This window comes from Petromyzon marinus, chromosome 9 (genome assembly GCF_048934315.1).
Source record: "Petromyzon marinus isolate PM22_M1 ecotype Great Lakes invasive population chromosome 9, UKy_Petmar_22M1.pri1.0, whole genome shotgun sequence".
Lineage (NCBI taxonomy): Eukaryota > Metazoa > Chordata > Hyperoartia > Petromyzontiformes > Petromyzontidae > Petromyzon > Petromyzon marinus.
The window spans coordinates 11,149,114-11,377,441 of NC_133675.1; the positions used below are offsets into that span (position 1 = coordinate 11,149,114).

Consider the following 228,328-nt stretch of genomic DNA (forward strand, 5'->3'; position numbering starts at 1 on the left):
ACATTTTTTTGTTTTGTCTTTGTGTGTTTCTCCCTTGTGATGGGACTTTGTAGGATGAACGTTGAGATTTATAATGTGCACGGGGTTGTGACCAATAAGGTCTGAATTGGTCTGTAATAATGTAGGGCACTGATAAGGGGTTGACAAGTATGTAGTGGTGAGTGTACTAGTGGTGACTAGTAGTGGTGATTGTCTATTTGTGTTTCTCCCTTGTGATGATGCTTTGTAGGCTGAACGTTGAGATTTATAAGGGCACGGGGTGTGACCAATAAGGTCGAGAAACCTGTAATCCGATAGGAATTGCATTTCCTCATGTAACTCTTTGAGACAGTCCGTATGCAATATGGTAAGTCGGATGGGCATTTCATTTCTCTGTCATTTTTTAGGCCTGTCCATCTGATTTTACCCACAAACTGGGTTTGAAATGCTTGAATTGGGACGAACACCATTTTGTTGCTTAAAAATAGCAGTTTTAATGGCATTTTTGAACCAAACAGCGCCCTTGGTGGCTGGATGCTACTGTTTTGCAGTTTTCCCCTGAACGTTTCTATTGCTGGATTTAGTTGCAGTTTTGCGGTAAAACCACTGCTTACAGCTTCAATGTGGAAAACCTGGTTTAAAGTAATGTATTTGTAGAAAAACTCTGCTTTTAGGAGGGGTTTCAATGAAAGAGCGCCCCTAGTGGTGGAAGAGCGCTCCCTAGTGGTCAATATTTGATGAAGTGCAAAAAAGAAATCAAGGCTTCTTCTCACTACTTTGTACCAGCTTTCTGTTCGTTTACTCAGGTCCGCCCATTTCCAGGTTTCTTTTATTTAAAGCTTTCGTGACTCCAGGTTTCTTCTTCGTCAACCCTTCTTGCAGGTCCCTTTCGTTCTCCACCAAGGTTGTCTCAATCCTTACCCCCTCTGCATTGGCATCTCTTAGGCGAATGTGTGTCTTGTCCCGGGCTTTTGCCACCAGACCAGTTTTTTATTCATTCACTTGCCGTTGCCAGGATTCGAATCTTCTATCGTCAAACTCTAAGGTTGTTTCGCATTGTATCATTGCTCTGAGCTACCCTATCCTCGCACGAACTTATGGGGCTTAACGTGGTGTAGAGGCTGCAATGTACGAATGTAGCTGTGTAAACATCACACGTTGATGTCATTACGCACTTTTAAAATAAATGCAAAAAATAAACGTGGGATTTGAACCCCGGTCTTTCATGCTTTAAAAAATAGCCAAGCTATCCACTACACCACATAGCCTTTTTAAGTGTGACACATGCTCTGGTTGTTAAATCACTACGTTGTTCAATGTTACTGTTTTTCAAATGTATTGGGGTTTCTTGTATGAAACGAAAAAAATATTGTTTCACTTTAATACTTGTGATGACTTTGACTTGCAAAATATATAATGCATGAATGAAAAAAAAGCTGAATTTGAATCCCTTACGCTGTGACTCGCAGCCCCACGTGCTCTCCACTCGGCTATCGAGAAGGGGGGAGTCGTTGTGGGTGTGCCGACCAGGAAGCTGCAATGGGAGTGAACCTGGTGCCGAAGAGTTTCCTAACACCCGTTGAAGCACTCTCCACAGAAACACTCTCCTCACTCGGGGAGATCTGGTGTGGGCAGCGGATGGACGCATCTCTCGCCACGAGTCTCTCCACGGTGGCGAGATGTTAACTACCTCGCCCTGATATGGGTTTAGATCCCAACCCTGACGGCTGTATATTTGGAGTTCTCCCCATGGTCGCGTGGATTTTTCTCCGGGTACTCTGGTTTTCCCCTCCACATTTAGAATCAACAACGTGGGTTTAAGAGTATTTGGCTGCTAACACATTCCTGCGGAGGGAGCTGGTAGGAACGTTGGGTTGCTCGGTCAATGGCCAGGGTCAACGGCGGCACCACGTGGTGTATTCCGCAAATATTCCCGACTGAGGGCGGGCACAAGCCGGCGTGAGTAGGTTAAACGTTGAGTTTTATAAGGGCACCACGGGGTGACCAGCCCCTCCCCACCCAGCCCCACCCCTCTCATCCCCCACCCCTCCCACCCAGCCCATCCCTCCCACTCAGCCCCTCCCCACCCTCCCCACCCAGCCCCTCCCCACCCTCCCCACCCAGCCCCTCCCCACCCTCCCCTCTCCACCCAGCCCCACCCCTCCCATTTTATCCGGGTGTCCGGATACACGTGGACAGACATCCACAATTAATCCCCTGTCTTCTGTGAATTAATCCCGGTTGGGCTTCCAGTCCACTACGTTTCCTACCAGTAATGCCCACTAGGAGCGCATTTGTTATATATCCGGGTGTCCGGATACACGTGGACAGACATCCACAGACATACACAATGAATCCCCTGCCTCCTGTGAATTAATCCCGGTTGGGTTTCCAGTCCATTACGTGTCCTACCAGTATAAATGTTCACATAAGCCACTTCGTTGAGCCATCATTTGTGGTCGGGTCGCTTCTGAAAAAGAGCTACATAGCTCAGTGGGCCTGACTTGGTAATATAAAGTTATCCTCTTTGGTTCTTTCGGCAAAGTCATGCAGGTAGAAAAAATAATAGATCACGACGTTTCGATCGCAACACAAGCAACCGTCTTCAGGTGAAGACGGTCGCAACACAAGCAACCGTCTTCAGGTGAAGACGGTTGCTTGTATTGCGATCGAAATGCCTTGATCTATTATTTTTTCTACCAACGTGACTTTACCAAAATAACCAAATAGTATGGATTCTTGCAGTCACGAAAGCTTCAAATCAATATAAAATTAGTTTCTAGTTCCCTCTCAGACTCCAGATTGTCATCAAATCGCTTTTATTATTGTATCGTTCGTATATGCTCTGCTAAAGCGCCCAGGGTACATTGTGCGCAGCAGATGGCAGTACATCACCGTATATGCTCTGCTAAAGCGCCCAGGGTACATTGTGCGCAGCAGATGGCAGTACATCACTGGTAGAGCAAGCCTGTAATCCAACACTGTAAAGGCGAGGGTGGGCATATCACACAAATGTTGTTAAACTCCCTTCCCGTGAGTATTGAGTGTGCCACGCTCTGGCTTGCCAGGAGAGGTGGTAGAACAAATACACATGCAAACAATGATTAAATGTCCGATAATTATTTAATATATGGAGGACCACAGAGCTTGAGCTATGGTTAGCACTGGATCATTGCGTTGCTGCCTTCCCACTTGTCTGCCATTCCTCCGAATTCTCTTTTCTCTACAAATGAGCGAATATTGTGTACTTGACAAGTTGAAATGTATTCTTTTCCATCAGTGTACAGTCCTGGTGTGATTAAACTTTATTGACAACTAAAAGTCCAATTCAGCCCCCATGAAGGAAAAGGTTCCTCACTCGTATAGAATGCAACTCTATGGGGTCAATTCACTATGTATGTTGAACTTCTTTCGCACCGTACGTAACCAAACCATGCAAATCGGAGGTGTGGGGGAAGGACAAACTAAACACAAAAAAGTAGCTCTAAAGAAACTATTTTTCAGTCTAGGTTTAAAAGTGCATCGCTCCAGTGGCTTCCTCATATCGGGAAGAGCGTTCCAGACGGCCGTATAAGCGCATCTGAAAGCACGCGATGCAGTGAGCGTCTTTGTTCCGACGGTTCGTCAAAATCCGCTGCTGTGAGGACGAGCGGAGTTCACGTGATCGTTTATGTTCTGTGTGACATCAGCAATTTATTATTGTTCATTTACGGCAAGCACTGCGTGTGTAATGAGTGCGACCTCATAATGTATTCGTTCAGCAACCGGAAGCCAATGCAGCTCAGCGCGTGCGTTAAGTGAGGCCAGCTCAGCTGTCACGTTTTTATTGACGGACGTTATGGAAGCGCGCAACACACATCGATGACGGGGGGGGGGGGTCATCAAGGGCGGCTCGAATCTCGACCGCGCGTCCCGCGGCCCGTGCGGGGTGGTGGAGGCTGCCAGGCAAGGGTCAGCTCGCGTCATTCACAACGCGGATATTCAAGTGCATTCGACGGGCTATTCCATCGCCACATTGAACCACGGTGCGACGTGGCTCATCGTTAAACAAAAAACCCTCGTAAACTGCAGTCACTAATTAACCGAGCTCTTTCAGACAACACAGTAGTAGTAATAATAAAGAAGACAACAGCAAAAACAAAGGTAATCCTAAGCAAAAGTCTTACACCATTCACGTAAGCAGAGGACTCGTGCCATAAGCGTCCATTTGCGTAACTCAACGGATGCAAAAAAAATTACAATTCAAGCAATATCTTTAGAGGAACACGTGCCATATTGTCAGCACATTTGAAGTTACATTTTCACATCTCTTGAATGTTAAGATATTTAAAGGTGAAATTTTCTGTTCAAATTTCATTTTATTATGTAGCTGCCCTACCCAATGGCCAAAGGTTTTTAATTAATAAATGAGTGGTTACAATTCAAGGCTGCTGTTTTATTCAAATGTTGATTGGGGGTTTTTTTGTTCACGTTTTTTGCCATATCATGAATTGTTTCTGCTTTTTCCTTCCAATTTCACGTTTCCCCCCCCCCCCCCCCGCTCACCATCAGCCTGCATTGAACATTAGCACATAATTTGAATGCAATTAGAACGATTGGTAATTGACTGTGACGCATGGATCTAATCACGATTTGCTGAGTGCAGAGGTTCTCCAACCCGTGAGTCAACACCCTCCTCCAGCCCCCAGTAGGGCATCAACGCCTCTCAGCGGGGGGTGTTTGTACAGGCTACGGTAGGAATACGGGGCTGGAATAATTTATGATGCGCAAACGGAACCTCTGGGGAACGCCAGCCCCGCATTGCAGACTACATAATACTGCGCAACACTAAATAATTGTGAGGGCGTTGGGGAGACCAGTGTTCTTGAGGGGGGGGGCTGTCATGCCATAGGCCGAGAACCTCTGGCTTAGTGTAACATGACGAAATTATCTCATTACCAAATATCTTTTCACATCCTTCCTGTGTGACTAAAACACTGCGGCAAACAATATTTTTTTCTATCGTCATTTCCGAAAACATAAAAAAGGAAAAAAAAACACGAATCACAAATGTTTTGTCAGTTTTTTGTTTGAACGTTTGAATGTCCTTGCGATTAATAACATAACATCTCAAAGCAGGGCTGTTTCTTAAAACGCACACGAGGACATGTAGTTGAACTCAAGTATAGCAGCGCCTGTGTTGAACATGGCCGATAAGAGGAACTCAAAACTGTAACGCACATTCACTATCAAGTTCCACACTTGGACAGATTTTTTTTTAACCAGCCCTCAACGATGCAATACAGGCAAACTAAATACGTTTATAATTAATGTTGACTGTGCATACATGTAAACATGTAGTCAGTAATGCTAATTTCAAATACAAGGCCACACTGAGAAACGCCGTGAACAAATTAAGATGCGGCAAAATGTAAATTAACTTTTTTCTTGTTACAAAATAAGCTCACCTCCCAATGCCAATCTCAAGTGTCCTCAAGAAGAATATCTGTCGACACCTATCAATATAGCGGCGCAGGCTCTCATCCCGTTGCCAATGATAAATGACGTTTCACATGCGGTGAGCGTCATCACGCTCTTCGATGTTTTTGGTTGTCCTGCAAATGTGGACTGTGCTGGACGTCCAATCAGTGCGGTGGCACAAACCCAGAATTCTATCGCACGTGGTGGACCTTTTAAATGAATCACCGTGGACACATTTATATCATTATGACTAAATCATTTAAATATTTGCATTGAATCCAACAAAAACTTGCGGAAACAAAAAAAAATACAAGTACCAGGCACATATACTATTACCTGGGGTCTGTATCCAACATTGTTTAAAATCAAGTGTAATACAAAACTATTTGTCTTGCCTAAGGCCGGATAGCCTTGCATACATTCTATAGGTCTGCCAATTGGTGAACAGCAGACAAAATGTCTTTTCACTGGCAAAACTGCAGGCCACCGAAGTGTAATATTCAAGAACTCCAAAGAAACATGTGCATTTAAGAGTAACTCTAAATCAAACAGTGGTGCAATAGCGAAAGTGCCAATGACAGATGCAGGCGGCACAACAGATTATGCGGAAGGAATTGCAAAAACTTATTTTTTTTACATTTTCAAACACTTCTCTATACTAACCGTCCATGCTACACTCGCCAAATCCATATGCGTGGTGACCACATGAAGGTTATTTGAAGGTATGCATTTGGTAAAAAAAAACAGTGGAGCCGATTGTCTGACAAAGCCAACAGAGACAGAGAGTGGGAGGATTTCCCTATGGCCATTTGTGCTGCTAGTTTACCCAGAGAAGACTCACCGAGTCTCAATTCTTTTCAGGAGGGTCCTGCCAAGCTTTCGCAGTCGGGGGCTTGTTGCTGCTGTGTGATCCGAATTGAGTATTGTACATGTAATATTCAGCTTTGGCATGTTCGACCAATATCAGTTCCATTGTGTAGTATTTTAGTCACTGGAGGAAAATCAGAGAACCCAGACGAGATCCATGCAGAACAGAGGGAGAACATAAAAAAAACTCAACATACAAAGGCGCCCGAGTCAAGAAACAAACCCAGGCCCTTCTTGCTGTGAGGCACACTGTGCCACCCTGCCACCCAAACTCCCTGCTGCTGAGTCCAGACTCAAGACCTTCATCTTCTCCTCTGTCTAGGACTGACTGCCTCTCTTAACCAAGTTATTGCGATTGCTGCTGACCTTAAACATAAATCTTCATTTTGGTGGTCCCCGTGATGTGAATGACCTCTACATTGCAGAGCATCTTGACATGCAGTCATATTTAGATGCTCGGTAGATCCAAATTGCATCAGTATCCTACTGAATTGCTGTAAGGATTTCAGACTATTTGTCCTCATCGTTAACAAAACCTGTATACCCCAGCCCTGCTAAGCGCTCGTATTCACCGGGTTTGGTGCCACAACTGTGTGGTCCTCAGGATGACCCACGCCCTTTCCGCACGCACGAGAATTAAACCTGGCGCGACCATTTCTCCAGGACAAATTTACCAGGAGAGCGGGGGCATCCCTCCACTAATGGGCTCCACCTATTAACGACGCCGCCTGGCAAGGTGCAATCGTGCGCGCCACACGGCACTTTAGCTTGCGCTGGGAATGCATAGGCAAGAAGGATGCTGCTTCTGTGGCATCCGTGCCATTAGTTGGGGGGGGGAAGGGCAGAAGGGGAGGGCATGGAGGAGCAGTGGTGGCAGATAACGTGCGTCGTGATGGGGCGGCTGCGGTCACCAGGATGAGAAGAAGGGCTTGCTGCGGATGATCTGGATGAAGCTGGTGCTTCGTGAGCGAGAGGCCGACTCCACGACAATGTGTGGCATGTTGACAAGGTCCAGGGGCGTCTTGCCTTCGTGCAACGCTCGTTCAAGGTTCATGATCTGTTGCGTGCGCAAGGCGACAATGCGTTTGTGAATACAATGATCATTGAAAATCAATACTGTTGCGATATGAGTATTGTGAGTGTTATGTATGATTATATTATCAATGGTTTTTGCTCTAAAAATGCAATGTTGTTGCATTGTGGACACTAGACCACTCGTTATGCAACATCACATCCCTATATAAACGATATACACACCACACAACTTGTTTTTTTTTTACATACCGGTGAATGTAGCGTACACTAGTCGCGGCAGTGGTGAAGTAAACCCAAAACATATAAGACATACAAAGCATCGATTCTTACACATTGTATTCAAGAAAGTGGTACAACAAACGTGGACTATTATCTGTCCAATCTATACAGGATAGAGTGCTGCCCCTTTGCACGCGTGGGTTTTTCGCTAGGTGCTCAGGTGTTCTCCCACATGTATAAACACTCAGTAATTGGCCGAAAACACATTAATATATGTGCCTGTGTTTGCGGATGTCAGAGCGTAGCGTGTGATGCAGTTGCATGCATTATGCTACGTAAAACCTAAATATTATTATTGCTACTGTGAGAGATTACAAATCGATTCATGAACAGCACCTACCTGGCCTCTCATGACTGACATCTGCTTATCGAAGGTGTGTTTATCAAAGCCTTTGTCATCCTGCAAAATGAACAAGTCTGTGGTTAGATCGTAACAAACAGAATTTGCGTAGAGGTTTCCTTTTCAACAACATAATTTTAAGCTGTAATTGCAGTAATTTGAAATTTCATGCGACCGATTAAAAAATGCGTACAATATTCTACGCTATTTAATCTCAGATACTTTTTAAAGAAAATTACAACAAATGTAACGTCACATGTGCATGTGTAAGTCTACGGTAACTTCCGTGGTAGAGGAATCGCAGCACGGGGCACAAATAAAGACAAATACGAAGATCCCCCATATAGCCTTGAAAGACTGTTGGGGCAAGTGCTGTTAGCGAGCACCTGTTAGCAGCACGGGACACACAACCTGCAATGGAACACAACTGTCACTTGAGCTTTTACAGTTTCTAAATGTTCACATGCAGCAGGTTCATGCTGTTTTTTCAAATGACACCTTTTCTTCACCGCACCTAATACCCATGCTTTTGTCTTGCAATTACATCGCTAACTGGTAGCAAGCTATAACTGTTTTACTTTCACTTTTGTGCCATACCCAATGAGAAGCAAATTATTTGGACACTGATGATGGGAAGATTAGAGTTTTAAGTGTTCCGCGTGAGAGTAAAGCATTGGAGGACTTTATACTGGCCCTGCTCTGAGTAAAGCCTTAATATTTCAAGAGGCTCCAATTATTTGGTTAATGGATTTTTCAGATTATAAGTATAGGTGTGACTATATTGTACCAAATATCAGCTTTTTAGCCATCTAAAATGTTATTATACTTCATGTCAGACAATCAGTAAGCCACAATCATATTTTTTATGACCAGAAATTTGATAGCGTAATAGAAGATCTTGGGCTAACTAGCACCATTGCTGGCTTCATAGCCCTTATAAAACATCGCAAGCATTTGTCCGTCGTGATTGTCTATGTTGCATGAGCCACGTACAGCCTTTCCATAACCAACCTTGCACAGGTCAAAGAGATCGTGGCAGAGGTCCTGCACAAAGCTCGTGTCCTCCAGCTTTGGCAGCACCAGCTCCCGGATCTCTTGTGAGAACTGCACCTTGGCCTGGGGTAGCCAAGCCCAGTAAAACGGATCTGCGGCGATAACAGACACCATCAACAAGATTATGTGGGCTCTTTGTTGGCAATCCACTGCTGGATGAAGGCTTCCTCGCACCGTGTCGGTCATGTGCGTTATTTAACCTTAATTCACCACCGCTGGTCAGTGCAGCATTAAACAGGGAACGTATCTGAGAGGAGGTCCATGAAAGAGGTGAAGCAATGAAATAAATTCATGTGCAAGGGACAGGTGGGATCGCTACATTGCAGGACTGTTATCGATGGTGACAACTTGTGGGGGCTGGGCAGGGGGCTCCATCTAGCAGTGGATAGATCGTGGCCGATGATAGTGAATGCAACAACACATTTTAATGTAAGCGTCAATGCCTTGCTACATGCGTAGTTTGCGACACTAGAAGCAACAGCAGCTGAAGTGCAGCCTGTCAGGAGTTAAGTGCGAACGCCCGTACTCACAAGCTCTCCACGAGTCCGGGTGCTTGAAAGGGAATGCCAAGCCATTGTCAATAGCAGCGATCTTTATTACAGGCTCCTTCACCATCAGCCAGTCCGAGTCCTGTAATGAGACAGGCGGAGCTAGGAACCAACTACCAACTCATCGATCAAGGATGTGCAGATGAGACAATTCTTTTAGACAATTTGCTATGTTGCCGCTGCAAAATTCAGGGTGCAAATGAGTTAAGCCTAGGGATCTTCCACAATAAAGGCCAATATTAGCAACATAACATCCGTGTAGATAATTCCAATGGACTGAGTGATTATGATGTGTGACGATTTTTTGAAGTGCTAGAGTGCTGAGATTTGCCACACACATAGGCCCGGAGGGTTGATTGGGTTCACTCATGGGGCAGGATCAGTCTACAATTCTACATTAAGATCCCCATCAGTCCAATAGAAAATGCAATCCTCTGGAATATGACCCTGAAATTCAATAGGTGTGCGTAAGAACCACGCTATCGGTGCAGTGTGTGTGATATGTGCTGGCAATGTTGATGATGATGGTCCAGTGCCGTGGCCACTCACGCGGTTGTCAGAGACGGGGCAGTCGTACTTAATGAGCCAGTTGTCGTTGCCTCTGTCTGGAAATAAGAGACAATCAGACGGCAGTTTAAATACTTCGCAAAAGTTCATTTTTTTCACGACAGCTGTAGATAATAGTAAAGCTTCACTGAGTCTCAGATGTCTTTTACAGGAGGGTGCTCCATTGGGATGTTTAACAAATTCTGTTAAACAATTGTTAAGCATGTTTGAGGAAACTGGAGTACCTGGAGAAAACCCACCTCTATATGAGGGGGTAATACTCAAAACTAGCCGAAGTCTATAACACCTTGCATCTGAGAATAAAGTACTTTATTCTACACTCCTTGCTTTCACCAATCCACAGTGAATGAAGTGGGTCAAGTACAGTCACATAACCCCAACGATTGACATTGAGTGGGGTTGCACTCATACAGCAGTGGATTGACAAAAGGGCTGTACACGAACCATACATATTGTCATTTCCCATTCACATCGGGTGGATGCCAATCAACACTCCGATTTCACACCTCCGATTAGCACGGTTGGCTATGTAAGGCGCGAAAGAAGTTCAACATAATACATACAACACGGAATTGAACTCGAATACAGGAACAAAATGACCATGCAAGAGTGGGGCGACTCGGTGACCAGGTAATGGCCGATAATAATGAACTTTACTCTTACGTGTGACGTGCCACCCGCAACTGTTCCCAGTCATGAACAAAAGGGTTGCTATCCGCCCTCCGTGCGGAGCGACTGGTTGATGAAAAACACCAACGCGGCCATGATGCGGTAAGCAACGCTCTCCTGGTCGGCGCCATGAGCGCCCACGGCCGCGCACCTGTGTTGCGTATGATGTAGTCGAGGACCACGAGCCTTTCGAACTGCAGCTGGAATTGCTTGCGCGTGTTCTCGGGCAGTGGCTCCGTCTCGAACCTCCGCAGCCAGAAGTCGGCGTCCTTGTAGCCGTCCACGAAGAGCTGAAGCGAGCCCACCTGCCGTGTGCAGTGTCCCCGAAGCGAATCCTTACGTTACAACAACATCGGCATTGGGAATAGGTTTTACCCTTTTAACTGGCACAAAAACTGACACCTTTATTCAAGGCATCATGTTTGCAATAACCACAACACAAGCAGTCAAAATGCAAACAAAAAAGACAACTCTGATAATAATATGCACTGTCCTTGAATTTAATTGGTCCACACCCGAGACAGCTTTTCTTAGAGCCTAGTCTCCATTGGTGTTGGACCAGAAGACGCCAAAAGGCGTACAACTCAAAAACAGCGCACTATCAGAGTAATGAGGGCTCGGGGTGAGCATTTACATTATGAGACCTCCTTTGCCAGTAACAAGATATAGGAATAGGTTTTAACCATAATGTAAATGCTCACCCCGAGCCCTCAATACTCTGATAGTGCGCTGTTTTTGAGTTGTACGCCTTTTGGCGTCTTCTGGTTCAACACCAATAGAGACTAGGCTCTAAGAAAAGCTGTCTCGGGTGTGGACCAATCAAATTCAAGGACAGTGCATATTATTATCAGAGTTGTCTTTTTTGTTTGCATTTTGACTGCTTGTGTTGTGGTTATTGCAAACATGATGCCTTCAATAAAGGTGTCAGTTTTTGTGCCAGTTAAAAGGGTAAAACCTATTCCTATATCTTGTTACTGGCAAAGGAGGTCTCATAATGTAAACATCGGCATTATCGTCGTCACCATTTGGATTCTATACCGAGCTTTCCATACAGGGCGATTCGAGGTGCCCTGTGGCAGTTCTAGCTAAGGGGACCCCACCCCATCCCTAGGTGGGAGCTGTCTATGTGTAAGGTGAACACAGCACCAGCCTGCAAAGTTGAGCCCTTAATCTGCCAGTAGGTGGGAACATTTTGTTGCATGGTATTTCCCAATAAAGTAAATTCTGAGTAATTTATCAAACTTGACTGCTGGCTTACAAATCACAGTGGCGTCAGACAGCAACAAAAAGCAATTGCTTAATTGGATTTAAGTTGTATGAGACTGGTGAAGAAATGCAGAACATGTTCAAGAGGTCAACCACTGGCAAGGTGGAGTGATGAGATGTGTGGGAGCAAGATGGATTTTGGCATCGCAGGGCCATCAACGATGGCGACGTGACGAGGCCTTTGTCGAGCAGTGGAGATCATTGCTGCTGCTGCTGCTGCTGATGATGATCAGTTTTCTAATGTGTGACATGCCAGCAGCAACTCTTTCCCGGTCATTAACACAGGCAGCCGTCTGCCTAAATGCGTTTACCTTGGGCGGCAATCCCACCCTCCGAAACATGCGCCCGACGGATGGAATCTTCTCCATGGTGAACTTCTTTCCCTGAGACTTGCAGCGGTCGATTGGCCCATAGTAAAACGTCTTGCATGCCAGGTGCACCACCTGTGGGGGAACATCAAGCGCCGGCACGGTGTGCAACGTGTTTTACATTCAATGCGCGTACAACACTGGGCAGCCAAGAAGGAACGATCGTTAACGTCAAAGTCACTCCGAAATAAAACGCGAGCCCTTCGTCAATTATAGAATATCAGAGGTGTATATTTTGTCCGTAACAGTTAGTAAGGTACAAAGTGATTTAATTTATAACCTAACTTATTTATCCATAACAGTCTCATTGAGTCTTAAGACTCCCTTTTCAGGAGGAATTCCTGAAATTAACCGACTCTACCTTGGTTTTGGGGACCACGTTCAGCTCAAGCTTCTGGTCCACGAGGCTGGCGCCAGCCTCGGAGAGGTAGCCGTGGTTGGGCACCAGGCAGCCACGGCCAAAGCAGCATGGGCAGCAGTTTTTGTGAACCCACTTGGTCCACTTGGGGTTCAGGTGTCCGTACGGTTCCTCATCCTTAGGCTTGAACACCCCAACCACTTTCTGGTGATGCACAGGACGCAACCCGCACATCAGATTAGCACGGTTGGCTACACACGACGCAAAAGAGGCTCAACATCCATACATACAATCCACAAATGGAAAATGAGATTCGCCTGAAGAATAAACTTGATATTTCATGTTGAATAAAGGCACGAGCCTTGGTGTCATGAGGCCTCCTTTGCCAGTACCAAAATATGCTAATAGGGTTTTCCCCCTTTTTTCTGGCAACAAAACTGACACCTTTTGCAAGGAATCATGTTAACATTAACCACAATATTTGCAGTCAAATGCAAACAAAAAACAATACTCTGATAATGTATGCATTGTCCTTGAAACTGATTGAGACTAGGCTCTAAGAAAGCTGCCTCTGGTGTGGACCAATCAGTTTCAAGGACAATGCATACATTATCAGAGTATTGTTTTTTGTTTGCATTTGACTGCAAGTATTGTGGTTAATGTTAACATGAGTCCTTGCAAAAGGTGTCAGTTTTGTTGCCAGAAAAAAGGGGGAAAACCCTATTAGAGCCTTGGTGTGTTTTTATTATAGATACGCGACTTGGAGAAGCCATCAGACATGCCTGATTTAATTGTAAAAATGAAGTGTGGCTTTTCACTGCATGGCACCACATTCCATGTCCACACAACATTTTTCCACAAAAATCTATTAACTTTAGAACGGTTTTTGCACATTTAGTTATCAATGCTTTCACATACATTGCCTTCAGTAAAACATGTTTAAGAGTTCCATAAACGAGAAGAAAAACCTCTAATTATCATTATTCGTCAATAACACTGCCGTAAAATATTTTTTTTTAGTAATAGGTGACATTTTGGGCAATGGCTCTTCTTCATAGTACACAAATATGATAATGTAAATAGTGATTGTTACCCTACAGTGTTTAAAATTGCACATAATTAGGTAACAAAGATGTACATGTTATATTTCGTAAACCACTGTATCAAGATACTGAAATGTACTTTTTCATAATTTGACAATGAAATGAGTCTTCAGCTTTGTTTAAAACCATCCAATTGAAATATTTATTTATTGTACACTTTCAATTAATTTATTTAGACATGCTGCCTATATATGGAGCACATTCATCACAGTGGTTTGCACGGACAGCATCCTAAATCTGTGGCTGCCTTGAGGCTATCACAAGCTACCATTAAAATTATTCATGCAAAAAATAGCTTTATATATATAAAAGCACAGTATTCTGCAATGGTTTAGTGTTTATATTTGTTTGGCCGTAGAGATCATACATAGCAATCATCGCCCCCCTACTGCCAGACTAATGCCCGATTGCTGGCCAGGTGCTGAGTCAACCTGTACCGGCACAGGGGCAAGCTGGCGCTAGGGGTGTCCTTTCAAATGTGTTGAAATAAGCTGCGATGTACAACACTCTGAGATGTCTCGCCACACACGGCGCGATATCAATGTCAAATCATGTCTGTGACTTCAATCGGCGTAAATGTTCACATGCTAAGTTTGGCTGAAAACATTAATATACATGCACCTCTTTGTGTTGCGGATTGTATAGTGGTGTGAGATGCAGTTTGCATGAATGACGCTTTATAAAAACTGATAATTTTTAGGTGCTCTTTACAATACAAAAATATCTGTACTGCACACTCACATTTGCACCAAATGTTAAATTTATGATCATTCGAGTTCTATTTCTGGTGGATGTGAGCATGGCTTGCAATCCAGCATCTATCGGCCATCCCGAAGCTTAGCAGATTGACTGATTCTATCCAAGTACAAAGGTACTGGCATAAAGTAAATGGAAAAAAATGGTATTTGTACACTTTGACACTTGTAACCAGACGAAACATATTTGTTAATGCCATTAAAGCGGCTTGAGTTGGTTATCGCCAAGGTGAAAAGATGACCGGGTACCTAAAGCATTATCTGCGTCATCAACTTCGACTAATGTAGAACTGCACTTTCGCCATTCACGCCGAGTCAAGAAAAAAACACTGTGCTTGGACTGCTTAAACATTTACAAATCAGGAATATATATGTAGAATTACATCGAGCTGCAGCACAGACTTTACACACATTATGTACACATATGAGGAAGCAAATAATCTTCGTTCGTAAAGATTGCACACTTTCAACCTGCTTTATTGAAAGGTGGCCCTTCTGTTGTTGACATACTTTGCTCGAACTGTGTTGAGTTTCAAGTCCATTCTACAATCAGGAAAAACTAGAAATTCTAGATTTCCATGAGTCCTTTGCAGAGGCAGTTTAACATGGAGGCTTTTGCGACCAATATCATCCATAATATAGGTTTTTGGGGATTAGATCGTGTAAATATAAATGTCGTTAAACCCACCACCAACCAACAGAGCCAATTCATAAGGTTTGTCACGGAAACAGAACATGCCAATTCATTACTAGTACAGCACACCAGTGTGTTGGAAGCACATCCACATTTACAAGATTGTAAATATTGTGGATTGTAAATGTTGTTGCTTTGGTCTCCAACCAGTTTTCTCAGGACCCTCGGGTTTAAGGTATGATCTCCAAATGGAAGTCAGCCAACTGCTCTGCTGCCCTCTGTCTGCTCTGAAGTAGGACCATTGACCAAAATAGTTTCAGTACTGTATACATTTTGTTGTTGTACAAGGCAGTGTTAATGATGTGTTAAGTTATCTAGGTTTATTGTTGTCCACCAATTCCAACGCAGTTCCTTAATGTTTTGTTTAATACAGAAGTGGTTTGTGGCAGAATTGTGCACGCATATGAATAATCACATTTCTTTGAGATATAAACCAGCATTGCTTCACAGGATAAACGTACTACGACCAAATGTGTCGTGAATAATTCACAAACCACGGTGTTCTAACACTCTTAAATGTAAATCCCCTATTGCATTGTACAGAACTATTGAACCAAAACATCTATCTGCAATCATTTGTAAAATACAGTGCAGTTGCTCTGACTGCAGCCACTGCAGCATATAAACGTCTGTGCTCGGGGGCATCTCATAATCACCTTAAACAACCAACAGTTTCAAGAATTCTCCCACAACCACAGACTATACTGCTGATGAGACAAATCCAGCCACATTTGTAACAAGACTAATATAAAAAAACACAACAAATTAATAAAGAAAACGTGAATGTGTTATTGGGAAGGTGCATGCGTGGTTGCTGCCATGCCTCGTGAAAGCATACTCAGCACCAGTTCCTGCCATTGATTCACTGGGGTGTATTAACTCTGGCTCGATGTATCTCTGCGCCGGATTGATGTGGTAACATTGCTTTGGGCCTTGAGAAGCTGCACAACCAAACCCCTCCTTCACTTTAAGTCACTTGCATCCACTCAGCCCATATTCCCACATCAGCTAGTCAGAACTGTGTGTAACCCGTGCAAGCCTACAGATGCAATTATCTTGATGTTTTAAAGCAATTCTCCACGCCTTGCTCTTTGACCAATATTCATTTTACAGCACAATTTTGTAGCTTTTTTGCTCAAGTTTTCTGAATTATTAACTAATTTTTATGTATGCATTGCACAAGTCAAAAGTACAAAGCGGCAAGTGAGTTAATGTGCTGTACTTCACCATTAATGTTGGAATGCTCATTGTGCATTAGTTGTGGAGCATTATGGGTAATCTTTAACAAAAAAACAATTGTCTCATTAATCTCATTACATGAAATAGTTTATTCCATCGGCCAATGATGGACTTTCCAGACCAATATTATTCGGCATTTATCTAAACAAGCTAACTCTGCTGATGACACCCAAAGTGTCAAAACAAGTGCTGCGCCAGACTTGTTTAACAATTCACCGTACTGTAACTGCCTGGGTTGCTCGGATTTATTCATGGCACCACTCCATCTACACAAAACGCAATACCAGCAAGTGCATGAAAACCGATTTTGCCTTCTCGTGGAGCATCGAGTCATAAAATAAACAGACCTCCATTTGTCTCGCCATTCAAAAAAAAAGTTAAAATCAACTCTCAGTTGATCAAACTTTGGACCCACAAAATGTCATCACCAAAGTTGGGCTACAGACACACGTACATGGCCAGAAGGGGCTGATACAATATATAACTTGTCTGCCGTTGTGCATTCCTCATGTTTTTTCCTCACAAACTACACCACCACATCCACAACACCCACTGCACAAGACAACATGTGACATATACAAATACACATGACACCACAAAGTGTACACAATCACAGACACGGCATCGTACATACGCAATGCATGACACCACGCTCACATTACACACACGGCCCTTTCGTCAATCCACTGCTGGATGAGATACTCCCCACGCCGTGTGGTTGGTGAAGGCGGTGAACATAGGTTTGTTGCGGTTGCACCCGATTCAAGAGCCGAATGGCTCACAGGGCTATACCAATATAAATGAACTATGAACTATGGGGACATAGTACGGTACAATAATTGGCTGTTTTCCACTGCCTCGTGCTGGCCACAGCGAGGTTCCACAGCAGCCTATAATACCCACTCTGTAAACAAGGAACGTTGGGCCAACGTTGGCACATGTCAAAGTTGTCCCAACACTGTATGTTTACTGGGTACATGTCTGCTAACATGTTTTCCTCAGATGCCCTATATGTACACTTAACCGCCACTTTCCATTCAACCTTCGGTTCTACCCTTGGTGCTAATTAGTCAACCCATCAATCACTGTGATCTCTATTCGGGTTTGCGGCCTCTCTCAGACAGGGGACAAAATAATTGGGCCGAAATTGGTCTTGAATGCTTTGACAAATGGGTTAACGTCACAACTGTCGCGTTGCTCATCCAGATCGAAATCTTCACAAGCCACGTCGTGTAACGTGACACATGGCATACTACGCATCACATACACTAAAACACGATACACATTGCACACAACTCACATGACACAGCACACGCGTGACACAGCACACGCGTGGCACACCCCACAGACAACGAAGCCGACACGTACGTGACAAATACCACACACACACGACACACCACACTAAACACGACACACGTGACACACCAACCATTCCCACAATTGAACATGTGACAACACACATCACACACAAACCCAACACCCACACATGACCACACACACTCCGTAACTCACCGCACAACACGACAAACACCACAGACTTGACAAATGACGCAGGCCACAGACCCGCACGTCTAGACGCTCCGCGTACATGTCGCACAGCACTACACAAACAGGCCACACACTGAACATATGGCAAAGGCAAACCCAGCGTACAGCCATAACAGACTGTCGGGGCAAGTGCCGTTATAGCGAGCACCTATGAAGGCCGGCACGAGGGTGGGGGGGGGTGTGGGTGTGCCAGCCTCACGCCCGGCCGCCTTTGTCTCCCCAGTGGCGATGTTGACCACACACCACGCCAGGGTACGTCGTCGTCGTCGACGACACACACACCCACGACGCACAACCAACCCCTCACCCCGCTGATGTCCTTGACAAAGTAGCTGCCGCTCGAGCCTTGCAGGATCCTCTCTGGGTACACGCCAGCGTCCACGGCCGCCTCCACGTCGCCCATCACTTTGGTGAACTCGGGGTCGCGCGGGAAGACGTTGACGAGGCTCGCCGGCTCCACGCCGCGACTGCCCCGGCGGTGTTGGGGCGACAGCAACGGCTGCCTCTCCCCGTCGGCACTCGAGTCGGAGCCGGCGACGAGGCGCACGGGGAATCCCGGCGGGTGGCGGTGAAAGTGGTCGCGGTGAACGTGGTCGTTGTTATCTGGTTGGAAGTGGACGTCGTCGTGGTCGTGGCTGTGACCGTGGAGTTCGTCGTACTCGTGCTGCTGCTGGTGATGATGCTGCTGCGGTTCAGGTTGTTGTTGTTGATGCTGTTGTTGTTGATGGTCGTGCTGTAGTGGACCATCGCGATGCTCTGTCGGATGATCGCCCTGGTGAAGTTGATGATCTTGGAGTTGCTGCTGGTCGTATGGTTGTTGTTGTTGACGATCGGGTTGTTGCTGCTGCTGGTGATTGTGTTGTTGTTGTTCATCGTGTTGTTGTTGTTGTTGTTCATCGTGTTGTTCATTACCATGTGGCTGTTGTAGATGGTCACGGTGGTCCGAAGAAAGTCCTTCATCCCATCCGTGGTCTTTGTCGACCGACGGTTCCCGTTCCGCGCTGCCGTCGCCGGCTTCGTCCATGTTCACTCTTGGCCTTCTTCTCGCTGCTGCTGATGAAGATGCTGAAGATGTTGTTGACAATGTTGTTGTTGTTGATGTTGTTGATGTTGTTGATGTTGTTGACAGTCCCTCTGTGGCCTAAGGCTGCCCCGTCCGGCTTCTCGTTTCGCTTTGGGAGGCCGCAGCAGACTTAATAATCCGCTTAGCGGTGGCTTCCACCCCGACAACTCCCACACCTCCACAATACACACGCGTCTTTCTATCCCCCTATGGCACGTTCCATCTGCATCAACATCGACCAAACCAACATCGTGAACAGCGGCATTCTAACAGGAAGCTTTACTGGGACAATCAAACATTATACCCGCCCGCCTGCCCGCCACCTCACCCCGTACAAACACCCGACTAAACAACGATTACTATATCGGTGTGTGTGTGTGTATCATCCACACCCTGTGCGTGATAACAACTGCGCGGACCGACACACCACACAGTGGCAGCGGCAGGCGAAGCGAGCGGTGTGACCCCACCCACCACCACCACCACAGCCCCGCCCCCTTACCCCGCCCCGCCCCCTTACCCCGCCCCCCTTGCAGCAAACCCGCGCCTCGCGTCGCCACTTCCGCTCGCCGCTCAGAGGCTCGCGGCGCGTCAGCTGATCGCGATCAGCTGACGCGCCGGCGCGCGTCACGTCGGCCGCACGGGGCGGGGGGCTCCGGGGGGGGGCGGTGTCGCGGTCACCTCACAGCGCCCCCCAGCGGCCCTCACGGCGTCCACACGACACCCCCCCCCCCCCAGTGATACCCCCCCCACAGCGTCCTCCCACAGCGCCCCCAGCGGCCCTCACAGCGTCCCCCCCAGTGACACCTCCCCTCCCACAGCGTCCTCCCACAGCGCCCCCCAGCATCCACACGGCGCCCCCCACAGCAGCCCCAGTGCCCCCCACAGTGCCCCCCACAGCGCCCCCCCAGTGCCCCCCACAGCGCCCCCCACAGTATCCCCTCAGCCTCTCTCTCTCTGTCTGCTGTGTGCGTGCGCGCGTTCGAGAAAGCGATTTTTCTGGTCACCGGTGAACAGAATCGCGTGAACCCGTACGGTTTAGCCCGTCGTGTCCCTGTTCAGGGAAATTTGAGTTTTCAGGTCCATGCGGCGTACAGCCGTTTCAGTACGGGCAACAAAAACACGTCGATTTGTTTGCGTTTCTCCCTTGTAATGGGACTTTGTAGGATGAACGTTGAGATTTATAATGGCACAAAATAACCAACGAGGTCCGAATTGGTCTGTAATGTGGGAAGCACCGACAAGGGGATGACATTTCTGGGTAAATTCAATTTTGGTCACCGGTAATTCACAACCACGCTATGGGTTATTTGGAGCATATTGGCACGAGACAAAGTGGAAACACTCTTTGGTATGGATCCCTGCAGTCACGAAAACTTCAAATATAGAAAGTGGAAACAAATGACGAAATATGCAGCGGTTACCTACGAACTATCTTGCCCCATGGATCGTGGCGATAATGATAAAGAATTCTTAGCCATAATTGCCTTTGACTTTTCGTGTGGATGATGTTGATGCGGAGCAACAGCTGTAATTTTATGTCCAGGTGGTCGAGCCAGAACAAGAATATTTATTCACGCTGGAGGAATCCAATGAACGATGAAGCTCGTTTTCACAGATGTCCAGTAGCGAGATCCCGCAACCCACCGATTAGCACGATTGGCTACATACGGTGAAAAATAAGTTCCACAACACACGTACAGATGACTGCGTCAAAAGTAGCGGTGTGGTGTCGCTATAATGCCTCCGTATCGATCTGTGCGTCTAGTGGTCCGAGTGTATGGGTCTCGGTGTAAACCTCTAGATGTCGTAATTTGGCCGATGTTGTGGATATGTTGAACTTCTTTCACACCGTACGTAGATGTAAAATTAGAGCCGTTGCTCTAAGCCAGAGGATTGCATTAGGAAGTGGCGCGATGCATCACCGCTGCGATGCTTCCCCCTTGGCATTTGTGAATCGGGCGTAGTCCTTTATGTTCTCATGGTTTCTTGTGGCTGCCGACCATCAAATACCGAATCCGCTGATGCCGTGCTGTTTTGTGCGGTTGCAATTTCGGGTTGCTGCCCATAACCGACCCGGAAGGACATTTCTGCGTAGTCGGGTCTTTTTACGAGGTGGTTGTGCCCACTTGCGAAATCCATTCGGCTTGGCAAGCAACATCAGATTTGAAGTTGCATTGTTGAAGGCCAAGTGGGCGAGAACAATAATTGCCTTGCGCGACTTCAAGCCGTGGCAATGAACGCGATTGAGATTCACACAAATCGTGCTCGTGGCTATAATGCCGTGTTGGCAGTGCTGTGCAGTTAACAAACTAATCCGTCAATAACACTGCCTCAAAGGAAAAAAAAGTGTTTAATAGGGGACGTTTCAGGCAATTGTTCTTCATAGGAAGTACTTTTGTGTTCTGGTTATTTCCAGAAACGTCACATTGTCCCTTTGAAGGCAGTGTTTTTGTGACATGAAGGGCCATTGCCCAAAACCTTACCTGTTATACATTTCCTTTTTTGGTAGCATTTGACAAATGTATAAGGGGTTCTTAATTACTAGGGTGAAGTATGGTCAAAGAACCCAGACGACCGGCAAGGCCCTTATACAGCAGTGCATTGACAAAAATAGGCTGTGCGTCTGCACGTTCTACACGGCTGATGGTTTATTGAAAATGTTCTCATGTTGCTTGTGCCAACAAAACCAACCAGTTGTGCAAGGAGCAAAGTCCGAACAATTAGCACGCGTTTCCCACCGTGTCCTTGAGTCTACGACTCGATACGGAGCAATGATAGTCGCGATCGTCTGGTTGCAATCGCTTGCTAGCCGCCTATTGAGACTGAATTGGAGTAGTTTTTATTTTTATTTTCAGTACAGTACTGTTCATCATTTTGTTTGGCTCATTTACCCACAAAATCATCGCCAGGCCTCAAGCCTCATGGTCAGGACAGCCCTAGCAGTAGGCAGCGATGTTGATGCGCGTCATCCCAACCGAGGAAATAGCAGGTAATTGGTATGTTTGGCCAATATAGATTGCATTTAAATGGGGGGGGGGGGGGGGGGTCCTGTGGGAGGAAACCAGAAACCCTGGAAGAAACCCATGCAGAAGTGGGGGAGGACAACATACAAGCTTCGCACAGAATAACGGAACAAAAACTCGTGCAAGAACGGGGGGGGGGGGGGGGGGGGGGGCTACATCCACACGATTCAATGGCTCATGTCTGCGAACGAGGAAAGGAGCACCGCCAATGCAAACTACTTTGAGTGATTTTAGGTCAGGTGGGGGGGGGGGAGGCATACGGCTACGTTATTTTGATTTACATCAGTGCCCAATACGTTGTGGGGCATGTTGAGCAATCTGACGCACACAGCAACACTATTTAAAACAAGATTGGTAAATTTAAGAGACTTTGGCAAGGCCCAAGGACTGGGGAGTTTTGGGGACCCGGCAATAAGACCATTAAACAAGTTGTTTATAGGTTTGTCTGATATGGCAATGCGAAATGCCATACGAAGCAAAATATAGTTGGGGAATATAGCCTGCTGAATCCTGTTCGTGTTTATAGATTCAGCTATTGTTTTCGACAAAAGTCACCTACCCATATCGACAACAGCATAGTTATACAAGGCTTACCTTGCAGCAGCCCGTTCGATATACGAATTGCACATGCACACATCAATCTCCAGCAGATAGGTTGACACTAATGCAAAAAGGGGCAACTTCAGGAAGCCACCAGGGGTGCCGTGAGCAATGCACCACGTCAGTGCAGCCAATTATGGATAATGCACATTGGATATTTTCCAGGGTCTCCATCGACCCCATTCAAGCATTATTCAAAACAGGGCCCCGTACCCAAAACATTAGCCTATATTTAGCCATTATGAAGCAGCTTTAATGTGGCATTTTTTTTGTAGTTATGCCTGCCATACCACTATTCAGTATTTTTGTTGTTCACATCTTAACTCGCACAGTACACAGTATTACTTTAGTACATTGCCTCATGTGATCCGTTTCAAATTCATTTTAAGTTAAAGGCTTTTCCAACGTACAAAAAATCTTAAATTTATTTTTTTAAATACATTCATACCAAAGTTTAAAGTTACTATCAAATTCAAGTCAGTATTCAGAACCGCACCACTGTTCTGTATTAACCATTGACAACATTGGAGATGGTCTCTTCGGCACAAAAAGCCCCCGCTGAGTGCAGAGACGGCGGTAGTACATCGCACAAGCGATGACGACGACACTGCCAAAGAACAACGTGATGGCAGCGTTGGCCAGGGTGGACCCGTCGTCACCAACGCTCTCATCTGCAAAGACACACCGCAATAAAATCCAGGTCTGGTCTTCCAAGCGATAATGCAGTGGTTTTCCCAACCCTCCAGTCTAGATGACCCCCCCCCCCCCCCGCCCATCAAGAGGGCAGCTTTCTGCGATTCATGACTATCGGGTGTGTGCAGTGCGGTAGCAGTTTCAATTACATACGAATGAAAAATACTGGCAAGCACAAAGCTGTAGTTGTTGGAGGTTGTGAGGACTCGAGTTTGAGAAAGTGTTTGATATTCATTTTTTGATGTGTGCTTTTGCTGTATTTGGCAAACGTTAGCCTACAAAAGGATTAAATAACTGGCAGGATCAGAGAATAACCTCGCGCAAGTCAACGATTATATGCATAAGTGTTCAAAATCATGCGTGCGTGAAATTAACAAGAGATTAACAGAAGAACGCAGCAACTTACTCGTGAGATGTTGAGAACGTTTTTCCTCCTGCACAAGCAGGACCGGTTCATTAGCAGTCACGAGCGACAGGTCGACGTCTCCATCCTTTGTAGTCAAGTGGCCTGTACAGAGGACAAAGCACTTATCCAATGGAACGTAAAATGTTAAATAATTTCTGCACATCCAATGACTGTCGCCTGGAACGTGTCCAATATACCATCGGATCTCGGAAGCCAAGCAGAATTCAACCTGGATGTTGTTTTGAAGGCAACTTAAAAAAACGGTTATAGGTTGCAGGGCTACACAATTGGCAGTACAACAAAAACCATCATTGTATTATACTTCTACGCTTCCTACAGCTAAGCTACCTACCTTCAACCCTGCAAATACCCCCCCCCCCGACCCAAAATGATGTGTGTGCCCTCATAGAGCAGTGGATTAAACACAGGTTTGTACATGTGTAGTGGCATAGCGCTGGCTGCTGGCGAAAAAGGGAAACTGCGGTGTACAGCAGTGCTCACATCAGCTGGCCATGAGATATACGAGAGGGGGACGTCACAGAAGGGGCCCATCGGGAAGCCCCAGGAACCCGCTAGTAGGTTCCAGAAGGGGAGCGTGGCCAGGGCAGAGCAAGGCCATGCTGGGAGTACAACAGGGGACCGTGTGCAAGGACCTCGTGGCTGTTGCTGGAAGTGGGATCTCCGTCGTGCTGCTTAAGTCCATCGTCGTCACAACATCTCCTCGTCGTCGTCTCAGTCTTCACCATCCCGGGGCGCTGCTAGTCAGCCTACCGACTGTTCTAGGTAGTGCTTCTGACAATAGACAGTCTTAATAATAATAATAGTGTGCACCCACGTAGGGTGTTGTGTGTTATCCCGATGGTGCTTGTTAAATAAAGAAATGCCTCCAAGTCTTACCGTCTCCGAGTTGAGTCGCTCCACATGTGTAATGACAAGAGTCTGCATGCGGTGTGAGGGGACTAGTGGCCACAGGAGGTAATGCTAGGGGAGTCGGCCTATAGTGCGAATGCACTAGTGGCTACGGGAGGTAATGACAGGGGTACAAGTTGAGTGTGAAGGGACTGGTGGCTACGGGAATGTTCGAGAATGAAGCGTGGTCAGGTGACAGAAAAGGACGGTAGAGTCTGACAGTAGAGCGAGCGTCCAGAGTCGGCGAGAATGATCGAGAAGGGGGCCGTGGCCTCGTGTTGATAAACAAGGGAGATGCGTGGGAGACTGGAGTCTCCGCCTGATGTCAAGTGAACGCGTCTTCAATAAAGTGCCATCAAGAGAAGTGTGTTAAGTCGTCATTACACATGTACAGCCACTGCCTGTCCAGCAAGAAGGGACTCCGATTAGCACGGTGAGCACCATACGTAACAAACTGTGCTCGTCGACGGTGTGGGGTTTTGAGTCACACGGGCGCCTAAACAGCCAAATTTCAAATCTGCCAGGCGGATTCGGCCCATTGTTCTTGCCAAATGCAGACATCAGAACGTTTTTGCCCAAAATTCATGGAAGATGAAGGTCAAGATGCAGGACGTGGGCCTCGTCAGCACACTCACGTTTAAACTTGGAGGAACATCCAGGAACGCAGGAAGATTCATCCCCCCCCTTGCACACGTAAGCACTGCAGTGAAAGTAGAGCTGCAAAAAACACACACATTCACGAAACGATTAACACCAATAAAAATATATGATTACGCTCACAAATACACTCGTCAACAGTGATTTCCTGTTAACGCAAATCATTTGCAAGTTACGATGCTAATTGTGCCCTTGGGCTAATGCAACGGAGACAGAAAATAGGAGAAAAAAATGAGACAGATTCTTGAATTGTCATTTCAAAATAAAGAAACATTGAATCGCTTCCAGGAAAGCACGTTTGGGAGGGGGTGGAGTAAATTACAGGTCTAGGTGTATGACATCAACCTTGGGCTATGTGCGCATGAACCCTGCTGCTGTACCCCAATGTGTTCGGACACTATTTCAAAAACACTTCTCCCCTCTACAATTTACGTATCTCAAAAAGCCCAGCTGTGGTCAAAGGAGAAAATAAATTAAAAAGTTAACGTTACCAGTAAGGAGATAATTTTACGTTGAATGCTAACGACGGCACCAAGACGGAGACGCAAATGAACGGTTATTGTAAAACCCCACCTTTCCATAGGGCACCATGGCATCTTGTGGCCCAGTGAAGACGAATGTTTTGACTTCAAAGCGCTTGTAGTGAGAAGAGAGGAGTACGCTGGGAAACTCGCTCATTGGGTGCAACACTGTCTGGTAGTCGTCTCCAGAAAATGGGCAGCTGCAAAAGAGAACCACACTTTCCATTTAGCACAGCCCCAGAGGGCACTTGTGAAAACGAAAGTTCCTAAAGTAAATGGCATTAGTTATTTTAGATTGTTTTCCCCATCACAATTACATTCCAATTGTGCCATTGGCACAAGTGTCATTCAGGTTAAGCAACGTTCAATGGGCACTTGCCAGCTAGCGTACGACCCTGGAGGAACATGACGTCACAGAACTACTTCTGAAATTTCCGGGAATAGATCGGGTGGTGGTATAAGAGGGCAGGATCAGTTCAGATATTATTCTATACAGATGTTAAAATGTGGCCGGAAAACAAACTCGGGCCATCAGGTTCACAGTGCAATGTGCAGAAGCGCGTTGTTGTATAAAACAATTGTCTAAGATTCATACTGGTTGTCCAGGACTCTCCACTGGACGCTGTTGAGGGGGTCCGGTGTCGGCGTGGCCCAGCAGTCCTGCAGCACCAACACGAGGTTTGGGTCCGGGTGGTCCAGGAGCCGAACCTCCAGGAAGATGGGGTCCCTCAAGAACTTGACGACCGGGAACTGCGAGTAGTAGTCCAGGTATCTTCCGTCTGTAAAAACACAATTTAAACAATTAAATAATTTCACTAGCAAATGAACATGATTAAAGTCGATCAAAACTAGACCAAAAAACTAAAAATGTCGAGTACACATCGTTGATACTATTTTGGGGAGTGGTAGAGTAATAGTTAGCGTGTCGAGCTCACAGCCAACAGCAGTGCCGGTTATCGGCACCGGTCCTGGGCCTCGTAACTAGGTTGACTTAGCCTCAAATGAGTACCTAATGCAGTGTGTATCACCACGAGGGAGACCAAGGCGGCAGGGCGTGGTGCTGCAGCGTCGGCCTTCATTAGGTGCTCGCTAACAGCACTTGCCCCAACAGTGTGTTAAGGCTATACAGGGGATCTTGTCTTTGTTGATCCTATTGCACGATGGAATTTACAATTTTTTAAATCTGATACGAGTCTAGTAACAAGTGGGTATGTTGAACTCATTTAACGTAATACGTAGACAACCGTGCTAGTCTGGAGATATGAAAAAAAAAAGTCCTGATGCCAAGAGACCAAACCGAATCTATATGGGAATTTACAAATCAGCCCCAAAGCGGCGAGTACCCCGTGCAATCCGTAGCTCCAGGTATAGAGGGCCTGCCCCGGTCACCGGGCGGGGAGGAGGAAGTGTTGCCACAGTGACTCCCAATTGTAGGTCGTCCTTCCCATGGAATCGGCACTGCAGTACCAACCTGGACGTGGTTGCACACAGCCGATAAGATCACCTTGGGATACTGTTACGAGACAAACACCACAATGAATTGAACCACCAGAACAGTGTAAAAATAACGTCTCGTTCAATTTAACGGCTTACACGTTACGAACACCACCACATTCCATTACATCGCAGAACTGAGGGGATGATGACGGTTACGGGATGCCTTCAGCAAGCAGCGGGGATTGATCAATTACAACTAAACTTTTTTTTTATTTTACCAGGTAAAGCCCACCGAGCTATATAGTTAGTTTTTAGAAGCGACCTGGCCACAAATGATAAGTCAACGAAATAGCTCATCATGCAGAAATGTCTAAAATGTTTCTAAATGTAAAAGGAGTAAAAACCGGAGGACGCAGGAGAAAAATGCACACGACCACAGGATTAACATGTAAACCCTAACTATGCAGGCGTCAAGGGTTGGGATTGAGCCCACGACTTCATACCAGGCAAGGGAGTCATAGCATCTCACCACCGCAGAGCTCCTCGGGAGACCATACACATTGTGAAGCAGCAGCGCATTCAATAAAAACGACACAGCGAAGAGAGGAAAAAAAAGTGACACCATGGAGATCTTGATTAAAGGACTTAAAATTATCGTGACTGCAGGAATGCATGTTCTTGGTTCTTTCGGTAAAGTGACGTAAATTCAAAATAAAAATGAATAAAATACAATTAAAGTAAAAAATAATAAAGTTAAAATAATAAAAGCAAAAACCCACGAGATTTCGATCACAACACAAGCAGTCTTGATGAAGACCACTTATTGATGAAGACCGCTTGTGCTGCAAACGAAACGTCGTGGGTTTTTTTGGGCTTCTATTATTTTTTACTTTGATTTTCTATCTACGTGACTTTACCGAAAGAACCAAGAATACAAGATCTTAGTTACTTGTATGTCGCGGAGTTTGTGATGGCGACATTTCCATCGACACACAGCTCGTGGTCGGCGATCAGCTGCGTTTCATAGACGAGCTCCTCTCCAACCCACTTGGCAAAGAGAAGCACAGAGGGCACACGAGTTAACAGAATGCTATAAAATAAACAAGACAATGATATTGTATGGTCTAAACAAATTGGGGTTTTTTCCCCGATTTATTTTAATGTTTTCCCATTATCGTTCAGAGTTTTGTTGAAATCCATTCTGAGTGTTAACATCTCAATCCTTTAAAAATCTCTTCCCCTTCCAGAGAGATGGTGGTTACTAACTTCATCCCCATTGGTAGAAATTGACTGCAACGTGCCAGAACGGCGTGGTGGGAGTGAAAATTTTAACCGCATAGCAGAAGGAGCCCGTGATACATGTAGTGGTGGGTAGTACATCTCTCACCCCCTGGATTTCCCAAACATACAATTGCATAAAAGTGTCCGATTTTGTGTTTAATAATAAACGTATGAAAAAGGAAAAAAAAATAATCGATTCATAAAATTAACTTTTAGCATTATTTGACTTTCAACAATGCTGATAATGACGGTAATAGTAACCATAGCGACCTATACCCGAGTTGTTGCGCCACAAGAACTCATGGAGAAGTTGAAGACGACAAAGTCGGTGGCCGTCACCACGGGTCCGCAGCTTTGGCGATCGCCACGCAGGTGTAGGGTGCTCAGGTTCAGCGGCGGCGAGGTCACGTGCCGGGAGACGGCGATCACGAAGCGCCCGTCGCTCGTACAAACTGGGGGTCCCCCCCCCCCCACCCACCACAGCAAAAACAAACATCGCCGCAATTCGCATTTAGGGAGGGCTATGCGGCTGGCAATGAATGCAAAACGTAAAAAAAAAAGAGAAAGGCAGGTGGAAGATCGTGGCAATCACGACTTGGAACCCGGTGAGCTGAACTCTCGGCCAGGGCCATCGTCAGTGACGAGTGCCAACCGGCACCAACCCCCCCCCCCCCCACGCACCTCCAATTAGCACGGTTGGTTATGTGCGGCGCGAAAGAACTTCAACATGCATACAAACAACCCCTTAACCACAAGCACAGCATGGGAAGGACCCTGTCGGCAGCAAAATAGCAATGGGCTGCGAATTATTATTAGTAGCCGTTACTATTTTATATTTCTTCATCTAAAAAAAAAACACCATTTTCAGCAAATCATTGCAGAACTTTCAGCGACATCATTCGTATGCAAGTTAGGAGGCAGCTCGCCTGGTTCCCCGTAAAAGCACGACTGCTGCACGGGGTCGTAGCAGCAGCCCCTCTGCACGCATTCGTCACGAGTCGTCGGAGCGATTCCGCAGCGATGCAGTCCGTTCACAGGCGTGCACGTGGCGGCAGCAGCAGCCCTTCCCGCTGCCGAATAGAAACACAAAATGAACCACGGATGTGCGGGGAGTCGTAAGCAACATGGGTGGAGTTCACTCAGGACAATTACGTGTGCAGGGGGCTCGACTGCAACAAATATTTTTCTGTGGCTTTTGCAGTCTTGTGTGTGTGTGGGGGGGGGGGGGGGGTCTACCCGAATGAAATGTGATTAGGAGCAATTTTTGAACGAAATGATACTCAATTATCCAAGAGTGACCACTGCAAAAAAACAGGCGATGGTCACTTGCCTCCAGCACGCAAAGATCTCATGTGCATCGGACATCTCACGGTGAATGTCCAGTCCCTCTGCTTTTTACCCAGCCAGTTCTCCTCCAGCTTAATAGTTAACGTTCTCTGCTCATTCTGTAAGCGGAAAAAGCACACATACACGCGTAACGGGGGATTAAATGGCAAACGTTTGCACAATTTTATACATTAAATTACAAGCGTAACAAAACGTAATAATGACTATGCCCTGCATATACCCAGGAAGGTCTCGGGCGAGTCATTTATTTTTTCGGAGGTTCCGACGACATCGGTAATGTTTTGGACAAATTCACCGCTACAATGATCTTTTGATGCATTAAGGAAACTGGAGTAACTGGAGAAAACACGCGCATACGGACAGCAGAGTACTCAAATGGTATGCACAGATGGAATCACGAGCCTACTTGCTATACTGCCACCTCGTTGCCATATTGCAGCCCAAAAGGCTTGAGAGCGTGCTGCTTCTTACAAGATCTACCAATCCTTTCACTCAAACATCTGGATCGCAGGCATTAAATTACGATTGACATTTCGCGTCTACTACTCTGCTTCCTCTTAAGGTAAGGTTTCATAAACTACAGTCCTTACAACCCACCACAGCACGCCATTTCTACGTGAACCAACATTTTCTCAATTCATATACAACACAAATTCAAATGCCACGTCACCCAGATGATTGGTCAACGTGCACGTGAGAGAGGCACACCAATGGAAATTTAACGAGATCTTGTAATCAATTGAAGAGCGCAATTCTGCACACGTGCACGCATCATATATGCGTATTTTCACGTTGATGTACGCAGCATCGGTTACCATTTCAGAAGCGCCTGCCCGCATCACATGGTACGTTGAAGCCATCAGGCGCGTGCAGCGTGTAAACCAACTTTAAATGTATTTGGACGGAGGAAGAGGGAGGACTGGTGGATCAGGATGGAGATCGAGACACCGTGTGTTTTATCCAGAGACCATCACCTGCGTCTTCACGTTACATGCGCCGTTGGGCGCTGTGAATTGCATGCAGCCTGGATGTCTATCGAGACGATATCCACATTCCTCCGCCAAGGACTCGGCGGGAACGTCGGCATTCTGCGAATCTGTTTAAACAAACAACAGCAACAACAATTAGGAGACGGCATCATGATGATGCGTCGCAAGCACGGTTTTAACTCGTGTTTACAAGCCGTGTAACTGTGTCCACCACATCTATTAATTCATTTTTCAATTCTGGGTGACGATTCTTCCATTTCATTTTCAATATCGCACCCGCTAGTGACCGGATCCCTGTACATGCAAAGTACGAATTATTGAAAAAGTATCTTACACACGTGGTTCAATACTTGTGCGGAGTAAAAAAAACAGCATTCATTTTTGTAGTTTTACATCACCAGATTGCCATGTGATCAAGACGGTCAAAATTGTGAAGCCTTACCGAGAAGCAGAACTCTGTACGACGTTCCGGGCCCTCCACCCTGCCAAAAGAAAAATCCCACCGTTGTCGGGTGGCACATGACTTCCAGATCTGTAATAGAAGCGATTGGTTGCGGTTGTAGCATTAGATGGTCCATCAAAACTAAAGATCCCCCGTATAGCATTAACAGACTGGGGACAAGCGCTGTTAGCAAGCACCTATGACGACCGGCACAGCACACGATGGGGTGGGTGGCCAGCACCACCACGCCCGGCCACCTTCGTCTCCCCAGTGCCAATGTTTACACACCGCACCAGGTACTAATTTGAGGCCGAGTCGACCTAGGGGAGGCCCAGGATCGAGTCAGATAATCGTCCGTGGCGTTGGCCGTGAGCAGAAATCGAACGAGCGACGCCGGGTTAGTATCGCAGCACGCCAACAGCTGAACGACCGCTCCCCGCTGGTTGATCACCATCCGATAAACAGAGACAAGCGCATTTTGTTGGCTCAGCAGTTCAGCGAGCAGCCCGGTCAAAAATCTAAAAGCCGTAAATCTAAATCCTGGTTGGGGTATCGACTCGGCCCATCATTCTCCCGGGGTCGATAAAATAAGCGGAGTACTGTAGTAAACAAAGCGGGCGAATACGTACTCTTGGGCGCCCCCGTTAGCAGAACCCTGGCGGATGAACTCGGAGATTTTGCGTGGCTGAATAATTTTCCCACGAGGCTGCGGTGAGATCAAGAGATATGATGGGGGGGGGGGGGGAAGACGTCACGCCAGTGTTCTTGTTACTGCGAATATTTGTTCATGAATAGAAGGTGTTGGTTTTACTTGGTTGCAGAACTCGCTGGGAAAGGAAGTTGAAAGTCGAGATCAGGCCAAAAGCGAAATTGTGATTCAACTTTGTTCCCAAGGGTTGCTACAGTTCTTATCGGCTCTTTAGGATGTGAAATGCAGTTGTATGCACAGCGAGCGATGCGTGCTCAGTCCGTTCACAGCCAATTAATTGAAAACAACGATAATACATAAGTATCAATAATTTACAGTACTTTATCAATCCACTGCTGAAGCCATGCTCCCCCACGCAGTGCCCGGTCATGGGGGTTGTTTGCCCATACTTCACCACTGGTGGTCGGAGCGGATTATTCAATGGAGGGCTCGGTATCTCACTCGGCAGATATCACCAAAAATGAAGCGGTGGCCAGAAACACTAATTTAATAATTATCCTGGATGTTAGTGCAATTAGTTCGCCAACTACTGCACCACCGTTCCCTGCGGGGTAAAAAAAATCCATAAAAATAGATGCCGAAGGAAAACGAACCACACATTTTACTTTTTAATATATTTAACTAATCACAATTAATCAAGCAAAAATTTACGCAATTGTCTTACGCGTGGACGCATGCAATGAACGAACACAAAACCGAGTCGCACGTCCGGTTTCAAGTTACTCGACTGCGGCAGTGGACCAGCGTCTCAGCTCCCCTCCCTTTGCCAGCACGCGTAGAGCGACAAGGAGGAGGAGAAGGAGAGAACACGCTGATGGGTCCCCACCTCCAGACCACCACCCTGAGCAAGACTCCTGCCAGGGACAAACTCCCCATCGTTCACTCCTGACGAAGACGCGCTCACTTCTCTGCCGCCATGGGAGGGGAAGGGGAGAGCGAGAGCGCGCGCGCTAAAAAAAAAAATGCAATAAAAATTGCGCATCCCTTATTCCGTGTTCACGCATTTATATCAATTAGGGGTGTAATTATGCGCCGATTAACATCGATTCTTGGACGCCGATTCTTACGACCGACGTTTTAATCGCGCGTCTAAATACGGACGTTTGTTATCGATCCCTACATATGATAAATTATGGGTATTATGACCCCCACCCCATTTGAAGCCGCGAGATGCCGCAACATTCACCACGATATTAATAATTTTTTAAAAAAACTGCACATTCTGAAATCGGATCGCGACCTTGAATCGTGACGATTATTTTCATTGGGAAGAGGATAGGTGGATGAGACAAATAATTTTCACGGATCTAATTCATGGCATTAGAATCCCACCCATACCCCCGCCATTTCTCCATTGCACTCAATGAGGCGGTCAGGTCGAATTGATTGAGAGCGCGTGTGGCACGCATCCACAAAGCTCCAATACGCACGAATGCCGAGCGATAACGACAAATTGATCTATCCATGACCGCATTGCAGCACGAGATGCGGCAAGGGGTGGTGACAAGAAAGTCACACAACAACCAAGCATTCTCCAGCTTTGTACGTGAACTCATGTCCGCAAGAGCAACAAGCAATGGTGTACCAATGTGCAAACACAAAGTGGTTGCAGGCGACACGCGCCTGATGATTGCGAAACGAGGTCCAGGTGGTTAATTTGAATCGGTCTGTATAGGTCACGTGTGACACGCGCGTACACGCACGTCGTATGCACGGGATATCCTATCGTGACTGAAATCAACTCTGCAAATCGTCGCGTGGTGCCACTTATTGGCAATCCTTAATCGCGTGCAGCGTTTTAAAGTAATACATTTTAATTTTAACGGAGAAGACTGGCAAACGGAGAGAGAAGGGTCGCTCGGACTTGGAGTTTTGAGAAAACCTTGCTCTGTCCGAAGGGGCATTTCAACAGCAAGAATAAACACGCGCGTGGTACGGATAGAGCACGATTATATCAGAGCTACAAATCTCTGTACGACAGAGAAATATAATGGGAGTCCCACACCTGCACGGTTGTTACCTTTCCAATTACACTTCCCTGACTCCGCCTCGGAGTGCACGCAATTCTATAAATGGGCGAGATGCTCCCAGCGCATTCGGTAGCGTGGAGTGGAGGTGCTGCACAGGGACATGGTTCGCATTTTTCTGTTAAGGTAGGCGCGAGTTTGCGTTCGTGGGGGTTGTTCGCACATACTTCACCCAGCCCTCTTGGGCGTGCATTGACCAAAAAAAGAGGATGCAGTACATGCATGTTGGGTGGTGTCGTCTCTACGCAATTGCCACCCGTTGCCCCCCCCCCCCCCCGCAAAGGAGAGCGAGAATCCAAGTTAGCGTTGGACCTTTCCCTCGTACGGTTGTTGGTGTTGACGTGTTTGCAGAAACGTGATGAAGTGTGCAAAACTAACTGGGCGATGCCGAGCCTCCGATAAAGTAGCACGAATAAACCCGAACAGGTCGCACGGAGTAGTCATGCCAGGTGATTACGTGAGCCTCCATTACAGGGTCCCAGTTAACAAAGGTGGCCCATCGCGGGAAGGTGGACTGGATTCGAGGATATGATGTCCAGAAAGAGGGAAACGGCCAAAGCGAAGAGAGAGAGACCCTAAAGAATGAGAAAGCACGTGACGTGTCGTCCATAGAGATGGACGGCACGTGTCCAGTATGCAGCACTCAATGTTGTACGGTCTTGCTGTGCGTGTATGTAATCGGTAGTGGTCGTCTTGAGTTGCTTTTGCTCTCGCCGTGGAAATCGCACTGGCTCGGGACATCCAACTGAGATGAGTGATTTCGTATTGCTCGTTCGGGTAAGAGATCATTTGGTTTTCAAATTGTACGAGAAAAATTGCCCTTTGTTTACCAAGCTAAACTTTTTATTTAGTGTTGAGACCTTTTCAGGAGGGTCCTAGATGCGATGTTTGGAGACGTGAACGCCCAAATGTCCGCACGAATAGGTTGACGAGAACCCGCTTTTGCTATACCGCCATCCTCCTGGCAAAACTTATAACCCGGCGGGGTTGGAAGATTTACAAATGTGCACAAAACGCAAACCTTGGCTCCCCATGGGTATCAAATACAGGTCCTAGTAAATACAGTGCAGACAAAGAGTCTATCTGCAAACGTAAAAAAAACTAAACTTTGTTTTAGTCCATCAGTCTTAAGAGTTTAATGGCGCAGTAGCGATCAAATTTGTCGTACGGCGCAATCGTCGCATCGGGGAGGCACGCCGCAGTTGCGCCTGTTAGCGTCGTGAGACTGTGACCAGCTGCGACCCAGAGGACGAGTCCGCGCTGATGGGCAATCTGTGCGCTCGTGCCGCTGCCACCCCCCCCCCCTGGCGCGCAGCGTGCTGTGCACGTGCACGTGTCACGCACGCGTCGCGAACCTGTGGAAACGCGTGGGCTTCCAAGACGCGCCACGAGGTGAGTGTAGCCTCCTCGCCCGCGTCTGCCACTTCCCCTCGCCACCCTCTGCTGCAGCACTGAGGGCCCCCCCCCCCTAGCCGCTCATCCACGCCGCCGTAACGTGGGCGGGTGCCATGGCCTTGCGCCCACACGTTGTGGAGGTTCACGGTTCGAGACCAGCGGGCCGCCCTGTTTATTATTACTGCGGGTGTATTCGCAATAATAACCGTAGTAATACACCGCATGCCTCGCAGTCGACGTTAAAGATCACCTGTGTGGGCTATTGCTTGCTAGCATCGGGGTCCAAAATGTGCCAAATGGGAAAATTGCTGAATTAAGTTAATACCTGTGGCAAGCATCACTCTAATGGCAGACTAATGCTGCAGGCCACTCCTCTGCAAATGAGACGATCCTCGTCTCTTGATGTCTCACCTGATCAAACACATTGTCCCGAAGTCTAACCGGGATCAACATACCTACCCACCAGTCTGCACACTAATGACAAGTTATATTTCAAATGTCACAGATATCGAAATGGTGAATGATTATGGTGAAACTTGACCAGCTACATCATAGCTACCCAATATCAGATCGGCATCGCTGTATAACGTTCATATTGCTCGCGAATGCCCTCACGTGACCAGATCTAGAGACGCGATGCCTTTCCACATCACTGGGATTCTTCATCCCCAAGAGTGGCTCTGCCCAGAGGTTCACGATCAGAGTACTGGGTAAGGCTTTTTCACCGTCCTACGTGGCTTCACTGTAACAAATTGATGTTTACAGTAGTTCCTGTGATATGCGAGCAAACCACGTGTTTAATTTACGTGTACAGGCATGACGATGTTAACGGATTACTTGCCACTTGGCGATGTTGTGTACCCGGTACATTGGAAAAAACGTGGTGAATCTAGAGAAAAACACCTTGTGGTGATATCTTATTGTCCCCACCCCTACCCCAAATTTAACCCGATTGTGATGTCGGTGTCGTCAGCTCCTGACATGACGGAGAATCCTTTCGGTTCTGTCGGAGAGAAGCGCGCACCTTCACGTCGGTGAAGCCGTTCACAGAAGTGGCTATGTAACTAAGCTTATCCGATTAGCGCGGTTGGCTTGCGTACGGTGCGAAAGAAGTTAAACGTACATACATAGCTCCATGTGAAATCCTGTCGGCACCGTCGAGTGCAGCACTCTCCCTCCCACCGTCAAACGAGAGTCATGATCGTCGCGTGGCGGTCACGCCGACGTCTTCATCATCAGCGTTGGAATCTAGCCACATTTGAGTGCTTGGCCAAATGTTTTTGTTTAGTTTTAATGCGTAGCCATTAATGGCCAGGCAAAGTATATCAACTTGATACACTACCTGCGGTCATCTTTAGTGTCCTAAAGCACAGCGCTTGATCCAAGTGGAGAATCGATTTTATTTAGGATGAGTTTACATATATTGTGTGGGCATTGTAGTGACGTGTTTTGGCCTTCGCCCAACAGAAAATAGCAACATAGCCACAAATATTGAGACTCTGCCAAACGAATGCGGCTACAAGATCGAAGATGACGCTCGTGGGGTGGAGTTCAAGGTTAACAATGAAGCTTGCTGCGTTCACACCAAGGTAGGCTTTGCTTTGCAATTACATTGGAATGGCGTGGTCTGTAATTGTAATCTCGACAAACTATTAGCGAACCACAACGTTGTAATTGGTCACTTGTCGGGCTGTGTGTGTGTGAGTGATGGTGTTTTTCCTTCTCTAAGAACGGAAAGAGGACTGTGAATATTCATCTTGAGGAGGCTGTGGATGGCCAGACAACGCAAGCGTGGAGGTTCACCCTTGACTGTCCACTCAACCTGAGATCGCTCAGAATCGGCGGTACCTAACGAACATCATTCACGTCTATGTTAGCCAAGTAACGATGCGTCGATTCATCAGCTACAATTGTTACATTCGCACTATGCAACTAACATTGTGCATGCGGTTATTGATTGTTTACGAATTATTCCAATGTGTATGCAAGTAACCTTTGTGAGAGGGCGTCTTATAACCCATCTCCTCTTATGATCTATATCTTGTTGCTCCATTTAAGCCATCTCGGTGCGCCTATTTCACGTTTATAAAAACAACAACTAACATTTTGTTTCTCTACAAAGTTTGGATGATTGCGCAAAGTTTCCACTGCCTCTTCACTATTATTTACTGGATATTCACGGCAGCACGAAGATGTTTGTGAAATTAGGTTTGGTGACATACACGCCAAAAAAGTTAACGCGTTTAAAGTGTTGGCCATCTCCGTTACGCTGACAGTCATCATCACAAATAATGGTGATGAACTCCAGGAAATGATGGAAGAACTTCAGAAGTCTGCAAAATGAGACGATAAATGAGAATTACTGGGGGGGGGGGGGGGTGTGAATGGTGGGGTGAATTGTTAAATACCCAATATTAATGGCGTGCACGATCATGCAAAGTTTAATTCGGTTGTTTAAATTCATCACGCATAGTCGGCGAAGGACCGTTGCGCCAAAAGGTTACGCCTTGCGACGGCATTAGCATAAACTTCTCTTGCTGCCGTGCATCGGTGTCTCGATTAATTTGTTTGATCCACGTATTACGGGGAGGGGGGGGAGCGACCACGGGGGGCATCGCCATTCCTTTTGATGGTCGCAGTCCACTGAACATGAAGCGCCAACTGAAAGCGCGCAATTGGGCTGCGGTTTGCGCATCAAGCTGTTGAACAAGGGTCGCGTTTTAAGGTGAAAAGGGTTCGCGGTTTGCTCCGCAACGTGTGGACGCTTCAGAGTCTTCGGCCTGCGCGTCCACGCTCCCAAACGTGCGGTGCGGTGCTGCCGCTGCTCGCTCGGACAGGGACGCGTGCTCGCGCAGAGGATGCTGCTACGACCCCATCCGACAAGTGTGCCTCTACGGAGAAGCAGGTGTGTGCCGTGACTACGAGGCAGTCCCACGCCACCTTAGAACGCGGTAACGAAGACCATTAACGATGCCAGAAGAATAAAATCGTGCTTTACTCGGGGCAGTGTTTCTCAAACTGGTGACGAAACATTAATTTACAATACCAGTAATACAACATGATTAATATTAACAGAACACTTTTTTTATGCAGCTATATATGAAAATTACGGGGGGACAATTAGATCTTAGAGTTTGGAAAGTTTTAATCAGGATGGTTTACCTAACTTCATTTTTTTAAGTAAAATAACATAAGCAAAATATAAATGTCCGAAACAAAAGGTATAAATAAACATTGTCATTATTTCCGGATCAACCGGCATTTGCATCCTAATCCTGCAGACCACCTGCAGGACTTATCACAGACCGCTGGTGGTCCAGGGGACTGCACTCTGAGAACCGCCCGACTTGGACACACAAAACTGCAGGAGGCAATGCGAGAGTTAAACATGATATGATGGTCGAGATTATTCTGATTATTATTGGGTCGCCAGTTAAGTTTAAACTTAATTTTGTCATCTATCTATATTCACATTGGTCACATTTACATGGCATCAATTATTGTAATTAATCGTGTTAATTTTAGTTCTACTATTGCTTTCAGTTGTCTCTTATGGTTAGTTTTATCAATGCCACATTTCGTGTCATGCACGTGTACAATGTGTACACGCACAGCCTTTTTGGCAATTCATCGCTGGATGAGGGCCTCCCCACACTGTGGATTGTGGCAAATATTTGACTAAATCACGATACACCACACATGGTGGTCACTCAGCCGGGCACTATTCAAGCTTGACACCGATTAGCTTGCGATATTGAGCACGGCTGTGATTATCTTCCCATTTAAAAAAAGTAACTTTTCTACCGTTAAATTTTGATTGAAAGCTTTCGTGACTGCAGGGATTCGAGCGTTTATGACTTTTTGTATTTTGCTATTTACCGTCAGCGTGCACCATGGATGGCCGATTTGTCATCACCGTTTCCCGAAATCTTACTTGGCCGCCGCTGAACCTGAGCACCGTGCACCTGAGCGGCGATCTGCTGGGCTGTGGGCCCGTGGTGCTGTCTCCAGACCACGTGGTCTTTGACTTCTCCGTGAACTCCTGTGGCGTGACGACGAGGGTGTGGAACCATCACGTTTTTCACAACTGCACATGCCAGTGGTTTGCAAGCTCCTCGCTTAATCCGTTTGTATACTGACAACATGTATATACAAATTACTGCCAATTGTTTTTACCCGTGGCACATCACGGGCAGGGCAATAGATGTTGAACGTCTTTCGCGCGCCGTGTGTAGCCAACCGCGGTACTTGGAGGTGCGTGGGAGGAAAACACAGTAAACACAAAAAGCAGCTCTAAACAAGCGAGTTCTGTCTAGAATCAACGATGTCAAAGCACGGCCAAATGTGGAAGGGAAGAGAATAGAGAAGAGAAAGCAAGGGAAATTGGAGGGAAATGATGGATAGGAATGGGGAAAATAGGAGCAGAGGATCAGGAAAGATGAGGATGGGAAGGAAGAAGCTGCATTAGGGTTTCTCGGCGCTGGTGCACGGAGAAAGCGCAGCGTATTTTCCAGAGGGGGCGGCGGGGAGATCGGAGGAATTCTGAGTTTGGGTGGCCACACAGGCGACGTAACGTGATTTACGCGGCGCTCGAGCCGAGTTCGATAGAGACGGACGTCCAAAGGTAACGAAGACAAAATGCACGGTGAACAAATTCTTCAAAAACTTCGTTACAAGGCACACTCTTGGTGTGCACCAACGTGTGTAAATTCCCCTGGGGGGGGAGGGGGGGGGTGAATAGCAGCACCAAGTTGATGGCTTCAGAAGAACAACACGAAGGGGTAAAGAAAAGTAAAAACTAAATGAGAGGGAGGGGGAGCAGGTGCTCCATGAGTAAAAAAAAAAACAATTTGGAGTGACGTTTCAGCCGGTTGGCTCTTCAGGTTGCCCGAGATGTCCACCGGTACAACCCAAATGTACGTTGATGCTGCAAACCATCCGTTACATCTGCGCAGCGAACATCCTCCCGGGCACGGTCCCCTCTGTTTGCTACGAGCGGAATTATTTCAATTGTCTGGCCACGCTGTCTGTGAAGCGCACGTCTCTGCCCGTGTGTGTTTGTGCGCAGTGGAACGAGGTGGAGCTTGTGTACGGAGCTCTGGTGACTGCGGAGCATGAACTCTGCATCGACGGGGATGTCGCGATCACCAAATCTTCAACCTTCAAGTAGCCTACACTGCCATTGCCACGCTACATGCGCACACACACTATGCAGAGCTGTAGAGGGGGTGGAGGGTAGTCTTCTGGGTCTCAGATCCGAGGAGGGGCATAAAAAGAGTCAGATGATGTCTCATCTGGCATTTTGCCTTGGGGCCTCTAAAAAATATTTTGGCAGGCCTGCATGCACGCTCGGAGTGTCATGATTAATCCCCTAAGTGGGGCAGGTGGGCAGCATGGCAACACTTCATCAAATGAATGCGAGTTTGTTATAAATTACGCTTGTCGCCAATAAACATTTGCGTCTGCAACAAAAGTATAAACAACCTTTTTTTTTGTCTGTTAGGCTGCTGCTGGAGTGTAGATTGCTTCGGACGGACGATCGACCGTTTCTAGGTGTCCAAGTCAACACGTACCCACCTCCGCTGCCCGCCACCGCAATTGGAACTCTCTTCATAGAGCTGCAAGTAGCCACTGGTACATGTCAACCAACTGACACGATGTCCCTTCAGTGTTGTTTAATGCTGTCATTAACATCACGGTGGTCGAATCAAGTTCCCGACAAGGAAGACGCAAGAAGGCTGGAAAGTCTCGAGAAATGAGTGGTGTAGAATGGAGAAAATCAGATTCGATGCAGTGAAATAATGATGAAGTTCTAAGACGTATTGGGGGAAGCGAGAGCCTTGATGAGATATCCAGAAGGTAGAATATGAAGATTGGGCACATTCTCAGAGTTAGAGGAAATGAAGTTGGGAAAGAGGCAAAGACAACTTGACAACTTGCTGCTTGACAATGTGCAGGAATAGGATCCGCATAGCGCTCTGAACAAGATTGTTCGGAATTGAACAAGCTCGAGGGAGTTTGAGTATTGGTTATCCTATTGGACAGACGAAATATAAAAGTAAAAGTGTAAGGTCCGGCTGTGCTGTTTTCTAGATGGAGGTTACCTGGACTACTACTCACAGTTCCCAGTCGTGAAGTTCTTGAGAGACCCCATCTTCCTGGAGGTTCGGCTCCTGGACCACCCGGACCCGAGCCTCGTGCTGGTGCTGCAGGACTGCTGGGCCACGCCGACACCGGACCCCCTCAACAGCGTCCAGTGGAGAGTCCTGGACGACCAGTGAGGCAGAGCACCTCGAGGCATTGGTTCGAGGTTTCCCAGACTCCTTGTGATGACCCACCATGGCCCCCCACCCGACTGCTTACTGGACTTACTCTGTTCAAATACAGAAGACTGTTACATGCTGCAACATGCCTGATGATTTGCGAACATGTTCCACATGATGTAGAGTGTATCTCGGTTTTGCGAGTTGTCACGTGGTGGCCGATGAGGCTCTGACATCCTTCCACTGCCTCCGTTCTCTGGCCGTGGGGATCACTTCCTGCAGATCTACGCTTCTTCTTAGGTTCTTGGTTATGCCATCAATCAACCTAATATGTAGAGTGCAGATTCAAATTAACATGCAGTGTGTAGGTGTGTGCCTCGTGATGCATGGAGCATTTTTGTATTGATTCTGGACTCTGCTTAGGTAGGTTTGCCAATCATCAGGTTTGTGAAATGTGCAATGACTCCTGTTTAAAACTAGAAGACCTTTGACATGTAAAAAAAACTTCACGAATTGGTCATGAAGACTGGAGTTTTGGAAACCCTGCATTAACTTGTATTATGAATGCATAGTTTCATTACCAGACGATAGTTTTGGATGTAGTTTGAGCCAGCATCAAGTTCACTTTCCATTTAATAGTTAATCCACATTGCATATGTTGGCTCCGTCTGAATTAGTGTGCCGATGTTTCCTATCAAGCATGAGCGCGTCAGTATATGCTGCTTCTGTCTAAAATGAAAATGACCACGTTTTACACTTTTGGGTTCATGGACCAAAACAAGGATGCGTGTATGATACGTGGGCAGTATGGTAAAGTCACGTTACTTGCCAGGGGTATTATAGGAGGGAGACCTATCTTGGGGTGGCCACATTTGTGCCTTGTGCTGTCTATAGACATCACCGTTGGCTTGTGCCACCCTCGTCATCATCATTTGCATAATTACTGGTTTTTAGGGTGAAGAGGTGGTTTGTTGCGCCTTTAAATGGGAATGACCAGCAGCACCTCCTCGACTTTGTCACCATATCTCCCGCGCCTTTCGCGGATGCTCGTCTCGCCTGAATATACTGGACATTTGGTGAAAAGAGCTTCATAGCTCCACCGGATTCCTCCAGTATACATACATAGCCTGATTTGTGATCCTGATCGACATTCCCGCAGCTGCCCTTTCACAGGCGACAACTTCCCGACGGTGCTGCACCCCATGACGGAGTTCCCGGACGTGCCGCTTGCCACGCACCGCAAGCGCTTGGAGGTGAAGACGTTCACCTTCGCCGGACCGCAAGGGAACGTTTTTCCCAACGGACAGGCGAACGTACGTTCCAGTAAACGCATGCGTGCACGCAATTACCGTGTTGCCTCAATTCAAACCCCCCCCCCCCACCCCAGCTCATCAAATCCGCAGCAGCTAAGCAGCGTTGAGACTTTGATAGCGCTTGGATGGGTGACCACATTGCATAGCGCAGGGTGTCGTAGGGAATGTTGGCGGCAGTGGGCGGTTTTGTCCTGCCCCCCCCCCCCCGCCGCCACACCTTCACTTTAGCGCGATTGGCTACATACGGTGGGTACAATCGTTCTGCATACGATGCATCAAAATCCACTGCTGTAGTGTTCTTTTGTTCTCCCGCACCTATGTTCCCCGCTGCCTCCGCTGCCCTCGCCAATCCGTGACGTGTGGTCATGGCCTGCATGTGACGTGAATAGGCCCTCACCCGGCAGGAGATTAACGAAGGGCTGTAGATGTACAATGCGCACACGCGAGTAACGTAGCAACTGGCGGTGAGCTTCGTCTGCATTCTATCTGCTTCGGCATCGGACTGCATAGGAGCTATATTAGTCGGGTTCATTGATGTGGATTGTCAATTTGTCTTATTTGTTGAGCATGAGGCATCATGAAATTTAGAGTTTCAGCTGATCATCCCCATAAGAGTAAAATGAATCCACATCTGGGCTTTAATTATTGGTGGCCAAAATACAAATGAAACTGTTTTTCAAATCTCTGGTTTTCGAATGGTAGACTTGACTATGCTTGTGCAAAATCTCAGCATCATTGCCCTTTGTAGAATGTCCTTACACTCTGTGTCAGTTGGTCCCGATGGTCTATATTTATCAGATGTATGGTGGGCAGAAGGTACCCACGATACCTCTTTGCATATACGAGTCCATAACAGCTTGAACCCAAGTGTGTGTGTGTGTGTGTCGGGACTTTTCACCCAAACCCACCCCCCCCCCCCCAATTGTTGTAATGACTGGATACCGGACGCGCGCCTTACGTTATCCGCCGCCTCGTGCGATTCACTCCCCCAGCTCTACTTCCACTGCCGCGCGTACGTGTGCCAAGGCGACGATCGCTCCTGCGTTCCCACCTGTCATCTCTCAAGGTTGAAGAGTAAGTCTCTTTTTAAAACGACTGCACGCGAGCCCAGATCAAAGGCACCAATTGCAGAGCAAGAAGCGCGGGGGTTAGTGGGAGATCAGCGTGCGACCGGGCTCTGTGGAGGGGGTTGAGTTGGGCTCCAATGCCCCATTGAGGTGCAAAGGGATCTCGAGCAGAGATGTGAAAATTTTCAGGTAAGGGGGGTTGGGGAGGTAATGGGAAGGAAAACTAACATAACAGGGGACATTGGGAATGGGAAAGATGTTGGGAGGAGGAGGGGGGGGGTGTTGGTCTTTAATTCCAAGCATGGTAAAATCCACTACAAGCTCAATACCCACTGACTAGACTGGATGCATCATCGATGTCTGTGAGCGACGTGCGTTTTATCGTCAGGAGTATTTGGTTCGTGGGAGGGAAGCAGACGATGGGTGGCTTGTCAGGGCAACGTGCGTTTGCATGTTTTCACATATGGTAGCAATGCACTCGTCTATAGTGATGTGTGGGATAAGGTCTCACCAGACCCTATGATTTGTGGCACACCGCAATATTACCCCCCCCCCCACACACACAAATCTTTGCTGGGAAATTACAGATTTTAAAAGAATTTAGCCGGTAAACTAAAATATTCCGTGGAAAATTCACAGATTATAGCCGCAGCAGGGCACATGACAAACCACTTTAATAATAAGTGAGAGAAAGCATGCAGTTGAGCCATTTTTTTTTAAACCCATGGAGAAAATGTAGCATAGCGGTAAATGGTAAAGTATTTTAGCATTTTTGTTTACTTCAATTCATTTGTCTTCCAGTTCACACCAAGGGGTCGGTGCGGCATAAATCTCCTTTTCCTTCCTGAGAAGGCATTTATTACATAACCAAGTGGATACACTTACACGAGGGGTTCTCATACTGGTGTCCTCGTGACCCCACCACGTGGTTGTAGCTTTCTGCTTTCAAATCCGAAATTAAGCAGTCACATGTTTCAACGCAATAGATTAATAGATTGAAGCTAAAAACAAATTCACGTTGGGCGATGGAAACTGGCGTTTGAGAATCCCCCTGCATTGTATAATACAACATTGTATTGTTTTCAATTATTGTTATTGTTATTTAACCAGGTCAAACCATTAAGCATCGCATCCCATTTCCTGACAAAAGGGTGGAAGTGCAACTGGCGCCCTTAGAATGGCCTGAAATTGTCATAATTGTCAGTTACAAGTAAACCTGATGGCAAACATAACCAATAATTAAGCTAGAGCACAATACATGATTTGAGACAATATTAAAATAAAACATTACCACTAACACATCAAAACAAAAATGTAATCAAGTAACGAAATTAACTCGTGAAAAATGGTATGAAATGTATATAAATTAGCTATTCAAAAACAAGTGCGTGCAATGTTATAATAACCCAACGGGATCGTAGTGGATACATTTTTTTTTTACATTTTTAGAAGCAATGTATAACCTTTCCTTTAAAGACACGACCTCATTACATTACTTTTTTAAATAGCATCGAACCATTTGCACTTTAATGGATCCATGTATGGGTACCGCGCTTGTAACGTGCAGACTGCTCCAACACGATTCTGCCCACTCCACCGTGTCCCATTCACAAGGGCAAGTGCGTGACGTCGTCCAGCGCGACCACTCGCTGGCCACATCGGAAGGCGCTGTCGTGCTGCTGGAGAAGAAGCCAAGCGGAGCTACCCTGCTGAGCAGCTTGCTGAACTGTAATTGCATTTTGCGAGCCTACGATGAGAACTTTGTATGCTGTTGCATCTCGCATATCTTTTTGTATTGAAATGTGTAAATCAGGATCATCTTGATTAAACATGTGCTGTCTTCCTGTGGCGAGATGTTCACTATCTCGCCTGGTATACAGGAGGTGGTAGGTTCGATCCCGACCCTGACGCCTGCTGTATATTTGGAGTTTGCTCGTCTCTCTCCCCGGAGTCACGTGAATTTTTCTGGGGTCCTCCTCCCGGTTTTCCCCTCCACGTTTGGAAGCGTGTGTGTTTAAGAGCATTTGGCTGCTATTAATTTCCACATGTTGGGGCACTTTGTTAAGCAATCATTTGTGCTGCTTCTGAAAAAAATATATATAGCTCGGGTGGGCCTTACCTGGTAAAATAAAAACATTGTTTAGTAGTTCAGTTTTATCTTGCAGTGGCTTTTGGTTAGCTATCGAACAAAAACGATCACTGCATTGTGTGCTTTCAGATACGCTTCTGTGGCCGTCTGGAACACACTTCCGATATTTGGAAGCCATTGATACTATGCACTTTGAAATCTAGATTGGAAACTAATTTCTTTAGAACTGCGTTTTGTGTTTCATTTGTCTATTAACCGCACCTCCGTTTAGCACGGTTGGCTATGTACGGTGTGGAAAAAGTTAAGCAAGCGTACATACGTATGCACGTATTCATTACATGCGTTGATGCACGGGGTGGTTGGACCCATCTAGCCCCTCCTGGCGGTACTGTGCGATTATCAAAATTGAGACACTTGCTCGCTTCCCCCCCCCCCCCCCCCCCCCCCTGAACTTGTCACGGTGCAGGTTCCGGGCTGGGCTGTGCGGCGTTGGCGCTCTGTGGCCTGGCTCTGCTCGTCATCCTCTGCTGCACGCTGCTCATCCTGGGCAGAGGCTACATCCGCCTACTGAACGCCACGGGGCACGGTAGAGCCGCGCGGCGCTCCCGAGTGGCAACTTCTTACAAATGGAGCGGTGCAAACGGTTGCTGAATATACGGTTTATATATATGTACAAAATAAAAAAAATGAGAAAAAAATTCCAAAGTTACTTTTTGGTGAACCTCAACTTCATTGCTTTATCTGTGCTTGTTTTCATTTGAGTCTGTGGCTATTAAACCGGAATAGTGCCAATGACGTAGCAGTCGACTGCAAGGCGGTGCAACCTGCACTGGGGGCCCCGTGGCCTGCAGAGGAAGCCCCCATTTTTTTTAAAGCTTGAAACCAAGGCCCATGTAAATCCATGCTATGCCGCTGAACATTGCCCCATCTCCAAAGAAACTTATTTCCCCCATATTAAACCTTTCATCAAAATGCAACGGGTGTAGATGGCAGTTATGGCACGGTGTGCACGTAGTTTGATACGAGTGACTTGTGTTACAAGTCCACCAATGTGTATCTGAACTGGTCTAGCACGAAGTAATGCATACATCAATTTGCTACAGGGAAGAATCGGAACATTGGCAAAGAAAATGGAACAAAGGTTGAAAAGTGCACAATGACCTGTTCAAAATTTTAAGTAGATTGCTGTTTCGGGAAGTGGACTGGAGCAGCAGGACACGTTGCTGTGTGGGATGATAGCCGATGAACAAGACTGATGACATGGCAGCCAAAGCAGAAATAATGCACTCCACAATGTCTACAGTGGAGAAGGAACAACAAATGAGCAATACATAATTTAGTTCCGTTCATGTGCAGGATAGGTATGGATTGTGGCGTTGCCAGCCTTTGAGGGATGGTGGCGGATTTGGAGAGGCCTTCAACACATCTAATGATCAAAGTTACGAATCGCATTTGCAAATGTGACTATTCAGGGTTTCCCAAACTTGTTTCCTCAGAATCTATCACGCTTCGTCTTTCCGCGGTTACTAATTTACTCCATTCAAATGCATATTAACTCGTTCCACGTTGCACGCCCGTTGATTGTGAAACGCGTCCCACCTGACGCGTTAAGAAATTAACGCTGTCTGCGTTAACAGAACCGATTAAAATTGAGATTGAGGGTCTCACTCCCAGTCGTGCGCCGTGTCAGCCTTCATAGGTGCTACTCGCAAACAGCACTTGAATCGATTGGCGGTAGCCCGGGTCACCGCAAAATATTGGTGGGCCGGGCATCGTTTAAGGTTTTTTTTCTGGGAGCATCGCTGGTACTACCCTGTACTGCCGGAGGGCGACGCTGGGAGCGATGATTGCCTCTAAGTGGTCTCGCTCCCAAAGACAAGGGTGGCCGCCCCCATAACAAGCAGAACGTGCTGGGGAATGACCAGACCAGCATCCTGATGTACTCTCAAAACAAGCAATAAACAGCCGTTGCCACGCACAAATTCCCAGCAGCCCCCCTTTTTTATGGGTGTTTTGCGTGTGCTTTTTATTTCCATATTTGGCGTGCGTATCGGGCTTAGTGACATCTCCCGTCTTCATGGGTCTTCTGGTTTCAGAGTTATGGAGGTTTTTAGCACCCCCGGGTCACGATGGTGACCGGGTCACCGTCAATCGATTCACTTGCCCCAAACAGTATGATCAGGCTATATATGTATCTAACGAATTATTAACGAAGCCTCGGTGGAGCGGGTCAACAGCCTCGGGTTCCTTGGAGTTCACATCTCAGAGGACCTGAAATGGTCCTGGCATGTGGATACAACGGCGAAGAAGTCCCAAGATCGCCTTTATAACCTCTTGGAAGGCTGAGGAAATTTGGCATGCCCCGCACCTGTTCTCAGGTGCACCATTGAGAGCGTCTTGACCAGCCGCATCACCACCTGGTGCGGTCACCGCACCGAACGGGACCGGCAGATGCTTCCGAGGGCGATGCGGTCCGCCCATGGGCTCACGGGCGACCTGTGCCCAACCACGAGAGGCGCCGCGACACCAAGAGGTGCATCGCGAAGGCCCAAAAAGATCATCGCCGATTCCAGCTATTTGAGCCGTGGCATTTTCACCAGGAAACGGTCCAAGAGGAGGCCCGGGCGACATCAGGATTGCAGGCTGCCGCCAACCGCGACTCCGGGACAGCTTCTATCCCCAGGCTGAGCTGAGCAGAGCCCCGCGTAACATCTGTCCAAGCCTCACCAACCCCTAATTCCCCCCCCCCTTACCCCCATTCACACCCTCTCTCCCTCCACCGACTGCACTCGACATTAATCAGACAAGAACATTTTGCACAACAAGATCATTTATAAAGCTCACCCGCAGGGGGCCCTATTTCTGCTATGTACATGCCACTTTTATAATCTGCACAGCGATATTACTTAGCTTTTAATATTTTTAATATATTTCAAAATATTGTTGCTGCTGTTTACATTGTTGTTGTTTATTTGTACAAGCTGAGAGAGCGACACGGGAACAAAGAATCTCACTGCATGTACCTCATATGCATGGGTGTGTGATCAATAAAGCTGACTTACTTGACTTGTCTTTATGTATGAACGTGTTCCACGTGACGTAGACAGTGTATCCCCTAGCGCGTCACCTTAAATGCATTGCAGAGTGGAATTTAAACATAAAATATGGTCACCTTTACTCGCCTTGTTTGCCATTGCCGCTATTCATGAGCTCACGTGCAATGAATGATTGTATCCCACGTAATTTTAACATTACTCATCGAATATTGTACTTGCCAAACTCCCCTTTGGGACACATCTTGGGAAAACGTTACATACAGTATAAATATATACTGTATATAAGTATATACTGTATGTATAATTTATTTTGCACCATAACTAGCCAACCGTGCTAATCGGAGGTACAGGGGAAAGGACAACAAACTAAACACACAAAAAACAGTGAAAAAGAAACGAGTTTTTAATCTAGATTATTTAAAAGAGCACAGCTCCAGTGGCTTCCTAATATTGGAAGGAAGAGCGTTCCAGACGGCCGCAGAAGCGCATCTGAAAGCGCGCGACGCAGTTAGCGTCTTTGTTCGATGGCGAGCCGAACGCTGCTGCGAGGATGATGGGAGTTCGCGTGTTGGTTTATGCTCCTGCAGCAAGGCATATAGAATGAATGACGTATATTCAAATGTAATTATGTTGCATTCAGACCAACGGAGGGAACAAAACTGCGCAAACGACACAGAAACAAAAACAATACGGAGTCATTAAAAAATGAATCTAACGTTGAATCGGATCATGACTTTAAACCGTGAAAAAGGCTTCGAATCAATGGGGAGAGATGAAGAACAAATCGTTCAATGCCGAATAAATAATTTCCAATCAGGCGTAGGGACACGCAATAGATAATCAATGCTGCTCTCTAGCTTGATAAATAATAGAAAGAGATGCGCTGGGGCCTACGTAAAGCAGTAGCAGCAGAGCGAGCAGTGAGTGACGAACTCTCGATAACGCGCTGGAGAATAAAGAATAGATACGTTAAGCATCGAATTGGAAATGTTGTAGTGGGTTTACTCTCCAACACACAAGCGGTGTGCTGTACTAGCAACGAATTGGTATATTTTGTTTACGTGACAACCCTTACTAATTGGCTGCGTCGGGTGGTGGCGGGTTTTAACGACACATTTATATATTTACGCGATCTAACCCAAAAACCCTCTATTATGGATCGTTTGTAATGAGTGGGTCCCTCTTATTGGCCGTATGACTTAAGTTTTGGTACCTTAGGTGGTACCAGTTTCTGCTCTGGGTCATGAACTACCAACTTGGAGTTGCAGATTCGTGAGATTAGAGATAGAAAGATAAACAAAATATACAGGGCCTCGAGGAGCGGTGGAAGTGATTTGCGATCTGTGCCATTATGAACCCGGCCAGCTGAGTTCGATTTCACGGCTAACATCAATGGCGAGTGATATCCCAAGCTGCTCAGCCTCGCCTCATATACCCCTCGACTAACCCACTTTGGCCAACTTGATGAGTGAGGAATTCCCACACAACCCCTCTATGACCGGCGCAGTGTCGGGAGGCCTTCATCCAGCAGTGTATTTACAAATGACTGTTTCATGGTCAAATGCGCGTTTAATTTTGTATTACATCCTTGCATGCCGTTGTTTTATCATCGCTCATCCACACGCATCTCTTGAGAGGCTGAGCAAACACAACATTGCTCTCAATTGCTTCTAATTGTGGGATGGGAATTAGTCGCACGTGCTCGTGACGATAGTTTTCGCCTGATTGCATGAGTGTGTGTGGCGTGGCTCATTACGCCACGTGAAGCCACGCGCGTTCCCCACCACGGCTGGGCAGCGACAAGGCGCGGCGCCGAACCCGCCCAGTTTATTTAAGAGACGCAGAGGCGGGAGGCTCCTCTCGCTGGAGGAATGGTCGCGTGGCCATGGCACCTTTGTCTCGAGAATCCGCGGCGCTTCCGTTTTTAGTGTTCAGGTAAAGCGCGTATTCACGCCTTGCGACACCCGCACCCTGCCCGGTTATGACTTTAACGAAGGCAAAACATGCATCCATATGTAGCTCTTGCCACCATGCGTACTCCTCGACATCTGTGTAAAAAGAGCTTTATGGCTCATCGAATTTCTCCAGAATAATTAAAATAATGTTTCTGTATTTACGACCAGGGTTCTTTTACGTTTCGATGTCCTTCACGTGCTCCACGTTGGTGCCAAGGCGCTGCTGCCGACCTGTCGCTAGGACCCTATGCCGAACGCGACTCGCTGTGTCGTGCCGTCTGTGCTTGTCCTCCCGCCTTAGCGTCTTGCTGGCTCACTCGGCGCTGGCCCAGATTGATCGTGCGTGGAAGAACGCCATCGAGTCGCACGACACTCCGAGCAGTGCGTATACACCCCCCCCCCCCCCCCCCATGTGCCCGCTCTTTGTAAAAAATACCATCCGCGCAAACGGGGCCGGATGGCTCGTTGAAGGAGGGGATCGGGGTCTGGGTGCCCGAGACGGCATGGTGCCTTGGTGGACTCGGCCCGGTCACCATTGACCGCACAGAGAAGACACCCTACTCATTTTTGGATTTGACTCGATATAGTTAATTCCAATTTAGACGATAGTTTGTTACGTGTGGAGATTTATTCAGCGTTTCGTGAGCGAAATTGCCTCCCTAGTGTACGGGACTTAATATCTCCCCCCGAGTGATGCGATCTCTCCCCGCTGGACGTTTGACTCGTGACATAATACGGGTAACACAATTTAAAAGATTGTGCAAGGTAAACCAAAAACGCATCCCATTGCTTTCTAATGAACATTAAATATTTCCATGAGCTTGACTTTAAAAACGTATCTAGCCGCGGTTTCGAGCAACGGTAGTTTTCCTGACGAGCCAGTAAGCCGAAACGGCGCTGCTCATCTCGATGAAAGAAAAAAAACTATCTTAACTCTGCTCTTTCTTGGTCGTTAGGTGATACTCAAAGTTGAAATGAAACTTGTGCACGCCAAACAACTTGCGCATTGGCACTTCAAACGATGTCTACGCGCATGTCGCTGGGTCCCCCCCCCCCCCCGCATCCTTCCCCGGCCCTCCCCGTGCAGATCTCTACACACAATGCCAGCCGGCGACCGTGGGCTTCCTTGTGAAGGAGGACGCGCGCTCCACCGTCTACTACATTCGAATCCTCGGTAGGAGTCCTGCGTTGTTGCTCGTTTGGACGAAAATCCCTGCACAACTACTTGCCTGATGTGATTGTTGGTGGGTTTTCCAAGATGATAGCCGACTTTTTTTGCGCCACGTGCTGGTGGTGGTAGCTGCTATTTTTTCAGGCACCCAAATTCCCCGGCCAAGTGGAGGCAAACTCTGACATACACGCGGTCACAACCAGAATGATACGTCTTGGAGCTTGCGCTGCACACGTGTCAATCGGGTTAAGGGTCTCATTACAATTTTCGCCTTTAAAAAAAAAAAACTTGCCATGTATACATACAGAAAATCCAATAGGAAGCCGACATTTCGGTAAAGGGCCGTATTTACACCATTTGTGCCGCTTCGGGCCCTAGGCGGAGTGGGTGGGGCTGTGATAAACGCACTGCGCTCTGAACCTTGGAACCAGAATTTGGGTTCCATTCCGGGATAAACATCGAATGTGGAATTCATCAGTGCTGCGATTTGTATCGCAAAACGGAACTCTCCATGATTGATACGGAGTGGAGAGGCCTTCGTCCAGCAGCGAACTAGACAAACGGGGGTGAACATTGTTATCGTTTTATCGTTATTCGTGTTCCGCCAGATAAACAAAACACGGCCGAGTATGCCGAGACTCTGAAAGCAGAGGGCTGCGGATACGAGATCACCAGAGATGCCAACGGTCTGCATTTCGTAGCGCCAAACGGGGGATGCCGTGTCTACATCGACGTGAGTATCGTCGAGGTTGTGAGTGATCGATATGAGCACGTGAAAGTGGGGGGGGGGGGGGGGGGGTGGAGCGGGGGTCGTGGCTTTGGGGGGGGGGGGGGAGGGTAACGGAGCTGCTGCGTCTGTCGTGGCGGGCGCGCTAGTATTGCCGTAATGACGCGACACCCCCCCTCCCCCCCACTTCGCCCACCCCATCCGTGCCGATCTCTTCCTGCAGAATGACAGACGAGTCATGAATGTGGAGGTGGAGAAGGTGGTGCGTGGGCAAAAGCAACGCGCCTTGAGATTCACCATCGAGTGCCCCATTAGCTTGAGGTCGATTGGCGGTCAGAACCGAGGTAAGTGGTGTTTTTGCTTACCCGTTTTTGCCTTTTTTTGGTTGGCGAGGTTATTCCAGGCTTGTGGTTGGTCTCTTTCGGCAGTGGTTAATGTGTTCACACGAGCTCCATGCGAATTTTACTAGTTTGATCAAAAAAATACATTTACAATCAAAAGTCAAACAAAACTAAAACTTTTATATCATGCAGTGCATATTTTTTTATACAAAGTTATTTAAACCTTGTTCAATTCAAGAAACCAATTTATTCATCTGCTGTTCATCCATCATAGTTTCCAACTTTTGTCAATCCAATACTGAATAAAAAACGTGTAATTTATCCTGGATAAATCCGATGAGCTATGAAGCTCTTCAGATATCCAGTACTGTAAGGAGGCCTCCATGCCACCACTTGGTGAAAGGGGGGGGGGGGCTATTTGACATACGTCACTGCTTGTCAGTGGACTTAGAAATGCTGAACTCTTATTAGACCTTTGAGCAAAACGCCACTGGGACCTGTACTTGTCCGTGTATGCATGTTGAACTTTAATGCAGTAAGTAGCCAACGGTGCTAATCGGAGGATGGAGCGCACGCTTGACCGGACTGTCGTCTGCAGAACTTCCGTCGCAAGCGCCTCCGTCGCCGTCCTGTGACGCTGCCACTCGCCGCCTCCCGTGTGGATCTGGCCCTCAAAGTCCGAGCGATGCATCGTGCAGGGAGCGGCGCTGCTGCTACGATGCAGCCCAGCAGACGTGCTTCTACGGCAACCCAGGTGTGTGCGCTCCCCTGCCCTACCACACTCAAACTAATAATCCCAGGTCGAAATTTCCTCCCCAACCGGTAACGACGACGGACGCGTGTGGCCTCGTGGCTCAGTTTGTACCACAGACGGCCGCTTTGTCATCCCGGTGCCACGAGACATCACCTCGCCGGCCCTCAACCTGAGCACCGTGCACCTTGGCCTCGATCTGCCCGAGTGCCGTCCCGTGGTGGCGTCGGACGACTATGTCGTCTTTGACTTCCCGTTGGCCTCCTGTGGGACGAGCTCGCAGGTTCGTTGTGCGACTTGGCAACACTGCTGCCCTCCTGCAAAGTGCGTGGAGTTGGCTCAACTAATTTCTGTAGGACAAATGTTTTTTTAGTTTCTTCTTCCCTCGCACCTCGATTGGCTACATACGGTGTGAAAGAAGTTGGACAGTCTCAGGAGCCCCTTGCTTCTAATGGGGAAGGGAAAATAAGCTTGGCCCACAAATCTCATTGGTCAGGAAGTCTGCTTTGTCGAGGTAGATTGAACAGATGGAAAACTTAACCAAAGTTTGACGGTCGTTGGTGAGGGGGAGGGATGATGCATTGGAAGTGTTCTCGTGTAGCTAGGCATGGGTGGTTCATGGCTCCATGACATCACGCCTCCAAAGGTGCACGCATGATTTGGCATCGGTTGGCCTTTAAATAACAATCTTAGTCTTGCATTGACAACTGAGCTGGGTGACCGGTTGTTTAACACAACTTGAATCAAGTGGGGACTTGCAGGCATTTCCGGGTAACATCATTGTTTAAAACGTGTGTACCAATGATTCTGGAAACCATCAGTTTAAACCTCAAGTCTTGACGATTTAAGCTCCTTACAGGCTGGGCCACTCGCCTTCGCTAGCTTCAAGAGAACGTGTTTTTTTTTTAGTCGGTGACAGTTGTGTAAATAACTAATACATAGAGCTAGGCACATAATGTATTAAAATGACCATTTGAACTTGGTAATATTAAAGTGTTTTCTTCCCGGAATGACTGAATTGTGTACAAAACATAATTCAGTTTCTCTGGAAAATTGGTTTGTTTGTTTGACCACAAAACATCACAGCATTTGATCTCGTCTTGCAGCCTTTCCAACTCTGATGCGCTGCTATTAAGACCTACAAATGGCCATCTTATTCCTCGCATAATAATGCTCATCGTACAACCTATAATCATTTAAATTATGGAAAAATAACGACCGAAAAAAAATACAGATGAAGATCCTTCCCTAATAGACAATGGGTTCAAGAGTCTAGAAATACGTATGTTATTTTTTTACCTGATAGTAGCTTAATGTTGACACTTGTCCTGTACTGCTGCAGTGGGATGGCGAGGATCTCGTCTATGAAGTGAAGCTGATCGCTGACCGAGAGCTCTGCACCGATGGGGATGTTTCCATCACGAGATCTTCAACTTACGAGTAACCTCCCGAAAAGACGAGCGGCTGCACGGCCTACCAGTCCAATGTGCAATCCGATGTTTGTCCCGTCCGTTTAATCTGTGAAATGTTACCAAGAGTAAGTTGTGGCATCCCTCTCCTCCTCCTCACAGGCTGCTTCTGCAGTGCAGATTCCCAGGGATGAGCGATGTGGAGATGATCGGCGTGGAGGTCAACACTCTCCCTCAGTCACCGGCCACTGCCCAGGGACCCCTAGTCATAGAAATGCGAGTGGCCACTGGTACGAACGGTGCACTGACTGACAATGACCCACCGAGAATTGAGTTTTTAGGGTGCTCCTCTAGGTAGGATGGGGACCACTCTTGCATCATTTAGTTTGGAACTGCTGTATGGCTAACGCTATACCATTCCTCCTAATTGAAGTGTAATGACACAATTGTGTAATTCCACAATGATCTACGTATCCATTTTCAGTATTGCTTGGCGCGGACTATGACTAATAAACTGCGCATCAACTGTGCACATCACCCACGGTGGAATGTGTTGCTTCGCAAAACTAGAGGAAGGAGTCGCCAACCAGTCTGTTTTGTAACGCCTGTAATCCTTTTTAAAAGTGACCATGTCGCTCTCCCAGACGGAGATTACCTGGACTACTACTCGCAGTTCCCAGTCGTCAAGTTCTTGAGGGATCCCATCTTCCTGGAGGTTCGGCTCCTGGACCACCCGGACCCGAGCCTCGTGCTGGTGCTGCAGGACTGCTGGGCCACGCCGACACCGGACCCCCTCAACAGCGTCCAATGGAGAGTGCTGGACAACCAGTGAGGCAGAGCACCAATTACAAAGTTGTGCACGTGTGGTGAAATACAAGTGTTCTTTTACTAATTTGTTTTGAAAATTAATTGACGCGCAACCTTGATGTAAACGTGTATTTGTATGTGAAACTTGGATGTCAATTTGGAAGCGAGTGCTTTTTAACAATCGAGCTAATACTGAAGTGCAACGTGGAAAGGGAAGGCGGGTTATACGTTTTTCGGAGATAAAATCTGAAGGTGGTGCCATCACTTTGTGCTGCAGGATGGCAGGGAAACGACACTCGCAGAGAGCCGAACATAAAAATAGACGCAAGGGGTTGAGTGGTGTTGGGTAATTTGAGCCTTCAGAAGAGCATTGACAATAGAGGTGGAGGTAGTCAACATTAAGGGTAGCTTGGAAGTCTCGTGCTGAGATAATGGGTCGACTTTAGAGCCATGATGGAGTCTTCTTTGGTTCTTTTGGTAAGGTCACGTAGAATGAGAATAAAATAACACAAACTTCTCACGACGTTTCGGCCACAACACAAGCGGCCGTTTGTGGCCGAAACGTCGTGAGAATTGTATTGTGTTACTTTATTATTTTATTCTCTACGTGACCTTACCGAAAGAACCAAAGAAGATGAATCCTTGCAATCACGAAAGCTTTAAATCGAAATTTAAGCCATGATGGAGGTGAGAGAAGAGCCCACAGGCTGGGATAATTCTATTAATTTGCAATGGTATTTGTCAACTCTGAAGCATTACGGTACGGCTGGTTTTCCCTAATCCTGAAAAACAATCTCTGCAGCTGCCCTTTCACAGGTGACAACTACCTGACGGTGCTGCACCCCATGACGGAGTTCCCCAGCATGCCCCTTGCCACGCACTACAAGCGCTTCGAGGTGAAGACGTTCGTCTTCATGACGCCGGGCGGCACCGTCTTGCCCAACGGACAGGTGAAACTCGCCCGAAATCGAGGGTTAATTCCTCGCTGATATTGTCTGGATTGCCGACGTGGTGGTGTGCCAAAACAATAAACTATTTTTAAATTAATCGGTATGGTTCGGTGACCTGGCTGCGAAACGATGACTCGACGAAGTGGCTTATCGCGTGCACATGTATAGTGGACAAATACGCAGAATGCATGTTTCTAAATGTGGGAGGGGGGAAACCGCAGGACCTAGAGAAAAAAACCACGCTGCCACGGGAAGAACATGCAAACTCCAAACATACAGCCGTGAGGATGGGAGAGTGCACCCGTGATCCTCATGCGTACCAGGCGAGGAGTGGGTTAACATTTTGCTTGCCAAGCAAGATGAATCGCTGGAGTCTTAATCAGTGCACTGATCGAACACAAACTGTGGATGGTTGTTAAAGTGTGCCTCACTTGAATGCTACAGTAACATGCCCATTAATTACTTAGAGTTCTTATGAACCGCTTAAAATGTGTCGTCAGCCTGGAACGCATCCTCTGTAGAGTAATTGACGCGATTTTTTTTGGGGGGTGGGGGGTGTTTCGTGTGATCTTAACATGTCCAAAGACTACCTGTCCACTGAGCTGTAAATGTAATACATTTTAACGTGTGGAATGGCAGCACCAGGGATTTTGCACACTGCTACAAACGCAATGACCTGCGTTTTGGTAGCAGTATAGTCCAACCCCAATGACTTGACCGAAGTGGCCCTTCATCCAATAGGTTGATTGACAAAGTAATGTAAATAAGTGATCAGTATTTGTGTGTAAAGTAAACGCCAGATTTGTCTTCTCAGCTCTACTTCCACTGCAGCGCCTACGTGTGCCAAGGGGACGACATCTCCTGTGTGCCGCCCTGCCCCGTTTCGAGATTTAAGCGTAAGATCTTGGCGTTCCTCCCCCGGTTTCGCCTGCTCGGCGATGCTGGGGGGGGGGGGGGGGTGGGTTTAAGTGGTGCATATATCTCAAGCAAAATTGGATGCGTTACGCGTCCCAGGCTAACGCGCTGTGAAATTTGTTGCGTATATATGCAGAGCCCACCAAAGCTATGATCAATCGCAAGTACCATTTGTGGCATCATTGTAAGCACGTATTGATGCTCTTGAGCTTTTTTTAAATGGTTAAGTGGCTATATAAGAGTTCTGTTTTTGGGTTGTCTTTCTTTTAACCAGTTTTACCCCAAATGTAAACGCTTCCTCATGACATCTGTCTGTCACGAGAGTATTTAGAGCCTCCTTAGCAGTAAAACCCCTTGTGGGTTCATGGCCATAAAAAGTAGAAATTGCAGAACTACTTTAGAGGTTTCCTTCAGGGGTGGGTTTTTACTTTGAATGAACATTGCCTAAATGACGGATGGCTCCTCACCGTTGCGTTTTCTCCTCCAGGAGCGCCTGCTGATGCGGAATATCCGTCCCTCGTGACTATACAAGGACCTGTCATAATTTTGGTACCCGAGGAGAATGATGAGGGGGGATATCTATCGAGTTTCGTTATGGACGGTAAGCAAGTATAGTTGGTTGTTTATTCATATAATGCATTTGTATAACCACGTGAAGCATTAATTGTGGCAAAAACATTTATTGAAAATCCAAATGCAAGATTGCAAAAAATCCTTTGGTTTAGAAAATCCCAAAAAATTACGAAAAGTTTAGTATTGGTCCAAACTATAGACGTGTAAACAAACTTTATCTGTAAATGCAACGCCTTAACTAATGGTCCATAGCCCAGTATTCCTGAGAATATGCAATGCATATCTATCACCAGTCAGCTGGGCAACCTGGCCACCTATAACTTCTTGGTGTCCTTTCTATATCTTGCATTTGTGAAATGTTAAATGCGTTGGTGTGGTAGGGTGATTTGTCAACGGCATGGCCATTTTATGAAAACTAAAGCAACAGCTGAGAGCGTTTACAATAAGGAGCAATAGTGTGGGAAATGGCTGAATATATTATAATGGCAATTTTTTTAATGAGACTTTAATGTCCTGGTCTTGGAGTGGGATTGACCCATTTTAAAGCAGGCGTTTATTTATTATTTGGGTCTTTAGGTAAAGTCACGTAGGTTCAAAGAAAGTAAAAAAATAACTACGACGTTTCGATCGCAACAAGCGGTCGTCATCAGGAAAAGGAGGGTTATCTACTAAAGACGACTGTTCATAAAAGTTTGAAATGAGCGTAGCCCAAATGTCAGCAGCCAATGTTAATGACTTTACCGACGACCCAAATAATATGAATTCCTGCAGTCGCGAAAGCTTTAAGTCAAGATTTCAGGCGTCTACTCTTTACGCATTTAACCAATCTTGTATAGATACATTGGATACCCAGCTTCTATTGCAAAAGAAGAACCATGCTGTTTTGCGGGGAGGTCTGAAGGTGGTTTAAAAATGTTTGCCCTAACCGGCCACCTACCTGCTCTCTCTCAACGCGTCTGTCCCACTACACAGGTGATGAAGCGATCAAGGTGATGGTGCTGACGCTGTCCGGAGTGGGCCTGCTTGTGGCTCTTATCATCACCCTGGTCATCGCTGTCTTCTGCCGCCGGCAACTGCAGCAGCAGCGCGTCGATGACAAAGCCTCGCCCGTGTTCATTGCCCTCGGCTCTTAAGGACGCCGCAAGACAACCGCCGTTCACTAGTAATGCGACTCGCTCGCTTTTTGCACATTTGGTGGCGTTACGTTTTACTTCGGTTGAACAAGTCATTTGACGTTAGGTTGAAGACTTGAGATAATCAAGTTTTGTCAAAGGTTACAGATTTACTGGGACTGCTCGACTCCCCCCAGAAGGTCCGAGCAGCCATCCGGTGGAAGCGAGCGACGTCCGTTGAGTGTCGGTTACGCCGGTTGTGCAACGCCATCCTTGAAATAAAAATAGTGGCATCTGCTCAGGTGTGGAATGTTTTTTTTATGTCTGGCGTGATGTCACCGTATCCAACAATGGTAGTGCAAGGGGTGCACATTTTACAGGAGCTTTAGAAGTAAATTGCCGAGGCAATGTGGTGAACGGTGCACATTTGTCAGCTGGTGGATGCCAAAGTGACGGAGGCGTGCTTGGAATTTCTCAGATTCCAAAGTAGCGTTTGGAATGAAATCGCGCACCTCCCTCGATTAGCGCGGTTGGCTATGTACTGTGACAAGTTCCACATACCCAGCTGGTTATGCTCTTGGCCAATGCGGTGACTAACCCCCCCACCCCCCTCGGCATTTTGACGATACATTTTTATATTTCAAATTATATTGTGGTACATAAAATCATTTCGAACCAGTTTGCTAAACGTATCTATTGGGCTATGCAACTACCAAACGCAGCGAAGTCTGTACCTGGGACAGTTATTGCTGGTGGGCTGGGATCAAAACTACAGACACGAGTAGGTTGGACGTGATAACGGACTAAGATGCCCAACGTGTATGTTGTGCAATGCCGGGTGAGCATGGAGAGCCCAACGTTCGAGATGGAGGACCTGCAGAAGGATTGATTACGAAGCAGACGCCTGTAAATGAACATTCCTGAACAAAAAGGACGAAGCCAGAGCGATGTGGCACGAGCGGGAGGAATAAGACGTAGCTTTTTTCAAATCCATAAAATATTAACCATGGGGGGGGGGGATGGGGGGCGCGCTCGTTCATTGGAACCCCTCATTGAAACCTTTGTCCTGCAAATAAATTACTTTAAACCGTTTTGTCAACATTTTAATACTGTAAGCGGTTTTAAGTCTCGAAATCCATTCCTAAGCACGGGATTGCTGTGACACTCGTACGAGGGGTGGCTCTTTCATTGGTCAATTGCATTTAAACGTGTGAGGTGAAAGTGGGTCAGAGCAAATAAAAGCATTTAAAACTTAATTGAAGGGTACAAACTGAGTGACGGACTGAAACATGATGGAGAAACGCCAACAGACTAACAATGATAAAACAATGCTTGGAGTCAAAAGTGTAACTACAGGACGCATGGGGAAGTACAGATTCAATGTTTTTTGGGCAGGTTCACGTGGCTGCAGAATTAAACACCGTCTTTAAACACTGCTCAGCAGCTGGAGCGGGTTTACACCTGTGAATGTGTGGGCCCTTTCAACCAGGAATCATTAATGGCATATTACAGTATTAGAACGTGGGAATGCAATAACACCGCCGATTAGCACGGCTGGCTCCGTACGCTGCGAAAGACGTTCAACATGAAACACGTGTACCTTTGTCCACGTGCGTCGAAGCGAGTGTTGGGCAGCGCCCACCCACACACGTCCTGGATGATGATGAGGCCCCAAGTGGCTCCCCGTGAGCACAGTGCTGAGCCGCACCCAGGTGCGAGTCCACGTGTCCCGCTCGCGGCTCGCCCATGCTCCTGCTGTGGAGGAATCGCGTCTCCCAGCACGCAGGGGGCATGGCTTTGCCTCGCTTGCCACCTCGTGTCTCCCCGTCCTTGCCCGTGAGCTCGCAGAATCGTACAGGTGGCAACCGCTTTGGAGGGCGTTCCAATGACGTGCATCGTTGCCAACATCACTCGTAACAAAACTTTATATAATATACGCATATACCGTATTTTTTTCCGGATTATAATACGCACATGTGTATATATGTATGCTGAACTTCTTTAGCACCGTACGTATTGAACCGTGCGAATTGGAGGCGTGGATAAGGACAAACTAAACACAAAAAAGACTTATAAAGAACTGTTTGTTTGCCCCTGTATTTCACAGCAAACACTGCGTGCGTCTTATAATTCGGTAGGTATGTGTGTGTGTGTGACACCAACGTTGTGTGATTTCATTGGCACCGCTCGCAGGTTCGGGGTGCGCTTCACTTCCCGGTGCGTCTTATAATCCGGGAGAATTTGTCAATCCACGCGCAAGGGAACACGCGGATTCCCCCTCCTGATCTAGCGCGTGCATCAGCTGGCCGTGGACACAGCTCGGCAAGTAACCCAAGCGGCTCGCTGACGGCCCTGACAGCGGCTGAAATACAATCCCCTCCCCCCACCCCGAGAAGTCCCTCTCTCTCTCTCTCTGCCTCCAGAGGCACGAGGATCACGGGTTCGTCACCGTCGTTACGGGCGATGGGAATCGCCGGGGCGAGGCGAGGCCATGGACGGTGGACGCACGCACGGACTGACACGCGGACGATTGGACTGAAGCCGGTCTTGGGTTTTAACCACATTCGTTTCCATGCTCTGCGTTGAGCAGTGTCGCGCACAAGCGCGAACGACAATTAATACACACCGACTCTCAACGCGTTCGTCAATAAAAGTACCTTAAAAGGAAAAATAATCCACATTTCAAAAACCGTTGTCCCGAAACGTCGCCAAAATTATATATTTCCTTTGAAGGCAGTGTTAGTGACGAATGCGTTGTTTGTTGTAACTTTCGAACGATGTCACAGGGTTCTAATTGTTCGCTTCGCAACATACGGAGAGCCTCGGTAACTCTACCCACCCCCCCCCCCCGCATAAATCATCTGGCGGTCGCGGGAAAGACCTCCCCAGCCTCGTCTCCGTAGCCAGCAGCCGGCTTATTTACAGTGGAGAATTAAGACTCGGCGCGGAGACCTTGACCGATATTTTGTTTCATTTAACTATACATAGACAAGCTCGGGTTCCACCTGCTTCGCCTCCCACTTACCCGAGTGATACCTTCCCAACATCCCTGCACCACCCCTTCCCCTCCCCCCGACCTTTCTCTGAAGGGGCACAACGTGGCCCCCATTGTAAGGAACCCACATTTAAAGACGCCCCCCCCCCCGTCCGTTCCTCCAGCTCACAGCAGGGACCGCGCTTGGGATGCTGGGATGGACCCCTGCATCACCAAATGTCCCGTGGCCCATCCAAGTTCACATTCCTTAGCGGTGGTATTTCAGCAGGTGCGTGAACAAGCAATTGCCGGCATGCATTTACCATTGTAAACTTAACCTGCTAAACTATTTTTTTATTTCTCCAGGCAAGGCCCACTGAGCCTATATAGGTTTTTTTTTTCAGAAGCGACCTGGCCACAAATGATAACTCAACGAAGTGGCTTATGTGAAAACGTACAACATGCTTCTAAATCTGAAGGGAATAACCGGAGGACCCTGAGAAATATTCACACAACCACAAGGAGAACACGGAAACTCCATATACACAGCAGGCGTCAGGGTCGGGATCGAACCCACGACCTCCTGCATACCTAGCGAGGTAGTTAACATCTCGTAGCCACCCTTTTGGAGCCCGAAGGCCGAAGAAACTTTTCAAAAATATCCCGCAGTAACACCTTCCCGTAACCCAGTATCCGATTACTATTGATTACTACGGCTCACATTTGCCTCGAAAATACGACGCCTTTGTTTGCTTTACTCTCACTAACGCGTGTGTTGTTGTTGTTGTGTTCTTGTTGATATCGGGTCGTAGCTCCGATGTTAGACGCGCGGCCAAATCTGCTTGCAGTGCCGCATATGGTTTACGGCCGTTCCGTGGTGGCGACCTCATTCATGTGTGCGGAGTTTCGGGAGTCCGTTTCCTCCCACGTGCAACCAAACACCCATCCACGGAGCTGAACAAAACTGTCCCCAATTGCAGGACCGTCCTGAAACACACATTTGTTGAGAGGCGGCTTGCCGGGGAAAAAGGACACTGCAGTGTTATTGTTTTTAGACGTGACTACGTTAAAGTGACTACGGGTTTTCTCGTGTGCGTCGTAGACCCGAACGCAACTTATTTACGAAGAAGAAAAAAAACCCCATTCCTAACAAGGCTGTCAATTAGACGTAACGGGATTTAAAAGCACAACTCAAGCGACGGCGAATTGCACCGACCTGCCCAAGCCGCATGAAGCGCGTGGGCAGGTGAGAGCTGCCCCCACCGTCCTCGCGGCTAGGGGCAGACACGCGGCGCTGCCCCGAGCTATGCAAATGCGCGGCTGTAATTGGATCTGGTGCACGGGACATCTCCCGTTGCCACGTGTGCGACGTGCGGGAGACGCGTCCAACATTACGGCCTCGGCCACGTTCAGTGCGTTCATTTCCACGGCCACGGCCACTCACTGGAGCCGCAGTCGTGACGCATAGACCCGCGCACGCGCGTACCATCAGCCACGAAGACATAGACACACACACACGACCAAGTTCAGTGCATTCGTTGCCACGGCCACGGCCAAGGCCACTCACGGACCCATAGCTGTGACACACAGACCAACACGCGTACTCGCAGCCACACACACGGACACAGCGCCCCACGCACAGACCCCCAGCGGTGACACACACACACAGACACAGAGCCGCGCAGGATGAAGCGTGCCCTCCACAGTCGCCACGTCGCGAGTGAATGACACGAGGCGTCGATGGGGCTGCCCTAGACGACTTCCCCGTTGCAGGGGGACCGCTCTCCGCCGCATGGAGGCGACGGCGCCGCGCACGACACCCGGGGGACGACCTCGCCAAGCGCCGAGGGACTCTCTGCTCCCTGCCGAAGAATCCACGGCCCTTTGGTCAAGGATCAGGAGCCGAGGGCTCACGCAGCCCAGGCGGCGACAAAAGCTCCCCACGGCGGCGGCGTCTGGGCCCCCCGGGGACTCGATGGGATGGAACGAGAGCGCGGAGCCTCGCAGTGACGGTGCGTCACGGTACAGGGGTCTGAGTTTACCGCAGAGGGTTATAGGAACCAGCGACCTAAGCGAGGGGATCATTGGATATTGCTTAGGTCAGAAGTGTTCAATGCGTTCGTGCGGTGTATTGTTATCATTGTTGTCCGTTTTGTCATCGTCGTAATTATGATCGTAAAAATGTAGGGCATATAAGATGCATTGTCATCATTCAATCCTTCAAAAAATATAAGGCGTATGTGATGAAGACTACAAACCATCATTATCAAATGTACGACCAGTGTGATGCATCGTCGTCATCATCAAATGTGTGATGCATCCTAATGAATCCAACATCATTATAAGCATTTGGAGAAGTTTGTTCCAGATGAAACTTTTCAAACTCAAGAGAGACGTCTCGCGTTGGCAATGGCCGATGAAGGGAGAACTTTGAAACCGCGGTAATCGTTGGTAGGGAGGATGACTTCTCGTGTTGTGTAAAAAGACGAGAGAGAGAGAGAGAGCACGGCGTCATCATCAATGTCTTCTTCTTTGGTTCTTTCGGTAAAGTCACGTTGAATGAGAATAAAATAAATTAATAAAATAAAATAACCCAATAAAATTCTCACGACGTTTCGGCCACAACACAAGTGTCCTTCATCAGGTGAAGGGACGAGACTGTCTCGAGGACAGCGCTGGAGCGAACACAGCAAAGCTCAGACGAAACGTCGTGAGAATTTTATTGTGTTATTTATTTTATTAATTTATTATTTTATTCTCATTCTACGTGACTTTACCGAAATAACCAAAGAAGATGAATCCTTACAGTCACGAAAGCTTTAAATCGAACATCAATGTCTTGTATCAAATCCAGGGTTTTGGTCACATTTAGACTACCAAAAAGATCCGAATAGATTATTTGTCTCATGACTTGACGCCGATGGAATTGGGATACAATTTTGGGGAAAATACAGAACTACAAATATAATGAATTGCTGTACTACAATTTCTGGCCAACCCAAAGCCTTAGCCAGGCTCAACTACGCTTATCATCCGAGATCGGATGAATTCAGGACATGGTCGTACAGTCGCGACTACCGCAGTCCCTTACTTTCAATCAATACTTAAATTCATATTTTTTGGGTATTTCTGTAAAGCCACGTAGCTTTACCGAAAGACGTGGCTTTACCGAAAGAATATTAATTCCTGCAGTCACGAAAGCTTTAAGTCAAGATTTAATACTTAAATTCCACTTTATTTCATATATGTGTGCAGTTGATTGACAATAGTAACCCAATAATCCTTCACAAAGCACCAACAAAGAACCCCCTTCACTCCACAAATCATTCATCATTGACGTTCGCTTGCCACGAACAACATTTTAAAGAGGTTCCCTCTGTATTTTTGAAGCCACTGGCTCATTCAGATGCCCCCCAAAAGAGTCGACATTGTCCTGCTCCGCAAGCATGAAAGGGCGAGTGGTGAGCTATGAATATTCATAGGGTGAACACACGATGCATTGTGCACCCAGAGGAGGACAAACGAGAATCAGCAATGATGCAACGTGATGGGAACTCCACCATCGTTACACACTCTCCGTCGACCGTTCGATGAATGATTTATATCTGTACTATGCCACTGTCTCTGTGCCCGGTATTCGTGTGCCGCTGTGTATTTGAAGATCCCGTCATCACAACATTATCAGCGTTGTTGAAGGTAGAATAATAATTCCACGATATTTGTCCCAAATGTCGTGGGCATTTTCTCTTAGCCATGGCTAAACCTGTCGGGGGATCCAGCCACTCACTACACCCACATAGGCTGCAAACCCTGTGTACAACACCAATTCACACGACGACCAAATACAACAGACAGAATTAACGAATGAACGACTGAATGGACCAGCTGTGCTACAGTTCCTCGTCCATCACGGCACCCCCCACACCTCGCACCCCTTCCCCCCGTGTCTGCAGCGGAGAGCGGGGAGGAAGGAGGCGAAGCTCAGGCGGCCGAGCTGAGCCTCACCCTGGACAGACTCGGCCACGGCCCCATGGGATTCAGCGTCCGCGGTGGGGCCGAGCACGGGCTGGGCATCTACGTGAGCCGCGTGGAGGACGGCAGCCAGGCGGGTGCGTACGTTGGGTGGTGATGGGTGGGGGGGTGATGGGTGGGGGGGTGATGGGTGGGGGGTGATGAGTGGTGGTGGGTGGTGGGTAGGTGACGATTCCCATCTGTGACCATTAACATTCCTGTCCACTGACCACGATGAATCTTCTTCGAACTTATTATTTCCTATGGATTAATTTACAGCAGATTAACGATGCAACTCCAGATGTTGTTTATGAAACCTTTCTTGACAGCATTAAAATATAACAATAGGGTTTTTTTTCTTCCCAGAAAGGGTAAAATCTATTGTTAAACTTTAGCTGTTATCCACTCAATTGTCTGTTCAGAAGCGGAGTGGATCTCTTCCATTCCTCCTTTAAAGGAGTGAAAGCGGCAGCGGCGGGGGAGTGTTTAGGATTCCCGTCGATGGTTTGGGATTCGCGGCCGCACCGTTCGCACCGCTCGCAGGCCACGTGGCCGATCCACGCATCGGCCACGGGGCCACTTGGCCCCGGTCCCAATTCCGTCGATGGTCGACCATTGGCGGCGTGGAAGGTTGAAACCGGGGGAGGTTCGACGGTAGGGGTCGCTGTTCGAACTCTCCCGCACGCATACAATAACAGACTGTGGGGGCAAGTGCTCTTTAGCGAGCACATATGAAGGCAGCCACTGCGCACGAAGGTGTGAGGTGACCAGCGCCACGGCCGGTCGCCTTTGTCTCCCCAGTTGCGACGTTTACGCATCGCACCAGGTACTCATTTGAGTCTGAGTCGACCTAGGGGAGGCCCCAGGACCTGTGTTGGCCGTGAGCGGCAATCGAACTCGGGTTGCCGGGTTAGTAGGGCAGCGCGCTTACCGTTGCATTATCGTTCCCCACGTACAATTGGAGTTATGCAAACCATCGACATATCTCCGAAGTCTCACTCACAGGCACTGCGTCCACCGCTGTGGATACGCCTGTTCATCTACCGCATTGGACCTTGACATACTTTATATTCTTTGGTTCTTTCGGTAAAGTCACGTAGATAGAAAAAATAAGACATTTTTTAAATACAAATTTTTAATTATAATTTTTTTCTATTATAATTTTTGCTAACTACGTCACTTTACCGAAAAAAACAAATAATATGAATTCCTGCTGTCACGAAAGTTTTAAGTCAAAATTTGACATAACTTTGACACACATTCAGTCCATCAACTGTCCTGTCCTTGCAGCACAATTAACTTTCGAATTCTTCCCCACATCCCACTCCACACACACACTGCGTACGCGATACACAATCGCCAACGCACAATATTCCTCCACCACAGTGTCCCCTCTTATAATTCACGCACAATGCGTCCACCCCCATCCAATTGCGTCCACCCCACTCCTATACCGCGCGTCCTTGTTCCCATCACCCCCCCGTGCCCTGTCCCGTCCCCTGCAACCCCACGACGGCCCTTTGCGCCACCACGCCGGCACCCCTTATGCCCCCCCCCTGCCCCCGCAGCCCAGCAGGGCATGTGCGTGGGAGACCGGATCGTGGCCGTGAACGGCCTGAGCGTGGAGAGCGTGACCCTTGCCGCGGCCGTGTCGGTCATCACGAGCGGCGCGGGTCGCCTGCGCGTCACCGTGCGCCGCGTGGGCCGCGTGCCGGGATTCAAGCGCTCGAGCGAGAAGATCTCGTGGTGAGCGAGACGCGCGCACCCATTGCACCAAGACCGTAGCCATGGAGTCAACATTGGGGGGACCACATCTTCCAGGGTGTCTGGGGGTCCCAACCCAGAAAAAATATATACATTTTAAAACTAATTTCTTGCCTAAAACATTTAAAAATTCACTAACACATGGGATGGACTTTTTTGACAATAATGTCTAATAGTGTATTGTATTACATTGCTATGTTTTTTTCTTTTTTTTTACCTTTTCTTGTTTCATTGTATGTAATGGCAGAGATTAGGGATTAATAAAGTACAACCATAACCACAATCATATAGCCAGAAATCTATGCATTGATTTATATGAAGACAAGTCCAGATATTGTGGCCAAGGTTTAGCAAAGTGTTATTTTTATTTAAATAGCATAGCAATTATTTTTTATAGCAAAATATTGGGGGGGGGGGGGGGATTTTTTAAATATTTGAATATTTGGGGGGATGTGTGTCCCCCAATATATATTATAATTACGGCCTTGCATTGCACGCACGCGTGCTGACAGTGGCGTTGGATGTCGAGTGCACGCGCAAGCTGGTGCAACTGCACCCGTGGCACCGGGGGGCCAGAGGGGACAAAGCGAGGAGCCAGGATACGGAGATAAGGGGAGGGGGGATTTGTCAGCCCCCCCCCCGCCCCACCGTTTAATTCCTTGCACCAGAGATTATGCCCGACCCAAGCTGCCGTCCATGGGTGTTAGTATGACAGTAAAACATGCTATTATTTAAAAGCTGTGGGTCTCTGTATGAGCCTGTGGGACTCTGTGCGAGTATGTGGGGTCTCTGTGCGAGTCTGTGGGGTCTCTGTGCGAGTCTGTGGGGCTCTGTGCGAGTCTGTGGGATCTCTGTGCGAGTCTGTGGGGTCTCTGTGCGAGTCTGTGGGGTCTCTGTGCGAGTCTGTGGGGCTCTGTGCGAGTCTGTGGGGCTCTGTGCGAGTCTGTGGGGCTCTGTGCGAGTCTGTGGGGTCTCTGTGCGAGTCTGTGGGTCTCTGTGAGGAGTCTGTGGGGTCTCTGTGCGAGTCTGTGGGGCTCTGTGCGAGTCTGTGGGGTCTCTGTGCGAGTCTGTGGGTCTCTGTGAGGAGTCTGTGGGGTCTCTGTGCGAGTCTGTGGGGCTCTGTGCGAGTCTGTGGGGTCTCTGTGCGAGTCTGTGGGGCTCTGTGCGAGTCTGTGGGGTCTCTGTGCGAGTCTGTGGGGCTCTGTGCGAGTCTGTGGGGTCTCTGTGCGAGTCTGTGGGGTCTCTGTATGAGTCTGTGGGGTCTCTGTGCGAGTCTGTGGGGCTCTGTGTGAGTCTGTGAGGCTCTGTGCGAGTCTGTGGGGCTTTGTGTGAGTCTGTGGGATCTCTGTATGAGTCTGTGGGATCTCTGTGCGAGTCTGTGGGATCTCTGTGCGAGTCTGTGGGGTCTCTGTGCGAGTCTGTGGGGGCTCTGTGAGAGTCTGTGGGGCTCTGTGCGAGTCTGTGGGTCTCTGTGCGAGTCTGTGAGTCTCTGTGCGAGTCTGTGGGGTCTCTGTGCGAGTCTGTGGGTCTCTGCGCGAGTCTGTGGGTCTCTGTGCATGTCTGTGGGGCTCTGTGCGAGTCTGTGGGGTCTCTGTGCGAATCTGTGGGGCTCTGTGGCAGTCTGTGTGGTCTCTGTGCGAGTCTGTGGGGTCTCTGTGCGAGTCTGTGGGTCTCTGTGCGAGTCTGTGGGGCTCTGTGCGAGTCGGTGGGGCTCTGTGCGAGCCTGTGGGGTCTCTGTGCGAGTCTGTGGGGTCTCTGTGCGAGTCTGCGGGGCTCTGTGCGAGTCTGTGGGGCTCTGTGCGAGTCTCTGGGGCTCTGTGTGAACTGGTGTCCATCGTGAGTGATCTTTGAGGGCACGAGTCGGATTGTGCCCGAAAGTCAGCAGCTGAACTGGGGTCGAATTGGCGACTCGGTGGTTCGCGCATTGCGTTAGGGAACTCCAGAGCAGTTCGATTACATGCCTCAACTAACGCCAGTGGCGAATGATATATCTCAACCGCCTTCAAACAAGCCGCATTGCCGAGCAAAGTGAAGTATGGTCAACAAAATCTGCCACCACGACCACAGTGTTGGGAGGCCTTCATCCAGCAGTGGATTTACAAACGGCTGTATAGTACAATAGTAATGCCGGAATTCATGTCTGACTCGCGGGGCTCGCTGGGAGGCGAAGGGATGGCACCTGGGTGTATTTACTGGACTGGTGTTGCACGGATGCACGCACAGGTGTACATAACAGCGTATTTGTACAAATTGGGCCGCCCTGCGTCCTCTTGTTTTGCTAATATTTGTTTGAGTGTATATATATTTTTTTACAGATATGTCATTATGTAACATATTATATTGAGCCCGCACGGTAATTTTGTTCCCCAAGTTGAGAATATTTTAGACGAGCTTCAGATGAAACGAGGAGCCATCGCGAGCAAACGACGAGTCGTCCCTACTCTTGAACACGTGGATTTAGTCATCCACTGGCACGAGAAGATTTCACAGTGAAATTATCAACATAGTCTTACATTTCAAACTCGACTTTGAGAACGCATTTCAACACGTTTGTAATCCCTCCTGTTGTGAATCTGGTTCACAATGACAAATATTGATCCACTACTTTACTTCGAGGCTTTTCTTTTTAACTTGAAAAACCCGCCGGGTTAGTTCTATCGTCATGAGCTCCGCCCGGGCGGGATGAGTTTAATTGACGGAGTCGATTACCTCCAGTTTCGAGTAATCAAGAAAGCTGGCCCAATGATAAACAACAAAAGAAAACCGTCCCTTGGTTTGGACCAATCAGTTTCAAGGACAATGCATCATATATTATCATAGTATGTTTTTTGTTTGCATTTTGACTGCAGGTATTGTGGTTAATGCAGACATGAATCCTTATAAAAAGGTTTCAGTTTTGTTGCCAGAAAAAAGGGGAAAACCCCTATTATTATATTTTGGTACTGGCAAAGGAGGTCTAATGATGTAGATGCTCACCCCGAGCCCTCATTACTTTGATAGTGCATTGTCTTTGAGCTGTACGCCTTTTGGCATCATCTGGTCGAGCACCAATTGGGTCGAGGCTCAAAAGAAAGCCGACACTTGGTGTGGACCAATTAGTTTCAAGGACAATGCATATATTATCATAGTGTGTTTTTTGTTTGCATTTTTACTGCAGGTATTGTGGTTAATGCAGACATGAATCCTCGTGAAAAAGGTTTCAGTTTTGTTGCCAGAAAAAAAAGGGGGGAAACCCTATTATAATACAGGAACCTCTCGGTTATAAGTAAGACGCACCCCACATTTGTGCCCGGTGTCAATAAAGCTTCTGAATGCAACATCTCAAAAGACATCATCTAAATTGGGCAGACATGCACATCCAAAGAGTTAACAGTGCTTTTATTCATTCGACCCTGGAATGAGGGGTGAAGTTCAACTGCATAGAAAGGGTATTGAGAAAATATCATGGTATAAGTGTGACTGAAGACACTTAATATGTACGTTTTGTTGAAATTATTTCGCACCGTAGGTAGCCATCTGTGCTGATAGAGCGAGACATGCCAATTCGTCACTAGTGCAGCACACCGGTGTGTTGGAGAGCCAAGCCACACAACATTTACAATCTGAGTACGACATTTCGCCAGTAATTACAACTAGCTTCATCAGGCGGCAGCCACGCGGATGAGGACATTGATTGTCTTGTGCTTGGACTTGATAAGGCAGAGGGTTTCAGCAATATTCAGCAATATTTTTTTTTTCAAAAACACAGTAAACAGTGGCATAGCGAGTTTCCGTATGGGCCCTGTTTCAAGGGATGACCTACAGCCTCCACCCCCTCTCTGTCTGCCTTCTTCTCCCGTACGTATGTATGTAGAACTCCTATCGCACCGTACATAGCCAACCGCGCTCCCTCTTCATAGCCTGGCACCTGAGCTCCTACAAACCAAGTGGGCCACGACGCAGTTGCACCGCCTGCACACTCGATGGCCACTCCACACTGCAGGGCACAACACCTCCGCCGCCTGTGTGTTGCCGTGCCCGCGCAGGGTCGATGTTGCAGCCAGACACCTTGTGAACGGGGCGGCCCCTCGGGACCGAGTCGTCCACCTCCGCCTCTCGCCAGAGGACCCGTGTCTGGGTCTCAACGTCCGCGGTGGCAGCGAGTTTGGCCTGGGCATCTACGTGTCAAGGTGCGCGCACAAACACACACACACGGATCGCCACGGCTATGGCGATCCGTGTGATTGTGATGCTTGTATGTTGAACTTCTTTCGCGCCGTGCGTTGCCAACCGTGATAATCGGAGGTGTCAGGGAAAGGACAACAAGCTAAACGCAATAAAGCAATTCTAAAGAAATACATTTTCAATCTAGGTTTAAAAGCGCATAGCTCCAGTGGCTTCCTAATATCGGGCGGAAGAGCGTTCCAGACGGCTGCAGAAGTGTAATGCAGTGACCGTCTTGGCTCGCATAGTTGAACTTTTTCCATTTCCTTTGTTCAATTTGTCGTTGTCTCTGTCTCATTTGCAGTTTTGTTCGGCATTTTAGTAATGTTAACCTGTCAGTTTGCATACACTCGTTAATAATCATTTATCATGTTCACACAGAGGCCCGTAAGAATCAATGTGTATCGATGCATTATCACGCTGCTAACATCTCACACGGTGGCGAGATGTTAACTACCTCGCCTGGTATACAGGAGGTCGTGGGTTCGATTCCAACCCTGACGACAGCTGTATAATTGGAGTTTTCATCTTCTCCGGGTCCTACGGTTTTCCCTCCACATTTAGGAACATGCGTCTGGAATATTTGGCCGCTGTACATTCCCACATGATAAGCCACTTCGTTGAGCTATCATTTGTGTCCAGGTCACTTCTGAAAAAGAGCTTAACAGCAGCACAGCAGCGAGGCCTTACCTGGTAAAACAAAAGTTTAGTTTTAGTTTAAACGAACACCCCCCCCCACCCACGCCCCCTCTCCCCTTTCCTCGGCCGGCCCAGGGTGGACACCGGCGGAGTGGCCGAGAGAAGCGGAATCAGGATCGGTCATCGGATCGTCGCTGCGAATGGCGTCAACTTCGAGGGCGTGTCGCACGCGCACGCGGTGGAGACGTTGAGGCAGCACGAGCACGTCATCCTCACCATCCGGGTGAGGGCCTCCACGATGGCACGGCGGTGAGAGCGTGGAGCCCCTCACCATCCGGGTGGTGAGGGGCTCCACGCTCTCACCGCCGTGCCATCACAGCCTGCACTGCCTCATCGGCGGTGAGCGCGTGGAGCCCCTCACCATCCGGGTGGTGAGGGGCTCCACGCTCTCACCGCCGTGCCATCACAGCCTGCACTGCCCCATCGGCAGCGGTGTTAAAAAAAAAAAGATAATGTATTAATAGATCACGACGTATCGATCGCAACACAAGCAATCGTCATCAGGTGAGACAAGCACAGCAGGAGAGCTGCTGAGGCAGGACTGCTGCCTCAGCAGTTCTGCCGTCGTGAGAATTTTATTGTTTTATATTTTTATTATTTTATTGTTTCCCTTCTACGTGACTTTACCGAAAGAACCAAGAATATGAATCCATGCAGTCACGAAAGCTTTAAATGAAAACAAAATTAATTGTTATAAAGTGCATTTGCGACATTTGTCGCCTCAGTCAAGGAGATACAAATTACGAATTAGCGAGAAACTTAATTTTTACAGTACACGTTACATTACGTTACATTATCATACGTTATATCACACTTTGTTTTAGATTATACTTTATTATATACATTTGATGAATTATTATTTGCACACTTCCGATTAGCACGGTTGGCTATATACGGTGCAAAAAAAGTTCAACGTTGTTCAAGAATCATACCTCATCATCGGGCTATGTCTCAAATGTTCAGTACTGTAACTACAGTTCAATCACACTGCATTCCCAGGATATGTGCCAAATCTTTGGTTTAATCACACTGCACTACAATCACACTGCACTACATTCACACTGCACTACAATCACACTGCACTACAATCACACTGCACTACAATCACACTGCACTACAATCACACTGCACTACAATCACACTGCACTACAATCACACTGCACTACATTGTCAGGCTGTGTCAAATCTTCGGTAATTCTATCAACAAGATCAGGTGCTGCATTAATGGAATCATTCTCTGGATTTCCATCAAGTATGAAAGTACCAGTGGTGTATCTTACCATTTTCTCAAGTCAGAATGTATTCCCTTTAATGGCCACTACCCGTGCTGTTTACTGATATTTTCAATTTCGTGAGGGTAGTTTATTCTTGATTGGAAGTGTCTTTAAATGAATGCAATGTATCCTGTGCAGCTTAGTTTGGATTCCAAATGCTTTTTAAAAAATGATGTGTACATTTGTATCTTATTCACTTGCAGAATGTTTTGTTCGAGTGGGTGCATATAATTGTTGTTCGTCCTATAATTTGTCCCAAAAAATTTTAAATGAATAAATAGCTCTTCTTAGAATTAAAAGTTGAACAGGAAATCCAGTAATATCCTTTGTAATACATGGCTCAGGTGAAGCCAAATCATGGCATTGCTTTTGCATACAAGTGTAACTTTATTGCCAAATGGAACTCTTTCGTGAGTGTTGTGTTCAGTTCATAGTGGACATATTTTTCTACAACTCCACTGTTGGATTTTCTAGGAGGTTGGCCGTTACCCAGCATTCCAGGAGCTCGTTGAAGAATACAGCTGGCTCAACAAGGGTGAGTTCCTTTTGGCGATGACGCTAAACACACCACAGCGGGCAGATATACCGTGGCTCAGCCAGCCGTGAGGATTGAGACGATCTTCCCTGGTGGAGCTGCGTCCGAGTGCCATCTATTAAAAGTGAGAAGCTCCCCCCCCCGTGTCCTGCAACTCACACATCCATCTCTACATTATTAGGTCCGGATCATTATACGCAAAGTGCTTTTCACAAATGAATCACAATACCTAGTTTAACTCCTCAAGGAGCATAAACCATCGCGCAAACTCCGGTCATCCTCGCAGCAGCGGCTTTTGGCTAGCCATCGAGCAAAGACGGTCACTGCATCGCTCGCAGATACACTTCTTGCGGCCATGTGGAACACTCTTCCTTCCGATATTAGCAAGCCACGCGGAGATATGTACTTTAACATTTAGATTGTAAACTCATTTCTTGATAACTGCTTTTTGTGTCTAGTTTGTTGTCATTCCCCCACACTGCCGATTAGCACGGTTGGCTACGTACGGCGAGAAAGAAGTTCATCATACATGCACACTTGAAAGTAATTCCGCAAAACACACAATAATTACTTACAGGCTCTTTGTCAATCCACCGGTGGATGAAGGCTTTCTCAGACTGTGTCCATCATGGGGGTTGCTTGTCCATACCTTACCACGCTCGTCGGTGTGGTTTGCTGCAGGGGTGCGACCGGGACCGGTTCAGACATCGCTCGCCGCTCGCGTTAGCCGTGGCCGGAAATTAAACTCTGCTCTACGGTTCATAGCGCAGGGTGCTAACCACTGCACCGCTGCACTACTACTCCACTCACACTCGTGTTAACTGAATTAATGTACCAGTACTGCTTCTGCTACAGATGGAGATCTGGCGTTTGGTGTGTGACCCTTCCTTGATCGTTGCAGTCAATGTCCACGTGTCTCCACCAAACGCTGCTGCTGCTGCTACTACAATGGGCTCAGCCTTGCCCAATGGGCTCCTGCCGAGCTACCAGCTCTCACCTCCTCCCCCCGAGCAGCACTCGAGAGCTTTCCACGATGACCCCTTGGCCTCGAGTGACAGCGACGCTCTGAGCACGCGGAGAGAAGCCTACGTACAGACAGACCTGGACCAGCATCGCCCGGACGGAGAGCCTCAGTCGTCCGACGGAGAAGGTACAGATCATCTCTATGGCAACATTAATGAACGCCCTCCTTCTTTTGAAAAACCTTCAACCAAGTGAACCTCGCCTCACAAACCAGTTTCAGATTTTTTTTTACACATCACTTCAATCTGCATTATAAGAAGCGTCTCGTCTGCCCCGCGAGTCTGTCTGTCAGTCACAGAAGTTCGTTGAGAATGTTTTTGTTGTTGTACAGATTCAAGTAAGTGCATATTCTGATCGGAAGGAACCAAACAACGATGGTAGTGATGATAATCTTGCACGACATGTGACTTGTGAGCTCGGTAAAAAAAAAATCAGTTGCCGAAAATGTTCACAATTCCCACCTCATTGGGTTTTAAGATGACTTATTTGCAATGGCACTTTCATTTTATTAGGGCACCATGATAAGCTCAATTGTGAGCGGGTGCTGTAAGACAAATTCCTTATGAGGATTCATGTCTCTCACGTAATTCTGCTGTATTGAGGGAAAGCAATTGCAACCAAACTATCAAAGGTAATGGATATATTTCAGCTCATAGTATGGTATTTAATATTCCCTTGGCCAAACCCGCTGGATCAATGAACATGCAACATCGAGGGATGTTGTTGAAATAATGTCGTGCTGACTAGACGTGACGTAAACATGCCTCTCTGCTTAGATCACAAAAAATACCTCTGCTTAGCTGAATAGCACATTACCGCAGTGTTATAATATAAACAAATATACCATACAATTCGATTTGAGACAGGATATACATATTGATTCTGTTTTGGGGTAAGTCACGTGATGCATCCTGTTTTCCAGTACCGTGCTGAACACCCACTCTAGACACTAAACATTTCTAACTTGTGTAAAGTGATGTAATATTATATTGCCCTTGGCCAGGATAGCCTCACCCAATCTCAAGACACTTTTTCAAGAAGCTCCTGCTTTTTTTGGGAACTTTAGACACTTACATTAGCGAGCCTTTGGCTTCTTGCGGGAGGAGAATCGAGAACCCAGTTAAACGAGGTGGGAACACCGAGCGCTCCACGCAGATATATTTATGGATCCGTTGCTCTACTTCCATCTCCCGGCCACCTCGTAATCCAAACGAACAGCACCCAGAATTCCCAGGCAATCTCCCATCACAGTACTTGTGTCGTTGGTCTGGAGACCGGGAGATCGACGAGCGATGTTCGGTCAGCCACTGCGTTGACAGCATGCGTCGTGATTTCTCACTTGACGGAGTGGGCGGCGGTGAAGACTGCCATCTTCCACTCCATTAAAGTACTAACCAGGCAAAACATTTTGTGTGGCTTCAAAGATCTGCCGAGATTGGGCACATCTATGGTGATACACGGTCAGTAGAGCACGCACATAAGACTGTGACGGCCACAAACGTTGGGCCCCTGGCTTGCGGCGCGCCAGACGCCGTGGTGAGGCTGTCCGAGACGTCCCGGGACATCTTGCTGGTGAGGCCGCGCACGTTTTCTGGCGGCACGGGGGAGGCCCCCCAGCCCAAGTCGACCTTCTCTGCCAAGACGGCCTTGCTGACGGCCCTCAGCTGGCCGCGCCGGCCAGCCCGGAGGTCGCAGAGCTCCAGGACACTCACAGGTTGGCGTGGGGTTCCGTGGCCCAACGATGGCCCCCTTTACACGACAAGCACCGTGCGCCGATGAGACGCCGCCGCCACGTTACATCGGTGGACGCGGCGGTTAACTCAGCGCTCTGTGAAACCGCTGCCATGCGATTGATGAATTATACGCGTGTCGGTTGCACGAGCCTAAAATTTTAATTTGTGCCCACGATTCATGCATCGTGAGCGATACTGTAGATTGTGTGGCAAATATACAATTATTTGTACAACCAAAATTGTGACGCTAAATTGTAAGCGTTGATCGAATTTTGGTGGGAGTAAATCATTACTGCCCCACAGCATGAAAAGATACAAAGCTTATAACACCTTAATTTCTTTACATTACTATTTGTGTAGAAATTGAAGAAAATAGGAATTATGGATTTTCCAATTAGCAAATCTAGTTACGTATATGAGGTGATACCAATACATCGCTGAGAAAATAACCCATTACATTGTGGCGGTAAAGTATGGTCAAACAATTCGCTTATCTATTTCTTTATTTCTTCTTGAGACACATTGGTATGTTACTTTTTAATTCTAGATTTAAAGCTTTCGTGACTGCAAGGATCCATACTCTTTGGTTCTATTCGCTGTCCTTGAGACAGCCTGATCACTTCACCTGATGAAGGCCGCTTGTGTTGTGGCCGAAACGTCGTGATTTTTGTTGTTTTATTTTTTACCTACGTGACTTTACCGAATAGAACCAAAGAGTATGTTACTTTTTATTATTTAAGTTTAGTTTTCAAACACCAAACCAACCTGCTGTCATCCACCTAAAGTACAGAGATGGAGCAATGAAATCAGTTTGCGTGCAGATGCTAGATGGATTGAAGCTTACCGATTCTCTATCGCCCATCATCTTCCCTCACCCCTCCACTCCTTCCTATCCCTCCCCTATCCTTTTATTTTATCCCAAGTACCGTCTATCGTGGTCACTCATTCCTCAAACCTTGCACGCCTCTGCCATCTAAATCATTCTACTCTGTCACCTTTGTTTTAAACGCATGTCAAGCGCCTTGAGTGAAGGTGCTCTACAAATATAAAATTAGATTAGATTAGGTTGCATCACAAGACCACTGAGAGATTGTGAAAGCTTGGTAAGGCCTTCATCCAGCAGTAGTTGGATCATGACCGATGATTGATATGATGATCTCTTTATTTGGATACCTGGCCAGGTTTATATTAGCCTTTCCATTCCATATATATATTTACGAGCTGTAAGAAAGAAAATGATCTAACTTTGAAAGTACAGTCTGGAGCGGGGATTACCGCATGACAGCACAGGAGACGGATGCGTTTTTGCTGACGGGGACAGCAGCGATGGTAGCAACGCAGCCTTCTCATGCCCCAGGCAGCAGAGGCCACACTGCTGTGGAGAGATGGACGTGCATGGGAGGAAGTGGGGAGAGTCACCAGGGCCAGATTTATTGCGAAGAGACTTTAAGGGTCAAGAGCGATTTGTTAAACTTATGCCAAGTTGAATGAAACTGATACGGAGACTGGAGGGGTGACGCCTCTGTCGGTTGGCGTGATATTCACGGACAGGGATCTCCTTAAGCCAGGTCCCGTCATAACTCCAGCCATGAGTAAGACGACAGACAAAAGGTTATTTATGGACAGCTAAATAAACTCATGTGACTGTAAGCCTGGCCTTTGCATGTCACGTGATATCACCATTCTGCGTATATATAAAGCACACAGCCTCGTGTTAGACCACTGAAACAATGTGGCCACAATATTGTTGTAAACTACCAAGATTCAAAATTGTCACAAGAGGGCCCGTCTGCTATTTAGAATTCACCTCCGTATGTATTTTTATTCTTATGTTATGAGCCTGTACACGCACTTTTCTGTCGATGAGTTTCTCATAATTTATAGAAAGTGTTAGTCAAGTCCTTATGTCCCACCAAAGTGAAAATTAAATGTTGCATCAATCGTCAGCGGTATACAATGTGTAACTATTTGCATTTGGATGTAGAAGCCAAACCAGGCTACTGGAAGCTCCTGCATTGATTTAATAGTTTAAAATTATATTTGAGTCATTTTGTCAATCCAATGGTGGATTAAGGCCAGCACACGTGGTGTCAGCCATGGGGTTGTTGAACCATCCAGCCTTTCCTCATACTGGTCAATGCAGGTTGGTAAAGGTGGGGTTCCAGGCTGCATTAGTTATCCCTCGCCACTGACGTTAGCCGTGGTTGGGAATCAAACTAAGGTTGCCCCGTTCCAAGCTCAGTGCATTCACCTCTGCTCCACCCCTTCACCGAGTGCTAATGTACATCAGGCGTATGAAGTAAAATTACTTGTCAATAGTATGAAGTTTTAAATATACCTGCAATACCTCTTTTATAGTACAGTATTTAAAAATTTGGATAACAAATCTCACCGGAAATTTGGCGATGCTAATCCATTGCCTAGAACACGTATTTCCCTAGTTTGAGCAAAGGTGACCTGCCAACCCTGTGATGTGTATGCTACAATTTGTCTGCAGCGACTGAAAAGGCTCACCACACATCGCCCCAATTGCACTGCCACACATAAAAGCTTTGTGCGCCACCAAAATTAACAGACGGACAAGGGTCTTGTGTTCTCTCCGCGTAAACACGACGCAACATTTCAGCCGGAGTCCCTTGCGGACCAACGTCTTGGCCACCACGGGCCCATCGTCCGCTTTTGCCCCCACATGCCGCCGGGGAGGGAGGCCGCTGCCATCGCCACGCTGTGCATTAAGAATGGAGCTCTTTGTTCTTCCTAGAGGAGGAGACAGATGAGAAGGTGAAGAAGAAAGTCAAGAAGAAGCTGACGTGGGTGAAGAAGCAGCCGGGCACGACGAGGTCGCGCCCCGTCATGAACCTGTTCCGCGGAGGCCGCGCGAGCCCCTTGGCGGCGGTGGCCCCACGCGACGAAGGGCCCTCCGCGGGCGACGGGCGACCGCCCTCTCACGCCGCGCCACGGCCCCCGTACCCCGGGACGGCGGCACCCGGCTACCCGGACAAGGACGGAGATTTGGCCCACGCGGAGGGGTCTGCTGGCGGTGAGTCGATTCGATTTTGTTATTTCAACGTTTTTCACTTTGGGATTTTGTCGCGGGTTAACGCTGCAAAGGTTGCACGTGCAGTTTTATGTTCGCTTCTAATGTGAAGGAGGTCCATTGCCCGAAACATCGCAATGTCCGTTCGCCTTTTGGGGTCGTGTTATTGAGGAACGTGTCGGTTTTGTGTTGTTAGTGCCTGTGCACCACTGCCAACGTGGATCACGTTTTTTTTGTGATTCTAATGGCATTTTTGAGGAAATATAATATTGAACGCATGTGTATATAACCAGATTTTCTATATGTATTCGTCTAGAGTTCAATGTACAAAAACAATTGTGAAATGAGTATTGTGTTAATAATTAATGAAATTGGAAATCATTTTGTCAGGGCTTAGGTAATCCCAAGGTCGATGTCTCAATGTCACGTAACCATTTTCATTTTTTTTATTTCTGTAAATAATATTTAAGTAATACATGACGTGTTTTTGTTGTATCTTTACAGCATCATCGCCGAGACCAAGATTTGTTATTCGTCCTTCAAAAAGTAATTCATTCCAAATGGTTGCCATCACTTAATCCTGCACTAGAAAAATCACACGTTCGGCACTCGAAGAGATTACAGACGTAGCTCCATGGCATCCACTTTCCGAGATTTCTGAATGGATTCTTCAAAATCGTACTTGGCGTCACGAGCTGTGCTGGGTGCGTGTGTGAGCAGCGATGCGGAAAAGCCGGCGCGCCTCGTCTCGGTTTGGCTCCCGAGGCCTCCACGATGCAGGGCAGCAGCAGATAGAGCACGCGCGACTGGCGGAGGAGCAGGTGGTGTCTCAAGACCCCATCGAGGAATCCAACGGTACGCTGGGTTACCCTGCAGAGGGACCACCAGGGTGCTTCGTCATGAGCCGTGATCTGTCCACTGCTGGATGATGGCCTTCCCAAGGCCGTAGTCACCGCTCATGGTCTTGCGATGCAACCATCTAGACAAGGCGCCAGGGGTTAATGCTTTAAAAGTCAGTCCCTCCCTGCCCAGTAGAAGTGACACGAGTGCCGAGGGAGTGGGTTAACCGTAACTCCATACTCTTTGGTTCTTTCGGTAAAGTCACGTAGGTAGAAAAATAATAATCGATCACGACGTTTCGATCGCCACACAAGCGGTCGTCCTCAGGTGGGAAAAGAACGACCGCTTGTATGGCGATCGAAACGTAGTGATCGATTATTATTCTATACCTACGTGAAGAGTATGGATTCCTGCAGTCACGAAAGCTTCAAATCAAGATTTAACCGTGTTTCGTATAAACGCTCGAGCGTGTGAGTGGGGTCGGGAGCTTGTGAAATAGGACATTCGTGGTTTCTTTGTTAACCCAGGAAATTATTACTCGGCCTCAATTCTCATAGCTCTCCAAAGTGTTTTCGGTTGGACCTCGTGTTGTTTGGCACGATGTCCGACGTTTTGCTTCAGGTGTTGAGAGCTTATTCAGGGACGAATTGAAGAACTAATTTGCTTTACTGAAGAAGCTCCCAGCACGTGGGGCAAAACGTCGGACATAATGCCGTACAACTCGCGCTAAAAGACATCGGAGCGCGATAGAGCACAGCCGCAGAAACCTATGCGGTAGTCTCAAGACTCATGTTATGCGGGATCGTCGTTTGGGATTTTTGTCCAATTTATGTTCTGCAGAGGGGATGAAACAATGTAGTAGAGAACACGGACACAGAGCAGGAGTTACCGAACTGAACGTAATCAATACATGCTCATAACAAATTATCAAAAATATACGTGTTTGAACTCCGATATTCTTTCATACTGTACTTGGGAAATAAGAACAAAACTAAGAGTATGGATTTGTTTGCAGATTACTGTCCAGTGCTTAGAGCTACTGAAAAAGGAATGCCAAGAAAGCAGTTGATCACTTCTGTTCCCGGTGAGTTCAGTCTTTCTTATTCATCCATCACCGGGTGCTGTTTTTGAACAACTACCATTGCCACTATACTCATTCATTACACAGACACAGACAACTACCATTGCCACTATAATCATTCATTACACGGACACAGACAACTACCATTGCCACTATACTCATTCATTACACGGACACAGACAACTACCATTGCCACTATACTCATTCATTACACGGACACAGACAACTACCATTGCCACTATACTCAATTCATGACACGGACACAGACAACTACCATTGCCACTATACTCATTCATTACACGGACACAGACAACTACCATTGCCACTATACTCATTCATTACACGGACACAGACAACTACCATTGCCACTATACTCATTCATTACACGGACACAGACAACTACCATTGCCACTATACTCATTCATTACACGGACACAGACAACTACCATTGCCACTATACTCATTCATTACACGGACACAGACAGACCTTTGCCAGTTGACCGATCGACGAGGGTCTCCTTACGTTGCGCAGGTCATCAGCGTTGTTTGACCACAATTCTCCACGCTGGTCGGTGTGGGTGGGGCGAAGGTGGGGAACATAGACGTGGTGGCATAGTACAATCCAACAATTGCTTTTGCTGCACTACCCTCTGCTGCCCACCACGGAGGCCCACAGCAGCCTATAGCGACCTGCTATGGATGGTGCTAACCCCATCCAAGCACTATTCAGTCTACAGCCTCCTTGGCTTCCGACATCTGTTGAGACCGGTCACATTCGGGCTGAATGGATCTTAGCCTTATGCTGATTAGGGTTGTAATAATTCACTCCCCAGGCAGTTTGATGAATTGTCACGATTCAATTAAATGTATATTTTTTTACATTGTGGTGAATATAGGGGCCTCTAGTGGCTGCAGGGATCACATTAACAACCCATTGCATACATCTACAAATTGAAAAAAAACGCATACTTTCTTACAGATGTGATTCAGTCCATCAGCTTAAGAATCAATATTAATGCATCGATGCAGCATCGTTACACCCATTATATTCGTGGCTGCTTTGCAGATTACCATGGTGGATTTTTGCTGAGACCAATGAATGAGGAGGAGGAAAAGTCTCGGCTGTTACGAGTATCGCTCGCTCGGATGAAACTCAAGCCAGTACCAAAGGTCGCCTCTCTGGAGGACGTCTCCGTAGACGACTTCGCTGGAGCCTCAGCGGCGAGTGCTGCTCCGCAGGATGGCAGAGAACGAGGGCACGGTCTCATTTTCTTAAAGATCTCCAAAAGGAAGCAATCGCTCGGTACGTCGCACACAACGATGAGCACGGTTGGCCACGTGCAGTGCGAAAGATGGTCAACGTACTACACACACTGCACATACCGTAATGCTCTGTTGTTAATGTATCATAATTTGCCCAGAAAAAAAACCTCACTTGCTTCTGTACGGAGGCAACAGATAGGGGTTTTGGCAATGTGATGACAAGAGACAGAGAAGATGCGATTCGAAGAGCTGTGGAGATGCCACTGGTGCAGGGTAGGAAGACGTTAAAGGGCCATCGAAGGTGAGAAGGAAGGATGTTGTGGAAACTAAGTAAGATGATGGTGGACGTGACTCAAGAAGAGGCAGAGATTAGAGGTACATCGGAGCAACTGATCCCAAGAGGAAAAAAAAACTCATTGAGCCTCGAGAATATTTTGTAATGTTGGGACGCTGCCATGGTGTGATGGTTGGCACACCGGATTTGCGATCCAGAGATTGCCGGTTTGTTCTCCCGGTGTGGCAGTTGAATCACCGGTGCTTCTGTCCACCCTGCAGTATTAATAGACACACAAATTAGTTGATCGGCAAGTTAACGTGGTTGGTGTAAGGTGTGGGTAAAACTATAATAAACTGTGAACAATTTTTATTTTACCGGTGTAAGGCCCACTAAGCTGTAAATCTTTTTCAGAAGCAACATGTTCCCACAAATGATAGTTCAAGGATGTGGCTTATCGTGTGGAAATGTATAGCAGCCAAATATACGATTGTATATACGTATATTACGATATACTAAATGTATAGCAGCCAAATATACGATTGTATATACGTATATTACGATATATGAAATGTATAGCAGCCAAATATACGATTGCTTGTGTGGCGATCGAAACTTCGTGATATATTATTTTTTCTACCTACGCGCCTTTACCGAATGAACCAAAGAGTATGGATTCCTGCAGTCACGAAAGCTTCAAATCAAGATTCAGCCAAATACTCTCAACACGTGTTTCTAAATTTGGAGGGAAAAACCGGAGGGACCAGAGAAAAATCTACGCAACCACGGAAAGAACATGCAAACTCCAAAGACAGGCGCTTATTGACATGCGCGATCGATGCGTTTCTGGACAAGCGCACACATCTCAAAATCGCGTATGTCAAAAGCAATTTCCCCGTAAATAATGGTAAAGGATTTTTGATTTAAAGCTTTCGTGACTGCAGGGATTCATATTCTTGGTTCTTTCGGTAAAGTCACGTAGAAGGGAAACAATAAACAATATTTATTGTTTTATATCTTCATTATTTTATTGTTTCCCTTCTACGTGACTTTACCGAAAGAACCAAGAATATCATGGTAAAGGAGTTAGGGGATTTCGCTCACACTCGCAGACAATCGCCTATTTTATCCTAGCCTATATCAATACACAAGAGATGTACACGCAATATACTACTTTACATTTAAAAGAAAACCATGTAAACTCTAATATACTTCCTATAACATGAAATGAAAGACAGTATTACTTACTTGAAACTACCCTACGCCGTAATTGAGACAAAGGGGAAGAGCGCCAGTTGTCGTACTGCACAGGCTGCTGGCAACGCCACTGGGTCGCGGTGCCAGGCTAGGGTGGACGACGTTATTCCGAAAATTGCCTCGCGTATGTCAATGAAACGGTCTAAATACAAAGCGCGCGTTATTCCAAAATGTTGTACCACAAAATTGCGTGAACCGAGGATTGGCTGTATACAGGCTTCAGGGTCGGGATCGAGCCCACAACAACCTGTATACCAGGCGCGTTTAGTGAGCGTGGAAGAGTAGGCCAAATACCCTCGAGAAGAGCTCCCTCTAGTGGACGCCCTTCTGACAGCATTGGCGTCAGCAAGAAATTGCAGGGGGCTTGCATGCACACCGTTACCTTGGCGTGATTGCTTTGTTTTACCCAATTCCCTTTCCTCTGTGGAAGTCGTCTGCATTAAAGATGTGCAATCGCCACACGCAACCAGGACTGTTGCCTCTCCAAGTGCGACCCAAGCCCTTGCTCGTTGCCGTTTTGGGCGCAGTTCAACCGGACCCGTCATCTTAGGAAGAAGGCTGCCTAAAGTTCCGCAGCAAACATTTTTTTTAAAAATAAGATTTACGAAGTAACAGACGCTCACCACCGGGAGGCACTGTTCATCCATTATTCCTGAAGAACAATGTCGTGATAAATCGAGTACCACGAGTCAAAAAGCAGACGGTGTCATTTTCAGTAAGGCACGCAAACTGATATTACTCCAGTGCGACTGTAATTGTCTAATGGATATTGCAATGCAGTTGTTATTATTATAGATGCATACACAAGTGGACAAAAATACAACTCCTGCTGGAAATCTCCGGATGTATCGGTGAGTGTTGTCGGCGCGGAGTGGTTTTGAACGAGTGTTGCCAGAGTGTTGCCTGGTGATGTTGCCGCCACATCAGGAATGAGCATTTCTGGGGGCAGAGATATCGTGGCTCAGCCAGCCGTGAGGATTGAGAAGATCTTCCCTGGTGGAGCTGCGGCCGAGTGCCATCTATTAAAAGTGAGAAGCTCCTCCGTGTCCTCCAACTCACACATCCATCTCTACATTATAAGGTCGCACTCTACACACACAAAGTGCTCTTCGCAAATGGATCACAACACCTTGCTGAACTCGTCAAGGAGCATGAACCATCACGCAAACTCTCACGGTCATCCTCGCAGCAGCGGCTTTTGGCTAGCCATCGACGGTCACTGCATCGATCGCAGATGCACTTTTGCGGCCATTTGCTCTCCAACACACCGGTGTGCTGAACTAGTAACGAATTGCCATGTTCTGTTTACGTGACAAACTTTACTAAATGGCCGTGTCGGGTGGTGGCAGGTTTAACGACGCATATTTACGCAATCTTACCCCAAAAAAAGCTATATTTTAGATTATATTGGTCGCGAAAGCTTTCGTGTTAATCTTCCTATATTCGGAAGCCACTGGAAGGTGTGCACGCTTAAACCAAGATTGAAAACTCATTGCTGTAGAACTGCTTTTTGTTGTTTAGTTTGTTGTCCTTACAACGCACTTCCCATTGGCACGGTTTGCTACATACGGTGCGAAATAAATTCAACATGCAGACATCTATTGAGATCAGCTTCGAGTTCAGATGTCGACAGTCAATGGATGTCAGCACTTCCTATTGGCTCTCGTTATGTTCCCTTATGCTGAACTGGGTCCACTCCTTAATGTGGTGTCCACCACCATGTCCGTCTTTGTCCTCTTGTCCTCCTGCCCACATATCTTCTAAATCCAACGTCATTCTCTTTGCACCCGATTGATTCCAGCGCGTTCGTCATTGCTCTCGTTCATCCCACACGTGGCACATAATGATTGTTTACGTTGCATAAGACACCCCAGTAAACATGCCAACGTTGCCCATGTTCACTGGGACAACACGTATCCAATAACTCAAAATATAATTGTATACTTTTAACTACATAGCGCGCTTTGTTGCAAAGCTTTGTGCAGGACACAAAACACGCTCTCAAGTTGCCTATCACTGTACATTGTCTCGGGATAAAATATACAATTTGTTCACAGGGGGCAGCCCGTGAAATGATAACCCGTTCACCCTTTGCGATCTGAAAATGTAGACAAAAAAAGCCTTTGGCACTGTGTTGTAAATGGAGTGCTCTTGCCAGTAACATCTGGATATACAGTCGTACTTGTTTAATAAGCCTTACTCCAAGAGTACGTGTGAATACGCTTGAAGGTTAAAAGCGGTCAAGAGTTTGCTTGCTTAAACAAATGCTGCTGGATAAAAATTGGAACGGAAACCCCACGGGGTGATGGAATGATTTAACGTTTTTATTTGGGGAGATAAAATAACATGTTGTAATTATTTATTTAACTGCCCACAACGTTTCGCGCGACAGCTTATCGAGTTCTTATACCGGCGATTTAATTTCTATTTGAGATGTTTTTGTTTTAAATAACAAACAATGACAATTGAGTAAGGAATCCAGCTGTGTTTACAGCCCGTGATATTGCTGCAATAACACAAACCGTAGTAAACATTTAGCTGCCCTTTACATTGCCAAGGAGCTGCAAAATATCAACTGCTTCCTCGAGTGCGTTGCCACTGTTTGTTTGCATTGTGTTACCCAGCACGGCAGGGGTGATGAGATGCATAATTAATGCTCCCAGCCACCACGAGTGCTCCAGCAGCGACGCGCTTGCCCTGTGCCGTTAAACATTCATGCCCCTTTATCCTTCTTCTTCTACTTCTTCTTCTTCCGATCAGCGCACCAGGGGGTTGCCGCCTGTCCTGGCTGTTTGCCGGATCCTCTTTTTCGACGCAGCGAATCCTGGGAAATCTCTTGGGTCTTCCCGGGACGTTCTTCACGTTCTCCTCCTTCTCCTCCTCCTCCTTCTTCATCTTGTGTACGATGGAACTATGGCTCAGGAGCATAAACCATCGCGCAAACTCTGGTCATCCTCGCAGCGGATTTTGGCTGGCCATCGAACAGAAGACGGTCGCTGCATCATCACACGCTTTCATGTGCACTTCTGCGGCGGTCTGTAATGCTCTTCCTTCAGATATTAGGAAGCAACTGGTGCTGTGCACTTTTAAGTGACGATTGAGAACTAGTTTAGTTTGTTGTCCTTCCCCCGCACCTCCGATTATCACGGTTGGCTGCGTACGGTGCGAAAGAAGTTCAACATACACACAGAGGGCTTCAGCAGATAAAGTGTTGGTGTAGTTTTGCTCTTGCAAAAGCCTGACTCGGGTGAGCTGGCTTAAGGCCATGTGCTTAACTTGAGCCGGCTCTGAGCATGGTCCCAGGCACGGTTCACGTGTAAATCCGCCTGGCCTGTAAATACGCTTTTGCGAAATACCCTGACCAATTCCTGGTAGGAAGCTTTCGTGACTGCAGGAATCCATACTCTTTGGTTCTTTCGGTAAAGTCACGGAGGTAGAAAAAATCAAATAGTGACTTTACCGAAAGAACCAAAGAGTATCAATTCCTAGTCGTCACACATTCGTCTCACAAAATAAAAAAAAAAGATTGTACACAAAGCATGCGCAGGTACCACTCGGTTCAGAGAGTGAATGTCATTTAGCGTGCCATTGTCAGATTTTAATGTGTTGACTGGCATAGTATTTAATATGTGCGTAGTCCATGTTCGCAAAGCAATTAAAATAATTGGGGGATATAAAGGCTCTGTGATGATGCTACAGTTGAGATGCGGATCAAAAAACTTCTGCCAATGGAGTTTACGCCCACTCAGGAGCAAGTCACGGGCTAATTTGATCAGTTGTGGCACTGAACACGGATGAAATCATGCAATTTTTTTAAACTGTTGTTGTTCACATGGACTATGTTTACATGTCTGTGCCATGTGATTTGGTACGTTCTCTCTGGCGTGACGATTAGGCAAATGACATTGCATTAATCCATCAACTGACATCGATTCTCAAGCTCACAATACTTGTATCGTCGAATCGATTATTTACAATTAATACAAATGCTATAACAATGTTACATATGAGCTCATTGATAAAGATGTACAGGTGAGACAAAAAACTAAAACAATGAGAATTTTGTTTTATGAAACTACTGTACAAGTTGTACATTGAATCTTCGGGGGCAAATATTACAATAACAGTGATTGAGATGTGTTGAATATAATATTAAATTATCTGGGAAATGTTCTGAACATATTTCACCACGCCGGCCAGTGCATATTGGGTGAAGGGGGGACACATGACCATTTGAGATATGATTTGCATATCTTACAACCACGGTCGGGAATTCAACTCGGGAAGCTGGGTTCAGAGCGCAGTATGCAAAGCACGACGCCGCCACCCCTTCCCACCATGGGCTATACAGAGGAGAAATATCGGGGTTACATAAGAAACACAAATCATACTTGAAGCACTACCAAGAAGACCAAATGGACATTGGCAGGCTAGTGGAGAGGACAGTCAGGTAAATGAGCAGGGCGGTGTTGAGTTATTCACGTGGGGGACGCACGTTTGGCACGATGGATTGCATATGCACGCAATTGGGAGCAATTCTAGTTGTCAGATATGTGACGTAGCAGGACATCAGGCAACGCAACTCAGTGCATGGGGGATGGACACCCTCTTGCATTTGTTCCCGACATTTAATTTGCACACTTTCTCAGGGCAGCATCTAATGTACAGGGTGTCTTGCATGAGCTCATTATCAAATAATTATAATGATGTCCGCGACGGTGTTGCCAAGACACAACTCAAGAAAAAACTAAATTATTCAGGCGTAAACCAACATCTGCGATTGTTACGTTTGGCTGCTACGTGACGCTCATAATCGCTCGACCTTTTCTGTTTAAACAGTTTAATTACGTAAGGAGCACTTGGCCAACTTTTTTCACACTTCAAACTGCTAATAATAATAATTGTCTTAATAAATGGCCGCCTCTATGGACACCTTGTAAAAGAGTGGTAAAGGTGCTGCCTAGTAATTGCTTGGCCCTCGCCACTGTTTCGGAAGGGTCATCGCAAGAGGAATCTCTAGAGCCGCGTTCTTCATTGTAAGGCCCCTGACAATACACAAAGAGTGAAAACGCCCCTTGCAGACGGTGTGGCGGCCCTCGCACCGATCATGTCTCGTGGTCGAAAGTGGACAACCCCCTCCTCTGAAAATTAGTGAAGAACACTGGCTCGAGAGTATTTTACCCTCTTCCACACAGATCAGACGTCTTGGTAGAAGTAGGAGTACAATTGCTTTACCCCAACACACGTGACCTGTATCAAAATCGGTTTTACCCTTTCCGGCAATGAAACAGCTGCGTTAAGATGTAAAAACACCAAAGAGAAACCTTTTTGCAAGGAACAATGTCACTGCATTAACCACAGATACTTTGTGGTGAACATGCAAACACAAAAATAACGTGCTCTGATATTATACGGCATCGTCTTTGAAACCGATTGGTCTACACCAGAGACAGCTTTCTTGAGAGGCTAGTCTCAAACAGTGTTAGACCAGAGGACGTCGAGGGGGATGTGAGACACGTGCACTATTATTTAATCTGCCGTACCGGGAGATCGAATCGACCTCTGGATTGCAAGTCCATCGTGCAAACCGTCACACGACTGTAGTATCCCAACTCGGGAAAATAACAGTAGATTACACTTTAACCTGAGTGATACTTGTCCTAAAGTGGCTATGCGGTGGAAAATTCGTTATCAATTCGTGTCGTGTTGTGATTTGGTCTTTCAGATTTTTTCAGCATTAAAAACTTGGAAGGTGCACCCACGGAAAATACTTTGGCCGTTATTAAAATTAAAACATTGCATACATACAGTGCTGTATTACCTTACCGGTTTATATTACTTTTCATAAACACATGAGCATGTTTATGCAAATAAATGCGTAAATTCAAACCCACATTTCACAAGACAGCATTAGGCAACATCACCAACTCACACCAGCATGGTGATGTATGGTAAACACCCTCGTGACTGATGCTGCGTGGGGAGACTTTCATCCAGCGGTGGAGTCACAAATGGCTGTACATATACAAGTGTGTAATCTCCAAATAAGTACTGTATCTGCCTGAGCTCAAGTATTCGCTCCACTTCCAGTGATTACATCTAAAAACTGTTATTATTACGCAGCAGTGGCATGGCTATCGAGATTCTAGGCGGCACAACTGCACTTGAGTCCACGTGCCAGAGGGGCCCAGGTTATCGACTATGAAGAGGGTGCTGAGAAATTGGGACAGGGGACCGCTATTTCATTTCTTGCTCTCAGGGCGCCTTGCCAAGCACACGACGCCACCATTACGCAGTGTAACATTCCGAGGACGTGTTGGGGAACGTGCGTTTCCCTATGAGTGTTGGCAACATCGTGGTTAGTGTGCACTGCACTTGAACCCCAGTTTACTCCGATTTTAATTACCGCTCGTGGCCAACGTCAGTGACAAAATATCTTAAACAGTCTTGGGCCTCCCCTAGGTGGACTCGGCCTCGAATGAATACCCGGCGAGGTGTGTGCAAACATCAGCACTGCGGAGACCAAGGAAGCTCATAGCCATGGCTCTGGCCAACACCGCCGGCTTTCACGTCGCATTCCGGGCCCTTGATAGGCGCTCCCTTTACAGCACATTCCTCCGACAGCCTGTCCAGGTGGTTTGGTGGTTAGGGGGGTGGGAAAATGTGGTGGTTGGATCTCTTTTTGTCTTCTGACTGTAACGTCGACGATGGCCCCGTGGCGTACGGTGCTGTGCGTTTCTCTGTCTCTCTCCCTGCGCCCCCCGTCCGCTCAGCCCGGGGTCGAGCTCGTCTCGGCGGACGGCGTGAGCTTGCGCAGCGCCAGCCACTGCGAGGCCGTGGGTACCATCCGCGCCGCCTTCCGCAACAAAGCGCGAGAGCCCATGGCGCTGGTGATCAGGTGGCCCGGGCAAGCGGCCCTCTGAGATTGACGGGACACTTTTGAGTGCAGGAGAAAGAATAACAGTTTTTTTTTAAGTGTCGCGTTGTGTACGTGACTCTTTGAAACGGAGACAAAAGCGCGGCGGGTCGAGAAAGAAGAATCATCTTCTTGCGACGTGGGAGAAGAGGGAAAAAAATCATGGCAATGTGAGGTCATCTGAACCCGCGTACTTGTTTTAAAATGTTTCACAAGGTGTTGAAGATCGAGAAAAATGAAACTTCCCGACATCGGTTTAAAACTACCCTGTATTTGCAATATATATGGAAAAGGATACTAAACAACACGTGTGCAACTCGGAACCGGTATAGCATTATCTCTCTGTTTCAAATATAGAATAACAATTGGTACCAACTCATGTCACGAGTAAATATTTAGAACATGACATCAAGTACAGCAAAGCCAGGCAAGTATTAGTGAGATAAATTGCGTACTGTGCAGTAATCTTATCGGAGGTCAAATGGAATATTTATGGAACTATAAAGTTTATGGCAGCACGTTTACAAGAAAAGTCGGTACTTTATGGAAATGTACACACAAGTTGTTTATTGCTGTCATGGCAATCGGACCTTTGCCCTCGAAGACAATGGATTGTTGTTTGTGGGATTTTATTCTGTTAACTTTTTGATGGATCCACCTAAGATTGTGGCCAGGATGAGGCCTACAATAATTGTGGTTGAGTAATAATTAAGCAAATCACCCTCCATTCCCTATCTCCTAGATACAAATGTTAATACATTTTAACCTATATCCTTAGTTTTTTCGGTAAAGTCACGTTGAAGAGAAACAACAAAATAATAAAATATATATAAAACAATAAAAAAAAATCTCACGACGTTTCGACCATAACTCAAACGGTCGTCTTCAGGTGTGTTGGTTCGCTTAAATTTATTTTTAAACGGCGCATTTATTTATTTATAAAAAAAACGTTAGCGCCACGCGCAACGATTTGGCAGTTTACCCAGGACTAGTCCATCTATATTCTGAAAAGAGGAGGGGGGAGACGAAATTTTTTATAATGTATGCTGTCTGAAAACCACTGTAAGCGTGAACAATCAATTAAGACCTGAAATGGTTTATCAAATCTTTCCAATGATTGCTAAGATAGAATCCATCTTCTCGGTTGAAATTGTCTCTGTGCTTGTATATGTGGATAGCCTCATGAACGAATCTCTCATGGAAGCCAGATGGCTTACAAAGAACCTCTGTCTTGGAAAAGTCAATGGCATGTGAGCCTACTGAATTAGAACAATGATCTGCCACGGCCGAGGTGTTGGTCCTACCGTGTTTAAGGTCTGCTTTGTGTTCACGAATGAATTTTTTATTGTTTTATATATATTATTATTTTGTTGTTTCTCTTCAACGTGACTTTACCGAAAAAACTAAGAATATGAATTACTGCAGTCACGAAAGCTTTAAATCAAAACATTTTTACCTATTAACCTTACACACTTATGTTAACCAGCAGATTTTTTTTTAAGCTGGACTGGTTTCGCTCTGCTCAGGCTCATCAGCAAAGTCAGGCGTGCTTGGCAAATACTGCTACGTCATGGTCCATCGGTTCAAACAATAACCCCAATGTAAAATACAATCCACTAGAGCGCTAATTGAGGATTCATATAATGCCTGTGAGTTACTGACAATGCTTGGCACTCAGCACTTTAAAAACTGGAAAATGAATGAATCAGCGAATGTTATAGTCACTGTTGCATTATTGCAATTGTATATTTGGAAGGAGAGTTCTTTTTTTGCTTTAGATAATGAGAGGTATGACAAACATGTGCCCTGTACACTCTTGATAGTAACAGGCAGATTGAGGCACTTGGAAGTTGAAGGCTGTGATTTTGAAAATGGCAATGCGTCTGATGACTGTAATAAAGATGCCAAGTGTGTTTCCATTTAACCGTGATGGCTCCCCTTCTTTGCCGCAATAAGATGACCAGCCATTTGCCTCGGGGTGGATTTTCTCACATTTAGGTTGCTCTTTAAGACCTAGACAAAAAAAAAACCTCATTGTTCTCTTTGAAACCCACGACTACTTATAAATAATGAAGTGTAATTCAGGCATATTTAGACTTGCCCTTTGGAAGGTGAGCAATGCCAATGCTTCAGATGTATGTCTATATTAAGCATTTATAAATGCTGTTTAAAATCGAAATAATTTTGTAATTAAAATAGAAAAATCACACCATCTGGTCACATTAAAATTAACAAGCTGCCAAAAATCAGCCATGTTTTTTAACAAAACTCTATAAACACATTCAATGAGGTTGTGTTGTTATACACGTTGATGATTAAACCCAGATCATGCCTTGTCATCAGCTGAAGTTGTGAATTACGGTCATGTAGCTGCATGTACAGCTACATGTAGCTGTGCAGTTCATCATCCACTTCATAAACATGCTGGTTAGTGCATGTTGGTGAAGGGAACATAGGAGTCCACTTTGACAATGTATTTTGCTGCACTGCCCTTTGCTGACCACCGTATAGCCATGCAGCCACCTGTTATGCACGGTGGTCATCCATCTAAGCACGACGCAGGTTCAACCGTGCTCAGCTTCGAACAAGATGGGACACATTTCGGGTGAATTGGTCACAGGAATACTGCATACACACGATATTACATGGGTATGGCAACATACCTTCAATTCGGCACGTAGGTTTTGACAACCAATATGATTCGCAATGGATTTCATGTGTTAGGTAACGCGCATTAAATGTAATTGGGTTATTACCTTGTGCCATCACTCGTTAAACAAATTCAGATACAGAATGGGAGCATTGGTGCAGCGGTTCACGAACAAACCTCAGCAGCAAGTGAACTCATCATGGACTTTTACTCCACCACCGCCTCCTTCAAAAACCCACGCTGGACAATGTGACGTGTGGTGAAGATAACTCCCCCATGACCGAGATGGCACAGGGAGGCCTTCATTCAGCTACGAATTGACAAATTCAACTGTGTTAATAAGTAGTGCCTGGAGCGGCCGCAGGGGGTGACATGAGTCCATTACGTATAACATGTAAGAATATTAAAAACGTTTGATTCCTACACATGGCATTGCATTGCATGCACCGCGAGCTCAGGAATCAATACATAGGGCAGTGCATGGTTACACCCCCGAGTTCGCACATGAGAATGCCCCCACCCCCGTGAAACAACAGAGAGCTGTGGGAACAATTTTTGAAACCGAGGAGGAAAGTGGCCACGGGGACCGGCGTTGAGTAACCGAGAAGGCCCATGACGCGATTGATAACGCTCTGTAACACAATTTTTGTTCTTGGGTACTAAGTGTTATTTTTTTTTATTGCTTATGCCTAAAAAGTTTAGAAAATGGCTATTATTACCCACAAACGTTGCTTTTGTGACCAGGACTTTACGTGAACGAAAGACACATGCACATGTTTTCTCATTGAAAATAGGGGCATTTCAAAATATCACTCTCCTGGTCACAAAATTAAAGTTTTGGGGGAATAATAGCCATTTTATGTACTTTTGAGGCAAAAGCAATTAGGAAATAACACTTACTACCCAGGAACATTTATTTTTGTTCACACAGTGCAATGGAAGGGGCATGGGACCATACCGCGCCTCCCCTGTCTAAAGAGCTGTGGGGGGGGGGGGGGTAATTGCCCCCCACCTATCCCCTCGATTCCCATTCTCGAGCGGCACTGCAACCTTTCTTCCCTTTCGGCGGTGCGGTGTGCGGCGAGACTTCACTGCCCGAGTTGCGGGGGGGGGGGGGTCAATCGTTACATTAAAAATCCCCCCCCCCTGTTTGAGTTGGGACGCACTTAGCATCGTGTCACGTAAATGGTCGAGGTCGCGGAGAGAGAGAGAGAGATGTGAGAGACGAGGCACTCGACACACTGAACGTTACTTAGTCGAGATATACGGGCTCCGTTAGAATTATGCACGTGATGAGAATGATGGGTCCCACATTTATCTGGCGGCAATCGCCGAGTGACAGATTAGAACCACTTAAAGTAATGGACGAAAGTGTGGTGGGGTTTTTTCTCTCTCTCTTTTTCTCTCTCCACAGTTTCTGATTACATTTCATGATATAGTAAAGGCTCCTGTGTATTCATTCCTTTATTTTCAACATAATTGTATTTTCCCCCAGCAAGAGGCTCGAGTGTGTCTCTATTCCCCGCTTTGTGATATATTGCTTACTGTGTTTGAGTATGTATAAGGGTCCTACAGAAAAAAAACTGTTACAAGGCTCATTCATAGGTGGTGATGTAAAGTGGAAGCATGGACCAAAAGAAAATTTTTGTTGCATTAAATTCTGTATTATTACTCAAAGAACCAATGTACTTTAAAGAGGAAGCGTAAATACCGTATAACGTAATGCGAAGCAATTTGGTATAGACGTAAAATAATTGACACTATATTATGTGCATTGAGATTGTTTTAACATGAACGACTTACCTCAAACCTCAGATTTGTTGTGATATTCCAACCAACATCTCCAGAATTTCCAAAGCTTATGCAGTAATGCTCCATAATAAGTGCTCATCATCATTATCAGCCATGGGCAGTCTATTTCTGAAGGCCTCCCCCAAAGCCACCACCATCTCTCACGATCCTGTGATGTAACAATCCACCTGGCAGCTGCACGCGAGTTGCTTTCATCGTCCTCTCAGCTCCGTTCCATTACTTTGCCACTATGGTCACCAATCTTTGACGATCGACCATCATCTATTCTAGCGACGTGTTCGGCCCAAGTCCACTTACTTTAACTTAGCGGTCTGAATGATGTCAGGCTCGGTGGATCACACAAATGTTGTGAAACTTCCTTTTCATGGCTGTTGCAGTGCCACGCTCTGTCTTGCCAGGAAAAAGGGATAGGGCAAATGTGAACTAATCCCCATCTGTTCAATCTGTACGAGGTAGGGTATTGCCCCCTCGCATGTATGGGTTTTCACCGGGTGTTCTGATGGCCTCCCACGTGTATAAACACATTAACTGGTTGAAAACATCTTATTATATAGAGAACCACCGAGCTTTGGCAATTGTTGGTGTTGGCTCACCGCCTGGATGCCCTTTCAATTGCCGTTCCTCACGCCTCCCTGCGTTACGAAATGTAAAACTTTGAGAGATGTATTTTGCATGAATGATGCACTATAAAACTAAAACATTGTATTATCATCTCATCCAGTGACGTGTTCTCCCCAAGTCAACTTGTTTCCTGCTTAGCAGATTGAATGATGTCATGAACAAAATACCTCTACGGGTGTAGCAATATTGCACAAGGTATAATTTTTCATGACAAAATGTACATATTAAAAAGAAGGCAAGTGACAGGGTAGTTCAGGACCCTGGGATGCGCAAAGATGTTTTCATATTGCAGCAGCTAAACTCCATTATTATTCTGTCAAAATCCTGCAAAATTCGAGGCATAAGCAGGATAGCTGCTCATAACGAGGCCCTGTTGGTTGCAATGAATTACACACTAACATTTTATACATGAGAACGTTATGAGGCAGACTGAAAGGCTTGTATACAAAAATGCCCCTAATTGTTTTCAGGAAATGAGGACTTTTTTGTGGCAAGTTAATGTGACCATTAGGTCCTGATAGCAGAGCACACAGCAGTCTCTATTGTGAGGCTGTTATTAGATTTTTTTTTAATTGGGGTGTGCGTGCCATTTAACGACGGGCAGGAAACATAACATCGCACGAGAGCACTGCTGAGTGGTGAAAAATTTACACGATATCGGCGGATAATTTAAAGGGGGAAATGTGGTGGCCAACCACCTGATATTAAAAAAACCACACATTCATCCATCATCAGCCATAATCACCACGGCTGGATGCAGGCATCCCTACGCCGTTGCCTCTCATTTCACAAACGCTTGAGGAATCGTTTACAGCTCTTAGAAAATGCAGTGCTGGATAAAGAAGGCATCTCCAACCCCGTGTCACCATTGTTTGACCATGTTGAGGTGCTGTCTTCCGAGTGGCTAAGATTAACACAAATAATGAGTCTGTCTTAAAACGAACTACAGTACTTAATGATTTAGACGCATGCACACCCACTTTGTCACAAGCATAATGAACACCCAGCTATTGTCCTTTAAAATGGGCCCCATGACACTCCACTTGCCTGCAGCGGCCCTATGATTACCGTGTTTAGGATGAGTCACAAATCTACCTACGCAGACCTGCACATTATGGCGATTTTAATTTCTACCCGACTTCTATTCCTCCCACACTAATGGGCCAATTTTTTGGCTTTGTGATGAACAGGCGATGTCTCATTTGTGAGGACTTAATTATAAAGCAGCATATATGCCCTGCCATTCCTAACCAGTTTCCTTTTTCCCCCCCTTTTGTCAATCCATTCCTGAATTAAGGCCTCCCCACGTCACATGAGCCACGGGGGTTAACGATGCTTGACCATGCTCATTTTTTTTAGAAAGCATGTCATGAGTAGTTGATAATACTATGTGGACTAGCCTGTAATTTTAACAGGCCTCGTCTGGTATATCAGTGGGAACACCAGGTGTTGTAGCTGTGGGGCTGTGAGATATCCCGATGATAGCAGGACAGCAATTCTGTCAATCTGCAGATTTTACCCTGTCTGTGGATTGAATCTATCTGTGTGGAGCTCTTGTATTCATGGTGGGTTTTCTTCAAAAACTCCAGTTTCCTTTCACGTGCCAAGCAGTCATGAACAAATTTGGCCAAACATCCAGACGCAGGAGCACCTGTTTGGAAAAGTCTTCAAACGTAAACGAGAATGTCTGGCGTCAAATAAAAGGCACGGTTTATGACAGCATGTTTTTCTTTAGACAACTACACATGTATATATATTTTTAAAAAAATTGCACACAATTACTTCGAATCGGTGTTTCAAAATCAGTCTAGAATCTTATCGACGATAATGTCGGAGCCAACAACGGCAGCTGGGATAGACGCAACGCACGACATGCACCACGAGGACGAGAAACTTGCGCCGAGTTTAAGTTCACTTAGGTTTATTTACAAAAGGTGTTTATGTGCGCAAGCACTCTCTGTCCAGCCATGCAGAGCAAATGTACACATGCCACAGACATCCTGGCTCCAAATATGGAAGCACCAAGTACAAAAATAACATGGCTACAAAGTCTGGGCACAATGGCGGCAGCGGTGAAAGGTGTGACAATAATGCTTGGCAGGCTCGTACCCCCCCCCCCCCCGTCACGCGAAGAGCACCGCCGCTATAGCAATACTATCGTCGATCCAGCAGCATCAACAGCCTCGTCCGCTATTTCTCTTGCAGCGACACCGCAGGGTACGCGCGTGCGCGCACGACGCTCGCTAATCGTAGGCAGCGTTTGGGAACTCCCTAAAAGCGGAGAGAGTTGCCGAAGCGAACCTCGAAGACGTCGGACAATGTCGCGAGACAATTTACAGAGCGTTGAGCAGAGTAAACCGGTGAAAACTCCTTCATACCCACCTTGGGGAATCGCTCCTAAATCTGCATCATGTCCTCATCCCAAGAAGTCGCTAGATTTGTAGCTTAGTCGTTTTGACAAGCTTTCCACGAGAGAAACCCAAAAAGTAGCTAGATCTAGCAACAAAATCGATAAGTTGTCAACACTGAAGACAGGCCCCTAGGTTAACGACATTTTCATCCTGTTAAGTTTCCTACTTTTGGGATTTTATTTATATTGCATAAACTGTTGTTTTATACGCTGTATTGTGTATATGTATACCATGAGGACATGTGTAACATGGGAAATACAGACCAAAAATTCTCAGTAACACAATGTCCTTAATTGAAAATGAAAAAAAATACAGTTGTGGACTATGAAAAACATCATGTACCACGATCAATTCAAATACAGGCGGCGACTTTTAAAACGCTCAGAAGTGTAACATTAGATTGGCAAATTGCTTTGTATTAATTATTGCTAAAATATTAATACTTAAATAAATAAAAAGGGAACACATATTCCAACACGTTGGAAGCCTCAAGACAGGAGAGATAAACAATTGAGCCCACATTTAAACTACAGCTCAGCCTAACATAACACACCAGCTGCTGTCTTTGCCATTTACTATTTGAAACATGGGTCAAACAATACGAGTTCTGAGGGCAGTGGCTCTCAACCTGTGGGATGCACCCCCTAGCGGCCTAGAGGGCGCAGGCTGCGGCGTGGATACCGTGCAGGATGCATCGTAAATGTGGCCGGGGAACGTCAGCGTCACATCACATGATGTGGTAACAAAACACTAATGCACTATGGGAGTCTGAGGCCGAGGGGGCGGAATGGTGGTGACGGGAGGGGGGGGTGGTCTGGATCAGGGAGGCCACCATACCAAAATGGTTGAGAACCACTGTCATATAAAAGGTGTTATGTTTTTTACACCCAGTCGCCAATAATTACCAAACTATAAAACCCAAGTAGCCGTAATCACATGACACAGACATTTTACACAATCACCAGCTGGAAACATTCTGTGAGATTTTGGTACGTACACATTATGGAATTTCTGTAGTTAGCCTCGAGTGGACTCTTTTGCAAAATGTTGAGTATGAGGTACTGTATATACCAAATAGAGTCCATATGCAGAGTCCCCGTGGACTTTGGTGATGAAGCAATTTCTATCGAGTGAAAAACAGTATGCAAACATTTACCGTACAGTGTATATAGCAGTGCACCCAAAATGTGTACGTCTTTACAGAGCTTTGACTACGCGAGCCTGAATCCACGGTACTGTAAATGAGCAGCACCACGATATTGAAGGATGTGGGAATTATGGCCTTAAAAACGCATTTAAAGACATTCACCACTGGCATTTTTAAACGTATTATTTTCACATACAAATGCAAGTGGTCGTTAAGCCGCGACAGTCGATGATTATACGAAACACGCTCGAAGCCGCGTAAGTACGGCGGGGAAGGATGTAGCATATTGGACAAGACCGCCGTGTATTCGAGCGAGCATAGCTCGCCAGTTAACCGCCGAACACGGAGCGCGTCTTAAGCGGGGATTCGGAATTCTTTGGAAACTCGCACATATGGCACCGACGACAACTTCGTCCCGTTCATCGTGGACACCGTTTGCGGGAACACATGCACATTTACACAACGGGTTTGACGTTAATTCAGCAATGGGGCAACCATGCAGCACGTAAGAGGAAAAAAAACACGCACAAATATTCACATTTTCGTCATGACGGTAGTAGAAACATTAATGTCCACGTAACCTCTAAACGTATAAAAAGCTACATTACAAACCTACACAAGGACATCTGCGAGGGTTTGACAGCCATCACCAACATATACAAACCGGCGAGCTGCAATATGTACATGTATAATGGCGGTCATGTGCTTGTACAAACCGAACTGGATGTGCTTATTCCACTGTCTGTTTACAGTAAGTGCAAGCGAACACTGATGAATAAATATTGCCTCGGGTTATGGCAAGAGATAAATACTGTACTGCAGAGAATTAACGAAGTACAAGGACAGACAGATACACACACACACACACGCGGGTTAGGAAAGTAATTTTCACGATGAACCATCCTGTAGCATTTTGGGAGTAGAATATTCCATCCCCCATCACAGCGGGCATCCCGTTTACCAGGAAGTTGAATTAAATAGTCATCTCACGGACTTTGCAATGTAAATATTTTGTAGTGTTAAAAAGAAAACTGGTTTTGGTGTGACAACATTCTGCTCTTTGCCGTAAGGTCAATAGAAATCAATCATTAATTAAGGCTCCATTCTTCGTGGTGCACATTTCTCAGGGGCAGAGATGGCGACTGGTCGATTGTCTGTCTGGCGCTCCCTTCGCTCCGCAAGCAAACGCGCCAAGTCCCTGCCGCGCAGCACGGCCGTCGAGCGGTGCCGTCAGATTTCAGTCGGAGCCACCGCGGAGACCACGGCGCCGGCAGTCGCCGCATTCTTGTAAGAAAACTCGCTGTGAGCGTCCACCTCCTCCATGTCCCTGCTCTCCAGCTCGGCCGCCATGCGCCTCACCTCCTCCTCCAGCGCGCGGTTCCTCTGGAAGGTCTGCAGGTAGCTCTGCTGCAGCTGCCGCTGGTAGCGGATCACCTTGTCCTTCTCCTCGAGCCACACGCGCCGCTCCTCCTCGAACGCGCCCGCCTGCTCGCCGAGCTTCTCGCGCAGGGCCTCAACCTCCACCTGCATCCTGCTAACATCGCGCCGCAGGCCCTGCAGCCGGGTCTCCGCCTCCGACCCGTCCCCCGCGCTTCCGCTGCGGTCGTCGCCCTCGGGCGGGAGCTCCGTCAGGCCCCGTGTGCCGACGGGTGGCTTCCCTGGCCCCGGTTGCGCTCCGTCGGTCCTGTTTTCCCCACGGCGGTTTTCGGCCTCCTCCACCTCACCCTCTTCGTCGTCGTCGTCGTTGACCTCCTCATCCTCGCGCACCCTTCTGTCCGTGTCGTCAATGCCCCGGCCGCCGCCGCCGCCGCCGCCGGTGGTGGTGGCGGCAGCGGTGACGTCAGCCAGCTTGCGGCGGAGCTCGGCCGCCTGTGCCTCATTTTGGGCCAGCTTCTCGCGGAGCAGCGCGGCCTCGCTGGCGCGGCGCTGCAGCTCGTTGGCGCACACCTCGAGCTCGGCCGTCTTGGCGTGGAGGCGGGCCTGCAGGGCGCGCGTCTGCTCGTCGCGCGAGGCCAGCTCGGAGCGCGCGTCACGTGCCTGCGCGCGCACCGCGAGCAACTCGCCGAGGCGCCCCGCCAGCTCCGCCTGGGCCTCCTTCAGCTGCTGCTTGAGCAGGGAGATCTCCCCCGACTTCTGGCACACCTGTGGCACGCCGTCGTCAGAAACACACCGAGGACTCTGAAAATTAAAATTTTAAAATTCGACAAAGGGGGGGAAATCATGAGGGAACGAACGAAACCCGACAAAAAAAAGGGGCACACGCGTGGGGGAGAGACGAACGTGACGAGTCAGGGTTTTCCAACGTGTTTACACCTAAGCTGTACCACGAGAACGTACGTAGTCTTACTGTCGCACACCCGGAAATACAGCCATACAATTACCGTAGCTTTTCATAGGTTACAACGTTGGCATGCAACATCTCTTAACACTCTGATATCCATGATTGAGAAGAGAATGTAAAACATTAAATCATACTGTGCACACCCACGCGTGTACACATTGCACATGGGTTTGCCTGTATCTGGATCTGATAAACCCACACTAATATTGACACTGCCGACACTCATTCCCCTCCACGTAGGCCCCGAGCAACATAAAAGGAGCTATGCTCTGGTTAAGGGATACTGGTCGCAGATGGACTCATTGCGTCCTGGATGGAGAGAGCAAGAACAAAGATTAAGATCCTCTCCGTACAGCGCTAACAGACTTCTGGGGCAAGTGCTGTTAAGCGAGTAGCACCGATGAAGGCTGGCACGGCACACGAGGGGGTGCGGGGCGGCCAGCACCACGCAGAGCAGATGGCAACACTCACTCAAAGTGCGAGTGGTCACAACAGTCGTCTCCACGCTACTGGGGTGAATTAAACGCCTTCCATCGCTACAGTATACCTATTATCCATTCCTCCTAAAATCAATCGGTTCACGTTCCTGTTATCCTGCCGTCAACTGCCGCACGACACAAAGCTTTTGCCCGCATAAGCTTTCCTCAAAATATTATTGTTCTTTGATAAGGCAGTGTTACTGAGGAATGTTTCGAGCAGTTTTGTCATTTTTGCTTGTGTACCGCTGCCAATGCAGGATCGCCAAATAAAGTGCCCGGGCAAGATGGGTGGCCAATTACTTGTGGCAAATGTTTCCTATACTCCCAGCCTTTGCACGGATGGACGAGTCACCCAGAAGTGGTGTCTACGAAGTGCTAAATGCATCTTATTATCCTCGCCTCTCAGGCTTAAAACTCGCCTCTTCTCCATTGTCCATTCTCTTCCCCTCAATACCTCCCCCCCCCCATCCACTCCCCTAACCCCAAACTCACCCTCCTCTATCGTGGTCACCCATTCCGTATCCCTTGAACGTCCCGTACCATCTAAATAATGTATTTATACAGGTCTTTTTTATTATGTAAAGTGACTTGAGCTGAAGTGTTCTATAAATATAAAATAAGGAGTCAGCTGGAGGTGATGGCACATTTTCTCCTTTTACGTGTTCATCTGCACTCTGTGTATACATATACTGTGCGGGGCACTCGGGTTATTTCACGAGACTTCATCACACTGCTCAGTGCAAATTGGTGAAGGCGGGGAGCATAAAAGTACAGTACAACAATGAAATTTTCTGCATTCCATTCGACTGTTTGCCACGTAGCCACGGAAATCTGTCTTGTGCCCGGTGGTCACCCATCGATCCAAGCAACATCCAGATTCAACCTTGCTCAAGCTTTTTAAGTCTAGTGAGATCGGGCGCATGTCAGCCGATTTGGTCAAACAGACGTTTCATCTTCTTGGTTCTTTCGGTGATTGCTTGTGTTGCAGTCGAAACGTCGTGAGAATTTTATTGTTTTACATTTTTATTATTTTATTGTTTCTCTTCTTCGTGACTTTACCGAAAGAACCAAGAACATGAATCCCTGCAGTCGCGAAAGCTTTAAATCAAAATTTAGACGTTTCATCGTCTGTATTACGAGGAGCAATCTGTGCGAATACACACACACACACACGTGACAGGATTCGCACCGAGCACGCCCGGAGAAGTGGCGTCTCTCTCTTCACTCGCACTTGTGCGGCCGTTCCTATGCGGCGGTGCGTTATACGCGATGGCAGCGACGCGTTAACGTCGTAGGCAGCAGCGGTACATTCCGCTGAACTTCTTTGCGCACCGTACGTAGCCAACCGTGCTTAATTCGGAGGCGCGGGAAACGCGGGTGACGCAGCTGCGCGCGCGCGCTCTCACGTCACCTCCCACTTGGTCTCCTCCAGGCGCGGGGCCAGCTCGTTCTGCTGGCGCTGGAACGCGGAGCAGTGCTTCTCCAGCGTCTGGCAGTTTCCCTGCAAGCGCGCCACCTCGTCCTGCAGGCGCCCCACCTCCTCCTGCAGTCGGCGCTTCTCCTGCGTCAGCTGGAACACCTGCAGCTGCGCCATGTGCTGGGCCCGCTGAGCCTTCTGCCCGGCCTGGCGCAGGCGCGCCCCGTACGCCTGCCTGCTGGTCCGCGAGCGGAAATTGTGGCATTGGGGCGGGGGGGGAGGTGGAGGCGAGGGTCGACAAGAAATGGTCGGGCATGAGGTTGACGGTAGTGTTGGGTGGCAGAGTAGACGTGCGAGGGGTGGAGGGTAGCACGCTTGAGTTGAGACGGACAGCGGCTTTTGGCGAGCCATAGAACAAAGACGGATACTGCATAGCATTACTTTCAGGTGCGCTTCTGCGGCCGTCTGGAATGCTCTTCCTTCCGATGTTAATAAGCCACTTGCAGCTATGCCATTTTAAATCTAGAATGAAAACTCATTTCTTTAGAACTGTTTGTGTTTGTTGTCCTTCCCCCGCACCTCTGGTTAGCACGGTTGGCTACGTACGGTGCGAAAGAAGTTCAACATACAGACAAAATAAGAAGAGGGCATGAATATACAGAAGGTGGCAGAGTGAGCTCGTTAAAAGGAAGAGAGATGTGTGCATGGGAAACAATGTAAATATAACAAGTTACGTAATGTCACACTCATACATGGTATGAAAGCAGGGTGAGAAGTGGCATTAAAATGAAATCAACCTCGCATACGCATACACAAAGATAACGATCCCCCATGTAGCCTGAACAGATTTTTGGGTGAAGTGCTGTTCGCGAACACCTATGAAGACCGGCACGGCACGCGAGGGGGTGGGGTAGGCAACACCACGCCCTGCCGCCTTTGTATCCCCAGTGGCGATGTTTACACACTGCACCAGGTACCCATTTGAGGCCAAGCCGACCTAGAGGAAACCCAGGACCGGTTTAGATAATCGCCACCGGTGTTGACCGAGCGGGAATCGAACCCAGGCCACCCCGCACTACCACTGCCTACAGTATTGAGTTTTTCTTAATCCTTTCACAGCAGATGTAACTATTGCTGCACATTTTTTTTTGCATGTGATCACACAACCTCGTGCAGCGATGGATAAAGATTCATGAAACCTTTCCTCGATATGCAGAGCGCGACACTATTTTCCAGCTTTATTATAGACTGTACTTTCAATTGTGCTTGAGTGACGTTGGAAACAGTGAATATACAAACTTTGACATAACATTCCTATTTGTCATGGTTTTTTTCTTGCATCATCACATTTTTTGGAGATCCCCAAAGATCCCTATCAGCATGATGTTACATTTTCCTGCTGCAAGCATCCTCCCAACATTTTCCAGGCATTACATGGTTTAGAATTCTGCCTCTACCATATATTGTAAATATATTTTTAACTGACTTTTTTTCCCCATTAAAACGTTTATCGCACCAAGATGTGGCACGAGCTGTGAGAAGCAAAGACTGGACTTACAGATATATGCAGTGAGAGATCTGGATACATTACAAGGAGATCCATTACAGGCTTTCTTTTGGGTTAGAAACGCGTGAATATAAAAGTGTTGTTAAACCTGCGACCGCCCGACACAGCCAATTACTAAGGTTTGTCACGTAAACAGAACATGCCAGTTAGTTACTCGTTCAGCACACCAATTAGTTACGAATTACTAATTGGCTGTGCCGGGTGGTGGAGGATTTAACGACACATTTATATGTACACGATCTAACCCAAACATTGCAAGGATGTATGGAGTGAGAGAAGCTTCAAGGGAGACAAATACAGCATGAGAGAGGTGTGAGAGTAAGAAAGAGACGAACAGGTTAACGATAAACAGACAGCATGAATTTAAGCGTATTCTGGGAAGAAATATTGTTCTCTGGTCCATATTTTTTTATGGTCCATGATGTTCAATTTCTCTGGAACTCCTGGAGAATCTCGGAATGGGGGTTTCGCTGAAATTATAATGAACGTGCAATTTCAGTTTCGCTTAATTCTGCTCACAGCCAAATAAACCCCACCGTTTTGCTTTACAACTGAATGAACAACATTTCCTGATGCTTATATAGCATAAATAATGCTTTGGCTTTGGTGCATTCAGAACAATAACAAAACGTCAAAACATTAATCAATAACTCTGCTCTGAAAGGAACGAAAAAAGTATGCATTAGTCAACATTTCAGGCAACGGCCCTTCATCATACCTCTCTGCTTTGTCTTTATTTTGGATAACAAGCCTCATAATAAGCCCTGATAAGAAAACCAACCTTCGGTTTAGCAGCCATTGCCATAAATTATCCACTACCTACACACATTCCATGTGAAGACAGCGGCAGCACAAAGCTGTTCAGTTATTTTTTGTGGGTTATTTAAGTGCCCCAAGGGTCCAAGCAAATCCAACACCGCACAAATCAGGAATGACGAGAATTCCATGCCAAAGCCACTGACATGCGAGGCACAAGTTTTAATGAACATCACTTCTTTAATTGCATCATGCCACCTAATTGATCACTTGCCGACCATATTTTATACGGGGCGGATGAGGATGCGGAGCATGTTCGGTGACCGCTATTTTGGGCTTCTCTGAATAATTTATTTTTCATGACTGCTTCAATGGCCAGATATAAATCGTTACACGGGCGGAAATACTCAGCCGCGTCATACCTCAGCACAGCAAGCCTGGCCCTCGACAGCCCTCGGCCCTTGGTATTTGCAGATTTGCAGCCCAGAGGAGCCACAATAAAAAAAAAAGATATACTACGTGTGAAATAGAAGGATCCCAGGACCCGTTGGTGCACTGACCAGACAGAAAAAATGAATAATAAAAATTCTTCAAAAAATAAAATTTCCCTTGGCAGCTATCACCACCCGCAGTCAAGGGCTTATAGAGAAAAAGTAATGGTGGCAAGGTCATGTGACAGGGTGCCTCAACCAGTAGAGGTTGCGCATTTTCGTGTTCTCTCTGTACACGTAAAAAACTTGCCAACTGTAGGAGACAACAACGCGGGAGACAGTCGTACCAAACAAACAACGGCAAACAATCCATTCGTGCAGCGTCGTACCTCAGCTCGGCAAGCTCAGCCTCCGAGGGCCCGGGCCCTCGGTCGTCGCGGGCGTAGGGGACGGTCGGGCCGGCCTCGCCGCCCGCCTGCCGCGTCCACCGCCGCCGGAACTCCTCCTCCACGTCGTACGGGTCGTCGGAGCACGGCGACTGGTCGCACGAGCCCCCCGCCTCGCTGCCGCCAGTGCCCGTCGGCCGCCGTCCCCCCCCTTTGCCGCCGCTGCTGCTGGAGGAGGAGCCGCGGCCGCTGTCCAGCGTGGAGCCGCCGCTGAGCATTCCTGACTGCGTGGGGGGGGGGGGGAGGGGAACACCACGATGCGAGCGGGGTGAGCGAACGGACGGGCAAACGGACGAGCGAGCGAGCAGAAGAGGTGCACGGAAGGGGCGAGCGTGGCAGCGCACGTGCGAGCGCGGGGTGCGAGGATAAAGTGTGCGCGCTAGCGTGAGCGGACGCGCGCGGCAGGCGACTCGCAGAGAACAAATCATGCGGCCATGAGAATGGGTCCACGTGCCTCGTGGTTTTAACAGCTCTGTGCGTGTGTACGTGTGCGTGTGTGTGTGAAACGCTCGTGAATCCACGAGCATGGATGTGTGTAATTTCCCCAAAAATAGACGAACAAATGGAACAAGAGGCACGTGTGAAACAATTGTGTCTTCCGCTCACGAGCTACGAAAAGCTATGGGATTTAGTCAGGTGTTAGGTGTGGATTTGCAGTACAATGTATTCAGTTGATAAGACATTTTTGAACATTGAATTTCCATTCTGCTAAGTATACAAGGCGCAATACATCACACAGCCAACTCCGCTCGTTCACAGTCATTGTAATACTGCTCGTGATTTTATTGCTACGTATTTTTTTTCCAGGGCCATGCTTAACAGCTCTCCCGATTCTGTTGTTGGGTTTTGTCGCTTGCCGTTTGGACAGTTTACTTTATGTTATTTCGCCATGTGGGAAACCAAAGAGACCAAAGATAATCCGATTTGCAAGAGTGACTCAGGTCACCAAAATAACGAAATAATTTAATGCAACAACGTAAAACCAAGTTCAACAACGGGGCAAATAAGCAATTAAGTTCCTGAAGCTCTCGGCAGGTGCAGGGGAAAAAAAAGGTAAGACATCATGCCAAACAACATGCGGTACGACCCAAAAACACATCAGAGAGCAGTGAAGAAAGGCATTAAACAGTGTGGGAAACAAATTGAATTGTCGCGTGCATCACAAACCTCAACGGCCGAGGCCTTCCTGCCAGATGAGAGCCCATTGTGGTGGTGATGGGACATCATCGTGGCAGGCGGGGGTGGCTGCAGCGGCGTTCCGCTCGCGATGTGGTCGATGTGCCCCGTCGAGGCACTGATCTTCCCCACGATGTGCTGATGATGATGATGTAGCTGCTGCTGGTGCTGCTGCTGGTGCTGCACCCCCCCGGGCCCTCCCACCACGCACAGCCCGTCCACCCGCCCGATGGCACCGGCCACTCCGGCCCCCACGGACGTGGGCAGACTGGACAGCGAGTTGCGGCCCGAGTCCGACAGGAGGCACTGTCCCGCGGCAGCCACGTGCTGGCCCACGTTCTGGTAGAGGCCCTCGGTGGAGCTCCACTTGCTGGGAGGCGCGATCGAGTTGGGCACGGCGCACTTGACCTGCTCCAGCGGGAAGATGCCCTTGAGGGGTCGAGGCCCCGAGGTTTGCGAGGGCCGCTGGGTGCTGCTGCCGCCGCCACCACCACCACCACCGCGGGAGGACCCGCCGCCGCCACCGCCGCCAGACAAAGTTGTCGCCGCCGGCTTGAGGGCGATGGGACGGATGAGCTTCTTCTCCACACTCTGAAACAAAATGGGTGGTGGTGGTGGGAGGGTGGAGGAGGTACGAAGGATGAAGGCGGAGAAACGAAAACAAATAACTGTCAGAGAAAACAAAAGCAACCTTTGTGTTGCGTGGAAAGACGCTACACGCACGCTACGCAGGTTATTGCCAAAACGTGGATTAATCTAAAAAGTATTTTTTGCCTAGAGCCTCTCACCGTTATGAATGTCACGGCGTCGTGCGATCCTTCTGAATGCTGACCGATCGGATAAGCGAGTTTTAACTTGCCCCACCGCCGCGGCCGAAAATTCGGTCATTTCATTGGAATGTGGGCGGCATTGATAAGCCGCGTCAGTGAGGCGGCGGCGTGTGGCCATTGTCTGGGTGACGGGTGACACCTGCAACCGCCCACAGGACTGGCTGTCTCCACCGCGCATTTTGCCCACAAAGGGACTCGTTCCACTGCAGTGTAAACACCACAACACCGCTTGGCCACTGCAATTAAGATGAACGTTTGGCAAGCAGCCGGGGTGAAACATTTTTTCAACGTGACGGTTGTCTTCTGCCCGTGTTTAAGAGTAATACTTCATGACGTTAATATAACTCTGAGCAAAAGTGTTACCGATTCGATGAATTGAGTATTTGTATTTACGATATTTGTACTTACAAATACTTACACATTTTCATCGTTTCTGTGCAGGGTGGTCTTTACAAAGAAATGTATATTCGCAGCCAATGGAATGAGCGAGCGTGCGTTTCTGCATGTAAGCAATCAATTACTGCTGACAGGCGAGGAAGGAACGCGTGCGATGGATGGAATTTATGAAGACGCCGTGAAGAATTTCAACAAGGGCTTACACAGTAAGTGCAGTGGTTTCCTTCACCTAGGTGAATTTGCTTACGCGTGGCTTCGTTCACTAAACAATACAGCCCAGGAACACCCTGGTGGTGCATGTCCACAATACGTAGGGTGAATAATGAGACAAAGTGACAAATGACCTTTGCATTTAATCCAAAAATAACTTTTAAAAAACCTGCTCGGCTCACGCTGTGCTTATTTATAAAATATGAACACACGGTATTATTATTATTATTCATCTTTACTCAGGAAAATGTATGAAAACTTCAGACTTAAATACGTTATATTTATGTAAGTTTTGCTCGCAACGTTACAATTCTTTGTTTTTTATTCATGCAGTAAAAAATGGATGGGGCGGTGGTGGTACAGTGGTTCGAACTCTGTGATATACATTCAGTGGACCCGAGTTTAATTTCCGGCCGTGGCTAATAACATCAGTGACGAGCGATATCTGAATTGAATTGGCATCGGGTATCCGTCCTCACCAACCCACACTGACCGATGTGGTGCAGTCGGTCAAACAACCCCCACGCTTGAAAGGATGTGCGGGAGAGGGGGGGGGTTACATCCAACAGTGGCATGAAAAATGGCTGTAAACTATTATTCTTAAATAACCTTGATGTACATTAACATGCATTACAACCACCAATGCAATCTTCCTTAGTTGTGGTGCATTCGGGTTTTGTTAATGCGGGGGGTGTCTGTGGAGAAAAGTTTGGGAAAGGCCCTTAATGATGAATCTGTTGCAAAAAATTGAAAACCACAAAATGTACCATAGCTGCCTTTTTAACAGAAACTGTCAAGGTGATTTCTAAAAAACATGTTTTTATTATTTTCAGAATACAGTTCTCCCCGCTAAAAATAACCTTCATGTTTGTTTATGCAGATGACAAGGATGTTTAACAAGTTAGGGCAGGCCCTCGTTACAAACAATACAGTGAACTTAAACTCCTCCACCCTAACGCCTTCGGTAAACACATTTCTGAAATGCTATTAGAATTAAATAACAAACTACTTCCTATGAAAAAGCACCCCAAAACACAATGAGATAGGTTGACTTCACCTCTTGGTTATTTTGCTCAAGGGGCCGTCCATAAATGACGTCACGCGAATTTGGACGGTTTTTGACCCCCCCCCCCCATCGTCACAAGGCGTCACAAAAAGTCAGACCCCCCCCCCCGCTCAAATATGACGTCACAAAGCTCTGCCCCCCCCCCCCAAATAAAATATGCTTCAAATCGCTTTAAACTATTGTCATTGTAGTTCGTATTTAATGTGGCGCTGCACTCTGATGTTGTAGGAGAAAACATTTTATTAAAAAGTCTATTTAATTAAGTAGAACGTGTTTTTTTATATTTATTTAAAGTTGCGCACTTTGATGTGACGTCACATTTCTCAAACCCCCCCCCCCTCGTCACACATCGTCACAAATGTCTGACCCCCCCCCCCCCAGGTGCGTGACGTCATTTATGGTATGGACGGCCCCCAAAATCTGTCACCCCTCTGAGCAAGTGTACATGTTTTAGCACCCATCAGGTTTTTTAGCTTTTCCTGCAAGGAGATACTTATTATATAATACATCAGAGATCTTATATAATGTAAATATATAATCTGAATCCTGATATTCATCCACACCATTGGAGAGGGAACGCCGTTGAGGCGAGACGGAACCACAGACACGCAATTAGGGCAGCCTGGGCAATGAGCCGGTGCCAGGAATTGCCCAAGCTCTGCAGTCCTCTATGAAACGCCTCCGAGGCGAGAGGGAACCACAGACACGCAATGACGGCAGCCTGGGCAATGAGCCGGTGCCAGCAATAGCCGAAGCTCAGCGGTCCTCTGCGTTTAAATGTGGGAGGAAACTGGAGCATCCGGAAAAAAAACCCATTGCGTGCGAGGGGAGAAACACCAATTCCAAACAGAACAGGCAGTCTGCTGTACTGCCCTCTCCTGGCAAGCCAGGGATTAGCGCCTCAACGCCAACAGGAAGGTGGCGCGGATTCACCAATCCTTGCCTCCACAGTGCTGGACAATAGGTGTGTGTGCCACAATTGCCCGCCTAAGGTTGACGTCAAATGTAAGCTCACTAACCATGGACACGAGCATACAAATAATAACAACTAGCACTGCCGCAGCTGGCGTGGGAGGTGTGACATCAGCGTGACACACGAATCGTTTCAAGGCTTCATATTCTTGGTTCTTTCGGTAAAATCACGTAGAAGGGAAATAATAAAGTAATAAAATAAAACATTTATTATATGTTTTATTTTCATTATTTTATTATTTCCCTTCTACGTGATTTTACCGAAAGAACCAAGAATATGAATCCCTGCAGTCTCAAAAGCTTTAAATCGAAACGTTTCAAGGCTGTGTGACGTAGGTGATGTCACCGCCGTGCACTTGCCCGCCTGTGGGCTAGCCAGCCAGCAAAACTTGTTTTCAAATAAAGTATGATACAACTCCGAGTAATAAACCGTTCAAGATAAGAGAAAATAAATACCTTCACAACTAATGCATTTAACAACCGTGGAACATTGAGAGTTGCCTATATCATACCAGATCATGTTTAGGATGTCAGTCAGTATAAACGCCAAAAGGCTCAGTCAAACTGAAGCGACTTGTCAAAAAAATCTAAGAGCAGCGGGAGAAACCTCGCAAGCCGTCCTGAACAGCCACCTTGTTCAAATATATACTTGTTCACACATTTTTAAAATTTAATTTATGTCGTTTTTACGCAGTACAAGGAGTAAAACAGCTTTGTGTTGTGCCACCTTTTCAAGGGCGTCATGAGGCATTTGTACAGACAAAGAGGCAGCAGCATAAAAAACAACTTGCGATGATAAAGGAAATTTAAATGATGCATAAGAAGGCACGAAGAAGTGCAGCACACCACAGCGAACATCCCGCTCACACGTGTAGATAATTGCGCACTGCTAAAATATAATTAAACTTCCATTCACATATAGGAATAGGTTTTACCCTTTTAACTGGCACAAAAACTGACACCTTTATTCAAGCCATCATGTTTGCAATAACCACAACACAAGCAGTCAAAATGCAAACAAAAAAGACAACTCTGATAATAATATGCACTGTCCTTGAATTTGATTGGTCCACACCCGAGACAGCTTTTCTTAGAGCCTAGTCTCCATTGGTGTTGGACCAGAAGACGCCAAAAGGCGTACAACTCAAAAACAGCGCACTATCAGAGTATTGAGGGCTCGGGGTGAGCATTTACATTATGAGACCTCCTTTGCCAGAAACAAGATATAGGAATAGGTTTTACCCTTGCATATTATTATCAGAGTTGTATTTTTGTTTGCATTTTGACTGCTTGTGTTGTGGTTATTGCAAACATGATGCCTTGAATAAAGGTGTCAGTTTTTGTGCCAGTTAAAAGGGTAAAACCTACTCCTATATCTTGTTTCTGGCAAAGGAGGTCTCATAAAATTCCATTCACATGTTACGAATGTCACTTTTGATTTCCCACACCGCAATGTGAAAATATCAATTTGTAGTGAATGTCAATGGCTAACCCTATTTATTCTTTAAAGCAGGGTTCTAAAACGATATTTTATGGTGGGCCACATAATAAGATTGCAATGTGCTGGCATCGTGTACATGTGCCTACTAATCTATGCCCGTGTCTTCAGGTCTATCAGATCTCTTGTTAAATCTGTATCTCTTGTATACAGCTCTCTCATCTATATCTATTGTTTTCTATTTTTAATATCCGTATATCTCCGTCCACCTGCGAGCCAAATCTCTTGCTGGGTCACAGTTTGGTTGGCCACTCCCAATAAATAGCCTTCACAGGCCACATCTGACCTGCCGGCCGCCCAGTTGAAGAACCCTGCTTTAAAGGCAGGGCAAAGATGAATACACGTATCTTTCTAAACTCCCTGTTGTGATAACGCATTGACTTCTCTGCTCACCTTTTCCAGCCTCCCGGAGATGGGCACGATCTTGGGCGGAGGCCCCCGTATGTCCTTGATGAGCGGCACGCCGGCCACCTGCACTCCGCCACCGCCGCCGCCCGCGCTGCCGTCGGCAGGCTCCATCGCGCCCCTCTCGTCGCCCCTAAGGCTGCCGCTGTTGAGCTGCACGTACTCGCCCTGCCCGAGTCCGTTGGCGCCGCCCAGCCTCTCGGCTGCCGACCGCTCGTCCTTGATGAGCCGAGCCACGGCCGGCTTGGCGGCCGCGACGCGCTCCTCGCTCAGCAGGTTCGCCACCGACTCCTTGGAGGAGAAGCCCTTCTTGAGCAGCCCGTTGCGCTGCAGCAGACCCTGCTTGAGGTGCGGCGCACGGCCCGCGTTGCTGCGCAGGCCCTTTGCTCCGGCGTGCTGAGGTCCGCCGCCGCCGCCTCCGCCGCCGCCGCCGCCGCCGCCCGAGATCAGGCTGCTCACGCTGCCCATGTTGCCAACGCCGCAGCCGGCCCCGGCGCTAGCGGCGGCGGCGGCGGCGCTTTGCGCGAGGCTGGGATCGGAGGCCGAGGTTCGCAGGGGCGCGGCCGGTGGCGGTGGCCAAGCCCGGGACTGCGTCTGTGCTGGCGGTGTACGTGGAGGTGGAGGCTGCCGCACGCCTTGCCGGCGGTCGGAGAGCAGCGGCGGTGGAGAGGCAGGGGACGTGGACTCAGCCGAGAAGAGAAGCAGAGCCTGGAGCATGGCCATGCCGAATGCTGGACGTCACTGGGGACCAAGCCGGACTCACTGGCAACAATAAGACGGGGGGGAGCGTTATTTAAGGGGTAACATAAGAAGAGCAGCAAATTACACCGAATTCAGCCTTCAGAATGTGGAGGGAAACTACAGGGTGAGTGCTTTGGAAAGTTATGGTATGCATCGCCTTTGTTGAGCACTCCGAGTTATACGTTTAAACTTACACAAACTCCCCTGAATCTCCACTATACCTGTAAGACGAGTTATTGATACGTTCGAGTTAAAAGTATGGCGCTGTAATTTGGCCAGCCTAATTAAATAGCAACATTTTTTTTGAGTTGGTTTTCTCCATGACCTTTTGCAGCCTATTTATTGTGCACATGCCGTAGAAATAATTGGCAAACGATAAACCTATTTATGACAAACTGATGTAGAATGGTTAAGATGGAATAAGGATGGAATGTGGTACATTGCTCCTCTGGTAATGAAAAGACAACTCTTCCGTGAGGTTGGTAATTGCTCTCTCGGTTAAAGAGTCACGACTCCCTGCACATTTCCACGTTGGCAGACTACGGCCAAGAGTCCCTCCTTGTCTCATGCCTTTATCCTTGGCCTCGTCATGGACACACACACACACTTTAGCGCATGCTCCTTCCATGAGATCCAACTTTATTCAATAATCTTAGTGCCAGTTCAGCACATAGCGCGTACATGAGATCCAACTTTATTCAATGATCTTAGTGCCAGTGCTATAAGCAAGTGAAACTAAACTTTTTTTTTATACTTTTTGGCTCTTTCGTGACTTTACTGAAACAACCAAAGAGTATGGATCCCTGCAGTCACGAAAACTTCAAATCTATATTTTTTATTTTACCAGGTAAGGCCCACTGAGCCACAGCAAACTCCAAATATACAGGCGTCAGGATCGGGATCGAACCCGCGATCTCCTGCATACCAGGCGAGGAAGTTAACCCCTCACTCCCGAGGTGGGCACCGTGCCTCAATGCCTAGGACTAATTGTTGGATACTGAAATAAGCGGTGGCGGCAGGTGGCTCAAAATATTTGGCGAGGTGGTGCTGCAGGCGCCTAAACAGCCATCTTGCTGTGCGCTGAACCCATCAATTTGAGTTCAATTCCTGGCTATGGCGAACAAGAGTGGGAAGTACAATCTGACACCGGTCCTGGGCCACTCCTTCACCAACCCATAATGGCCAGAGTGGTGAAGTATGCTCAAGACCGACACGGCATGGGGAGGCCTTTTTACAGCAGTGAATTGACGAATGGGCTTAATAATTAACAGACAGAAAGACAGATATTTGCATGTGAAATACAAATATCTATCAGCATAAGGGACTTTCACACCAGTGCTTCACAGCAGCATTTGTTTAAACAAGTAAACTCAGGACTGGCTCTTACTCTTGTTCTCAATCAGCGGAATCAGGATTATTAAACGACAAGTGCTGGGTTACCAGGTATCACATTCAAGATCTCTGCACTTTGATGTTTGGGGGTCCGGTCACCACAATGACAGTCAAACTTCGTTGTGGTTCGTGTGCGTTGTGGTTGAGAATCGTGGGAAAATAAATAACTAATGATGACCGTATTATTAGCTTTGTACACTTTTGAGGGGCACACTTTTCACGGAGCGCTATTTACTGTAACATCTGGCAAACCCAGCGCCAATGTGCTGATGAAACTCGGTAAATCGAAATGGGCTCGGTTTTTCTGATGGAAAACACTGGTCCACCCACTGGCTGATGAACAAAAAAAACACACCGCAAAGAAGGGCTTCCTGTCCGTCCATGATTTATGTGTTACCCTTGGATCTACACCACAACGCACAATGAGTTTCATACATTTATTCAACTCATTGTTCTGGATCACTGGAATTTAGACGTAACATTTGTCAACCCCAAGCAAGTGTGTGGATGTTTTGAAAGCTGGACTATTATGTAAAATGCCCAACTGTGCTCACATCGTGGGATAAGCTTGGATATTCGGCCATCATCACCAATGACCAGTAATTACTCAAAGGACATGCAGGGTATGATTTTCCATTATTTGACATAAGTTTATATTTTTTATTTAGCTTCAGGCAAGACACAGACTCCACATTTCGATTATATAAATTGGAGGGTATTAAAATGCTTTAATAAATATTACATAATTTTAAGAAAATGGCACAGCAATTGAGGGAGTCGCGGAGGCATTAAGCACGATTCATTAATATTTATGTAAATAATTAACGCGAAATCACTCGGCCACAAAAAAGTGCTGTTTTTGTTGAAATAAATTAAAGCTGTAATGCATAAAATTACCCGTCGCCAGACCCAAATAATAAGTATTAACTTCGCATTTTTTTTTTTGCCGAATGTTGTGGGGGTTTCCATGTCTTTGGTTCACCGGCTTGCCATATGGTCTGAACGAGGAAGAAGGTGCACGGCACCACAGGCCAGCACCCTCGTACATGCGTGTGCGTGTGCGCACTGTGACGTCCCCCGCGATGTAACACAACACTGAAAACCAACATATGGCCTCGCGCGCTACTGCCACCGGAAACTGTAACTTCGTTACTACGACGGGGGGGGGGGGGGGGGGGGGTGCATGGTAAGGTGGGGGGGGGCAGAAAGCACATGGCACTCAGTAAGTATGTCACTGTCACTCTCCCTACAAGACAAAGATCCCCTGTGTAGCCTTCACAGACTGTTTGGGGGAAGCGCTGCTGGCACAGTAGACGAGGGGGTGGGTGGCCAGCATCACGCCCGGCCGCCTTTGTCTCCCAAATGGCGACGTTTACACACTACACCAGGTACTCATTTGAGGCTAAGTCCACCTAGGGGAGGCCCACGACCGGTTCAAATAATCGTCACTGCTGTTGGCCGTGAGCAGGAATCGAACTCGGGTGACCGGATTCGTCGCGCAAAGCGCAACAGCTACACTACCGCTCCCCTCGCGCACACACTGGCAGATGGTAACAGACGACGATGATGAATACTAAACCTAAGAAAACATCCAAGATTTTACTTTCTTCTCCAAACTCTTGCTCTTATACCGGTTTGTTGCCATGACATCATCATAATAAAAACCTTTCCAGAGCTTTGCCTACCCATTGATGGGAGTCCCATGCTGTGTCACGGCCATGGGGGTCGTTTGACCATGTTTCACCGCGTAGATCAGTGCGGATTGGCTGAACGGGGGGGGGGGGGGGGGGCACTAAGTACCAGTTCGGGCGTCACCCATCACTCACGTTTTGCTCTGGCTGGGAGTCAAACCCATGTCGGTGGGATCAGAGCGCAGTGCGCAAAGGCAAGACATAATCGACCTCATGGTACAATTCTGTACGTATTACATTAATAATTTGAAGTTAAACAGCAGAGGGGTTGAGCCGTGATAGGATGGGTGACCACCGGACGTTTGCAGGTGTTGTACTTTTAAGGCGGCGAGTTGTCCAGGTGATGGTAGTGCCGAGCGTCATATCCACGTTTCCTCCAGGTACGCCACTTGCCTCTAACATGAAGTCACTCGTTAAATGGTACCGACCAAACATCTCAATGCCGGTCCTTCCTGATTTTTCATACAAATTTGCATTTGTGAGTTACTGTACTACACCTGTACTCTTTGGTTCTATTCGGTAAAGTCACGTAGGTAAAGAAATAAAAAAAAATCACGACGTTTTGGCCACAACACAAGCGGCCTTCATCAGGTGAAGGGACCAGACTATCTCGAGGACAGCGCTGGAGTGAAACACAGCCACTCCAGCGCTGTCCTCGAGATAGTCTGGTCCCTTCACCTGATGAAGGCCGCTTGTGTTGTGGCCGAAACGTCGTGATTTTTGTTGTTTTATTTTTTTACCTACGTGACTTTACCGAATAGAACCAAAGAGTATGGATCCTTGCAGTCACGAAAGCTTTAAATCTAGAATTGAATGTACTACACCTTTTGGAGAAGAGATCAGTGCACAAGTGGTCAGTGTGCGAGGGCGCCGAGGTGGCGGGATGTTGACTACCTGGGAGTTTGCTTGTTCTCCCTGTGGTTACGTGGATTGTTCTCATGGTCCTCTGGTTTTTGTCTCCACATTTAGAAACATGCGTTTAGAGTATTTGCCTGCTATAAATTTCCACATGATAAGCTATCATTTGTGGCCAGCTCGCTTCTGAAAAAGAGCTATATAGCTCAATGGGCCTTACCTGGGATAATTAAAAACAGTTTTTTTTAGTTTATAAAAAAAATTTACACTGAGAATATGTCCCGGTTTTTTTCATACATGAAATGTGCACAATCGCAGTCACATGAGGCGAGCACCACCCGATGTCTGCCAATGCAGCTGGTGCCGTCCCATAAACATTCCCGTGACTTGCACAGGTGCAGGATGTGAATTCCCTACGGTGCCACCATATCTCACTCGGGGAGCTCCGTCGCAAAAAACAAAATCTCACAAGCCACAGTGGTGGAAGAGGAATGGGGCAAGTCCAGGCCTCGTGGGGCAGGGCCCAGGCAGCCTTTTCAAGACGGCCACGCTTCTCCATTCACGTGTGAAGTGGATTGCAAGTAGTAAACCGCGCTTCCTAATTGGATGACATTGAAAGACTGAGCTGCGCCTGGCCCATGGGGCCTTGCGTTGCCTATTCATGCGCTCCACAGTCGGTTGGGAATTTTTACGTGACAGTTCTGTAGCTATAATTACGTGCACTGTACATGGTTTTTGTTTTGTTTTCATCTGGTAAATTAAATTGCTAGTAAATGTACAGAACCCATTTATATTATACCACGTGATATGTGAAGAAAGTAATGAATTGGATTTTGAGTACAGTAGCCTATCTGAAACATATATATGGTAACGGACTGTAAACTGGATACTGTTATTATAACTATCGAACATGGACATTAATATCTAACACTTGTCAACCTTAAAATACCCCTTGTAAGCGTTCTTACATTTTTAACGGTTGAGCTAAACATTTTGTCCAATTTTCTTTCTTAAAGCAGATCATATTTAGGTAATCGTTTCGAGTCTTCTTGCGACCCCAATAATTAAATCACAGTTTAAAGGCCTTTAAGTCTCCCATCTAATATAAGCTAGCGCTGCAGGCTCAAGTAATACGTATGAAACACGGGATTGCAGTTTGAATGGCTACAACGTCACTTACAAAAAAAACACAGATTAAGGGGCTCCATTTGTCGGAACGAAGAACCAAATGTTCAGACCTCAAACAAACAAGGCACAACGCTCTTCTGGCCAAGCACTCAAGGGGGCACCATACATTCTACTTCAAAAAAGGTTTGGGGGGGGGGGCTAATTCAACACAAAGGGTACAAGGGAAGTGATGGAAGCCACCCATTGCCTCTCGTCACTACCAAACCGCACGGGTCACCGCACAATATTTACTCCCCCAAGCATGGTTGAGAAACTGTGCCCTGATAAAAATGACAACGTGCGAGTTTGTTTCAAGAGTTAGGGCCATTTTTTTGAGCACGCCAACTCGAGGTATTCACCAGAAACAAAGGCGAGCACGCAACTTAAACTTGTGCATCAACGGGCACAGCAATAGGCCTCATAAGAGTATCTAAGAAAAAAATATAACCATCAACAACAACAAAAAACACTTCCACTTTGCCTTTCCTGCGAGCCTACAAAGGCAAAACGTTCCAAAACAGCACACGCACAAAGCAGCTCTTGTGAGCTTAACACAAAAAAGCCCCTCAACCCGAACACTTGGACACGCCCCTCTACCCTTTTTCACTAATGACCTTCCACAAAATGGTGCCAACAACTCAGGTGTGATATTCTTCTCCAGCGCTCCCATACACAACCCATGTTTCTCTCCTCCATCCATCCCGACTTCCCACCTCCCATCCACGTCGACAGGGACAATCGGAGCCTTTCATTACCCCCGTGCCCCATGCCTCCCTCCCTCAATCTCCTCCCCAGCCCACAAAATCATCCAAAAACATTCCTTAAAAACACACACACACGCAAGCAACACACGCAAGCAACACACGCACCTGCCACGTGCCAACTGAGTGAACCCGATGGAAGAAGGCTCCACACAGCCGGCATCGACAGCAAGTTGCCAAGCCTCAGGGAGAGAGTTGCAGTCGCACAGTCAAAGCGCACCGGCCGCTCTCAAGGTTAGGATAAACTTGTGAAGGTATTAACTGAAGCGGGACTCTTTATTTAGGATTCACAGATTTTAGTGTCTTTTCCTATTCATTGTGGATTTAAACCGTCACCTTGCCAAAAGAAGCCACGCACCACTGTAAAGGACATTTTTTTTTTTTGCAGACTAGGTTTGGTACGTTATCCATCTCACATTTTATGACCAGCTTTAAAGTGTGTTTTAACGTTATGGCATCACAGTCATTCCACTACAGTACAGTACGAGTACGGTTCTGTACTTTGACAAGCAATTCCATGAGAAAAGCAGAAAAAAACTGAATTCTTGTTGGCATATATAAAACAAATCTAAACATCCGATCCAAATCACACAACGCTTTAGAGCGAAACTGCAGTTTGATGTAATGACAGTAATAATTACCATAATGTCCATTAACTATGATCCACTAAAGAACTCGGCAGAGCTGCCTGAAAGTACTGGATTGGATTACCTAAGAAAGATTTCGTCCTTTTGACAACTTAAGCAGTAACTTGTTGCAACACGAGCAAAATAAAAAAGAACCACTATGCCGCAATTTCAGCACTACATCTCCATTGGCGCATACCGATGTTACTAACCATTCATTTCCAAGCAGAAAACAAATTCCTTGTAAGCGTCACCTCTTTTATCCGCTGACCACGAGCACGTATGTTGCCCGTGTCTCCCGTCTCCGGCTGCCCCTTCCACACGTGAACATCTCAAGACACAAAGCCCAGCGCGCGGCTGGGCTCTGTTTGTCCACTTCCCGTGCAGCCACGCAGTCATGCAATGCCCCTACAGGGCAACGAATGAGAGAGGAGGAGGAGGGGGAAAACACAGCTCGCCACCGCCGCTACTTCTCCCTGGCCCCTATCAGGCCAGCCTCTGCCTGGATTTGGTTGACTTCCTGATTGGCCAGGCCACGCGAGGGTTCACGAGGGAGGAGGAGTGGCCACTTGCACTGGTGGCCGCTTGTGCGGACCGTCAAGACGGCAGAGTTGTGCTGACGGATCGAACTGGGATGTTTAGTTCTCCTTCTTAGTTTATTAGGCAAAAAGGGTGTGCAAATATGAGCAGGGTGCATTTTTTGTTTCTTTCTCTCCAACGCTTGGGAGGCAAGAGTGACCACTGCGCTGGCGTGTCAAATAATGTCAGCTTTCAGAAACAAATGTGCATTTTGAGATAATAATATGAATGTTTTCAACCAATCGCATTTTCAATAACACCTCCTCGCTTCGCATTGTCCCGGCAGCAGTTATTGATGATAAACTGCATCAGGACTTCCCATGGGCGACCTAAAATGTCTGATGCACAAGTGGCAATTAAAAAAGAATTCCCATTCCAACTGTGGCAAACTCCATGCAATCGAAGTCTCCCCTTATATTGACTCTCCGGCAGACGACATAAATTGATTCCGCATGCGATGTTCTTGACTAAAACATCAAAACCTGATCTACCCACTTAAATGTTGCTATTGCCATGCGACAGAATAATCTCATCATTAGTTGCTGTTAGTTTTTGTTGTTGTGTAAATTCTAAGGGATGGATAAACTTGGCACTGGCGACTGGAGTGGACAGCTAAACGTGAGCTCTTTCCAATGGCACCAGAGCCCCAACGTAATTAGACTGATCAGCACTGATCGATTTTGGTAATTGCCCACTGAAACCAGACACTCCTTTTGCTTGTTAGGGTCCTAGATTGGCTCAAGGACAATTACCACAATCATTATTGTTGTTGTGTTTTTCTCCAGGTGCGCCTTCCACTAATTATGTACCCATACACTCACGTGACCAATTCCTTTAACATGAAGATGCAAGTAAAACTGATTATATATATTTTTTAAAAACCTGTCATACGCCGAGTGGCGATGATGTACGATGGTGTAATGACATGGGCACGAAAGAAGAGCACAAGAAAGGACAGAAATACGACGCTGGCGATGGATGTTGGGAATATCTCGAAGGGAAAGAAGGTTGAATGAAGAAGTTAGAGCCTTTACAATGGTCTCTAATATTCTCAAGAATATTAGAGAGGTCGAGGCTTAGCATGCTGAAAAGAGACGATGGTTTGATCGTTGTGTTCAGAAGAAATGGAGTGTGAAGCTACCAGCACAGGGCAGGAGTAAGAGAGAGACCGGGTGTAGGATGTAAGCATTTGGCAGAACGGGATTGGAGGATGGTGGATGTGACTAGAGAAGGACGCACATAATCATGGTGCACGGAGAAAAACAATCCGAACAGCTGTCTCTCCCATGCACTAATGGGACTTGTGGTTAAAAAGAAGAATTTTCATTTCAAGGGATATAAACCTGCCATTTAAATTAATTAGCATTATAATGCTCTGAGTGCACGGGTAGTGTAAATTAAAACAGTTTCGTTTTATTTGTATATTCTTTAAGCGACTTACTCGCCTATCCTATACTTTGCACTCCTATCGTGTTTTTGTACTGTTTGTTGTTGTAACGTTCTGACCCACTCCTACTGGATATCTGCAAAAAATAACTTTATCAGCTCATCGGATTCCTCCAGTATAAATACATATCCTGATTCTGAATGTAATCAGCGTACGCATAAACTCCTCTACTCCAGACTTAAACGGACTCAAAATGACTGCTTTATCGTTTGCGAAGAAAATGCTCCAGATCGATAGGCTACAATCAAATGAAATGTTACAATGCAAATTCATTCATATTTAGTCCCCACAGTGTAAGATTTTATTTCTGAATTCATCACCGTAAGTATTCTAGCTTTAAGATGTGGCAAATCTTGTCAATTTTGGACACCCACGTGCAGTGCCCTACTTTTGCCGAATGACGGCACTCTAGATGGCACAATTTTTGTTTAAAAAAGTGTTCTGCAGAAAATCCTAGGCAGCAAAGAATCCGAACCGCCAAATCTGACCAAAGCGGCTCATTGGCAAGCTGAGTGACTTCTTTCGTTGTCCTTCCCCCGCACCTTCGATTAGCGCGGTTGGCTACGTAGGGTGCGAAAGAAGTTCTACTTACATACTTACGATGCTATCCCAGCCACTGATGTAAATTTCAGCCAGGAACAAATGCGTTCTACGTGGCTGAGTTGTGTATGCATGTCAAGACCAAAATACACCTATACGTATGCACCGTATGCATGCATGCGTGCAGGGAAGGGGCACGGCTTGCAGACTGTGCGGTTGCAAGTGATGCGCAGGTCTGTGCCAACTGGCAATCTCTCTCTCTCTCTCTTAGTCTTAAGTCTGCACCACCAACGCCGGTCATCGCGCCAATGATAGCCGAGTGTTATTGCTCAGCGGCAAAAACAATAACATCGTATGCATGCTTTTGTTAAAAAACAAAAAATCCTGTTGCAAGAGTGAAATACCGTTTAGCGACGCAGCTTGGAAGTATAATTGTTTAAAAAAACATCAATGCGAATTAAAAACCTTATTTACTTCTCAATCTTCTGATAATTATTTGATATGCATTGGAACATTTTGCCTTCCGGTGATTCAATCGATCGTCACAATTTGAGGCCATGATTCCATTCAAGAGTTGGTTATATTATCACGATTTTATAACGGTCTCGTTTGTATTTTGTCGTGTTTTTTTCTCCTTTACACAGTTTTCTTTTGTTCCAATGGCCAAAATGTAAAACTCGTAGAATAAGTAATTTGTATACAGTATACATACATTGTAAATTATGGATTATCCCACTTATTAATTGGTGTGTGCATTTCAGGAAAAACAACTGATGACGATTGACTGTAAAATACAAATGAATTAGTATGTCCAGCACGCATACATGTCCTAAATTTAGTACATCTGACAGAAGGACACGTTACCATCAAAGCGCAACAAACGTAACCAGAAGCACACTTTAGCATTACGCTACCATGTGTTTTGGAGCTGTAAGTTTAAACATATCTCAGTACATGAATGAGCACGTTTAAAAGCAATTTTTTTTCATCAAGCATGACCCCGTAACCAATCAACGAGCGTGTGAACAACTTTCAAGCATTCTTTATCTCCACTCGTGCCTGCATGCACACTTGGCACGATTTATTCGCATTCTCACAAAAAGCCACTGCCACCTGACGTTTGCCAAGCTCATGGTGATGGGTATCAGTTGTTGTGCTGGACGATCAGTCGCCATGCTAAAACACTGTTCCCTCTACTCATTGCCTGCGCGCTGCATAAAAAAAGCTAAAGGCGCAGCCCTGAAATGCTCGCTCACGCTACTGCTGGCAGAAGGGTCTCCGAACTTGAGGAAAGTTCTCGAAGACGCACTCTAAAACAGGTATTTTTTTCCTGCTCCTACACGCTGGGCAGGTGTCTTCGAAGAGCTGGGAGTACTGCACCTACACATACCCCAATCAAACACGACAATGCCAATTGACCAACTGTAGTGAACAGAGGTGGCGAGATTTAACAAACTTGCAGATTGTTTCAAGTGCCACACTGGGAGGAGGTTGAACCGGTGAACTCTGCATTGCAAATCCGCTGTGCCGACCCACGACACCATGGCGGCATGCTTCAGTGACCTATTCAAATGGGTTGCAGAGCCCACTGTGATCATTAGGACTGGACTCCTTGTGTTTTGACATCGCTCTTATCGGTAAATGAAAATGAAACCTCCCAAGTTCAATTATCTACAGGTGGTGCGCTTCACTTTGCGTGACGAGCGAGGGCAGACACACAGGTCTACTTGCTTGATATTCATTCAGAATCTTGTCTGTCAAATGGGATTTATAAGTGAAACAGCTGCGCTCTGCAAAATAAAAGAGCTAGCTCTAAAAATAATAACCCCGGGGCATGTACTCTCACTAAAACTTAATTATAATTATGCACCATTGTTGAACACTGTGGGTCCACGCGTAAACATAACTGTTGATCGGCCTATGGGTCCATTCGGATTGTACTTTTACGACGTAAAAATCAACTCCCAAAAACGCCTCCCCACCCCATCCCCAATTGGACCGCCCTGAGATTGCTTGGTAAAGATCCCCGGCCACCCAAGGGCTGTCCAAGGACCCTGGTGCTGCCCCCGTTTGCCCCTGGTCGCCCGTTGCCGTCCGCTGGGCCTTGGCTGCTTTTGTCGCAGTGCTGAACCCTCTCCTCTCTCACGACCTCAACTCCAATCCCCCCCCCCCTCACCATGCCAAATGTTTCACCTTTGCAATGCGTCTCGGGATGCGGTTGCATTGAGCCACTATGTAAATTGATAAATACATTTTTTTTAAACGGTGAACGCACCATTATAACAAAACCTAGCAGGTGAAATATAAACGCACGCCAGACAACCGCCTTCAAAGGTACGCCAATTGTCTGCCACAGGCGAGAAGGATTGCTGGGTTCTATCAGTGTGACCACAAAGGCAAGCAGTTAGAAGCTACTTAAAACACCAGGGTGGGGAGGCTGTGGGGAAAGTGCAGCTTTTGTAGATGAATGACATTCAATTCGAGACAGCCCCGTGCCCTGTAGCCTTAACTTACTCGCAAGTTAGCTTTCAAAATCAGGTTAAAACAATGCACCGCTGTACACCTGTCATACAAGTCACGTTACGTTAATGCTGCAATGTTAAAGCGGCGAGCTGGTGAGCAGTGCACGACCCGCAGAAGCAAAATGTGCAATGCCACGAGGGATTTAACACACATGCACAGCAAACGTAAGTGGCACATTGCCTTTCACCAGATCACGAGACAGCTCGTCTAATCAGTTGACAATCTGCATTATAAAATCAGGCTCACTTGCTGCACGTGCACTCTGCACGGCAACAATTGTTGCGCGTCAAGACAGTCGATTGACACACCAGAGCAAAGGAGAAAGAGACCTGCAGGAAACGACACGCAGGAGTGTTTCAAAAGCATCTGCAATGGCCTACTAAACCTCGGCATTCTTCATGGAAGTTGTCCTTCAACACTTACTAATTACCACTTACGTGGTTGCTGCATTTTTTTTTATGTTTCAGCCGCAAAATAAATGACGACAGACTTGAGTGAGTGACCATGTCATGATATCCATTGGAAAGAAGACGCACAATAACTGGTGTGTGAATGTGTGTGTGTATGTGTGTATGTGTGTGGGGAGCGGTAGTGTAGTGGATAGCGCGCTGCGCTACGAAACCCGGCGTCCCGAGTTCGATTCCCGCTCACGCCAACACCGGTGACGATTATTTGAACCGGGCCTGGGCCTCCCCTAAGTCGAATCCGCCTTAAATGAGTACCTGGTGCGATGTGTAGTAAACATCGCCACTTTGGAGACAAAGGCGGCCGGGCGTGGTGCTGGCCACCCACCCCCTCGTGTGCCGTGCCGGCCTTCATAGTTGCTCGCTAACACCACTTCCCGAACAGTCTGTTCAGGCTATACAGGGGATCTTTGTCTGTGTTTGTGTTGCAACCCCAGTTCGATGCCCGCTCACAGCCACTATCGGTGACGAATATCTGAACTGGTTCTCACCTAGGTCGACTCAGCCTTAAATTATTAATTAGTGTAGTGTGTAAATCAGTCGTGGTTTTGGACACCCACTTTCACATGCCCTTGATGGGTGCTCGCAAACAGCACTTGCCCAAACAGTCTGTTGAAGGATATACAAAAGATCTTGTGCTTGCAACTGGTGTGTGTGTGCATGCATGCATGCACGTTGTTGAGGCTGGTTAGGATTTAAGTGGGATAGATTATCTCGTGTTGTTGCATTGCTCCTTTGTGTAGAAGCACTCTGCTGATAACACGGAGAAAGTCAAAACGAATTAAAGGGTTAGTCTGCTTAAAGAAATGCATGAGCAATGGTTTTTGCAAGGCCCATAGGTGAGAGGCGAAAAGAATAATGTACTTTTATTTTCTATGCAGAGATTAAATATTTTGTCTGATTTATGTGCATAGCACACGTTTTTAAGAATGCATCATTAACTCCCTCTCACTTACCTTTCACTCGGGGTACAATCTTAGGTGTACTATGCGTGTGGGGCCATTATGTTCTCTCTCCAGTGGTGGCTTTGAGATAGTGGAAATTATACTTTTCTAATGCCAGGGGCCCTTCTCCACTGTGGCAGAGACCACCTGCAACTTCCGCACGGTGCAACTCACACACTGGGAGTAATTGAGCAGCTGCATAACTTGCTCGAGTCCATTAAATTAAATCCAGGATTTTCGATCCCCCCACAGCGGTGTAATTTTCCTAATGGCTCTACCTGTTGACTTGGCACAGCAAATTACCTGAAGAAACATCACCACAACTGTTTTTCCCAAGTGCCGTGAAGAAAAATGTATGTATGTTGAACATCCTCCGCACCGTACGTAGCCAACCGTGCTAATCAGATTTGCGGGGGAAGGACAGCAAACTAAACACAAAAAGCAGTTCTAAAGAACCAAAAAAAATCTCATGTGCGTGGGCTGAGAAACAAACAGGTTAGGGCAGATAGGGCAGGCAGGCAGGCACCCATCACTCTCCATTGACATTCGTTGAGCGAGTAGCAGATCACGACCCATATGGCTGGGAGACAGCAGGATAGCGGACAGAAAGGTGGGAGAGAGGGGCGAGCAGTGTTCACGCCTGCGGTCGTCATGCACAGTTGACAACAACAACAAGGCTGCAGCCACAATTGCGGCCTACTATAGGCCTGGCTTTAGCAAGTACTGTCGGCAGCTAGCTGTGGTGGAAAATTTTGAAGATTGAGGCAACAGTGCTGGCTTTAGTGGGTCAATCCCTGGGGTGGCAAATTATGAGAGTGGGGGGAAAAAAGTAAATGTAAATAGTTATTTAATTATTACAAACTCGTGGGTCTAAGTGACAGCTCCACTGCCCTCTTCTCTAATAGTCAGGCACTAAACACATATAAAGGCATGGCTATATTGCCATTATGTAGGACTTGCCTAAGGCAATATAAATAAATAACAGTCCAGTCTTTTGTTTATCATGTTTAGATGGCTGCAATAATTACAACTGGGTTCACCCTGGTGGCTTTGCTCTGTCGTCCCGACAGGTCTGTTCCTTTCACCTGAAGAAGGCCACTTGTGTTGTGGCCGAAACGTCGTGCGAATTTTATTATTTTATTCTCATTCTACGTGACTTTACCGAAAGAACCAAATTAGATGGGTTCACCCTCTCTCCGTGCTCAAGTGAATCAATTAATGACAGACCTTCCCACTAAGGTGTCCGCGATTTATAATCGATATCATTTGTTTGAAATGTTGCCCGTGAAATTAATTCCACGCGTGCTATTGATGTCGTGTCAGCTCTGTTTATTGGACACAGCCGTGATGGTTATTCCAGCTGCCGCGGCTGGATCTCTTGTGCCAAAATGTCACAGGCGTCGCACGCCACCCATTTACTTCCCAGTGCTCAGAGCCATCCAATAACTCTCTCGAGATGACGGCGCTGAATGATCTGTTTAGCAAGTCCCATCTATTTATGAGCTGCACATAAACACGACTGCCCTGTAGGGTGGCACAGAGGCCACGCTTCAGTGGCCACACACAATGGATTTGATGCAGCCCTGTTGCACCTTTGTATGCCTCTGTATACCACCACAATCCCCGCTTCCTTTTAGGTATAAACACCCGTACTTAACACACTCCATAAGCACCCGTACTTAACATATACACATACATACATATATACATACATATATATGTATATATACATATATATTCATGATTTTTTTGCAGACTTTTCATAGCGTAGTAGTATAACACGGTTCAGAGTGCAAATCTATTTCAAACAAAGTTAAAGAAGACTCAAGTGGTTTTCACACGGTGAGAATGAGGATCCCGGGGCTTGGCGATGGACACACAAGTAGAACTATAAAATGTGATGCGGAAGCCAGAATACCCGGTAGGTAGATGCAGTGGTTACAGATTTGGAAGAGTGAGATTGAGAGCCAAGCAGTAAAACTGGCTAAGGAGAGAGAGAGCCACAATGGAAATGAGTTCAGCTTCATCATTGATAATACATGTATGATGATGACGATAATGATGTAAGAGCAATCAACCCGTGTAAACCGAGTACTATTATAAAAAATAATATACGAGTTAAAGTGTTTTTGACAATCTCATTTACTTCAGAATTTTTACAAGTAATAGCTGCAGGGAATATTCGCATTTGGCAGAATACCCGGCGATTGTTATAATTCACCGTACTCAGCCAAACTGATGCAGGAACAAAATTCGACTTGTAACGTTTACATGCGGCTGAAACACGCAGCAGAGTCTGGCACGCCACATTTTCCAGTGAACAATGATCCGTTGTTTTCACAATAAGCACCGGGCTTACGTCAGATATGTTCTCTGTCTGGTATCAACAAGAGAGTGCATTGTAGTGCGTCTCCGCTTGCCCTATGCGCCCGATCGTATCAGTGGCACGGAAGACAGCTTAAACCCACAATATCTGGACTATATTGAGGAAACCCCCACACACACGGTGTGGAAATGTCATCGCTCGAAAGGTTGCACTGAAAAAAATAAGATTCTAAAAATAACACGGTGATAACGGCTGTAATTACAAGAGCTGCTGAAGGTTACGTTAAGTAGATTTTTTTTTCCTCATGATGAGAGCCATGTATTTCAGTAATATACATCAAACATTACTCTATTAAACTGATGATAACTTTTTGGTAACCATAACCCCAAGTTGTGAATTATGCCATAGTCCCATGATTCATGTATACCACAGCTATATATATTAAAGAAATCGATATATTTTTTAATCTGTTCGAATTCTCAGAAAATGTAGATTAAAAAATAGACTTAAAACGCGGTAACTTTTCGTAGCTTCTGTTTGTTGCTGATTTAGAGCGTATAACATTCAAATGTTTTTGGACGAGTGCCTCTCCGTGCCATGAAGGTAGTGGAGGTTATTTGACCATACTTCACCATGCTGGTCAGTGCCGATTGGTAAATGTGGAGGTGGGACAAAACAATGGATATTGCTGCCCTCACCAGAACGCCGGCTACACCAGTTTTATGAACGGTCGTCACCCATGCAAGCGCTATCCAAGCTCATGCCGGCTTCACTTCTAAGGACTGACGGGATCGGGGCACATTCCGGGTGAATTGTTCACAAGCGGTAACAAAGTTAAGTAACTCGCAATTAATCCATTATACTACACTTTCATGTTATCAAAGTGAACGGTTCTGGCAAGCAGAGGGTCTCACTTGTGTCAGCGCGAGATGTGCGGCCAACAGTTAGGTATGTAAAGCACTCCCACGGGCTCACAAACAACGTGCCCCTTTTATTTCACCCCAAATCCGGAATTTGCCATCCCCCACGCATGGCTGCTCAGGAAGAGAGAAAACAAGACCAGAATTGCCCGAACTGAGCCACTAATCCGGCCATTATACCCAACAGCGACAGCAGGCTCGCCCAATCGGGAAAATAAAATCCCACTCTCGACTGGTGGCCGCTCACCGTTGCCCAGGGGTCGTGGCCTCTGCTCTGCATCCGCAGCTACCGCCCCTGTCCCCAAACAAAACGTCCAATTTTGTAGGGTCAGCACAATGTCTGGCCACTTATTACAAAAAAAATGATTTTCATCCTCAATGGTATTAGCATCTATGCAAAAGGAATTGTTCTTCTGTATGGCATTCAAATGGTGCTACCGTGGTATAGAAGCTTATCAATGGCCTCGCACGGTTCATGTAGCAGCAAGTTTGAGTCCCATTAAACTGTTCAAACAGATGGTGGGTTAAAAAATATATCTTCTTGCAATGCCCCTATCTACTCGGTAGACTGCAATGCACTGGTTCATTGCTTAAAATTAATTCGTATGCTCCTGACACATGCATCAAATTGTGCGTGTATGATAATATTTACAATTTGCATTCGTTGAATGAATTAGACTCATGTACCGTACCCCCCTGCAACCACGAGAATCAAATTGTGGCGATTCATCGAGTTGCCAGGAAATTCACCGAGTTGGAAATTACATGCCTACGATCTACCAATAATTATAAAATGCTCGATTTGCGTATGGGTGGAGTGTTGGTGCTGTGGTTTCACGCGCTGTGCTATGCAACCAGTGACCAGAGTTTGATTCCCAAGACACGGCTAACATCAGTAACATCAACGGCATGTGATATCTGAACCCATCTTGAGCCTCCCCTTCACCAATCCGTGCTGATCAGCGTGGTGGCATATCGACACATAACCCCTACAAATGAATGGCATAGGAAGGCCCTCATTCAGGGGTGGACTAACAAAGGGGTGTAAATTATTAAGTTTGTTACGTGACTTTAGTTACTCCATTGAGGGATTCTGTGTGTTGGGGCAATGTGTGTTGGGTGCCTCCCCCTCCCTCATCCACTTTCTGGGCAGTGCCAAAGAAAAGTGGCACAAATACCCCTTGAAATATTGAGGTGCTTCACTTGTAGTGGAATGATCACTATGTGATGGGCTGACCTTTACCTCCAGGGCTTCAATGTTCCATTAGGCTGATTGTGTCTGAACATACGCGGGCTGGGGGTTATTCTGTTGTAATGGATATGCGGTGGCCGTCGATGCACCATTGATCCACAGTACAACATTATTCATTTTACTGTATTCGAAAAAAATGGCAATGTATGTTTTGAAATAAATACGACCTAACGTGTGTACATTGTGGCCAAATACAGTGCAATGAAAGTATCAAACACATCCGTGGCATGATTTACCTTTGCAATTGCTGCATAATGTTACAGACAGGATCCAGTCAGCCCTAGGGGCAATTTTAGTCAACAGACCTATTATGTGGACAATTACACCGCTGGAAATGGACACTGTAATAAGCTACGGTTATGTGTTCAAACTAACATCGCATAATAACCCTTTCACATACCAGTGGACATTGCAGGGGTATTAATGTACAAGGCTGAAAGAACCCCAGCAATGGATGGAGGCAGAAATGCCCATCGTTAATATTAAATGAACAGTAAATGACCAATTTCAAAGCTTATATTACATTTTTGGTTTTCAAACAGCAGACGTAAAGTTTTATTGACTCAAGGTACGGCGTAATTGTCAATTATAATGCTATCAACTGGAGATCGTGGATTGAAAAAGACAAAAAAATCTATTTGCTGGCATAATTATAGCGGTGAAATGTAATACCACAGCATAATTAGCCTGTCATTTACAATGATTAAAACAAAACTCTGCTTTTAAATGTTACCTAGTGGGAGTTAATACCCCCTCTTGGCAAAGTAATGCGCTCACATTGCCTCTTTCCATTCACCTCTTGCTAAGTGAATTGGAGTCAAGAAGGAAGCAACGAATTGAGTCACAGAAAGTCCAAGAACTGAGAGAAAACATTTCAGCTGGTGCAAGCATAATGTGCCAAATAAAGAAAACACTCCTTTAATAATTGTAAAATAATCAAACAATAACAGAGAATATACAGTAAAACCTTGCGAGCATAATTCGTTCCGGAAACGTGTTTGTAATCCAAAGCACTCGCATATCAAAGCACTCATATATAAGTTGTGATCACGTGACGCTCGGCAGACAAAGCGTACACGTACTACTCGTATTGCAAGACCTCGCTCGTTTATCAAATTAATATTGAATTAAAAAAATTTGCTCGTCTTGCAAAACACTCGCAGACGAAGTTACTCGCAATCCAAGGTTTTACTGGTACCTAATATCCAGGTGCACAAATGAAAACACGATTACGGTCAAGCACTTAGATTATCACCAAGAAACCAAACTCTTTGTAAAAAACGACTGAAGTGTGCCAACCAATGTTGGGTTCAGATTAAATTACTGTTCTTTTCTAAGCGCTGTAGCACAGGACATGAATAGGCACGGCACGCATTTTACGTTAATTCGATGAAGGAAATTAAGCACGTGACGGACACAACACACTTACCGCCACGTAAAGTGTCAGAGGCCACGGATTTCAGGCAGAGGTTAGGTACGTGGCCATCAATTGGCCATCTGTTCCGATCGATAAGCTCTCACTAAGTGCACTTTTTTGTAAAGCGACGAGGAAGAGTTTGACGAAGACACTCACGTCAACTTAAAGCGTAGAGACGCCGCACGGCGATCGTTCAAAGCCAAATGTCTCCTCTGTTTATGCATTAAGACACACCGCGGTGACGATCAAAACAGCGCCTCAACTCAAAATGCTGTCCAGCTACACTCCCCGAACCTTTTTCCAGTCACACCCTAACGCCGGTTTGTCTGCGAAAGCAGATACGCATCTGCGGCACGTACTCCGTGATAGTCCGACTAGATCACTTTGGCTTCGAGCAGTTCGTCTCTGCCTTTCAACCCACGGAATGCATCAAAGTCCACGTGCGTCTCCAGCACCAGGAGAGCTACGTAATAAATGCTTTTCACAATGCGCGTGACAACAGCTGGCATTATACATGGCTCAGCTGCTGCTGCTGAAAAAGAGCTGCTGCATTTGTATGCTGCAGACTTTGTTTGGCTAATGGCTCAACGGTCCTGAATTAGTGATGTCGGGGCCAATTACATAGGCTAGGCCTGCGACCAAATCAGCCGGAATGTGGCCGATCTCATATCTCAGAAGCTAAGCAGGCTTGAGTATGGATACTGCTAGGATGGGCAACCACCATGCATGACATGTCTTACAGGCTATAGACAGTGGATCCATGGTGGACAGCATAGTGCAGTACCGCACAACAGCATCCATTCTTGGACTGTACTTCTATGCTCTCCGTCTTCACCATCCCGCACGGACCAGTGTGGTTAAGTACGGTCACATCATTCCCATAAGCCACACAGCATCGGCAGGCACTCATCCAGCAGCGGACAAAGGGCTGTACACGCACATGTCAATATAGTCCAGGCAAACGGTATTTATTGAGAAAGACTTAAAAGTAATTTGAGGGTTCATGCCACACAGGTAACCATTAACACGTCTCAAAAGGAGAAAGCAAAATGAGCAAAAACCGAGGAAAAATCATTTCACACCCCTGTCTAACAAACCCGGACAAAACGGCACTCGTTTCACAGCTGTCACGTTCATACCGACTGTGCATCAAGACGCCCTCATTAACTTTCCAGCAAGAGGAGGCACTAAACAAAAAAGCACACGTGATTAATCACGAACACAGACAGATACATGCCTGGCCTGTAATCGTAGCTGACCATGGTGGGGGACGGTCCACTCAACTCTGCACGTCAGCACCCACCCACCGTGCGTTTTTTTTGTTACGCTGCCTTTTGGCAAACCCCACGCAAGCCAGTATCTCAAACACTCTGTTTATTCTACACAGATAGTGTTCTCTTTCTGGCCAGGGTACAAGGTATGCAAGGGGTGATAAATCTGTGCAAGTTTTTTTTGTTCCACCATACATGATGTTGTTAATAAAACACATTCATAAGGCACACGGTGCGTTGCATTCTTCAAGTTATATATATATTTCTTCATATACAACCATTTGCCAATCCACTTGCACGAAGGCCTCCTTATGCCATTGTCAGTCATGGGTCAGTCATGGGGGAGGGGGGTGTTTGACCACACTGTAGCACGCCGGCTGGCCAGTGCGATTTGAAGGGAGTCGAGGAGGGGGGGGGGGCGCACGACTGGTTCAGATATCACCTCGCTACTCCCCATGTTAGTCATGGCCAGGAATTTAACCCAGCTCACCGAGCCCACATTGCATTCCGCTAACCACTGTACCACCGCTCCGTCCCCGAAAGATTGCTTCATAACCGGAAAAAAAACATTCCCAGAATGTCACTTTTTCTCTCTCCCACGTGTGGATTGAAAGTAACTGCACAACGTGTTTCAAAACAAAGTTTACACTGCTACAATGTCCATTGATATATATGTATTTATTTTAATTAGACAGGCTAACACCCACGTCTGTACGTGCACATTGCAGTAACGCAATGCCATGAGGCATTTTCATTAAACTGCTGTCCTGCCAATCCATCTTCCTTCGCACTTGCCAAAATTATTCAACGGCAAAGATTGCATTTCTGCAGGAAAGGCCCAATAAGCTGGTAGCCTCTTTTACGTGTAAAATAGATCTTCGTTACAATCTAACGTTCTAAAGTCATTATACATCTGCACTAAAAACACGTTGAACAATTCAGAAACAATTCCTACACTGCACGTCTTGGTCACTAGCTGTGCATTTACAATTCTTACACAATCTTATAAGCTCTCAAAATGAGCATCTGTTTCATGCTGCATTGCAGACCAGTGGACTTGAACCAAACATCACAAGCACGTTTTGTTAATGATCAGCAAGAATAGCAAACTGGCATCTCGTTACTTCTGACTCACCCATGAATCAGAAAGCATCTCCAACAAAGAGGGCACTAAAAACTCAAGTCTAACCACAGTCATCTGATGGTAAATGTGAATGCTCTGCAGCCACACCGCTGTCTAGAGTGTGTGGCTGGCAGGAGAGCCGTGGCAGACAGTGACTGATCAAATGGAGTTCAGGAAGCCAGCAAAGCACGCGAGAGCATGCGGGTGCCTCTCCCAGCCTCTCCGGGAACTTTGTACTCATGTTCCCACGATGATGAGGAGTGTCTCACGATGAGGGTTTGGCAGCTCCCCCCTTGTGCTGAATTTCGTTGTTGTGCCCGATATCTTGGTTCATCGAAGAATCAATTCAGAACTCTCAAGGAGCAGTGCGTGGATGCGTGTACGAGAACAATCATTCGAAAGGCGATGTCACAAAAATAGTTCCGAAATGTCGTCAAGGTAACCTCACATTCCACATTACCCAGAATGTTTGTCCCATGAAATTGAAAGCAATATTTCGAAGGTCAAGTATTCACCAAACTGAGAGTAAATCGAGTTATCGGTGACCAAAATGAAACTATAAACTTACGAAACTTGAGAAGCCACACTCTTTGGTTTTTTCGGAAAAGTCACGTAGGTAAAATAAAATAAAACAACTAAATTAAATCACGACGTTTCGGAGGCAACACAAGCTTCCGTCTTCAGGTGGAACAGTCACAGCAGAATAGCTGTGCCAAGTGGGGAGCTCTTGAGACGACCGGGATTATATACAGATTAAGAGGGGGGGAGGAGCCAGAAAGGGACGTGGGTGGGGGGGAGGGCTAAGTTAAGCCGCCTTTTGTTATGCTGCAGGGGGGTGTTTGGGGGGAGCGATGGCGCGCTGCACGGGAGCGAGTACAACCCCAGTTTTGTTAGAAAGCAATGGAAACGGCTGTACAATTATAAGGCAGCTAAAGTTTGACATACAACCTACTGAGAGTAATGAAAATGACTGCACAATTATAAGGCAGCTAACGTTTGACTTGGTTTATAACATCTTTCCAATGGTTGCTCAAATTGAAACCATCCTCTCGGTTGAAGTTGTGTCTGTGTTTGTATATCTGGATGGCTTCATGGACAAATATTTGGTAATAACCGGGAGGTTTGCAGAGAACTTTGGTATCAGAGAAAACAATGTCATGAGAACCCGCTGTGTTGAAACAATGATCAGCCACGGCCGAAGAATTCATTCTGCCGTGTTTCAAATCTGATTTGTGCTCGCGGATTCGGTCAGAAATATGTCGTTTCGTCTCCCCGATATAGCAGTCACCACAGGAACAACTCAATTTGTAAATACCGGGGTACTGTAAGTCAGGAATGACATCCTTTACGGATGGGATCAAATCACGGATTTTGTGTGCTGTATTGAACCGGACCTGGATCTTGTGTTTGTTTAGAATTTTGGAAATATTTTTGGTAGCGCCTGCTATGTATGGTAACATGATGATTTTGATCGGAGTATCAGGTGGTTGTTTCTGTATGGTGGGAGAAACAGCTTGGCGGATAGTACGGTCAGAGTATCCGTTCATCTTGAGGGCCAGATGTACATGTTTTAATTCAGTGGCCAGGTGGTGTTGGTCAGAAATGCAATGAGCCCTATGGTATAATGTTTTTATGAGAGAATTATTTTGAGTCGGGTGATGGTGGGAATCAGGCTTCAAGTAGGAGTCTGTGTGGGTGGACTTCCTGCAAACAGATAGTCCCAAAGAGCCATCGGTCCTTCTCTCAAACAGAACATCCAAGAATGGCAGCTTGCCATCTTTCTCCACTTCCATGGTGAATTTGATGGATGGGTGTCTGGAATTAATGTGGTTTAGGAAATGGTTCAATGCTGGGAGGCCATGTGGCCAGATGACAAAAGTGTCATCCACATATCTCTTCCATAGGGAAGGGCGAAGAGTCGATGTCTGGTAGGCGTCTGATTCAAATTTCTCCATGAAAACATTGGCTATTACTGGTGACAAGGGGGAGCCCATAGGGGTACCCTCATTTTGTTTGTAGAAGGTACCATTCCAGGTAAAGTAACTGTTGGTGAGGCAATGCCTAACCAGTGCAGGTACATCAGGGTTCAGTCCATTGTTATGGTGTCAGGCACTGGGACCTTGGCAAACAGAGAGACCACATCAAAGCTGACAAGGATATCGTCAGAAGACAGTACAATGTCCTTGACCATAGAAACCAATTCGGTTGAGTTAAGTACTGCTGCGGTGGTCTTGCCAGTGAAGGGAAGCAGGGTGTCCGATAAAAAACGGGCTAGTTTGTAGGTAGGAGAGTTGATCGTGGACACGATGGGTCGTAGAGGGGAACCTTCTTTATGGATTTTGGGAAGACCATAGAATCTGGGAGGTCTTGCAGCCGAGGGTTTTAGGGAGGGAAGTTTGGATGGTTCGATCAGGGAAGTCGAACTAGTGATGATCTTGTTGGTTTTTATCGTTAGGCTGTTAGTAGGATCACTTTTAATTTTTGAGTAACTCCCATCATTAGAGTAGGTCCTGGATTTTGTTGTTGTACGAGTTTTTATCCATAATGACAGTGGCATTGCCTTTGTCGGCCGAGAGGATGACTATATCATCCCTCTTTTTTTAAATTCGCGAGTTCAGAGCGTTCGTTTTTGCTGATGTTGCTAATGGGTTTCTTAGCATTCTTAAGAATAGTGGCTATTTCAGCTCTCGAAACATCTGCTGAGAGATGATATCCTCTACTGGTATATGTTTAGGGGTGACAGCGAAATTTAGTCCTTTAGCCAGTACTGTTTTAAGATTGTCCGAAATCGGGATGTTACTCTGATTAATAACGAGAAGCCAGGTTAATCATGGGCAGCTGCCTGGATTCATACCCAGGAGCTCAGCGATGGCATCTCAACAACATCTAAGCCATATACTTTATTTTCACAAATATCACTTTTTCGTCAAAGTAGTTGCTGAAAAATTGTGTGATCGAAAACATTTGTCGCTCAGCTGGCCTGGGAACGTCTGGGAATTCCCCAGGAAGAGCTGGAGTCCTTTGCCATGGAACGGGAGGTTCAGACCGCCCTACTCGACATGCTGCCGCCGCGACCCTCACCAGGACAAGCGGACTGAGAAACGAACGAACGAAATAATTTGCTCACCGTTTGTCATTACAGTATGGCAATTCCGTATTAAATGCGGTGGATGCGTTCTTGAAAAGTGCCGCGTTAAGCGAGTGATTACTGCTACTGCATCACCCTTGCGCTATGAAATCAGCCTGCAGTCACCTCGTGGCGGTGCATAGAACTGAGATGAGGGTACACCACCGTGTACTGTATCATTCCACGCATATACCCAGAAGTATCGCACCGCTCAGCCGCGTAGCCCCATGAAAGGAGTTCGTCGTCGACCGCTCAGAAACCGAGTTACAACGGCGCGCGTTCGGCGCTGTGCGAAGCGTTCCCTCGTAGAAGAACCGTGTTATAGCAAAACCGCGTTGTGTGTGATAACGTGTTAAGCGAGGACTTGCAGTATTGTTATCATCAGGGTCGTTTTAAAGTCATTTTGAAATGTTAAGCTGCCTACCTTCAATGAGCAACTTCCATCTACTGCACTAAACATCCAAAATGTTTAAATTAATTTCATGAAATTGCTGCATTTTTCATTGTATAGAATGTTTAATGAAAGAAAATAATGATTCCATTACCCCACCCAAACTGTCAAATGCGAGGATACGCAACACCCTCTCTTTCACAAAGCAAAATGAAGTACCTGTATTAAAAGTTAATAATGACAAAGCTGCATACTTTTTTTAATGGGATGAACATGCACATCTCTACGGTTGCCACTCACGTTTGGAACGAATTGTACTTGAGCATAACTTAGTGCGTGCGCTATTTATGTTTACGCAAGTATACCTCAGCAACTCGCTTCGAAGACGTTTATTTTGCTAATGGTTAACGAAAGGTTTTTGTTTTTTTTAAAGAAGCCCCTCGAGCGCCAGCGTTTTCCACAACACACAGCAATGAAGACACGGCATCTCCCACATGCACCTGCATGGAGGCCGGGTTCCAACCAGAGGAAGGGACGCTGCCATGCAACTCGTCGGCTGCACGTCCCAGCATTCTTATGCCCACTCATCCTTTGCCATGAGCTTATCGACCACTGGACGATGGTTTCCCCCAATCCATCACCATCTCCTCACAGTCTCACCAAGTATACAAATCAATCTCGCCAATGCACACGGCTGATCTCATCTCTCCATCGTCGCAGTAGATCCTCCACTCCGTGCCCTTACCTTGGATGCTGCTTCAGTCTTAGTCTCGACCACTGGCCATTTTCCATTCAAGCAATAACTTTTCTGAACAGTCAATATGATGTATCTAATCTGTGTATATTCTCTAATCCATGTGGACAAATTGAGTCATTCATTCGTATGGAAAAAAGATGCGAGTCTTATCTAAACTAAAATGTTATTTCACCAGGTAAGGCCCACTAAGCTATACAGCTCTTTTTCAGAAGCGACCTGCCCACAATTTATAGCTCAACAAAGTGGCTTATCATGTGGCCTCGGAGAGAAATCCACGCGACTATGAGAACATGAAAACTCCAAATATACAGCAGGCGTTAGGGTTGGGATCGAACCCACGACCTTCTGCATACCTGGTGGGTAGTTAGCATCCCGCCACCATAATAAAATTGCTGTCAATTGGCCTATGAGCCCTTCTGGGCCCATGTTTTCCAGAAGCATTTATTTAAGTGGGCAAATTCATGGCCAGGTTTGATTTCCTGAGTCTTATCTGCAAACAAAAAACGTATTGGTCGTATATACTGCATGTTGTGTTATGCTGGGTTGTATATGCCTACCATCACTGGATGAAATGACTGTGAAATAGTTGTAAATCTCATGATGGATACGACACTTTTAATATAGCCCTGCTCGAGATGTGAGAATTCTGGAAACCTGCACTTTAAGTCACCCTATCACAATTTACCGAATGTAAACATTACCCTGCACATGAATAAAGTATATTGCCTCTTTTGAAGGCCACAGCTTGAATACCTTTGTGTATTTTCACACACTTTTTAATTGAAGGTGCGTTGCCCCTTCATTATTATAGTTGTACAAAGTCCACACAGCATGTGCAGAACATTAACAGAAATGATATGCAAGTATATTACTGATGGCTTTGAGAACACGACACAATTTTAGTGAGCAACAATCTCAAAAGCTACGACCACGGGCGCCACCGGTGGCGTGATGTTCACTACCTTGCCTGGTACACAGGAGGTCGTGGGTTCGACCCCGACGCCTGTATATTTGGGGTTTGTATGATCGTCGCGTGGATTTTTCTCTGGGTCCTCCGTTTTTTCCCTCCACATTTAGGAAACATGCATTCAGAGTATTTGGCTGCTATACATATCCACATAAGCCACTTCGTTGAGTTATAATTTGTGGCCAGGTCGCTTCTAAAAAAAGAGCTATATAGCAGAGTGGGCCTTACCTGGTAAAATTTAAATTTAGTTTAGATCCCCAGTGCACGGGATTCCCAGCGGCGAGGTGAGAAACCTAACACTCGCACCCTCGCAATACCAAGTTACTCTCCACGCAGGCCCCTTTCCCCAGCTCACACTGTGCGCCTCTGGGAATGGAAAGCTTAAGGACCCATGTTAAAATCATGCTTTAGATTGCACACGATTGCATTCAGTGTCTGTGTGTGTGCAAGCCTATGTGGGGAGCGATAGTGTAGCGGTTAGCGCGCTGTGCTATGAACCTGGCGACTCGGGTTCGATTCCCGCTCACGACCAACACCAGTGACGATTATCTGAACCGGTCCCGGGCCTCCCCTAGGTCGACTCAGCCTCAAATGAGTACCTGGTGCAGTGTGTAAACATCGTCACTAGGGAGACAAAGGCGGTCGGGCGTGGTGCTGGCCACCCACCCCCTCGTGTACCGTTCCAGCCTTCACAGGTGCTCGCTAACAGCACTTGCCCCTACAGTCTGTTAAGGCTATATGGGGGATCTTTTTTTTTTGCAAGCCTATGTGTATGCGTCAATGTGTTCATTTCTGAATTCACAAGAGTGTGGTCGCTGTGGGTGGGGACGAGTTGGGCATCGTCAAGGCCGTGTGTGCATATCATTTAAGGGCATCTACCAAGGTGCAATCAGCTGCAATTGATCTATGGAGCTGGGCAATAAGATGGTAACACAATTATTCTCTAGAAGGCTGATGTCATTGCATTCTCTCCCCCTTAAGGGCATCTTCAGATGAAGGTCACAGCTGAATCTGAAGTGCAGGCCCCCAATTCTAATGGTTCTCCTGCACTTCAAGTGGTTAATTTGAATTAATTCCAAGTATTTTTTTTATTAGCACCTAGACATGGCTCTGCCTCCATGGCAGACAACAAACCATGCATTTGCTTCCCACGGTGTAATTGCTACCTGACTGAACATATCAAGATCAACCACGTCATTTTCTTATCAGGGCTAATAAAGGCCCAAATGGCATCACAATGAGACGTGTAAACCATGCAAGACTGACAGTGATGTATGGGCTACCCTCCCCACCCACCCTCGCTCACAATACACCAAGGACAAAAAAAGCGCCGCAGATAATTAAAATAACATTGCTACCATTAACACAAGACGACCGCTCTGATTAATAATGGGCAATGGTGAAATGCTGATCGATGACACAAGTCCGAGCTGAAAGTGTCCATAATTGCACAGATGTATTGACCACGCATAGGATTAGGATGCCGCCTGAGGTGGTGTAACCGTTTGCACACTTGACATACTATATAAAATGTCGCCAAGTTCGTTTTCCCGGTGCGGCAGATGAAATAAGGGGCCAGTTTCGCCAACCGCCCGCGCCTATTTCCACCACCGCGAACAGCACAAGTGGGTATGTCCGCACCTCCGATTGGCACGGTTGGCTACGTACGGTGCGAACGAAGTCGAACATACATACGTACGTACAAACGTCACACTTTCGATTGAGAGTTCGCGTGTGGTGTGGTGGAAATGTGGATCGTACGACCTCTTCCAAGATGTCTGATCAGAATGGAAGAGTAGACCAAATAGACTCTAAAGGGGGTCTTGCTAGTTGAGGCCCTTTTGCCAGCAGTGGCATGAGCAAGCAATTTCAGGGCTGCAGCTTTACTTTTGACAGACTTACGACGGTATTTTATAGGGTAATATAAACACGCACAGACATCAAGTATGCGTGCATGTGCATTGCCTGCGTGTATCAATATGCTGTAATGTGGAAGAATACAGAACCCACCTCGTGTAGTTATGTTCTAGCAAGAATATCCTGAAGAAAAAAAAAAAATCAATGTTTTCTAAAGCTACATAACACTGCACAAAGCCTCACAACATCTGATGGAAAAACGTAACATCCCATTTGTACAAAAAATGCGATGTATCCTCAGGATTTACAAAAATGACAAAGTACCATGCATATATCAGTATGTATAAGACGCTGGGTGGAGCGGTCTACACAAAAGTGGTTTCTAGCACTGTGCTATGATCTGGGTTTGAATCCCGGCCAAGTCTAACATCACGAGCGAGTGATATCTGACACAGTCCTAGACTGCACGCCCCCAATCTCTTCCTCAACCCGCGCTAACCAGCGTGGTGAAGTATGGTCAAACAACACCCATGGTCAACATGCAATGGGAGAGGCCTTCATCCAGCAGTGCATTGACAAAGGGCTGTAATAGAAGACCTTACAAGTGTATATGCCACAGATGGTTTGTTGTAGCTTCATGGCTAGGTGTACACAGTCACTCGCACTGGCTAAACAGCATCAATTCCCAGGGGATTTGCATTGCTGGTTTCAATAACACTTTCACACCATTGTATGTTGCACGATCAACACAATTTACATTGCCCAAAGTTAAATGAATGTGTTGGCAAGTGCCGCATTCGGCAACGACTGACTGCCAGTCCCGTTTCACATTGAAGGGCGACACAAAACGTACCTTTCGGAACAAGGTCACAGCACCACCGGAAGATGCTTTGGAAGGATCTGCACTTGTCCGTGGCAGATGCTCAGGCTGGGCCTCCAGTTTACCAGTTCAGGACCGCGCCGCATTATTGAACATGAACAGCCAACGCCGATTTAGCAACACGAAGCTCATCGTTAGTCACTCATTTAAAAAAACGCAACGACACGTTTAAAAAAAAAAACTTCGACTAACAAATTACGGCAAGAACGCGCCCCCCCCCCACCCACCACTACCCCCGTATTATACGGCACTTTCAAATTAACCTTTGCTCGCCGATGCTCAACAAGAATGGGCCCAACGACAGGGAACGTCGCTTTCAAGAGGGAGCTGGGGCGTCACACCTGGGGACGCCCGCGGGGGAGAGAGGGAGGTGTGTGGGGGGGGGAACGAAACTCTCCTGGGCCCTCCGCCCCCCAACGCGTGCGCACGCGCGCGCGCACTGCCTCATTGTCGTCGTCGTCTCAGTCATCCCCCCCCCCACCACCTCGGCCAGGCCACAACGCACGCAACCCAAACAAACAAAAAACGGTTCGCAAGTCCCAACCCTCGCTTAAGTGCCGGGGCGAATCGCGGGAAGCCGCGCGTCGCAATGAACGGCACGGCGGCGGAGGAGGAGGGCGAGCGAGCGGAGCGGCTTTTGCGCCTTTCAAGCGTCGTGCGTGTGTCGAGGCGACGCGTCCGCAATAAGGCTGGCGGGCGTGCGTGCACATTCGCACCTGCTTCGTGAAAACACGGGGTACGCGTTGCAGCCCCCTTTGTCCATCCACTGATGGATGGAAGGGCTCTTGCGACACCGTATGGAGCGGGAGGGCTATTTGTTCGTAACATCACAAAGCCGCTTAAGTTGGGGTTGGTGATGGTGGGAGGCATAAAAGTGGGAGCATAGAAGCACATGACAACATAACCCTGCTGATACCTATGACAACCTGGCATGAATGGTGGTCACCCATCCAAGCACAAACAAGGCTCAAATGCGCTTAGCTTCTGCGATCTGATTAATTCTGCTTGATTTGGTCATAGACATAAAAAAAACCTAGGAGATTCGAATACCATTAACCTACAGCCTTCAGATTTTTTCAGAGGGACGTGAATGTGGACGTTAAGTGAACTTTTATCGCCACATACTGTCTGCAATTTATGAGCATTAATGCTTTCAGTGGGAACAGGTCTTTCCACAATGTGTCATGCCAACAGTGGCATAAAAGTTTAATAGAGGCATTCACATGCATTATACATTCCCTACAAACGAAATTCAAAGGCTTTGTCTCCAAAAACTGTACAATTATGTGACAATGGTTCTAAATACTAATTTTGTTGTGAGCTCCACATGGATCATGGAACTGTGTACTTTACACTTCTCCAATATTATAAAAGCCATTTTAGTGAGATCCTGTAATGCATATTTCATATTCACTCTCATGCCTTTTCCATTTGTAATTACTGTAGGCTATATATGACATCAAATTACAACCCTTTGTTAATCCTCTGCTGGATGAAGGTCTCTCTCTCCATGCTACAGTCTATGGGATTGTGTGAACACTTCGCTGGTTCGTGAGGGTTGGCGAAAGAGGCGGGGATTGCCACTGATGTTAGCCACGTGGCCGGGAATATAACTTGGATTGCTGGGTTCATAATACGCTGCACTCAAAACCACTATACCACCAATCTACTTTGCCGTAAAAAAGTATAAACTGTCTTTTTTAGGAGTTGCAAAACAACAGAAAATGCAGAAAGTCGTTGGCTAATCTATGGGGACAATGGCACTCAATGAATTATTTGTTGCTCCTGTTACAATACAGCACCAAATTGCATTGCTTCCCATGCGAGTAAAAGTAAAGCACTGCAAAATGCAGCTAAGTAAGGAGACTATTTATAAAACCTAATACTGGTAGGAACCTCCTGGTTACACCAGCCCACACGGGATTGTGTCCGTCCGTCGTGCATCCAAAAATGGGAGGGATGGGGCTAGGTGGAGAGGGGAGGGTGGAGAGGGGCTGGGTGGGGAGGGAGGGGCTGGGTGGGGAGGGGCTGGGTGGGGAGGGAGGGGAGGGTGGGGCTGGGTGGGGAGGGGCTGGTCACCCCGTGGTGCCCTTATAAAACTCAACGTTTAACCTACTCACGCCGGCTTGTGCCCGCCCTCACAGTTGGGCATATTTGCGGAATACACCACGCCGCCGTTGACCCTGGCCATTGACCGAGCAAGCCAACGATCCTACCAGCTCCCTCCACAGGAATGTGTTAAAGTCGCCCTTTCACGCAAACCATTTTAACCATTATGTCCACACACCCGTCACCTACATATTCTAAATCTATTGCCTTTCATGCTTTCTCCCCTTTCTCAACCGGATTTAAACGGTGAGGTGGCTCGCCCATGCAAAATATTGAATCTCCCACGGTTCATTCGGTTCATTTGTCAAAGAGAAACCCCCCACCAAAAAAAAAATTCCCCAGTCTGGTGAAAGAGAGGCGTCTACCACGTGCACTCCCCCCCCCCCCCCCTGTTGCCAGACTGTGCAGCCTGCGGGTTGCTGGAGCTTCCAAAAGATACCTGGCCTCAAACCACGCACGGCGACGGGGGTTTGGGAAGGTGGAAAGAGCCGCTCGTACCAGGGAATAAGATGTTATGTGCCGCTCTTTGCCACGCGCTGTTTCCACCCCCGCTCTAAACACTCAAAAGCTACCAACTTAACCTTGAAAGGCAATATTTTATATACACTCCTCCCGTTACATTCAAAATTGCTCCACGCAAACTTACGCTCGACCACCCAGCCGATGATTCAGTTACATATTTTGCTGAACATTTGTCTCGACATACGTGCGCATTGTTTATTGTCTTTGAACTGGAGCGTGGCTTCATATAAGCAGCAGCTGCTCCGCTGTCGTGTCCTCTACGTCGTAGCCAATGCTAACAGACGGTACTGTACTTGCTGGAGAGTGACCCGTAGTTGTTCCCCAAGTGGTCACAAAACGACTGCGACATCATATGGCTGATGTAGACACACACCTTCGGTCAGTGGGATGTCGCTCTTTCTCCTCTGCTGCCCTCATTATGGTGAACACCCTTCCGCTAGAAAATCCGTGCTGTCGACTCCAAGAACCCGTTCAATTTCAGGCTCAATTCCTTCCCTTTATCCTTTGCAAGTACTAAGCCATGTTTTGCAGAGGGGTCAAATACTTATTTCCCTCATTAAAATGCAAATCAATTTATAACATTTTTGACTGCGTTCTTCTGGCTTCTGTTGTTATTCTGTCTCTCACTGTTCAAATAAACCTACCATTAAAATTATAGACTGATAATTTATTTGTAAATGGGCAAACGTACAAAGTCAGCAGGGGATCAAATACTTTTTTCTCTCACTGTACATAAAAGTGCGCTGTGGAAATTCTTGGTGACTATGGTCTTTTGTGGAAAGCAAAGGTCAGAGAATGCAGCCAAAATCATAACTGCCCTTGGCATGATCATAGACTCAACATTGACAGAGTATGAGATTGAAAGGGCATATGTGCTTAATATCATCAATGCATACAGCCATAGAAGCAGCAGATATATATAGGACCGATGTTGATTAAAGCCACATTGAAGTGCCATCTTCCAGAGCTATTTGGACATCAGGTACCGACATCACTGGTGTTCTGACATAATTGCTGGCTGTGAGAGTTCCAAACGGACGTTTTATTAATCCCATGACGTGACACCTTTTTCAAAATTGGAATACAGTTGAGAAAAAATAAAAAGACAACGTTTTAAATAAATGGTAACCAACTCACACCGATCACGGTACTGTAATGAATTCCCTCTATCTTCACGTTGTGACACAATACGGGAGTGGTTAATATCTAGTTGAGGAATGGTGGATTCCCCCCCCCTCCCATTCTGCTTTAACCTTCCACCTGACCTGTCACAGATGACAAATTCAAAAAGTGCAAATGCAGAAAGTGGAACTAACGCGGTGACACGCATTCATTTTGCATTGCAGCTCTCTAAACATAGAGGATGAATAAGCCTTCCGAACAAAGAATTGCCAAGTTGCATTGCTTGACTCACGCTCATTTCATAATAAAAATGTATACATTTAACACACTGGTTCTTAACCTTGACTGCAGCCTTGGTTCTTAATCGTAAAAAAACATGTAAAATGTTAATAAATGCATATGTTTGATGAAATAAGTAGTTGTACTTACATGACCATTCTTAATTTATCTTTCAATAATTTACCTTCTAAAAAGATCTGGCCATGTCTCACACCCCCAGAGAGGGCATCTCGCACCCCCAGGGGGTGCGTGTGCACCAGCTTAAGAAGAACCACTGGATTAATGCAAACATAGTTTCGTCAATAACACCGCCTTAAAGCACAACATATATAGTCGGTGACATTTCTGGCAATGGACCTCCTCCAAAGCACACGGGGGTCCATTGCCCAAACCGTCAACTATCTATATTGTTTTCATTTAAGGCGGCGTTACTGATGAACGCGTTCAGTTTGTGTTGTTGCGTGTGCACCACTGCCAAACGCAGCGTCACCAAGTAATTAGTACATCTAATACAATTCATTAACGTGGTAAACAAAAAAAATGCCCGTTAAACAAACGATATCTTGTGCCGATCAGCATCCCTCAGGAATCGAAACAGGTTCTACTTCTTTAGTCAAAGAAGAGGCCTAATTATACTGCATACTGTGTGTGTGTATATATATTGCACCTCCGTATATGTATATAGTGTATGTAGATATATACACTCTGTATACACCTTCCCATACTGTGGTGCACTGCATTAGCATTTGGTAGAGAGTATTTTGCCCACAAATCACTTCCACGAATTTAATTGTCCAATGTTTAACACACCGTTATTTCCCAAAAGGAAGGTTTCTCTGCAGCACAATAAATTATGCGAAGCTGCACAGCATATGAAAAACACCATTTATTACCGAAAATAATCAAGTGCCTATTTGGTAAGGGGGAAAAGAGAGATGGGAGGGTGGGAGTTGGGAGAGGTGGGAGAGAGGGCCGCTAAAGAGGAAAGGTAGCACCACTCTCTCTGGATTTAGCAGCACCACATTACGCACCCATGTAATGAGGCCCATGATATTGGGTCTTTTAACCCTAAAGAGCGGGCGTGGAGTGCAATGCGCTGCAGAGCCGGCTCGAGCCTTCCTTCGATTCACGGTCACGGCTAACGTCAGTGGGCCAGGGGTACCCCGAATTTGTCCTGGCTGCCCTCGCCAAGTCATACTGACCATTGTGGTAAAGTATGGTCAAGCAACCCCTGCGACCAACATGGCATGTTGTTACCAACCCTCGAGAAGGAGCGAGGCTTTTCGGTGTTATATTTGGTAAGAATTCCACCCGGTGTCATTGTGCATGAAAACGTCTGAAATGAAATAAAATACTTTATTGTACTATGCTTGCATACATTACGATTGTGCAATGTCTTAATGTGTTACCGTGCTTTGTGAATGGCACTACAATGCCCCAAAACAGCTTGATTGGTCATGATGGAGAGAGAAGCTCATCGACATGCTCATATTCCCTTTTTCAGAAACATTGGAAACTGGACTTTGCTGGTCCAGGAATGGCCCAAGAGAGGTGCAGAAACGGCACCAGAGCTCAGATCTGTGGCTCCACGTTCCACGAGGCTCCGCGTGGAGCTTGGCCCCTCCTGCTCTTTCCATGCACTCCCTAATCCTTGACCCCTCCACCAACTGGGGGCTGCGGGTAATCGCCAACCCATTGAACTTGCATTGCAGAGGTTGGCAGTTAAATCTCCTGGCGTGGCAGTGGAATCAATGGAAGGTTTCTTATATCCCCACCAGCTCAGGCCACCTGGCAGTGTCAACGTGTATCCATCCCACAGCCTATCAGCAGGTCACACGCAGTAGGGTAAAGTTTGGATACTTCCACCTCTGCCAAGACGTCTGACCAGCATGGAAGAATAGGCCAAATAACCTCTAGAGGGAGCTCTCCAGAGTTACCTCTTGCCTTCTGCAGCGGTGGTCTGAGCGAGCAATTACAGGGTTGTACTTTAACTTTTAAATGAGAAAAAAGCACATACTTGCAGTGGCTGGCCCTTCTTCAGGGTTTAGCAAAATACCACATTCAGGTGCCACAACAAATCAATCAGCTAGAGTCAACAGCCTGGGGCCTCTGAGAAGAATTGCATAAGAATTTGATGTAAATAAAATATCTATTTGCCACACTGGTGGCCCCAGGCCAACAAGAAGACACATTCCATGCACCCTTTAAAAGTCACCATGAGTTACGTTGTATTTTGCCAAACAAATCTGGGCTGCAACACGCCTTGTTGCTATGAAATGAAATAATAATAATAAAAAGCATCATCTGCTGCTCTCATGCCACCAACGATAAGTGGAAAACATGGTGAATGGCCTCGTACAAAAATAATGGGAAAATGAGGGCGGATGTGACAAGCTTCTGCTAAGGAGTTAACTTCTCTGCGTTTTCGTATTTTACCAAGTGTTGTTTGGCATGTTGTCGCACCCCACGTGCTGGGAGCTTCTTCAGCTCCAGCGCGTTGAGTGAAACGTCAGCGCATCGTGCCGAGCAACACGCGGTACAAACCAAAAAAATACATCAGAGAGCTATATAGAGCACAACCGTGAAAACAAGGTTAACTTGTTCCCATGTAACGCACCGAGGTCCGTAAATCTGTTACGTTTGCCCTGCCACTCTAAGTTCTGGTGCCCCCTTGCGTGCTTCTTTTGTTTCGTGTCGTATCCATGGGTTAGGCAACAGCTCGCACACAACGGAGCGCCGCATCAATGGCTGGAAGAAATACTGCGCTGCACTTAATGTTCTGCCGGATCATGTGAAAGGTTAAAAATAAGTGGCACAACAACAAAATAAAAAAAGGAAACAGAACCACCAAAAAAGTGGATGCATCGACACTGCTAATCCCTGGACGAGCTACAACAGCCAGCCAGGGAGTTGTTCTCATTACAGAGCTGGTACAATGTTTTTTTTCATAACCCTCATTATCCAAGGACAAGTAAACTCAAGTGCATTATTTATTGGTAGCCCAGCCAGTTATGTTAGCTGTCAGCAAAGGTTATATTTATCCCTACCTTTATAGTGCTTCAGTAATACAACCCACCTAATGATGCCATTCATTACAGGGTTCTTTATTACCTGTAATGGCCATGAATGCAGCTGCTCATATATATAGTGGATATAAAGGCTGCCTAGTTGCACCATCAATGCTGCTTGGTAGCAGATGCAGCGGCTTCTCCATGGGGGATTGTGGGAGGGCATGTACAAACTCATTTCGCTGCTGCGCTGGTTTGTAAGACAAGGCTTAAATATATTTTTGGCCAAAAGCTGAGGTTTTTCCATGCCAATTCTGTACGTTAAACACGAGACGACCGAGCCGGGACATGTTATAGGAAGGCCCTCTATTTAAATTCTCTGGATCATGCCCAGCAACGCCATGGCCTGTGGTCTGACCTCAAATGGACAGAAAGGCGGTATTATAGCCACTCTTCTGAACCAGCAATTTCTCTCACTTTTAAAGGTAAGTGTGGCCTTCTGATTAACGATCAATAAATACCTCTGCGTAGGTTTGCGCTGTCATTTCTGTAGAGCTCTCCCGATGTACTTTTTGAGTTGTGCTACATGTACCTCCATGTGCTGGGAGCTACTTTGGGAAATTAATTCCGTTGTTCACACACCATGCCGAATAACACGTGGTACAACCTGAAAACAGATTGGAGGCCAATGAATCTTACCTTGCATTCCCTTGGCTAAGAGCATAAGCGTAGAAAGAAATAGGCACATGCTTATTAAATAAAAGCAGACATATTAAAAAAAGAATTGTCGTATTTAAGCATGCAACCATCAATTTAAAAACATGTTTTTTTACTTTCACTGCAGTATTTTATTTAAATGTTATTCCGAAAAGAAATGCTTCCTCAATACAAACTAAACATGAACAACAAATCATAGCAAAATAAAACACTTTACACACTTAACAGCATACATTTTTAAGCACTTGCAGCGATGTAATACATTTTTTGGCACTTGGTGCACTAATAAATTATATTGTCAATAAAACAGTATTTGCTAACATCCATAGAAAATGCACTGTACGTTTTTATTGCACACCAAATATATAGCCTCCTTAACTACTGATTGCCATCATTTCCCCGTTAATAAACGAGTAGTCTATTTTAAGATAAATGACATTTTTTTACGCACACGCTGGGTAATATTTGACTCATCATCATAGCTAATCAAATGTTACGACAATCACGAGGATTGTACTGTACGCGTCGATCCATTTATAGATACCACACTAAACGGTATAACTGCTGAGAAATTCGAGGAAATAAGGCTCCACGTGTCACACAGCAATCTCCATGCACTTATTAAATATTGCAACTCTCCTCTGCAAGATACGGAGCTATCGCTTTCATAATATTCAAATCGCCTGTTGAGGCTAAATTGAGCCATTCAAAATCGGTGGGACATAACTATGGGCCTACATTGAAACCTCCATCCAGCCCTTACTTCAAGAAAATGTGATCATAATTAAAATTGTGTTTTTATATTTACAGCCGACTGAGAATTTACAAAACAAGGTTCTCATCTCCTGTTCGAAGCTTTGCTTACTACTTAAACATCTTACCTTAAGCTACTTAAGACTCTATCCTATCATAACAACTGTATCAAGCCATTCATTTCTCCACAAAAGCTCCAGTGTTTTTCCATTAGAATCCTGCATTTGGGTGGTTTGACCATGCAATTCCATTTTGAGGAGTTTTTTTTCATTTTTTGGGAGGAAACCGGACTACCGTATCCGTAGAAACCCCGTGCATTCAAGAGGCAAATACTTAAAATCCAAGCAGACGTATTTGTGAACCGGCTTGCTTTACTGCCAGCGCATGGCCACCTTTCAGCCCAGCAGATATAGGAATGTCATAAACATACATGATCTACCACCCATTGCCCTCAAACTGCTAGATTACACGCCACAACACCTGGTTTTAAACTCACAACCTTGCCAGTAGATTTTGATGACATTAAACAAAAATATATTAATGCCACGTAATGTAATTGATTACAGTAAGTGCATTGCAATCGTGTGAAGGAGTTTGGATCGCGAGACTGTTCAGAGATGGTCTTCATCCAGCAGCGGATAAATAAAAGTTGATGATGAGGACTGCACTTTGACAGTTACACAGACGTTTATAAATTACTAGCGTTTTGCCCATCTAAGGACGGGTGAATTGCAGTAAATCTGAAACTTGCAAGCGAAAAGCAGACCGCGACGTGATATATTCATTGCATCAATTCGTGTGCAGTTTGTTAGGGCGCGGTGACACAGACCTATTTCATTTAAAGGTTATAATCCCTTGTTCATCACGACGTCCTTTTTACTTTGATGTCTCAACAACAGCGTTACGGAGATCACGTGATGACGTGAGGGTTCTGCCTTTGTAGTGAGGGTTGTGAGTTGACGCCGAGGAGGGGGGAGGAGGCGCCTCGCCCCGCCCCCCATGTGGAGTGACGTCACCCGATAATTATAAAGGGGGAAGGTGTCCATTTGGAGGACGTCAACTTACAATGACATTAGGGGGGAGGGCGCTCCATGCGGAGTGACGTCACCTGCTCATGATTATTAATGAGGGGGGGGGTCCATGTGGAGGACCTAACCTGTTCATGATTATTGAGGGGGGCTGGTCGACGTGGAATGACGTCACGAGCGTTGCACACAGACATTTTTGGCTCATTATAGAAGGTAGTAATAATAATGGGGGGGTGGGGGTGTCCATTTGGAGGACGTCACCTGCTCATGAATATTAATGAGGGGGGGCTGGTCTATGTGGTGACGTCACGATCGTTAAGGACAGACATTCCTGGGTGATTATAGTCGGTATGGTAGAAGCCAATTATTGTTGTGGTGCCTCAGTGACTGGTAGGCGTGAGTGCAGCAATCAAACACTGTATCGTACATGACCTCAAGAAGTCATGACTGAACAAGGCTGTGGAGCAGAACATATAGTGTAGTGTATTCATTAAAACATTTTTTTTACATCAAATCGTGTACAGCAAATTAAATTTCCACTTCTACAGTCGCAGTATTAACTCGTTGTAAACAACCCTACGGAAAACGAGGGGGGCTAACAAACAACGTGGAGTACTGTAGTTTTGGTGGTGTACAACAAACACACGTTATGTGCCGACGGATTGCCACCTCGGCCCATTATAAAGACACTAGGGTCCCTTTGGCGTGATGTCGAGTCGCAATGTGAAGAAACATTTAGTCATTGCCAGGGAATGTCCGAAGGATAAAAACTCAAAACGCCCTTCCACATTGACCCAAGCATGAATTTGCCGATTCATAATCTCTCACACACACACATACCATAATTTCACACATTGTGCCACAGTTTAATGTGAATAGACGGTACTCCCCACTGTGCAAGATACGGAGGCTTCCCTCTTACAATATCCGATCACCCGTTGTGAAGAAGGTAAGAGGGCCATAAGAAATTGGTCAGTAAGATCACTCTGTCCACTGCATTATGGCTCGTATCCTATGCAGCGCTGTACTGCTCTGGTTAAACTAATCACTGGCACTGCAACAACAAAAAGCAAAGTCATTTTTCACGTAGTGTTTTTTTTTAATATGTGCCATTCCACACAAATACCAGCAAACACGGGCAAAAGATGTAGCAAGGGATCCTGAAAGCTGGAAACCATTTTCATCTCTCTCTCTCTCTCTCGAGAACCTCATCTCTCTGTCGAGAATGAGAGCGAGAAAAGAGGCTTCTTTTCCACTCCCCCTTCCCTGTGCTCTCCCTGGGCACTAACGATCTCCCCCCCCCCCGTCTCGGTCTACTCAGAGCAGCAACACCTGGGCAGCTAAACGCCAGGACAACAGTTGCTAGGGGGGAAACGCAGACGCAGCACGGGAGGAGTGTGTTTTTTATTTTCATGAATAAGAATGGAGACCACCCCCCCCTCTCCTCTTCCTCCTCCCCTCCCCAAAAGGAAATTGTTCTTCCTTACTCCCCGTCAAACGGATTTCTCTTTTCCAACAAGTAGAACGTAACGCTACGTATCGTACAGTGTCGCTGTTAAGTGTATGGCTAATTACGGTACAGGGCTTAATATTTGATTGTTATTAACTTTCCGATGTAGAGGGGCACCTGAGATCAGAGTCGTATTAGTAAGCACGCAATTATTTTCCCTCCCTCTCGGTGTGATGAATTGTCACAACGGTTCGTGATTCTATGCTAAGAATCAATTATTTTTGTTTGACAACCGTGGTGAATGTAGTGTCCCTAGTTGCTGCAGAGATGTATGCAAACCAATTTGTATATGAATAGAAAATATTGTTACGCGGATGACTCGATGCATGCATCTTGAATGCAATAATCAAGTTTCATTCATGAATTGATGAATTGTTACATGCCTACTGGTGTGTGCACTGTGACCTATTTACCACAATTGCATAGCTAATACACGGGACCGTCCACTACAAATAATACGGTAACACATATGGTACTGTTATTCATATTCACAAGGAATCCCATTTTCTAGGGAATGTATTTATGCAGGAAACATAAGATTTCAAGAGATTAAATTCTGTCATGTGCAAGGTGCTATGATGGATTCTTGCTTTGCAACGATGCGAGAGGTGGCCCAGCTTGGGGAGGCCTTCATCCAGCAGCGGACTCATCATGGATGATGACAAATAAAATGAATGTCGCATACGAAGAATTGTCACAATACTGGGAATGTTATGGAAATAAATGGCACGAAGCAAAATACATTTTTATTTTGATGTGCTGAGACAAATGGAAGACAATTTATTAGTGTTTCATTTCTATTACCCATAATGCTCCGCTTAATTCCATGCTCTTGGGAACTGCATAAAAGGCAGAACGATGAACTAATTTAAATGCATTAAAACTACTCAATACATTCATGGTTGCACGGTGCGACACCAGTTTCTTTGAAAAGGAGTGCTGGGTGTCAAACAAATGGGATGAATTGAGTAAAATATAATGGTGCAGGCCAGCAATTACATTCTCACTCTCTCCTGATAGCAAAACGGCCACCACAAGAGGGTCAAGGCTTAGGGAGTATTTGGCCTACTCTTCCATGCTGGCCAAACTTATTTCAAGAGGTGTGCACACACACAATTGTAACCCCACCACGCGATACCTGGCAATCGACTACGACTTGGTGGAAAGAGGCGAGGGGGAATGACAAAAACCTGCCCATTGTTTCAACTGTGTGCTGACCATTACACCACTATGGTACCCATCCCCCTTGATTGAGTGTTTGCCCGAAAATCGTACACAATGCACGCACGGCATTGTCTATCCCATGAAACCCGAGACGTGCAACCTGATAACGCAAGAAAACAACGTGTTTGATAATAATAATATAAAAATCGACCTTTCTGGGCAAATAAAAATGTTGGTCTGTCGCGCCAATCCTTTAAGACAACAAACGACCCCCCCCCCACCCCCGGCGCAGCGTACAGCAAAGAGGTGAACGCCACACAGCTGTATCAAATTTTACCCAGAAAATCCTCACCAGAGCCTTGAAGACCCTTTGTTCAGGAGGGCCCTACATTGAAATGTTTGCCCAATACAGTGCCGATTGATGAGTGTTTGGTTTCTTGTCGGAGGAAACTATACAAAGAGAAAACCCATCACCCATACGAGGGTGAGCCTCAACAGCCGAACACCGAAGACACCAAGAAGACTCTGGTGGTCACGCAAGCGAACCAGACTCCAAAAATCCTGCTTAGCTTCTGAGCTCCCATGAAATCAGTCGCATTCATGGTGATTTGGACATAGGCAGAGAGAAAGAAAAGCTGTGTGTCGCTGTATGCTAGTCACAAGAACAAAGGTCAGCCAAGAGTAATTACCACAGGCTTCAAATAAGCAGTCTTTCTCAACGTTAAAAGGGGTTGTTATATATTATTTTAAAAAGCACACAATCTATATAGCGTTACATACATCTGATATCTTCTTGCTTAAAGCTTCACGAATATATAAGAACCAACCTACATGCTTAAAAAGCTTGACTTAAAGTTTTCGTGATTGCAGGAATTCATATTCTTTGGGTCTTTCGGTAAAGCCATGTAGATAGAAAAATAATTACAAAATATAAATATCACGTTTCTATCGCAACACAAGCAATCGTCATCAGCGGGAGAGCTGCTGAGGTGATCGAAACGTCTTGATACATATGTTTTTTTCATTTCTATCTATGTGGTTTCACCGAAAGACCCAAAGAATATGCTTAAAAGGCATTTGTATTTTGAACTCCCAATGCCGCATACGGTGTCATGTTACATCTCTTTGTTTTAAGTTTAAGAGGTCAGTCTCAGTGCTGCAGCAGCCTAGCCACGCAAACAAGAGAAGGAGATAGCACACCCTCGCAGTCATTCTAATTATCTGCTCGGCTGGAACCGTGAAATGGCTTTAAAAGATGCGCGAGCTTTATGGAAACCTGCAAAAGTCGTTTCGCATTCTCTGTCTCGACTCCACATGCCACGGGGTCTGGTCAGGCGAGACCTCACAAAAACTTTGTGGGGTGGAAGGGGGTGGGGAAGAAGAAGGGTGAGGACTGAGGGAGAGGATGGGAAAAACTGTGCACAGCATAGCATTTTGGTCCAGTGCTGCTAAAACTGTTGGAGGTGGCCACGACACACACGGTGACCATGACACACACGGTGACCACGACACACGCGGTGACCACGACACACGCGGTGACCACGACACACACGGTGACCACGACACACGCGGTGACCACGACACACACACGGTGACCACGACACACACACGGTGACCACGACACACACGCGGTGACCACGACACACACACGGTGACCACGACACACACGCGGTGACCACGACACACACGGTGACCACGACACACACACGGTGACCACGACACACAGTGACCACGACACACACACGGTGACCACGACACACAGTGACCACGACACACACACGGTGACCACGACACACACACGGTGACCACGACACACAGTGACCACGACACACACACGGTGACCACGACACACAGTGACCACGACACACACACGGTGACCACGACACACACACGGTGACCACGACACACACACGGTGACCACAACACACACGCGGTGACCACGACACACACGCGGTGACCACGACACACACGGTGACCACGACACACACACGGTGACCACGACACACAGTGACCACGACACACAGTGACCACGACACACACACGGTGACCACGACACACACGGTGACCACGACACACACGGTGACCACGACACACACACGGTGACCACGACACACACGGTGACCACGACACACACACGGTGACCACGACACACACGCGGTGACCACGACACACACGCGGTGACCACGACACACAGTGACCACGACACACACGGTGACCACGACACACAGTGACCACGACACACACACGGTGACCACGACACACACGGTGACCACGACACACACGGTGACCACGACACACGCGGTGACCACGACACACACACGGTGACCACGACACACACGGTGACCATGACACACGCGGTGACCACGACACACACACGGTGACCACGACACACACGGTGACCACGACACACACGGTGACCACGACACACACGAGGTGACCACGACACACACGGTGACCACGACACACACGCGGTGACCACGACACACACAGTGACCACGACACACACGCGGTGACCACGACACACACGGTGACCACGACACACACGGTGACCACGACACACACGCGGTGACCACGACACACACACGGTGACCACGACACACACGGTGACCACGACACACACACGGTGACCACGACACACACGCGGTGACCACGACACACACGCGGTGACCACGACACACAGTGACCACGACACACACGGTGACCACGACACACACGGTGACCACGACACACACGGTGACCACGACACACACGCGGTGACCACGACACGGGCAGTGGCTGTGCCTGTGCGACACCGTGCGCTGTTGTGACGGAGACGGAAGACTTCTGGGATGTGGGGAGACCGGCCTGGCGTGCGACTCGGAGGAAGAGGAACATTCTTCAGGAAAACCTGTTGGGGGGTTTTTCTTGTTTTTCTTTGATGAAATAACAATGCTCAAACCCGCATCCTCGGTCCGATGGGACGTCAACTCAGGGAAGTGTAAAACAGGAAGGATCAGCAGTATTCTTTGGCGAACGTTAGTCTCGCAAACACTGAAATATATGTTAGTAACTCACTTAAAAATACTGTATAGTTATTGCCAAATATGTTTTTTTAACATGACCAAATACATTGCTAATGTTTAATGTCAGTAGATCTTACCTGCATAATGGTTATCTTTTTTTTTTAAACACACGATGAGCCAGTTTATTTTTAAATACGACAACAAAAAATACTGTTTAAGATTTTACGTATACTTTTTAAAGTTAAGATGGTTCGGAAGAGAACGTTTTAGAGCTAGACATTAGGAAAGTAGTTTTTTTTTGCCGCTGCGGGCATGGTAATGGGTTTAAGAGGCAGGCAACTGTTCCTCCCGTCTGTAACTGCACGGGGTTTAGTTTTGACAGGTGGTTTGGCCTTTCTGTGCGAGGGCACGCACATGTGTTGCTCGGCTGTGTACCTCTCGGCACGGACGCACAAATGTGTTTTTTTTTATCGAAGGTCGGATTATAGCACCGGAGGTCTTGTTGAGAGTGAGCGGTATTTTTTTGGAAGGGTTTGCTTGGGCGTTGGGCTTTATTTGAACTTTTCTTTTTTCACTCGCAAAAAAACACTCCCGCGCGCGGGCACGCACGCACACACATACACATCTTTGGTTGCTCAAAAGAAGTGAGGAAAACGTGCATTCCTGTGCATTGAATCATGGTACCACTCAACACAACTGTTGCATGGAAGAGGTCGACACGTCTCATTAATGCCAAGAACTGCATCTGGTCAACGTGCAGGGCTTGCCGGCGTATTGTTGAACTTTTTGTAGATTGCGGTGAGGCTGATCTTCCAAAATACAACGCATGCAAGCAGCACATCAAACAGGTAGGATGATAAGACGTGAGAATGTAAACTACACTGTAGGTAGGTGGAATAAAAGCTTATACAGTGCCGCATAATTCCTCTGATCCATATCCTATTGTTTGCGATTCCGATGCCTACCGTTGATTCGATCTGCAGACGTTCCTATTATCCGCACTTACCCACAGTTAAGAGAAGTAACCCAGAAGTGCCATAACATTCATCCTACTATCTGTGCTTATCCGTGGTAGTGACCTGCCTGCAATTGACCCCAGAAGCAGTCTCCCAGAAGTAGATCCCCACAAGTGTAAACAAGACAAGAAACCAAAAAGTAGTGGAAAATTCATCCGACTACAGTACGTGCATAAGAGAAGAAAAAGTAGGCAGATAATAATAGCACCCCAATTATGGTGCAAATGACACAAATTATACTGTCTAATAAAGTGCATTGTTATGATAATACAATAACTTTACTAGGAGTAATTTGTACAAGTTGTTCAGATTAGTTTTACAGAAAAACTAAATACCAAATTCTTGATTTTTAAAGATTCATATATGAAAATCAATATATATACTTTAAAAGCTTCCATTATAACATCTGAGGTAATGGCTGCCTTCAAATAAATGCTGAGTTGTAAAAAACTAAATCCACGTACAACAGCGATGTTAAATCAAGCTATGCCATCAATAAATATCAACTGGCGAAGGTAACGTGCTTCATACGTATAGAAAAAAAACTATCCAACCAAAAAAACCTGTTTCATTAATATTAACTGGTGAAAATAAAAGACAAAGATTTATACCCCTTTTGTGGGCTAAAGCACCATATTGTGCGGCCGTGTGCACGCGGCCTGTCAAAGTGATCTATTGGAATTGGACATCTGAGGTTATTTTAGATTAGGCTGTATAGCGATAGCCACACATTGATGTCCTTCGCTAGCGCTGTACCTTGGATTTGTCCCGGGCGGACAGCCAGATCGCTCGTACAGGCCTAGCATAACTGTGAGGTCTGTTACATAGGCCGCCACATTCACCCCGATGCCACAAATATGAAATTCCACTCCTCCAAAATGTGGCCTACGCTTTTAGCACTTGCCCACTGTATATGGCGTATAAACATAAACAGGGGAAAGCTGCAGGAGCATTTCATATCGAGTGGCCTGTTGCCGGATAGAGTTGCAACGCACATTATGGACAGAATGACCCCGACCCCACAATGTTATGTGAAAACCCATAATTGGCACAGAAAATATTCATAACTTTAAAGGGCAGCGGGCAGAAAAAAAATATGTTTTTCGGCTTGGAAAATGCTATTGAAAAACAGACGCATAACTGTTGCACACAGTACTCAAATTACTGTAATGGAATAGATGCTTGGCGTTTTAGTTTCCACGGTAAAAAAAGTATACATTTTCTTGATTAAGACAACATCATTTTTTTTTCCAGGAGTGTATCTAACTCCGCGACTGGGGTACCAATCAATCCGAATTCGGTGCTACTCCGTCATGTCAAAACGCAGCGAGGACGATTGTGCGGAAACCCCTGAACGTTCGTACGCACCATAGTGCATCGTGTACAGCTCGTCGAGATGCATCACGGACATTATGCGAGAGCCGGGGTACCGCCATAAGGTTCATATACTTTCAGGTTTAGAGGTTTTATGCATTTGTGGCAGTCAATATCCCTGATCTATCCACTACTGGATCCATCTCGTATTTGCAAATGAGCTGTAACGCCAAGGTGGAGATCCATCCTCCTTTGGCTGCCATTTCATCATTAGTTTGAACACTGGCCACAATACCTTCTTGTGAAGGGTCATGCCAAGCCCATGTACTTTTCTGAACAGTCCGTATAATATATTTACTGTCATATGCGCTCTAATCTGTTCCTCTTCCATGCTCTCAACATACAGTAATTCTTAGTATGCACCTCTCCATGCTTCTTTGTGCACTTGAGCTTTTTGTTACATTTTGTTTGTCAGTGATCGATGATGACCATGTCATAGCTGGTGTTGTGCAGTCACTGCCCGATGTATATGTACTCTCGTGTGTTTTCCAGCTGTGTCCCTCTAACAGATGTATTCAGATGTATTCAGATGTTGAGAACTTGCACGTGATTTAAATTGTGCTCATTCGTCTAGAGACCCACTTTGCAGCTTTCTTTATTAAATTATTGTCTCATTTCCTGTGCGGTCGTTTAGTTCAATTGCTTGTTATGACGAGCAAGTCACCAGCACATCTCAGATGGTTAATATTTTGGTAGAGAGTATTTTGGTAAAAAGAGTCTTTTGCGGATTATTTTTATTAAATCGCTTTTTTGTGATTGTTTTTACGACTTGGGTCTGTGAGAGTTTAGGCGACTGCATACACTTCCACCGAGTCGGATGACTTTTCCGTGTCTACAAATGCCAGGCATAATTGGTCATTAGTGTTCATTTTTATTAATATTGTAATCTTTGACAAGTCATTTGGCAACAAGAGTGCAAAAATTGTGCCCTCTCACTTTTATGGTGCAGCACTTTATTCTGATCTGCAACAGCCTATTCATATTATCATCATGTACGGTACAGCACTGCTCGCATGAAGCACGGTAATGTGTAACCGCGAAATAAATCTGAGACGTCAATGTAATCCTAACTTAAGGTCGGTGGGATTTCTTGTTTTGTTTTAGAATGGAATCTCATTCTCAAAGCTGCGGGCCACCTCCTTGCATTTATTTCCACAGCTACACAGAAGACATCACTCACTGGTGGAAACATTTCTTGGACTCCATTGGAAGAAAAAAGCAACTCTGTGTAGGCCTCGAACTTTCAGCTATGTGATAATCTATAAATAATGTTTGCCATGACTTCATCTCTTCCAAAAAGCACTTCAGTTCATGTTTTTTTTTATATGTTTCACTGATATGGCCCCTACGGTGACTGTAATCCTCACGGATTCATAAGTACATGCCACCAACGAGTGTCGGGCAATGCCAATCAGCCCATCAGCGTTTGACTATAAAACAAATAAACATATGACTGATACACATCAAACTCATTTGACTTCTTCTTTGGTGAGGCTATGCAGCAATGTGCATCATGACCCGGCTGCAATCTGTCAACGTTGCCCACAATATTGATCCGATAGAGAGAGAGAGAGCACTCTAACTTGCATTGTTGTCGAGGGACTATTTGGAGGCGTCTTTACGACATGTGCTATGCACATCATGCACAGTGTTACCTGGAGTCATTGCTTCCCCAGTTGTTGTTTGAAGCATTCTTGGCATCGGTCAAACATTTCCAGGTACCGTATATTAAAATAACTCAAAAGGCCAATCGTCTGTGGGTATTTTTTTTTGTGATTAACACGGTTGGTTTACGTACAGTGCGAAAGAAGTTCAACATACATACGTACATTCTACTGTGCCAACTTCTTAAACTGGTAGAATTATTAGATTTTTTTTATATTAAAGCATTTATTCTCAACTGCGGGACCCTCGTGACTTCCCACGCTGCAGCTTTCCCTGATTACCAACCATTAGATGCACGTGGGGAGCCGTGGCTTGATTTGCATGTGAATATAAAAGACTGGGTTAATCGAGAAAATGCGGGCTCGTGGGGGAGCGCGGGAGGGATGGGTGGTCGTGAAGACTTAAGACAAACTACGAGGGCATGAAGGGGGTAAGCTGCCATTTAAACGTCTGAAATCATGATATATTTTTTAAAAATGTAACTGTTCTTTTTTTTTAAACAGCTATGCACTTGTAAATCTTAGCTGAAAACTAAAAGTGTTATTTTGTTCATCAATTTATTATTTTATTCTCATTCTACGTGACTTTACCGATAGAACCAAAGAAGATGAATCCTTGCAGTCACGAAAGCCTTAAATCGAAATTCTTTATTACTGCTTTGTGTTTAGTCTGTTGTCCTTCCACCGCACCTCCGATTTGCATGGTTGGCTACATACGATGTAAAAGAAGTTCAATATACATACATGTTGACCGCATTGTTATATCGCTATCCCATTGTTCACTAATTTCCTGCACAAAATGCCAAAACAATCAACTTTACCATCTTGCGCCCTCTATGCTTCTTCCTTGTGAAAGTCTAGAACTGTAATTTATCACAATAAACCATAAGCAAAACCAACTATGACCAACAACTGTATTACCGTACTCAGGCTAAGCCGACACTGAAAGACACATAACGTTAACATACAGTACTCTATAGCACTTTACTTGGAATCTTGCGATAATTGTAAACTCTACATAATAAATTAAAATTTTAAATACAGCACCTGTAACTCCCATAACACAGAAATGCCCTTTAACCAGAAGAGCACGACTGAATATTCAAGACTTTCAAAGGAGGGTCCTCTTGTTTGACCTTTGCCATTCACGCATGTGGGAGGAAACCGGATTGCCTCGATAAAAACCCCAAAATCTGCTTCAGACACCAAGGTCTCAAACTGTTAAGAGCCTCACACGTCGGTTCTTTGCTGTTGCTGCCTAGGCATGGAACTCTGTTCCGTTGCACATACGCAAGATCAAATGCACTCTGACTTTTAAGAAACATCTGAAGGCCTATCTGTCTGGGTCAGGCTTTCAAGCAGCCCCTAAGTTTGTCTCCGCACCTGTGAGTTGTTGACTTTTCTGCAAAATCTGGCGCTTTATAAATGCCATTATTATTAATGAGGGGGTAACAGTCGAAGCATTCCAGATATATTCAAGATAAAATATTGTGCTGCTTAATACTGCACACCCTCCAGTGCAGTACGATCCAGGCTCAAACCTGCTTGGCTTCCAAAATCTGACCAATTATTTGGCGATGTTGAGTTGAAGTGTTGCACAAGCACAAACAACAAAACACATTAGTCAATGAGAAAAGATACAAAATTAAGTTGGTGACGTTTCGGGCAATGGCCCTACTTTACAGCACATAAACAGAGAGGGCAGAGAGACAGAGTTGAAGACTGCACTTAACACTATGGAACCTAATGCATTTTAAAACTTGTTTTCGGTAACAGACAAACCCTTTAAAAATCAAAGTATTACGAGATCAGGCACATTCGGGGTGATTTGGTAGTACTGTGTAAAAAGGCAACGTGTAGACTTCTTTGTGCAATTCGGCAACACAGTTGGCACTTGCCTGTGAGATTAACCATCTCACTTCTCTGGTTAAAACATTGTCCAGAGTTAGGGGCACTGTTTGTTTCCAGAAGCTCTGTGGTGGTTTGCTAGCAAGGGCATGTGTGTGGGGGGGGGGGTTGTTATGTTCCCAGATATCACAGGTGAATAGGTCAAATAAATCATGTTCAATTGCAGTTGTTTATCGTTATTAAAGTTGTCGTCTTCTACAAAACAGAGTTAACTGCATAATATGACCAAAAAAACAAACTATGTTGTATATTTAGAATTATGGCACCATGATTGATCAATTAATATTGATGCTTAAAATACATGACAGATGTATCGCATTACGTGTGCAGTAAAAATCTTGATTAATTGTTGTATTATATACCGGGTCACATGAACCCGCTAGTCAATGGAAGCTGCTACATTCACCAAAATGATTTTTTTTATTATTATTTCATGGAATCACGATCCTGAATCCTGACAAACGGATAATTACACCCTTAGTAATCACATGCAGAGAATTTGTTTTAATAAAACCTAGTTTAAAACCAGTGATAATTACTCATTGTTACGTCTAAGTACTGTAACTTACAAATTAATAAATAAAACATGTAAACAACTATAGTACTGCAGGATGTGCCTGTATTGCACAGTAATTTATAGACAAACGAAAGATATCCCATTTTGCCATGTAGGTTACTGGGGCACGTGCGGGTAGAACGTACCGAACGCTATCAACTACTATGGCCGGAGACATAAGGAAATAGGACCAACACGTGTCTCCCAATTGCTGAGATTCACACACACCGTACGAGTGACCCATTTTAAGCTGAACTTACTTCACAGGAGGCCCAGACCATATTCATCAGAGCATTGTTTATAACCCTTCGTGTCACTGATAGACGAAGCCCTGTCCTTACCATGTCGGTGAAGGTTGTTTGACCATACTTCACCATGATAGTCAGTTTGGGCTGGTAAAGGGGGTTTGGGGGGGGAGGGGTACCCAAGATTTATTCAGATAACCACTCGTCACCGATGTAAGTTGTAGACTGAAATCAACCTCGGGTTGCATCGAGTCATAGCGTAGTGTGCTAACCACTGCACTCACCACTATGTTAAGATACCAATTGCCAATTACATCAGTGTATGTACATGGCCAGTCATTTAACCAAGTACACAGGATCATAGCATGATGCGCATAACATTAGGCCCCACCTCTGTGAATCACTAAATACTTTTTAATGTGTGCTGGGTAAACGTGTTTTTGTATGGGAACAACACTAAGCCTATTATGAGAGAATCCCAAACCAACTCACTCTGGATTTATTGTAAATAACATCAAACTCATGTACAGCCATTTTTTGTCAGTCCCGCTGCTGAATGAGGCCCTGTTTGATAAAAAGAGGAGAGGCCTCACGACCAGTAGTTCACATGTCACTTTAAACTATTTATATTTGATCAGGTAAGGCTCACTGAGCGATATTGCTCTTTTTCAGAAGCGACCTGGCCGAAAATGATAACTCAACTAAGTGACTTATCATGCAGAAATTGATAGCGGTGAAATACTCTAAACGCATGTTTTGAAATGTGGAGGGAAAACCCGGAGGACTTAGATTAAAAGCCACGCGACCACCAAGAGCGGGAACATGCAAACTGCAAATATATACAGCGGGCATCAGGGTCAGAATCGAACCCACGACCTCCTCCATACCAAGCGATCAAGGTAACATCTCGCCACCGCTGGGCCATGCCACCGATGTTATTGTTTTTAATGGGCGGGAATCAAACTCATAGAGCAGTGGGCTCCACCGCACGTGGGAAGAGTGATGATGCAAGTATTCGTCAGCAGACAGCTTAGGCTGTGATTCACCGTTGATGCCGGCTCCGATTCCTCAGCAGCGTGTTTTTTTTCTCTCCGTATGTCGACCGCACAGCTATGAAACGCTGGGTAATTCATCTTTGTACGTGACATTTTTAAGAAGCAAAATGATAACATCTCAAGTTGTGTTTTCACACTTTCGGATGGCATGTCATTATTTTACTAATTAACATATTAATGTCAGTCCTTTCACTTACATTTAAAATGAAACACACTCCACGGGTGCAAAAACTGGCCCACGGTTTCATGTGGCACAATTGTAGACTCTGTAGTATTAAATAAACCCAAACATTGCATCGAGCACAGTAATACATATTTATCAATATCGCACAGTGTTTTGTAAACAGTACAACGATATACACTCTGCATGCCTATGTGCATGTACGTGTCTATTATAAAGTAATATTAATACATTTCCTATTCTGATTAATTTTCTACAATATTCTTCAAAACATTAACTCTACATTTTGTGTTTGCGTAATCCCATTCATATCCCTATCACTAGCTGTAACCCTATCCCTAACCATAACGATAATCCTAACACTCATATCCATCCGTAATCCTAAACCTAACACTAATCAGAGCCCCTAATCTAACACTAAACATAACCCTAAACCTAACATTAAACAATAACCCGAAACAAACTACTAACCATTAATCTACCCAAACATCTCATAATATCCATAACCTAACCCGACTACAGGAATACCCATCTCCGTAAATCTATCAATAAGCATAAAAGCTAGCCCAGCCAGCCACAATCCCACCCGAAGCACTTTGACCACCCATAATATCCCAACACTAACGCCAGTACAAGTCCAAATCTCACTTTTGTTTCTCTATTTGGAGGAGTGAATGCCGGTTGTGTATACACGATACTGTACTGCATACACAACACACCAACACAGATTGCACCTTACAGGAAGCCCGAGAAAATAATACTTGACATTCGTAAGCGTAAGAGGGCCATCAAAAACCTCGTCAGACAATAAGCATGAGCGGCTCTTAGCGGCATACGTCAAGGAATGCCCATCATAAGATTTTATCAATCTGTCTGAATGACTGATTGTCCATACAAAATAACAAGGATGGGAAATTGTAAAAAAAACATCTGACGGTGACATCATATCTAGAATGTTTATGTCAGGTATATCACAACACCCTCTGCGTGGCACAGTACGAACTAACCCAAATCAACGTTGCCGTCTTCTTGCAAGCGATGCGTTCCTCTCTATTTAAAACGCTCAGCCGGGGACGAATAACAACAGCGACACGGGGGATGAATGAAGCAAACAATCGCATTAAAGGAGACGCGAACGTCTCGCAATATCGCGAGACAAGGCGTCCGCTCTCTGATCAATTTGCCCATTGCGTCACGCAGTAGACAATATAAATGCAACGTGTGTGACCTGTTGGATGCGCACATCACAGCATGCATATTGCAGGCGGTAGTTGTGCGATTTAATTAAACCACATACTTGATTTTCGCCTATTTTCGAAAAATTAATGTCAAAATGCGACCAATTGCTTTCCCAGTCCGCGGTACAAGCGCAAAAATAATCTTTGGAGCGATGATGGTGAAAAAAAAATATGGCTCCATTAATAAAATGAATTTAATTCATAATGAAAAGGTATACAATCAGGAATGCTGTAAAGTGGTGCTAAAAGTGCTTCGAGCGATGGCATAAGTCCCAACCAGGCTCCAAGTGAGCAGTGCTACAGCAGCGGCGGCGTCAGTAACGACGGAGAGTGAACGAGGAGTATGAAGGCTGAATGTGTATGTAACGCGAGTTGTGTTCAGCGTGGTTGTTGGTGATGATGGTTTGCCGGTCGCCTACCTGCGCACGATTCCATTGCGAGCGCTGACGCAGATTCATCCAGAGCGGCTGCCGCGCGCCTCTCCCGACTCCGACTCCTCCTCCTCTTGCTTCTGCTGCTCCCGACTGCAATAGCCCCAGCAGCAGCAGCGCATAGCCAGCCAGCCACTATATATACACAGCACCCCCAAATTGTGAGCCACACCGTAGCCTCTCTCGTTCAAGCCCCTTCCCTCTCTCGCGCGTCTCTCTCTCCCGTGTTCCTCTTTGTCCCACTTCCAAAGCGCTCCCTGCCCGCTCGCTTTGCCTCCGTGCAGCCCGTGTCCCTCCTCTTGCTCACATATACATTCTCTTGCTTACCCCCCACCCACCCCCGATGTCCTCCTCCTCCTCCTTTTAGCCGGAGATGATTTTGCGTTCTGTTTTGATACAGCAGGTGAGGTTTTTAGTGAATGGGTGGCTGAGCGAGCGAGCGAGTGATGATTGTGCCGACGCCTATGGGATGGCGAGTTGAGTCGCGGCGTGGAAGTGAATGAAGGAGGATCCGGCGAGCTGGGACTGTGGCCGCACTGGCGCGGCGCAATGAGACGGGAGGCGACGGCTGCTCGTTGTGATACTAATGAAGAGTGCGGGGGAGGGACGGAGCCAGAGAGGGGGGAGCGATGGAGGTAGGGCAGCACGGGGCAGGGAGGGAGGGAGGCAGACGGATAGGGAGGGATAGGGGGAGGAGGGAAGGAGGGAGGGAAGCTAGCCGGGTGAGAGGGATTGATTTGGGTGGACAAATGTAAAGGAGGGGCAATATCCGGACTGGACTTGCCATGAGCAGGATGGAGGATGTGCAGTTGCTGTGTATAGACAATATATATAAACTGTAGACACAACGCCACAGATGTGCGTCCCTCCTATACCGGTTTAGTAATTTTCTTATGAAAAGAATATACAGTGGTATTTTTCCCTTCATATTTATTTAAAGTCCTCTACTGTTATATGTTTATCTTGGCCGTTGAGTCGTTGTGGTACCCTGCCTTCTTGTGCTTCCCTGTACAGTACTCGATTGTTGGGTTGAAAATAAAATAATAAAGTGAAACCATTCACATTGAGATACACGGCCCCAATCGAGCCTTGAAAATATAAACTAGCAACCCGCACGTACTTTATAAGTGACCGTTCTTCCGTCCCAGTCAGCCAGCAAAACTTTCAATCTTACATACAGCCCTGTCTCTCTCACTCTCCCTTTCCCATCGATCGCCTTTCCCATAATTCTCCCACTGCTTGTTGATGTGCCTTACTCTCCTCTTTCCGTTTTACTCTCCCTCTCTTTCCTCTCCGTTTCATGCCCTTTCACTCTCTCCCCACGCCTCTCCATTCCTCTCCGTATTTTCCTCCTTCCTCTATCTACCTCCCTCACCTCCCTCTTTCTCCATTCTCTACCTCCCTCCCTCACCTCCATCTACCTCTATCACATTTGTGTAGTATACACGACCGGCTTAATGCTGTGGAATGCAGGTGATGTCATCTCGCAGATGTGCACACGTTTCGCCCGCCAGGAAACCAACCGGTCAGGAATCCAGCCAACAAAACTTATTTCTAATACAGTATAGTATGATATTTTCCCCTCTATTGTGTTTTCACAGATAAATGGTTTGATCTTCAAGTGGCAGGAAATCCATCCGACATGTGTATATCTGTAGATATCACCCGAAAGTGGTTTCCTGGAAGCACTACATTCATCATATTATCCACGTATTTTTGTATAATCTAGAGGTGGCACAAAATGAATTCAATTAACCATGTTTATTCATGGATGTCTGCGTGAATATCACAGGTTATGTTTGTAAATAGGGAAATATTGTATAGCTTGTATGGATCTGGCATACCTGCTATGCCAAATCGATTGGGCACATTCCCACTGACAAAAACACATCAAATAAAATCTGATAAGTGCCTCGTGCACTTATGGAAATTACAGGAAGAGGAACACACGAATCAGAGAATCAAACACTAATTCGAGACATCATATTCACTTAAGAAGAGTAAGTGGGCTTGGGCACACACACAAATACTGCATCTCAAAATCGAATTAGCCAAACTTCTCAAACACAACCCTGCTGAAATAGCCTTGAGACATGGGCTTTGGCGAAGAAGTACAATGCGATTCTTAGGTTCTTTCGGTAAAGTCACGTAAATAGAAGAAAAAAACCCACGACGTTTCGATCGCAACGCAAGCGGCCGTCATCAGGAAAAGGGGGGTTAGCCTCTAAAGGCAAACTGTTTCTAAAGGTTTAAAATGGGCGTAGCCCAAGTGTCAGCAGCATGGGTGGGGCAGCTAATGTTCATGTAAGTGATGGTCAACGACGGCGCTGGCGGTGGGTTTCCACCAATCAAAGGGCTGCCAAGTAAAAATTAGCATGTTAATGTAAGATCGGTGAGCGGCACTGAGGTGGCTATGTTAATGTGAGAGATTAGCATGTTGATGGGAGATCGCAGAGCCGCCGCCACGTCGAGGTACGGCGCGCGGAGGTGGCTGTGTTGGTGTGAGAAATTTAACCTGTTAATGTAAAATCGGAGAGCTGAAAATAACAACTAACATCGGAAGGTGGCAGGATGGGAACATTACAGCCAGTTATGACTTAAACTGGTTGATGACGTCCTTCCAATGATTGCTAAGTTTGTACCTCATTTGGAATTGTGTCTGTATAAAGGGATGGATTCATGAACGATTCTTTGTTGATAACCAGTGGGTTTGCAAAGTACCTTCGTCTTAGAGAAATCAATTTCGGTGTACGCTCACAATATTGCTCTCTTGCATTGTTACTCATGAAAAGAGAAATAATTAATCACTACAGCTCACCGGAGTCTCGCCTGGTCCTAAAGGAAGCTGCATATCTTTATATCTCTGAACACAATCAAAAGCTACTAAACGTGGCACCCTTGTACATTTTGGGATAAATATTAACTCGCTGGTGTTTATGAATCACATCAGAATCAGAGGGTGTATTTGCCATCTCAGTTGAGCGCAGGGATCACAGGGAATCAGAGAGCCACAGGGGATTGCAGCTTGTGAAATATTTATAAAGAATGCGGCCCACACAAAGGCTTAACGTATTACTGGCTCAGTTCCCACAATATCTCCGTAATAGGATGCTGAAACGTGCGTAAGCCTACTGCAGTAAACGTCTCCTAAAGGCATGATCTTTTCTTCGTGTGCATGATTTTTGTTTACTGTGTTCAGCTCGATGCATAAACTCAAGTGCTTGAAGTTGGGGGCAGCAGAGAGACTGAATGAGTGACTGAGCTGATGGCGTCAATAGTAAACAGCCCCTGAGCACATCCGTACTCTTTCTATAGTGGTATCTGATTGAACACAAATGAGCACTTTCATAAACATACCCTTTAAAAGTTAAAATAGAGTATGCAAGGAATGTACAGTTATTTGCACACATGGACAAATGATAATGTTATCATGATGTAAAAAACATTTTGCTCAATTATAAGATCATTATATCCTAAAAAAATGTACTTGGTATGGTATACAGTACTTATTAAAGCAACATTATTGGAGTAAGACAGAATAACCCACCTCCCAGTTACAACAGAATGAACCTTTAAATTAAATAACATCATTGCATTGTTAATTTGAGTGTGTTTTGCAAAATGAACTGGCTGGAAGCATACATAATTTCCATGTAACTATTCATACATTTTTTAGATTGGATAATGTAGAGTTGTATATCAACATTTGAGTACCTTCTAATATAATAATGCAGGACAAATGATGCAATATTAACCAAGCAACTCCTGTTTCAGAACAAGTTATTAAGAATATTTGTTTTACTTTAGCAATTAGATGGTAATGGACAGGAACCGGAGGAAGTATTGTCTCCGTCATCTGGAGGGTTTTTTTACGGCGAATTTAACAAATTTAACGGTTAGCCGGGGCAGGCTACTCACTGCCAACTTTCTGGGGCCACACTATTTACAAGCCAAGACCATGACCCCTCACTTTGATCCATTCATATCCCACCGTTTTTGGCTGGAGAGCAAAGCAAAGCTGGAAACAGACCAGGAGTTGGCAAATGCAGTAACGGCGAGTCCAGCAAGTGGCCGATGTTGTGCGCTGTGCGACGACGTAAGGTCCCAATGCAGGCCTTTTGTGATAACAAATAAAAAAAAAGCATGGTGCTTCACAAGCTAATTCTGCGTGAAGGGGGTTGGTTGTCTCCACTTCTCTTTTTTCTTTAGCTTCAGTGGCTTCAGCACCACTCACGTCTGGCACCTATCCGCTAGCGTAATTAAAACTAAACAACCGAGACCATATGCCTGCAGAGGAGTCGTGCTAATGGTGGGCAAGGAACAAACCCATCGACCCAACGTCAAAAGTCACTAAAGTCATCAAAATGCCACTCTCCGAGATAAAACAAATAAAGAGGCAGGGAAAAACAGTCTTTGTTTATAAGATGTTCTGTCAATGATAAAAATGATTTAGGACCTCATTAAATGGGGGTTACACAAACTAGTTCAAGGCAGATTAATGCGCCACAGTAAAGGATCATGCGGGGTGCATTTGAAAAAGGTAATTTAATGTTTGATTTGAATCTTTAATTATACTATTATCCCTTTAAAAGTAAAAACACCCACTGAGCTATTTTCTAATGTAATTATTATTTGTTTATATATGCAAAACATCTGATCTCTGTGAATTCAGTATTTGTGTGCAAGTTTGTTTTGGGCATACACACTGCACAGTAAAAGCTACATATTTAAACCAATTTATTTATATTGTAAACAGATCAAATTGAGACAGAGGAAAAAATACCTGACCGAGGAAATAGTGTTCACAATTGGTATACACAAAACAGTAAGTGTGCCAAATTAGCACACAATTATCATATTACACATGTAAATATTAAAATTGTAACTATTAATTGTATTGAGTTCAAAGATACGCCTTCCATAAAGTACTAATAACAACACTGGACTGGAGTAGTTGTTAGCTCACTGCGCTCTGGAGCCAGGGAGACCTGAACTCGATTTCTGACCATGACAAACGTTAGTGGCGAGTGATAACTGAATCGGCCTCGGTGGCCTGAGTTTAATTCTTTTCCGTGACCAAACATGAGTAGCGAGTGATATCTCAACCAGTCCTGGGCCTCCACTCCCTTCACTAACCAGCACTAACCAGCGTGGTGAAGTATGGTCAAACAAGTGCCGTGACGGAAGGGTGTGGGGAGGCCTAAATCCTGCAGTTTGTTGACAAGATAACTGATCTGTAAAAAAATCATTGTGATAATTACCGACACAACGCTATGAGGCATACGCAACATAATGTACGTATAGACTACAAAACACACAACTATATACCATTTTAAATAAGTTAAATGTTGAGTCACTGCTGTGCTATATTTGCTAGCTTCTCAATATTTCCAGTGTTTTTTTTCCAACCATCGATTCAATTTGGGAAGTGAAATGAGTGCAATGAGATTTGAATACTGTTCTGCAAAGATCTAATTAAATAGTGTGAATCGCTAGCAGATGAAGTCCAAAGAAAGCCTAAGACCCGCCCTGGGTTTAATAAATTACGATGTCATGGCAATTAAGTCATGTCTCCTCATTCAATCGGGCATGATAAGCTATCTCTACGCAGACCGGCCTCTGGACATCGCAAAAAGAATGGCTGTTTTGGCTGTGCCACAGAATGCTGTCTGTTTCAATCAAGTCACATCACACAGGCAGTGCCAGACATTTCGCATCATTCAAAAGTCCACTCCGCGTTTTCCCGTGGCTGTCACCACGTGACCAGTGGGGCACACGGGTCGGTGTGGTTCTTCTCCTGCCCTTGCTGACCCGCGAACGCCATTAGCAGACGCCGGCAATTTTTCAAGAGAAACCATTTGTCTACTCTCGCACAAACAGCAGGCCGATTCTCTTTCCCTGGGCTGAGATTTTAATCACCGAGCCAACTGTCGGGCCGAATTATAAATATTTCAGCAAAACATGATCCTGGTACAAACTATTCCAAATATCTGGTGACTTTCTGGAGGAGGGGGGGGTTCTTTTTTCCAAGAAATTGATTTGTCTTTGAGGTGGTGTGAGCTAAGCCTATAGCTGCAGGCTCAGAGGAATTGCTTTGCTTCTTTTTATGTATATGTATCAATGTATTGCTGCCAGCTAAATGTACATGTGCATGTGACACTGTTAGCGTGTGGTAGACTCAGCCTTAAATTATTACCTGGTGTGCCATATAAACGTCAGCTCTTGACTACCCACCCTCGCGTGTGCTCTACCGGCTTTCATAGGTGCTCACTAACAGCACTTGCCCCAACAGTTTGTCAAAAGCTATCTATACTGAGGCTCATTGTCTTTGTTTTTTGTTCTGAAAAGTTAACCTTTTATTCAATGCACATGTGTAGAGCACCAGCTAATTGGTGCTTTCAAATTAGCTTTTATTATAATTCAGGCTTTATTTAATTGCAATCCTCATGTGAAGCCTGCCACCCTGGGCAAGATTCCCTCCACTGCCTTCTCATCACCACCAGGGTCAGCTACAAGATCGCCTGTCTGCCCGTTCCACCACGCTTGTACTTTCGGTCTTCCACAGCATCTCTCTGCCGTCGCCCTGCACTGCAGCTCATGGTAGAACTCACTGCAGCGTGACTCACAGCCTCCTTCTCTCCACGCCAACGATCAGGACCGTCAATGCCATGCCTCGTTTCTCCGTGGAAGCGTCTGTCATCTGGAACGCCATCTACACCGACTTTTAAGAGACATTCAAAGACCCAACTTCTTTCGCGTGGTTTTCGAGCGGCGCTGAGCTTGACTCCACACCTGAGTCACGGTCATTTATGTATGTGAGTATTGTGCATATTATCAATTACATTATTACTACTAATTAATGCTATTGTATTGATTTTCATGCCAGATGTTTTACTTTTTTTCGAGACCTCAAAGCAAAAGGAAAAAAATATACTGCATACGTATGACATTTTTGTGCATGTAATCTTTGGTGACAGACATTTTACGATCAATAAAGTACTGCTGAAATTACACAATGCACATTTGCTTCAGTTTCACACTTGAATGGTCATCGGCAAGCCATAGAAGGCTACATTGATTATACTATATGTGCCTATGTGTGAGCCAACTAGCAAGAGAACGTGAAAGCTGTAATTGAGCGGATGCAAATAACCGCCAATTCAAAACAACAGCGAGACACTTATTGGGCCTCCATCAGAGGTACCGCCAGCACCTGCAATGCCTTGATCTCGGCACGCGGGTGTCAGATTTCAAGCACATGGCACAGTTTGTGGCGACCACGCAATGACCACTGCAGACCCCTCTGAGAACTGGCCTGATGTAATTTGCACAACGCCATTGCCCACGACAATAAGAAACTACAAAGAGGAAATCATTAGCAGGGAACTTTTTACATGATGTATCTGTAGAGGTGTTAACTACTCACTGTTCGGTAACCTGCATTGCCACTAGGTATCAAAGGGGCAGTGCAACGTTACCTCTGTGTACATAACGGTTGGGGTCAGACCAGGTGAAGTGTATCGTAGCCAAAGTTTGGTAAGAACCAATCAGACAGTTCCACGTGGGAATGTGAGATTGCTTAGACCTGGCCACAAACGGGTATAAGAAGGGTGACCGCGCAGAACGCGGGGAGTTCTCTCCCTACACGAAGACCGAAGCCCGGGCTGAAGATAGCCAGGAGCCTGGACCCGGCCTTCCAGCCCTTCTGAGGGCTAAGGCTCAGCGTATCCAGTGATCAAGACCCGCCAGGCCAGCGGTGGGTCAGATAGCCTCCCCTAGGTCCCAACCAGAGGACTCTAGGATAGCGGTAGACGTGTGAGTAAGTCCTGCCAAGATAGGCGGTTGTACCTCCTTAGGTTAGCAAGAGACCTGTGTGTAGGTCCCGTTAAGTCCGGAGGCTGTACCTTCTTAGGGAATCGGGTAAGGGGACCGTATACCCCTCTGTGTGTTAAGGACTGTGTAAGAGAAGTATTACAATAAACAGTGTGCCTCATAAGAAGTTTATTCGTCATTATAAACACTACATATCTATAACATGTTTTATGTCAGCTCTTTGTCAATCCACTGCCCTGTATGTACGTTGAACTTCTTTCGTATCGTACATTGCCAACCATGCTAATCGGAGGTGCTATGTTAAGGCCTTTCTTTCGACAGTCACCATCATAATCATCATTTATTATTTATACCACAGCTTCCATTCGGTGCATCTTGAGGCGCCGTGAAGGTGGTTTGAACATGCCTCAGCATTGCTCGTCATTGTGGGTTAATAAAGGGCCAGAAATATCAATGACTGGCTCAGACATCACTCGCCACAGGAGTCGAACTAAGGCAGCTGCGTTCATAGCGCGGTGCACTGACCACTGTACCACTGAATTAAGTGTCATCGTGGCGTTGGCTTGTTGTTTAAAGTAGGACATCACTTTAGCCACGTCAAATCACTTGTTCAACAAAATATATAAATAGGTTTTCATTGGAGACCTGCTGACTGATTGTTAAGCACCTGTTTTTAAAGCTATCACTATATTTTTTTATCTTCATTCCTATGAGAGTTACTCGACTACATTTTGTACATGTGTATGTACGTATGTATGCATGGATGTGTACTTGTTTGTGGCTAACAGTGGTGCAGTGGCTAGCACAACAAGTACGAGTTTGAATCTCGGCCACGGCTAACATTCACAACAATGTATATCAGAACCGGATCTAGGCCTCGTGTAAGTTAACTCGGCCTCGAATAAAGTACCTGATACAGTGTGTAAACATCAGCACAAGGGAGATAAAGCTGGTCGTATGTGGTGCTAGCAAAACCACCACTTTGTTCGCCATGCCAGCCTTAAACGGTGCGAGCTAACAGCACTTGACCAAATAACTTGTGCAGGCTACACATGACGTGACCTAACGTTCACAAAGAATTGGGTCGTTATTGTGAGTTCACGACAGTCGTCAAGAGTATGGCTCTTTCACGGTGCCTATTAGGCTTGAGTCTACCTGGGGTCAGGTGGCGAGGGGTCTGACGGACCCCACCTCTGTGTCCTTCCCTACACTCAGCCAACAACATTCTCTGAGGACCCTGCTGCTGAACCCTCCGTGCGGTGAATTTAACGTGAGGGGGAGCTGCCGTTGCTCTGCTTGCCAAGATCCGTGAACAGGGGAATGATGTGGCCTAATGACGTGCGGCCGAGAAGGGGCTCACTAAATGCCCGTAATGGACCTGCTGCCCGGCACAGATGGACGGGAGACTTGTGCGGCGGACGGGGCAGGAGCACCACACACACACAGCTCGTCTCGGGGTTCGAATGCCATGCGCTTCGTGATGCCAAAAAACATCACCATTTGATTTACGTTTTCAACATGAATACACATAAAGCACATACAGCATCGTAGTTTTTTTGTTTAATTGTAGCCAATGTTTTATTCGATTGTATATGGTAACGTTAATAGCATTATATACTGTATATTTCTTTTCACATTAGCCGAACAAGATAAATCAGAAATTTCCAGACATTGTGTTAAATAGCCACTGGAATTTTATCCAGAATTTTGTAGATAAAGTAATGGACTTTTTTGGACCAATGCCAGACATTCCAGAATGGCCACGTAACAGGCAGCAATTTGGTTTGTTGGGTTTTTTGTCTCACACAATGATACCTCAAACGTAACCGTGTCTGTGCCGGGACTGTGGCTCAGTTTTCAATCAGAGTATGTCTCTGCCTAATACATCAACACCACTTTCAGCGATAATATATATACCAAGCTTTCTTATGCGGCTAATGAGAAACCAAGCTACATGATACTTTGTATATGATACCTGAAGATATCATTATCGAAGATGGTGCTATATATTTTAGTAACCTCTAAGAGCTACTGATGATTTTTTATAGAGTATAGGACGGGTAGGTAGAAGGAATTGTTCCTAATTTGGTGATAAGTCTTCAATATGGTGGCCACCTTTTCATCGTAAAATATTTTATCTGAACAAAAATCTCACCGCTGCTTTTGATAGAGCAACATAAATTCCAATGTGTTTGATGTCATACAACCTACAATTTTCTTATCTTTATATTGGCCGTAATAGCATATGATTGATCGTAACATCCTGCAAAAGGTTACATGGAAAATGAATGCATATTCAGTATAACATTAATATTTTGATTAAAACTATAAACAAAACTGATGAAAATGAACCTGTCTCACATTCGAGTCAAGATAACATAAAATTAAATAGAAGGTTTGTGTATTATTATCATCACGAAAAGCGTGTTAAGAATAATTACAATTAATAATCCCGTTTACAAACTTTAATTCATGGAACTGTCCAATGTAAATACATTTTCACCGTATTATCTGTTTCCATCTATCCCTCCTGTGACGATGTGGTTTACGTGGTAACAGCCCTGCGAGGATTGACCACAGGCAGTCACAACTACCATTACTTTTGTAGAAGTCTGCAGTGTGAGCCACTGGAATATGCTGTGTTATGACGCTCACTTCCCGCTGATATGAAAACAACAAAAATACAATCATCCAGTTGGAGGCATTGAATACAAAAAGAGCCGGCTTGAAATTAATCATTATAATGCACCAGCCTTTTGCCCGTCCTAGGACGGAAGCTGTGATATTTACGAAAGAATTTAGAAGAGTATAATTGTATCTTGTGTAGATTAAATGGCAGTGATTCTTGCACAAAACGAAGTCATAAAACACTTCCCTGCACTTCACTGTAGCACTGTATTCATGGTAGTGAATCTTGCACTAAACTATGTCATTAAACACCTCACTTCATGTCACTGTAGCACTGTCTATAACTGACCTTCAATTTGTTCAAATTCACTGCTCTGATACTTTATGCTCTTCTGCTTTCGGTCGCTGGGGTTGATATTAATTGGAAATTTTGATTTAAAGCTTTCGTGACTGCAGGGATTCATATTCTTGGTTCTTTCGGTAAAGTCACCTAGAAGGGAAACAATAAAATAAAATAATACAAATATAAAACAATAAAATTCTCACGACGTTTCGACTGCAACACAAGCAATCATCATCAGGTGTGAAAAACACGGCAAGAAAATTTGAAAAAAGTGGCGGTGCTAACATTAAAAAAGCCACTTTTTTCAAATTTTCTTGCTGTGTTTTTCACACCTGATGATGATTGCTTGTGTTGCAGTCGAAGCGTCGTGAGAATTTTATTGTTTTAGATTTTTATTATTTAATTGTTTCCCCTTCTACGTGGTGACTTTACCGAAAGAACCAAGAACATAATTGGAAATTGATATAATATCTAGAAAATCACCGAGAAATGTCTATTTTACCATAATGTAGAAGCATAAATTAGACTTACCTTTTGTCTCAAGTGCTGAAGAAATAAATAAAGACACCAAATCCACTTTGTTGCTACGTAGTATGATTTATTAGAGTCACTTTCAATAAAGATACGTGAAACTTAAATCGAATTTGCGAACAATATTTTTTTTATTTCCGCTCGACCTTCTTCCCGCTCATGAATATTCATGAAGGGGGGGGAGGGGCTACGGCATGTGGGGTGACGTCACGCGCGTTACACATAAACAGACATTCTTGGCTCATTATAGTAGCAATAATTTAAATACTATGGTGTTTCTTATTATAAACTTGTATTTCCTTATTCGGACTGAGCATTGTCAGTGCAAATGTATTGCAATTAATTGGAAATTGATATAATATCTGGAAAATCACCGAGAAATGTTTAAGGATTTTCTTAATATTTCTAAACTGGGTCGGGTTGTTTTTTAGTATGCTAAAGCTATTTTAGTCATTCTACATTTGTCAACATCCGGATCCACGAATTAAAATGCAGTGTAGACGTACAGGATGCAGATGTGCAGGGAGCCAATAACCTTATTTAATCCAGATTACATGGGTGACGAATCATAATGACCTTCTCCTGTGTTGGGCTCTTCCGGCAGCTGCGATGAGAAGCATCGAATGTATTGTGTCCATTGGCACTCATGTTCGTGTTTACCATTATTGCAAGGCTGGCTCACAGGCAGCCGATGCTGCACCCTGGACTCAGCACAGAGGTGGGGCTTCTCTGGCGCTCAGCACCACCACTGCACCCGCTTTGTATAAACTTGGACCTCACCCTCAAGCCACATTGGTGCGTGGAATAGCGAATTTAATTGGAAGGCTGTCTGATTCCATGACCACCGGGAAAAGGTACTGGTGAGGGTCGCTTTAAATGGCATATTTGTATGTATGTTGAATTTCTTTTGCATCATACATAGCCAACCATGTTAATCGGAGGTGCGGGGGAATGACACAAAAAGCAGTTCAAAAGCAATGAGTATTGCTTTTTGTGTTTAGATTGTTGTCCTTCCCCCGCATCTTTCTGTGCCAGAAAGGCGCCACGTGTTTAAGCAAAATAAACTTTACTTGACTTGATTTGACTGTGCCAACTTCAAGTTACAAAATCTGTGAATTATCTCATGGGAAGAAAACGCATTATAAAAAATGAAGATGGAACAACTGCATGTAAATGCTTTTCTTGAGTGTTGTATTGTTATGCAACTGACAAAAAACAGACTTTAATTCTCGAAGGAGGACTTATATATTTACCAGGACAGCTACCTCAAAAAGAGGATGATTCCGGGAAAACCGGGAAAGTTGGCTACCCTAGGAGCGGCTCGGTACGCGAATTGAGCTATCAGTGGCTCGGCTGGGCTTCTCAGAGCAGCCCTACTAAGACAACTTGGCACCAAGTGGGCTCGGCAATCAAACCCACTTTCTAACTTACACAAAGGAGCTGCGGGCTATTTCCAAGACCACCCTTGGAACCAATCATGATATCACGGGCTCAACAAGGAACACCATCAGCGGTCTTCCTTGCCTAGTTCGACTTCAGGGCTGCGTTTTTTATTTCAAATAAAGGAAGAAAATTGGAATATAATAGATCTCAATTTTGGATAGCCCAACCTAAACCAAACATTGTTTGAATGTTTTTTTTTATATATATTGCTTCGCTCTGCTGTGGTGGTGGTGGAGATGAAGTGGAAGCGGCTGAGCTTACAGAGGAGCGGAGCTTAGAGAGTCTCATGGCTCATAGAGCATGGAGGCACAAATCGGAGCCACATTGTTGATGCTGAAACGTATTTCCTGGGCCACTGGGCCCGCTTGTCAATGGTCATTGAAACACAGCAATTGCTTACCCCATGACACTCGGTGCTATTCCTAGTCTATTGCCAGGCAATTCTGGGCTAATAGAGCCTGGTTCACATTGTTAATGGAAAATGAGGCATCGGAGACATTAGTTGCTAAAGTAGGCCATGGATTATTTGTTTGCACACTCGTGATAACCGAGGCTGAAAAAGGTTGTGTGTTTATACATTTACTCGCCTTCTTAATTGGCTCACACGGTTTACTATTCATTGAGGTCCCAAATTTGTCAAAACCAAACGTAAATGCCCTTCTCCCCTGAGGAGCCAACCAGCGTCGTATTAGTAACAAGGTGCAGTGAATGGCAGCTGCAATCCTAAACATGATGTTTAAGTCTGAAAATGCAATGTTGTGCCCATGGGAAATTATTGTATACATCTAAAAAGTGGCCAAGTTGAGCTGCACATCTTGCAACACTGATGTTATCGGATGGCTAAATTTAATCCCTATCATTACCACATGCAATTTAAAATCTAACCTTTCCGATTCGTGAATCAGAAATATAAAAAAAAATCAGGCGATGTTGCAGCTTGAGAATATTTAATTTCAGATGTGGTTACAATGTTGGCCTTATATTGAAGAAGGCTCAGATTTTTCCAGAAACAAAGGGTGAAATCACACACTCTTTATCCATTGGAAAAAAATAATACAGGAAGTTCACCGTAGCTAATGCAATGCATGCTTTATTATCAGATATTTTCGATGCCTTAATTGCATGCATAGCTCCCCTTAATCAGTCCAATTTTATCACAATTTTTGACAGCACATTTTTGTAGATAATGAACGAGTGCTGCTTCTGACGTCTAATCGTGCCAAAGACCTTAATGTGCCACTGCTCCATTACAAACAAGGCTCCCTCCCTGCCCAACCAAACGCTACAATTAGTCTGTCTGGCGAGCCAGGATGGAAGACTCCGCGACGCATCTAATCTGTCGTCACTAATGCACCATGAAAGAATACACTTTGGCAGAGCCAGCGCAAGAGGCCGGTGCCATCCGCGGCATCGCAGGCATCTGTCGACTCCGCAACAGAACCAACTTCCACTTTAAAACATAGCCGTTTAATTGGCCGACGTACCAATTATTCAATTACCATATTGGTATACAGTGGGCTATTAATTGGGAGAATGGGGGGGGGGGTAAGGAGGAGGGTAAAGAGGGAAGGGGCGGGGGATTTGGCTGGGATTGTGAGGAAGGGAGGGGTGCGTGGATTCCCATTTTGCCCTTCGAGTTCCTGCTCCTACCAACAACAACCAAATCGCAGGCTGTTGGCAGCGTGCCCAGAGCTCTTTTGTTCTCTGACGATTCCCCACCAACCCACCCCGCCCCTACCTCAACTGGCCCCACTTCAAAAGGTATTCAATTCGGAGCTCCTACACACCCACCACCCGTGGTTTCTCTTCACATTACAAATTTTTTTTTGGGGGGGGAGGGAGGGAAGAACGGCCAGTGTAGAGAAGGTAGTGCTACAGAGTAAACTGTACGCCGCGTATTGTTTTCCTATCGAATACCGCGTTCACTCTTGAACGAAAAACAAGTATGGTCAGAGAACACGCAACTGCGCTGCAATTGTCAAAGTGCAGTATGTACTGTTGGGAAAGTTCGCGTCGTTTTACTTCTGTAAATACGACTACATTTACATTTTCGGTTGGGCCATATGGCTTAAGCATCCCGAAGTGTTAGTCATTTTTTTCATTTTTTTTTAAAAGGCACCATGCACAAATCGGTACTTTGACAAAAAGCACTTACAGTACACTCAAAAGCAGAGAATCAACCGCTCCTGCGTCCACAGATGACCATAAAACCCCAACACCGAGAAGTCATTATTCTAATCAATGAAGGATTTAATTTTAAAATTAAAAACTAAAACCGAAAACACACTGAGATTAAAAAAAAAATATCTAGAACTTGTTATCAATCCACTGCTCGATGAAGGCCTCCCACCATTCGACCATGGCGCTTCTTTGACCATATTTCACCGCACTGGTCAGTGTGGATCACTGAATTGGGAGGAGACCAGCACCGGTTCACGCATCACTCGCCACTGTGTGTCCGGGCTGGCCTGGAATTTAACTCAAGTTGCCTGGTTCATAGCCTAATGCGCTAAGTGCACTATCACTGAACGAAAACTTAAGGTACTAATCCACTGAGATGCATTATTTAAAACTACTTACCGGAGTCTTTAATGTTCACATTCGAGTAGCCCATGCACTTCGGTAATTCGCAACAGCAGGAATCGAACCCTCAGCTCAATGCCAACTGGCTCAGTGGCGAGTGGAATTAACCACTTGGCTATCTACGCAGATGGCCACGATAACTGTCGAGACGTAGAAGAATAAGCCACGTGTTATTTGCATAACCCGACTCCTTTATTGCAGAGGAAAGGCTCCTGCTGAGACCCATGTGCCGACTTGATCCAGCAAAGACAGGATGATGTGCGGGAAGGTGACACTGCGGGAGGTTAGAGAGTGATGGGGGTTTGGCGTGGATGGGATATCCAAACGAAACCCATGGGTAGCAGCAGGCCATCGAGCCAAGCCTCCTGCTTCTTCTGCCGACTCCCCCCCCTCCCGTTGCCCGCACGAACAACCCCCTGCCACTCCTGTGTTCCTCCCACGTGTGAGACACCACCGTGGCCATTACGTCCGGATGAACCATGTGTAATCACCGTGTGTGAATCATGATTAAAATTTAAAAAAAAACCCGCCACCACAATTCTAGATTTAGCAGCTGCCCATGCAGTTGTAATCTCACGGAGCTCTGGGGGGGTTGGGTGTTTGTCTTAACTCAACCTACTGCAACTTTAAAGTACAGGGATTAAACTCCGTGTTCTGTGCCAAACGTGTGCACTGGAATTAAGCTATGACTAATTTAACTGCTCAATTACGATTTATTTCCAGGCCAGGGTGGCATGATTTCACACGATAGATCTCACCTGACTGGAGAATCTTTTGGAAGGTGTGACCCGCGTCAAAATTGCAGCATTTGCCCTCAATGAGATACTGACATTGATCAGTGGGTAAATAATGGGCAGTTCCATTGTCGCTTCTGTTGGATGAAGGCCTTGTCAGTCACGATGGTTGTCTGACCATACTTCGCTACACTGGCTATGACGACGCGAGTGTGTGGGAACCCAGGCCCGGTTTATATACCACTCACCACTCACGTTGGACATGGCCAGAAATTGAAGCCTCGTCTCAAGGTCCATTAGCCCAGTGGACAAAACCACTGTGTCACACCGCTCCATGTTATCACTGAATAAGACTCGTCAACGAAATATATTTCAATTAATAATCTAATAGGCGACAATAAATTACATGGATCACCTTACGTCCCACATTTTCACATAACACATGGAGCATTTGTTTTAACCCAGACTCTGGACCAGTTTCGCCTTTCCGGAGCTATTGCTCTACAGCGTGGGACATGGGGCACAGCAAATGATCTCGTATACAACCTCGCTAAGCACTTTCAGCGAAGCATTCTGAGGAATACATTAAATTGATCACCTATCCTTTCCATCATAATCATCAACCATGATCACTTCCACTGCTCAATGAAAGCCACCCCAAGCCATCACCATCTTTCATGATTGTGGAATATCAAAATGCACCTAACACCTGCACAACGAGCTGATTTCCTTGTCATATCTCCACATGCATGTTTTTTTATTAGATTTTATTACCGGTGTCAAAGACCCTTATTACAGTATGTACTGTGTAACCTTAGAGGGAATTGTATTCCGTATTTAAATGCCGAGCGCATACTTATTTGCGTAATTAAAGTATGTGGAGCATGGTTCACACACTCCACGATGAACTTGACTACCTGAGCGTGATTCCCGGCCATGGCTAATAGTCGCCTCCCACTCCTCCTCACCAAGCCACACTGTTCAAAATGGTGAAGTATAGTCAAACATTCTCCTTGTCAACTAAATTCGAAACGCATAATTTGATCAAACCAATTGTATAGATTAGGGATGTAACAATGCAAGTATTCATTTAAATCTATTATTAAACTCACGATGCAATCCTTACATTTGATGGATTTCGATTCAGATAAATTGTGTATAATGTAGTCACGTCACATCAGCAACCATTAGAGGCACTACCATGCACAGCAATGTTTTTTTGTTTAAAGAATAGATTTTTGAGTCGAATGATCGTGAATTAGTAGAGCAGGGAGTGAATTGTTACACCCCTAGTAGATATGGATTATCTGGGGAGAGTTACAACTTGCAAAGAGTCAATTTCCTTGGTTTATTGCTTCACGTGGCATTCATCTTCGGCATCCCTTCCACATCACTCGCTCCCATTTATTTGGCAACCCTCCAACATATAATGCATGCCCAACGAATTTTACTTTTAATTTCTCCTGGTGGAGAGTCAACGACACAACAGGGGAACGTGCCCCCAACGTGCCCCAGCTACAGAATTGTTCAAGACCACAGCTTGAAGAAACAGCATCATAATTCTTGCCACACAAACTGCAGGCTTTGCTTCTGGCCAAGCTGTAATGCTGTAAACTACCGTGTAGTTCATTGTCAGAAAAATGACACGGTTGCCTTAGAACTCTGTGGTCTATATCGTTCATGTCAATCGAGAATAGTCTCGTAACTTTTCTAGCAACCATATATCAAAAGACGAATATATGATTTGACTCAAGAACAAAAAATCGGAGTAACTCATTCATCCTACTTTGCTATTCAAGTGCGATTGCTCCTATTCAATGCTTGTGGTCAGTGGCTCCGAGTGAACGCGGTTAAACAAAATAGAATAACTTCGCCAATATTGCGATTCACGCTGAAGGCATCAGAGAGCTTGGCGATGAGCGATAACCACGTGAAAGCTCTTCACAGTAGCTGTGCACAGCAGCCTTTATTTGTAAGGTGGGGGACCACTTAATATTTCAGATAGCACGTATCGGCAGGAGAAGCAGGTGCAACTGGCGCATTAACTCAGTGGCACGCTGGTCATTACAGCCAAGCTCTTATTAATAATTCAAGCACATCCCCCCCCTCCTCTCCCGCTACTGCGACTACTGCACCCTGCGATTGTTTCCATTAATCACGGACCTTTTGTATTTCGTCTCTGTACGCACGCATCATGTACCCGCTGCAGTTCGCCTCGAAAATGTAAACGTGATCGCTGGTTTCCTTTGTTCGCACTCAACCTATCGATATGGAAATACACATGTACCCCCCGTGCTGCTCATTACAGGCACGCAGTGTGTATTTAGAGGTGTCCTTTTGTTCACATTATTCACGCGATAAACTGCAGTGAGTGGCCCTTACATTCCAGTGTCTAGGCAAAGTAAACAAATTCGCATAAAGTTGTATTCGCATATTCATGGTCTACTGGGCTATGAAGGAGAACAATTCGCCTACACTCAGTTGGGGGCCAGATTTAAACCCAGGTTCTGAGCAGCATGGCTCTAACATGGCAACAGCGTGAGAAACAGACTCCGTGTGCCTTTCAGCCACTTGTCCAATGCTCCATTACACTTTTGACCAAGCAGGGTTGGTTGCTAGCCCATTGAGCATGGCCAGGGGTCAGCGACCAAAATAACAACGAGAGACATTTTTTTTGGTTCGGATTCGGTACAAAAAAAAACACCCCTTCAATATACATTTAAAAAACCGCGATGCACTACGTTGGTGAATACGAGACGCGAGTCCTTAATAAAAGACGGTCACGGAGCAGTCAACTTAAAGATTGCCGCACGCTGCTCCGATGGTTTTCCTGATCCCTGAGCGCGGCCCTCCCTGCTTCTTCCTCGGCGCTTCCTCCACCACATCCCCGAAAACATTCACGTTGTATTATTTTCACACAACATAAAAAATAGATATATGAACTCAACATACGACTACGCCTTGTTACAAAAACAAAGTCCGCAGTAACTAAGAGCAGTTAATAATAATACATATAGATCGTTTTGATTACAAATATTCAGAATCGGGAACCCCTTCGGTTGCTTTGGCCACTAAACAATTTCTTAGACTGCTTACGGCTAGCGTCACCACTAACTCCAAGCAAGATTTTTTACTTTGATTATTATTGTTAGACATGGCTTAAAGTGTTACAGATAAAGATTGGTTTTAGAATCTTCAAAAAACAGCATCAATTTAACATGACGAGATTTTTAAATGTAATTTGTGTGTGTGTATTGATTCGCTGTTTTTACATTTATTGTATCTCTTCATGAGCCGAAACAGTCGCTCTTTTTTTTACAAGATTATCAAAACAATACCATTTCTATTTTTATATACTCGTTGGGTCTCTGGTTATTTATTCTAGTTGTGAACAATGCTCGTTATGCTGCCTCCTATCACCAGGGTGGTAAAATGTAAATGCCATGCTGGTTGCAACCCTTGAAAGAGCCCCACACGGCCACTCCATTGAATTGGCACGGCACACACAAAGACAAAGACCCCCTCCCCACGTAAACCGCTTTGAGCAAGTTAGCGAGCACCTATTAACTAAGGGGGCAAGGCACACGCCGGAGTGGTGTCCACAAACTGCCCGGGTGCCCATGTAAGGCTGAGTCGACCTAGGCGAGGAGCAGGACATGTTCAAACACCACTTGCAACTGCCATTATCCGTGGCTAGGAATAACATTGATTGCCATGTTCATAGTGCACACAAGCACATAAAGAAGAAGAATCCCCCGTGCAGCCGACATCGATTGTTGGGGCAAGTTCTGTTAGCGAGCGCCTATTAATGCCACGTACAGCACACTCGGAGGTGGTGTAACCAGCGTTCTGTCCAGTCACCTTTGTCTCCCCAGTGATGATGCCCCCCACACACCACGTCAGGCACTCAGTTTCAGTTTTCTCAGTTTATTTATTTTGGTATAGCCCTGTGAGCCATTCGGCTCTTGAATCGGGTGCAACTACAACAACAACACGAACAAGAAAAACATCTTAAAGTGACTTTGTGTGACTGTGCAAACAGAAAATCCATGAGAGAAAAAAACCATCAACATATTCCTGTCATCATGGCTGAGTCAACCTAGGGGAGGCCTAGGACTGGTTGAGGTATGACTCGCCACCGACATTCGTCGTGACCAGAAAAACAAACTAATGTTGCTGGGTTTGCAGCAGTCCACGAAAAACTACATCAAAGACAAAACAAATCCCCCGTATAACCCAAACAGGTTGTAGGGACACGTGCTATTAGCGATGAACACGGTTGGCTACATACGGTGCACAATAAGTTCTACATATTCTTGGTTCTTTCGGTAAAGTCACGTAGAATGGAAAAAATAAAATAACGTAAAAAAACCGCCACTTTTTTCAAAATTTCTTGCTGTGGTTTTCACACCTGATGATGATTGCTTGTGTTGCAGTCGAAACGTCGCGATAATTTTATTGTTTTATATTTTTATTATTTTATTGTTTCCCTTCTACGTGACTTTACCGAAAGAACCAAGAATATGAATGCCTGCAGTCACGAAAGCTTTAAATCAAAAGTTCTACATACACCCATACATTGCTACTTCATTCAAATACAATCCCCCTTTCATCCTGGCTCCGTTACCACTGCACATACCCACCAGGTTTTCCGTCTTCCCCCACTCCTTTCTTAAGTCCACTTTTGTGTGCATTCCCAAGCAGGAATCCTGGATGCTATCGACGCGCACCAGAACAACAAAGTGTCACGGACTGTGCGGCTGAAGGAATAGCGAACGGTTGAATGCGATGGAACGCTCTCCAATTTATAAACAGCACTGCTTACTCCTTCAGGGCAACCTTAACATGTGGGTAACTGCACAACATATGAGATAGCCTATATCAATGTGGAAGTGGAATTTTGTGCAGGGATGACACAGATAAGTCACCCCAAGCTCTCTCCCGTCACCACAATTTCCAACACACGTGCACATACATGCATACGAACGCACGCACATGTATATATATTTTTCACGCAGCCATTCCCGTTGCGGGGCAGTAACATACGTGAGATGGACTGCCCCAGCATGAACATTGCATCCACACTTACTGTATACACCACGCCTCCATGTTCATAGGGAAAAGGATTGCTTTAGTATTGTGGCTACTGGAGGCTTAATGTAGAGCGGCATTGCTATCCATTCATCTATGTCAGGAAATAAGCGCACAGATATACACGTAGAGAGATGAGGATCGTGTTGTCTGCCTGATCACACAGCTCGAACCTTGTTTGCCTCTACATTATTGATGTGAACGTGCCCTGCAAAAATGCGAGTGTTCGTTATCTCACCGACACCAAGCATCTCACCGACACAAAACATCTCACCGACACAAAACATCTCTGTAAACGAGACCACATCGCACCTCTACTCCAGTCTGTTCACAGGCTCCCAATCATGGGTCAATTTCAGGATCTCACTGACCATTTTCAAGATTCTACTCAGCTACCTCTCCCCTCTCACTCTACTCCCCCCCCACACTCTCTACACCGGCAACCCGTGCTTTCTATTGAAGGTCCCAGTCAACCTTCACTCAGTAGGAGGTCAGAGATCGTTCATTCTCTTCTGCTATCCTCATAGCTGCGGGTGTAGCGCTACCATGGAATGTTCCCAGAGCATGCATGGAAAATGAAGGATTTCTGATATGCATATCCCCACTCCACAGGCATACTAGATATTGTCGGCTTGACATGGCAGTACATCCATACATTCCAGGCAACATTTGTGTGGATCTTTGGGTGTTACATACTTGTATGAATGTTTTTTTTCTTCTTCTGGGTACTGTACTGCGGTGTTCTCCCACATGTTATCTCTACACTAATGAATTGGCCATACATCCCAATGTAATACTTGCCATACGAAAATAAAATCATTCTTAAGACTCGTTGACACTTCGCAGGATAGATAAACAACAGAGTCCGTTTGGTTAAACATAGTTCTTTAAATACAAAACAACTTTTCGACACACACACACAGAACACATTCCAATGCACAAAGACAACGGCTCAAATACTGATGGGCTCACTTTTGTGAGCCCACCATCGAACCTTTGTCTGAAGCATGGTAGGGATGCCGGGAGAGTTGGACTACCAATTACCTTCTGAGTCTTGGAAATCTCAATCACTCCAAAGTCATTTATTGTATCGCAAGGCACTTCGCATACCTCAACATTCAAGCGCCTTCATATATTCAACATGTTTTCACTTAAAAAGACTCAACATTGGAAATATAACTTACTAGGATGATAAGTAATCTCATTTTAAATTTGTCGAGCACCAAAATACGACGTACAATTTTTTAAAGTGGCCGGTAAACCAATAAAAAAACAGTATCAGCAAAGTTTGTAAGGGCAGCCTGTGTTACACCAGGATGCAACACTTTAATGGAATCCTTACACACGTGTTTTTCGGGCAGACTTTGTATTAGATTTTTTTCACTGCACATATATACGTAGTATTAATAATAATGTACAGCCCGTTCTCAATTAACTGAAGGACAAAGGCTTCTCCATGCTGTTTTGATCATGAAGGTGACTTATTATATTTCACCATACTGGTTAGTGTGGGCTTGTGAAAGGAAAGGCCCAGAAATGGTTCAGATATCATAAGCTACTGCTGCCTACCGTAACGTGGAATAATACTCCGGTTGATGGATTACATTTTTGCTGTTTTTTTTCCTGGATGTTTTTGTTGTGCATCGTCACTTTAAGATGTTCTTTGTTCATGTTTTTATTTGTTGCGGTTGCACCCGAGTCAAGAGCCGCATGGCGCACAGGGCTATGGGGCCGTCCATAAATGACGTCACGCACCTAGGGAGGGGGGGTCAGACATTTGTGACGATGTGTGACGAAGGGGGGGGGTTGAGAAATGTGACGTCACATCAAAATTCGCAACTTTAAATAAATATAGGCACGTTCTACTTAATTAAATAGACATTTTAATAAATGTTTTCTCCTACAACATCAGAGTGCAGCGCCACATTAAATACGCACTACAATGACAATAGTTTAAAGCGATTTGAAGCATGTTTTTATCTTTTTTTGGGGGGGGGGAGCTTTGTGACGTCATATTTGAGGGGGGGGGGTCTGACTTTTTGTGACGCCGTTTGACTGGGGGGGGGGGGGGGAGTCAAAAATTGTCCAAAATCGCGTGACGTCATTTATGGACGGCCCCTAAGCCTAATAAATTAAACTTGAAACTTTTAATTCACAGCGCAGGGCGCCAACCACTTGCACCACTGCTAAAAACACTTTTTTTCATCTCTCCTCCCCTAATTGGCTGAAAACAAATTAACATATAGAGGGCTACAGACCTTGGGCGATGTTGGTACCAGCTCACTGCCTGGCTGCCTTCCAGTTTTCCTTTGGTCCCTTGCCGTCTCTGAGTCGTTTTCCCTCTCTTCTGGAATAAGCGAATACTGTGTGGCACGTTACAAGTTGAAATTATTCTATATAAACACAAGAACGAACACAATTGATAGCAATATATTTATAAACATATAATATTCACTTTGTATTTCATTTATAACAAGGCAGGGCATATACAGTTGAATCTCCCATGCATAAGCCTCTGCTATCTAACCTTTAGAGGCATTAAAATGCATCTAAGCATTACAATGTAGAAAAAGCGCAGAATCTGCGGCAACAACAACACGCATTAGGCAATGCATTCGCCAGAATCTCATAAATAAAACTTAATAACCTACCCTGGAGGAGGCACTTATCTCACTGGGCAAGGGCCAATGTGCCATAATCAATGATCTGCGTAACAAAGAGAGCCATTCTGCTTCTTTTGCAAATAAGTACAGACGCCACCGTGAAATGCTGAAACTAACCGCGTGTGTGTTTGAGGTTTATTGCAGCATTTAAGGCAATGAATAAACATAAATCACGATAGAGATTACGATGTTTGGACAAGTAAAATATTCCACGTAAATGCCACTGAATTAACACCTGTGCCGTTGTAAACGCAATCTTTAACGAGACACCACGTGGCTATCCAATGGAAATCCTTTTCGCAACCCCTCCATTTCCCATTCTTATTCCTCGGCCAGGCTTTTCACGAGTGTTTCGATTACAGTGCCATCGATTACTTCAAGAGCCACCCCTGCCCCCCCTCACAGGGGCGCGGATGTAGCGACAGTCGTCGCCATCCTATTGGCGCATCACATTTCCCTGGGACGGAGACACCGCTGCCCCGCTTTCGTGTTTTCGAGGCCGGTGGGATGAACGTGGGAGGCAATCAGAATCCCGGGGAAAGTGATGGGCAGGATTCTCCTCCTCGCTGAGTAAGCTGCGTTGTTCTATGCGCCCTTCAAGGAGGATGAGCTTCCAAGCCGTGTGATCCGATAAAGCCGCGGTCTTGCTGAGCCAGAATTACGGCTGTCACTTGCACTCATTACGGAGAGAGCAGAGTGTTCAAAGGCCGTCGACCTCCGGGAGACGGTCGTGAACATGATATCCCGTCCACCTCTCGCACGTCCTTTAATCGCAGAGCCAAAGGCGACAGTCGCAGATCCAATTAAAACTTGTATGGATTTTGAATATTGCTGTCCCGTATACATTAACCTTTTGCTCTACAGATGCTCAGGGATTTTTTTTTGCAGAGCTTTAAAATAATTCGTATAATATTGTAAGTGTTTTACTTATTCATTTCATACCTACAGCTGTGAAAATATCATATTTTGAAGTGCAGAAGAAATTTCACGTCACTGTCACCTCTAACCACATTAAACAGATATTAGTTTGAAATCATATTGTCTGAATTTAGAGCTGCGTTAATATATACTGTATATCATTGCCGTCTTTTCCACGTGACGAAAATCAACTTCAAATACAACCCATGGGGCAACATTGATTGTGGTGGTCAAGCAAAAGGCAGACATTTCTGCACTACCATCATGATTCATTCTGAATGTGCACATCTGATCGGGGTACCGCACTGGTGCTCAGATTGAAAACCATGTAACTACAATGCAAATCCAATTTTGCATGACCAATCATTTTGTGTTTCATATCAAGCGATAAGTTGTTAATGTGACATTAATTAGATTTCTAATTAATTTTAAAAATGTTGTTAGTGCTTTAATTGCTAAATTGAAATTGCAATATAGAAATGCTTAAGAGTTCGTAGGACCATTTACATGATCAATAACAGCAGCTCACTGATTGAATTTTCTCCAAAGCGCCAGACATGATGTATTTTTGTTTTTTATGGAGTATTTTTTTTTAAATCACAGTCACAGGAATACATTTCTACCCACAATACTGAAGTAATGTGTATCATCATACCCATTGTTTTATATTACCGCTTGAATGCCTCACTCATCATGATAATTCAGCTTAAATGATCCATTGAGCAATAATATATATTCAGTATTGCATGTCCTAGACGTTTTACTGTGAATGTAAAATCTTTTTTTCTGTTGCTGTATGCCCCAGGTACTGTCCCCTTCCCGCTGCCATGTGCACTGAGGCCTACTTTATTGCTGGCGATATTGGCACGTAAAATGAAGGTTGAGTGATTGACTCTCCACCAACATTCCTCTGAAGTCAAGCAAAGATTAAGTTCACAACTCAAAATAATCCTGTGACCAGAAAACGCTTGTACGATCCCAACTTTAAATTGGAACACACCAACTTAAATATTGCATGCTTCTGCCGCAGCAGCATATGCCCAACTGGAGGGGTGGAATGGTGATGTAACTGTCGGCACATTGCCCTACAAAAACCGAACATATTCGTTCAATTCCCAGCCACAAATAACTTTAGTGGCAAGTGATATCTGAATGAGTCCTGCCCGCCCCCCCTGACCCCCTACACACTTCACGAACCTGCACTGACCAGTGTGGTGAAGTATGGTCAAACAACTCTCAATGAAAGGTGTGGGGGGGGGGGGGGTGCTTCAAATGCATGGGGAGGTCTTTGTGCGTGAATTAATTAAGGGTTGTACATCTATTAACTTTTTTTTATTTCATGTCCATTTGCAACTGTGCAGATGTTTGTGCGTGAATTAATTAAGGGTTGTACATCTATTAACTTTTTTTAATTTCATGTCTATTTGCAACTGTGCAGATGTTTTCCGTGTTACTACTGAAGTTAAGGTTTATGTGGGGAAACGAATTCCCCTCTGCCGGCGATATACTACACACGCAGACTCTTTTTAGAATGAGCTCAAAGATTTCCACTTTCGAATTTCCGAATTACCATCTCTGAGAGGAGCTGATGCAGAAAATGAGCAGAGCACAGATCCGCCAACACGAATCTTAATCAGTCTTTAGGACGGGCGACATCAACACGTACGTGCAATGCTTTATAAAACTGCTCCCAGCAAACGCAGTCGTAACATCAGCCCTCCTATCCCCCCCCCCACCTTCTTTATATCTTTCGTTCAATGAAGCGTAAGAAGACAGGATATTACAACGTGTGTAACAATCCGTTTGATATATGTTTTATAATCCTTTTTGTTGTTGTACTGGTGATGGGCACGCCACGTAGTGAACCCGGCAAACAACCTTTGTGCAATTCCCCATGCCCAACATCAGTGGTGAGTGACATCTGAGCCGGTCTTGGGCCACTCACTCTTTTTGTTTGACAGGATTGTTAAGTAGTCTTTCAGGGAGGGGTGGAGCGGTGGCACAGTGGTTAGTGGAACGGCCACTATGTTCCTCGGTGACCTGGGTTCAATTCCTGGCCGTAACCAAACATGAGTAGCGAGTGATATTTGAACCAGTCATGGGCCTCCACTCACTTCACCAACCCGCACCGACCAGGTGGTGAAGTATGGTCAAACAACGCCCAAGACCGAGACAGCATGGGGAGGTCTTCATCCAGCAGTGGATTGAGTAAGGGATATCAATTATTTTATTTTCATGATTATCATCAATTATTTCTACAACAATATATAGACGAAAAAATAAATACATTTCTACTCCCTTTATCAACAAGGCTTGATAACGGCAAAAATATAACAATCAGTCATATATGGCTTGTGAACTTAGCTGCTTAATTAACTTCAAGATCATGCCATGGCCAAAATAAGAATTCTAAAGTTGCCCATCAGACATTTTGCATCTGAGAACAACTGTGTTCTCAACAGCGTATTATAGCACAGTGTTAGATTACAACGTGCTGGATTAGTTCAATGGCACCCAAACGATGAATGCATGTGTAAAGACAGTGCGGAGCGATAGTGGGACAGTATGGTTCCCCGGGACCATGCATTTGATTGTTTGCGTGACGTGTTGGCCAGTTTTGTGCATGCAAACAGTCACTCAATCCACTGAGAAATATCCACGAAAGAGCTGGTTAACAATGAATCGATAACGTTGAGAGAACGTACCAAATGAAAAACACAAATGTATCAGTGAACGCAGCACAGCTCCGTAATTCATTTGAGAATCAGTTTTGTTTTAATGCGTGGCACACACCAATATCACTGACGTCGCTCTCATTGCCTAATAAAATAACACCGAGTGCAACAATATTAATACAATTTGGGGGTTATTTTTCCACACAGCTTAAAGGCTGTGGTCTGAGCTTGGCTCTGTTTCACTCCAGCACAGTCTTCGAGACAGTCTGGTCCCTTCACCTGATGAAGGCCGCTTGTGTTGTGGTCGAAACGTCGTGTTTTTTGTTGTTTTATTTTTTACCTACGTGACTTTACCGAATAAAACCAAAGAGTATGGTTCAGATAACTTGATGACTGGTGCAGATAACTCGCACTAACATTAGCCGTGACCATGAACCAAAGGCAGATCGCTGGGTTCATAGTGTAGTTCGATAATCACATGCGCTCCACTCCATATCAATATATTGAACGCAAAAAGAATCAATTAAAAACACTGCAGTAATCTTAGCATTATTATTTAGTGGCAATAAAAGGTTTATAAAATGTTGTTTTGCTGTCAATGTGTGTATAAAATGTCAAAAATTATTCTAGATGCTGGATACTGCAAATTTCACCAGCAGCACCTTTGAACGGTGTTTTTTTTATATCCGCACGACACGACACGATCTATCATTAACGTGAGCAAACCCACCTCGGAGGAACGATCAAAGCAACCGCGTTTCCCAAAGAAAACGAAACAACAAAAACAGCAAAACGCTGTACAGTGATAAAAAAATTTCCCCTGTGCTCCACAAGCTGGCTTTCTAAAGCAGCATATAATTTCGTGGCATTCGTTTTAGACACACAAGAGAGCCTCTGGACGTCACACGTGCGCACACGTGTGCTTTATTAAGCGACGCTCAATCTCTTTGTGTCGTCTCACTGCTTCTCCCTGTCGCACGTCGGCCGTGTCCACAAAGACACGTCCGGTGACGTGAAGGTGACCTCCTACGTTTGTCTTCTCCAACCCCCCCCCCCTAATTCCGCATATATTTAGGCTCCCGGTGGTTGGTATGCAAGAGGTCAAAGAGCAGCTTGCCGGGGCATTTCATTCGTTGGCAATCAGCCGGCTCGAAGCTGTCACAACCCATCAGCGTCCGGCATTGAGGAGATAAAGATTCTGCGTCAAGCAATGGAGACTACGATGAGTCCATCTGTCAACGCGCCACCAGACGCAGCTGGCCTGTGGTCAGCAGCCATTTTAATAACAGAGGCCCCAATTTATCGCCCAGTGCCACGAGGTAAAGCGTACATTTTCACGTTCGGAATTACATTTTAAAGAAAAGCATTTTTTGGCAAGTTGCAATTTGATAGCCAATTTTATCCATTAAAATAGATTGCATTGATGGCTAGTTCATCATATGTTTTCCCTTCTGTTTAAAAAGTTTTTACTTACATCTGTCAGGGAAAAAATATGTCTTAAATGTCAAGAATCTTTGATCTTTTTCTCCATGAGGGATTAAGGTTCATTCACCAAAAACTTAACTTGATTATCTTTAAGGTAGTTGATATTTGTATCATTCCAGATCAGATCAAAGGGGTTCTTTGAGAGATTCCAACAGCTGTAGCAGAACATTCATCATCGTCATTTTGCCTGAGGAGGCACAAATAAACCCCAAGGCACACATTCACAACTGCATGACTCAAATATATTGATAAGATGATGTTATTATCGCATACGTTGCTCACAAATGCTGCTATGCCTTCATGAAGAAAACTTCTCCAGCAGTGATAATATCGAAAGGTTACATAAGAGGACTTGTTTCCCTCTCCGAGAAAGCTATTAATACAAAAATGTCAGTTCACTTTCCAGGGCAGTGGTTAACCAATCGTGGTGGTGGCTATGGGCCTTGATGGCACCTAGAGGGGCAGTGGGTACATGTTTCCTCCAAGGGTCCCATAAATAACGTTTGGATTTAAATTATGATATATTCCTTTTGACGGCTGGTATTAGGAGGCTTGTAATGTTTGAAAACCTTTACTTGCTGTTGTAAGACATTAAAAACGTTTTAACACATGTTTTACACTTTCCAATGTATGTTTCTCCATTTCTCTATATATCTGTATAATCAACCATATACCCACACACCTACTTAACTACCGACACACCTTCCTGTTTATCATATTATCATTAAAAACTCGACACCATTTCAAAAATGTCTCATGATTAACTTGCAGAAATCAACTAAGTTCGAAATATGATTTTCATTGCCACGCCTACGAGACATTGAAGCGTATTTCATTTGCACAATAAATAATGTTTGATAATCAAAGAACATTACCAAATATACCAATTGACTTAGAAGATTAGAGTGACATTTAAATGCACAAGTTCATTGTAATGAGCAGCTCCTGCAATGTTAAACTACCGATCTGGATCACCGACCAGGTTTTCAAATACTGTAATCCTGTTTGATGTTGCTATGTTGCAATGCTTAGCACACTGGACTTGCAATACGGGGGGTCACTGGTTCAAGCTCTCAGTCTCCTGGCGTAGCATCTAAAACAAGTGTACGCGTTTCTCTAATCCCCCTGCCACTATCCATCCAACAGTATAAATGGGTTCACCCGGAGCGCCATGGTGGCGAGATGTTAACTACCTTGCCTGGTATACAGCAGGTCGTCGCTTCGATACCGACCTTAACGCCTACGTGGATTTTTCTCCGGGTCCTTAGAGTTTTCCCCTCCACATTTAGAAACATGCATTTGGGGTATTTGGTTGCTATACATTTCCACGTGATAAGCCACTTTGTCGAGCTGTCATTTGTGGCCAGGTCGCTTCTGAAAAAAAAAGCGAAATAGCTCGGTGGGCCTTACCTGGTAAAATAAAAAGTTTAATTTAGTCGATCAGCAGGTCACATTGTGGCTGGGTAGAGGCGTGGCTACTCTCACCTCTTGAGAGACGCCTCACCAGCGCCGAAGCACAGCACAAATACCGTCCAAAGAGGCCCCCTAGAGCCCCCTAAAGTGAAGGCCTTTCCGTCAGCAGTGGCGTGACCAAGTAATTGATCCACACGGCACCTCACATAGTAGTTTGTCAGCCTGCTTAGCACGCATATGATCTTCAAGAGGTGATAGAGATATGGAATGTTGACACATTAAAGCGTGTACGCATATGAATAGTAGACATACGTAACAAACAAGCGTGTTGTTGAGCGCAATTCATCACGTGTGTACATAGCAATGTTGGATTATAATTCATATAATACAAGGCCCCAAGGATATGGAACTATTGGACATTATCAGAGTCCATGGAGCCACACATCAGTGTAAACGTGCCAGAAAAACCTGACTTTATTATCTCCCAGAGACCAGTGCCATCTAAAGTAGCTATTTGCTTGCCAGCAACCCATGCCCCCCCCCCACCGCCACCTCTCATTTCCTTCCCTCACAGGCATTTACAATTTCATCTCACGCCAAGGACAGTGCAGTTGGACGGGACTCCGCATGAGAGTCGCTGAACTGCGCAAAAAGGTGGAAAGCGTCCATCATGGGCATCAACCCTCAGTTACGATGACGATGGTGATCATACTGCATAGGTAAACTAAGTCAGGGCTTGAATTCGGCTGGAGCTGTCTAGGGCTGTGCTCTTGAAAATATTTCGCCCAGCTGGTTATCGAGTATGAGTGGGAGGTGGGAGTTTGGGGGGGGGGAGGGGGGGTGCAGGGAATTGTGGGTTTTTGGGCATCCCATAAAATATCCACAAGTAATTAAGCCATGGACTAAGTACTGGGCAGGTTCATTGTTCAAATTTAAGAAGTGTATTTCACCACTCTAAATGAAGCGCAACATGACAGTGAGGTTCTTTGTCGACGCAGTGTTATTCCAAACGCACAGAACGTCATCATTCCCTGCGACTCACGGTGATCCATGCCGCTCATCGATACAGACAAATGTCCTTCAGCCATCGGACACACGAGGGCATCAGCAGAGCCGGGTTTCAAGGTATATCGGTTTTTGAAGCTCAGTTGTCAAGTGCATCAATTGGCTCTGCCTGCATTGGGCTGAGAGGTGAATGACATTGAACCAGAAAAAGTTGACTGAAAACGTGGCGCCTCTTGATGTACTGCATCGGAGGTAGGGTATAAAACAAAACATGATGATGTCAATGTCTTATAACCTCCTCTCTATCTTTTGATTTATAAATGGTAAACAGCAATTAATAAAAAAGGTATCATAATAACATAAACTACTATACTGTCTGGAATACTACACTTTATTAGAGTGAGATCGTAAACTCAATGCTAGGCATTTCAAACTAATTATTTGGTGATGCTGTGTTTACAGTGGTGCCTCTACCTCGCTGGCCTCTCTCTGTGTGCTTTGAAAAAGGGCCATTGATGAATGTTTTGAGTGCTTTGTTTGTTATCTATGCATGTTTAGCATTATTGTAATTGACTTCAAGTCATTTAGGATGCTTGTGACAAAAAACATAATTGCGAAAAATTATTAGTTAATATATTGACAATAATATGATAAAGAATGTTCAGGCATTGCATAGAATTTAGCGTACTGCCTTATAAACCCAGCGACCAGAGCTCAATTCCTGGCCACGATCAACATCACTGGTGAAAAAAACAATTCTAACACTTCCTGTAAATGATGAGAAACTCATCAGACACAAGTGAGTGCAGGTTGGGAACAGAGAAGAGTAGTTATAATAATACACGCAAAATATTATTTTCAGACAGCAAAAAGGGACAGGGCACGTACTCCCATCATGCCCTGCGTATCATGTAACATCACCGGACTTCGAGTTTAATGCACAGAGCCTTAGTTTTAGATTGTGGCCATATTAGTTTAGACAGTAGCAGGATAATGAGACGCCTATATACCAGTTTCATTCTTGTTAGGAATAGTGGTGAAGTATGGTCAAACAATCCCCATAATCAACATGGCGTAGAGAGGCTGCTTTTGAGCAGTGGACTGACACAGAGCTGTAAAAATATGATTTAAAAAAACCCGTTAACACCAAAGAGGCGCATGAATAATTAATGCAGCGTGTACCTTGAAAGTACATAAATCAAATCATCAATCAACTGTGGAGAGAGCGATTGCCATTGGGGATAAGGTCCTCGGTATCTGTGCAAAGCCTGAAAGCTGTTTCATTTCAATTCACTCGACTGCTATCCTGTGCCTTCCCCCAGCCCCCTACACCTCTCACTCATCCGACAACCGGCCCACTTCCTCCACAGCCACTCTCCTTAACCCCGTCACATTTCCAACCACGAAACCCCCGCTCCATGATCTTCTGACACTTTGCCATGTTCCGAGGGAAGCGTGAACACGCTGGGAGATGTCAGCAAGGGAGTGTGACTCGTGGCTTCAAATGATGGCCACGTCCGCGTGATGGCTGGAACAGTCTGTCGCTTTCTGCCCACTGCCCCGTCTGCGAGTGCTCTGGTGCGGCTCTGAGGCCCCTGGTCTCCACTGAGACACTGACGTGGCGCCGCTTAGCCCCAGTGACACGACCCTGTGTACGCGGTAGAATGCCACATGCTGCGCGCAAAGTGACGGCTTAACTGTGTAATGTTATATCCAGTAAAATAGTCGTCATTATCATCATAATCGATTGTGATCAATCCACTGCTAGACAAAGGCCTGCCCAGGCCATCGCCATCTCTTGTGGCCCCGTGATTCTACAATCCATCTGACTCTTGCACGTGTACTGCTGTCATCGCTCCATCTCTGCTGTGGGCATCCTCTTGGTTACCCTCCCTCCTTTGGGCTGCCATTCTGTCGGGTCTTATTTTCTCCGCCACATGCCATCATCCCTTCGAGCAATGTGTCCGGATCAAGCCCACTCGCCTTTGTTCACAGCTTCAATCGTGTCAGTAACCTGCATATGTTCTCTAATCCACGAGTTCCCATTTCTGTCTCAGTGTAATGCCATGCGCTATTGCCAGCAACTTGCACTGATTACAATCATGCTTCTGGAGCCACATTGCTTTTTGTTGCTTTTCATTGTCAAGTTTCCCAAAATATCGCTGTCACCTGCCGCTCCTCCATCCCTCTGGTCCCGTTCCACCTTCAATAACTGTCTCAGGTACACGTCGTCCGCAGTGCATGGGCAGGGTTTGCTGGGGGTGGGGGGCACAGGGGGGGCTAAGCCCGCTTCCAAACTGGACACCTTTATTAATTTATTTTCAGTAGTTTACAATTAAGATAAAAAATAAATGATATCTATAGAAGTCAAACTCCACCTACGCCGCAGAGTATGCAGTTGTGTCCCTCCAAAAGATCTCTCCAGTTGTTTGGCAAATTGTGGCAAAAGAACGATAATGGATTTTTTTAAAAGAGCTTTTCTTTTATTTTGCACGTGATTATCGACAATGCTAACATTTAATTCAATAACCTTCGTCTTGAGCCAGAACCTTACGGATATATGACTATATGCAGATATACATTTACTCACAATGTGCACACATGTTGATTAAAACTACAACGGAATATATTAAGGCGAAAGTCAAATGTGGTTGCAGTGAATATCCAATTCCCTCATTTTGATTCAAAGCTTTCGTGACTGCAGGGATTCATATTCTTGGTTCTTTCGGTAAAGTCACGTAGAAAGGAAAGAATAAAATAATAAAAATATAAAACAATAAAATTCTCACGACGTTTCGACTGCAACACAAGCAATCATCATCAGGTGTGAAAACCACAGCAAGAAATTTTGAAAAAAGTGGCGTTTTTTTAACGTTAGCACCACGGAGAGCGATTTGGCAGTTATTCAGATGGACGAGTCCATCTATGTTCGGAAAAGAGGAGGGGGGAGACGAAAAAAATGGATGCGGTCTGAAAGCCACCATAAGCGTGAACAATCAATTAAGACCCGAAATGGCTTATCAAATCCTTCCAATGATTGCTAAGCCAGAATCCATCTTTTCGGTTGAAATTGTCTCTGTGTTTGTATATGTGGATAGCCTCATGAACGAATCTCTCATGGTAGCCAGATGGCTTGCAAAGAACCTCTGTCTTGGAGAAGTCAATGTCATGTGAGCCTACTGAATTATAACAGTGATCTGTCACGGCCGAGGTGTTGGTCCTACCGTGTTTTAGGTCTGCTTTGTGTTCACGAATGCGGTCCGAGACATGTTGTATGGTTTCTCCAATGTAACTACTACCACAGAGGCAACTTAGTTTGTAGACGCCAGGGTACTGTATGTCCGGAATCACATCTTTTACAGACGGAACCAGATCACGGATTTTATGTAATGTGTTGAATCGGACCTAGATCTTGTGTTTGTTCAAGATTTTGGAGATCTTTTTTGTGATCCCCGCATTAATTAATGAAACCAAACAGTTCTCGTTGAAACCTTCTGTTGCCAGGCCACCAAGATTATACGGCTTACCAAAAATACATAAAGTAGATACACCCCTTCATCCCATCGTCTCTACTATCAACTCCCCCACCTACAAATTGGCTCATTTTCTATCTGAAATCCTGCGACCTTTCACTGGAAAAACCACCTCTGCGGTACAAAATTCTACTCACCTGGTATCGACAATCACGGGTATTTCCCTGTCCCCAGACGACCTGCTTGTCAGTTTTGATGTAGTTTCTTTATTCACCAAAGTTCCTGTCCCTGACACCAACGCAATCATTGAAGACTTGGTTCATCAAGGACTAAACACTGAAGTACCCCCCTTGGTGAGACACTGCTTAAACAATACATACTTCACTTGGAATGGAACTTTCTACAAACAAACTGAGGGCACCCCAATGGGCTCCCCCTATCTCCAGTAGTAGCCAACATTTTCATGGAGAAATTTGAGACAGACGCCATCCAGGCTGCCACTCAGCGCCCAACCTTATGGAAGAGGTACGTGTATGACACTTTTGTTATCTGGCCACATGGCCGGCCTGCTCTAGACCAATTCCTCGACCACATCAATTCCATACACCCAGCCATCAGATTTACCATGGAAGTCGAAAAAGATGGCAAGCTACCTTTTTTGGATGTCCTAATAAAGAAGAGACCTGATGGTTCAATGAGCCACTCTGTCTACAGGAAAGCTACCCATACGGATGCTTACCTGAAACCGGATTCCCACCACCATCCATCCCAGAAGAATTCCCTCATCAAGACTCTGCACCATAGAGCCCAATGCATATCCGACCAGGAACACATAGCCAGTGAACTCAAGCACGTACACCAAGCTCTTCAGGCTAATGGTTACTCCGACTACACAATCCACAAAGCTATCATTCCAACCATGAAGAAGGACCCTCTTGAGGAGCCTTTCAAAACCATCACTTTACCCTACATTGCGGGGATCACAAAAAAGATCTCCAAAATCTTGAATAAACACAAGATCCAGGTCCGATTCAACACATTACATAAAATCCGTGATCTGGTTGCGTCTGTAAAAGATGTGATTCTGAACATACAGTACCCTGGCGTCTACAAACTAAGTTGCCTCTGTGGTAGTAGTTACATTGGAGAAACCAAACGACATATCTCGAACTGCATTCGTGAACACAAAGCAGACCTAAAACACGGTAGGACCAACACCTCGGCCGTGACAGATCACTGTTATAATTCAGTAGGCTCACATGACATTGACTTCTCCAAGACAGAGGTTCTTTGCAAGCCATCTGGCTACCATGAGAGATTCGTTCATGAGGTTATCCACATATACAAACACAGAGACAATTTCAACTGAGAAGATGGATTCTGGTTTAGCAATCATTGGAAGGATTTGATAAACCATTTCGGGTCTTAATTGATTGTTTACACTTACGGTGGCTTTCAGACCGCATCCATTATTTTCGTCTCCCCACTCCTCTTTTCTGAACATAGATGGACTCGTTCATCTGAATGACTGCCAAATCGCTCTCCGTGGTGCTAACGTTAAAAAAACCCGCAATATTTTTTTCAAATTTTCTTGCTGTGGGTTTCACACCTGATGTTGATTGCTTGTGTTGCAGTCGAAACGTCGTGAGAATTTTATCGTTTTATATTTTTATTATTTTATTGTTTCCCTTCTACGTGACTTTACCGAAAGAACCAAGAATATGAATTCCCTCATTGTCATTCATTGTAAAGAAACGTAATATACAGTATATGAAACCATAACTTATGTATTCTGTACAAATAATTTTAGTGTATGATGAAAAACACATTTTTACGTAATTCATTTGGAAAAAATCGCATTTTTATATCGATACATTGGCAATTGTCTATTTATTTATTTACACAAATATATTCAGTTCCCCTTAAACATAAACATCGTCAAAATCAGCCTGGGCTAAAACATCAAGATTTTTGTTATTCCAACTGCTTGGCAACATTACACGAGGCCAGTGCCTGGGCCAACGCAAGACGACAACGGGAAATTTTATTCCTCAGAGGCGGCTGCATTAATACTCAACGCGAATAGAAAAACAAGGCACGAGCAGCGATGTCATTGTACTGTGGAAGCCGTGACGAGACACAACCCGCCAAAAACCGGCTGCTTGCCAAATAATTTTCCAGCAATTAGTCGCTTTCACACTCTCCCGGGAAGATTGCACATACGTATTTGGGTTTTAATTAGCAGGCAACCAAAATGTGCTGATTTTGTCTGGCTTGTGTCAGCTAAAGCTACTCGTAATGAGTACTAATGAAAACACTGTTTTGGTGAAATGTCTGCATAATTTCACAACTTGTAATATTCAAATGCATTTATCAATGCCAGGATTCCTTTCTTGCCAAGCAAATGTCTCTCTAGTCACATGATCCGTGTATTTGTTTTCATTACTAACTCTTTTTAAAATGTCTTTTTTTTACCAGCTAATGAGAACCAATTTTACTTTTATGATGAACAGTAGAAAAAATCTATATCTTTCAAAACTGAACATGGTATTTTTTTTATGGTACACCAATTTCCGAGGCTCATTTTTAAATTGTAATATCACGTGATATTGAAAACACACCACAATAGCAATCGCAAAATCATGTTGACACATTACTGCAGTATCTCATTCTCTAAACCCATTCACCATCCGTCACCCATACGTATTTTTCCACAGCGCTGTGAGAAGGCTTCCACTGGCTGTCTGCGAACACAAAGGCTGATCAATCATGACACACCCAGGAGAAAGACGCAATGGTTACGATGGTGCTGCGGCCATCACACAAGCTGTTGTCAGGACGCTCTTCAAGGAAGAATATCAGCCTCTGTCCATTGCAGTGTCTTCTCACAATGGCCCTAACATCACTCCCTGGCACATTTCACAATAAGCCTCGTTCTGAATGCACAACCTCTTGCCTGAAAATATGCCACACCAATCACCATCAGCAGCAGCATCATCAAGCACATCCCAAGTTTTGTTAACAATGATAATTATTCACCTAATCACATTGACCAGTGTGGTCAATCATCGTCAAATAACCCCCATGTTGGATATGGCATGGGCTGGCTTTGCTCCAGAATTGGGTGGTGCAAGTGGCAATGTGCCTCACATCAAGAATAGTCTGGGTTAGATTCCCGACTCGGGCGCCTTTCTGTCTAGCGTTTGTATGTTCTCCCTCTGGTTTTTTTCCAGTTTCCCCCATACAGAGCCATCCCTGAGGTACACGGAGAATCGGGGCGACCGCCCCGAGCCCCGCGCTTTGGGGGGCCCCACGCTTCGACAACACGGTGTAAAATATAATTGGTTTGAATGCGTCGGGGGCCCACATGGTGGGATTTACCCTGGACCCCACACCCTACCCCCTCCCTCTATGGATGACCCTGCCTCCATAAATAAATACAACATCCATATCAATTGAAATTTGCAACAAAAATTGAATTCTACACAAATTACTTACGAAGCAATCATCGTCCCATCCTGGCAGACTAATGCCATCGCCAAGTCAGGTGTTGAGTCACCTCGTGACGCACAGGGACTGCTGCGACCTTTTGTTGCGTGATAGAGCACAATATGAATACAATTTAACTCGTTCATAAATCCCTTATTATGATTAAGAAACATTTGGAAGGGTATAAAAACGCATTCATTTACCAAGTTAAACTATTCCATTCAACTGAAGTACAGTAGTGTATTAACGACACCAAAATTCATGTATGAAGCAGCTTTGGGAGTTTGACTACTGCAAAACAAACAAATTCTAATTCTTTTAAAAGCGCTACCTTTTTGGGTATCATGCAAGCACTCTCAAATGCGCTTGCATTAAAGTGCTTTTTAAACCGAATTGAGTTGTTCCACAGCTTCACTGGGCTTGAATAATATCATTTACTTTTGTGCAAAATAATACTTCCACTGCCCATTAGAAGTCAATGCACATGAATGTGTGCAGACCCTATCTCCCTCATGAAGCCCCCAAACTATTTCACTCTTCATCGACCCTTCAGGCTTGAGTTATCGCATTCTTTCAAGCCGTAATGTGAGCCTGGCTGTGGTCTTTATTGCACCTTCAGCGCTCCAGCTGTGCTTGCTTTATAGGGAGACAAATTTCTCTTGCCTGTCTTTCCCTTGCGTTAAGTCAACGATCTGGTCCAGTGAGTTTGGCGCCTGGAGGTGACTCACCCATGGTCCACCACGCGATACCCGTCAGATGCTACACGTGCAGAGGCATCGCGTCGTAGTCGCCAACATCGGCAATGCATATGGCAGCGTGGCGGTTAGTGCGATGCACTCTGAACTCGGAAAGGCGAGTTCGATTCCCGGCCACCGCGAGCATTAGTAGCAAAGTGATGTTAGAACCGGTCCCTCTCTGATCCCGACGCGCCCACGGTCCCTCAGACCCCCCTACCCCTTACCAACCACCACTGACCAGTGTGACGTATGAGCACAAACACCGCCATGACTGGCATAGAGCAAAGGGGAGGGCCTTCATCCATTGTCAGATTGATAATGGTTGTACAGTTAGTTATTATTTTAACTGCATATTGACGGTACATTTGTGTTTCATTTACATACGCGTTTCTATAATTTGGACATATTTAGATCGATCACTAAAACCCATGGTAACCCATACCCATATCGTCCTCTTTGTAAAGAGAGAGAACATGGAAAAATATATATTGTTTATGTTTTTTATGCCACTTTAATTCCCAAACTGATGTACCCTTAACCCAGAGGCAAGCAAAATAACCAAGCAGACCACCCAGCCACCTACTATATACAATGCTATCCCAATGGGAGCCCCATTCATTCCAGGCTACTAGTGTTACTAAGTGTAACATCATTCACACATCAATCACTCACACCCTCGTGGAGAATTACGCTTCGCTGTGGTCCATTTCTTTGCCGGGAGGGAGCTTGTGTATCAGCGTTACTAATTTGACGGAGGGGCACCGTTTGAAAAGCGGCAGCACCTTTGCATTCTTTGAAAACAACGCCCTCAATTTTACCATGTATCCTCGGTCAGCTGCCACGTGCAGTACAACAATGGCGGCTTCTTCGTTCGCACGCGGCCACAATGGCTGACTTGTCAGACCATGCTCTCTGCCAGGCTGACGTCTTTCTGAGGCTCTGTCAAGTGTTTCGTAAACCCACAGCGGTGAGAGTGGGTGGCTCGAATGTTTGTTGGAAACTTTGTGATATATATTTTATGAGCTCCATCTGCTCTTTCTCCCGTAATAAATACATGTCTACACTGGGCCTTTTCAGAACGCTCCCATTAAATTTCATTGTTACAGTTCCCACGCGATCAACACATCAAATACTCGATACATGGTTGTGTGCTAACTGTTAATAGTGCGTTGCGGTGAGTGCATGTGGCTGGGTCACGTAGCCCGCATGCCCAGCCACCGCATGCCCAAGCAGTTTCTGTTTGGCCGCATAGAGGGGGCTAAACGGGCGCAGTACGGGCTGATGAAGATATGGGTTGATGTGGTACAGGATGATGTGGAGTTGAGTAGACTTTGGCGATGACTAGTACCAGCAGTTTCAAGATCAGCCTTTATGGAGGAGCATGAAAGGACGCTACTGGGCAGTTGGAGGCAGTCGCCTTCACAACAACGAGCGGAGCGCCAGGCGGCTAACATGCAGCAAGTTGGCACAGTCGGGGGCACAGGTGGTGTATCTACCCGTCATCTCAGTCAAGTCAAACCATGACACCTGGGTCTGTCCCGTGACCTCCTGCCAGAGAGCCTTTCGACAATTCGCGTGGCCTCGAAGTGCACTTTTCCTGGCACAAGCGCCATGGCCACGTCACCGCCACTTAGTGGCGAATAGCGGTTGTTGTTATATGTGTATTCGTGTGTTGTTAAAATGTTAGCGCAGTGGTTAATGTACTGCGTTATCAGATTAGCCAGCTGAGTTTGAATCTTGGTCACGACTGAAACAATCTTGAGCCTTCTCTACGATGGCACAGCCTTAAATAAGTACCTGCTGAAGTGTGTAAATATGAGTACTGGGGAGACAAAGGCGGCCTGTACGTGATGCTGGCCACCCCCCTTCCCCCTCGTGTGCTGTGCCGGCCTTCATAGGTGCTGCTCGCTATCAGCACTTGCCCCAACAGTCTGTTAAGGCTATACAGGGGATCTTTGTTTACATATATTAGTGTGCACGGTCACCAAACCACTTCCTAAAGTTTAATTTTAAAATAAACTGAACATTATATCAAGTCATATTACGCATGCAAGGAGACACGACCCTGTTGGGTAGATCCCTACATTGCTTGGCATGATTTCAATGCACGAGTGAATTCTGCGAAATTACATGTCGCGGGGCGCAGCAGACACAGGAGTCCATGCACTGTGCCACGGACCTAGGTGACGTGAGTTCGATTCCCGGCCATAGCTAATATCAATGGCAAGTGATATTAGAAATCGGTCCTCCCTCCCATTTCACCAAACTGTACTGGCCAGCGAAGTGAAGTACGGTTAAATAACCCCATGACTGACAAGGCACGGGGAGGTCATCCAGCAGCGTATGGGAAAAAAAATGTAAATCATTATTGATATATAATTACATGGTTGTCAATGCTTCTAACTAAAACATGGAAAAGTATATGAACAGGAACTTCCTACGCTGCCCAAATAGGGACATTGGTTTTGGTTTAACTATAATAGAACGATAACACAGTTTCAAACGTTAGAATGTTGAGGGTCTTTCTTTTGTTATATTACCAGGCATTCATGCCTACACCTGGTGTGAAAAAAATGATTCCTGCACTGCACACACACACGTGCCACTCACTCGCTCGCTCGCACGCTCATGTGGAATTACATTTGTAACAATGTTTTTATAAGCGTTATTCATCAACTCAGAGGTCCAAAAGCTAGCGGCGCATGAAACAAAAACACTTAAAAGAACAACTCTAAATATGCGTGCTATTAAAAATAAACAAGATGACTCTATGTGCTCGTACATGCCCGACGAAAGTGACAGCTTTTAGGAGTTCAGGGTCGAGAAGGTGACCCATGAACCACTATTCCACACCCACCTCCATGCCCAGCCTCCACCGCTAAGGCCTCCTATAAGTTCAAAGCAAATAAACAAGTTATATAACTTAACAGAAAGTGATTTTAAAAGCACTGTCAGAAATGTACAATTATTCATCTCACTTCAGTTCCATGCACTCAATGTATTTTAATCTGGCATAAATCCCGCCACACATCGGATGCACTACTTGTTTTTCTTGCCACTTTTGAATGAGAGCCGTATGAAAGGTTTTCGAAGGTATATATATATGGTGCACTGGAGGTTATGCAACCTGGCCTTTGGTCATAAAAAAACATGCATGTGTAGCATGCACGAGGTGCCCTCTGCTACGCTTCTTCACCGGTCCTCGTGTTGGCTTTGAGAGTGATTTGAGTGAACATGTCTGCCTGGCAACATATATAACTGTTGACAGCTCCCACAGCGACTCCAAAGTCATGCTGACTTCAAATGACCGTGCCTCTCTGCCTCTACAAGCAAGGTAAACACACCACGTCTACGCACAGCAGCAACTTCATTCGGATTAACGGAGCCGGACTGGTCGCGGGAGATACGCTCGAGGAGATGTTATCTGTGGAAGGTCAGTCACGACCTCCGCTTCAAGTTCTTACGTTACGTAAAATGGGCGAGTGCTCTCTTTCCCGCACCATTCGCATTCGCTGTCCCGTGCAAGCCGAGCAGTTGCTTTTCAAACATGGGGATGCATACATTCGGTGACCCCGTGTCAATGATTCTTAACAAGGGCAGAGACACACTCTGATCTCAAGGGCTATTGCCTCGAACGTAAGCTCTGTGTCCGTTCCGCAGTGATAATGCGCTGGAGAGAAGCATGCCCGGGGGCAACAGTGGAAGACTGAAGGAGGACCGCATGAATCAGGCAACAATTTAAAAGCAAGTAGGCTTGGGCAGAACCCATCGCAAGACGGATGCAGGCTGATGGCCGAGAGTGGTGATGGACTATCAGCCAAAGAAGGAAACATCACTGAGAACATGACCATCGTGAAGATGAAGCCATGAGGTCAGCTCATGTGCAGGAGTGCAATGGATTGTGGGGAGTTCTTTCCCAAGCTCGCGATGATCAAAAAAAAAATATTTCAGTCCCACCTTCTATAACATATATCTATAAAAGTACTGTTCATTAACTTTGCATTTTAGTTGCATTAGTAATCTGTTGTCTAACACACAAATACGTTAAATTAATATATTTGAGTATAAGTATAATCCACTGTATGTATGTGGATGATTTGGGCTTAATATGTCAGTCCCAGAAAATTTTTATCTGATTGCCTCCAACCTGCGAATAACGAAATCCTACGATTACAGATTGTACTGTATTCGTAATGAAAAATAGGATTAAATCCCTGAATCACAGAATTTCCAGAAATAAATATTCTGCCAATGGTTTGCATTTTAACCAGCTGCTTTTTCATACCACGATTACAAATAATCCATGCCTCGAGTTTCCTGGCTCGCTGCTTGCTGGGCTCCTCTCCACCTGAATAGTAACTCTGTAGTTAGTGGCTGCGGGCTGTTGCCACTGAAACTAGCAAAACCAAAGAGGTGGGAGTAGTGAATACAGAAGATCATGTTTAGTTTATTTAACACGTAGGCTTTCGCGACCAATATCATCCATAATACAGTTTTTTTATTATTAGATCGCGTAGGACTTCACAAATTTCCCTATCGCTTGATGAAGCTAGTTGTAATTACTGGTGAAACGTCGTACTCAGATTGTAAATATTGTGGCTTGGCTCTCCAACACACCGGTGTGCTGTACTAGTAACGAATTGGCATGTTCTGTGTAGGTGACAAACCTTACTAATTAGCTGTGTTGACCGTTGGGGCAAGTGCTGTTAGCGAGCACCTATGAAGGCCGGCACGGGACACGAGGGGGTGAGTGGCCAGCACACACACACGCGCACCTTTGTTTCCTTCTCGAAAGTTGACTTGTGCATGGAAGTTTGCAGGGGGGGGCTCTCTGGTGGGTGGCTGGTCAGCACATTAAAGTAACGTACATCCACAATGGGAGGTGAGGGGGGGGATCAAAGTCGACCGTCTTACACAGCTGCTGAGTGGGGGGTGCCGGGTCGATTTTTTTTGACGCGTTGCGACAGGCGCTTCGAGGAGGGATGGTCTCACGTGGACAGGCTTCGCTGACGGACACTGAGTTATATCGTCGATGCTGGAATGGCTTTGTACTTATTCGAGGATGGATACAGGCTCACCCCTAATATAAGCACGGAAGGTCGAAACCAGTCCAGAGATTGGGTGGGGGGGGGTTCTTAAATAAATGGTGCTTGATAATTTTGAAGTGAAAAGCCAATATTAATAATGGGCTAAAACATTGTTTTGCATTTATATCTGGAGACAGAGAACAGCATCTTGCGTATGGTATATGCATTTACCCATCATGCTCTGCAGCAATTGATACTGAGTGGTTTGTTTTAAAGTATCTAAGCAAAGCTCTAAAATCAGAAACACATCCTTAAATCGCACCACAGTAGTCGGGGGAAGGAAAAGAGCCACTTCTGATGCAAGCACACTATACTTTTGTTATAAGCACAGTTGGTCTTGCTCAAAATGCATGTGCTTGTTAATATCCAGATTGCACAAAAACATGTAGCCCAGAACATGTTCAGTTGTTATTCAGACGTTAAAATAACAATGATGCCGTATGGACAATTACTTTTAAATGTGTAAAAGCGCAAAGTATACTGAAACAAATGATGCAAGCACACTACTTTGGTTATAAGCACAGTTGGTCTTGCTCAAAATGCATGTGCTTGTTAATATCCAGATTGCACAAAAACATGTAGCCCAGAACATGTTCAGTTGTTATTCAGACGTTAAAATAACAATGATCCCGTATGGACAATTACTTTTAAGTGTGTAAAAGGGCAAAGTATACTGAAACAAATGTATGCAATTTTGCAGTTCAGTACCTATGTAATAGCTGCCGTTAAATCCCTTTTGTTCGAGTTGTGTTAAATCCCTATTGTTAGAGTTGTGTTATCACAACACGAGGTCCAAAAAATGGCAGTCGAGCTCTTATCCCGTCCAAACACAGAGTGAAGGTTAACCATCGCAGCGCAGTGACGGCAACAATCTGTACGGGGAACAAAACTGCACTTAGTTGCAAATGCTTCTTGGTAGAATGGAGTGGCAGTGGCGGTACTTCAGTTGAAAGATTTTTCTGTTTCATCAGCGCGTGTAAAAAAAAGCAGAATTCGTTTGACACCAAGTTTGCGTGTAAGTCCTTTTCGCAGGTACCTGTGTAAAAGCACGTAAATGTTGTTACCAAGCACAAACTCTTATGCTTATACAAAACTGATGGGTTCGGGCAATGGCCCTTTAATTAACTTCATGTCATATGTCTGCATTCTCAGTAAACTGCTAACACGTGAAAATGCCATGCTTGTGTGATGGATATAATGAACTTACACATTATATTGAGACCTTTATTTTGTAAAGGAGGCCCACGGATTGAAGTTACATGCAGAATGAGAAGTATAAGAACGCTCTTAATTTACCCAGGACAGTGTTATTGAGTGTCAACAGACTACGTTGTCTTATTTGGGATGCTTGACTGATTCCATTAATGAGCATTTGGGCATGTGGGAAGGTACCTGGGTACCCTGAGAAACCCCACGGATATGCGAGGGGGTAGCCCTCGGCACTGCCATGCCCTGGCCACCTTGTAGTCCCATTCCGACAACGTGATCCCCTTGGTCTCCCACATCCAAGCACGACTCTGCTCTGCTTCCTAGAGACCCCACAAATGCATGCAAATAAAAGTTTCACTCAAACAGTCCTTCCAAAACACGAAGGCTCGCGCAACTTTGCCAAACGATTTATCCGTCTGGCTTTTTTTGTTTCTCAATATCATTGGGGGTGTTTTGATCCAATCCAAATATTTGGCATAAGGCACACGACAGCATTATACTTTTAAATAGATAGCCAGGGAGCGGTGTTGTAGTGATTAGCACACTTTGATATAAAGCCGCCTACACGACTTTGAATCCTGGTCATGGCTAACACCGGTGGCGAGTGATAGCTGAACTGGTGCTGGCTCGCCACCCCTTACCCAACGCACACAGACCCCAGCATGGTGAAGTATGGTCAATCAACCTCCATAACGTACATAGCGGTGGGACTGAGAGAGGGCTGTACTCTCACACTTAAACAGATAGCAGAGACTGGTCTGCAGATTATGCTGGGCTGCAATCTGCTTCATCAGAAGCGAATGAGAGTGAGGGCTTTGAGTTTGTTGTGTCGGACTAACAGCCACGTTGGGGTAACATAATTGTATTTCTAATTAAATCATTCTGAGGCTAAACAGACCATTATTTCTGCGCATTTTGCGGAAGGCTGCAGCCAAATGTCCATGCAAGGTGACCCTTTTGCCTTTTATTTGGTTACAGAATATATCCATCAATGAAAGTCCAACAAACACCACCGTCAGCTTTGCCATGCTCTGAGATAAGCTTCCCCGTACCATGACTCGGACAAACTATGATAAATGTTGGACCGTGCCATCACACGTTGGTGAAAGGCACTCCATCGCTCAAAGTGGCCTCAGTTGCAATAAGTTAAATCAATTGTCCTTTGATTTTGTTTACATTGTTCTTCTCCACTTTCTGCAAATTGTCATTAATCATCGGTCATCCATCATTGAGCCGATGTGAGCAGTGGTGCGCATTTGTAATCCAGCGTTATGGCAGTGAGGGTCAGCGGATCAAATACATGTCTGAAAGTCTAGAACCTGCTAGGCTGCGAAATAGCTAGTGCAACAAGTGAATTGAATATACCTATGCATAGGCTTGAGTGTTATGCCGTGACACGTAGCTGTTCTCTGATCAATCCAGCTTCTTCCCATATGCCAAACATCCACTCAGTAAAGGAAGTGGCCAATAATCAAATTAGAGGATCATCATGAAAAATAGTCTCAAGACTCAATGAGGCTCTCTGGGATTATTTGTCTTATCAGACATATCGCAACACCATGTGTTATCAATTTATTTCTGCAATATTTAAACCTAAAACCTGGCCACGTGTAAAGTCGTTATGTTACATAATATTGCGTTTATCTAAGTCTCATTCTAGGCAATACATGTTCTGTAATATTAAATCCAAAGAGAGCTCACACTAGGAGCAGAAAAATGCAGAAGTTGGCCTTTTTGACATTTTTGGCCAACTCATTCAACCCCTCTGGGCTTTTGATTCAAGCCCTTTTGGCCCTGGTGAGAACGAGGCATCTGTATGGCTGCCTTTAATAGTCCCCTATTTCCACCAGCCCTGACTGAAATTAAACGTGCATTCACCATATAATTCACTTGCTCACCACTGGTCATTCCACCAATTATATTAGTTGATTTTAAGCAGATATCGTTCGGGATCGGTCACCCGGAAAATATTTCCACACCAGGCACACCACATCCAGTATACCTTTCACAATAACGGTGGCTAATAGTCACGTGCCTACTTCAGTATACCAGTGACCTGAACACTATTCAGTGATAACTTATGCCCTGAATATGGTCATACAAGCTTATGCATGTTTTCCTATGTTGTGCATGTAGCCTGGCACAAGCGTCAAGGTGACGTCACCGCCACTTAGTGGCGAATGGCGGTTGTTGTTCTTATAATGACAAAAAAAGCAGAGATCCACAACACATACACTAAAAAAGGGTCTCTAGTATCCATACGTCAAATCCTACATCCCAAAAAATACACAAATGACATCTCATCCTGAAAAGCTAATTTTAGTGTGAATTTTTTTTATATAGAAAAAAAGCTCATTACAATTGCCTTATACATCATCTGTTGACCTTCTGACAAGGGTTTTCATATAAAATAGGAATTTTTAGTAGGTAATAGCTGGCAATAAATCTCTCTGGAATTAACGTGAGCATTGAAGCCTGGCTTTTGATGCCAGAATATTAACTTGGTGGCCTGTTTAACATGCAGAGAGGATCTCTCCCTGTATCCAAAAGAAAATCTGATTTGCAATCACAGGTCAACCAGCATTTTCATTCATTCACCTTAGCGCAATGTTCATACGTTACATTTATTTGGAGTTACTACCAATAAACGGGGAAATAAATGAGCTTACTAGGAAATGTGTGTTAATATAAATATAAACACCAGTGTTCATTCTCTGGTAGCTCAGGGTGCAATGAATGGTGCACTGCATTTTCAGAAGCCTCTTGTAAATGTAGCATTCAGCTTTGCTTTACAGAGCCAAGCAATAAACCCAACACAATGAGGCCCCACGGTATTAAATATGAACCTCAAAATGCCCGGATAAGTCATTAAGTTTAATTTACACAGCGGTAGAGTTTCCCCCCCCCCCTCCTTTTCATTTCGTTTTAAATATTTAATGTTCTTGATGCAATAAAAAAACCCATCAAGCTACTTCAAAATATATAAAATAACCTTGCACCAATTCCAATTTCAGCGGTTATGTATCATATTTCAACCAGATTAGGTTATGTGCCAAAATAAATTACTGGTTAAGTGAAGTAATTAAAATGTTTGTAATGCGAGATGCAATTTTACAAAAAATAGCATTCTCCGTTGTGTAGTTTTGATAATTCTATTTCACCGCTGAAAGTTTTCGGATTATGGTGAGCAATACCCTCCGAATGCTCCACAAATCCACACGTGTACACTTGGAGTCCCTGTAGTCAAGCCTTCACTACATTGGCAGGTCTTTCACAAGGTTGTGGCCTTCGCTAGTTTATATCCCATAAGCCGTTACCCCTCAAAACCTTCCCCAACACAAAGACAACATGTTACCGTGCCAGTCACTATGGCCAGGATTTGAATATTATTACGTACTTTTTTTTAACAAGCGGAAAGCCCAGAGGGTGCAGATTACACACTCCATGCCCCCTCCTTTGTTATTAATGGCTTGAGACCAACAGCAAACTAAATTAGCTTTTCGGGCAGCCAGGCCACTGGGCGTTAATGAGCCTTCTGTCACCATCATGCGTTCATATTCCTCCAGCTCTTTAATTGGTCCGGAGACAAATCATGTCGCACCATCATTACAAAGGGCGATAGCTGTAGAAACACTTTAAACAGTGTAATGCAGGACCGGAACTTAAGACTTTTTTTCCGCAAATGAGTCGCAATTTTTTTTTAAATAAAATCCACGTTTTGAATGTATTGATATCATCATCGTTGTCAGCCATTGATCAATCCACTACTGGATGTAGGTCTCCCCAAGCTGCCACCAATCGCGTTGATCCTGCGAAGTCACTGTACTTAACATAAACGTTTGTTAAAATTGTAAGGAGTGACTCACCTACAGAAAAAAAAACCTATTTTCTTCTGCTGTTGTCGTATGTTATGGTGGTATCACAACATGAGACTTTAGAGAGAGAGGGAGAAAAAAAAATCAACATTAACGATCTATCAAATTACCACTCAGTCGTATGTGCATAAGTGGCGTATCAGGATCATTTCCTGAAATTTTAATCACATCTTTAAGTCCGCTTTTATTTTGTCCTCAGGCATTCACCGTAAGGTTTGGGAAAGCGGTTATTTTACTGCAAGGCAGATAATTATTTAAAGAGTGCTGAAATGTGATCGTCAGTTTGTATAGCAAGCACGGCCGCATTAATCTCCCCGAAATTAACGTTCTTAATTATTTATTAGGGTATTTAAAACATTACGAATAATTAACTTTATCTTTGCAAACTTAGAAAGAACACTACTATTTCACGAAAGAAAAGTATTAATCAAGCAACATTTATGTGGATTTTTTTTTTATCCTCGTAATTGATTAGACAGATTGCCATGGCAAAGCATGCATCGTCTCTGTTATTCAAAATTCCTTCGCACGCACTCACCAATGGAAATTTAAACAAAAAAGGGCGAAATATTCTAAAGGTCAGCGTGCTCGCCACTAAGCCAGTTCGCACTGGCTCAGCAGTTTGAGTCGCACAGAGGCGCGGTGACGCTGTGGAACTTTGACAAAGCACGGCCTGATTTGTAAATTAGAACCGGTCAAAGTTCATGCGATGCCGCTTGAAAGAATAGATAGAGTTTGTTGGGTGTTTGAGCATAACCACATATTTGACAATAACCGACAGCTAAATTATCATATCATTACAAATCGTTTGGTTTCTTTCTCAAACAGGTCTCGAAGGTGTACCTTTGTTTGTATGTTTTACTAATTGTATCTTTTGAGTCGGATTTTATTGTGCTGTTTTGTTTCAGGTCTATCACCAGTATCCATTCAGACACCATGCAGAACATTTCATCCTGGGACTGGATGCCTAAGAATGTGTTTTTACACAACTTTTCTGAAAAAATCTTGCAAGTGGCCTCTTTGATTCTTTTCGATGTAGGGTTTTTTTTTGCATTTTCCCACACAACCTGCTATAAGCCTCTCTGATACATGATGGGTTCCACGACAGTGGAGACGAACGTTGGAGGCAACACGTTTATTAACACACAGCTACGATACAGCGCGTAGCGAACCCTTAACACTTGAAGGGGTTACGGCCCCTTCACCCGCTACCTAAAGAGGTACCGCCTCCGGACTGACGTGCCCTACACCTGGGGCCACGGTCTCTGGGTCCTCCGGCTAGGGGTGACCTAGGGGAGGCTGTTCTGACCTGACCCAGCCAAGGTACAGGTCCCGACCACTGGGCCGCTCAGACCTGGCCTTTACAAGGACGGCGGGTCAGGTGAGTCCCAGGGTCCAAGCTAGGTGGGCTTCAGTCTTCAACTGGCTAGCTGGGCTTCAGTCTTCGGCTCGCCCCGGACCCATCCAGAGGTCCGGCTTTTATACACCTCCCAGGTGTGTCAGCCCCTGGCCACGCCTCCCTTCCAGAGAGTTCCAGGGGGGGTCTCGGGGGATCCCAGAACACCCCGCAGCCCCCTCCTATTGGGAGGGGTCTCGGGGGATCCCAGAACACCTGCATCCCGCTCCTGCTTTTGGACTGGGGAATGTAGCGACCCACATGCCGTTGCAAGGTATTGCCCCTGATGGGCCCTCTCTGCTACTGCAGGTAAGTGCACGCAGCCCATTTACAGCGCTACACATGATAGCAGAACTGATATTTTCAATTATCCGGGCTAGCATTTGGTCAATTTAAGCGCGAACCACAAATTCAATATTATGGTGCAATTTTAAGTGTGGTTATTGCTAACTGGGCTGAGTCTATTAACTCAGTACATTTTAATAAAGTATACCTTTCACAAGAGAGAGTGTGTCAACAATGGGTTCCCCGTTGCTTGCAAACGAAGGTAAACATATTTGGATATATAATACAAACATTTCAAAAGATCCCCGACCTCTCTCACGGTGACGGGCAGTAGCGACTGACAGCAGCTGCTGCCAGTCAGGCGGCAACGTAAATCTCGATTTAAAGCTTTCGTGACTGCAAGGAATCATCTTCTTTGGTTCTTTCGGTAAGGTCACGTAGAATGAGAATAAAATAATAAAATAACACAATAAAATTCTCACGACGTTTCGACCACAACGCAAGCTCCGTCGTCCCGACAGGTCTGTACCTTTCACCTGAAGACGGCCGCTTGCGTTGTGGCCGAAACGTCGTGAGAATTTTATTGTGTTGTTTTATTATTTTATTCTCATTCTTCGTGATCTTACCGAAAGAACCAAAGAAGAACGTAAATCTCCTTCCTCGGGGATTCATCGCAAGTGCCTGCCATTGCGCAAATTGAGCCAGGCCAAGGTGAGAACACCGCAGGTCGGGTACAAAGGTGCCGAACTGACTGACGAATAAAGGATGAAGAATGAGTATGGCTTATGCAAACTATCAATGGACTAAACCCCGCGTCTTTCAAGTGGAAATTTCAGCATTGAAATTCAGGGACATTTTTAGAAGATTGAGAAGGTGGTTACCCCAGTTTCCCCAGTTTGATTTTGGAGAGTAGTCTCTGTCTGCAGTGAGCAAAGGCCATCAGAATGGCACCGGTCACTCAGCCTATGAGCCTATATTATGTGCAGGGGCCATTAACAAGCACAGCTTTTTTTACTTTTCGGCTGCTGTAAGATTTTCAATACTAGGATGTGGCATGGTGGCTCAAGGGTCATAACAGTGACAACTGAGCCAGCAACACTAACACCCTAATTTTCAATCTATATTTTGACAACTTGTAATTAAACAAGGCTCTCAAGTGTAGTCAGTTGATGGTCTCAGGCCTAGTCACCAAGAGTACACGCAAAAAAATAACGTTAAATGTGTTTTTACCAACACACAGCAATAGCACTTCACTTGCAAGAGCTCAACATGAACAACGTCATCCTATTCATGGCATGACATCATGCCAGAATAACGATCCAAATAAAATTGGCCAAAAAAAAAAACACATTACTATCAATGAATGCCAATATGAGGGTCTGCAATCCCTAATTGCACGCTGCTGCAGGTAAAACTAGCATTTTATATCGAATATATAAACCTTAAGATATACTGATCCTATCGAAGTGTGCCCATTTGCTCTGTAAAATGCATGTTAATTTTAAATTGCTTTCACTGATAAAAGTTAACTCTCACCCTTTCTTTTTGAGTGCATAGTCACCTTGGATGTACTACTGTACGCGTGTACTCCGTTCTCCCAGCATTCGCTACAAGACTTCATTATATTGAAAGCAGCTGAAGACGCTTCACCATAAACAGCGAGAGGAGGAGAGTCGCTATTGATTGGAATCACGTGCAACCGAGCATCGAAGTGAGCCCAAGAAATAAAGACTGAGCGAGTGGACGTAACCGTCTGTCCCGCGGCTGATAAAGAGTGATCGCTCTATTTCTACCCTTTCATTACAAATACAACCAGCACTGACCACCCCAATAACATTGTGACCTGGTCCATTAATATGGATCACCGCTAAAATCAATATTAGGTCGGGGGAGTCAACTCGGTCCAGAATGAAGGAGAGAGGCGTTGGGTGGGGGGGATTGTGCGTACGGAAATCGATTAATTGCACGGCTCGAGTGGCTGGAGCGTCTTTCTCCAGATGCTGGTCTCCGGAACGGGATGTGTGACCACGCAACTGGGGGCACGCGCGCGCGCGCACGTGGGCGCGCGCGCGCGTGACCCCCCCCCGCCCCCCCCCCCCCAAAGTGGCATTGGATTTCGTCACACGGAGCGCCCAAAACACACATCACTCCATCCCGGCAATTGATTTTGGCCATCGTGTTGGACACGCGCAGCTAAAACGCTAACGAGGCACATTTGTGCACGTCTTACGAATGCGGAGGAGGAGGAGGAGGCGTTTCCACGTGATATTATATTTTTCCACCGGAGAGCTGAACATAACCATTTTAAATTATACGGTTCATATCAGATACGCGTCACGTGTAGGATGACGACTCGTGAGGTTTTGTGAATGCCACATTAAAAACAATCATAGACTCATGCTTGTGGGGTTTTTTTTTGTATAATTGAATTGCAACAAAAAAATGTATTCACATGCTTCGCACTTCTTCGTCAAACCACTGCTTGATGAATGCCTCCCTATACCATGTCGAACGTGGTGATGAATATTTGACCATACTTCACCATGCTCGTTAGTGCAGGTTGGTGAATGGGGATGGTGGATAACATCGGTTCAGATATAACTCTCCGCTGATGTTAGTGGTGGCAGGGAATCGTGCCGATCGCCAGATTCCACGGGTGCAAACCCCAGTGCGCCACTGCTCCACCCCTACCTATTTTATTACGCTATAGTAGGGTTTCAAAATAAGCCCCAATGTAAGATCACACAATTTTTGTTAGCTCCTGGTACTCCAAAATGTTCGAAATTGCTCTATTGATATATATGTCCACTTACGCTCCCAATAAATATGGTACGTGAAATTGCTGTAGGTATATTGTATATTAATATGCATAAACAATACCACCAAGTGTAAAATAAACATGCGCTAGTAAAATAAATGTTGACGGCTACGACCATTACTCAAGGTTTTTACTGCAGACAGTAAAACAAACGATAGCGTCAAGACATTTTTTTCACACTTCCAATTAAGACTGCACTGCCACCTGATCCCACATTTATGCTTCGATATGTATGTATGGTGAACTTTTTTCACACCGTACGTAGCCAACCGTGCTAATCGGAGGTGCAGAGGAAGGACAACAAATTAAACACAAAAAGCAGTTCTAAGGAAATTAGTTTTCAACATAGATGATTTAGAGTGCATAGCTCCAGTTGCTTCCTAATATCGGAAGGAAGAGCGTTCCAGACGGCTGCGGAAGCTCATCTGAAAGCGCGATGCAGTTCGATATGCACCCGATACACCAGTGGTAGACCCTGCAGGCCTACAGTGCAGCATGTATTGCCCCAATAGGGTAGCTCGGTCGGCATGGGTCCTGGTCCAAGAAAGGAAATGGGCCCCCCACAATAAAATGTATCTCCCTCTTCAAAGCCCAGAGCCTGGCTCCCTCTGGCCCGTGAGCCCAGAGCAGTTGGACCGTCTGCACACTCAATAGCTATGCCACCGTGTGGCACTCTGTTCCATAATCCCTACATTTTCATTACTCAGCCTTTTCGTGCGTGTCTTCAGACAGTCGCATGCACCAGTAAAAACAAGTAATCTTTTAAAAAGCATTCACAACCCTCTGTCATTCTGCTGCTGGATGAGGGCCTCCCGAATTTGTCAGTAATCTCGGTCTTTTGGGCAGACTAAAATTGTTGTTGAAGCTTCCATTCTACTCTAAATCCTGTAAATAAATGTTATTGGATGTGATTTGACATTTTTTATTAACATAAAAGACAAAAATCTAAGCAAGCAGACTGCAGTATTTATTCAAATTATGCAGTATTTCTTTTTACCAAATGAACCATCTGTCTTTGGCTAACACATTTAAATAATTTCCTGAGTCGTGGGCAGGAAGAGTTTTTTTTAATGTAATCTGATGTCATATGATATGCATCGGTCTTGGCCATTTGTGTTCAACCACATCTCTAACTGGTACAGCATTGTCAAGTGCATATTTTTAGTCTTTGTTTCATTAAGATATTTAAAAAAGGGTTTATGTTAGAAGCTAGTGTGCAGAAGGAATAAAAATGATAAGCAAATATAATGAAACATCCACAATGTTGACTGGTAAGCTTTTTTCCAATTAAAGATTAATTAGTCACTTTCTTTTTCTTTCCCAGTATAATTTGTATGTTCTTGCAGTTTTGATAATAGATAGAAGCACTATCACCTGTCTATTCAGATTTTTTACCATTCACGCAATACAAATATATTTAGATGTCACTTTGAGGGCTATTTCAACCATGAGATTATTACAAATTCAGAAACATGCATCATATATATTTTCTAACGCAAGCCAATCAGCTTGTAAATTAATTTTCACCCACACAAAACCAATTGATTTCTGAAATAGTGTGGTTATCTGTGTAGAATTCATGTTGCTGTGCTACACTATTGCGTAGCGAGTATTTACGGGAAGGTATGCTGCTTCACGACATTATTAGAGCAACCATCACAGGCTTGGCACAAGATTAACAATGTGTGGCCACGTGAATGGCAGAGATTAATAGCTTTGAAATGAAAGTTCTATCACCTAGACATCTCCCCATACAGCCATAAAAACACGCGATCCAGAAACCAGCCACAGGAGTGGCTCTGCGCTGATCCAATAAGTCACAGACCAACGATTTTCAATCCCCGGCCACCCTCCAGGGTTTTATAATGTGGCACAGCCTCTAATCAGCAGAGATTGTTTGCATGTATAGGAAGCCTGAGGTAATGGGAGTAACCTTGCAAGCTTGTATACAGACAAAGACACACACGATGTTACGCTGCTTTTGGCTAGTTTTGGTTTTTATTTTAGAAATCAGTCACAAAGGAAACTTGGGTAGAGACCAAAACTACGTACTAAATTTAAGAGATTGAGTTTGTCTACTGCTCGAACAGGTTTTGGAGTGAAAGCTTTTGTTGCGCACCAATGTGCGTTAGTCGACCTCGATGTCACACAATGTTATAACCACAGCAGCCTCCTAGTGGTTGCCTTATTGCCAGGGTGTAGCCACAATCATTCTCTGTTGAGGCGATCGCACAGATTGCATGAATTGTGTGCATAATTTTGGAATTAAATAAACAACATAATTGCGGACATTAACACCGTCATTTCAAGTAATGTTCATAACGAGATTACGTGGGTTGCATTCTGATGTGCACGATAAACCCCAAGCCAATGTTGCAGAACATAATTTTCAGCTCAAGTCGTCAATCTTCCTGCATGTTGGTGCATCTCTATTTTAAAATCGTGTTTCTTCCAAGCGCACGAAAAACCAGGACCCAACCCCATCGCGTATGGTCACAGTGAGGACGTGCGGTCACAGTGAGGACGTACGGTCACAGTGGGCATGTGCAGTCACAGTGAGGACGTGCGGTCACAGTGAGGGCGTGCGGTCACAGTGAGGACGTGCGGTCACAGTGAGGACGTGCGGTCACAGTGAGGACGTGCGGTCACAGTGAGGACGTGCGGTCATAGTGGGGACGAGCGGTCATAGTGGGGACGAGCGATACGAAGGTGGTGGGCAGCCACAAGGTCACTGCTGGGAGAAATGAGAAGGCAACGCCACGGGTTACATCACCAACAAAGTAAAGAGGCAAAAATAACCAAGCAATATTTTTTTCATCTTAAGACCAAGCTAATAAAAAACTAAAGAACTCCCTCTACTTGTCGAATAGGAGTTAACCAAACATGAACTCAAATTCAAATCTTGATGCACATGAAACAGATAATTAACAAAAAAGGCAACTTAATATTATATCCCTATTTGTTCTGTATCTCTGGTCTCTCATCTCGCTCCATCTTCGTCTCTTATTTCCATCTCTCTCCTTTCACTGGATCTGTATTATCTGCATCTCTCTTATCTCATATCCCTACAGCTCTGTAATTTGTCTACACATCTCTCATCTCCTGCCATTTCGATAGCTCTTGGCTATATCTCTTCTGTCATCTGCTTAGCGCCCCCAATGGGCAAGCGTCACTACCGCGCCCACGGCATGCGAACTTGGACATGCACAATTCTCAGGTCTTCAAGCTAACCATGGCACAGCAATTCATAGGTAATATATACACTCTGTGCACTCCAAAGTTTAATGGAGCCTTACTTATTGGAGAAATCGGTGGTCACATGGGGCCCCCGGATTGATGTTCAAAGCTGCATTAACGCAATGGTGGCCACGGCAGCTCCATCAGTGGTTCTTGCCTGGGCGTTACAGAAGCCCTTAAAGTACCAATTTTCCTTAAATCCATGCGCCCTGCTTAGCAGTGCGGCGCTGAGTGGCAGAAAGTGATGAAAATGGACCATAAATATATAATAGGAAGGGAAAAAGACGCTTTGCAGAGTGACTTTTGTTTGTTAACTGAGCTGTGACCGAACGCTCAAAAGAATCGCTGAAATCAGATTGGGCATCCCACTTATTTTGTCTGAGAAGACAGAAAGTAATTTGCAGCTGATTTGTAATGGCATATACATCACTCCTTTCAGATGTTCTTTACCATGGGGTTTGTATAGTTAATGTCCTTATTTTAAATTCACAAACGTCCATGATTTATCTGCGCACACCTTCAACACCTGTCACCGTTAATTATATCTTAATTATATAGTGAATTGGTTGCAACTAGTTTCAGTAGGGCCTATTGTTTTAGTCGTCATGACGTATTTGCTATTGAATTAATGTCCAATTCCTGCAATATTGTTACCAATATAGAAATCTGTTTCGAGGGGCTTTTGCTCTATAATGATGCTTTATTTTATTTAATCAATACAATTAATTGCCTTTTCAGGTCCCTAATGCTCATGGTGCCTTATAATATTTCTCAAAATGCATGCTTGCACATGCCTGCCATGCAACAATCATGCATTATTTAAAAAAAAAACA

At 45.6% G+C, this 228,328-nt stretch overlaps 6 protein-coding genes across 12 annotated transcripts; 3 read left to right on the top strand and 3 right to left on the bottom strand.

Moving 5' to 3' along the window:
- Positions 1–3,772: 3,772 nt before the first annotated feature.
- On the bottom strand, positions 3,773–19,671 carry LOC116940544 (phosphatidylinositol 4-kinase type 2-alpha-like). Its single transcript, XM_032950500.2, has 9 exons — positions 18,436–19,671; positions 12,793–12,993; positions 12,375–12,506; positions 10,949–11,102; positions 10,111–10,166; positions 9,544–9,643; positions 8,972–9,105; positions 7,961–8,020; positions 3,773–7,363 (listed from the first exon to the last, which is right to left on the bottom strand). The coding sequence occupies exons 1-9, from the start codon at positions 19,150–19,152 to the stop codon at positions 7,214–7,216; spliced, it is 1,704 nt and encodes a 567-aa protein (XP_032806391.1). The 5' UTR covers positions 19,153–19,671; the 3' UTR covers positions 3,773–7,213.
- Positions 19,672–21,820: 2,149 nt separating this feature from the next.
- LOC116940543 (zona pellucida sperm-binding protein 4-like) lies at positions 21,821–33,195 on the bottom strand. 2 transcript variants are annotated; one of them, XM_032950499.2, is made up of 14 exons: positions 33,035–33,195; positions 32,129–32,205; positions 31,500–31,589; positions 31,043–31,164; positions 30,052–30,166; positions 29,648–29,791; positions 28,998–29,173; positions 28,390–28,487; positions 27,347–27,474; positions 26,599–26,782; positions 26,056–26,203; positions 25,461–25,542; positions 23,917–24,018; positions 21,821–23,488 (listed from the first exon to the last, which is right to left on the bottom strand). In XM_032950499.2, exons 1-14 carry the CDS (start codon positions 33,082–33,084, stop codon positions 23,295–23,297), a joined length of 1,710 nt encoding a protein of 569 aa, XP_032806390.1. In that variant the 5' UTR covers positions 33,085–33,195; the 3' UTR covers positions 21,821–23,294. The 2 variants fall into 2 exon arrangements, with proteins under 2 accessions (XP_032806390.1, XP_075922017.1); XM_076065902.1 differs by lacking the exon at positions 32,129–32,205 and having other exon boundaries at positions 33,035–33,169.
- Positions 33,196–34,267: 1,072 nt separating this feature from the next.
- LOC116940542 (zona pellucida sperm-binding protein 4-like) lies at positions 34,268–47,089 on the top strand. Its single transcript, XM_032950498.2, has 14 exons — positions 34,268–34,361; positions 35,551–35,627; positions 36,254–36,340; positions 37,098–37,219; positions 37,360–37,474; positions 38,401–38,535; positions 39,516–39,691; positions 40,699–40,796; positions 41,134–41,264; positions 41,724–41,907; positions 43,053–43,206; positions 44,199–44,280; positions 45,888–46,001; positions 46,829–47,089. Exons 1-14 carry the CDS (start codon positions 34,339–34,341, stop codon positions 47,011–47,013), a joined length of 1,683 nt encoding a protein of 560 aa, XP_032806389.1. The 5' UTR covers positions 34,268–34,338; the 3' UTR covers positions 47,014–47,089.
- Positions 47,090–51,243: 4,154 nt separating this feature from the next.
- LOC116940541 (zona pellucida sperm-binding protein 4-like) lies at positions 51,244–60,426 on the top strand. Its single transcript, XM_032950497.2, has 14 exons — positions 51,244–51,353; positions 51,675–51,754; positions 52,461–52,547; positions 53,153–53,277; positions 53,495–53,615; positions 54,211–54,366; positions 54,471–54,646; positions 55,706–55,803; positions 55,935–56,062; positions 56,417–56,600; positions 57,382–57,529; positions 58,344–58,425; positions 58,932–59,045; positions 59,990–60,426. The coding sequence occupies exons 1-14, from the start codon at positions 51,304–51,306 to the stop codon at positions 60,148–60,150; spliced, it is 1,710 nt and encodes a 569-aa protein (XP_032806388.1). The 5' UTR covers positions 51,244–51,303; the 3' UTR covers positions 60,151–60,426.
- Positions 60,427–63,921: 3,495 nt separating this feature from the next.
- On the top strand, positions 63,922–94,932 carry PDZD7 (PDZ domain containing 7). The gene is made up of 15 exons (XM_032950496.2): positions 63,922–65,115; positions 67,057–67,212; positions 68,683–68,860; positions 72,904–73,047; positions 73,856–74,003; positions 75,529–75,589; positions 76,491–76,739; positions 78,141–78,326; positions 81,107–81,385; positions 81,887–81,928; positions 82,103–82,237; positions 83,238–83,306; positions 84,370–84,606; positions 87,025–87,125; positions 92,871–94,932. Exons 1-15 carry the CDS (start codon positions 64,896–64,898, stop codon positions 93,018–93,020), a joined length of 2,355 nt encoding a protein of 784 aa, XP_032806387.1. The 5' UTR covers positions 63,922–64,895; the 3' UTR covers positions 93,021–94,932.
- A 5,063-nt stretch (positions 94,933–99,995) lies between these two features.
- On the bottom strand, positions 99,996–171,696 carry LZTS2 (leucine zipper tumor suppressor 2). 6 transcript variants are annotated; one of them, XM_032950492.2, is made up of 6 exons: positions 170,533–171,696; positions 115,633–116,406; positions 110,259–110,858; positions 109,035–109,315; positions 105,886–106,126; positions 99,996–103,832 (listed from the first exon to the last, which is right to left on the bottom strand). In XM_032950492.2, exons 2-6 carry the CDS (start codon positions 116,365–116,367, stop codon positions 102,885–102,887), a joined length of 2,805 nt encoding a protein of 934 aa, XP_032806383.1. In that variant the 5' UTR covers positions 116,368–116,406; positions 170,533–171,696; the 3' UTR covers positions 99,996–102,884. The 6 variants fall into 6 exon arrangements, with proteins under 6 accessions (XP_032806383.1, XP_032806377.1, XP_032806384.1 ...); XM_032950486.2 differs by having other exon boundaries at positions 105,886–106,129; XM_032950493.2 differs by having other exon boundaries at positions 99,996–103,796; positions 105,886–106,129; positions 170,533–171,694.
- Positions 171,697–228,328: the final 56,632 nt, after the last annotated feature.

Coding starts and splice junctions, on each gene's coding strand:
- LOC116940542 (XM_032950498.2), top strand. CDS start 34,339: ATGGTTCGCATTTTTCTGTTAAG. Junction 37,220..37,359: donor CTTGCTGCGTTCACACCAAG/GTAGGCTTTGCT, acceptor TCCTTCTCTAAG/AACGGAAAGAGGACTGTGAA. Junction 41,265..41,723: donor AGAGCTGCAAGTAGCCACTG/GTACATGTCAAC, acceptor GCTGTTTTCTAG/ATGGAGGTTACCTGGACTAC.
- LOC116940541 (XM_032950497.2), top strand. CDS start 51,304: ATGGCACCTTTGTCTCGAGAATCCGCGGCGCTTCCGTTTTTAGTGTTC. Junction 51,755..52,460: donor GTCGCACGACACTCCGAGCA/GTGCGTATACAC, acceptor CTCCCCGTGCAG/ATCTCTACACACAATGCCAG. Junction 54,367..54,470: donor GTGCTTCTACGGCAACCCAG/GTGTGTGCGCTC, acceptor CTCGTGGCTCAG/TTTGTACCACAGACGGCCGC.
- LOC116940543 (XM_032950499.2), bottom strand. CDS start 33,084: ATGGGGAGTTTGTCCCTGGCAGGAGTCTTGCTCAGGGTGGTGGTCTGG. Junction 31,590..32,128: donor GCTAACGGGGGCGCCCAAGA/GTACGTATTCGC, acceptor CTTCTATTACAG/ATCTGGAAGTCATGTGCCAC. Junction 23,489..23,916: donor ACGTTCTCAACATCTCACGA/GTAAGTTGCTGC, acceptor GTGTCTTTGCAG/ATGAGAGCGTTGGTGACGAC.
- PDZD7 (XM_032950496.2), top strand. CDS start 64,896: ATGGAGGCGACGGCGCCGCGCACGACACCCGGGGGACGACCTCGCCAA. Junction 75,590..76,490: donor ATACAGCTGGCTCAACAAGG/GTGAGTTCCTTT, acceptor TGATCGTTGCAG/TCAATGTCCACGTGTCTCCA. Junction 78,327..81,106: donor GAGCTCCAGGACACTCACAG/GTTGGCGTGGGG, acceptor TGTTCTTCCTAG/AGGAGGAGACAGATGAGAAG.
- LOC116940544 (XM_032950500.2), bottom strand. CDS start 19,152: ATGGACGAAGCCGGCGACGGCAGCGCGGAACGGGAACCGTCGGTCGAC. Junction 11,103..12,374: donor GGGTGGGATTGCCGCCCAAG/GTAAACGCATTT, acceptor TGCACACGGCAG/GTGGGCTCGCTTCAGCTCTT. Junction 10,167..10,948: donor CTACATCATACGCAACACAG/GTGCGCGGCCGT, acceptor TCTTATTTCCAG/ACAGAGGCAACGACAACTGG.
- LZTS2 (XM_032950486.2), bottom strand. CDS start 116,367: ATGGCCATGCTCCAGGCTCTGCTTCTCTTCTCGGCTGAGTCCACGTCC. Junction 110,859..115,632: donor TCTCCGGGAGGCTGGAAAAG/GTGAGCAGAGAA, acceptor ATTTTGTTTCAG/AGTGTGGAGAAGAAGCTCAT. Junction 109,316..110,258: donor GGAAGGCCTCGGCCGTTGAG/GTTTGTGATGCA, acceptor CCCCCCACGCAG/TCAGGAATGCTCAGCGGCGG.